This window comes from Dermacentor variabilis, chromosome 6 (assembly GCF_050947875.1).
Source record: "Dermacentor variabilis isolate Ectoservices chromosome 6, ASM5094787v1, whole genome shotgun sequence".
In the NCBI taxonomy this organism is placed as follows: domain Eukaryota; kingdom Metazoa; phylum Arthropoda; class Arachnida; order Ixodida; family Ixodidae; genus Dermacentor; species Dermacentor variabilis.
In genome coordinates, this window is record NC_134573.1 from 173755851 (window position 1) to 174044208 (window position 288358).

The 288358-nt window shown below is 45.3% G+C and overlaps 8 protein-coding genes and 1 long non-coding RNA gene across 12 annotated transcripts in view; 3 read left to right on the forward strand and 6 right to left on the reverse strand.

The window, feature by feature from the left end:
- Positions 1-8793: 8793 nt before the first annotated feature.
- LOC142585826 (CAAX prenyl protease 1 homolog) lies at positions 8794-32582 on the reverse strand. Its single transcript, XM_075696852.1, has 10 exons — positions 32237-32582; positions 32015-32161; positions 31121-31204; positions 28607-28723; positions 27186-27338; positions 25649-25790; positions 21021-21172; positions 16326-16448; positions 14944-15087; positions 8794-11276 (listed from the first exon to the last, which is right to left on the reverse strand). The coding sequence occupies exons 1-10, from the start codon at positions 32417-32419 to the stop codon at positions 11058-11060; spliced, it is 1464 nt and encodes a 487-aa protein (XP_075552967.1). The 5' UTR covers positions 32420-32582; the 3' UTR covers positions 8794-11057.
- A 3419-nt stretch (positions 32583-36001) lies between these two features.
- LOC142585828 (lysine-specific demethylase 5A-like) lies at positions 36002-119154 on the reverse strand. Its single transcript, XM_075696855.1, has 33 exons — positions 119042-119154; positions 116931-117097; positions 115490-115567; positions 114602-114661; positions 114280-114342; positions 110842-111018; positions 109999-110157; positions 107465-107555; positions 106419-106492; positions 95193-95351; positions 92162-92281; positions 90648-90800; positions 90110-90202; positions 88927-89015; positions 88619-88781; positions 86788-86907; positions 85477-85614; positions 84505-84743; positions 83292-83628; positions 81154-81345; positions 80065-80481; positions 77775-77957; positions 76061-76204; positions 75264-75435; positions 66486-66766; positions 65404-65620; positions 50999-51081; positions 50137-50254; positions 47026-47261; positions 46755-46832; positions 41753-41929; positions 39240-39417; positions 36002-38152 (listed from the first exon to the last, which is right to left on the reverse strand). The coding sequence occupies exons 1-33, from the start codon at positions 119109-119111 to the stop codon at positions 37836-37838; spliced, it is 5343 nt and encodes a 1780-aa protein (XP_075552970.1). The 5' UTR covers positions 119112-119154; the 3' UTR covers positions 36002-37835.
- LOC142584524 (uncharacterized) lies at positions 53289-60801 on the reverse strand. The gene is made up of 3 exons (XM_075694638.1): positions 59263-60801; positions 53876-53927; positions 53289-53787 (listed from the first exon to the last, which is right to left on the reverse strand). The coding sequence occupies exons 1-3, from the start codon at positions 60296-60298 to the stop codon at positions 53289-53291; spliced, it is 1587 nt and encodes a 528-aa protein (XP_075550753.1). The 5' UTR covers positions 60299-60801.
- LOC142585827 (uncharacterized) lies at positions 117357-129123 on the forward strand. 2 transcript variants are annotated; one of them, XR_012829132.1, is made up of 2 exons: positions 117357-118060; positions 128399-129123. XR_012829132.1 is itself a non-coding variant. In XM_075696853.1 (2 exons), the coding sequence occupies exons 1-2, from the start codon at positions 118251-118253 to the stop codon at positions 128970-128972; spliced, it is 729 nt and encodes a 242-aa protein (XP_075552968.1). In that variant the 5' UTR covers positions 117374-118250; the 3' UTR covers positions 128973-129123. The 2 variants fall into 2 exon arrangements, 1 of the variants encoding a protein (XP_075552968.1); XM_075696853.1 differs by having other exon boundaries at positions 117374-118405.
- Positions 129124-138167: 9044 nt separating this feature from the next.
- LOC142585831 (endosome/lysosome-associated apoptosis and autophagy regulator family member 2-like) lies at positions 138168-200313 on the forward strand. 2 transcript variants are annotated; one of them, XM_075696859.1, is made up of 20 exons: positions 138168-138541; positions 169288-169637; positions 170768-170915; positions 170992-171081; positions 171898-172006; positions 173023-173172; positions 177438-177710; positions 179122-179226; positions 180225-180442; positions 181181-181248; positions 181788-181988; positions 183249-183470; positions 184174-184303; positions 186208-186317; positions 186846-186922; positions 188234-188279; positions 189093-189279; positions 190300-190511; positions 195678-195861; positions 198710-200313. In XM_075696859.1, exons 1-20 carry the CDS (start codon positions 138437-138439, stop codon positions 198767-198769), a joined length of 3045 nt encoding a protein of 1014 aa, XP_075552974.1. In that variant the 5' UTR covers positions 138168-138436; the 3' UTR covers positions 198770-200313. The 2 variants fall into 2 exon arrangements, with proteins under 2 accessions (XP_075552974.1, XP_075552975.1); XM_075696860.1 differs by having other exon boundaries at positions 195678-195856.
- LOC142585833 (uncharacterized) lies at positions 174332-175883 on the reverse strand. Its single transcript, XR_012829133.1, has 2 exons — positions 175673-175883; positions 174332-174462 (listed from the first exon to the last, which is right to left on the reverse strand). It is a non-coding gene; the product is annotated as an uncharacterized LOC142585833 (long non-coding RNA).
- Positions 200299-205214, reverse strand: Prp16 (ATP-dependent RNA helicase l(1)G0007). Its single transcript, XM_075696856.1, has one exon. The coding sequence runs from the start codon at positions 205099-205101 to the stop codon at positions 201568-201570; it is 3534 nt and encodes a 1177-aa protein (XP_075552971.1). The 5' UTR covers positions 205102-205214; the 3' UTR covers positions 200299-201567.
- Positions 205215-205319: 105 nt separating this feature from the next.
- On the forward strand, positions 205320-238268 carry noi (splicing factor 3a subunit 3 noi). Its single transcript, XM_075696861.1, has 17 exons — positions 205320-205498; positions 205651-205698; positions 205759-205811; positions 206069-206174; positions 206235-206307; positions 208176-208267; positions 208850-208932; positions 209117-209189; positions 209301-209366; positions 209895-209963; positions 213764-213831; positions 223575-223746; positions 225854-226015; positions 231452-231562; positions 237076-237166; positions 237695-237750; positions 238086-238268. The coding sequence occupies exons 1-17, from the start codon at positions 205403-205405 to the stop codon at positions 238161-238163; spliced, it is 1497 nt and encodes a 498-aa protein (XP_075552976.1). The 5' UTR covers positions 205320-205402; the 3' UTR covers positions 238164-238268.
- Positions 238269-240976: 2708 nt separating this feature from the next.
- Positions 240977-288358, reverse strand: part of LOC142585830 (uncharacterized) — a 339390-nt gene continuing 292008 nt past the window's right edge. Inside the window, exons 7-24 of one of the 2 annotated variants that reach the window (XM_075696858.1) lie at positions 283776-283901; positions 283336-283397; positions 280987-281108; positions 273220-273258; positions 271772-271815; positions 269176-269283; positions 261185-261538; positions 259411-259506; positions 259198-259299; positions 258997-259113; positions 257110-257284; positions 255252-255367; positions 251667-251760; positions 251494-251582; positions 250848-250992; positions 250073-250170; positions 247499-247614; positions 240977-245397 (exon numbers count right to left, since the gene is read on the reverse strand). In XM_075696858.1, coding sequence (XP_075552973.1) covers positions 245382-245397; positions 247499-247614; positions 250073-250170; positions 250848-250992; positions 251494-251582; positions 251667-251760; positions 255252-255367; positions 257110-257284; positions 258997-259113; positions 259198-259299; positions 259411-259506; positions 261185-261538; positions 269176-269283; positions 271772-271815; positions 273220-273258; positions 280987-281108; positions 283336-283397; positions 283776-283901 — 2019 coding nt within the window. In that variant the 3' untranslated portion in view covers positions 240977-245381. Of the gene's footprint in view, positions 245398-247498; positions 247615-250072; positions 250171-250847; positions 250993-251493; positions 251583-251666; positions 251761-255251; positions 255368-257109; positions 257285-258996; positions 259114-259197; positions 259300-259410; positions 259507-261184; positions 261539-269175; positions 269284-271771; positions 271816-273219; positions 273262-280986; positions 281109-283335; positions 283398-283775; positions 283902-288358 lie in introns of both variants that reach the window. The other variant, XM_075696857.1, reaches the window with a different exon arrangement.

The following is a 288358-nucleotide window of genomic DNA, read 5'->3' on the forward strand; positions in this document are numbered from 1 at the left end:
ATATATATATATATATATATACACTGTCATGGCTACACATCGCGAGACAGTATCCCTCGTGCAAATGTGTAGGAGGAGCAAACATAAATTTTAGACCTCTTCCCTAATTTCTACATTGTCTTTAGTATTTGAGACTCGAACTGTGAGAATGGAGGCTCATTTTCAAAGCTTTGTTCGGTTAAGAATTGCCTGCGCCCCACGTTCGGCGAGAAGAAGCTGCGTACCGTGGCCATTATGTCCACCAAAGGCAACTTGTCGAGTAATATTTCTTTTGATGAACCGAAATCAGAGTTTGCTAGCAGCAATAGCCGCAAGACGTACTTTTAAGTGTGAAATTGGTTTAAACTTCCCGATATTATCGTAGCTTCATTTTTTTCTTTGTATTTGAATAATATCAAGCTCCACGAGCCTCCTGTTTATTGTCATCGTTGATTGGCGACTTCTATGAAACGTTTTTGAGCATTTGCGTTGCATGCTGTGTCAGGTGTGAAGTGGTTGTCACATATAATTGCACACGCTAAGAACCTCTAATAAAGGTAGAGTTGCACGAGCGCTTTTTGGCACTCGCCTCGTATGTCACATATGCAGAGCAATTTAAAGTGTCCATGTATAACTAAAATGTTGACTACTTTACAACACGCATTGTTCTTTTTCCTGAGTGATGGCGACAGAACAGTTCGTGGGTCTGCGAGTAACCTCACAGTTCAATAACGGCGACGCGATCGTTAGACAATAGGCATTACATAGCAAGAGTGTTAAAGAGTAAACTAGCAGTATTGCCTGATTCAAAGGCTTCCCTTAAAGGGACATTAAAGAGAATAAACACTTAACCAGTTAAAATGACATAGTATACTTTCAAATCTCTGTTTCGTTAATTTAGAGCTAACATATTATTTATAAGACAGAGTAAAGTTAGCGCTTATTTTTTATTTTCTCGCGCGGGAACGCCACTGCCGGTACGTCAGTGTGACGTCACCAATTTCATTTTTTTTTATATATTTGAAGCGGTGTTGCTCAGTAAATGCTCTCGAAACGTGCTAATTCCGGTCTTCGGCTCTTCCAGAAGTCGATACAGTGCTCTTTTACCAATGAACAATCACCTAGGCCCGAGCAGACGTTGTTAAAATCCGTTAGGTCCCGGCGAGCTACTCCGAGAACATCAGGGCGGCGTAGCTACCGGTTATTCCTATCTTTTCGTTTTTTTTCTGGCGCATCAAGCCTTGTCTTACGGTAAGAGTGGCCTTTCCGGTATTAATTAATGCGAAAACATTATATGTCCATTACACGAAAATCCGTCGGCGTCGGCGTGACCTAAAGATGGTATTAGAAATATCCGACAGCGTAAAGAGTAAAAACACGTCAAAAATGCTCTGATTGACGTCGAATTTCTCGGAGATATTATTGTTAACAAAGTAAATTAATGGTTTTGAAACGAAAATTTGGTAAATCTCGGTCCGGCTGGGAATCGCACCCGGAGCTCCGGGTTGCGAGACGAGCACGGCTCCCCGACGCTCCGGCTGCTCCACGGTTATGGCCGACTAAAGGTGCGCCTAGCGCGTGCGTCACTGCATAGGTCACGTCGCAGCCACCTGACTGACTAAGGGTATGGGCGTGCGTCACTGGGCATGTAACGGCGCGGCCAATGGGGAGGAGGTGTCGTCACGTCATGAGTGCATAACATGAGCGCGTCCATGCGTTACGAAGTCTACAAACGGTACAATGATTTCGCATTTCCGCGCGCAAACAGTCTTTGGAGTCTTTGCGGATTTTTTTTACTGTAGCGTATGAACTTTTTAGTGTCGGTTACTGTACCATTTTGCCTGTAAAGAGTACTTCGCCGCAAGTAAAATAGCATAGCGGAGAAGCACCCATAACTAACCTGTCAGTACGTTGTGCACAGGGTTCAGAGTTTTGATTTTAAAGCCGCTAGCTTTTCTTAGCTCATTCCTGTGTTTCACTACGTCGTCGTGGGCGCCATCTTCTGCACAGGTACTAGGAGCCCGTCAGAATTCTGCGCACCTATGACATCACGTCGTGTTTACCTTTTGACGGGAGCGCCTGCGGCGGGCTGCGGCGGGGCTCGCTAGGCGCGCCCAGCTGCGCCAGTGTGTGCTTAGGAAGCCGGTGAGAACTCGAGCAAACATGCTTTACATCGAAATGTCGCGGAGTAAGCAGGTCCTTCATACTCCCAAGTGCCATCCATCACCACACCTTCAGGAACGTGCATCTACCTCGTCTTGTAAAACAAAGCGTGAATTTAAGGCATTCAGCATATAACTCACATTAGCGATCAAAAGACCGTCATCGCTACATCAAAATAAATTAAGCCGTCAAAACTTAGCACGCCGGCAAAATACGATTTGCTCTCACATCGCAGCCTAACGCTTAAACATTCGCGTCACACACTGTAACCGTCGTACGATTTTTTTTTTTTTTTTTTTTTTACTGCCTTAGCAATTATAAAGACTCTCAAAGCACAAAAAAAACGTCGCCGCTACCGCCGTTAATTGTCATGCTGTCCCGCTCAACTACACATGTGTGGCTCGTGCTTAGAAGGCCCCCAGAGCCACGGAGTGCGTTTGACTGCAACGACGACGAAGCATCGTCGGCGCACCTCCAATGCTATGCTCAATCGGCTCCGTGGCGGAGCCAACCAGCGTTCTGTCTACTGAACCATGCCAAGGCTCTGCGAATTCGGGGGAAAAAAAGCTTGTATAGTTTTTTTCGCTTTAAACCAGAAACGTTGCACCCTAGATAGAGAATCAATTAGTTTTGTGCCACAATGAGGTGGGTTCGAAACGAAAGCGAAAATAGAAAGGTTCACTCGATTAAGTCAAATTTTTTTTCCAAGGACATTTGTATTTAGGGGATACAATATTTTCAATGAAAACTCTACTCGCTCATTCAGACTTAGTCTTACGAGAGTTTGCTTCTTCAAGAAAAGATAAAGTGCAGTTCTGTAGCTCCTCGTTTTTTTTTTATATTTATTTTACTTTTGTCTCAGAGAAAGAATCCAGGTGGCACGGCAGCGAAGAGATCCAAAACTAAAGACTGAAGCCACTCAAACACGGTGAAAACGACGTCATCCATGGTACTCCTCCACCGTTGCTGGCGAACAAAATGTCGCCGCGGTTGAACGGATAAGGTACGGGACCCGAAATATCCGACAGAAAGTACCAGCGACGCCAGCAGTTATTCCTAAATATTATTTTGAAATAAATAATAGGATTTTGAACAACGGCTATATTAAGCCGTTGTTCAAAATTCAAATTTTTTTTATGAACTGCTAGTTGTCCGCAAGATGAAGCTTTAGTTTGGGGCCGACTTCAATGCCACTTATTGAAATACATGTAAAAGGCAGAAATGCTCTTACGAGACATTTCCAGGACCGTCTTGACTGAAGTATGTTGCATTTGAGAGAAAAGTTGAATTCTGGTTTCCGCAGGCGGGCAGAATTTCGACTGAAAGCTTGGAATTTTTTACTAAGACTCGCGAAAACTGGCCCGTATAAAAAAAAATTAAGCACGAAGTTCACAACGGCGTATCTCTGCACCAAAAACAGACATCGAAGTTTTGTAAATTTCATCCGTTAGAGAAATTCAATTGGACAAATTTGATATATGAATTTACAGCTTACTTACAATTGTTACAATGTTAATGAGGATTTTGCATATGGCTTTCACACAAACTAATTGTATATTTCAGAGAGGCGTATATTTTGTCAACTTTAAATGTGTTGTTAGGTGCATATTACACAAATGTGATCGCGCTTGCCATTGATGAGTTACAGAGTCATAAACTTCAAAGTTGAGATTTCCGAAATCGTCAATTTTTAGTAATTAATAAACAGACGGTTGGCCTAAATAAAGATCCGTTTCATACAGTCACTAAGTTTCACTTTTTAAATGCAATAACCCTAATCCAAATTGGTGCAGTGGTCGCTGAGAAAGACGATTTTTCCGTTCTCATCTATAGGAGTTCCCGAGCTAAAGCTTCCTCTTAAAGGGACCCTCACCAGGTTTGGCCATTTTGAGCTGACAAGCGCAGAGCATACAATGCGCACCAACGATCGTGTCTGCAAAGTATTACATCGCTACACGCCGTGGAAAGATCTGAAATTTCAAACCGAACGCAGTTTTTTCTTCTCCTCGCGGCCGCCGCGCTCCAAGCCAGACGGTGACGTACTCGTGTTCCTGCGCCTACGTATTCGTGTCCGCAGTGTGACGTCGCTCGTAGTGACGTGACTTCGAGAATTATTCAAGACATCATCTGTTGTCTGTGCGATCTGCGGCTTGAATTGACGAATTGAAGTTTAGAGAAATAATAAAACACACCACACAAACGGAAATGTCTGCGTGTTTCCTTTTTTTTTTTTTTTTTTACTTCTCACCGAAGCAAGAGAGATGTACTTCTGCTCCGTCTGCTTATTAGCACGGTCATGCGGTCACCTGCGCAGGTACCGAAACTATGCCATTTTCTACCGTGTTCCAGCGCGTGATCCTACTCTTCGATCCGCTTGTTCTGCCCGAGTATTCGTGTACCTCTGAACTATACCGCTAGTCCTGTTTCCTTGTGCACAGCGCGCAAAATCGTGCGCTGCGCGTACGAGACAACAGCTCGCGCGCGATGCCGTCAGCAGAAAAGCGTAGCGCCGAAAAAGAAAAGCGAGGAGAAAAAAAATAATGAAGGCGGGTCCCGTGACGTATGCGTCACACGATCCTCGAGGTCTGGTTTGGGAGACGGCAGGGAAGGAATTACGCCTGCGGAGGCTAGACGAGGCGAGTGGAGAAAGCGGCACTGAAATATTCCTATCTCGGCTATTAATGAGCCAATTTGAAAAACTTTTGCGGCAGATAGCTCCCCAGCGGACACATAATACCAACATAATAACAACTTCCAGCGTACAACCAAAATTTGCTATGAGGCCTGGTGAGGGACCCTTTAAGGTACACAGCCAATGTTGCGAGACCTTAGGAAAGAGAAATTAACTAATCTGTAATAGATGGTTGGACGCATGCGATCGCCAAGGCAACCGAAATGTTAAACGTGAATGCCCAGCGTTGCATTTACGCTAGCGCGCTCAGAATTAAGATAACCGTCAGAGAACTCGAGACTTGCACAGGGACTGCCCTATCCAGATACTCGTTATCACTGAAGCAGCACTTTTCTTCTCTCCCCCTTGCTCGTTATCTTATGGCCTTTTGGAATGTGTCTTGTCACCCATGCTATAGCAAAAGATTTCACAAAATGACGGGGTTTAACGCCTCAAAGCAACTTGCAGGCTATGATAGACACCATAATGGGAGGCCCCGGATTAATTCTGACCGCTTGGAGCTTTCTTTACTCCCTCAGATCCAAAATACACACATGTTCTTGCAGTCCTCCTCCATCATTGGAACGTGGCCACCACAGCCACGAACCGAACTCGCAAGCTACTCAGCAACCAAATGAACACGAGGTTTGAGTTGATCAATACGAAGCAATCGTATGTTAACAGCCGATTTTAAAATGTTGCCCTTCGTGAAGGAGGTAAAGTGAGGTAGATCACTAGCGCCGTAGACGTACTTGCGTAACTATGAGCCCTAAACAGAAGATGACCACTTTCCCCATCTTCCCAACAAGCACCACTTTCCGACAAGAACCACTTTCCCCAACAAGCATTTCTTGCAGTGCCTACTACCTCGTAACGAAGCTCTCACCTTTCGGTGGTAGGTCCTTTGCAACACACACACACACACACACACACACACACACACACACACACACACACACACACACACACACACACACACACACACACACACACACACACACACACACGCACACACGCACACACGCACACACACACACACGCACGCACGCACGCACGCACGCACGCACGCACAGTATATACAAGGTGTCCCAACTATCATGCACCAAGATTTAAAAAATATGCAAATGCCACATAGCTGGACAGAAACAAGGTAATGTTTGCTATCACTTGGAGATGCCCAGATTTTTTTTTTGCATTCCACCTAATTAGATAATTAGTTTGAATTAATCACCTTCTCTAACATTAATATTAGATAAAAATATCAAAGAGAAAATTGTAGAGCAACATGAAAAACTCCCGATACAGCTTTGTTTCTCAATAAGTGCTACATAAGCGTTTTCTAGGGCGTGTTGGATATGCGGTGACGAACTTCACGCCGCTTCAACATCTGTCAGTCTAGCACGCACGTGTAACCTCGGGACCGACGACATGATGAGCCACCCATCTAAACATACTATATATATAGCGGCGGCTTGCGGCCCGTTACCCCATCGGCCGGCGGCCAATTTTAGTCAAGATTACACTGTTTAGGCCACTAGGCCTAATCGGCACTGCTTCATAGGGCGCCGGCAACTAAAGTTACGATTTGGTGCGGAATGGACGCAGATCTACTTCTAGCACCGTGCGAGACTAGGAAAGCTGACAAAACGCCTCGCAAACGAAAGCGAGTGTGCGTATGGCAACAAAGTTGTCCACGGCCGCCATCTTTGCGGCACACGGAAGGGCGAACTCTCGTTACCGAAGCCGTTCGTAGATGCGCATAGTCTTTTTTTAATTGCGATAACAATTATATGGGCACTCAAGGCGCATTTCTGAAGGTTCCGTATAAAGTCCAAGGGCAATAATATCGTCGCCGCGCGCCTTGTGCAAGTGAATCACTAGAAAACCAGTGAAAAAATTGAGACGCAAACACGACAGAAAGAAGAGACACCACAACGCTGAACTAGCAACTGACATATTTGAAAACACGGATCAACCCTCGACCATCAAACCGTCGGCTCATGCGCAGTGCTCTTAGCAAGGTACAAATTCTTTAAATTGATGAACACACCATTTTGCCCTAACTTTCACATCTTTAAACTCATCCTTTTGCAAAAGCTATCTCTTTGTAGCTCGGAGAGATAGATGGGTAACTGATGCATTTTCCTTCCTCTTGTATACCGATATAAAACGCCTCAAGTATTTCTCTTTCGGTTTTCGTCCTGCGCCTGCCAAGAATCGTCACATTTTAAAAATGTGGTGCACAGTCACGCTGACGACAGTGACGACAATGAAAAGCCAAGTGACCAGCTCCTTGAGAATTTGTTAACGCGCAATGCTCGCGCTTTCAGTCATTGATGCATCGGCTTGTTTGGCCAATATAAACCTTACATTTCAATGCGATTTTGTAGATAACATGTGTCGCGTATTTGTGCACGTGCTTCATGTTCATGCTGCATGTTCATGTGATGCCTTATTTATCAAGAAAGTCACTGCGTGACATGGTGTAAAATTAGTGTTTTCCGCTCCATGTAAGCTGTCAGGACTGTACACGCATATTGAAAATGCTGGAAAGAAGAAAGAAGCCCGCAAAACCAAGGCATGTGAATAAATACGTAAAGTGCACAACACTTGTTATATACAAAATCTCATTGAAGTGTGGTAAAACCTATATTGGCCAAACAGGCCTATGCGTGAATGACCGGATGCACAAGCACTGTGCGTTGACAAATTCTCAAGGAGCTGGTCACCTGGCTTTTCATTGTCATCACTGTCGTCAGCGTGACTGTGCAACAGATTTTGAAAATGTGACGATTCTTGGCAGGGGCAGGACGAAAACCAAAAGAGAAATACTTGAGGCATTTTGCATTTTATATCAGTACACAAGAGGAAGGAAAATGCATCAGTGTTCCTTCTATCTCTCCGGGCGATAAAGACAGAGCTTTTCTGAAAGGCTGAATTTAAGGATGTTGTAGTTAGGGCAAAATGGCGTGTTTAATTTAAAGAATTTGTACCTTGCTAATAGCATTGCACATGCGTCGGTGGTTTGATGTTTGATCCATGTTTTAAAATATATGTCAGTTGCTAGTCCAGCGTTGTGGTGACTCCTCTTTCTGTCGTGTTTGTGTCTCAATTTTTTCGCAGGTTTTTTCAAGTGTCAGCATGAACCAACTGGCCCAGCAAGCAGCACTTCTGCGAGTGAAAGCGTTCAAGGGTGAGCAGGTGATCACGGCTCAATCGAGCGCACACACCAGAGAAAAGTGCGGAGGAAGCGTGCAGTCTTGGGGGGGGGGAGGCATTCTACTTTTTTTAAGCTTCTAGCAGCCACCCAAACAACTAGTTTTTAGTTTACACGGTGGGCGCGAAAATTTCATGACCTGATTGCATGCATTGGCACAGAGGACGGAAGAACAAGGGGAGGCGGGAGGGGGGCGCAGTGTGAACTTGCCCTGACCCTGCAGATTGCAGAATCCTTGGCAGGTGGCAAATCCCGCCAAACCTGACCATGAAACGGAGCGGACTGTGCCTGCTCTTTATACTATTGGCACCAGCAACGCTAGTCACGTGATGCGTGATCCTTTCACCTGTGGCAAAGATTGGCCTTATGATAACCCACCTGCCGCAAAGCTGGGCTAGCCTTCCTGCATTTTGGAAAAAAAAAAAGCTGGAAAATAAAGCTTTCTATGCAATAACTAAAATATTGCCATACTACCCAGGACCATAGAGTTTCCTACAACAAGTACTAGAGGGAATTCCAGCACTGCAATTGTTCAGCCAAGATGGGAATCATGGAGGAAGGAAAAATATAGGAGGGAGCACTACCTCACACAGTCAACCAGCCCCGAGCACACACACAAGAGCGCAGAACATGCCACACATCACAGCCTGTCATTCTCCCAGCAGCCACTGACACGTGCCCCATAATGTGGAACATGACAGACCAAATGAATTTATTAGAGAGGTATGTGAAAAGTGAACAATGAATGGAACTGCAGACTGCACCATGTAGAAAAAAATCATTTAATTTACATGCAATATTAAATCACAACTTCCCACAAAGCACATCTGCCAGGCACGCTTACATACAGAAGCAGCTGAACCAGTAATATAAGCTCACATCGTCCACATTGCAATGGTCAGAAAACCCAAAAAGACAAGGCAATAAGAGCGTGCAAATAATGTGGAAGAGTGCAGGTGAGAATGGATGAATATTATAAATGGGCCACAGGCCCAATGTGCCCACATCTGCATGATCGTAAGGAATCTGCTACCACAGGTATGCTCCAACTGCTCAAAAATGAGACCATAGCCTACTCAGAGGCATAAATCATGTACATGTCAGAAATATCTCTCTGAAGTTCAGTGTTTCTATCGAATGTTGCATAAGGAAGAGCACCATGTATATGACCCCTTTAGCCAATCCACTGGCTCAGTAGCGCTCATTTTTCAAACAAAGGTGGCATGCATATATACAACAGCAGCAACAAAATGTGCTTTCTTTCCTATACAACAATACTGATGTGTGCGGCATAATGCTTCAGAAAAGACTGAGCCCAATACAGGTAAGAGGAAAAACTGTGTACTAAAAAAATTAATGTTATGAGGCCTTCACAAAAATGCTTAGATAAAATTGTCACCAACATACACCAATACATTTTTATGGCACAGAGTATAAGTGGCACAGTACACCCCAAAAAGACATGAAAAGAAAAATACAAGGCCAAGGCCAGCACTTGTCATTTTGTAGTAAACAAGAAAGAAATCCTGAGAGTTTTTTTTTTTTTTTTCATTATTTCCTTTGCTCCTGACCTCTGCAGTACTACCCAGTTATTACTGCTGCCTTGAGAGTCAAAATACCAGAGTTCGCAAGTTAAGTGAAATTCACTAAGAGATGCAAATGAATTACAAGATGCACCAAAACCTAGCTAACTTTGTTTGCAATTCCTTTTTACAAATTGTAATGTCCTTGCCCAAATTGTGTACTTCTGTTTTGTCAAGAACACAGACACACAAGAGCTGCGCTGCCGGCACTTGTGCATGTGTGAGTTGTGAGAAAAAAATCTGGGGATTGTGCTTAGGTACCACGGAGGAAGTACATGCTTTGCTGTGTTCGCACCTAGCTGATGGCAATGTGCACTATGCTAAAAACGGCACCAAACTTTCATTCAAATGGGATCACAGCGGCCTGTAACGAATCTGTAATGGCAAAGAATGCAATGCAACAAATTTGCAGAAACAACGTCTCATCATGCACTGGTCTGCGGCAGCTAAAGCAACATCTATCTGTTGCGTGTCTGCGCACTGGAAAAAACAGAAATACACTGTCCAAATCAGCAGTTAAATGATCAGGCAAGACAAAGTGAGCATATTCCTCTCACCTAGATCCGGCAACCAAGCTGCAGAAAAGAGTGCTCCAAATTATGCCCTTCTCTGGTTATACAGAACACACAGAACCGGTATTAAAAAAATTTTGAATTATGCCATTCCTCATTGTTAGTGTTCAGTTCATGCCATACTTTCGGACAATAACCCCCTTCCAAGTACCATTTTCATCATGCTACACAGACACATGAGGACACACTTGAACAGAAATTTTAACACACCACCGGTTAGCAAATTGTACACTAGGCATAGGTTAGCCTACATTAGAATGAAAATATGGAATAACCTTCCAAAGAAAATAAAAGAGTCCAAAATTTTCGTATGTATTTAAAAACAAGCTATAATTCATAATGAGTATGTTTCAATAGTGTAATAGCAACTAATTTTTGCTATTGCGCATTTTACTCTAGTGCTACAGCAATTTTATTAATATTTTGTTAACATTGTTAACAATGTTAGTAGAATCTGTACTTACAAATCACATTACCTGCTAACCTCAGTTTCAATGGTGCTTTGTATTAAATTGCATGGGCCCAGAACTAGCAGTATTGCTACGGGCCCAGGTGATTGTCGGCAATGTTCTGTAACCATGTATAGAAAAAAAAGTGGGGGGGGGGGGGGGGGCATTCTTTCAGGTATGGCATGTCTTGCTTTACTTCCAGCACGTCTTCATTAACCAGCTAGGTAAGGCAACAAATACTAAGTCTTAGGCAGATTCAGCGCAGTAAACAAGTGAAGACTAGAGTAAAATGAAAACTGAATGGTTACAACTGTAATTAATATAAAACATGCTTTACTACACAGCTTACAACGTTTTCCAGTCGCACGGGTTGATGAACGCAAGTCAGTGATGTCATTGGGTGTTGTTGGGACACAGCCGAACTTAATCAATTTTGCCGAGTGCACGAATACGCTCGAGCACTGGCGGGTGTGAGTGATGCCACGAGGAGTAGAGCCAGTCATAGACGGGGAAGCTGAGGTTGTCTCGGTTCAGCTTGATCAGCGCACTTCGCAGAAATGACGCATGATGCATGCCACGCGCAAAGGCATCCGCTTGGAACTCGAAGCGCCGGCTCAAGGCAGTCATCAGGAAGTCAACAAGCTAGAATGAAAACAGGTAATGCACACACGTAAGTTTCTGTACAAATTCAAGAAACAAGGTGAAAGAGAAAACCTGCAATACATGTTTTTTCATTCTTAGCAAGCCTCTACTCTCTTGTGAACAACACTGTCAGCATAAAAAAAAGAAGAAGAAACACTTGTTTTATTGACTGATTAATTTGTATGGTTTAATATTCCAAAGCAACACTGGGGTTTTGGAATCGTAGTGGAGGGATTTAGATTAATTTTGACAACCTAGCGTTCATTAATGTGCACCTAAATCCAAGTAAATCAGGGCTGTTTTTTACTTCACCCCATTGAAATACAGTCGAACTCACTTATAATGATACCGGCTGTAACCCTATATCAGATATAACAATAAGCAGCTGACGCAGTCAACTTTTGCGACTGTTCTATGGTAAAATAAACTACTTATGACAATGCTCCCATGCAGCGTTATTGGTTATAACAATTAAATCTGGCTACTGGGAGGGTATGCACCAAAAGAAGAATGCAAAATTAAAAAAAAAACAAGGAAAGAAAATGAGAGCTCTTTTGTAATACGCAGTTTACTGCTACACGGATAAACATGTTTCGGTTCATCCTGCAGTAGTACTACGCCCAAATCATTCAATGGTTATACAGTTCAATGAAAAATAACTTAATTTTCCCTGTGCTTTTCGTTTCATTGTCTGCTGATTTCGTACGGTTGCTACTAATAATCGAGCCCCTGCATTTCACTTATTCGTAGACCGTGCTGTTGTGGTCACTAGGAAAACACAACCAAGAAGTGCTCTCACAGATTAAAAAAAGAGAAGATGAAATAAAAGGCCTAAACAGCTGACAGGAAGCATCAGCCTTGATCTAGGAAAATCTTTTAAAGCTCTGAGGCCACGAAGCTGTTAAATAGGTTACAGATGAAATTTATTTATTCATTTATTTTTCATTTATTTATTTATTTATTTATTTATTTATTGTACCTTCAAGGCATTACAGAAGGGAGCGGAACGAAATACAGAATGTGCGCAGACGACAGGTTATGATAATAAAAAAATTAAATAAAATGCAGAGTAACAAAAGTATTCTTCAATAGTAGTTCTAAAAGCAGATGTATTTGTTATATTAACAATTGAGACCGGCAAATGATCCCATGCATTGGTAGATTTAGGAATAAATGAATAAAAAAATAAGTTTGTGCGACAATGTGGAACGCTCAATTTATGGTGATGGTCAGCACAAGATATGTATGTATGCAGGTTCGGAGAAAAGTTTTTTAAATTTTGAATTGTAGCAATAAATCTTGTGCAGCAGTGATAAGCGTGCTAACTTCCTATGGAATGAGAGGAGAGGGAGGCTTAAAGTAGCCTTCATAGATGTTACGCTTGATGTGCGAGAATACTAAGTAAGAATGAAATGTGCGATACGATTTTGTATAGATTTCATTGCATTTGTTAAGTAGCCTAGGCAAGGGTCCCTGAGACGGAAGAGGCATATTCAAGCTTAGGACGTATTAGTGTTTTGGGCAGAAGTAGCTTTAAGTAAGCGGGTGCCATAGAGAAATTGTGACGGAGGTAACCAAGCGTGCAGTTAGCATTGTTAGTGGTGTGGTTTATGCGTGGTGTGTCAGAAAAAATTAGATGTTATATGGACGCCTAAGTCTCTATAGGTAGTGACTTCTTCGAGTACAGAGTTCATCAAGTGATAATTGGATAGGCTAGACGAAGCAGTATCGCAGGAAATCTTCATTAGTTTGCACTTTTGGCTCTTACGTTGCATTTTCCAAGTGTCACGCCAGTTAGATAACTTGTCTAGATCAGACTAATTTTAGAGTGCCAGAATTTGATATTACTCTGTAAATGACAGAGTCATATGCAAATAACCTTATGGAGGAGGCTACACAGTTAGGCAAATCACTTATATAAATGACAAAAAGCAAGAATCCGAGAACAGAACCTTGCGGAACCCCAGAACTGACAGGACAAAGTGAGCAAGAGTCAAAATTGTTAGCAGAGACAAACTGTGTTCTATTGAATTAAAAGTTTTCAATCCATGTGATAATATTACGGTCAATGTTGAGTGTATTTAATTTTAGACAATGTAATTGGTGAGAGACAAGATCAAATGCTTTAGAAAAGTCGAAGAAGGTGGTGTCAATGTGAAATCCATTATCCAACACGGCACAGATGTCATGTGTAAATGAAATAAGCTGAGTATCACAGAAAAACGATTTATGGAACCCATGCTGACAAGATGAAAAGAATGAATTTGTTTCTAGGAAGTTAATAAGATTAGAGTATATTATATGCTCTAGAATTTTGCATGGCACACTTGTTAGAGAAATCAGCCTGTAATTTAAAGGTGAATGCACATTGCCAGACTTAAATGGAACCACCTTGCCTACTTTAAAATCCTTTGGTAATGAGCACAACAGAATAGACTGCGAAAAGATGTTGCACAACAGTATAGAAGAGTATACACTTCGGTATTTTTCAAAAACTTGAAATGAATGTCATCTATTCCTGACGATGACAAAACTTAATTTACTAATCAAGTTCACGACACCATCATAATAATAATAATTACAATATTTGGGGTTTTACGTGCCAAAACCACTTTCTGATTATGAGGCACGCCGTAGTGGAGGACTCCGGAAATTTTGACCACCTGGGGTTCTTTAACGGGCACCTAAATCTAAGCACACGGGTGTTTTCGCATTTCGCCCCCATCGAAATGCAGCCGCCGTGGCCGGGATTCAATCCCGCGAGACACCATCATAATCAATTAACAAGGGCTCCATCTGAAGAAAATTCATCTTAACTTCAGATGGAGAAGTATAGGGCATCACTTTATTGAAAAATGATTTAGAAAACACTTCATTGAATACAGAACAGCATTCTTCGTGCAGAACGACAGCGCCATCTACATCAAAATTTAAATTATGGGGTTTTACATGCCAAAACCACTTTCTGATTATGAGGCACGCCGTAGTGAGGGACTCCGGAAATTTTGACCAGCTGGGGTTCTTTAACGTGCACCTAAATCTAAGTACACGGGTGTTTTCGCATTTCGCCCCCATCGAAATGCGGCCGCCGTGGCTGGGATTCGATCCCGCGACCTCGTGCTCAGCAGCCTAACACCATAGCCACTGAGCAACCAGGGCGGGTGCCCTCTACATCAGTTAACAATATTGTGTTACATTCGGAACCCTTGACAATTTTCCAAAATTTCTTAGTATTTTCAGTCAGCAAAAATGAAAGTGCATTGTAAAAGAAAATGCGTTTAGCTTTTTTGACTGCGTCTTTAAACAATGAAGCAACCTGCTGGTACGCATACCAGCTATCAGTTGTATTCCGCTTTTTTTTTTTTAGCTTGGCAAAACAGCCGCTTCTTCTTGTTCAAGATTTGTTTTAGAGATGCATTAACCCCGACGCCATATGTGCCATTCTGTCGGCCACTGTTGTGCTGTGAAATTTGGGGGTGGGCCGATCTACTCTAGCCACTTAGGATCCTTCAAAATATGCCAACATGTCAACACATCCCCGTATTTGCATTATACAGTCATGCAATCAAACTCATTGCCTTGTAAGATTTACAGTAGCACACCACAACCTCTGAGGAACTGCAGCAGAAAACTCAAGATATTAATGGAGTGTACAAGGCCTACTTACAGTGTTGTAAGGTGAAAATATGTACATGAAGATCAGCATCAGCCCAATGAAGATGGGCTTGGAGTTGTAGAAACCAAATGCCCTGTATGCCCGGTCATCCGTATAGAGCAGGGAGAAGATCATGAAGCAAAAGAATAGGTGGACCTGAAAGGGAAGTGAAGAGTAAGCATTCGAATATTCTTTTGCTGTCCTAACAAAAAAAATTTAAATTATAGGGTTTTACGTGCCAAAACCCCTTTCTGATTATGAGGCACGCCGTAGTGGAGGGCTCCGGAAATTTCGACCACCTGGGGATCTTTAACGTGTACCTAAATCTATGTACACGGGTGTTTTCACATTTCGCCTCCATCGAAATGCGGCCGCCATGGCTGGGATTCGATCCCGCGACCTCGTGCTCAGCAGCCCAACACCATAGCCACTGAGCAACCACGGCGGGTGCCCTCACAAAAAACAAGATTGTTTATTCCTGCAGACATAGAAAACTAGCAGCATCAAGAGTGCTATAAAGCATGTCAGAATAAATTTACTGAATAAAAATGTTGGAAGTAAAGCACTCATATAAATGTACTATAGTGGACAACTGAAACAAAAAAGTTCTGGCTAGCCAGAACATGTTTTCATTTCCTGTTATGCCAATTCATGTCACGCCAGCATGATTTCTGCTTGTGTGCTACTGGAGCGCGAGGTCTTTAGCACCGTCTTTGGCAACCAGATACATAGTGCTGCAAGCTCATGCACTTGAGTTATAAAACTGTAAAATATGTTCTACTTGGCAATATATTATTCATGCAAGATTTGTTCCTAATGGTACCATATGATATAACTATGGCAGCAATATGCATCCAGCTGAGACTGAAGGAAGGAAAGAGCTGAACAGAAGTGAAGTTGGGCAAGTCACACAACGTGCAGAACAGAACAACTGGTCTGTTAAGTGTATTTATTTATTTATTCATATATATTAAAGGCCTATTTGGGCATTACACAGGGGGGGAGACAGAATAACAAACATACAAAAACATCATTAACAGAATATAGTTCAGGACAGCAAAGGATGGAGCAATAAAGAAAAAATATATCTGGAGGCATAAGATGGGCTGGCTTTACACAGGTTAGGGGTAATTAGAGATCTCTGCAAAAGACCTTTATCCCACATCAGAATAAAAAATAAGCTGGTGATAATAGCAATAGCAGATGTGCTTTATTTTTTAACTATAGAAGGAAAGATGCCTTTCCCTTCATTAGAAGACAAACAATTTGTTCACCGCCATCACTAGAACCGCAAGTGTTCACGACTACTAGGTACTTTATCTCGTCCTCTATTAAGTGCGTGTGCTACTGCTGGGAAAACTAAATCCCACAGAGCTGACTGCTGAGCACTGTACCTGGCCTATGACGAAATTTTTAATCACGTGGCTAAGCTTCCAGTGTCCTAGTTCATGGCACAGAACTCCAAGAATCTCATCATTGTTGCAGCCAGTCTTGTGTTGCTTCTTTTCAGGCACTGCCTAAAAAAGAGAAATAGAGTAGAACACAGTGGTGACAGTGCGGCACAAAAGTGAACGCGGAAATAATGAACAGACCGCATTGGCCAGTGGGGAAATCTGAAAACTCTCCTAGTGAGCTTTTAACTAGATTACCGCAACATTTTATTGCCAATAATGTAAATTAAATGTCAAGAAGGTAAATCTATCGAATCCTTCGGTGGGCACAGACAAACACGGACAATCTCTTGGCGGTCTCATTTCGTGCGCTATTGGTGTGCGACAGTTGTGTCCCCTCCCCCCTTGGTGCCTCGCAACGTTGGGTGCCTTGCACACAACGGAAGACGGCCTGCTTCCTCCACACTGTCTCTTTCACGCAGATGCACCGCGACGGTGTTATAGCCCTTGGACATTATACAGAACCTCACGTGCAGCATTAAGGGATCTCTCCTAAGCTTTTTCTCTACGGCAGAGTCAGAGCAATGCTGGTCGGAGACTCAGGCACATGATTTGGCACGCTGCTGAGAGCATTGTCGCAGCGCAGTATGTTCGAATTAACCATCACAAATACTTGCACGTTCTAATTACCGGGCGTTTTCACCCACTGGAATACACATAACTGATGGAACCACAGCGTCAGTTCGAATAAACCGGAAGTTTGAATGAACGAGGTTCGACTGTATTGAACTTCTCATAACCTCTTGTCCATAGAACACCGTGCATTTAGAACCTCAATATAACGAAGCGTGTTTGCATGCAATCTCAATACAGTCAAACCCACTTATAACAATATTCAAGTGCCAGGAAAATTCCATTGTTATAACCGATAATTGTTATAACCGGGTTGCATGAAAAATTCAAAATAGGGGGATGGCAGAGCTGATGTGAGAAAACTAATGGAGGGAAGGCCAGTGCACCTCCCCACCCCCTTCCTCCTTCGGGCTGCTGATTGCGCTCCTGCATTTAATTGCTGCTTGAGCAGTTCGATCGCATGTAACAAGCTGCAGCTGTCGGTGTTAAAGAATGACATTGCTAAGTCAACTGCAAAGAGGGGTCATGGGTGGCAAGCGATATGTGAGCACCGCCGAGGCATAGCTTTGGTAGTGCCAAAAGGGGCCTTTTAAAAATTGCGAGAAGGCTGCCGCAGCAGCCTGTCAGCTTGTTAAGAAATCCAGAAGCAATGCTGAGGCGAGATCGCCATGAGCACCTCGCCATGTACTTCTCACTGGCTTGCACAAGAAAACTATGTCCATGTCCGTCAATATTTCATGCTTTACGCAATGTTTGCCGGCATCATTCTCCAAGGCATCAAGGTGCTCTACATAGTGCAGCGCAACGTTCCTCACGAAAACAAAGCCCCCAGAGGGACTGAATCATCTGCCGGGCCTCGTGAGAGGACAATGTTGAGGCAGCCTGCCCTAACGCGTCATCGCTTCCATCGTCACCGTCGCTATCTGATGCAAGCATGTTAAGACGATCGCTTCATCAGTTAGAAGCAGTTAGCTTCCAAATCTATAGCCATGTGCTGTCTTCTCACCAGCAGTCATACATTGCCAATGATCAGCAGGCAGATCAGACATCTTCTGTTTCGGCGGCGAGTCAAATGAGGATGAGAAACAGCGTACCCAGGAACAATTTTGACACAACCAACAAAGACTAAAATGAGCGGTTAAAGGCTGTTAGCAGAACTGCACTGAATGAGGAGCTAGCGGGCAACATGTGAATAATCTGCGAGCAGCGCAGCTGGTGCGGTCCATTTGTGTTTCGGAGGGTGGGACAGAATAGAGCTATGGGCACAGCCTATTCATGTTCGCAAGTGTGGAAGGGCAACGGGAGAGAGGCGTGCGAAGATGGCTGGAAAATGAGCGCACGGCGGCTGTTGGAGCAGCGGCCCATCATGCAGCGGCTTGAATTTCCTTTTTTCATTTCTTTTCAAGGATTTCGCATTTCACTGCCTTTCAGTTCAGACACCCAGCAGCCAGACTTCGTTACAACTGACAATGCGGCATCGAGGCATTGTAGTAAGGAGGTTATTCCACCATGGAAAACACAAAAGTTGACGGTGCGGTAGCTTCTCGTTGTTATAACCGATTAATTGTTAAAACCGGTATTGTTATAAGTGGGTTCGACTGTATAATGAAATTTCACTGCCATTGCATAGGAATGCAGAGACAACAAATGGAAACTTTTGTGGATGCAGATAGTCAAGTGATTGAATTAAAAGTGGCTGCTTGCAAATGCACTTCTCACATAGCGCGCCATGCGACAAGAGTGACCGCCGAAGTGGAGACGCGTCATGTTCCATATAGTATAAAGTCCAAGTGCAATAAAGTCCTATCGTGCCCCATGCACCGTGTGCTTTAGCTGCAAGGGAAAGTGTGTGAGGGTGTCGCACACCTTGTGAACGAGGAGGTGCCAACGTTGGGCCAAATTCCAAAGCCGACTTATGAGCCTCCGAAAATAACCCCACGAAAGCACGGACAATTAATAAGCGGCCTTCTGGGGCACCAGTAAATGCCGGTTGTGGTCCAAAGACCGAGTCGGAGCACAGAATTGTCAAAACTCAACAAAATATATTCTTCAAATAAGGCAGTTACGTTCATACATACACACTTCGGCTAGATACATCACAATGCAATTCAGATTGGTATTAACAAAACTCTTGAAAATAATTAATGACAAGCACTAAGAGTTCAACACGTACACTACATAATGAATAGGAGCAATAAGTGTCCACTCATTCACTCATGTTGGTTTTGAGCCAGATGTCTTTGGCGTAGCTCATGGCAAATCTTGAAGGAACTTCTGGAAATGCAGACGCCCTAGAAACTGATCGGCCAGCTCGTCAGGGAATCCCCTTCTGCAGACAGTCGGTCTACACATCGCATCTCTTCACTGGCACATTCCGATCTCTGATCTCCTCCGATGCCAGCCCAGCGCTTTTATAGACTTCGCCGGCATTTCTCGAACTTTCTGACTGATAGCATGAACAAAGCCTGGGAACCTTCTAGACATTTCTTGTGCTTTCAGTTGCGGCCACAGTGACTCATCCGTCAGCACATGCTCGGGTCGTCCCTATCTCTGTGTCGCTCTCCTCGCTGTGTGTCGAGGTCTGAGAGGGTGTTCAGGCACACGCCCTCACACTCTTCGAAGCTTCTAGTTGTCGTTGAGCCCGTCGGTTGTCTGTGGCATATGCGCTCTCTTCCTCTGTCGAACCGTCGTGGGGCTGAGGAGCTACTTTTATGGCTTGGGTGATACGCGGAGCGCATTTTGATTACGTGCACTTTTGTGACAGAGGGCAAGACAAGGATGGTGGCTTTGAGAGTGCCGCCTTCCCGCACGAGCAAAGAGATAGAAAGGAGGGGAGCAAGCTCGCAGTAACGCAATTGAGCGTGCTTAAGGGGGTGGGAAGTGGGGGGGGTAAGTTGGCACACATCGCGGCCGTGGCTGCACATGGCTGGAAGTACGGCTGAGTGCATACGCAGCTGCGCACCCGGCTCTAGAGGTAATCAGCCTCAGGTGCAAGGAGTGGGCGTGCCAAGACAGCCTGGCATCATGTAAGCTGTCTTCCCGCCCGTTTAGTATTAGAGGTTGCGTAATCTCGAGTTTAGGTGACCCGTTAAAGCGAGACGCAGCTGAAGCATTTGCTCTCCGCTGCCGGCACTTTTCATTATAACACTGTCCAAGTGTGGGTGATGCTATCAGCTGCGGAGGCAAAGTGCACATGAAAGCATGGCTGGCTTCGCTTAATTTGTACTGTCGATGTGAAGATAGCTTCGACGTGGCATGAAACCGTATCATTCGTCGCCGACTCCCACATTCATCAAAATAAATTGCTTTCTCATTCAAATTCGCTTTTTTTCGATTGCCAGATAACTCAGACAATTCTGTGTCCCCTTTCCATGCAAAGAAAATCGATCAGCGACTGTACTTATTTGCATAAAAGGTCAAATTTCAGTACAACTAAATTTCGACATAGCAAAGGAAATTGCCGATTTTACTGACTTCGTTATACCATGGTTTAACTGTACTACAGTTGAACTCAAATACAGTGAACTTGGATCAAGTGAATTACACTTTACATTGAAGCGAAACATATTGAACAATACTTATGCACAGTCACAGTAACTTGCTCATAATGAACTGGGCATTGCATATAGTGTCGAACTCATGTGGCCCATTTGGCACTCTGAGGGAAGGTCGACATTATTAGCTGCTTCAAGTTCAGGGGACAGAAATAAAACATGGCACCGTGAATGTCATTCCTGGAGACATTGAGAAACATTTAAATGCAGAGGCAAAAGTTACTAACTACTATGTGTAATTTGTTTTGATTAAATGGGTTCTTTGCTTGCTTCTTTTCTCCAATGGAGATAACAAATGCTTACAAAATGAACACATCCATCACAACACTTTGTTTAAGTTCATTATAGATGAGTATGGATGCGATGAATTACCTTATATACTGAACTATGTTTAACACTTAAGCCTGTTTGTTATAACCAAGTTTAACTGCATTAGCGAATGTGGCCGGCCAATGCAACAGCACTTGTGAATTAAAATGTTTGTCAATTTCACTCCGGCTCTTCCACCTACCTTAGATTCGACTGCTTCCTTTTCACTGGTAACTTCCCCATTTTCACCTTCAGTCACCTCATCTTTCTCAAACAAGGTGTCGAATAAGACAATCTTCTTCTCCTTGAACATCCCAAAGAAGTATGCATTGCTGTGTGATGACCTCTTTGAACCTGCATCAAAAATAACACTGTATTTGCACTGGCATTTATAACATGTTCCCCAATTACAAGCATTGCAAGCAGTATCACAAGAGTTGATGCTGAAATTTTTTTATATAGCATTCATTTCACAAACTGCATCTGCACTACACAGTGACATTTCTTCCTGGTCTAGAACAGGCTGGCTATGCAGACATGGCCCTTACTTTCATTTTTCAGTGTTACTTCAACATTACATTGAAAAGATAGATCAATTGACCAAAAATGTCAGCCTGCCTGTGTGAAGCCCTCTATCATGGTTCATTCAATTTTCATTGCCCAGTGCGTTTCCAGCCGTCAGCATTTGTCTTGAATTCAGAATGTAAGTGAATTTATTTTCTTGGTTAGGTTTTCTTTAAAATGCATGTTCAAGAGTGCAGCATGTCAACCGTATTGTAACTTCTGCACAGAGCTTTATTTATTGCAGTCCGATACTCGGGCTACTTTAAACTTCTGTCTCTAGCTGCTGAATAACGTAGGATTTCATACTGCTGAATGTTATGCAGGAAGTTGGCTGGTGCTTCTTTTCATTGCATGTTAAGTTCTTTTTCTTCTATCCCCCATCATGCAGTAGTCCACCTCAGAGCTCGTGAGGATTGATTAAATAAATAAATCCCTATAACCATAATCTGACCAAGTGAACCACTTCTGCTGCTTCAGTTAAACCAAGCTGGCAGGGAATAGACCTCTCAAGTGTTTAAGCTAATATACAGGCTGTCTTAGCATTAGGTAGCACCCTCTGTGTGTCACAGCCCGGCTAACCAACACTAACTACCTTTGTACTAAAAAAATATGCAATTTCTTATTCCAAGGTATCTTCACATAATGTTTCAGATCGGATCGGAAAACATTTATTGGGCTCTAGAAAAGAGATCTTCGCGGCTTCAGACAGGCTCTTCCATCTTCTGATGGATTCTTCTGTCTGCGATCACAGGGTTGGTGCCCTAGTTCAAGGCTCCACTGAGTATGGCCAACCCGCGAGCTCGCTCTACTAGGCACTTTTGGCCGTTCAAGCTTACGCTAGAAAGCATACTCTCCCACTGTTCCGCACTCGGGTATGTAATTTTATAGATAGTTGGGGACTCAATATTTTGACAGGCCCATGATATGTGGTATAGATCTGGTTTCTCTTTGCACCATGGGCACTTAGCCTCATACTGTGTAGGGAAAATTTTATTGAGAAGGTTTAGATTCGGGAAAGTACCCGTCTGCAGTTGCCGCCATGCAACAGCATCCTCTCTGCTTAGATCCTTATCTGGGGGTGGGTACTTCAGTCTGACCCCTTTATAATAAGTTAGGATATCTGAGTAGCCCATGGGTACTGACTCGGGTTCCTAAAGGCTGGATGTGTCGGACGCCTGGTTGGTATGCCCTCGAGCTATCCTATCCGCCTCTTGGTTCCCTGTTATGCCAGCGTGCCCTGGTACCCAGATTATGGTATGCTGAACTTTGTTTTCCGGGTCGCATGAGCAGAGTATGTGGCGTGCTCTGCGCCCAATTCTGCCGTTTGTATAATTACGGCATGCTGCTTGAGAGTGTTATTATTGTTAAGGACCTGCCAGATCGATAGCCCTCCAGTGCTGCCAGAGCCCCAGCTGCCTCTTCGGCCTCGACTACCATTCAGTCCTGTAGTGATGCGCTGGTGATCTCCTTGAGGTCCGAATTAACCACCGTCGCCACTGCTCTGCTGTTTTGTCTTCCGTCTTTAACGAACGTTGCCGCGTTCGCATACCTTGTGTTGTCCTTGTTCGTCAAGGTTCTCTGCACGCACTCCGCTCTTGCTTCTCTACGCGCCTTGTGCAGGTTCTGGTTCATATTCTTGGGTATCGGTGCGACTCACAGTGTACTGCAATACTTGTCTGGAATGGCCTCGGTACGTTCGATCTATTGGATCATGTTGCCGCCGCCATATCTTCGCAGGAGCACCCTTCCCGTGGGGGTCTGCATCAACCTACGTGCCTGAGAGCATAGTAGTGCTTCTCTTAGTTCACTGAAGGTATTGTGCAGTCCCAGGGCCAGCACTTTCTCGGTCGATGTGCACTGCGGCAGGTGAAGCGCAGTTTTGTACGCCTTTCGCAGTATGGCATCCGCTTGTTCTTTTTCTTGCTTGATGCATTTGTGGTAGGGAAGGCTATACACCACTCTGCTAACCACGAGGCTCCCGACTAGCCTGAGTGTGTCGCTCTCCTTCATACCGTGTCTCTTGCTAGATACTCTGTTGATCATACGGGCTACCTGCATGGTGGCAGTCTTCAGCAGTGTCAGAGTATGATTGCACTGTTGATTGGACTGAAGCCACATCCCCAGGATCCGAATGGTCATCTTCTCCGGAATGCGTTGTCCCACGAGGTATACGTTGAGGCTGAGCTCATCGCTTGTAGGGACCGTTCGATTTTGTTTGCCTCGCCACACCCTTAGGAGCTCGGACTTCTCCATTGAGCAGGCGAGGCCCCTGGCCCTAACGTAGGTTTCTACGCAGGTGGCCGCTTTTTGCAGGCACTCTTCTTTTTCGCTGAGTGATCCCCGGTTCACCCATACCAAGATGTCGTCAGCGTATGTGGCGTGCCGCGTGCCTTGAAGTTGTTCGAGTTGTCTTGCTAGCCCGATCATTGCGACGTTGAAGAGGATGGGGGAGATGACCGACCCTTGAAGAGTTCCCTTGTTTGGGGTGCGAAACTTCTCTGATCTGACTACTCCCAGGCCGATTGTTGCTGTCCGGTTAGAGAGGAAGGCCTTCACGTAGCCATGAATCCTTCTGCCACAGTTCAGGCTATCCATTCCTGTGAGGATGGCTTCGTGGCTGACATTGTCGAAGGCTCCATTAATGTCCAGTGCCATGATGACGTGTTCGCTGTTCCGTGGGACGTTGCTGAGCACCTCCTCCTTGAGCTGGAGGAGCACGTCTTGCGTCGATAATTTAGCGCGGAATCCAAACATGCTGGGGGGGTACAGCTCGTTGTCCTCCATATAATTTTGTAGCCTCATTGTAACCTCCCGCTCGTACAGCTTGCCTAAGCATGACATGAGAGAGATTGGTCTAAGATTTTCTACTTGCAGTTTTTTGCCAGGTTTTGGAATCATCAATACCTCCGAATGCTTCCACTCCTCGGGTACTGTCTCCTCCGCCCAGTGCTTGTTGAGATAGTCAGTAAGTTCGACTAACAGCTCATCACTGAGGTTGCGAATCAGCGCGTTTTTTATCTTGTCTGCGCCTGCAGCCGTATTCTTAGTGGTATTTCTTATTGCTGCGTATACTTCCTCTTTGGTTATAGGCCTGTCCAGATCAAAATTTTTTTTCCCCTTGTAGCACTCCGTGTAGGCTGCTGGGTCACCGTCCCCGAAGCACTTGTGCCTTACTCTTTCTATGAGCTCATAATCTGATCCCTGAAACTGGTGAACCAGCCTCTGTATGGCCTTGTTGTTCTCCGACTTGGTTTTAGTCGGGTTCAGGAGTGCTTTGAGTATGCTCCACGTTCGGGCAGTACTCAGGGTTCCACTTAAAGAATTGCTAAATTGCTGCCAATTTGCTCTCGCCAATTGTTCCGCATACTCTTCTGTCTTTTGCATAATTTCTGCAATCTTCAGCTTTAGCTTCCTATTAAACTTCTGTCTCCTCCACCTTTTGGTCAGGCTCTGTCTCACATAATGTTTACTCCATCATGCTTGCTTAAATCAAGTACTACAGGGCAAATGACAAGACAGTCTAAACAAATGAATTCACTGTTAAATGAATAATAATGCAGCCATGTGGCACCTGCTTTTGGTGGTCATGTTACCAACAGGCAATATATTTTTCCCATGCATTTCGAGGGCTTAGATGATTCTAAAGATTCAACACTTTGCAAGAAAAGTGGATTTCAATCAGCCTAGAATGAATACGGGATGTCAAATTATTAAAGTGAAGTATACTTACAATACCACTTATGCATTTATCATTTATAAGTATTGTCCACTACGCTGTATAGGTGCAGGTGCCTAATACCAGCCAGGATATAACAATATGTAGGCACAACCTACTCCATTTTCCAACCTCTTACAAGAGGGCAGCACTGCACTGAATGAACAAATAATGGTAAATTTTCTCAAGAAGAAGAGCAGGACAACATTCGTTACCTTCAACATTGCAGCCTCTCTAGCCTCACCTGTAGTCTTCTGTGATACTTTGAAGCAAATTATGCTTTCCCAGAACAGCTACAAAACTGTCACATTACCATATAATGACTGCAAGCACACATGGCGCAATGAGCTAATGGTGATGTCGCAATGTAGGCATTAGGCACATTAATACAATGAAAAGTGTTATGCGCATGAAACAAACCAGGTTACTAAATTTTTAATAGTCCATTCATGCCAAAAAAATAGCTTTCAGCTCTCTTATATGTTAAAGAGCACAATGCACTTAAATTTTAGCATGCTCATGCTAAAGCAGATGAGTCTAAATATGATTACCTTCTACAACCAAAAGCTTTTTGAGTGGGAAACTGATGCTGGCTGCCAGCTGTTCAATCCTGGTTTTCAGCTCTCCTTCAGGCAGTGGCGTGAACTTGTCCAAAAGTGGTGCAATGAAGTCTGAGTAGATGAATGACATGAGCTGGAAGGAGTCAAACAAAAGGCACTGAGAAGGTTGTGCAAAAAGAACGCTATTACAGCAACACTTACAAACAATAAACAACAGAAGTCAAGGAAAATAATGTCTTTATTGCTTAGATATGGCAGCTGAAATCAGCCAGCTTTCAGCATGTCTGTAAGGCCAAATGCTGAATGCCAATGTTAACTAAAGTGGCATGCCTGGACAGGCATAGAAAAATTATTAACAAGTTTCCTCTTTTTGTGTGTGTCCTAGTAGTACACACTCTCTCTACATCGGATATTTACACGTGCATCAATGACTGCATGCTCAAAATTTTTTTAGAAAACATTTTTCATAACAGGATTGACAGTAAAGCTAGCCACTCCTGTATGATTAAGCATGCAGCAAAGCGAATATGTTCATGTGTAAGGATTGACCGTCGAAGGTCAAAGTTGAGCCAGTTTGAGTATTACCTGCTAGGATCGCTAAATATAATGAAAAATTCTCGGCCAGTACCTTTAGTTTTCTTTCTTCCTACACTATTTTACTTATTAAATCATGGTAATTTCTATTGCTATCACCTGTTAGGCTGTTCTTTCCATTGTGCCACGGTCCTTGCTGCTTGACGGACAGCAGCACAATTGAAGAAAGATATGGAAAGAGCAAGCATGCATCGCAAGCCCAAAACATTACAAATTACACTTCTCTTTAATTGCTTTTGTTTCTGATTGTCCCTTACAGTTTTTTACTCATACTTGGTGGTTGGCTGACTTAGCTCATAAACATGAGGGTAGCAACATGCTCATAGGAAAAGCCTGCCCCACAATGAATACACTGAACATTGTTGCACATTTTGAGTGCATATGCATATTTTCTTGGCCATTTCACTACCATGCTTCATCATACAGCAGTGACTGAAGTGCTAGTAAAATGACGCATAGGGCTATTTAAAAATTGCAAAAGCATATGTGCAAGCATGCAGAAGTGATTGAGTTAGAGCCAGCTAGCACATGACTTGAATTGCCAAGTGACATGAGAAACCAAGAGGAACAAACAAGGCACTGTTGCATGCACATTTCTTGCATTACACTTTTTAGGTTGCAATATGTCCCACATAATAATTGCAGTCATTCCTGTGGGCACTTCCTTCTTTGGAGACTATGTGCTGGGTAATTGCACATCAAGAACACTATACACTTTCCAAGTGTCCCTGGCCAAAGAAACACCAGTTACACAGCTTAGTTACAAAGAATAACATTTTGACAACACCCCAAAAGGTGTAACCTTTTAAAGCGTGCTGGCAGATTGCTTAAATAGTCATGAAATTGAACATTTAATATAAAGAAGGAAAGCGGAAGGGCAGTAGGCTTAGAGCAATGATCTAAATTCATGAGCTGATAACAGCTGAAAACTCACAATCGAGACAACGAGGGTGAAGAACCACAGGTAGATAAAGAAATAGTCTCCACCCATCTTGATGATTTGGACAATGCCACAAGCAATTGGTAGAATGACAGCTTGCATCAGAAAGAACTTCTTTACTCTATCCTTTGCGAAGAACCCGGGAGTCTGAAATGAGCCACGAAACAAGGAGGTTCATAATTGGCCCAGTGACATCTGATAGCTTTGCTAAGGAGGCCTTGAAAAACACTAATGCGAAGGCACATACACATTTGCTCATTCTTCATAGTACGTGTATATTTAAGTACAGTCAAAGCTCAATTCAATGGATTCTTGTGTTACAAAATTTTTAGCTTAGCAAAGTGTTTTCCCAATTCAGTGACACATATTCATAAAGCCTAACATGTGAAAAACCTCAAAGAAACATAGTGAACTAAACATCTGGCTCCATTCACTGAAACCTTTTTGGAAAAGTATGAGTAAAATATGGGATTGGCAAGTTTTAATGATTATTGCTTATGCAGACAAAAATTCCCCTTTTTTTTGCTTTCATATAAGCAATGTTATTTGCATGAGTGTTTCTTAATCTGGTTTTGATTCAACCAAGTTCCTAATTCAACTCAATCAATTACTGGGTCCCATCAACTTCGTTAAATCAAGGTTTAATTGTACAACCTAGTGCAGTTAATACGCTTTCTTAGAATTGCCTTAATGTCAAGCATTTCAAATGTATAACTAATAAATTCACCACTTCTTGCAGAAAACATATGAATTTATGTGATCTTCACTAATGTACAGAATAGCAGGCAAACTGGTGTAAATATAAGTTCCTTCAGCAATAAACATTCCTCGCACTTAATTGAGAACTATTCTATTATGAAGTTTCCTAAATTTGTGAAAATATGGACAACCTGCATTGTAGGAACACTTACACAGTTAACTGCCAAGCACCCAATCAAGCAAGCACAAAATCAAGTAAAAAGGAATTAGATTATGGTCTCTTTAAAGTGGCATTTCTTTTGGTGCCACACCTATTTCTTCTTTATTATCCACTGCTTATAACCGGTCGACAGTGGCGTAGCCAGGAATTTTTTTTCAGGGAGACGGGGAGTGGGGTTACCAATTTGATAAGGGAGGGGGCAGAGGAGGCTGGACAGGTCGCGTCCTGGTACACAGAAATTTTGGGGGAGGTGTGTGCCCAGTGTGATCACAAGCCCCCCTTCTGGCTAATAAAGTAGGCAAAGAGTCACTTGAACCCCTGGTGCCATGTGAAAAATAACTAAATTGCAATTAAATTGTTACACTATCCTGCCCATCATGTTTCTTTCGTTCTCATTAAACAAGTCATTTGACAGTGTGTGGAAATAACGGTAAGGTCTTGCTACACGAAGTGGCCAAAAGAAAAAGTAAATAAAATAAAGAACAAATCTTGTCACCTGTTTGTTAAAGCCATGGCGCTCCTCAAGCACAAAGGTATAGTATATTGACCACGGCAAATCAAGCAGTGTGGACAGCAGGGATCCTCCAAAAATGAACAGAGATGTGATCACAAGCTGGAAGCAATTTCAGGCAACCATTATTATTCAGCTTGAAAACATACACACAAAGGTACATAAGGCAACAAGAGGAAATGGTGATTATTGATGAAAAAGGGATGAATCAGGTTGGAAACTGCCACAGGAAGAAGCAGACCTGCCTGCTGTTCAGGAAGGAAGAGATAGAAACTTGTACATTAACTAAAGGAAGGAGCAAAGGAAAGAACAAAGAAAGAACAAGATGAGAAAGAATATGGTGCAGCAGTAAGAACAGAAAATAAAAATCACTAGAAGAAACACTAATTACAAAGGAATAATAAAGAAATAAAAAAACATAATATTGAAGTCTTATCACAGGCTAAAAAAGAAATAAATGTGCTACAAATGGGTGAAGCCAAGTTAGACAGAACACCTGGGGCTGTTGTTCTAGGCCTCGTCAAATTCGCCATCGTGACTGTTCTGGTTAGCTCACAGCACAGGGTTTCCTACAAAAATTACTCGCAGGCATTAGTGTCGATGAGACCTACAAGCATGGAAGTGCAGCCAGGATGGGAACAATGGTTAGTTTGTCCTTCTGGCTTCAAATGAGCGTGACTTTGCATATTGTTCATTTTTAGCAAAATACTGTGTGACAACTGCAACAATTCCCTAAAATTCTGCATGTTAGCTGAAGTTGCACGTTGGGCTTGTTGGTATATCATGATGGAGGCAAAAGGCGTAGCGCATCCGAAACAGCACAAAAGAAGAACACAGACGACACGCATGTTTGGCGCTAACTTTCAACAAGTATTTATTGCGGGATCGCAGCATACATATATACCCTTCTCCCGCATGCATTAGAACACATGCTCTGAGCTACCTCATAGCGTCTCTCACGGCAGTGTGGGAAGTCTATGCTAAAGAATCGTGCCAAGCGCTTAAATTCCACCTCTTTTTGTGATAATAAGATGGATGGTTTGCTGATACAAGACCCACTGAGGGTTGCGATGTGATATGCTTCAATGATGAGCCTGGTCATCTCGTTAAGGCTTTTTCCTAGGATCACTGTATCTTTAAAGAGAGGCCGGCAGGGGCATCTATCTCTTGCATTGCTGTGCAAGAAAACCATTGACCTGCTCTTTGTTTAGATTGCTATTATGCTCTCTTAGCCTATTATTAAGGCATCGTCCAGTCTGGCTGTTGTAGCAAGCTCTGCAGGATGTAGGTATCTGGTAGACGACACCTGTTACACACATTGACAGCTTATTCCAGCAATTCTTTTCGCAGGTCGTCTTCTTTATACCTACTGGTGTGGTCATTCTACAGACTGCTTAATTTGTTATGCGCTGAAAACGCCACAGCAATGTTATTGCACTGTGCCATTTTCTTGAGTCGATGCGACAATCCATGCCTGTAAGGTATGACTGCTACCCTATTCTTTTCTGTATTGGGGCATACTGGCAAGGAAACTTGATTGAAGTTTCTTCAGCGATCCCTCAGCTATCGATAAGAGGCACTATGTAGAGGCAGTCTGTGTAGAAATACCACACTAGAAGGTACAAAGACTTTCAAAAAGAATCACCGGAATAAGCTTGTAGGGTGTATAACAGGTGTCGTCTACCAGATACCTACATCCTGCGGAGCTTACTACATCGGCCAGACTGGACGATGCCTTAATAATAGGCTAAGAGAGCATAATAGCAATCTAAACAAAGAGTAGGGCAATGGTTTTCTTGCACAGCAATGCAAGAGATAGATGCCCCTGCCAGCCTCTCTTTAAAGATACATTGATCCTAGGAAAAAGCCTTAACGAGATGACCAGGCTCATCATTGAAGCATATCACATCGCAACCCTCAGTGGGTCTTGTATCAGCAAACCATCCATCTTATTATCACAAAAAGAGGTGGAATTTAAGCGCTTGGCACGATTCTTTAGCATAGACTTCCCACACTGCCGTGAGAGACGCTATGAGGTAGCTCGGAGCACGTGTTCTAATGCATGCGGGAGAAGGGTATATGTGTACGCTGTGATCCCACGATAAGCACTCGTTGAAAGTTAGCGCCAAACGTGTGTGTCGTCTGTGTTCTTCTTTTGTCCCATTTCTGATGCACTATGTCTTTTGCCTCCTGCATGTATAGGGTTCCTTCATAATTTAGGTAGTAAATAAAGCCACATAAACGTTTGAAGCCACAAGTGCGAAGAGCAGACAAATTCATGTACTAACCATAATTCCCGTGCTATCTAAATGATTGCAGCACGATAGTTCCTTCCAGTAATTTCAGTATAGGAAAAGCACTATGGCTCACAGGGATGCTATGGCCTCTCTGCTTTACTCAAAATGCCAAGACACAGGAATTCAACAGCAGGTCAGAATTTGACAAGTGTCTAGAATAATACGCCTGATTGGAAAGGATAATGTGCAGCTATGACAGCACCTCATGGTCGGGAGCACCAGCTCTGGCCGCCAAGGCCTCACAGAAATTCCAGAAGAAGGCAAAGCCACCAAACAGCAGCACGACCTGCAAAAGTCAACGGAAATATTTTTGAACGATCTGTGCCCAACTAGAATTGTTTCAACAGTGTCGTCAAACATGACAATTGCCTTGTCGTGAATCTTTGAGAGATGGCAATCACATTTAATACTTCGAGATAGCTAATTTAAACTGTCTCAAAAACACTGAACACAAATTAGAAGGGTCACGCACATAAGAAATGAACTGCAGCAAGGAGTGTATTGGCCCAAGCAGTTATGGCATCTAAGTAACTAACATCATAAGACGACCGACACAAAGTGCACGAAAAACGACAGTTCGGGCTTGTGTTTCAGCGAGCGGCCTCCCTGCGTCGCCATTTATTATTATTTATTTGTTACAATGGTCCACTACCGGAGCCTAATTCATGCTTTACTGCAAATGTTCAGCATCCACAGAGATGTGGATCGAGCAGCTGAAAATAACCGGACGCAAACTGTAGCAATGTAGCTAGGTCAAGTATATTCGCCCCATACTTTTTGTTAAAAAAAAAATTTATGGCATATATTTTTGTTCGCTCACAGGAAGATAAAAGTAATGTGCATCTTCTCGAGCAAGCTCACACAGTCAGGCGATAGCAACGTTCGGAGAGCGACGAGTACAGACAGCCTCGCGAAACTGGTCCGGAATGTCTACAGTGACGTTATGCTGAATCTGTCGCGACAGAAGGCACTCTCACTGCCACCTCTTGCAACTGCCACACACAAAAGCTCATGTGCATGTGAGCGATGGAAGCCTTGAGCACTTTGACAACGAGAGGATAATATCCTAGTCAGTGAGTAGAGGGGGTGGACAAACCGTTGTTTCCAGCTCGTTCCAGATACTCGAGTAGAAACCAAACTTCATCTTGTCGAGCGAGTACAGCCTCGCTTTTGAGAATGTCTCTTGGTCCGTTATAGCCGTTAGCTCGGGAGGAACTCGGGGCGTACCTTTGCACACCTTGTACTGCAAGAGAAGCGCAACACTGCAAACAAGCACCGAAAGCGGTGGTAAACAAGGGCAAAATGAAGGTATCCTTACCTGCCTGTAGGACAGGTACGTCTCCCAGACGTAGGTTAACCATGACATAAACAGCGCGAATGCAAAAATGTTTCTTTCTGTCCAATACGGCTGAATCGCATAACCGACGAACAGAGGCACGCTAGTCACCACATCCATAGCTGCTTTGCAGCATTGCGCCAAGAAAGCTGGCAGGGTAAACATCGTGGAAGGGACACTTTGAGAGTCTTTTTGCGACCCTTGATCAAGATAAACAACAGCGTGAGAAAAAAAATATCGTGGATGAAGGCGTCGACTGCCGACGTATCAACAATAAGTATCTAAGTACATTGTACTGTACACCCGGCTTCAGCTATCCGGATATGGCTACGCTCGGCTCGACTTCAATTCACAACTTTCAGGTACGGTGACGTCTCCATACGGCAACTGCCGAAAGCAGTCTTCCGATGATAGAACGAAAACTTCCCAGGCGAAAACGTACGAGCTGTGCCTCGTCGTTGGTTCTTTATTCTATGGTTATCCTTCGTGACGTTTTGCGCTTGCGGAAAGCGAATTGCGAAGGATTTTGTTGAAAGATCACCGTTGAACTTTGGCGTTTCAAAAATTGGAACGGAATACATGAACAATCGCATGTGCTCTGCCGAAGCGCTCAACCCGCACCGTAGAATACGTCGTTCGTACAAACAACCAAAAAGCTCATGGGGTGTGAACCCGCGCATCGGAAAGCCCGTTTTGGCACGTAAAACCCTCGAATTAACCTTACTCAATCACCCGTTAGACAGTCTCGCACTTACGTACGTGTGTAAACAGGGTATTTGCGAAAGAAGAATGTTCGTATTCGTTTGTACAGTTGGTACTCTTTACCGTCGTTGTTGAGAACCAGTATCGCGATGGGAAGTGCTCCATATTATCGGTGTCGTACGGGCACTTACGATTGCGATCAAGCCCGATTGAGACCAAATTCATCGATCGCGACTGGCTCGTTTGCGAAAGATGCAGAAGGGAACTATATTTGGGACATAAATTAGATTCCTGTCGGGCTCGATTGGGATAGAAAGTGAAGTGCTTGGCTCAATGTGTCATTGATTTTTCCTGATATATTAATTGAGGCAGCGTATTCGTGACCCACTGTGCCATTACGCACTCAAGCGTCAGCTGCTTCCTGACGATAAGTGCAGTGCCACGCAAAATGATTCTATCATGTATAGGTGTTCTGTGATTCTATCGTGGGCCAGCGGTGGCAACCAGAGACCAAAACAACACAGGCAACCACGTCATAAAATAAAGAACCAACTGATGACATCTCTGCGCAGGTGATCATCGGATCGACAGCCAGGTTGGATAAGTAGTGGCGCCCCCTACAGTCGGTGAAAGTTGGAAATAGTTGGCCCTACCAATGCCCTACATATAGTGTATTCTAGTACACTATAGCCCTACATAACAAAAACTTCGCGTCCAGGTAGTAGCTGCATAGAGCTAGTTTTGTATTAATTCTATGGGCCGTTGCAAAGTAAAACTTGGTATGTTTCCATTCGATTTAGACTCCTTTGAGCCGCCCAAATCATGGCCAATCACCCAGAGTGGGTTGCGCCACATCATTAAGGAACAAGAACAGCCTTTTAGCTCTACTGTCATTAGATGGTCATTAGAACCACTTGCTCTCTCTATGCTGCCACCATCATTCCGTAGGATGCCAACTACAATTTTCTGGTAGGCCTCGGAGATGGGGCAGCGTGAAGGCTTTTACGGCTCCTGCAGCAACCACTTTCAGTACATTAAAGTATAGCCTCACTCCAAAGGAGTCTTCGTTTCTCTTTCGCTACTGTTATTTTTCTTTTTGGTAGAAACCTTTATGGGCTCCACCACAGAACAAGACAGGCCCAGGACATCCTGCAAGTCATACCCCAATGAAAAGACATCGTCCATATGACATTCAAACCAGCCCCCCAATGCCCATGAAGCATTTCGATCAGTGACAAATAGGACGTCTTCCAGATCCTGTTTTGGACATTCTACCACGGATGTCTCAAGGTAATCCCACATGCACCTTTTTTTTTATATACACATTAATATATGTCCTTGAATCAAGGCTTTGCCAGAGTTCCTTGTAACAGAATTACGTTTTCTCGCATGTTCGAATCACAATTTGAAGCTGTGTGTGCATGCAGCTCATGTGTATGTCGCTCTTTACGAGTTTTCCGATGCAATTTATTTTGCAAACTTCAATTAGTTCAATAAGCCACTTAAGTGGGCTTGGGTGGAAGGCCTAGAAGATTGAGTATGCTGAACTTCCATACATGTGCGTATACAGTGTGCACACAGCGTATACATCTTCTTGAAGTATAGGCGTTCTGCCCATTGCATCTGGCACAGATTGTGGCAAACCCAGTGCAAAATGCCCTGGAATATGTAAAATGTATGCAGCATGTCCACATGATGTCCCTTGCATACATGCAAAGGATGTTCACAGGACACCGAAAGCGCAGCCAAATGATCATGTGAGAGATGCATGCAGGAAATATTCAACACTAACTAGGATATCATTGTCCTGGAACTGGATGTTTAGAGGATATCCATAGAACATCATTGTTGTCACTGGGTCATAGCTGGTCATAGCCCTGCGTAGAGTAACGCAGCAGCAATGATAAAATAGCAGAGGAGGTCAAAAAAGGAATCCACCTGCTGGGAAATCCACCGATGCAAGGCCCTTTAAAAAAATGCCACCGATAAGTCAATCTGGTTCTTACTTTACGGGCCACCGTGCACTAATGTGTACCCATTCATTACTGTCAACACTTCATATATGAAAAGAGATATGCGATACGTTTCTGAAGGAGCCGTCGCCGATAGGTCAATTTGTGGAAACTGGTTGACACCATTTAAAACCTGGTATCTGTCCTGAACTGACGACTATAATTTCCAGCCTTATTCCAAGCCCTTCTTCAGCACCTTCAACATATTATTTTGTAATTCTATATGGTGCATGGCATGCAAGGTAGTCAAAGAGCCTTGTACAAGTGGCCTCAAATGTGCAGGCAACACATTTGACCCTTCGGCAAATCCCTAGCATATGTATGCACAATCAGGTATGCACCTACGTGTGCAAAGGTTGTTTTTCATGCCAGTACACATTGCTGAAGCAGAATGTACTGAAATCTTGCGTAAACAAGGTTGCTGGGTAGAACATGATGCATGGTGTTTTACCCCTTTCACACACGATGGCACCATTTGTCTAGAGAAATTGCATTTTTTTATGTGCATCATTGCTGCAGATATCTCGTACATTATGCTGAATGAAATGGGTAAGTACACCCAAACAGATTAAACGGCACAAACTGCCAAAATTGCCACTTGTTCAAAATATGCGTGCGTACAGGACAGTTGTTTAGCCAAGACTCGTAGATGCAGCTTCATTCACTTCTTTAGCACCTCTCATGTGCAATAAGCCATTAATATTATGTCTGGTAGTAGTACTTTCCAACATTTGGTTCATCACAATTTAGTTGTGCAGAGCACCATTTGTCTGTGTATTAATTATTATAAATATGCCCACTTCCAAGTTTTAGAAGTGAATTTTGACCCCCCCCTCCCCATCCCTCGCCATTCAATTTCTGCAAAAGAAGTACTTACATGTAACAGTTGTGTCCTATTGTGTGGTCTGCAAAACAGGTGAATTTATTCAGCAGCCAAATCACCTATACATTTCCATCAACACATGAACAAGAACATACATATGAATATGTTTTGTGAGATGTCCTGCTATTAAGAAAAAAACAAAACACAGTGTTCTCCAGAAAATTTTTACTGCATATGTACAAAAAGAGACAGATAGACCTAATTAGTTTCAAGTATTTTCTTGTCTAACAGCAGCTTGTGTGAAATCACATGTCAAACACAGGAACAAAAACATTTTCTCTGCTGCGTAAACCATGCTATTACCGACATGAAAAGAATTCTCGAGCCTTTGATAAATGCACTTTTCCTTTCACAGACCTGCACAATTACATGAGGAAAAAAAATCTACAATTCCACGCAAGGTGCACATATATGTTCTAACATGATTTGCCAGTTTGCTTTGTAACCAAGAAGGCTCAAACAGAAAAAAAGAAGTCACGATTATGTGATCCACTGCTATTTGATGAAAAAAAGTACAAAACAAGGATTGCACAAAACCATACCTAAAAAAATATATATATAATAATAAAGGGAGGAAGGGTTTGAAACCTCATCGCTCACTTAACCTTGGAGCCACAATATAACACAATGAAAATAAATAAAACGTGGCTTTTTTTCTCTGCCAGAGCTTCAAACCTATCATACAAGTGGTACAAGCAAGCTGATGAATGCAGTAATGAGAAATGCAGTTCCATATCCTCGTTCATGCACATGCCAAGAAATATGAACGAAAAGGTGTACACCCAGAGTCAATCGTGGCCTCCCGCCCCTCAATGAAGTTATTTTGTCAGAGAAGGGTGTACAATGCATTTGTTTGTTTTGTTCGTCCTCATCATGACTACTTGTATAGATGCACCAGCGAAACACACAAAATTGGGTTGAATGGAGGCTCTACGAATGAAAAAGTGCGCGCTATGACAACGTCGAATAAATGGTTAACAGGGCACCACTCGCTAAAACAAACTGCAGCTTCAACATCGCCATGATGTCTGCGTGATCAGAGATGCTTGTGCCACAGAGCACTACCTGCTCTTACTTTTGTGTGACGTCCGGCATGCTGACTGTACATGTACACACTAAACCAGAAGTGACAAACGAACACAACGTGGTCACATGGTGAGGAAGAACAGCAAGCACCATGATCATCTAATAATACAGGTCTTTATCCTTTTTTTTTTGTTATTTTTATGGTTTTCGTATAGGTCTTATATGACATTCAATGTATGTATATATGTACAAATGGTGCTGGCTGCTGACGGTTTGTCTAGGAGGGAAGGCTTGCAGGTGTTACCTCAAGTGTGTGTGTGGTGTGCGTGTGAGTGCACAAGTGCGCGCCACGCACCAATATTACAAGAACGCTTCCTTAGTGAAGCAAGCACAACACACCTAAACGCACCAATAGACGAGATGTGCATGCAGGGCTTATGCAGCAGTATGCAATGTTAAACAAGAGAGAGCAGCATATGCAGTGAAAGATATTACTGATGAACAAAACGGAAGTGCACGAGAATGCTCCACAGAGCAAGAAACAGTGGCAGTTCAATTCATGCCATAATGAAAAAGATGAAAAGGAAAAACCACGCGACAAGGGGGATGCTATCTGATTCTGCTATGAAAGAGGACCAAGGGTGGAAAAGCTTATATGCCGGTGACTGCACAGGTGGGTAGAAATCAAATAGGCTCCCCTCCATAAATCAGTTCACATGCCCCCATTACACACACGCGAAAATAATGAACACCACAATGACCGGAACAACGCAGCCACACAAACTTTGAAATCTCACTACAACACAATCCAACATGCATCATTCCCCAACTTTTACAGCACATCATCCATACCTGAGGCTCAACCTTTTGTGATAATGCGTTTCTCTAAATTCTTTAAACGCGACAGCACCCCCCACACCCCTCACTTATTTCAACAAGAACAAAACTAGACAACACTTCACACGGCCGCTGTTACGAGTGCAGCAGCAGTCGGAGGCTCAGAGATTGTGGGAACAGTCACGCCGCTGGAATCTTCGGCTTCTGCTGGCACTGGCGATGCCGAGTCTGCCATTTCGTCGGGCAACTCTGATGACTCCCCGTTCCCATTAAAGTCGTGCTGGCTGCTGCGACTCGAGGCTTTAGCATCGGGCTGACTGCACTGTGGGCAGTAATAGTCCTCATTGTCTTTCACTTCATTCATGCTCAGACCCACGCAGAGCAGGTGGAACCACTGTTCGCAGCCTCCATCACACTGCACCCAGTTTACTGCCTCACCTGGAAAGAAATACAAATTATTGTGACTGCTCTGGTCTTGGCAAGATTCCTGTTAAAGGGAGACTAAACAGATACACTAAATCACTTTAGGTTGTGCTATTCCTTAAAACTCTATTTTCATTCATTTCACTGTTAAAGATTCATAACTAGAAAAGAAAACAAAGGCCATGATTCCATAATTCCGGAACACCAGCACTGGTAAGTCAAGTGACATCATAGATTTTGGTGACATCATAGATCATAGCGTATTGACAGTGAAGCTCAAGGAAAATTTCAAGCATTAACATCAACTCCTGCTACTGACTGAAAATCAGAACAACTAGATAGTGTTGAAGACACTGTTGCCGGGACAAACGATCTGGCTATGTATGCTGAGCATGCGTCTGCTGAAAACTTGCAGCGGGTGCTCAGGAAACATCACCGTAAAGACACTAGCCAGACAGACTACATTCCTGGCGGCTACTAATGCAATAGCACTTAAATTTATTCAAATATTTTGTGGTGTTATGTTATAAAAATAAGCTCATTTTGTTTTTTCATGTTTTCTCATAATCTCATTTTTGGGGTTTCTTGAACTTGCCGAAGCGCTATCTCGTTCTTCAGTGCACATAGAACCATAATTTTAGCAACGGCATGTAGCTACATGTCTGTACTATACAATGCTAGGAGCAGATTTTTACTTTTCGCTTTTGTAAATGTTAAAATCCGGCTACTAATTGGACCACATGATTGCCATGTGTGGTGATTGAACTTCAAATTTCTGTAAAATTGGTAATACCTGCAATATAAAAAAAGTAGTCCTAAAGTTGTGCTGCTTACACTTTGTAGTAACCAGCCATATATCTTTATAAACATTCTGGCCAATACTCTCATTACAATTGTTCCAATAAATAATAGGTGACTAATTTTAATTATACCTGGAACCACTCAGTAAATTTAAAAAGTAATTATATTTTTTGAAATCAGCATGAAAAACTATGTCGGGGGGACAATTTTTATTAAATGTAGTCAAAAAATAAAAAAAAATTTTTCTAAACACCTCTTTCCCCCTTAAAGTGATTCAAGGTCTAACAGTGACTGTCCCTACCTTGAGGTTGGACGCAGTCTGGCGCAGAGCAGACTTCATCAGCCACATCAGCTGTCTCGGCAGATGACGATGCAGTCTGCGGGCGATGGGCCACTCGCCGTCGTTTCACCACCTTGTCACCAGGGGTAGCACCACCTGATCCAGAGTCCTCCCGGCGCACCTTCTTGATGGGACGCACCTGGATGAAAGATATTTTCCTTCGTTTCCATACACAGCTTCACTTTGGCGTATGACACACCATGGTAGCACAAAGGCATTGTTTGAAAAGAGTACAGTCAAACCTCGATATAACAAATTATAAAATATTACAAAGTAAATCTAAATGATTTCTCGCCGATATCGGCATGTAACAAGTATATGCTTACAACGAACTTCGAATATAACAAAAGTATTTTCATGTCAGACAAGACTTCGTTAAAAGGTTTGACTGTAGAATGAATCGTCAGTCACTGACAGAGGAAAAGCCACATGCGTGCCAAACAAAAAATCCTTGACCTAGGCAGCCTGGCAAGGAAATTAGTTTTGTGATGTGTGGAACATAAGCAGTAGCTAGTATGTGTTCTAATTATGCACATATAATTTGTTTATTATTCTCACTGCTGTGCTACCAGAAAGCTGCAATGGGTCAGAGGTGACCCAGCATCCATGTCTTGTTCGATAAAAAACTATGCTTTTCTTCACACCAGCCGCTTGTAAGGAACATAGCTCATACAGTCAAAGCTCGTTATAATGAAGTCAGATATTAAACAATGATTTCTACATTATATCCAATAGTCGTTATAAAATTATGCATATAAACTCCAGTGAACAAGTTTGCACATGAACTCAATGAAAGATAGACAACAAAAAGTTGCAAAAACGCACAACTTCTGAATTTAAAGCTTAGTATAAACGTATGACTTCGCCTTTTATTCTGTGCTGGAGAGTAAAAATAAACACACCAATAGCGATGCTGGCCGCATCCACAAATCAATTTATTTAAAAACGACATAATCTTTGTTTGGTGGTACTTGAGGGCATTCGACAAGACAAAACTATGCAACAGAATGAGAAAGTGCAGATTACTAGGAGAGGTTGTGGGGCGAGAGTTTGATCACATGCCAGTTGGCCAATGCTAGCTACTTTCTCTGCCCCTAGATGGCGGGGCATGCAACAAAGACGAGCAATTCAAGCACTCTTCTGCTGTCGGTGATTCAAATTATCCAAATATTGCGTTTAAGATTTTCTTGACTTGTTGACATATTTCGAGCCACACGAACACAAAAACTACTTTCTTTCATTATACAAGTAAAGCTCCCATTGAAACAAAGCAGGGACCAATCAAACTTTGCGTTTACTTCATTTTATCCTGTATTTTGCTATACACGTTTGTTACAACGCACTTCGACTATATAGTTGCTAAGACATGTTCCAGTATGAAGAACAAATGTCACATTCAAAGGATCGCATAGAAAATTCTTTACTGCACACAACAGTGTCTGAGACATTACCATCACATTCTATCGCTCACACTTGGTCCTATACTCACTCTTGCATACGTAAAGAATACATGCTTGCATGGTGCAAACTTGTGCAGCTGTACTTAATACTTGATGTTTTACGTGCCAAGATCACCATGATCATGAGGCACGCTATAGTGGGAGGGGGGTGTCCGGATTAATTTTCACCACATGGTGTTCCTTAACATGCACCCAATGCACGGTACAAGGGCATTTTTGCATTTCCCCCTCATTGAAATGCGGCCGCTGCAGCTGGGAGCTGATCCCACGAATGCGTGCTTAGCAGCATAGCGCCAAAGCCACTAAACCACCATGGCAGGTGAGCTGTGCCTAATGACCAAATAATAGAACTCTAGTAAACCTAAAACCTATATTCCAATATTAAGCAAATTCAGCGGCCAACTGATCAATGAATGTATTGATTTACGGGTTAAATGTATCGGCACATGACGGGGACAAGATGCCATAGCAGAGGGCTCCGGATTAATCTTGATTTCAACCCCAACAGCATGCAGTCAGGATATGAACCCGAGATCACAGATTGCCATAATCACGAATACAGTGACTCATAATCTCTCCGCAATGATTTCACAGGCGTGAGATAAGGACATTACTGAATGATGAAAGTTGTGAATGAACATGGGTATTAACGAGAGCGAGTGCTGGCAGGTTTCAGTAGATACGAGCATAAACTGGAGTGTGTGCCAGTTAACACGAGTACCAACGGAAGTCAGTGATAGTAATTTTGTGAAGGTGCTAGCATAAACGTGAGTGACTGTCAGCGAGTGTGAGTGCGTATGTCAACAATTGCTGGTGAGTGGAAGTTGATGCCACTTACGTGCATAAGTACAAATGTGAGTGGGTGCCAATGAGTGCGAGTGCACATAAGGATGAGCGAGTACACAGCTTACGAATATATTAGTGAGTGCGCATGAGTGACTATCTGCTTTATCTGCCGACCTAGGCTCGTGACCTGGTATGAATTCTTCCAGCCTGCACTCAAAATGTACGAACCTTGCGCTCGGGTTGCTTCCCGGCGTCGGTCCCACCTCTGGACACCTTCTTGACGCCGCTGGCTGCTTTGGTTGAAGAGTCGGCCGTGCCTGAGGCTCCCTGGCTGGCTGTTGTGGACGGATTGGCAGCCTCGTCCTTGGCTGGTGCTCGCTTCTGCAACTTTGGCTTTGGCCGTGGCTGTGCATGTTGGCAACAACAACAACAACGATACAGAACCACACCCGGACCAATTCTATTTTAATATTCATAAGTAAAACTTGCAATGACAATTTGAATTAAAAACATGTTAATTTCAGGACATTTTAGTGATTATCATCTAAATAATGAAACAAAACTAAAGAAACACTAAAAAGAATTGGGGCAACTCAAGAAAATCACAGTTGACTTTCCTTAACCTTTCGAAGGTCAATGACGTAAATATACAGCCCCACAAACAAGTCCCAAAATGGTCAATGCTGTATATTTATGGCGCCGTCTGTACGTTTAAAAAGCGCACCAATTTCCTAACTTTTTCTTTTCTGTCATGTGCTGCCACTATGTGGGAATACAGGGAATTTTTTTCGCACGCCTCCCTCTCTTTGTTTTCGTCGCATGGTTTGTTTTAGAGCTAATTTGCTCCCGCGCCTCTATATACTACCGCTGGTGCATTGGTGCACGCGAGGGCGGGCGGCGGTTCGGGTTTTGTTCGGCGGGCGGTGTCGGTTTCTTGCGCTTGCAAAACTGCTGGCTAACTAATTAATTGCTCAAAGGGCGACCGCCTTTTTCTCGCTCGTTTCATGCTCACAGGGGTGTGCATACAAAGGATGCCGCAGTGTATGCGTCTCTGTTGCTTTTTCTTTTTTTGACACTCTCGAAAACTAATTGCCTCTGGTGGGCGATAAGATTAAGATTAGCGGAAGTTTGTCACACGTGCTTTTTTTGACAGGCACAGAACCACACACATTTATTGAGTGCGCGCACCTACGCAGTTCGATTACGTTATGGATGTACATATTAGTGTAAGAGCAGGAACATTTGAGTCTTGCAAAATATTCTCGTCTGTGCATTTTTAAGGCCTTGAATTATGTGCATAAGTATGCGTCAAATTTATAATCCTTATAAGATTATTTCTTTTTTTATTGTTATTATTCATGAATGAAGAGTACATATATACCAACGCAAAATATTTTTTTCTCACTTTACAGTTACCCTAGAAAAACTGAGATAAATTGTTTTAGAAGTAAGTCCTTAAGAAGAATTGGAATCTGCAATAAAAGAAATCGACCCTGGGTGGTCACATATGGTGAAAAAAATCGACCCTCAAAGGGTTAAATTGGACCCTGACGGGACCGATAAAATTGATCGAATTATCAGGCAAATTGAATTAAACAAGGACACAGAAAAACGCCAGAACAGGCTACTGTATCTTTGCCAGTCATTGTCTGATTCTAAAATGCCCTAGATTCGAACAGGTGACCATTTTCTGTGAGTCCAAAGTAGAAAATTTTCACAGAAACAACATTAAAGCTACTAAACAAAGAGGCATAAAGTGGACGCAAATTTTTAGCAAGAAGAATATGTGTTGCACATTGGCTGCCAGTTTCCTAAAGTCAGCTCCGCGCCACAATATATTTTTAGTCAGCTTTGCCACAACACATCTGTGTCCTGCAGTATAGCATACAATTGCCAAGAAGGCGGCTTTGGTTATGTATCTGATTATACAGCACGTTAGAATTGGGTAAACACCGTAAACAGACATTTTGAGCTATGAATATTGCTTGTGTGAAGAAGAAGACTCATCTCGCTGTACAGCCGCATCGTCAGCGCACGGCTAGGCTCTGCTCGCGCTGCTGGTTTCTGGCGTCTTTTTGGATGGTGCTTCAGGCTGCCTCGCTGGTCCCGGTTGCTGTGCCCTTTGCATAAGGGGTCGCTAATAAACCTCTTCTCAATTGGGGGAAGTGCTGGGCTTCAAACCCAATCGCTTGAAACACTGGAGCTGCGACCACGAATGCTACCGCCCACCATGGCCTCCAACTCAACCTCAAAAAGTGCTGCTTCGCCGCGCAGGAGGTCACCATAATTATTAGGCCGCGTTATGTCCAAGCACAGCGTTCCACCCGATCCTGCAAAACTTCGAGCAGTCGCTGAGCTTCCGAAGCCATCAAAGAACTTTGAAGCTTTGTGGGCCTGTGCTCATATTCCTGGCGCTTTGCTCGGAATTTCGAGTCGATCATGGCACCATTGACTCAGCTTCTAAGCGGTGACGCTGACCTCTCCTCCTGGTCACCTGCATGCGACTCCGCATTTGCTACGCTGCATCATCTTCTCACCCTCTCCACCCTTTCTTCGCCATTTCGACCCATCAGCTGCAATATAGGTACAAACAGATGCCAGCGGGGTCGGTCTTGGCGCCGTCCTTGCCCAACGAAAGCCTGGCTACTCTGCACATGCAGTCACCTATGCGAGTTGCACGCTGACGAAGCCCGAGGCCAATTACAGCGTGATCGAAAAAGAGTGTTTGGCTTTAGTATGGGCACTTGGCAAGATCCGACAATACTTGTACAGGCGCCTATTCGACTTGGTCACAGATGATCAGGTGCTATGTTGGCTCACCATCTTGGCAGATCCCACTGCCTGCCTAGCCTGTTGGGCACTACGCATCCAGGAGTATGATATTCGCATGATCTACCACATGAGTATCACATACCACAGCAGGCGCACACACTCAGACGCAGACGCCCTGTCCCGTTCCCCTTTACCTCCAGACCTGGCCTGCAGCACAACTTGTGCACACTCCGTGTCATCTTTTGACATGGACTCCTTTGCCACCACACAACGTCGTTACCCATGGATCGCATCTATTTTTGACTATCTATCTGGATCATCAACCATCCTTGTATCCCGAACCCTTCGACGCCAAGCAGTTCATTTCGCCATTCATGACCAGCTGCTCTACCGACACCCCTGAATTACGCTTCTGAAGGCCGTAGGTGGCTTCTGGTGATTCCCTGCAGCTTGAGATCACAAATATCGTATTTATTAGAATCTAGGCCGATAGTTTCTTTTTTTTTTCAAGTAATCATATTCCAAACTCTAGGGTCGGCTTAGATTCGAGGATTTTGAGAAACGCGCCAGTTTTTCATTGAAACTGCTAAATATGGTGCATAGCTAGCACCATCTAAAAAAGTCAGTATCGCAGCCGCTACTAGCCATGCCAGTAGCCAACCGTACACAAGCGAGGCCGCCATTTTGACCTGTGTCATGTCGGCCGTATCGGTGTGCGGCGTGGTGTTATCGCGATGGCACCAAGCAGGAGATGCCCCTACAGTGCAGCTTTCAAGAGAAAAGTTGCGATAGCCACAGAGGCATCGTCGAACCTTTAAGATGGGCGGGACTTTGGCGTCGACGAGAAAAATGTCCGTTGTTGGAGGGGACAACTACAGCAGCTTTTTGCGTGCGCCGCAATGAGGATGGCATTTTGCGGACAAAGAAAGGCCGTCACCACGAAGTGTAGACAGTTTTGGTCGACTTCGTTCAGGCGCAGAGAGCAGCTGCCCTTCCAGTGACACCAGACGTGCTCCAAGCGAAAGCTAAGGAACTTTCGAAGGAGCGAGACCTAACGCCAAAGGATTTCAAAGCCAACCGGGGCTGGCTTCAGAAATTCATGAAGTGCTTCAGCTTCAGCCTCCAACGTTGCACTTCAATCACCCAGAAGCTGCCAAGCGATTTCGAAGAAAAGTTGATAGCTTTTCAGCGCTACGTGCTGCGAAAGAGTGAAGCGGCAGGCTACAACCTTGGGCAAATCGGCAACGCCGACCAGACGGCTGCGTATTTTGATATGCCAGGGGCGTACACTGTGAATGAAAAGGGTGCCAAGGAGGTGAAAGTGCGCTCTGCGGGATATGAGGAGCATTGCACAACTGTGATGCTGTGCTGCACAGCTGATGGACATAAACTTCCTCCTTATGCGATATTTAAAAGGAAGACACTGCCTGCTCAAGACACTTTCCCAAGAAATGTCATTGTGCGGGCAAATGAGAACGGGTGGATGACGGGTGCGATGGTGGAAGAGTGGGTTAAGATTGAGTGGCAACGGCGTCCAGGAGGCCTTTTGACAAAGAACTCGCTCCTTGTTGTCGACTCTTACCATGGGCACTTGACCAACAACGTGAAGGCTGTGCTCGCGCAAGCGAACACGGACCTCACTGTCATAGCGGGCGGCATGATGGGCCAGTTGCAGCCACTTGATGTCTGCATCAACAAACCTTTCAAGGATCGTCTGTGGAAATATTACACGGACTGGTTGACTGACGAAGACCACATGCTAACGGCAACGGGCCGCATCAAACGTGCATCGATATCGCAGCTGGCGGGCTGGGTAGCTGCAGTGTGGGACGAAATCCCAGGTACTTTGATTATGCGCGCCTTTAAAAAGTGCAGCATATCTAATGCGCTTGACGGTACCGAAGATAATGCACTGTTTGAAGGTGACAGTGACAAGGAACACAGTGACGAGTCTAGCAGCGACGATGACATCGAATGAGCTCTGCATGTTCAGATTCAATAAATGCTGTTTGCATTTGGTGAACATATAATGAACTACTGATACAATGACCACTTACTTTTGTGGAACTAACTATTGATTTCGTTATAAATGACCTCGACTATATAGAATGTTGCAATGTCAAGCACATTCGTAAGCCACTTTTGCGCTCAAATGTCAGTTCTTTCGGCAGAGAGAATAGCCTCTTTGCCTATTTTAAGCACCCTTTAAACCTTGTTAAACACTCTGCGATGTCCCAAGCGCTGAGAGTGAATGAGTGGATTCTGCACAGATTGCAGTCTACTTCTGCCATGCATAACACAATGTGTGCAGTAATTTATGCAAGGATTGCTTATTTAGTAATACTATAACTTCGACTGGCCATATCTGCAATAGGAACGCAAAACACGATTTTTTGCCTATTCGTTCAAGGAATGGCCCTTATTTGGGAGGGAAAAAAAGAGCCTTTGTTGAGCTTACCTTTGCCGTGGCGGTAGGCAGCTCTACCTTGCGTTTTTTTGTTCTCTTCTCTAGTCTCTTTGAAGCCTCCGAGTAGTCCTAGGAAGGAAAATCGGACAATATTCAGACAATAAGGTGAAGACAATCTTTTGGGTTTGGTGCAGGCTTCAGCTTAATTTTAAGACTCCACTGATGCTGGCATTATGTTTATCTTCGTCATCTGGCATGGAAACCCTGCAGCTTAGAGACTCTAAAGAGTTCTGAACTACAAGAAGCCAAGTAGTACACTCACCTCGAACTCGGGGAAAGCCTCAAAAGGGGACAGGGGGTCCCTTGGTGGTTTGGTGGCCTGAAGTATGCGCCAAATGTGGCCAGTCTCATCGAGCGACACCTCCAGCAGGTCCCCTTCGGTGAGCAGGGCCTCCAGGCGTGCCTTTGCTCCTGTGCTCAATTCCAGCACAGGGCTCTCGACCTGCCGTGGCACCAGCGGAGACTTGCGTGCATGCTTGCGTGGTGAAGGGTTGCACACTGCGAGAGACATGTTCCCAGCAGTTCCATCAGCATCTTAATAGGGCGTGAACTTAAGCCAGTTAGTAATTCATGTTTAATTTACAAATATGTGGTAGACAGGACACAAGCACAAACAACAAACCCAGTACTACTTCCACACACTTGCTAGAAGAAAAACAGGACACATACTGTAGAAAAACCAAAATAACAAACAGATAACAGATAACCTTGGCTTAGAGTGTCTCTGCCAAGGCACTACTGAACTGCCACCAGCCTACCAAACTTGCATAAACAGTCAATGTCAGATATTTGGACTCCCTAGGTACAGCGAAAACTTCTAAAAAATCAGGCAGTCCAAAAGAATGAACGCATGTCTTTAACTGCCCTCAAGGGCTTAAATCGCCACTGCTACGTTCGAAATAGCGTTAACCCTTTGAGGGTCGAATTATCTTGAAAAAAACTTTCCCAGGTGGTCAAATTACTGTATTGCGGATCTTGAATGTACAAGATGTATAAAGTCGGGAATAAATAGTAAAAAAAAATTAGGAACAGTATTTTGGTGTCGGCATCACTCAGAACTGCAAAATGGTCAATAGTACTTCCGAGCGTGGTACTCCTTGAAACACGGGTCTACGCACAGCGCCTTATCGCAGTCTGCACACCTAAAATGCGTGTCTGTTCTCTTGGAGCGAGGAGTTGTGTTGGCGCACACATGACATCTCTGCATGCGCCTGCCTTGGGCAGAGGTCTGATGCACCCTCTCGCGTAAGCGCGTTGCCGCGGAGAGCGAGAATACCTCGTGAGCGGTGGTGATAAACAAGCTAAGTGCAGTGCCAATCAAGATAGAAATCAACTTCCGCCGCCCCTGCGAGAGCGTGCCGACAAAGAGAAAAACCACGTTTCGCGCGCCTCCGTTGCGGTCACGCGGCGGAACCGAAACCGCAAAAGCGCATTGCCACTGAGAGCGAGAATACATCGCGATTGCGAACGTCGCTGATAAACAAGCTAAGAGCAGCGCCAATCAAGATAGAAATAAACTTCCACCGCTGCAAGAGAGTGCCGACAAAGAAAATGACGTTTCGCGCGCCTCCGTTGCGATCACGCGCCGAAACCGAAACCGCCAAAGGGGCGCTGCCGCAGTCTGAGCGACGCGCTGAAGCTAGCAATCAGTTCTGTTTATCTCCCCAAGAAGGTAGCGCAAATTTCAAACGCTTCTTGTAAGTGCTAAGAGGTTGCAGCACCTCTCGGTGAGCCCGCATCGTCATTATGGCGCGAAATTTCAAACGGAGGGTCGGAACCGTACTCGTACAGCAAAGACCTTGCGGGACAGAAAACCGCCGCCGTACATGTACGGCAAAAACCTTCAAAGGGTTAAAAGCTTGCCAGCACAAATATTACGCATCTCGGTGCCCGTACTATGACAGAAGATGGCGGGTGCACACATGTATAATTGTATAATTAAGAAGTCATTTTATATCCTGTGACAGTGACACTTTTACACCCTCAGTATACTCGACTGCACAACACAACTGTAGTGCGCCAAAGCTGACTTTCGGGAACCAGCATTATGGAATGCTTTAACCCTTTCAGGGTCAATGGCGTAAACGTACAGCGCCGCAAACAAGTTCAAAATGGTCGATGCCATATATTTACAGCGCTGTCTGTACGTTTAAAAGGCACACCAATTTCCTAACATTTTTTTTCCCTGGCATGTGCTACCACTATGCGGGAATACAGAGAATTTTTTTCTCATGCCTTCCTCTGTCGGCTCTCGTTACATGGTTTGTTTGCTCCAGCGCATCTATGTACTACCGCTTGTGCATTGGCACGTGCAGGCGGTTTCGGCTTCTTGCACTCGTAAAATTGATGGCTATATCGTTACTAATCGCTCAAAGCACGACCGCCTGTTAATCGCTTGTTTGTTGCTCACGGGCGTGTGCATACGCAAAGGATGACACCGTGCATGTGTTTCCTTTTTTTTTTTCTGAGACCCACAAAAATTATTTGCCTTTGGTTGGCGATAAGATGAAGATTACAGGAAGTTTGTCACAAGTTTTGCTTTTTTGACGGCCACACAACCACACAGTTTTTCTTACTGCACTACCTATGCAGTTCGATTATGCTATGGATGCAGATATTACTGTAAGAGAAGGAAAATTTGTGACTTGCGAAATATTCTCATGTGCGCATATTCTAAGCCTTGAACTATAACAATACATAAAATTTTTAATTCTTATAAGTTTATTTCCTTTTTTTTACTGTTATTCATGAATAGAGAGTACATGGATACCAAAGCAAAATATTTTTCTCATTTTACCGTAATTTTTCTAGGGTGACCGTAAAGGTCACCCTAGAAAAATTACGGTAAATTTCTTTCGAAATACGTCCGTCGGGAGAATTAGAATTTGCAATAAGAAAATCGACCCTGGGCAGTCGCACATGGCGAAAAAAATCGACCTTGAAAGAATTAATTCGTACTGTTGATGTGAAGATATCGTCGATGTATGTGGCATGAAACCATATCATTCATCGCAGACTCCCAAATTTATCAAAATGAATTGTTTTCTCATTCGAATTAGCTTTCTTCGATTGGCCAATAATTCGAAAAATTCTGCAGCCCCTTTCCGTGCAAGAAAAATGGATCAGTGACTGTACTTATTTGAATGAAAGGTCAAATTTCAATACAACAAAGTTTCGATATAACGAAGCAAATTGCCAATTTTATCAACTTTGTTATATCGAGGTTTAACTGTATATGCATACCGACTACGATGGAACTTCACCAGAATTTTATGTATGGTCGGAGAGTGATACAGGAAGTACCAAAAAGGTGCTCGGATCACGATCGACCAAACACGCATGCCGAAACAATGTGATGTGATGGAATACTGACCAGCATTGTTCTTGGATGCAGTTGAATAGGCATGCTCCATGCTGCTGTAGCTGTCGCATGGAGGCTTTTCATCGTCCATGGATGGCTTCACGTCACCGTCACCAAGTCCATCCTGAGACTGAGGGGCAGTGAGAAAACAGATAAGTGATGAACAATCAACTCTGTGCTAACGATCTCGCACTTTCATACATACTGCAGTAAGTTGACAGCTGATTGAAGATTTCACAGCAACACAAAGGCTATGGAAGACACCAAGGTGGGAAAAGCTACAGGTTCAATTTTGACTACCTGGAGATCTTCAACAACTATGCAAAGCTTGGTAAACAAGTGTTTTTGCAGTCCGCCTTCACTGGAATGCGGCCACTACAACCTTGTGCTAAGCAGCTGAACGCTATAGCCACAAAACTATCCTGGTGGAAAGTAACTCAGTGCTTCACGAGTAGTTGCAGTGATTGTAAACTAAGTCTGTGTACAAAAGCACTCCTATGTGCTTAGTTCCTGTTATTTTCTTGTACCGCACCTAACACAAACATACTGTTGCAATGAAAACCTCAACGCTTAGAGGACTGCACTCGCACTACACGTTACACAAAGTCCTGGTTGCTGATCATTGCCTCCCACTTATCAGCCAGCCTGGTCGTAAGTAAACTGCTGTGCGGAAATTGACTATGTCATAATATGCAACACAGTACGTAGTTCTGGTCAATGCACAATCAATACTGCAAATGCCACTGTACACAGTTGCTGCTGATGCTCCCAATGTGCAGGCATGTAGGCCTTGCTTTACAAGAACTATGAGAGATATGATGATGATGAAAGCTCAATACAAAAAAAAAAAACAGTAAATAAGGGTCACACATACCAGAGACACCTCCTGTTCTGCAGCAACAGTCGGAACAGCATCCTCTGGGACACTAGTGGCCTCTATGTCAGAGGCACTGCCATCTGCACAAAATGATAAACGAACATGAAAGACATGCTGTATAGTAAACGATGCTTATAATTCTTGAATCAGGACAGCCAATCATATGAAATCGAGCCAGGCACTCTTCAATGCACGACCCTTGTGCACGAAGCCCGTAAAGTCAAGCTGAAATATCAGTGACACAAAAGACCAGCACTAAGGTTACTTTGGCGAAGTAATTTTTCAAGACTCAATCTGCAATTACAGTTAAACAAAATGAGATCTTTCTTTTCCATTGAAATTTGTTTTTTTCCGATTCGTCGATTTTGTGGCCCCTTCCGCGTAACAAGATCCATCGGAGACTGCACTTATTCGCATAAAAGGACAAATTTCAATACAGTCAAACCTTTATATAACAAACTTCATATAACGAAATTCTCGATATAATGAAACATTTCACTTTTCATAACCTCTTGTCCATAGAAAATCATTTATTTAGAACACTCAATATAACAAAGTGTGTTTGTATGCAATTTCAATATAACAGAATTTCACTGCTGCCTCAAAGGAATGCCGAGACAATGGAAACTTCTTCGGATGCAGATGGTCAAATAATTGAATTACAAGCGGCTGTTTGCAAACTTACAAACGCACCATTCAAAACTCATGCCGCGCGACAAGAGCCACCGCAGAAGTGGAGCCATATCATGTTCCATATAGAGTCCAAGTGTGATAAGAACCTATCGCGCCGCCCGCACTGTGTGCTTTAGATGCGAGTGAAAAGTGTGCGAGAATGAGAGAATATGGTAGCTACACGATTGCTGCCTTCTCTCACAAGCATAGAGACAGACGGAAAGGGAAGCAAGCTCGTGTTAACGCGATCATGCGCACGCGAGAGGCAGAGTGGTGGGTAAGTTGGCACGCCTCTCAACCAGGCTGCCATAGCTATAAGTGCGGCTGAGCGCATTGTCATATAGGCAGCGATGCATCCTGCCTTAGAGGTAATCTACTGCATGTGCAAAGAGTGGGCATGCCGAGACCGACGCCGTGGCACCATGTAAGCTGTCTTCCGGTGCATTAAGGTTGCGTAATCTCGAGCTTCCGTGACCTGCTGGAGCGAGGCATACGACGCATTCACTCCTCGCTGCTGCAATTTTTCTGATAGCATCGTCCCAGTGCGGGCAACGCTATCAGCTGTGGGGGCGGAGTGCACGTGAAAGCGTGGATGGCTTTGCTTAATTCATACAGCTGATGTGAAGATATTGTCGACAGGGGCATAAAACCGTATCATTTGTCAGACTCCCAAATTTATCAAAATGAATTGTTTTCTCATTCAAATTTGCTTTTCTTTATTGCCCGATAATTTGGAAAATTCTGCGGCCTCTTTCCATGCAATAAAAATCTATTGGCAACTCTACTTATTTGCGAAAAAAGTTGAATTTCAAAAGATTGAAATTTTGATATAACGAAGCAAATTTCAGATTTTACTGAGTTTGTTCTTTCGAGGTTTAACTCTATAATGAAACTTTATTTAACAAAATTCGTGATGTAGCAGACTATTTTCATTTCCCGATCTTAGTTCCACTGAAAACCGTGTTGTTGTTTCGTGCTTTAAGGGGGGACACTGGTCAGAGACCTATTTTCTTTACTGACAGTCCAAATATAATGAAACTAGGCACATATATTAAGTTTTTTCTGCTGATTTCAAATATGCAACTGTTTTTCTTGTAGATCAATTAGTTCCTGAGATATTAGAAAATTATTGCTATTGTCTGCCCAAACAATAGAAAAAAATTACTCATCAGAAATTCAAATTTTAACATATGGGTAGATACTACAATGTTTAAGGAGTGCAACGCTGAAAGAAGTTTTCAAATTGGGCTAACATTAGAGATTTAGCAGCCCACTGAACTTTGTGCTCCCAACATGGCGACTGGACAAGAAAAACAATGCAGAAAAAAAATTCCTAGAGATAAAAATAAAAAATCTGCTTCCAGCGCTGCATCCTTTATAGTTTCAGCTTCACATTGCAAAAAGAATTATAGTTCTAGCTGCTCTAGGTGCTGAGATATCTCTTGGGCAAACTTGCAACCAGACACAAAACAAAGTTTTGAGAAAAAGGCAAAAAACAAACAAAACTAAGTTTATCAAGCACAAGCAAAAAATAATTACATGTTTACATCTCCAAAGGGTTAATAAGCCCCAGGCATGTAATCAGTCTGTTTTTTTTCACCAACGTGGCGATTTTTCAAGGCCTGCTGCATATTTTCTCTACATGCACGCTTGCATACTGATGCTCGGCTCTGCGCAGGTCTTTTTCGAGCATGCGCTTTTCGCTTTGGGCACTTGCGTTGAGGCTCAGCTCAGTGAGGATGGCTGCTGAGGTTCTTGCATTCCCGCTGTTGAATTTCATTACAGCTTCGGCCACAGCAGCCTCCACCGTAAACAATGAGGCATGCGACCGCTTGGGAGAAAGTGCCCATATCATTGAATGTAGACTCTCGTTGTTATTTTGAGTCTTCCCACGCAAGCATCGTTCCAGGAGTTTCTTTTCTGAAAGGCGCTCAAATATGGGCAGCAAGGCCTCACCGACATGGGGAGGCAGATTGCGGGGGTGCCTTGGGGCAGGCTCACCTCTGGCTTTTGCCGCATTCTGTTTGCACCACGAGCTAGGCCCTGGTGGGCAAAATGAGTGGTTGGCCTTGGTGTCGTTGGCAGTGATATGATAGAATGTGGCCATCACTGCCCTGTTCATTGCATCCACGTCTTTGTGGGTTTTCAGTGCCCACCCATAATATGAGCTGATTCTGTTGATCAGCTCTCCCGTAAGTTTGCCCCGTCCACCGAGGCTGTAAGAGAATCAGCGCGGCCTCCACCTCCATCTCACCTGCCTTTTAGTAAAGCAATGAAGGGGGCTAGTTGGTGAACGTTCATGGTTATATTGCGCTCAGTTTTACAAACACGATACTAAGGAAGGACAGGACGTGGACGGACGAAGCGCAAACTACCAACTGTTTGATACTGTTAAAGAACGCGCTTATATACAGGGAGATATGGTGCGGGGGGGGGGGGGCTACATATAAAAAGATATGACAAGGTGACGACATGTGATTATAGTTTGGGTCAGGCATACATCCTTCACATGCACCCGTTCGCCCTGGCGAACTCGACCTCAGCTTTGATAAGCGCGATGGACGGAGTGCTTACGCACGTCTCTTTTTCTTTAGCTATCGCAAGCGCCTCCCATATTTCTCGCTCCGTTTTTGTTTTTGATGTTCCGATGACTGTGGTGCTTTCTATTAGCGGAGAGCATTTGCACTGTTTGCAATGTGCGGCCAAGTTGCTAGGTGCTGTCAGAAGCTGGCACGTGTATTTGTGCTCCCGTAACCTATCGTTTAGACAACGTCCAGTTTGCCCAATGTATACTTTCCCGCAGTCTAGTGGGATTTGGTAAACAACTGAAGTAGCGCATTCCACGTACTTTTTTGCGTGCTTAGTCTGACAGACCGTACCACTAGGGTTGGCCTCTTTGGATCCTGCGTTCACCTTCTTGCACATGCCTTTTAGTTTTTGCGGGGCGGAGAACAGAACTTGAACGTCATGGCGTTGGGCTGTCTTTTTTATCCGATGTGACAAGCCATGGATGTAAGGCAACACCACGCGTTTTTTCAATTTTTTCTGTGTTTTCTGCCTTTTCCTGTTGGCTCTGATTTCGGGCAACAAGTTTTCACAGATTTGCACCACCATGCTGTTCAGGTACCCACTGTTTCTCAAGCGGCTTACTTGCAGATCGATGCTCTCCCTCACCGCATGGTGGCATGATTTTTCAATTGCTTGACTGATGCAAGCCTTGGCGATGCCTCTTTTAATGATTTTAGAATGGCAAGAGTCGTACCTCAGGATTTCTTTTTCTCCTCTAGTTTTGTAGCACCAGCACATGTGGGAGCCTCTGATCCTAATGTTTATATCAAGGTACTGCAATCGACCTTCGGTAGGAGTCTCGTACGTGAACTCTAAACCTTCATGTGCTTTTTTGAACATGCTGATGACAGTTTCTACGCTACATGGATCGGTTTGGTTTTCTTTCATGCACACCAAATAATCGTCAACATATCTGAAACAGGTAGTTATGTTCGTGTCTCCAAACAAGGCGGCAAGTTTCCTGTCTCCCACACTCAAAAATAAGTCGGAAAGCACGGGAGCTATACAAGAACCAATAGCGATTCCATCCTTCTGCTCATACACACTGTCACCATATTCGATAAACGCACCATGTAGATACAGTTTTAACAAGTTCACAAAACTAGAAATACTGCACTTGCACACGTCCTGAAATTTGGTGTAGCCCAACGTGTCGATGGCTTCTTCTACTGCTAGTACCACCGCTTGCCTCGGGACACTGTAGAACAGGTCCTTCACGTCGATTGAAAAACAAGATGTCGGCGGGCTACTCTTTAGTGTTGCAATAACTTCGTCAGAGTTGCGGATCAAGAACGGGTCATCGAAAGGTAAAGAGTTCAAGCAGGCCTGAAGGTAGTCCGCGATGCATCTTTGCCATGTTCCGCGATCTTCAATAATCGTCCTAAAAGGAATTCCCTCTTTGTGGGTTTTTACCGTGAAAAATGGCTTCAGAGTGAGTTCTTTGCTCTCTTTTACGCGCTTTGCCAACCTTGTCAAGCCCATGCTTTCACATGTTCTGCCTGCTTCATTTTTCAGTTTTGCAATTGCTTTGTACGTAATGTTGCTTATTGCGAAATTCTTACGGATCGCTTCTTGAGCGGATTTTTCGTATTCAGGAGCGTTCATCACGACAAACACGCCTGTTTTGTCCGAAAGGAGCAGTTTTAGATTTTCTTTCTTGAGGTACCTAGTCACTCTGCTTGTTCCTGCAGGTTTGGGTTTTTCTACTAGGTTCTTGTTTGACACTCCCGTCAAAACTTCTTGGATGCAAGTTACTTTTTCTGGCTCAGGGGTTCTTTCCGCGACTGAGCGTACCATGGCTAGGAACTGTACTGCCGTTACTGGAGGTTCAATTGCGTATTTTGGTCCCTTATTTAGGGTCTGTTGCACATAATCTGGGATCTTTCTACCGGATAGGTTGACAGCACCGCTTCCTTGAGGCTTACGCTTTTCTCTTCTAGGGAGGCTCTTGAATGAGCCTTTCCACAAGCTTTCGGCATGCAACTCTGCCAAGTTGTAGAAATACCTGATCATTGCTGTTGAAGCCGCCGGGTCCATTGTTTCCGCGCATATCGCCGCAATGTGGTCTCGAAAGAGGCGAATCTGTCGCCACGTTTCCGCTCGAAGTATCTTGCAGAGGCGTCTTGCCGTTCTTTCGGTAGGGGCGACGTTTCCTAGTAGACCAGCCAACACAGGTGAAGACAGACCGTTGTTCAGGGCGTACGTGAGAGTGCGAGTTCTGTGCCTGGCCTTCGCAATGTTGTCGACGAAATATAAAGTACGTGGGAGCGGAGGAAGGTTAGGGATGTAGAAGCCCGATGTACTCGAAATAACATTTAGTAAAGCAATGAAGGGGGCTAGTTGGTGAACGTTCATGGTTATATTGCGCTCAGTTTTACAAACACGATACTAAGGAAGGACAGGACGTGGACGGACGAAGCGCAAACTACCAACTGTTTGATACTGTTAAAGAACGCGCTTATATACAGGGAGATATGGTGCGGGGGGGGGGGGGGCTACATATAAAAAGATATGACAAGGTGACGACATGTGATTATAGTTTGGGTCAGGCATACATCCTTCACATGCACCCGTTCGCCCTGGCGAACTCGACCTCAGCTTTGATAAGCGCGATGGACGGAGTGCTTACGCACGTCTCTTTTTCTTTAGCTATCGCAAGCGCCTCCCATATTTCTCGCTCCGTTTTTGTTTTTGATGTTCCGATGACTGTGGTGCTTTCTATTAGCGGAGAGCATTTGCACTGTTTGCAATGTGCGGCCAAGTTGCCGAAAGCTTGTGGAAAGGCTCATTCAAGAGCCTCCCTAGAAGAGAAAAGCGTAAGCCTCAAGGAAGCGGTGCTGTCAACCTATCCGGTAGAAAGATCCCAGATTATGTGCAACAGACCCTAAATAAGGGACCAAAATACGCAATTGAACCTCCAGTAACGGCAGTACAGTTCCTAGCCATGGTACGCTCAGTCGCGGAAAGAACCCCTGAGCCAGAAAAAGTAACTTGCATCCAAGAAGTTTTGACGGGAGTGTCAAACAAGAACCTAGTAGAAAAACCCAAACCTGCAGGAACAAGCAGAGTGACTAGGTACCTCAAGAAAGAAAATCTAAAACTGCTCCTTTCGGACAAAACAGGCGTGTTTGTCGTGATGAACGCTCCTGAATACGAAAAATCCGCTCAAGAAGCGATCCGTAAGAATTTCGCAATAAGCAACATTACGTACAAAGCAATTGCAAAACTGAAAAATGAAGCAGGCAGAACATGTGAAAGCATGGGCTTGACAAGGTTGGCAAAGCGCGTAAAAGAGAGCAAAGAACTCACTCTGAAGCCATTTTTCACGGTAAAAACCCACAAAGAGGGAATTCCTTTTAGGACGATTATTGAAGATCGCGGAACATGGCAAAGATGCATCGCGGACTACCTTCAGGCCTGCTTGAACTCTTTACCTTTCGATGACCCGTTCTTGATCCGCAACTCTGACGAAGTTATTGCAACACTAAAGAGTAGCCCGCCGACATCTTGTTTTTCAATCGACGTGAAGGACCTGTTCTACAGTGTCCCGAGGCAAGCGGTGGTACTAGCAGTAGAAGAAGCCATCGACACGTTGGGCTACACCAAATTTCAGGACGTGTGCAAGTGCAGTATTTCTAGTTTTGTGAACTTGTTAAAACTGTATCTACATGGTGCGTTTATCGAATATGGTGACAGTGTGTATGAGCAGAAGGATGGAATCGCTATTGGTTCTTGTATAGCTCCCGTGCTTTCCGACTTATTTTTGAGTGTGGGAGACAGGAAACTTGCCGCCTTGTTTGGAGACACGAACATAACTACCTGTTTCAGATATGTTGACGATTATTTGGTGTGCATGAAAGAAAACCAAACCGATCCATGTAGCGTAGAAACTGTCATCAGCATGTTCAAAAAAGCACATGAAGGTTTAGAGTTCACGTACGAGACTCCTACCGAAGGTCGATTGCAGTACCTTGATATAAACATTAGGATCAGAGGCTCCCACATGTGCTGGTGCTACAAAACTAGAGGAGAAAAAGAAATCCTGAGGTACGACTCTTGCCATTCTAAAATCATTAAAAGAGGCATCGCCAAGGCTTGCATCAGTCAAGCAATTGAAAAATCATGCCACCATGCGGTGAGGGAGAGCATCGATCTGCAAGTAAGCCGCTTGAGAAACAGTGGGTACCCGAACAGCATGGTGGTGCAAATCTGTGAAAACTTGTTGCCCGAAATCAGAGCCAACAGGAAAAGGCAGAAAACACAGAAAAAATTGAAAAAACGCGTGGTGTTGCCTTACATCCATGGCTTGTCACATCGGATAAAAAAGACAGCCCAACGCCATGACGTTCAAGTTCTGTTCTCCGCCCCGCAAAAACTAAAAGGCATGTGCAAGAAGGTGAACGCAGGATCCAAAGAGGCCAACCCTAGTGGTACGGTCTGTCAGACTAAGCACGCAAAAAAGTACGTGGAATGCGCTACTTCAGTTGTTTACCAAATCCCACTAGACTGCGGGAAAGTATACATTGGGCAAACTGGACGTTGTCTAAACGATAGGTTACGGGAGCACAAATACACGTGCCAGCTTCTGACAGCACCTAGCAACTTGGCCGCACATTGCAAACAGTGCAAATGCTCTCCGCTAATAGAAAGCACCACAGTCATCGGAACATCAAAAACAAAAACGGAGCGAGAAATATGGGAGGCGCTTGCGATAGCTAAAGAAAAAGAGACGTGCGTAAGCACTCCGTCCATCGCGCTTATCAAAGCTGAGGTCGAGTTCGCCAGGGCGAACGGGTGCATGTGAAGGATGTATGCCTGACCCAAACTATAATCACATGTCGTCACCTTGTCATATCTTTTTATATGTAGCCCCCCCCCCCCCCGCACCATATCTCCCTGTATATAAGCGCGTTCTTTAACAGTATCAAACAGTTGGTAGTTTGCGCTTCGTCCGTCCACGTCCTGTCCTTCCTTAGTATCGTGTTTGTAAAACTGAGCGCAATATAACCATGAACGCTCACCTGCCTTCTTCGTCGTATTTTTTTGACAGACATGGCTGGCTGCCCATGTTTCGTAAGAAGGGTCACCCTCCTTCGGGCCCGACTCGCATCCGGCACAGTAGTTGCTTAGGACAACATAGTCCAGCACCAAACCGCTGAAAAGTTCGATAACCGTGCCGACGCCAACATGCGATGAATGTCCGCGCGTCATCCAGGATCCATCGTAGGAAACTGCGATGTTTCCCGGATTGCTTACGTGCAGTTCGGCGTAGAGGTCGCGAACCGACTGCGCGCACTTGCTGACGAGCTTTTGGGCCGCGCGATTGGCAGCAGGCGTCAGCTTTGTTTTCACATATGCCTGCCACGTTTTCGTGTGCAGGCCTCGATGGCTCACATTCATTGCCGCGAACACGTCGTTCAAAGCCGTTTGGCGATTGCCAGTGGCCTGCATGGCACGCGCGGCGAGGACATTCACAATAAACGGATTCACTTTCTGAGTGCCGTCGACGCGCGGCGAGCTCCATGCCGACGACGTCTTATCGCAATTATCGCACACAAGGTGCAACTTCACCGCAAGTCCATATTCCCGTTCGTCTCTCACTACTTTGATGCCACCACTGCACGTTTTGCATTTCGCGAACTCTAGTAAAGCGTTCACCGCATCCAAGCACAGAATGGTGAATGGAGTTCCGCCGAGTGGTTGGGCGTCGGCGCTGTCAGCGAGAAGTTCTTTTTTTCGCTCTGTTGCTGCAGTCGATCCAAGTTTCTCCGTTTTGTCTGCCGCTTTTCTTCGCTGCTCTTCTGCTTCCGAGGGCTGCAGAAAGGTCGTGTCGTGGCGTACCCGGCTCCTGTCGTTGCAGCCGGTGCCGCTTTCGGACGTCGGACAAGTTAGGCCTACCGTGGTGGCTTCGACGACGCCGTCATCGGACGCTTGAAGTTCGACGTCTTGAGTATCCCGTGGTGTTGCGGTGCCCTTTTTGAAGTTCTCGCTGAGCGAACGCTTCACCGCCTTCCCGAAAGGATGTTTGGAGCGAAATTTCACAGCTCGTCGATGCATCGCGTGTACCGCTCCGCTGTCAACACAAGAACAAATGGCGCTCGCTTGCGCACTGCAGCTCCGGCCGAGCGCGTCGAGCAGACGACGAAGGCGGCTTCAGCCAACCGTGTAGCGCCCTCGCGTCACGTGCCTCGAGTAACAAATAGGAGTGCGCGTCGGGACCTTTTTTTGGCGCGTTTTTTTTCTCTGGCCAACGAACGGGCGGAGACATGAATGGCGGGAATTTGAAGAGGGAAAGCTGCTCTTTCAAGAGAGACCAAGATGGCTCCGATAGCCCGAGTGGTACAGGAGCTGCGCGTCACAGTAAACTGCCGTTTTTAGCATCCATTACCGCTGAAATTTGGTGAACAGTGACAATATAAATTGATATTGCGCGTAAAATACTTAATTTAGAAGCGTGAAACCTTGCAGACAGGTGAAGAACTGGCAGCAGGTTTCGAAAATACCATTTTCAAAAAATCGATTTTTTGACGATTTTTCGGATTCTAAGACCCGTGTCCCCCCTTAACAAAGTAATTTTGTGGCACAGTCTTGATTTAACGATTTCAACCTTTTCAAGTGTGTACTGACAGCCTAAAGGCTAGTAACTCTAGCAAAAAAGTATAAAAATGTTGGTTGAGGCCAAAGCTATTTCCAGTGTTCTTCTGCATGAAAAGTTTGAGTGACAGGAACTGCAGTAAAGCTCATGCGCTGTGATGTGGTATGCAGGAAAAACCACTGCTTTGGCATTGGTAAACAACTTGCGGAGGCAGCTTGCAGTGCTCTGAGAAACACGAGAGCTGACGATTCATTTTGCACAAGGGGGATGCACCCCATCTTGGAGGTGATCTGTGGCAAGTGCAAAGGCCAAGCCGAGGTGGTTGGTGCTTTTATGCGCATTGGTTTCCCACATGTCTAGTGTTGGCGGTCGTGTAATCTCAAGTTTCCGAGACACAGCGCGAAGCGTTCGCACGCATTGTGACAGCCGAGTTCGTGGTCATCGAGTTTGCCTGAGCGCGTGATCTGCACCGCACATGCTGGCACTCATAACTCTATCAACACCCCACGAAATAATTACACGAATGTGCGGGCTAAAAAATTTAATTCTCGAAATGGTCACTAAACTACTCGCCTTAGCGGAACGTTTCATGTGGGTGCGCTCGTGCCGCGAGTTCATGCTGGGAGCAGGAGTCGCTAAAAATACAGTGAGGCGTTGTAAGGCGTTGGGGCTCTTGGGTCCCTCTTCCGCTCAGAACGCGCAACGAAGACGAACAAAGACAGCAGCAAGAGGGCGTTCAACCAGCGCACCCGGCGCTCGCGTTTACGGCGAAGCGTTCGTTGAGAGCGACGTTGCATAGGTGCGACCGTCAAAAGTCGCGAATGGGATTCTCTGGGCCGTCTTCAGACTCGGTGCGGCCGAAGAGTTCGGCGGCGTATGACTCGACAGGCTGTAGTCGCTGGCCCGCCGCGATGTTTGGCTCGCTTTTACTTCCCCTCTCCCGTTTGCTCCGAGAAGCCGCTGCGAAACATGCCGTTATGTTTCGCGCTTTCCTTCTTACCCTCGAAAGTTTCAGAAAACTGTTGTTGTTGCGTGACTTCATGTCACAAGTACAGTGTCTGTATCAGCTGCACAGAACTTTATAAGAAAAGAAAGGTGAATTTTGTAAGGATATTTCCCGATATTCTATGAAGTTATGTATTTTTGTGATTAGTGGGAACTCGGTAGCGTGAAAAATATGGCAGACAAGTAATAACCATATCCTTAATAATCTCTTAATTAGTACTTATAGAGGAAGCACTTCAATTCGAGAATTGAGGACTCAAAGTCATATTATTAACTCAACAAAAACTTCTTAAACAAAACCGTTTTGGGCGCTACAACCTACAGTACTTTGGCACTGCGGGCGGCGCCCAGTATGGCAGTACCGAAAGAAATATGAAATAGTGCACCAGTGACGTCGATCTCTCTATCCTCTCTATTGCGAGTGCAGACCAACAGTAGTGCAAGCTTTCGCTGGCACGGGCTTCATCACGGTCTTCTTTTCTTTTTTTCTCTTTTTTTATGGTGACGCCAAGAATCGACGCGAAGCGTGCTCTATTCTGTTCCCAATCTTTTGGTGGTACCACAGCTCGGATAATCACGTTTGTCCGTATAGCAACAAATAAAAACAAGGATTTACGCGCCGTGGTTGCTCAGTGGCTATGGTGTTGGGCTGCTGAGCACGAGGTCGCGGGATCGAATCCCGGCCATGGCGGCCACATTGCAATGGGGGCGAAATGCGAAAACACCCGAGTGCTTAGATTTAGGTGCACGTTAAAGAACCCCAGGTGGTCAAAATTTCCAGAGTCCTCCACTACGGCGTGTCTCATAATCAGAAAGTGGTTTTGGCACGTAAAACCCCAAAATAAAATAAAAAGGATTTATTGATCACAATGAAGGGAACTCGTAATTGCCATAGCATTGGCGCCCGCGCAGCAGGGAGGCAGGTGACGTTTTTCTAATAGGCTGAGGGGATCAGCGTCACTGACACACAATTTAATTTTTGTTTTCGTTCAGGCCTGCCCACAGCCAAAATACTGCGCGCCATATAGTGCCTACGAGGATTTCTGTGAAGTTGTTGTTGGGCAAGATGTGAATATCGGCCTTCAATTTTGCAAATACAACGTTGCCACTAAAATTGGTAATTAAAACTTTATAAAGATATTTTTCGTTACTTGCGACGTGATCCGTATTTGCCATGATGCCGCATTTGTATTGGCTGCCAAGCCTTAAAGTCTGACAGAAGATGTGCACATGCGCTTATCACAAGTTATCAGAGCAGCACCCTGTGTCATTCGGCGCAGAAAAAAACTGAGTGTATACCTGCTGCATTCGCCATCTCTGGGAAAGAAAGCGAACGAGAGGGGGACCCGGGGGATGTGCGCGGTATCCAAGGTGGCTGTACCTGGTGCTCAAACCCGGAAATTGTCGACATCCTCGACTACACATGGTGGGGGGGGGGGGGGGGTGACAGAATATCTATGGGCCCATGGTGCCAGACGACCTAGCTACGCCACTGAATGAATGTCAGAATACCGAACTTTTCAGAATAACCATCGTTATTCAGTCTCCGTGTCATGTTAACAATGTCTCAGTACTACAAATTAATATTCCAAAATCTGGGTAGTCTTAGGTTTCCGTGTATCCTTCACGGCAGCTGAAAGAGTAGGCCAGCAGATGACAAGGCACAGATGGTAGGTGCCACAGTACACGGGTTTGGAAAACCTGAAACGGTGCTCAATGAAAAAACACGGGAGAGAAGTTTTTATCTTTTGTGGGGGCGACAACGCATCAGGTTTTGCGAATGCATGCCCTACCCAGGCAAGTGTCCCCTAGCAAAGGAGGCACATCTCTTCCTTCTTTTGCCCTTCTTCCTGCGCACGCTTCTTTCTCTTGCGCTTCTTTCTGCAGCCAAACTAACTACATGTGCGAAGAAATGCAACTTCTGTATTTCCGGGGATGCCACACGGTTGCAGTTTGCACTTTCCGAATGGTGTTGTTTACGCGTGCTTGTGCTTTGGAATAGTTCAGGTATCCACCTCGAGTGAGACAGTTGTGGTATCCACGGCAAAGAATGTGAAAAACAACAAGGAACATTGTGCTTTGGAAGCAACACAGAGCTTCCTTTCTGTGAGTAGTTTTCTCAGCGTCAGCTTTGCATACGTCGCTCTTATTGTACGGTGGTCCGTGGCAGCAGAATCTATAGAAAATAGCAACAGCAAGGGGCGAGAGCCAACAGCAACGTTCTCGTGGATAGCTCAAACGGTAAAAACTTATGAATTGATGGATTGATAGGTGCAACGGTTAATTTCGGGGCTTTCAGTAAAACGACCATTCAGAATACCAAACGATTTTTGGCGGCCCCGTGTGATTCGTCATACAGTAAAGCCTCGTTATAACGAAGTTGATGTGGGAGCCAGAATTATTTTGTTAAAACTATTACTTCATTACATCCATTATTGAACATACTGTGCCATGAATTTCTATGCAAATTTCAAGGCAAATTTCACTTCTTTATATCCATTATTTCGTTATATCACGTTTCATTATAACGAGGTTTGACTGAATCAAGATTTTAATAAGTGCTTACTGACAAGATAATATCCACTAGGAATACTCTGAGAATTTGTGTTTACTGCTGAAACTTTAAAACCTCGAATTGGCGAAATTTACGATTTAATGAAGTTTTTCACTAAAAGTACAACTTTTGCCCGAGAGGCGAAGCACCGATTGCGATAGCAAATTAGCAGACAGCTATATGAAAAGTAAGTATTGTAGTTTTATCAGTCATATAAACTTTTAAACATTCGCTTACTAACTAAATTAACAAGCATGAATGCCATCACGCGCACGCAAGCAGACATGAACCCATCTCACTCAGTGACCGCGAAAAATCTTATCAAAACACTGGAGTGAGGAAGTGCTGTAGCAGGAGCGAGCGAGTTTACCTTTGTGTGGCCTCTCCCTTCAACGCAAATTACATGATGAGAACGCAGCGCAGTGCGCCTAGATGCGTAGACTGTCTCCATCGCAGACCTACTTCAACATAAGGGCCGTGCAGCTGCGCCATATGCAGCAGCTACCAGAGTAGAACCGCTCTTCTGTTTGCGCCAGTCCCACATGCAAGTTTCAGGCACTCTGAATGCCCGTGATACGGCCAGATTTCTGCTTGTCTCCACACACATGATCACTTTCCTTTTAATGACGGCATCACGTGTCTTCGCAGTCGGCGCTTCCATGCTGACAGAGCAAATGCAGAAAACGGGAGGATGGACGGTGTATTAACCTAAGCAATGCCTAAGCCAATTGCCCAAGCACACATACTACAGCACTTGAAGGAAGCTATGGCAGCTAGGCTCTAAGAGTGTACGAGGTGGCCATTTTGAAATGGCAATGGCAATATGGTAACGCATATTTAGGGTCATACTCAATTGTAACGCGCATGCAATTTTTGGACCCATTTTATCGAAAAAAAAAGTGCGCGTTAGATTCAAGTAAATACAGTAAGTTAACATATGTTGTTAAGTTCCAATTTAAATGAAGGGAGGTGCAGTCTAAACATCTCATCAGCCACCCCAGAACTCACTCTTATCCTGGGTTCGGAGGCCCCCGAAGGCTGACTGTGCCACACTCTGCAGGTGTGGCTGCAATTCTGGCTTGCTAGCTGCTCGAAGCAGCTCTGCACTGATGATCTTCTCGGTCTTCTCGCGTGCTGCTTGCTCCACCATCTTCTGGGAGAGGACCGACAGCTTGGCCAGGGCTGCCGCCAGCTCATCGGTGGCCAGTGCCTGCCGGGCACGGTCCTACGCAACAGGGCACATTCTATCACTTGGGCGTCACTGAAGTTTAGGCACACTTGAATGGTATAGTGACACTTTAAACCAATTATGTTCCTGTACACAATTGCACTCTGTTTGTGTAGTAAAGTCAAATACATTTTAGCTCGTCCCTTTGTATTAGTGCTTAGTAACTAATCTGTTTTATGATGTGATCCACTTTTTTTTAATATTTTCATTCTCTACAGCTGTGTTCTTAGAATACTTTGTTTTTCTGCAAAAAGCTTTTTTCAGCTTTCATAGTACTAAATTGTATACACTGCACCAAATTAAGCATTTCTGTTTCCTGCAACTCTGTAGCTCTCCCCCTGCCTTACCCAATGTTCCAATTTCTGAACCTTGCACTTTGATGGAGTTCTAGCTGCAAGTGCAGGGTGAAGCTGTGTCAATTCACTGCACAGGTGTGTAGAAAGCTGGCAGTGCTACCAACTACATGTCATTCGTGGCTAAGCCAGGCAACAGATACTGTCCAAATCATACCCCCCAATGACAGCTTCCTCGGAGTAACAGCTGCCATCACGAAAGCCGTGCTTTTGTGTACTGCAAGCATCAGAAGCATCCGTGGTGTCCTGTCCTCTTTGATCGTGGTTCCTTTGCGCTACAATGGCTTCAGTACATATTAACCAACTCGCCCAAGAAGTTTTAATGTTTTGGGCATCAGCTATTGTGTACATGCAAGAGAAAAAAAACTGGCACATGCTCTGCACTCATGTGCAGCCCTTAGACTCCCCTGTACTACTTATTTCCATGTAAGCGGAACCATCACGCTTACACCTCCAGCAGACACTAATGCCGTATCGCCATAAGAAACTGGTTGGCAGCAAGCCCGTACCTGCCACGACATGGCCCGCTCGGTAAGACACTGCAGTGCCTCTCCTTCGGGCAGCCGCACGGGCAGCTTTTGTAGTGACACCAAAAGCGACAGAATGGTCTCGAGCCGAGGCCGCCGCGACCGCAGGCACGCAGGGCACAGGAACTTGCTCTCTTTGGCTGGGACAGCAGAGGCCACGGACGCCCCTGGAGAGGAAGAGCCACCACCACCGGGGCTGCTGCCTCCCGCAGAGTTGGCAGCCTTGCCCGCACCTCTCGGCTTAGGTGTCGGCACACAACTGGCTGCAGAGGTAGAGATGTCGCACCATATCAGCCTTTTCGTCGCCTTGGAGCGCTAGTCAACCAGATTAGTAGCAGTACATTCGGTATTCATCAAACCTGCGGTTCAATTTCTCAGACATTCACAATATATACGGTAAAAAGCGTTCAGTATTCAGGAACCTAAAGACTGAACAGCTTACCCATAGACATAAACAGACTCAAGGTTTACTTTTGCCATGAGAAAGTTGTTTCTTAGCAACAAATTTATGTCTCTATTTTAGCTTGTCCTTGGTTGTGCACCTGCATGTGCTTATTAGTTTAATTTTATTAATTTAGCCTTTTCACCATGTATGTGGACTTTCATATGTGTGACAGGAGTCACGCTTCATCATATTGTATTTATTCATTGCTTCACCCACGCTCACTTTACAGTGTCTTGCCAAACATTCATGTATGGCCTAGCCATGATGGCTAAAGGCCCAGACTGTAAATAGTGTATTTTGCCCATTAGAACATAACATTTTGAATGAATATGCACAAATAGGTGATGCCCAAATCATTCTAAGTAATCATTCCAAGTACTATTCCATGTACTCCCGGAGTGACAGTGTGACTGCGCTGCGCAACCATGCCGCCATACAAACCCTGGAAAGCCGTCGACGTATTGCTGCTATGAAATTCTTATACGTCCTTTACCATGACAACATAGCTATCAACAGCAACTACCTTGGACCACCTTACCAACACTCAAGCAGAACAAACCATGCTAAGTGTATAAGGCCTCTTTTAACCCATTAGGGACTGGTTTTTTTTTTTTTTCTTGCTATCTTGAAATAAATCTCATATATTAACTTACATTTATACTAATATTTCACATGCAAGAAATTATTACTCTTGCCTAATTAGTTTTTGAAATATAGCCCGTGACCATGTGGTCACACCGGGCTACGCTACAGCAAAATATGCGAAGTAAAAAACATTTATTTCAAGCCATGAAACATCACAAAAAACATATATAGCGAATAGCTGAGCACTTATTTAGTGTGATATGGTTTAAATCATGGAATACACATGCCAACGTCATACTTTGTGCATTGTGTGTGCACCGCGCTGTTGCAATTATTTCATGCACACCTCCACCTCTTGCCATTAGGTATTGGTGCAACAAAGTGGGCCACTTGGTCATACCATGTACCAGTCAGGACATCACCAGTCTTTGGTATTCTGCGTTGACCAAGTCCTCTAGGCTTATTCTCCCATCGCATCAGGTAGCTTTGTGCAATTAGCCTGCGGAATTCCACTTGCGTGACGTTGACGCTGTGCTACGAATTAGCACCCAAGCATTGCTCATAGATACATCACAAAGTCAAGTGAAAATCGGCCACCACCACTTTTTGCCACGGATTGCAATCCTATAGGCGCCTGCATTTGCATCCATCTGGTCCTTACTTCCTATAAAACTTGTACTTAGCAACAGTGTTTGGATGGACCACCTTGATTCGCTTCTTCTCAACATACGAGTACCTGTCTGCAGATGACATTGGCTCTACGCCGTGAATGGTGCTTACGATCGTTACTACAGAATTGTCCATCCAGCGGACAACAATTATCCCATTGTCGCTCAGCACATGATCTTCGTGCCCGCGAGGTTGACGCTTGACGAATTCTGGTCAAGCAATAGGGCACTCTTTGGGAACACGGTTCTGCTTCACTGTGCCCGCACCTTCATAGCCATGTGCCTTGAGATGCCTGAGTAGCTGCATGCTTGTGAATATCAAAATAGAAAAACAAAGGAAGGTCGTGCGTCTCTGCTGCGAGTTCTTCTACCCCCCATTTGAAAAGTGGCACCGCTGCTTTTCCGAAGTCATTTTCATATTTTTCAGATGTTCCAGGATCCCCTGCTTGCCTTGATACACTTTGAAGTTTACAAGGTATCTGTTCTTGGCATTTAGGCACCATACTTTATACCCGAAGCGGATAGGCTTTCCACATATAAACTGTTTACACACATGACGACCATAATACTAAATCATACTTTCGTCATAGCTCAGGTGACGCACAGGTTGAAAAAGCTCCAGAAACCTTGCATTCAATAGTGCCATCAATGGACACAACTTTGCCAACTTGTCACTAAGTGCTAGGCTTGCATTTGGCACAGTGCAGGAATCGCATTATCTGAACGAAGCGATTTCTTCGCATAGCATTGTAGGCCATCGTGTTGCACATATCCGTGCCGCTGTCCCAGTAGCACGTTTTCCCTAGCAAGCGGTTATAGCCGGAAAAAAAGAGCACTCCAAGAAAACCTAATTCTTCTTTGGTAACCTCCGGATCGGGCATATTCCAAAATAACACATACTTTCTTGTTTGTTCGACTAGCAGCTCCGCGACGGAGTTGTCAAAAAGATCGAACAACTCAACAGTCCCTGTAAGCAGTAAAGTTTGGGTCGGGAAATATGCCAAGGCCACGGAGTAAGACATTTAGGAGGTGAAACTCCCGTCAGCGCGAGCGAGTGCAGGCGACCAGATAAAGTCACAATTGTTGTATGCGCCGACAGGGCCATATACAGTGGCGGCGCCATGCGGCGCGTCGTAGAAGCCGCGGCGAAAAAAAAATGCAGCGCCCGGGCACCGGCGCGCTCTCAACGGCGGTAATTTCTTTCCAGGCCGCCAGCACGATAACGGCTCCACGGGCTTGTGACCTTTTCTGGTCGCCGCAAACAGCGGAGTTTTCTCTCCTAAATGTTTCTTGCTCCGTGGCCAAGGCTTATCTGGAGATCACCCTTCGTCCACTTAGAAGCAGTGGATAATTTTGCCGGAATGGCCGCATCAACTACAGAAGAAGAAACCTCTGATATTCCGTCACCTTGCTCGCCGGGGTTGTCATCGTCCGAGTCGCATCCACCAATGCGGCGTCCGTCAGAGAAAACAGCTTCAGCGCCGGCTAATAGCTACCACCTGCTTAGATTGTCAATGAGCCCACCTGAGTCTTCATCGGCCGAGTTTTCATCCGAATAGGTACTAGTCTCTGGCGGCTCGATATAAATCACTGACCCATCGTCATGTTCCTCTACGACTATCTTCGCTATTTCTTCCAACATCAACCTATTCACACAATAAGAAATAAACACTGCGAGAACACGCCAACAGCCGTGCACGAGATGAGAATGCAGTTAAAAAAAAATAAAAAGTTAAGTAGCCTAAAGGCCCAGCATGACCATATGACAAAACGCAAGATAACATCTTTCACGAATGGTCATCGAAGGTCACATATTCAAAGAGCAATACGGAGGTAAGGATATATGACTATTTCTTAAACAAGTAGTAAGAGAAAAAAACACTTACCCCTTGGAGCGATGCATGGCAACGCTACTCGCAGAGCAACACTTATTCCTGCCTTTGCGAGGGGCTCCACAAAACGACTGACAGCTGCTGCCACTTGGTATCCATGAAGGGAACTCTAATCTGTCAAACGGCACGTCAAAGGCGATTCTGGTGCCGTTTTATTAATTTTAATTGAAGTCCACTGTGCAGACTAACGTGACCATATGGTAACGCTGGTCTTTAATGGATTAATGGGCTGTGAAACTTTCAAATATTCCTTTTTTCCATCTACAACAGAACTCTGGAATAAGCTACCATGTGAGTGCATGGGTCTATCATCAATGTACGCATTCACCACTAAACTTGAATTGTTTTGCTAAAAGCAACTGATAAAAATTTGTCACTCCTGAGCTGTTCTCTCTCTCTCTTTTGTGTGATTTAACTTTTTTTTTTATAAATGCCTCTTTGAAACTGCTTTGTTCCTGATATACCCATGTATGTGAACACAAATGTGTATCTGTTAGCATATGTATATATACAGTGAAACCCCGGTTATACGTCTCCCGGTTTTGCGACGACCCGGGTTTTACAAGGATTAGCGCAGTCCCAGCTAAGTCCCTATAGAATCAATGCATTAAAAACCCCGCCTATCCGATGCAATTTTACGCCTGACCCGCATCATACAACGACCCTCGCGAAGCACAGGATGGAACGGCGGACGAAAGAAAAGTGCTGCAGGTTTTCTTTCCTTGCTCCGTCTCTCCGCATGCGGAGTGCTTGACACTGCTCGACCGGTTCGCTCTGGCGCAGCTTTCTTCCCTGCCTAGTTCGTTTCTCTCTCCCCCATCAGCAGCTGGCCACAACACTTGCTGTGCTGAAATAGCGCCTTTTCTCCACAATCACTTTCACCCTCTCTTCTTGGCGGCGTTGCCTCTCGTCACGTTGGGAAAGCGTTTCTCTCCTTTCAGTTTCCCAGCAGCAGATCGCCGACAAGGTAGCACGAAGAGGCCTAGGTTTAACGTAAGTGTTCTTCGATGTAATCCTAGCGACCAGCGTTCAGCGGAGGTTTGCAGTTGTGTGGAGCAACGCGACGCACGATGTCCCGAAAGCGGACAGTTCTGTCGCTCGGTGATAAGCTGAATATTATCGAGGAAGCAAAAAAGCGGCATGGAGCCACGAAAGCCAGCATTGCCCTTAAGATACCCGAATCTTCGTTAAGACGATCCTGGCAAACAAAGCGGTGATATTGCAGAATGCAAACAAGTTCGGGCTCAAGCGGAAAGCGGCAAAAGAAGGACAGCATGAGAAGTTAGAAAAAGTTCTCGTCAAGTGGCTGCATCAAGCACGGAGTTCTGCAAACGTTGATGGCACCATTCTAAATGAAAAGGCAGACCTTGTGGCATTGCGTCTGGGCATCAACGACTTTCAGGCATGGAATGGGTGGCTGGATCACTTAAAAACGAAACAGGATTGTGTACAGCCACTTCTGCGGAGAAAGCACTTCTGTGGACGTTTAAACGGTGAACGGGTGGATAGAGTCACTGCCGGAGATGATTGCTGCATACGAGCCCTGCGACGTTTTCTACGCCGATGAGAGCAGTATTTTTTATCGTATGCAGCCCGAGCAAACCCTTGTGTGTAAGGGTGACAGCTGTCATGGTGGCAAGCGTAGTAAAGAGTGTGTGACGGCACTAGTCTGTGCTAATGAGGACAGTTCCAAGAGGCTGCCTGTGCTCGTTGTTGGAAAGTTTGCAAAGCCACGGTGCCTTAAGAACTTAAGATGCTGCCGTGCAGCTACAACTTCAACAAAAAGGCATGGCCGACATCTTCGCTCTTCAGCAATTTTTTGCAGCAGCTGAATAACAAAATGGGTGCTACGGCGAGGAAAATATTCCTACAATATACAATACACAAGTATTGATAAATATATACGTCCAGCCTGAGGAACATAAAGGTTGTTTTTTTTCTGGCCAACTGCACAAGCCGGCTGCAGCCGCTGGATGCCGGCATCGTTAAGTGCGTCAAGCAAGGGTACCGGAAGCGGTTAGTGCAGCGTCGGCTGGCGGCTATGGAGCGCAGCAAGTCCGAAAAAACTATCACTGTGCTCGACGCCATGCATTTTATTGCCAGTTCGTGGAACGCAGTGTCGCGAAGCACAATCACTAACTCATTCAAGCACTGTAGCTTAAAGCGAGAGACTGCCTCCTCTGCTGGGGACACAACATCCTCGATGCCATTCAAGGCCGAGGCAGGCTTCGCCGACGACGATTTCGAGGGTTTAAACCTCACCACGACCTTCACCGAGTACGTGGAGGCCGACGACAACGTTGCTATCTGCGGCGAGGTGTAGCTGGATGACCCCTTGGAGGAGGCCTTACCTAGTGCCGACACTGCTGCGACATCGGACAAGGACGACGACGACGCCACAGATGCCGTGCCTGTGCCTACCACGTTCGCCGAGGTGCTACAGCACATAGACGGCATCGAGAAGTTCATCTGTTCACGTGCCGCCGCAAAGAACCTCCTTTTGGTCGTTGTTCTACTCAAGCAAAAGCTCTTGGTTAACGGATCAAACAAGGTCCAAAAGAAACTTACCGACTCTTTTTAAAGTTCGCGCTGGTTGGCGGGAATCACAGCAGTGGAGTGCCGTAAAGGTTCGTTTGAATAAGCATGATTGATACCTGTACTGCAGCATTAATTCTTATCACATTTACCTTTTTGGTAATATGGGTTCCCAAGCCCTGCAGAGTATGTTAATAGTTTACATTAAAGTTTCTCGTAAATCCGTCGCACGAAATAAGTTGTATTTTTATAGGCATAATTTATGTTAGGATTTTACGACACCTGCATTTTAAGACACTTTTTCGCGGTCCTGAGAAAGTCGTATAATCGGGGTTCCACTGTATGTGCTTTTTTTCGCTTTGTTTCCAAAATAAAAAGACACTCACCCCATTTCCAAAAGCTTCTAGGCTAACAATATTAACTATGTTAGTGTATGGCAAGTCTTCTTTTTACATGTTTTGATATGTTTTGTTTGACCTTTTTCTGCCTGTATTATACGTACCCACTCCTGTATGAGCCTGTGTAAAACTTACAGTATGAAATAATAATATGCGGCATTTCACCACCAATGCTCTTGGTGCATGCTGTCTCACATCAGTGCCCCAGTAAGGTGACAGTGGGTTTTCTGGAGCTGGCTGTCCAATTACCTAGGCTTTCGACATTCTAAACTCAACTCCACAGAACACAAGTCAATTTCTTCCATGCATTTCGTATGTTGTGCTTGTTTGAGAACGAATGGTGACACCGGAGACCACCAAAAACAAAGTCTTTTGAGATCACGCCATGCTGTGCTGTTGTAAATGCAGAATGCCATTACTTCAGACCATGAAATACCAGACACACACTCAGAATTTTGCAGCAGTGCCATGAATTTGGATACCGCTTAACCCTTTGAGGGTCAGTCTTTTTTTCCAAGAAATGAAACCCTTTTTTTCATTCAAATTTACCTTTTTTCTGATTGTCCGACAATTCGGAAAATTTTGTGGCCCCTTCTGCGTAAGAAAAATCCATTGCCAACTGTGCTAATTCCAAGTTATTTGCATAAAAGATTAAATTTCAATATAGCAAGGCAAACTGCTAATTTACTGACTTCATTATATTGAGGTTCAATTGTACATAATGGGAGCCACTTTCTTCTAATAATGACGCTTACCGTATTTACATGATTGTAAGTCGACATATTTTTTTTTATTTGAAAACCTGAAGTGGGGGGGAGGGGGGGGGTCGACTTACAATCGAAACCAACACATAGCACCGCCAAAAAAGCGAGACCAACGGGAGCTACAACGTGGTTACAATTTTATGATAGGTCTATGGCCTTACCCGTAGCTTTTCGCTATCCCGCGTGTTTGTTCGCTTTTCGAAAGGGTTTTTCAACATTTTTGAGAGTTTTACAGTGTACACAACACTCATGGGGGTGTCGATAGTTGATGGAAGCGCCACTGTTCCATTTGCGGCGGCACCCTCAGAACGGCGGCCCTTTCGGGGAGTATCGGTAGTTCATGGAAGAGCAGACACCTCTCATGTGTTTCTCTTTCCGTGTAGCTCTTAGCTTTCGCTATGCCCTTAGTTTGACCAATGACATTGGTGTGACGCGTTCAACTTGACTGCCGGCTACATGCTACTTCCATGCTTCCTCAGTCGTCATGAGCGCTTCAGGCCCATTAATCATTCGGCACTCGTTCACAGCAGCATTCAAGAGGGCTGCCTTCCTTTATGCCGAAGAAACAAATCACTGTGCAGCGGGCTGCAAGTTCGATGTTTCTGAATGGGTGGTGCGAGAGTGGCGACTGCAGCGAAGCGAAATTTTCACCTGTGACGGCAAGTGAGCAATTTCCCATTTGCCAAAGTCTGGACGTTTTCTGAAGCTGTAGGCCAGGCTTGCGGCGTATGTCACTGAAATGCGTGATCGGTCCCTGCCAGTGAAGTGCGACATCATCATGGAACATGCCCGGATCTTCGCCTTTTAAGGACCTGCTCCGCCATAAGTACAATGAGTTGCTGGCGGCAGAAGACTGCGAACTTACACCAACCGGACCTGTCAAAAGAGCCTCCCTGATGGCTGCGTGTGGTTGGGTGCATTCGGCGTGGGCTGCTGTTCCACAAGATGTGGTGCGGTCATTTGCCAAATGCGGAATTTCGCTGGACGACGTGCTGTGGGACTGTAGCAACGATGACGATGGCCGCACTAGTGAAGACGAGTAGTCCAGTGCCCATGCCAGCTACAAATAAATTTTCGTTATTAAATGCGCCCTCCGGTATGTTCTTTTCTTTTTCTCCTGTCGCACGCAATATGGGGGGGTCAACTTACATTCGAGTCGAGTTAGAATCGTGTAAATACGGTACCTGTTCCTATACATGGCATGTAGACCACTCCTAGAGTGTTCTGAAACAATGTAATACCTAATCAAAGATACTATATGTTCACCACATTTGCTGTGCAGGATTCTTTTTCTCATTGTTCTGTTTACCTCAGCTAGTGCTCCGAACAGGCTGTTATAGTTGAACCTTGTTATAGCAAACACGGTTCCATTGACTTTATGGCTATACCAAACTCTTGATGAAACTTACGAAACTTTACAAGGCAGCCCACTCCTGCCATTGGAGGGAAAAGGAAAAGAGAGGGTATAATCACCATGGAACCAGTCCTTGCAGAGCTCGCACTGAAGCATGTGGCCTCCAAATAAATCGTGGCAGGTGCAGTAGCGTGCCTGGCCTGTGTCCTCGAGGCGCTTCCGCAAATTGTGTGCACGTAGTTGCTTCATGCTCTCCAGTTCTTGTGCACCGGACTCTTTGAAAGCAGCCACCTGGCATGATTATACCAAATATGGGTGCATCACCATTAACCAGTGCAGTTACCACTTATCTCTGACAGAAAAAAATTTGTACAGGAAAATGTACTCGCAGGGCTAATCTAATAGAGTTTTAGCTTGTCCACATATGTGTATTATCCTTTACAGAACACCAGGTTACTGGAGCCGTCGATGGCAAGAGCAACACTGCTACTGACTTGTGATATTTTGTCCAACCATGACTCATTAGAAACATTCTTGTGTTACATGGGCGCAAACATCAAGGGAAAATAAAAGACTGCATATTGACTACATCACTGCCAGCACTTTACACCACCAGATAAGCAGAACTGGTTAGTTAGTGCAATAATACTTATGAATTCGCTCTGGTTAGGCTCAGTGCTGCAAGATGGCACCACCAACCCAGCTGTTCATGCTAATGTTTCTGGTAATTCAGTATTCTGCAATTTAGAGACAAGCTAAGGCTCACTAAATATAGACATATCAAAGTTTCAGTACACAATGACAAACTTCAAATTTTCACAGTTACTTTGGCAGTTCTAAGTGCAATCTCTCTTTAAAAAATTAAGCAGAGAAGTGCCACACATGACAATGCCCAGTTGCTTTTTCCAAAACTTACAATGCTGGCCGCATCCTTGGCCTCTTCCACTTTGATCTCTGGTGGCTCTTCCTTCTCTGGCAATGGTGGTCCATCACGCATACGTTTCTTTTTGCCTCGTGCAGTGACCTGATAGATGCCAATGTCTCGGCGAGGTGACAACACCTGCAGCATGTACCCAAGTGTGCGCCACATTGTCATAAACTTTACGACAAGCAGGAGACGACTACAGTTCAGAGATGAGGTTGTACAAAGATGTACGGTGCACGAGCTGAGGAAGAATGGAACAAGACTGGGCTGAGAGAGGTGCAGAATTTCACACAGTCGAATCTCGTTAATTCGAACTTCCAGTTTATTCAAACTGACGCCATGGTCCCATTAGAGCTATGTATACTCCAATGGGCAAAAATGCCCAGTAATTCGAATGCACAAGCATTCTTGAAGGTTAATTTAAACATACCGCACTCTGACAATGCTCTTTGCAGCTCACCAAATCACGTGGCGGCACCTCCGACCAGCATTGCTCTGACCTTGCCATAGCTGAGAGGCTCAGGAGAGATCCAACACCGCGTGGGGAGAGGGGGGGGGGGGGGGGCAAAAAAAAAAAATGTGGCAGAAATTTCACTCTCTCTCAAATGGCAAGGTGGCCGTTTTTGCATCACACTGTAATGCCCCAGCCACACTAGCGGCAGAATGCATGCCGCGGGAGGAATCGGTCTGGGGCCAATTTTTTGTGGCTCGCTGCAGCAGCAAGCGAGCAGCAGAGACCAATAAGAGTGGCCCGTACAGTGATGTATGCTTGGGAAACTGGTATCATGTGGATCCGCCTGACCGTTCTGTTCATTGTGAAGTCTGGAGCAGCCGGACAGCTTGTTTTGCACTATCATCTGCTTGCGTCAGCTTTCGCTCGCACTTGTACTGGTTGGCTTGGTTGGTCTCGTTTGCTTTTACAATAATGCATCTAAATCGAGATGCCTCGATGGAAATTTTGTTGCGAGACAGTGTGCCATATCCAATTCTGTACAAGAAAGACCCTGAACACAAGGATGCGAAGGCAACATCCAGTACCTCATTCTCCTTATCTTTTGAATGCAGTGACGCTACAACAGAAGGGAGCACACCAATGTGATTATGATCAGTGGCAACGACTTCGTCATCTTGATAAGATATGGCTCGCATTAAGAGCGCAGGACGAAGAACGTAAATACAGCACCGATCTGTCCTCAGGAGAGCAAATCCACTTCCCTCCTGCCTTTCCTCTTTTCACTTTCCTCTTTTTCTCTTTCTACTTTCGGTGCTCTAGGCGCGCGCCTGCCTCCATGCCTGCGCTGCCAGCCCAGCTGGCCTGGCGCCAACTTAGTCCGTTCTTTGAACTTTCGTTTTCTGCCATTATCAGGAAGGGAGCATTGGCTGGCATGGGCAGTTTGGTGGTCCTTACTCGCTGTGCGCTTGTGCATCGCGATATTTCCCGACTCACACCGTTCGTGCATTGTGCTATGGTGCACGAATATTTCAAGAACAAGTCCTTTTAATGCGAACAAATTTTCGGGCTCGTTCGAGTTCAAATTATTGAAATTCGACTGTAGTAGAGAGCTGCACACCAGTTTCAACCACCTGGGGTTCCTTAACATGCACTCAAAGCATGGTGCACTTTTGTTTTTGCATTCTGCCCCCACTGATATGCAGCCATCAAAAATAGTGTTGATAAATGCAGAGTTGGGCAACTAGTACATGCCTCAAGCAGGGAGTAGGCAGAGTTCTTCTTGAGGAAAGTGCGGGCCGTGCGCTCCTTCCAGGCCTTGGCTGCGGACACCTGAGACTCCAGCTGAGGCAGCTGCTCCAGGCGCACCGGGATTGGCCGGCCTTTCTGCAACAGGTTCTCCAGGCTCTCTAGGTAAGGGTATTTGGACTCTGAGCCCTGAAACAGCAGATGGCAAAGTTGGAGATAGTCCTGCGCCACCATCTTACGAACAAATGGGAGTGGAGAAATGTGAAACTGGCATGGGCAGTGCACTGTTCTTTTCTGTGCATCCTCACAGCATTTCACCAGCAAACCAAACGGACTGTTTGCTGAGTAGGCATTTCTCGAATGGTTCCTATGATGATGAATTGACATTATAATGAATGAGACTTCAGCCCCATGAAATTTCGACTGAAAAGCTACAGCTGTACTCAAGCTTTACAATGCACTGCTGAACAGGGCTAAAGTGGGGGAGACAGTTTGCACAATCTTTGTACCATAGGTGCTCCGAGGTAGCATTGTTATAACTATGGCTGAGTCAATACACTCTTATTGTGGAGCAGCCAGTGGACTTGTCATGAAGGCTCACTTTGCAGGAGAGGGAGAAACATTAACAAGGAAGCAGATGAATGTGATCACTTTTTAGCATCACTGAACCTTACTTTTTCTACACTGTCACTTTTTCACAAAACTCGACCAACTGGATGCAGAACAAGTTCACTTAAAGTGGAAGTGCGTTGCAATATCTAGAGAAGAACAATACAAGCAGATACTGTGGGGGTTCCACTCTGCGTGCGGCTAGGGCTGAAGGCAAGCTCCGGATCTAGCCCCACGCAGTCGCTTCGTGGTACTCCCAACGCGTAGCGCGGGAATCGCGGCTACGCCGGGTTCGAACGAATAAGGCAACCAGCGGCGTCAACGGTAATAACGTTTATTGCGATTAGCAATAATGAACACTCGCAGAGGGACGTCCTCTCAGTAATAGTAGTAAATAGGCTTGCCTCGTTGTCTGGGTGGGTCAGACAAACGAGGTCACTCACGGGATGTGGTAGGTGCTTTCGTCCAGGCAGCAGGTGTCTGGCGTCCCAAGAGAGAGAGTCTCCCCCGGTGGCGCGCTTCTATGCTTTTTACCTTTTTGCGAGGGGAAGTCCTCCTCGCCCGCCGGATACGTTTCCCTTTCCCGTGAGCCGCGTAGGGGAAGAGGGGTACGCATGTCATCAGAGCGACGGAGAAAGGGAGGGCGCGTAGTGCCTCTCTCCCATGTCTACGCCGGCCCGACCCGTCGCCACGTGCGAACAAGACGCTGCGGGTACGCGGGAGGAAATGGAGGCGGGTGCTCCCCACAATACATAAGATTACGGTGCTACAAATGTAGACCCAAAAGACAAATTTTGCATTGATGCAGTTGACTCTTCAGTTTTATTCCTGTGGGATAAGGTGCACGGAATAATACCTTTTCATAAGCTAGCTTTGCAAGACGATGCAAGTGGTCATTTTTTCCATTAACATGTACGAGCAGAATTCGCTTATTTTATGACTTGGAAAATGTACATGTTGCTCTTGTGATGCAACCACATGCAAGAGACAAGCGTAGACATGTGCAGCTAGCACTTCCATCTTAATCTTAACTGTAAGTGGCACTGCTATAAGTTGGCTAAAACTGAAATGCAGTGAAACACACTTAAATATTAGGAAAAGCCTGTAGCGTCTCTGTGGAAGGGTGTGTTCCTCAGGAGGCGGTGCATGCAGAAGAGGAATCAAACTATGCTGGTGTGTCACTTGGCCCTTTCCGAAAGCTGAGCATTTCTGAAACATCTATATTACAGGAACTCTTACAGCAGGCCAGCCCTTGCAACAGCAGTACCATCAGAGAGATCCATGCCTACTTCTGCCTCAGTCGTGGTGAGATGGCACTCACACCAGCGAATGACAGAGGTCCCGCAACTGATCAGGGCTAAAGACACTGGAGTGACTCAAGGCAACCTATCTTCCCACTAACAAGTGCAACCTGTTCATTGCTACACCGAAATGTGAACTGCACTAGTCGTGAGACATCTACTCCCGCCACCATTGCCATGTCAAATAACTGTCATCATATTCAGAAATCCTGCTTCTATGCAACTGATTGGTTCGACAGCTAGTGGAACTGGAAAATCAAGCAGCAAGCAACTAAGCTGAAACAGTATTTTTTCAACTGTGTGCAACAAAATTGGTTGCACAAACTCCACAACACACCAATGTGAATGCAACTTTCGGCTTCGTACTTCTTCTAAACATCTAGTACCTGAAGGGCTTCAGCACGGGCACCCCACTCATTCGCCCTGCGGATGGCATCCTTCAGGGCGGCGAGGCTCGGCAGGTGGACAGGAATAGCGACTCCTTCGTCAGCCAGTGCCTCGCAAGCAGCCAGTGTTTGGCGTGGCTGTGCCTGCAGACAAGTTTTTGCACGCTCCTCCCACCGTTCGGATGCTGTCAGGAGACCTTGCAGCTCAGCCAAGGCACGCTCAGAGACTGGGTGAGGGGGTATGGCAACCCCAGCTGCGAGCAGGCGGCGCAGCTCATCCAGTGTCGGTGGATCCCTCTCCCCTTGTGGCTGCGCATCCGACTGCATCTCCGACTGTGGCTGTGGCTGTGGCAGCAGGGTGGCCTGCACTTCCTCTAGCCACTGAGCCTGCTGAACTTTCTGCTTCAGCTGTGGCACCTGCACATACATCAGGCAGCAAGCAGCTGAGGCCCCGAGATTCAGCATGAGCAGGCTTTGAACAATCTTGCACTTCATTTAGCTTTTGGCTTTGCAATACTAGGGGTGTCAATAGAGAGTTCTCGAAATATGAACACAGCATCAGTGGCCACTCTTGGCCTTAGGCATGAATCGGACTGAAAGAATCAGACTGAATAAGTGTTCAGAGAAGATTCGTGGTATCGTTGACTTCTTATTAATTTTTTTTTAAGTGTATGCAACCTGTCTGCATAGCTGTTTCTAATAACACCACAACATATTTTCTCAAATACAGAATTTTTTCTTATTTCCAATTTACTCAGGAATGAATTAATACTGGCGTTTTACGTGTTGAAAACCATGATTTGGTTATGAGGTACGCTGTAGTGGGGGAGTCCCGATTAATTTTGACCACCAGGGGATCTCTAAACTCCAAAGCATGGGACATGGGCATTTTTGTATTTCCCCCCCATTCAAATGCGGATCCCACGATTTTGTGCTTCATCTACGAACATTTATCAATCTCCGCACAAGTAATTTCAACAGTTGCATTCAAAATGTTCAATGGCAAGCTTAATGTTGCTCAAGAGCTGTAGAATAAATGGCACAAGGCCCATGGTTCTACTAAGGAACAGCATAGTGAACGAAATGCACCTCTGGCAGATCCATGTCCAAGTTGAGGCCTGCTTCGAGAAGCTTCTCTAGGCGCCACGACTCGCCCATCTCATCCAAGGTGAGCAGGTCACGGGCACTGCTTTGGAAGTCGACAACTCTGTCCACAAGATCCCGAATCATTGCAGACTCCTTGATCACACAGGGCAACTTGCAGAGCTGCTCGTAGAATACCTGCAAGTTACCATTACAATGACATGCTTTACCTCAGTGAAGGGTCCACTGCACAAATCACAAGAAGCCAGGTACCTCTGCAACACTGCCACATATTGTTGCAAAGTTTCCCAAATTTTCTCACACTGTGCACTTTCTCGGGCATTACTTAGTAATCTTGAGTCCTCTAACTTCATCCTGTTGAGAATACCACTGCCATTTCAACTAGGGCTTCGTGAGACTCTGGAGGCTGGCTCTGACCCTAAAGTGCAGGTGTGCCATAAGCGTCTTGAACAATTCCCAGTTTGGAACTGGCCCAAAGCTCCTTAAGCTCTGCAAATTAGTCCTTTCTGTCGTGTCATCCCCACAGAGAGAGAGCTCTCTACTGTACAGACCTTGTCAGGAGATGGCAGATTCAAATGAATCAAATGCATGTGGAGCATATTAGGGTGGAAAATGCCAAGGTGAATTTTCAGCTGAAATGTGACTTTACTTCATTATTACATTACGAAGATCACCATATTATGAAAGTAGATAAATAAGGCTCAGGAGTTAAGATTGCAGTACTGACATGAAATGAAATAAAATTAAATGAAAACATGGACAAAACAGAGGAAATGTGGATTTTACCAGCATATTCTTCTCCAAACTTTCCGAACAGTGAATTGGCAACCTTACTGCCACAAATATAGTGTGTGGAGGACAGAACAACATGGCTTACACAATATTAACTGGACCACATTCGCATACAATGCAGAAAGGTCAGAACTGACCATGTGCTGTTCTGCTTTTTATGTTGCTTGTTTTCAATCCAATGTTTTTCTCAATTCAGATGAGACAGGGTTCATTGTTTTCAGGGTAATTCGATAACATGACATGTGGATAATTCAGGCAACTTTTTCACCATCCCGTGAAATGTACTTTCATTTCTTATTTCATAATACAGCCAAATCCACTTACAATCAATAGATAATTATATCTGGAAATGTTATGACGACCATATTTCACAGCATTTACGAGTTTCTGACCCTGCCTATTGAAACTGTGTCTAGATATAACGATCTGTCGATTGTAACGACCATATTTCATGGCACTTACTATTTTTTGACCCTGCCTACTGAAAATGAATCCAGGTTTTCATAAGTGTTGACCCATTTGCTGTAAAAGAAGGGCGCACAAGCAAAGTTCCAAAGCACAGAAGTGCGACCAAACTGGGCACATGCAGAATCCACCGCATGCAGAATGCACTCGTGTCCTACTGATAGTAAAATATATGACAAACTCTCAAAGAAAAATATGGCGGTGGATGGGCTCATACTTTTGAAACAGCAGGTGATCAAAACCAGCTGGGCTCCGTTTTGAAGGAGCTATGCCGCTGCAGAATCATTCTTTAGATGACGTTTTAACGGAAATTTGCAGTTAAAACAGAAATGAAGGTACTGAAAATTTTATTTTCGAAACAAAGGGGTGTTGAATTGTAACTGCCAAAGGGTGATACCACTTGCAATGAACTACTCATACACAACCACTTTTCGCAGAACTATAGAGTTCATTATAAATGGGTTTGACTGTACTGCAGGTTAGGAATTGGCACCAGCAGGAGGGATCACATCACACAAGAAGATTACAAGTGATTTGAACAGAGAAATCATCAGGAGCAATCATGTCAGCTCAGCAAAATGACACAGATTAATAGAAGTGGTGTTCCAGGACAGCTAAAAGGTCATCAGCTTCAAAACAATCGAGTGGTAAAGAATTCCACTTGGAAACAGATTAAAAAAAGAAAAGACTGCGCTTTGCTTGCTTGTGCTTGCAAAAATTGGAGTTAATGAGTGACTGTCGCCTTGGCAAGTTTGTCCAATTCCTAAGATGCTGCTTCCGAAAACAGTCTTGTTTTACTGTACCACCTAAATTACCATCAGTAAAAAGAGGCGCCCAAACTTTCAGAGAGCTTACAAGCTTCTCACCTGCAGTTCGTCGAGGGTGAGCCGAGACGTGTACTTGGCATCTTGCGACTGACGGTTGCGGGTGCGCACCTTCTTGCTCAGCAGCTGCTGGGCAACACTGGACGTCTTCTCGGACTCCTGCACAGCCTTTGTCAGTGACTGAAGCAGTTCCGTCGGCGGAAAGCGCTTCTCCTCGGCCTCTTGAACCAATTCCTTCAGCTCAGAAAGCTCCAGCTTGTCTTCATCTTCGGTGGCCTCCAGTGCAGCCTTCACTTTGATCGCCCAGTTATCGAATGATTCTGCCCGGACCTTCAGGCGGTGGAGCATGACTGGCAGCTCATCTAGAGTGTAGCGGTACCTGTGCAAATGCCACAGCAGTAGAGGTGCAAGATGGTTTAGTTACACAAGATTTTGTCTTCAATATGAAATGCAGAAATGCAACAAAGCGACTGAAGATGACAATCAACACATAGGACAAATGCCTGTACTGCACATTATTCATTGTCTGGTGTTTCGCAGCTCATATGTTTCCAGTCATAAGCCGCACGCAATAGTTTGTAACCACGCTTTCATATGGTGGGATTCTCACTGGCCAAAGATGAGCAAAATTATCTTAAATGGACACTAAATAGAAACATAAAACCAGATTGGACTGGTTAATTATTCGTGCCAATGCCCTTGTGATTGCTTGCACTACGTGTTGTCGTTCATTTGTCCCAGGAGCACGGGTGAAACCCCAAATTTTGCAGTAGTATGAGAGATGGTGCGAGTGTTCTGCTGCTAATGCCACCTTATGGCAGGGATACTCAAGGGGAACCAACATCCTTCTCTTTGGCTTTAGGTCAACGGGATGCATGAATACAATTGTTTAAACATGCCTCTGTTCGTGTGACTGTGCTCATGAATGACTTAGGCACTGGTACATTGGCAGGGGCGAACGCATCCTCGATATTCCTGCACGGCGAGTTGGACTTCCTCAATTCGTCATTGGAAATCGGTATGTTCTATTGTAATTCATCTAGCTGGCATTGTTGTATAGAAGGTGCAATAAATGCCTTTTGGTTTATTTCCTCTACAGTGTACTGTCATTCCTTTGTCCCAAGAGCACGCTTGTGACCCCAAAGCTCTAACAGGTGCTGTGAGAATACCCAACGTCACGGCGAGCTGAACAAAAAAAAATGGCTTATTTGCTGCACAACCAACAATAGCACAGGAAAAAATTTTAAAATCTAACCTGAGGCAATGATTGCTAGGCGGGCAATCACAAAGATGGTCCCGATGAGGTATGCAGACCAATTTGGAGCCGTTGCATGAGCATGTGACAGCTGAAAGGAAACACGTCGTCTTGCAGTAGTCACACTGCCGCTCATCATCTGGCAGAAGCTCGAATGCCTCGCGTTCCGCATCTGTGATGCCCCACTCCAGCAGGCACCGCCGTTGCTCCCTCTCTGTCTCCACCATCTTCAACATGTCCTGAGAATTGGAGTACCACAGCCTTAATCAAATTTAAATTAACTGAATTCTGGAGTTTTTGAATGCCAAAACCAAAATCACATCATGAGGCACGCTTTAGTGGGGGACTAAAAAATAATTTTGCCCACGTGGAGCTCTTTTGACATGCGCTTATATCTAACCAAGAGTTTTTGCATTTCGCCCTCATCTAAATGCGGCTACCGCGGCCGGGACCAAATTAGAGACCTTGAGCTCAGGAGCGCAACATTATAGCCACTGGGCTACCTTGGTGTGGGCGTTGCACCACATCCTTATTACACGGAAAAGCACCAGCCAAGTTACCAACCTATACCACCAATAAAAATTTGTCCACAGCTGAATGAGGGCTGCAGAAAGAGTATACCTTTCGATAAACATTTTAAGTCCGTTTATACGCAAACAAAATAACTTCAAAACAAAGCACAGGCTGCACAAGGTGCACTGGAGCTATTTTTGTAACAATTCTAATTATTTTGCCTTTTACTAACGGCTTACATAAAACCATGCCTCCTCTATCACTGGGATTGGCTGCTGAATGGGACAAACTAACAGTTGGCCCTTTGAGACATAAAATGTCAGGTGCAATGTTTCGAGTGAGAAACCAGCACCTAGTGGTCCTTTCTGTTCTAGGCTGTGTGCCCACAGCACGAGATAAGCTTCCAAGCTCTAAAGGCTACCCACACCTGCATCGTGGGAAAAACTGCTCAGACGGTACCTGGTATGTGGAGGCTGCTAGACTGATGTCTAGATGCTCCGGATTGGCCGCCATCTTGCACACAAGCTCGTCATGCGAGAAGACGCAGAATCGCCGCAGCATGCTGTAGTGCGACACGCATACTCGCCCTATGGGGAGCTGCAAAACACAACAGAAAAGTGCGACACACACGCACACGTGAAACAACCGAGCATCCTGGAACATCTTCAGTAATGCCTCTAGTAACCACCTAGGATTCAAACTCAATAGAATAACTTCAAGACATTCAAAGACAGGCGCGTAATTTGTTTAGTCACCATAATTACAAGCAGTTTCAATGTACTATCGGAATGCCCGAGTACAAGACAATATAGCACTGTGCCAAGGATGTCAGAATTGCAAGTATTGTTAGCAGTTTTTATGCACACATTCCTTGTACAGACACTGTAAAATGCTTAAATATGTTGTGTGCATCTCATCATTCAATTGGCAAAATGGCTAGTCGGCATACTGGCCATCATAACATTTGCGATGTTTGCGAAGTTGTTCGAGTAATGATCCTGACCGTGACAATTGTTAGGAATGAATAAATTTTAATCTATGAATGTAAATTCTGCTTCTTCTTCTTTTCAGACTGCAAGAAACAGGGATACGCCACTTTTTTTCTTCTAAAAAGACTTGGGTGCCTATTGGATTTGACGGCACGATACAATGACGTACATAAGGAATTCTCAATTTGTGCAAAATTTTAGAAAATGCTGCATTATCTTGTTGCAACAGGAAGGCCCAGCACCGCTGGCACCAAGAATAATGGACAAGCACAGTGTGTGAAGTTAAGAATGCTACATATACTGTATATGTTAAGTGTTAGGCCGACCCTTGCATAAGCCCTCCAATTTATAGGGCCCACAAAAAAGGTACTACTTTCACCTGAGAGCACTCACACCAACATGTGCACAAAGGTGGACTAAATTGTCGAGCAAGACGCTTTTCTGGGCCACTTCGTGTGTTGACATGATGGAAAGCAGCGCAATTAGTAAGGAAAACGGTAGCGCTCTGTCCATTTCCCTCCTTTCTTTCAGTCACATTCAGTAACTGTGACAGTAAAAGCAACTAAGAATAATAATATAAAATTCAGGGCACTAGGAAGTATTCAATGTTGAATCATCTGCACAATTGCAAATTCCATGTAAAAGCCGCGGCTATATACAGGTAGTCATAAGCCTGACTAATCCAAGACCCACACACTGAGATTTAATAAAACAAAGAATAAGAAGATAGTGTTGGCCCACATAATAATAAATACGGTGAAACAAGGGCAAAAAGCCATACCCAGTCAGCAGGTGCAAAATTGACAGCTTCAGCAAAGTTGTAGCCCTGATTGAAGCCAGCATGGTAAGATCTGGGGAATGTGATTACAAATTCTCCTGCGTTTTGATCTGTTCGATATATCTGAAACAGGAGAACAGGCGAAGAGGCAGTCATCAGCAGCCTGTATGCAAGTGTTTAAAGTTAATGTGCAAGACATATATTTTCCAGCCGAGACACCTGCGCCACATCATAGACAAGGTGCAACATTGAAAAAAGTACAGCACTAGCGCAGCAAAACTTCGTCAAACAGTACTCGTTTAAACAGTTTTTTCGTTTTAAAAGTAGTAAAGTTAAATCCCCGATTCAGTGGTCATTGAACATAAAGCGTTTTGTATCTGCAAAAACCGTACCAGCTTATTGCATACCTATCAGTTGACACGTAGCGTTTGCACTTTTCGTAGCACAATCACAGCAGTAGGTCGGCCGGGCAGAAGAACGAGCCTCAGAAATCAGAACAGCCTACAAGCGCAAACGCAGAGGGCATTTGGAAGGGTGAAGCCACATTAGCATCAACATGATTTTGGCGCAGAGCCAGAGAGCGTTGTGGCTGGCTAGTGGTGGCCCGTGTTGTGGCGTCGTGCAAGCTAGGACTCGCGTCATGCAAAAGCTAGGCTAAAAACAAGGTACTCAGCATAAAAGAAAAATGGGAAATCGTTCGTGCTATTAATCGTGGCACGAAGCCAGCGCTCGCACACGAGAGGGAACTACCGTTGACTACGATGTGTGGCATTCAAAATGCGAAGGAGAAGATGCTCGGCAGTGCTGCTGGGACCGCGAAAAGATGTCGGCTGCGAGGTTCAATTTTTCTATGTTCGACTTTTTTCCATCATTGCCTCTGTTGTTGCCGTCGCCTAACAACAGTGATGAGGATGAAAGCGACAGCACGGGCGATTCAGGCCTGACAGCGGCAGAAGCTGCATGTTACGTCAGCCTCATGCAGGTGTTTACTGAGAAGAGGGGGCAGGTGGAAAAACTGGCTCGCAGCTTAAGGGAGCTTGAAGCCGCTGTTGTCACTGCTAGGCTGCCGCGGCATCAGATGAAAACAATAGTCTTTAGTTGTGCGAAATAAATAAATACTGCATGTTTTTTGCCTTTTCATTGCACTCAGAGTTCTGCTTTTGACAGGTAAGTGGGATCTCACGCTATTTCGGTTAAGTAGTGCTATAGTTTAGTACATATTTTTCCGGGCTCTGGCGAACTACAGTTTAACGTGGTTTCACTGCGTAAGAATTTGAGAAAAAAAACAACCTCCTGCTGGCGCTTTTCATTGTAGCATTGTCCCACTGCAGAGGTACTAATCAGCAGCGGGGCAGAGCGGTCCCGTAAGTGCAGTGGACTTCACTTGTTACCACTGATATTAAGATACTGTCGACACGGCAGGAAATGATCTTTTGTCGGCAACTCTCAAATCCAACAAAATTATTTTTCTCATTCAAATTTACTTTTCCGATTACCCGATAATTTAGAAAATATTACAGCCCCTTCTGCGTAAGAAAAATCAATTGGCAATGTGCTTATTTGCATAAAACATACAATATTTCAATATAAAAAAATTTTGTAACGAAGCAAATTGCTGACTTTACAGACTTTATTAAATAGAGGTTTAACAGTATAAACCGTTCAAGTAACATCTCAAACGAGGCAATTGATGTAGCAGTAAATCAAATAAATAAATAAGTAAATAAATAAATAAATACGCTCTCTTGCCATTTTTTACAAGAGTTTTTCGGGAGCAACAATTCACTAAGCAAGTTCAAGGCAACAGGACTCTGGTAGAGAAGGTACAACTCACAGGCACTCCTGTAGCCTGGAGGATATTGGGGTTCATTATGGTAACCAGCTGATGAAGCAGGTCTGGTTGTGCTTGGAAAAGCTCAGGCGCAGCACAGCGCATGGCATCTTCGAAGACCTCCGCCTTACCACCGGGGACTCCATACCAAGTCTTGGGCTCCCCCCTTAAAGGAAAAGCACAAACTCCTGTCAAAGGTTTCAATTGCAGCACCATTTAGCTGGTGTTTAGCTTTGCTTGCTCAAGGAAGCTGATTGAATGCTGGCACTGAAACTGCTAGCAAGTTATTTTTCCCCTGCAAAATTTCTTACCAGTGAAGGTAGTTGATGGAGTAGCTCCAGTGGTCTTCGTTATGCCAGCAGAAAGTGGCAAAGCACATACCGACATACATCCATGGAATCTGACAAGAAAATACAAAAGGAAAAAATTCAGGCCATATCTGTCTTTTTCTTTTTTTCCCTTCATCACCCCTTTCCTTCATCTCCGCTGACCATACCAGATGTTAACCTCAAGGTTAGACAGTTGTCACCACCCAGTTCCTTCCTCCTTTATTTTGACCTAATTCTACTACTACTACTACTACTACTACTACTAGCTAGTACAGACAGTATTGGGGAATGAACAACTATTAACTGTGTACGGCTCTAAGCACTGATGCATGCACAGATCCAGGGACTTCTTTGACATAAAATGCACCCAATTAGTCAGTCTTCAAGTTAGTGATCAGCAATATTTATTGTATGATGGCAAATCAGAAAGTCTTTGCCCTATATTTTATTAGCCCAAACAAGGTATGCACAGGTAACTACAAATATCTGCACTATTCTGTGTACCTTACACTATTTTTCCACATAGTCCCCACACCAGTTCAGACACTTGTCCCACCGCAGCACTAAATTTGAGATGTCCCTGTTGTAAGTCAGCGACGCAAGCGGCCTCCCCGAACACTAATTCTCATACAAGTCCTCATGGCCTTTTGCGAACTCACAACACAACCAACTCACACTTTTCAAAGCGAGGCATCATTCCCCGTACATGGGCTGCATTTCCCTGAGGATTTCGATGGGCATTCATCCCTCGCTCCATAGAAAACGAATCACACTTTGTTACTCATATCCCACGGACGTGTGAAGCACAACCACCATCTTCAACAGCTGACAGCAGTGTCGTGCCGCGGAGCTACCGGCAGATAAGGCTGGGGCCGGTCCAAGAAAGGTTCACCGCAGGGAGTGGCTAGGTTGACTTTGCATTTACAGCCATGATTTCGCTAAATATTTTTATTAGGGAAATTATATCTGTAAATGCAAAAGACTTTCTGATTCGCCCTCATATTATTAGAATTTTGTTTGCTCAGGAGGAGGGGGGCATGGTTCCAGAGATAAGGCCCTGATGGTCAAACTCACCAACATATACAAGAATGTGTTCCGTGTAACCTTCAATAGCAGACGAAACAAGTGTAGTGTAAAATAATAAACAAGCAGCTTGGACACGCACCTTCATGCCAGAGATGTCTGCGTTGATGTGTCGCAGCACAGAACCATCCACAACAGGCAGGTTGTTCAGGTTCCAGCCACAGTTCATGTATTCCTGAGCACAATGATAAAATGCAGTAAGAATTACAATCATATACAGGATAATGAGGGTCTGAGGAAAACTAAAGATAAATGTTCCCAATGAAACAATTGAAGCATGTGTTACATCTAAACTTATGTTTAACCTTACTGGGCACATTAAGTAATTAAGTTTTTCAGAGATTTCAAACTAACTACGTCACTTATTTTACATCTAAAGCCATCTTCATGTATAAAAGTTGCACCTGCCAGGAAATTAACAAAATCAAAACTGAGAGATATTCTGGAACCAAACCTGAAATATCAAAGCAGCTGTGTTCTTGCATATATAAATGAAGCTACCACAGGTTAAAATCAAACGTGCGAGAAAAAGAGGATGGTAGAATCAAGAAAGCAAGCAGGCACGTTACACAACTTAGTCACAGATGTCCTTCCACGATCTTATTGCATTGCCGACTCACCTCATCACCAGGCAGAAGGTCACTGTTCTTTGTGGGAAAGCCCGAGCCGTGTTCCACTGAGTGCAGGTCCGCACCGTATTCCACTGTGACATCTTCATCAACAGCAGCTACAATCCTCCAGAACTCTTTTTCTACCGTCTCGGTGGAAATCATCTGCAGCAATGACAAAAAATCAAAATACTTGTCTCCAAGCTTGAGCAGAACTTCTTTCTTTCACTGTCCACTGAATGCAACAAAAACATCTAATTTCAGAATTAATCTTTTGTCTCAGCTAAACATAAGGTACTTCAATTCCTCTTCGGAAGACTATAATCAAGAAGCACTATGGCGTTGTTATGCAAGCCAAAACAGGCCAAAACAGGCCTACATTCACTACTTTGAACACATAGAACTTGGAAAACATTGCATGTCTTGTAAATGCACAAAATTATTTACGTTGAAGTGATTAAACTCGAACAAAAGAAAAAATGAAACTGAGGCAGAAGAAACATTTGACTACTCATTATGTGTACGACATTCTAGAACACCAACCATGCTTTGATGACAGTTGTCTCCCATCTTGATTTTAGGAATATATTATGTATATCAGTACACAATCGAACATCATTAGCATTAACCAATGACCATCCTGACCATGCCAGTAAATATGCCAGTGATGCTTGTAACATTGTCAATTTAATAAAGGCAGGCGACACCATCAGGCCTAAAAAAAAAGACTTCCCAATAAATAAAGCAGGGTGGGGAGAATGGCTAGAGGCATGAAACAATAATTCTGCTACAGGCTGCCTCTAACCTTGAGTGTAGATATTTGGGCTTGTTGGTGTAACATTTTGCAGTTTTTTCCCCTGTTGTGCAAATAGCAAAAGAACGTAGAAGAGAAAACAGATGCACACAGGCATTGTGTGTGTCTCTGTTTTCTCTTTTATGTCCTTGTACGGTTTGCACTACAGGAAAAAACTGCAAAATCTAACCTTGAGCCAGCGATTCCCTCAAACAAAAATACTGGTTCAAGTTTCCTTGCTCTGAATATTTTTTCCAAACCTCACCAGGCTGAACAACAGGGCAAGCACCTTTTCTATTACTGTGCCAAATGCTGAATCACACAGGCTGCATGTGCTGTCTGTTGATGATGAGTAAATCTGCCCTTGAAGCGGGTCGATGGCATGTGACAACACACTGCAGCATATACTATTTATGTCCACTTTATTATCACTAAGATATGGTTTCATTCGAAATCCTTGCTGTCTATAACAAAAATGCACTGTTACATCATTCAGAGACTATACACCAGCTTTTATTCCACATCACTTTGCTATATTGGTGGCTCATAGGTAGAGAAGAACCAAACATTTCTTACATAAGCTTACTGTGCTATTGCTTACCCACTCATTTCTACCTTTAAACACCAACCCTTCAGCGAGAATGACCAAATTTTTGTGTATTTTTGAATGTGAGCTGACATTCCAGCAAGACAGGAGCACCAGTGCCCCCTGGAGGCAGGGCCAGCCACTTACATGCACAGGCATTTGGAAGTAGTTGGACTTGAACCGGTCCGCCATCTCACCGAAGTCCTGGAGGGTGTATTCACGTCTTGCCTGCTCAAAGCCGAACGCTTCCTGGGGTTTCCGCACTTCCTGCAGGCAAGGTAAATAGTGGATTAGCGCATTACTTATAGGGCACGTAGCGTGAAAGGTGAAATCGCCAGTGCAAGCTAAGCTGCCATCCTAAAAATACTTGTACCTATAATATTACCAGGTGTGTGAGGTATTTGAGGACACAATTTTAGGCAGATTCAATATATTCGCTCCAAATATTTTAGTGTTCCTTTTGCTGTTTTTATAAGACTTAAATAAAACCACCTTCAGCCTGAATTATCGACTGAATTCATCTTCGATAATAGCTGTATTTCTGTGTCAAATAGTGCATGTCAATGCTGAGCAGTGCTTCCACAATAGCAGCCTTTATAGCATTCTGACCATTGTTTTCTCTGTGATGCCTGCCATACATAGCAGTGCAAAGCTTTAGAAATTTAGAACTAAAGCTGCATTAAGGGCGATGTGACCACAAAAGTTCACATCCAGACATCCATGGGTCGCGCAGGCACCTGTGGGAGCAAGCAAATACATTTCTTAGGAGTGGTGTCTAATAAAATCTTGCATAGGAAGCTTGAATATTGACTTTACCACTTGAAGCTGCTTCACAATGCTCATAATTAATTTTTTAAGGAGCAGCTCTTAGGCACCCATTCCTGCCACAAGTGTCGGCGTTACCGGCATAACCAAGCTAACGAGCACAGTGTAAGGTGAGAGCGAATTCAGCATGCAGCGGGGATGAAAAAAAGTGGCGAGAGAGAAGAGGTGCGAGGTGGAAAGTGGAGAGGAGGGTGCATCAGAACTTCGAGGTGGGAAGTGGAGGAGGGCATGGTGAAAGCGCGAGAAGCGTAGTGTGGATGCGATGGCACCAGAGTAGCGTGCGTCTTAAAGGTCTGTCGGTGGCGGCTTCTGTGAATTGCACCTGTGCGTCACCCAAGCACTGGCCCCCGTGCACTGGCTCTCACAATCTCCAGATTAGCTAGGTAGTCATGCCACACTTCGCTCCGTTTGCAACATGCTACAAGAGACCGATTGTCCGTGCCAGCCAATATAAAGTGAAATCACCTCCACTTATCCGCAAACTGGCATATCAAACATTTGTTCGCCCTCGACTTGAGTTCGCCGCTCCAATCTGGTCTCCCCATCAAAATTACCTAATTACCATGCTGGAATCAATCCAAAATAGAGCCGCACGTTTCATTTCCCGAAATTATAACTACCGTTCTAGCGTAACTCAAATAAAGATTCACCTATCACTTCAGCTACTAAGTAATCGTCGCGACATAGCCCTTTTGTCATTATTTCACAAATACGCCCACCACACTAACAAACATTCACACATCACACATTCACACATCGCACAGATTATACAATCATCATAGCTTCACGCGCATCTATGGTAAAACAGAAGCATTTAACTCGTCTGCAATTCCACGTGCCATTCGGCTCTGGAACAACCTCCCCGACAACATAGTTTTGGAAACTGACCGTGATAAATTCAAGAGCTCACTGAACTCGCTTAACCCATGTTAACCATTAATATCACACTCACTGCTCTGTATTATTTCTTTGCCTTTTTCTTGCAGTGTTATAAGTTGTTACTAACTTATATTGTTCCTTTTTATTGTAATCATATGCAGCTTTATGTAGCTAATATGTTTCATGACTTTTAGGCTGTGCACTTGGCTGCTGTTTTCATTTGTTATTGCTGTTAATTGTATGTACTTGATTGTATGCCCCCCTTACTCAATCCCCAAGAAGGGGCCTTGTAAGGTATTTTACAAATAAATAAAAAAATAAATAAAAACATGCATAGAGCTGTGCTCAAATTTCACATTATGGAGTATCGTAACTGCCGGTGAATTTTAGATTTCTCACTTATCATGACCTCTACCTGATAGAGAAACTGAACTGCCTGAATGGCATCTGACCACTGGCAGCGCCTATCTGTATCTTTTCAGAGGTTTTATTGACCAAGAACTCAAATCTCATGCCAGAAATAAAGAATTTTGCTACATTCAAGAAAGTGGCTATCTCCCAAGTCACTGTGGTCGGCATGTAAGAGACCAAGAGAATATATGGCTTCACCTACAGCGTCGGACTGAAAACTGATACCCTTGAATAAACGTGTTAGATAGGTGACAGGGGCTGGCGTAGACGAAATAAAGCACCTAGACAGACACAACTCGCATGTTAGTGTTTATGGAAATTCCAACTCGTGTCCTCAAATAACTTGCACACCTGTTACCACTGCACTAGCCTAATGTTAAAGGCTTGCAGCCTCACTTTACGGCTGCAAACAGCCAAATAATGCATTCATACTTCCCAATACAACCACTTTGTTCGTTTTCAAGTAAGAGCCCTTCAAATACCCAAAGCTGAGCTCCGAAGTACTTTCAGTTTTATTCAAAATATTGTAGAAAACCTGATGCACCGTCTATTTGTTTCAATGAAGAAACCTCAAAAAGTTCTTAGTACTGCAAAAAAATATGAAAGTAATTTTCGCTATTTGGAAGTAATGGTCAACCAAATTGTGACTTTCTATATTCTAGAAGAAAGGTCCCACAATGAATTGTTAAAGAGTATGCAACAAAGAAGCACATAGCCACAGAGACAACGTTGCTACTATCATCATATTTTTGCTGCTATACTGCAATTCCAATCCCCTGTTTTCGAGATAAGACAACATACACGAGTAAAGCTAAAACCACTTGTGTCATCTCTGTGCTAATCTTCGTCCCTTCTCTAATCTGCTGACTGTGCACGTCAGACAGTTATGATGTGGTCAGCAGGCTTTTCTCTTCTCTACCAATCAATACCTCGTTTTTGTTTAACCTTTTGTTTAGCACTGTTTTAGGAAAAAGGGCTCAGTTAATACTTCTTAGTCAGAACTGCACACTGATCACCGAAACATGTGCACCCCAGAAAGACTTGCAAAACAAGGAACACTGACGGCAGCAACGCAGCGTGGGCAACGCCAATCTCCCCGCGGTATCTCGGGCAACGGAGGCAGCAGGCAGAAGGTGTGGTAGCTGTCGTCACAGCCGTCGCACAGCAGCATGCTCTCCTCGTCATCGCCCCGGCCACACGTGTGGCACACTATCTGTTCAATCTGGACAAACAGATGTGCAAAAAGTGGAGCGGGGACAACAAAGGGTGTCAAAGCATGGAGCATGGGAATATCTTAAATTTCGTTAAGACAGGAGCAAGAGTTAAAGGCTCCTAACCTGACAGAGGCCCTTGCTCCTGTTATCGTGCAAGTATGAGGGGCACAAGTAAAGCTTTCCGTATTTATCCAGTTCTAACGCATATCAGATACAAAACTGACACCATATTCACAGTGCCAAAAACAGCCTACCATCAAAGCCTGCCATTGCCACTGCTATTATTAGATGGCAACATAGCATGTTCCGGTGTAGGCTGTGATGATGTGCCGCTTTCACTATGAGAGCCCACTTAATTTAAATAAAAGGTTATTTTGCATGTCATGATAAGCAACACAACTGTGTTTTTGTTGTTCTGGAGACCTGTACGCATCACCAGATGAACTGAAGAACTGGTGAGTGGAGGCATGGGCCGCAATCTCTTTTGTGATACAGTCAACGCTCGTTACAATGGACCCATAAGCCCTACAATGGACTATCGGCTACAGTGGCTGAAATTAGCAACAATTTATTATTTATTTTTTTAATTTGGCGTATAAAACGAAGTTTTGCCGCATGGGATGACAACTGACTTGTGAGGGTCAGCCAACGATCGCGGCTCAATATCGAGCGCGCGAGGGAGGAAGGCAGGGCGGAAATGCGCAGTCTTTGTACACGCGCAAGGCATGGGGGTGAGGCAAGGGAGACAAGGGAGGGTCTACTCAGGTGGCTACTGTCTACGGTGCTGCTGTGCGGGCGTCATATCTTGAAAGCGATCTGCGATGTGAACAAACTGCGCCCGCGCAAGCGCAGGCACCTTCAAAATGGTCTGCGATGTGGACAAAGCGTGCCCAGTGCCGGTAGCTTCACATGCACTGTGCAATCAACGCTTAGTTCGTGTTGAAGCGAGAGACAGCACGAAGGTCAATTCGCTCCCTGCTGCTGCCGCTGCGCTTATCTTGCTTAATTTGTCATAACAATCAATGCTCTGCCTTTCTGGCAAATATGCAACTTTTTTTTTTTTTTTTTTTGTACGTTTGTCACTCGCACTTTGCAATGAAGCTGTTAGACATTGCGACGAAAGTTTCGTAGGTGCGGTGTTTCGGATATCACGAACTTCGGATAAAACGGACATTTTTTGTCGGATTATCAGGGTCCATTGTAACAAGAGTACACTGTAGTTGTGAAGTCATTCAAGAAATGCTGGGTACCAAATGCAATGGACAGTGTGGAAGATGGCGTGTTGTTGTTTATAGAGATCCGAGAGTGACAAAGGGAAGTGCCCAAGAGTGACAACAGCGGACAGCAAGTGTGAATGAATTTCCATTCTGTGAAAGTATAATCTGCACATTTCATGTTTTTCCGATAACAAATTGGAGCATGCTACTCTTTTACTTGTTAAAAAGACTGAGTTTGCGTTAGATTCATGTGCACAATTTCTTCGTACTTCGAATGCAACTGATAGTTGCACGTGCTACACCTAAGCAACTACAATATGTTAGCATTGGACAGTCGCTGACCTATGATTCGGACTCAATGGTGACTGCCAAAACGTCTGAATAATTGGGAGTTTGAAATGCTGGATTTGCCCAAAAGTAAATGATTTTACTTAACAAGTGGCGAAAAAGGTGTGCCGTATTATTGAATCGTTACTTTCAGAGGTGCCTACAATTTCGCACAACTATAGTCCAAGATGCATAGACATCTAGGAGCGATAGCATGCTTGGCATGGTACCAAGTGTGCTATCTTTTGCGTGATTATAGCACAAGATGAATTGGCGCCTGCGAACGGCAGCATTTTTGGCATAGTGCCAAGCACGCTTTCTTTCGCATGCCCAGTGCAAGACACATCGGGGTCTATGATCGGCATCATTCTTGGCAGAGCTCCAAGCAACATCACCTATTACTGTGCAGAAACGCTGCCTCCCCCCCCCCCCCCATTGCCCCATGCGGCCCTAGTCACGTGAAATATTGTGAAAATGAAAGTAGCTTTCCAAAGTTATTGTTCATGAATACGGGCCAAGTTTGTCAACAGGCGTGGCTGTGCAGACATATGGATGCCTAAGGCCTAGACATTCAGTGCATCACGATTCTCTAGCAATGCTTTTTATGCCATTCCCTTTCAAACTTTTCCTGCTTCATCGGTGGTCTTCATCACCTGACCACAAAGCGCTTCATCAGAGTGGATGGGAGCAAAACGTGAAAGCATTCGTGTACTTAGATTTTGGTGCATGTTAACACTCCTGGTGGTCGAAATTATTCTGCAGCCTCCCCCCCCCCTCCCCCCACCGGCACGCTTCATAATCAAATCGCAGCTTGGGCACGTAAAACCCCATATTTTATTTAACTTTTTTCAGCAAGAGCGGCATTGGATAGAGCGGAAGGCAGTGCTACAAAACTGCGGTCTGTATCTCAACCCTTGTCATGCTGTCGCCGCAGATAGATGAAAGTACAGTAGATATATGCACTGAATTCTCATTGGCGATTACCAGATTGATCAGGTTTCACTAGTTTCGGTTTCGTGGAGTGTCAGCAACATGTGTGACAACCATTACAGCAATGTCTGAAAACAAAAATATAATTATTTCTGCTTGATTTTGTAGCCACATTTAGCACACCGTCGTGCAGGCAGTGTCCCAATTAGCGCCCAATATTCTGATCGTCTGTATACATTAAGGCTAGAGGCATTGCCATGGAGCTGTCCAAATAATCAAGCATGTCCAAATTATCGGTGACGCAATAATCGGTCATCAACTGTACTTCCCTATAGGTCAATTATCATACACAAAAAAACTGCATGAACTCTGCCTCTATTCACAGCTACCTATTAACTCACCAAGCACTTGTATTCTATCTATCAAGCCTATCAACCCTTTGTCTTTTCCTTTACTCCATCTCATATAGGGTACCAGCACTGCACAGGAGATGCTACAGCAGTGAGATGCTACAGCAGTTTGTGCTACTGAAATGCTCTGGCGCTGTTCGATAGGGAAGCCACGAAAATGGCATGATATCATGAACGACGAGATATGCACACTTGTGTGGTCACCACTTGGCTAGATGCATTGGGCATTTATCAACCTCAGTCCATGGGGATGCATGTTCTAAGGAGCATATGCACCCCCACATTCTAGCATGCTGACGCCCAGTCAGGTCATTTGCAGGAGACATGTGCCTCAAGATGTGCAGTGAAGATGCACAATTGAAGCATGTCCTACTAAGAGCTCTTCATCCACACACTAGGCTGCATATTAAGGCGCTGTCGTTTGCATGTAAAGTTTCACTGTTTGCTACCCATGATTTACAATTCTTTCATGTGATACTGTTACTCCATATAGTGGTTCTGTACCATACCAGCAGTCCGTAAGAAAATAACACGACCACATGATTAAACGTGCCTAACGTATGGTTAAAGTACGGGTTATTATAGTACTGAATCCTAGCCACAAGAGTACGTGAGCATGGGTACTAAATGCCACGAGCCAAACGTCACGTGCACCAAACACACCAAATGCACACTGCTGATCAGCCTATGCCGCTCCCACCCCAACAGCTGCTACGTAAGCCAGCAAGTCCTATACAATGCTAGCACAGAAAACTAAGTGCAAGATGAGATTCAGGGGTGTGATAGAATTGGATAACTACAGTACAGTAAAACCTCGTTAATTAAAAAAATCGGATAATTCGTATGAATCCTCTAGTCCTAGCAGGTGTGTGCATTAACTAATCAAATCAAACTCTCATCAGTTTAAACGTATCTGGAAGCACACTGGCTAATTTGGACAACAATTGGAACTTGGCAAGCACGGAGTGCCACAACTGTGCAATGCAATAGAGCAAAAACGGTGCCAGCTTCCAACCGAAATGAAGCGGCAAAGTCTCATCGCCATAGACATCAGCAGAAATTGTATGTGAATGATAGGAAGGCTGGAATGCTTCGTGCCTACTTGTGCCTTTATAGCCTTCATTCTTGCACATAATGGTGCGTTCTTCAATGGTGTGCGTAATGCCGCCCTGGCTGCGTTAACTGTGTAGTTGCTATTCATGACTGCGTCAATAATGACCATGGTTTCGTCCGCAGCGATTCCAGCAAATAGTAGTTTAGTTTTGATTGTGCACATGTCCACCCCGTGCCTTGCATATAGGCGAAAATGACAAAAAAAGCTGACGAAAAAGTAATGGGCTAGTGCACGTAGTAGTGAAAAGCATATCTCAGGTGAAGACGTGCGCTGCGGTCACTTTGTGAAGGCAGTCATGAGGCCTTCACTGCTGCAAGCCCTAATCAGTCAAAAGACGACTGGAATTGCAGCTTCCACACTGCTTTTGTGAAAAGTAACTACAGGATCTGCCGATTCATTCAGTAAATAAAAGCAAGTTGACGTAGTAAGCATTTGTTTATTGTTTTCTTGATACGCTTGGTAATTCAAAATTCAATGAATTCGGACATTATTTTAATTAACGAGGTTTTACTGTACAACTAAAGCATGAAATCTCAGGAGTTAAGAGAAGAAGCAACAAAGACAGCAAAATATCATTCATCAGAAGTGCAGACCAATGATAACTTCCAATATACATATAGAAGTGCATCTATCAAATAAGCTTATACAGTAATTTCTTGAATTGTGGCCTCTCCACATAAAGACACGTTTGGCTTCAGCAGCAGTAATGATAAGGCAAATGAAAGGTTACTACTTACAACCGGCATCCTCTGTGTAAAGAAAGCGGTACCATTTCATGTTAGGATGAAAAAGCAGACAAAAACACTGTTTCAACATGGCTGTGTGCATCGTCGCATCTATGATGAAACACAAGCTTGTCTAAACCAGCAGTGCTAATGCGTAATTGAAATAGAACACACACTCCCAAAATAAAATATTGATTTCGACTTTCGAGGGCCGTATCCTTTGTTCCCAAATCACAATGTTGACTTAAGTGGGGAAGGGGGGTTTAGCAACTTTTTTATTTTTTGACTAAATTTAATAAAAATTGTCACCCAGACAGAGTTTTTCATGCCGATTTCAAAAATACAGTCGAACCCGCCTATATCGAACTCGCAAAAAAACGCCTATCAGTTCGATATGGAGCATAATTCGATATAAGCCTGCTAAATAATTGGATGTCATAAAAGCACATACCATTTATAAAATCACTTTATTGATTAAACTAGCTTAGTTTCGCACGAAATAGTCCTGCATCTTCTTCTGCTTTGGCAATTTCGCTGCCTGCGACGCACGCACTTTTCCACATTAAGGAGTCGGAGCAGCTGAGGCCGCAACTTTCCGCATTCGCGCAGAAGCACCGGACTATTACGAGCGCACCAGTCATTTCGGAGGATGTGGGACCGTCGTTGCTTTCCTCATTGTGCCCACTTTCACTTGTGCTCGGTACGATGTTGGCAATGTTGTCTTCGTTTTCGGGCTCTCCCGTGGTCGCGATACATCATTTGCACTCACAAACTCATCCACCGTTGATTCGTCAACAGCTTCCGGAAATTCTGACAGTTCGCTCCAAACTTCGGCAACACTGGCAACGGCTTCGTCGCATTCATCAAAATTTACGGTCATCACCGAGCACGCGGAAGTCGGCACGGCTGAAGCAATTTCAGATTAAGCACTCGTACGCGGCCGTGAGTACGGGTCGGGCGCCACGGGCACCGGGTCGCGAGTTTGGACGCTTTAGCCCTAATCTCCCCCTTATTCTTCAAGATCGTGCCGAGAGTGCTCCTCGGAATCTTGTGCTCTGCGGGGACATCCGACTTCTCACCGAGTTCGACACGATTTATGATTGCGAGCTTCACGACGAAAGGCAAATTCTGCCGCTTCATCACGGCAACACTGCGGGAGAAGGCCTACAAGGCGCACACAAACACAGCGAGACAACTCGCACTTTCGCCATCTTGCACAACGAGGGCACAAGAGCATCTGACTGGCTGTCTGAGCAAGCGCTGTGGGCAGGCCACGATCATTTTTTGCAGGGGGGGTGCCGACGGCTCGTCTGAGGCAGCGCGGTCGGGCGCGGTCACGGTAGGGAGAGCGGTTGGATGGAGCCGTGCAGCCGGGTTTTCTCCGCCACCGCGAGGGAAAGCCAACTTCCGGGGGCACTTTCCGCCGCTTGACGTTCTATATATCGGGTGTCGCTGCTATTTTTGTTCGATGTAAGCGTAATTTTTGCGATATATACTCATTGTAACTATATCGTGTCCAGAAATTGTTCGATATATAGAATAATTCGATGTAAACGGGTTCGATATAGTCGGGTTCGACTGTATAATGACTTCTTAAATTGATTGAGTAGTTCCAGATATAATAAAAATTAATCACCTATTGTTTATCGGAACAACCGTAAGAAGAGTATCAGCCAGAATGTTTATAAAGACATATACAGTCGCCGACCGTTTATTCGGACCTTACGGGGACTGCGAAAATGTCCGAATAAACAGGTGTCCGAAAAAACAGATTAAGAAAAAAAAAAAAAATGAAATCCTTTATTTCCACGCACTTATTCGGGCTCGGCAGTAGCCTTGGAAGAAATCGTGAATGCGCCGTTGCACGCTGTTCCGTTTACGCGTAATCAGATAAGCCTGAATCTCGGAGAGGGTCGTACGGTCACTATTGGCGGCTGAAAGCACAGTCACTGCTTGTACACGCTCCGCATGCGACGGCAGCGTAGCACATGGTGCGTCATCTTCCGACTCGGAGTCATCGTCCGGCGGTGCAGCAGAAACCTAACGAATGATCTTGCCGTCGTCGAGTTCTGCGCATGTCAATACAGCAGTGTCAGCACCTATGAAACTGTCAAATGAGACTGTGTCCGGAATCGCAATGTCACCACTGCGCAGGTCTCGGCAGAACATTTTCCGCGTCAGTAGGGAGCACATCGGAAGGCGACAAATCTTAGGCCTCCCGGCACCCGCTTGCCGGCATTCCCCAGCGCAGTCTGCGCGGGCACTGTCGGCGCCATTAGACCCTTGACGCCATGTTTACGTATGCCGCGTTGGATCACCGAAACCTCGACACAGCACACAAAGCAAACACCACCGTGCCGACACCAGTCGCACAAACGAAAAACGCGGCCTGCTCGCAGCGTCTTGCGCGAGGAAACAAATCAGCTGCTGGATTGTCTTGACATGGCTTACTAAGCTGAAACCGGAACTGCTGCAGAGCCGCTCTATCTAACCAGGCAGAAACGATGATGATGAGCGGGGATTTCTAGTAGCGCCACTTCGTGGGGCAGCAAGGAAGCTCCGTTCAAAATAAAAATGGCGTTCAGCAAGTCGAACCATGCACCGGTCAGAGTCGGTGCATGGTGCTCTCGACCGAGTTAGCTAAAGGAGTGTCCGAAAAATCAGACGAGAGGTTGCAAGGTGTCCGAACTTTCGGCAGTTGTTATACATTATGGTCTATGGGGAGAATTGCGGTGCCGCGAAGCTGACCGAATAATCGGGCATGTCCGAATTTTTGGAGTCCGGAAAATCGGTCGGCGACTGTAGCTGGATACTACAAAGCGCAGGCAACACAATTGTAGGACTCTTCTTATATTGCAGGTATTACCAATTTTACAGCAATTTGAAGTTCAATCTCCAGACATGGCAATCATGCGGTCCAATTAGTAGCCAGATTTTAAAATTTAAAAAAGCGAAAAATAAACAATCTGCTCCTAGCATTGTATAGTACACACATGTAGCTACATGCCGCTGCTAAAATTATGGTTCTATATGGCTCTTATGGCTCTGAAGACCGAGATAGCGCTTTGGCAAGTTCAAAAAACACCAAAAATTGGATTCCGAGAAAACATGAAAAAACAAAATGAGCTTATTTTTATGACACCACAAAATACTTGAATACATACAAGTTTAATTGCATTAGTAGCCTCCAGGAATGTAGGCTGGCTAGTGTCACTACGGTGGTGCCTTCTGAGCACCCACTGCAAGTTTTCAGCAAATGCACACTTAACAGACGTAGCCGGCACCTAGTTTGCCCAGCAGCAGTGTCGTCAGCGCAATCTAGTAGTCCTGATTTTCGGTCAGTAGCAGGAGTTCGCACTAATCCTGAAGCTTTTCCTTGAGCTTCACTGTCAATACACGGCAAAAATTCCAGCTACAGAATAGTAGCGTTGTGCTGAAACATCGATGAAATGTGGCCGTTGTCAGGAGCACTTAGGAGGACTAGGCCTAACACGCCATCGGGATCTCCGGCGTCGCTCGACTTCGGGAGCGGGTGGGCGGGCTAAATAAAGTCCGACGTAGTGCGAGCGCGCACACATTACATCACGTTAGCAAGAACAACAGCGTCTATCATTAGACCAATGGTTCGACGCACTAATGCAGCCAGCGTAACCGGACGCGACCAACGGACTCCAACGCACCCCGCGTCGAGCGAAGCTTGCCTGTGCGCCGATAACGTCGGACTATAAACGCTACTTATCGATGTCATCAGGAAGTGGCGCAGAGGAGTGTCGTTTCTCTACATTGTTTCTCTACACTTCCTCTTCCTTTTTATTTTTCTAAATTTGAACTTAGCAGCAAACTTTGGAGTCGAGGTCGGCATTGCTGTCTGTGTGGGAAACCTCGTTGGCACGTATGGTGTGTGTGGAGCAGCCTAGGAGTGATGCAGATGACGCCGGTCTAGCCAGTGGCGAGGCTAGCTGAGGGCCATGTGCCTTTGTTGACCAATTACAGCACGCATTGAGTCTTCTTTTTGAGGTGGAATTTCTTCACTGTGAATGTGCGGGCGGAGCCGGTGGTGGCGGGAAAATGAAGACAAGAGACTGCTCTTGAAACGATATACAGGTCAGCGTGTCCGAACGACCGCGGGGGCCATCACGCGCCGTGGAAAAATCGCTTTATTACGGGAACTTTGGCTCATATTTAGCCCACACTGGCGCCAAAAATTTATATTATGGCTAAAATATTGATTTAGAATACGCAATATTTGGCGAAGTGGTAGAATAATAGGTGGAAATTCCGAAAATACCGTTTTGAAAATATTGATGTTTTCGAGATTTTTTGGTCTCTAAAACCCGTGTCCCCCTTAAAAAAGCTATAGGTATGGCTTAGTAACGAGCAAAGGAATGGCATTGAATCGAGCAGATGTTGCTACGAAACTGCGGTCTGTACCTCGACGCTTGTCATGCTGTCACCGCAGATAGATGAAGTACAGTCGATATATGCACTGAATTCTCATGAGTGATTACCACATTGATTACCACATTCAGCACGTAAATGTTGGGCAGACAGCCTTGCGTATGTAAGATCACATGTGGTTCAGCTTGTATGTGCAGTGACTAACACGTCTGCTGTTAATAGCGAGGATCTGCTGTTAAAAGAGTTACTGCACATGCAAGTTGCACCACACACGATAATCATGACACGAGGCAATCTACCCGACATTTATGCTACCTCAATGCGAAATTTTTTCCAAACATAAGCCACAGCCTCAGCTTTTCATCAACACTGTGAACAATGGACCCACATAGGCAGCATACATCAGAATCAATCCTTCATTTGGTGAGTGTGTCTTATTTCAATTATGCTCGATCCTTGCAAGGAAAGCTTCCGTTGAACAGTGGACTATATGTAATATATTGAGTGTATATCTTGTCTACTAAGATCTTTGAGGCCATTCAGTAAGAGTACATACTGTTTGAGCAAAGCCTTGAGTTTTCTGTCAAATTGGCAGGCAATGTAACAGGTGACCATTGATGAGAACAGAAAATCAAGATTTGGCTACTTGATCACAGTGAGAAGATATACCGTATTTACTCGCATAATGATCACATTTTTTTGTAAAAGGAAAATTGATGCAAATTCAGGGGTGCAATCATCATGCGGGTTAAATTTCCCGCAAAAAAAAAAAAAACGTTTTTCAGCTTGCATTTACTGTAAGATGACAACAGGTCAACAAATAGGCGGCTGCCGTTGTATGTAATGCAAGACACCAAAACAAAAATGGCGGCCGGCGGAGCAAGCCGAACGCGCTGAACGCAAGTTTTTTCTTCTCGTGAGTACATTACATGCATTGAAACAGTTTCTTCCATATCAGTAATGAACAATATCGTTAATATCAACAAGTTTGCGGCAATAACGTAGCCATGTCCAATTTGAGGGGACAGAAACAAATGGGCACGCTTAGCTGCCAGTGACATAGAAACACATGGCTGGCATGCTGTGGAAACTGCGGCATTTGTCTTCACTACTATCCTAACACGGCACATTTCCACTAAGGGTGGGCGAATATCTTAGCTGTGTTACAAGCATTGGGGTATGAATAGGGTACACTTCTAACGTATCAGTGTAAACGTGGCTGCTATCATTGCTGCTCACGATTTGTTGTGTGCCCACGAGTGCAGACGAGAAGATCCTAAAGGCGCCTTTTTTTTGTTGTTGTTGACCACAGCCTTTATAAAGCCTACACATAATAAAGGCAAGTTTGGTTGTACCTCTTTTTGTCATGGAAGTGCTGAAAGTGATGAAAGTAATGAAATGGGGCATCTACTTAAGAATGTTTGGCGCGTGATGACTGCTTGGTTTGTCTTGAAGAGTCGTTCGCGTAGCATTCGACAGGTGGTAAGTGCGATCATTATTAGCTAGACTTGGCACACGATATATCGCTGCGGCAAGTTCGGGGTGCGATCATTACACGGGAAATTTTCTTTTTTAAATGAATTTTGACGACAAAATTCAGGGGTGCAATCATTACGCGAGTGCGATCATTATGCGAGTAAATACGGTAAATACACATGAAATCTAATGATCTCATCAAAGGTGTGCATCGCTATTATATTAAAATTCTTGGCAACAGCGAGTTAAAATCTGTGGCAGAAAATTGTTAACTGTTTAGTTATTGCATTATACACATCTACAACACATCTACAACACAGGACAAACAGCAAGCAAATTCATGCAACAAAGAGATTGCAAGAAGTGTCGACTTCTAACAAACCAAGTGGGATACAGAGTAATGTATTTGTAATGAACACAATGATGCAGATATATTAACATGTTTCAATGGCCTTGACGAAAAAAGGAGGCCCCTTACAGGTTTTGGTTTTCGCTCATCTTTCAGTTCACAGCACTCGTCTTTCATGTCATCAGTGCATGTGCTTCCAGACCCTGAGAAATCATGAAACAAAGTGCATAAAAAAAAATGATGTTACAAGCCCAAGTACATTACAACAAGCACCAGTGCATAGAAATCAAAAATATGCTTTCCACCATAATTTAGAACATTTCGTTAAGTGCCAAGAGTAGCACAGTGGCACACAAAGCAATCACCACAGCAATACCAGCACAATTTTATTTATTTAGGCACCCTATGCTCCCCAATGTTCCAAATTATATCATTTACAAACAACTTCACAAAATGCAGGACAGTTTTCTACCAGGGAATCAGAAGCAAAAGGAGTTTCAACGATGCCTAACTATGCCTCACTACCAAACAGAACGTACATATTATATAAAGCTAGCATAACACACAAGTAACAGGATACAAGAAACAGCACACAGTCTACAAGAAATAGAGCCAATGCCAATCAATCAAACTGAGGTTGATAGAAATAGTAGGACAATACCAAATACTGAGCTTTTTTCATAATAAAGCAAACATAAATGTAGGTAATGCTGAAAACCTGCTATGCGTGTTCAGTTACTTAATCCGGGTGTAGACATTGTACCCACCTTTTAGATTATGACATCTTGATTTTAATGCTATGTCAACTAATTGTGAGTATGCATTTAAATAAATAAATAAATATCACAATGAATAAGTACATTAAGTACAGTTTATTCTTGCATGCTACCTCCGCATTAATTTTTCAAACAATCTTTCATTTAATTTTGGATAATTTAAACAAATACATGCGGTCCCCACAAGCCAATCTGAGTAGACCACAAAAACAAATGTAGTTTCAACCAACAGAATTATTGCATTTAAAATCGAAGCTCAAATTGAAATTATCTGTAGCAAAGCTGATAATTGGGAAGTTTGCCTACATTTATCACTGTGACAAATGCAATGAATAGAAAAAGAATATAAAGGACTAATAATTTTACCGGCAATTTTTTATACCAACATCAACAGCTCACCTTTAGGACAGTAGCCAGGCATCTTCGGTCCTGCTCCGTAAAACTGCAATTTTCTTAGTTCATTGTTGCTTGTATAGTCAACATCATCACCCTGCAACAAAGTTATTCATCTGTAACAATTTATCATGTGACGCATGCATACAGGTGTCCAGCATGAAAAGAGCACAAGAAAATTATGCATGAAAAAGGAAGCCCTTGGAATGCGTTGTAGCTTTATTGTACAATAAAAAGAAGCCTGCAGCTGTTTTCTCCACAAGACTATGTGTGGATGCAAAATGGAATATTTTGTCTCTTAAACAATGGCACATGTCACAACTCGGACAGCCATGCAATGTGAAAGAAAGCTCAATGCTTCACCGACGAACATTAATTGTAGCGTCACACATTTGAACAGTCGCAGATGCAATAAAAATGAATATTAGTGCACAGTGCAAGTGCCATAGAAACGCATTAATTTAAACGGCTTTGCCTCTTCTTAAAAACAAGAAAGGTCACTCATGCCGAGCTTGGCTCATGAATTTAGGTCATGCATGAAAATATCAAAGATGCAAATACTACAATAATGTGCAATTTGTGGCAAGGATGGAGCTGCATACCTGTTATTAAAAATCAGTAAAATATTGCTATTAATGAGCCCTAGATTTTTACACTTCACTGAATCACAGTGCCACAGTTATGAATGACAGGCTTCATGGGTAAATACTTGTTGCCCTATAGGGTGAGTGATGTCAAGTCCTTTAGTAAACACACATGCAATTTAGGGCAAGGGCTTGCAAGCGGGTGCACAACCCGTCTAGAAGGAATAAAAAGAAAAATGAATCATATGACTAAACTTAAAGAAAAAAATAGTTTTTTGATTACCCACCTACTCTTTGGTTCCCCCGAACATAAGCATCACATATCACAGTAGCACATAAATAATTTCCGATCAAAGTACTATGTTATAGTCGATAACAATTTTTCCATTCTGTGGTGATCACAACAGTAAAATGACAGTGCGAAGCCCACCTGCCAATTATTACTCAGAAACTGGGTGTGGGGAGAGGAAACGGTTTCAACATCCCTCTCCAGTGATCAGCAAATGTACAAAGTAGACTGAATGAGATCTTTTCTTGCAAATATTCCCATTTGCATATTAGCAGTGGCATCTGAGGCACATTTTCTACAGAGAAGACTGCTAAACATTCTTACAGTTAAGTGCTTTTTGAAAAAGGAATGCCTGCTATGCCCATACAAGTACACTGTTGCTCCAAACAAGTGCCTTTTGACAGACATGTTATAAGTAGTTATCAACGACATATACTGCACTCTCAAGCTTTGTACTTTATCACCTTTTTGAGATCACTACAGTGAGAGAGAGGCGTTAAATGAGTAGTATGCCCACCTAAGCATTCGCACCTGTGTATACACACAGACACACAGTGTGTGCAACCACAGCCTTTCATGTTTTTACAAAGCCTGCCCAGTCGCATCAAAATGTACGGAAGCATTGCGGGCAACACAACATTCTCAACGTTTTATGCCTGGTGTTGCTAGTGCACTGACCAACAACTCTATGCATTAAAAAAAAAAAAAATCTGGGGTTTTACGTGCCAAAACCACTTTCTGATTATGAGGCACGCCGTAGTGGAGGACTCTGGAAATTTCGACCACCTGGGGTTCTTTAACGTGCACCTAAATCTAAGCACATGGCTGTTTTCGCATTTCGCCCCCATTAAAATGCGGCCGCCGCGGCCAGGATTCGATCCCACGACCTCGTGCTCAGCAGCCTAACACCATAGCCACTGAGCAACCACGGTGGGTAACCCTATGCATGCTGCTCACAACTTACGTGTAGCGAAATTTCAATTTTCTGTATTTTTCTTTTACTACAAAGGAAGGAACATCCACTAAAAGTGGATGTATTCAGTAGCTTGACAAGATGACTGGCCCCTTAATGTGACACCAATGAATTAGTAACGAAAAATTATGTACACCATAATGAAGAATTAAGGGACAAGTGAGAGGTACAATAAAAAAACAGCCTAACAGTAACATACAAATAATATGCACCACTTTCTCATGAGCAAACAAAGAAAAAGATAATCAAATGCAAGCATAACTTACGTTGTGCATGTGACGTGGAGGCACTTGTAGTGAAGCCTTCACATAAGCTTTCGCAAATGAGGAAACAAGAGGAAAAAGCCACCCTTTGCATTGAACATATTTGTCGGAAAGCTCATAGCTCTTTTACCATTACCGTTGTTATGTCAATACCTTTTGTGAAGTTCATTTAGCAAGGAAGCAAGCGATAACGTAGCTTCTGCTTTCAATAATTGGGGTTATGAAAAGAGGTTGCCAGCACCGGGTTCACACTCCACAAACATGAACCAGCATCTCAGATAATGGTGCCTTTTAAGTGAACTCCCTCAGTTTAAGTAGGACTGGGCAGGCATTGTAAAAATACCAGAGACCATGTTCCAGTGAAGGGCAGGGGTAAAACACACAATGGAGTCCATTCATTTGGTGACATTGAGCTGGTCATTGCAACTCACTGCGACAATGTCCACACACTCTGGCGGTTCCTTGCCATGGCGCTTGGAACGACGGGCCGATCGGTCATGGGGAGGCTTGATGGCTTGCCGCGACGGTATGCCATGGGGCACATAGTCCCGATCTTTCTTGTCACAGTCTTCAGAGTCCTCACTCAAGTTCTGCATTCCATAATTAAGATCCCCATCATACACAACCAGGCAAAGTCAAACTTTATACTATGAGACACATTTCCCCAACTAAATCTAGTAATGCTTCTTTTATTCAGTACCACGTAAACTGGAAAAAATTAGGGCAAAAGTTCAACTGCTCATGAAGCCATCAAGCAAGAGGCGAGGTGATCAGCAATTTGATTTTTTTCATTTAGACATCAAAGTAACAGCTCGTCAAGAATATTGAGGCCTTTCTTCCTTAAAAAAAAAATTGAGTTTACTGTCGCAAAACTACCTAGGGGGCTATGAGGGGTATCGTAGTATAGTACTCCATGTTAATTTCGATCCCCTGGTGTTCACTAATGTGAGCTTAAAGCATGGTACACAAGCATTGCTTCATTCCAGTTCAACCAGAATGCAGTCGCCCCAGCTGGTAATTAAAACTGTGACCTCAATACTTAGCAGCACAATTTGGTGGGTTAACAAAATTTTAGAGTACACTGCAGTCCTTACAATCATAAACAACTGGTTGAAATACAACTGTTTAAAACATGCTATAGTAACCGATAAAGCTCCTTCAAACTGTATTTCATTCAATTTCTGATAATTAAAAACAAATCTGAGGTCACTCATATACTTTTAACCGGAGAGAGTATATTTTAAACCGATGAGTGCCAAGCTGAAGGGACTCACAACGTCGCCAAGGTTGGCCCCGCTCTGGAAGACGTCATATGGGTAGAGGATGCGCTCATAATGTTGCCGTAGTAGTGAGCCCAAAGTGCGCATGGGTGCATAGCCCATGCGTGATGCAACCTTGGTCCACTTTCGTTCTCGGCATACCTGCTCCATGCCGCCTTCATCGTGGACAAACTGCGTATGTGAGCAAATCGAAGCAAGGGTGAGTGCAGAAGAATGCTCCAAAGAAATCAGGATGAACACACCCCAAGAATGGTGCCACCTGCCCCAAGAATGTCATTTCGATCTGTGTGCTTGTCAGAAAAAAGTAGAACTTCTGCAGCATGTTCTCACCAGCACATGTGTGAAGCATCTACACAGTCTCTTTCTCTCTTTATGTACATATACTTTGTTTTTTTTTTCCCTCAAAGTAAATCCCTGGTTTAAGACTGTTCTGTCCTCTCTGTCTTATGTGTTAAAACATTCTGCATGAAACATGCACCCTTTGAATCCCAAAAATCTGGCCCAGCTGGTTAGCTTTACTCCTTGGAAGAATAAGCTTTAGCCAGCTGAATGACAAAAAAGCTGACTGACAGTGCTAGGGCACTCTGCTACAAAGCAAGGTCAGCAGCCTTTGAAACTGAGATATGAATAGAAAGAAAACTCAAGTTTTCTTGAATGCAACTGAATCGTCATTATTTATTTATATTATGTTATATTAAGAGTATCAGGCCTCAACCTGGAGGGGGCACACAAAGTTCATTGATAAAAACTTAAGTGAAACATATGCCACAATGGCATAGTGAACCTAACAGAACGCAACGCTGCATTATTTACTATCATATGCACCATTACACAATTGATAAACTAACACAATAGCAAAACGGTTACAACCAATTCCTTGGCAGATATATAAATCCTAATAACTGTCTGGTATCATTCTGAGAAAAGATGAGTTTATGAAAATTTAAGTGCTATTTAAATTTATGAAAGTCACAATAATTAAGAATTATGTGGACACATAAGACATTCAGAGGCTGGTTTAACATACAATGTCTTATTAAGACCAACTTTGTCATGGTAAAGTAAATAAAAAATTTCAGTCTTCCTATATTTCATTGTAGTTCTAATTTTTTTTTCAGTTTCATTCTTTGTAAAAGAAATCCATGTTCATATTTTGGATTAATAACATGAAAAGTTCGAGGTGCAAGGAAAATGGAGGTGGCACAGAAAAAAAGAAAGAGTCTGAAAATTTTTTCAAAGAGGTGCCGGCCCCATTTACAAGATAAACAGCATTTCTTTGCATAAAGAAACCAATATCCAGTGCTTTACACAAATGCATGCACGCACATGTGTGCGAAAGGTTAAAGGAGAAGAAATTGGGAGGATACAGCCTTTGTCAAAAGTTGACAGTGATCACATAACCAATAATACCACTGAATTGGGGATGGGCAATTTAAGGGGATACAGAACCTTCACTGCTTCAGAGGAACAATATATTAGCAGGGACACTATTCCCTACTCTCCTGAGCTCAGAAGCTCCGAGTGTACTAAAAGTGCTCCATGGCAAGGCCTGGTGACAAAGTCACATGTACAGAGTGCCTCTAATGCTTTGCCAAAGGCTTCATGTCTCATCCTTCCCCCGTCCCTCTCCATTCATTTCATGTATGAGCAAGATTATTTTTAAATTATCCAACATCCCACAACAAAGAAAGCTATTACAAGGTACCTCATTTCCCCTTTTGACAAAAAACTACCCTACTCTCTAATACTTGTTTGCTCAATTTTAGCCTCTATTTAAGTTCCATTATTCATGCCCATAGCTTTACAGATGGGTTTCCACAATATAGAAGGCCTGCATGTGATGCAACAGACCAGCACTTATAGCTCTGTTCATGGAAATTAGCATTTCAGGTACAGGTGCATCAGTTCACAAACTGTTTCTAGTTCAAGCACACGTTGAGAGAAGCGACAACACATTCAAGACAAGACATATAATGGCCCTAAATGGTGCAAGAAAGTGATGGTGCAACTTTCAATACACAACAGCGTAAACAAGGCATCGTGTGCTAAAACTTTCAAACTGCCAGAATGTTGCCAGGTGAGTAACATGAGCGTGACAGATTCACAAGCACATGAAGCACCAACTCGGTGAATGGTAAGTGCTGAGTCATTAACTGCAACCCCACCCTCAGGACTTTAAGGTGGCTCCTCCACTTGATTTAGTAACAGTAGTGGTGGTAGTAGTTAGTAGCAGCGGTAGAACAGTAGCAGTAGTGAAGGTGGTGGTGGTGTAGCTGTGGTGGTTTGGCTCATCAAGGGGGAGAGTTGGGCAGTTGTGTTAACACCCATGTCAGCTTGCCAATAGAGAGTTTTAGTTTAGGGGACACAAGCGGCTTGTGTACGCAAGAACTAGGGGCGACGGTAATGCGCCTACGCAGACCCGGACATGGAGGTCTGCGCATGCGCAGTGCCGTGGCCCCTAGTTCTTGCGTACGCAAGCTGCTTGCGTCCCCTAAACTAAAACTCTCTAATATTCCAGTTTTTCAAAAAATTAAGGAGCACTTGAGAGTAATTTGATCACAGCTTCAAGCCCCTAACTCCCTAAGGGAGTAATCCTTTTGCTGAAATCACTGATTTAAGGCTGCGGAAAATGACCGCACAGGAAAAACATTTCATTACATGTTTTCAAGTCTTTTCCACTGCAAGAAGTACAACTAGCCCAGCAACTAGTAGTAACGGTCATTTCAGATTGTACACCGAATTATGAATGCATGCCATTCAAACACACACATACATGCACACACCAATGTGCAAAGCTTTCTTATCACAACCAAACAACAATTTCACAAGCAACATTACCTATTATACAGGTGCTGGTCCATGTATGTAGGGAGTAAGCTACAAATGCCACAAGCGGTGACACTCATTTCTGTTTTCATATTGCAATGCATTCTTTTTTTTTTTTCTCCACTACAGGAATGGTATACATACATTAAACTGAAGCTATATGACTTGCTCCTGTTAATAGAAAACTATGTCTAGCGCGTCGGGAATATGTAATAATGAGCTATCTTTGCATAAGGGCTCAGTGGCTATCCAGAAAACCTGCATTCACCTAAATACTCCAGTCAAATTGACATTTACACTCACAAGAACTGTTGTTGAGACGAGGGTTTCATGGCACAAAAACAGCTAAACCTATCATACCCCAATGAAAAAAGACAACACAATGTAAAGGATAGGGACATTATTGGTGTTCCATTCGTTTTTGCCTTGTGTCATTGGCTCATACACTACCACCCAACATTTATTACAGAGAAAAAAAAAAAAACATGGTGAAATGGTCATTACAAAATACAGCCCCCAAGTACAACTTATTTGCAGGCTTCCAACCATGCATAAGAAACATACGATAGCAAAAAAAGTAGAAAGACACAAGGAGTGATCACTCACTCTATAGAGGTTATAGAGGTCAAGGGCCTTCTTTTCTATGTTGGGTATCTTCAGTCTTGACCCCTGCAGTAAGGAGAATGAAAGTTCAGGAATGTCCTCATAGCATAGCATTGCTATATGCAGAAGAAAGTGTACAGAGTAGCAGCAACTACTATAACTGCTCCAGTATTTTTGCGTTCTGGCTCACTTTATAAAAACATGGTAAAGAGAACTGGTGAGAAAGGCAAAGCACTTGGGACAAGGAAGAGTTGCGAGTGCCTAAAAATGCTCTACGATTTGCTACACAGACAGGGTAAACTATAATAAGAGCAGTGTTTCTTACCTGCAGATCCCAAAATTTCGCTATTTGGTCTAGAAAGTTGAGCTTTATTCTCGTAGTTGCCTGGAAAATGTGAAAAAGGCATTGAACAAACGAAACAAAAGGTACAACTTATGAAATAGCAATGTACAAGAGATTCACTGAGACCTGTTACGTAAGCATTAATGCATGACACTGCGATCTGAATAGCTTAAGTCAGATATTCTCTTCAGGCGCCAGTTCTGTACACTGAGAACCTATGTTTCAGATAAACAATGGGAGTTATACTGAAAGGTAAACAATACGAGTTATACCAAAATCTATTAACAAATTGCTTGTATGGTTAGCAACACTACAAGCATGCAGCTTCAGAACAAGGTGAGGCATGCAAATGTAGCATCTATGACTGAATTCTGTAAAGGAGCTTAAGATGTGGGATCAAAATTGACCAATTTCTCATGCAGGTAAACCAGGAAAATACCAAGCAACTTATATTGGTTATGTAAATCAGTGCTGCCAAAATCCAATTAAAGACGCGAGTCTACTAGAAAACATATTGATGCTGACAGCAAACACCAGAACACAAATACATGCTTTAACTATGTTTGCATAAATGATTCTGCTATTGAGGTGTTGTTTCAGCACATGCAAATACACATGCAGTACCTAACATAGGTATGCTGGATACTGCAAATGCAACTTCCGACAGCAAATACTTTGATGAGAGTGCAAACAATTGAATTAGCACAATACAAAAACAGCATGTATACAAGACTCCAAATGAAATAAGAAAGGCATGTAAATGTTAGATGGCAATACATATCCAGGTCCAGGCAAAGAAAATTAATCTGAGACATAGACTGTTCTAGTTTATTTGTGCGGAATATGGCTGAATCTGCCACGAAGACTCACTTCTAGTTCATTTAGACGCTGCACCCTTGGGGTGAACTTGAAGTTCTCCACATCCACTGCAAATGGTGGCTGCCAGTCCTAGAGGAAGCAGGTGATCAGAGGCAAGCTTCAGTGGACAGCAGGGTTATTGTAAGATGCATTCAAGTGCTATTCAACATTTGTGCACTAAGTTCCATGGTGTGTCACTTTTCCCATCTTTCAAGCGCAAATCATGTTATTTCCAATAAGAACCCTCCCCAATATAATTTTATCGCAGGTTAAAGGGTGATGAAATGTGGCATCTATTATTCGTTTTGGTAATGTAGTTAATGACACTACCAAGAAATTAAACAGCTGCAAATTTAACAACGCAGACTGGCGCTTAACCTTCGGCAGCGTATGCGTTTATGCGTGTATTTTATGCTCGTTTGTTTTCATTGTTGTTCTTTTTTCTTCTCCAGTGCGCGGACGTCACGCACTGGTCTTTGCGAGGTAGTGGCAGGGGCGACATTAAAATATGGAATGGGGGGCTTTGCGCGAATCGTTCGACTCGGAACGCGCAACAGAACGCTTTCGAGTGGCGTCAAGATGCGATTATGATGCGATACCAAACGCAAACAGAAAGCGATGATCTACGGTCTGCCCCCCGAAGTGCCCCACTCCGACGGGCGTCCTCGACCAATGAGAAATGAGAGAGGAGGCATCCCAGCCAGCCGACGCAGTACGCTGACGCCATTTTACAAGTCCGACATGTTGAAGAAAAAAAAAAGAATGCAATCCGTGGTCATACTAGGCTGGAAGCGAAAGCTACAACTATTCTTGACCCGAGGGAGTTGCGTTTACTGAAAACTGAGCTACCACGTCTAATTCGAGCAAATAACAATTGCCCGCAGTGCTGAAGTTGTGGAACCAGCTTTAGCTTCAGCTAGCAAAATGAACACTTCTTTTTTTCTGCTAGCGACGCTTGCTTCTCACAGCGAAAGGTCGACAGGGAGACCTGGTCATTCCTTTGAATAGGTGTCAGGCAATACAACATGAGAGCCTAGAATACCGCACGTCCTGAGCCACACACCCATATAGGAAATGTACCCCCTGTCGGCTAATGTTCACACCTGGTAGCGTGCATGAAAGGAAAGGTTTAGTTCCTCGGCTCGCTTTCGCGCACAAGATTTCGTTCAACAAACGCCAATGAGCCTGCATTAAATACAGAAGCCTGGCTGAGCCGCACAGCGTCTCTCAGTTCTACCCGTGTCACCGTGGGCAACACGCCTTCGGGGATTTAAATCCCCGCATGAAAACAAAAGACGCCATGTTCGTATTTGATAATGCGTCTCAATGGCATAGAGTTCATATTTACAGGCGTCGCAAACGGGTCTGTTTGGTAAGACAGAACAAAATGTGTTGACAGAACCATGGATCGTCAGACGAAAGTGTGGAAACATAGTAATGCTCGAGTACTAACCGGGGGTGGCCTGATTTTGCAAATCCCAGTCTGTTCCGCGATGGGTCGAATTTTCGCTATGTATGCCATGGGGTCCTTAAACTCTTCGGGCGTCGGCTCAAACACCGGTGCCTCCGGTGGAGGAACGAATTCACCGTCAGGGTTCGTCATTTTCCGGGCACGTTGTCCTTAAGAGAAAGAGAATGCGCGATTATTTACTTCACTACGAGACATGTCCACGTCTGTCCATTTTCTTCTCACGCACGAGTGACTCGCGGCGGTCCGCTCCGCGAGAGAAAGTAGATCTAAACTGTGATCATACAGATGGTAAATTCCGTGCTGCTTTTTTTTTTTAGCAAGACACAATCAATTAACAGGCTAATAAAATGCGCATTTTTCATATATACAGAACGTAAAACACCGTGCAAAGTGCGCAACGCGATTGAAGAACGCGGAATAACACTTGTGCGTGCGAACTCTTCGTTTTCGTACTGCTGCAATCGGCGAACAATCGCGTCTCTAGAAACATTCTAAAGTTTTTAAGCTTACGCTGCTTTGCGCGCACTGAACTGATATGAAAATTACCCAAATTTACGGTGTGACATAAGCCCAAGCTTTCAATCAACGTGAAGGGTCCATTCGCAAGCCTACGGACTTGGTACAGGAATCGTCCACTGCCATGCCACTGCGTGTCCTACGGTCCTGGCGTTCGTGACGGTGTGCTTGTTCGCGTACTGTATTTGCGCAGCTCTGCTGGGCTTTTGTCTCACTTCACCAATCGGAATTTTTCTTATCTTACAGCGCACTTCTTCGTGTTTACCTATGTGCTAGTGGACCAACGACGTCTAGAAAGCCGTTTCTCGGGGACTCTATTTAGGGATTTCTTTATCGCGGATGTGTCGTGGGCATCCGCGGCCGCACAGATCAGTGTTACTGCGTTTCTTTAGACCTTATATTGTACAACTAACGGTGCAGCGTGGATTAATTCTTTTTTTTTAAATAAGGCTCTACTGCATTGTGTAGCTTGTAGAAGTCTTGTGATAACTAGTTGCGCTCAATTTATTATCTTTAGACCTAGTGTCATATCTCATTCCGGTACATGTTGCTCACCGATATTCGGACAGACAAAAACTTGCGAGACTGAACGGATGGTAAGCGGAAATCGTTGAAGGGAGCCTCCCTGACTGCCGCGCGTTGCGAAATGGCGATTGTCTTGATTGCTTTGTAACAAGTTTCTCAATAAATTCAGATGAGAGGGTCAAAATTAAGAGACTGACTTGAAACATTACGGTGTTGGATATATTTAATCGTTCATTTTAAAAATAGTAAAACACCGTGCAAATGGTTCCACCAGAGTTAAAAATTGAGCAAGCTACCACCAAAGTGCTGCGTATGAATCGCAGCAGTGCCTCGCAAACTGCCCTTCAGCGTGTGCTAGTATTCTGTGCTTCAGCGAGACTAGCAAGATGCCGGCGTCCAAGCTCCCAGGGCCGAAGGTAGGGTGGACTCATGACCTCTTGTTTATCGGCGATGACAGTGCAGCCGAGGTGCAGCCCCATATAATGTGTGCCTGGTCCAGAAGCCTGTCTCCACTGTGCTAGCAATTTGCGCTTGACTGCTGGGGCTGAGACCGAAAGATTTAATGGGAAGGGTGGCTGGCCTCATGACCTCTTGTTTTTCGGCGATGACAGTGCAGCCGAGGTGCAGCCCCATATAATGTGTGCCTGGTCCAGAAGCCTGTCTCCAGTGTGCTAGCAATTTGCACTTGACTGCCGGGGCTGGGACGGAGATTTAATGGGAAAAAGTTTCCGGAGCACGACTCGGCGAGCGCATTGGGAGCGCCGTCGTCTATTCCTGCTTCATAGCACCTGTTATTTCCCTTTAATGGTTTAATTGTCGGTGCCAACGTTCCGAAAAAAAGGACTAGAAGCGCTACAACGTGCCGCGGCCCTGGTTGGATGGCTGTGGCTGCTAAAGATAGAACGATTTACCCACGTGGATGTCGCATTACGTTAACCCTTGGGTTACAGTTCTTCGTCGCCCTTGCCAGGTACCGTCTGCGCATGCGGGAAAGGGATAAGCGCGTTATCAATGTACCAACGCGCGATGCCCCTAATGGAAGCAGTAGTTACCTGTTGCAGAGGGTGTTGTAAACAGTGGCTTTGATGGCGTGTGCATGGAAGCGATGACGCAGCCGCACATACAGCGGACGCGGGGGGCGATGCCAGTGACGTCTTTGAGGATTGCGGTGCTGTGTGCGGGAAGCTCGCTCTAACTTCGCAATTTAGAAATCGTTTGAGAAAAGCGTTGGATAATCTCATGTCTGGAAAACGTTGAGGAGTGCGGTTTTTCACGCCGAGTTTTCAATCTTGTTTGAGAATAAATAACGCAGTCCGATCGATTATGTTGTGCAACACGTTCAGGTTTTATGGACTCATTGTCGCGGAGGAAGAAGAAAAGCTATTTTGCCAGGAGGCAGTGTTCCTTTATTCCATAATTGTGTTCTGGCACGGAAGAAGGAATGTATTCGGGAATGTGGCGCCGGCGCTGCCCCCATGGAAGAAGGGAACAATAAAAGCATGACGTCACGCAGCCCGTCTTTGCTAGCGAGAGAAGTGGTTCGTTGGGAGCTAGAAAGGAAACGTTGGCAGCCCTTGAGGGAGCGCGGCTCGGCGCCAGTTTTCCGTGAAGCAGCATCCCCCTCCCCACATGCGTTGCTGCGTCCCTTTCCCACTTCACTCACCGTCCGTGAAGCCGTTCCCTTCGCCAGTTCTGGTGTGCCTTTAAAAAGTCGGCTCGCCGCGTGTCGTCTGTAGATCGGCTCAGTGGCGCACCACTATTTTTCGACTGGTTGAAAGCGATCTTTGCAGTACGTGCCACCTGGGATCGCTCTGCCGCCGCTACTCTGTCCGCATTGAAAAACCTGTATGTAGTTTCCCCTTTAATATAATATAATATTTGGGGTTTTACGTGCCAAAACCACTTTCTGATTATGAGGCACGCCGTAGTGGAGGACTCCGGAAATTTTGACCACCTGGGGTTCTTTAACGTGCACCTAAATCTAAGCACACGGGTGTTTTCGCATTTCGCCCCCATCGAAATGCGGCCGCCGTGGCCGGGATTCGATCCCGCGACCTCGTGCTCAGCAGCCCAACACCATAGCCACTGAGCAACCACGGCGGGTAGTTTCCCCTTTGACTTCTGCAGTACATATTCGCTTTTCGTTTGCTTTACCACAAAGCGCGACACGGAAGGCTCTTTCCAAGGGGAGCGGAGCGAGCCGGCGCGCAGCGCGAGTGGGAGGGAGGTTAGGTAGATGCCGCTTTAGCGGCCAAAGGCCAGTCAACTATGACACGTTGATTTGTTGGAAAATATTCATGGGAGGTTATGCGGAAATTCATGTTCACGACTGGGCGGAGAATGCATAGTCGGAGCGGGCCCAGGTGGCACGTATAAAGTTCGCCTCCCTTGCGGTTTAACCGATTGCCATTGTAATAAAGAAGACTGAAAAATGTGTCAGTGAAAGTTATCTTTGTTGTCGACAGATCTGGTTTTCAATCGTACATTATGAACCATTACAGTCTAGTGTCGCCAACATTCTAGGAAGCGTGTCACTGAAGTGATACAAAAAAAAAGTCGCTAAAACTCTCGCTATAACTGATGTAGATTTTGAGAATGTAGGTGTTTTGAAACACTCTAATATAAGCTAGCGTAAAGTAAATAATTTACCTGGATGGTGTCCTGTTGGTCTAATGTTCGTGTAGCTGAAGGAAAACTGAATTTACCAACAGAGTATCAAGGGCTTTAGCTTTAGTAATGTATTTACTATAGGATAGGCGAATATCGAAGTTTCGAATATGAACAGTTGGTGTGTAATTTAATTGTAATTAAGTGCAATTAATTGTAATGGTTTTATTCGTATTCGAAAATGAACTATTTGGTATTTTCGAATATCAAAGCTACTCGAATGTTTCGCAACAGCCGACTGTACAAATCGGGTTACCGTTCTCCACCTACTGAACAAAGTATCACAAATTATAATTATTACAAGTACAACAGCGACAAGGTTTTTGACGCCATGCAGAAACCAGATCGGTAATACAAGCTTTGTTTTTGGTTTTGTGGTGGAAGTGTTGCGCTGGTTAACACTCCTTGGGTAAATCTTGCATAGATACCTAAGACTGCATGGACGTTGGAACTGCCGCCGTCGCCGTAGCACAATTTGTAGTGCAACGTTGCCAAGGTTGTGGACTCTGCTCTCACCGTCAGCTCCGCCCCTCCCACCCCCCTCTCCAATTTGAGTCTTCTTCCATTTCCCATTGGCTTTTCATTTCTGTATTCCAATTAGAAACTACAAATAATTTATCCTATGATTTCCGTTTCTTCATTATCTGTTGGTTTCATACATGGTTCTGACTAACAAATACGTGCGAACGTTCTTACAAAACCGGGCCCCTCGGTTCCCCTTCTTTTCATCCAATACATGACAATCGGCTATAGTGTGCTTATGGCCTGCCAATTAGTCTTCCTTGCAGCCTAGTCACGTAGGAGTTTTGTCTCTTACGTTGCAAGCAGTGATGTTATTTTCTAGTAAAGGGCTCTGTATTCTGTCTAGGGCACACAAATACCTCCTTAGCGTTTGATTTTCCTTTTCCATAACTTATACTTTTCAACAACTACTTATTATGCGTTTTTGAAAAGATGATCAGTTTCAAATGCCTGTCATTCTTGGAAAGCTTGTTTGTCACCAGGCTTAAAGGTGTCAAGCGGCTATTCGTGTAGTTCTTTCCATAACCGTTGGGATCTTTTGCATAAAACGACATTAATTGTGCGTGATAGATGACCGTCTATTCAGTGCAAGCATGTTCCTAATTATACTGAAACAAAATTAATATTCCTGCTGTAAATATGTGCGTATTCGACTGCTATTTGAAAAAGTCGATATTCTATCGCCTACCTCTAATATTTACATATTGGATTATGACAGCTTAAATTTTTCATTATCTTCAGATTTGAAGGTTACAAATACAGCACGATTCAAAATAACACAAGCAACGTGATTTACCTAGCATGAAAATCTGCTACAGCGTCTCTTTCGGTCTCCTGCAGCGTCATCTGTCGCTTCAGCCTGAAGTCATTCCTGGCAAGCGGAGCCATAATGGTGGAGCACAGGGTCGCCGGGATCAGTAGTTATGGTTGTCGCGTAGGCCATAAGCATGTCCGTGCGGAGCTCGCTGGTTGTTTTTTTCTGCGCTCTTTCCTGCCGCGCTAGCACATTATTTATCTGCACGGCAAGCGCTGGGTGTGTAAAAGCATTCATTTTTATGCATCGTGTTTCCTGCACAACGATTAGAACTCCAGGCTTCTTCAGATTGGGAACATTAATTGTATTCTTGCCCTTCGGCGCCCTTTTGCGGAGCGATATGTTCAAACAATGGTGACTGCATTCGTCACAGAGCATTATTATTATTATCATTATTTCTTCGGTGAAACATTCTGACCGCTTTTCTGGTTGATGCAGCATGAAAGGAATCCTGTGCAACCAGGCAGGTGCTCCTTCCGGGCTTCTCATCCTCGTGTGTTCCGAAATACTTTTATAAAAATATGTGCGTGCTTACCGAACGGAACGAGCAGGCTAGTGTTTTGTGTATCTTGTGCAACCGAAACGCTGAGCAGACGATCAGGGACTCTATTTGATTTGTGATTGGAAGCGTGCAAACTTTATAGGCATGCACGACTCTCACGCGTCCCCTGATGTTGTTTTTCCCGCATAGTTCCTGCCTCCCGAGAGATGGCGTGAGTGTTGCGCTGCTAACGCTGCCTAATGGCGGGGTTACTTGGGCTCAAAACAACAGGAAGAGGACATGGCTGTTCCTCTTCGGCGCGGGTTCGGAAAGCGGCGCACACATTCCGCGCGTACGCCGATACATGCTTCTGCGAGACCCTCTCGCGAGGCCTTCGCCGGAATGGACGAACATAATCGTTCGAACGGGCGACTGTTCGTGTGACCGTACACGCGAGCGACCAGGCTCTGGTGTCCAGCATGGGGGCGAACATATTCGCTCGCTATCCGGTCTCGGTGAGTCAGACTTCCTAGATTTGTCGCGCGCCCATCGGCATATTTGTGTGTTGAGTCTGCCAGCAGGAATTAGTGTATAAAGGTGCAATAAATGCCCTTGTGATTGTCTGCACTACTGTGTTGTCATTCCCTTGTCCCAACAGAACGGGCGAGACCTCCACAACTTAGACGGCGTTATTGCTGTAACCTAAGAGTTTGTGTTATTTATTTTAGACAAATTATAAATTAAATTGCGTTTTGAGAGCGTTTTAGTTTATAAATGCAGATAGTTTTGTACAACATGTTTGAATTTCGCGCGAGGCACACCGCTCGGTCGCAGCGCTTCTCTCGTGGCGTCATCGCAGAAGCGACCTCGTTTCTCCCATTGTTTTGCTGTACAGCAGTCACATTGCCAAATTACAGTACGTCATAGCACCGGGCTGCTGTGCTGTGAGAACGGAGTTCGAAACCAATCGTCGGACCAACATCACTGGATAAATAAATAAACTTTTATTTAGACAAAATTGTTAGAAGAGTAGGAGCGGTTGCCCAGACATCTTTAGCCCTTTAAGGACTGATTTTGTCCTGGCGTTGAAGCTCCGTGAGGTGGCGTCTTGCGACCTCCAAAGCGCTCAGTACGGCCCTGTTATGGATGTGAGAGTCCGAGTTGGTCACCGCAGCCTCCCACGCTGCAAAGTTTTTGAGTCCCTCCGGACCTGGTTCCTCGGGGCATTCGTATAATGTATGTGGAATATCTGCTTTTGGATGAGAGCAAAGCTGGCATGTAAGAGAGATCACTGGATAGGTGGCACTGAGTATATGCCGCCCATTACGAACCTCTTTAACGCCAACTTGGGTAACTTGGTACCGTACCGCTCTTCAATGACAAAAAAAAAATAATTAACCGACCATTACGATACTCCCTGATGCAACATTTGAGCGCAGCTCTATAAGTGTTTTCATTTCGCGATATATTGGTTGGCGCGGACAATCTGTCTCACCTGGCATGTTGCAAACGGAGCGAACTTTGGCGTGACTGCCTCGCCAAACTGGAGATCGCGAGAGGCAGCGCGTGGGTTACGCGCGGGCGCGATTCACAGCAGCCGCCGCAGACAGACCCCCCAGACGACGCGCGCTACTCTGGCGCCATCGCGTAGCCATCGTTTCCGCACTACGCTTTCACCATACCCTCATCCGCTTTCCGTCTCATGGTTCCACTGCACCCTCCTCCTCCGCTTTTCTCCTGGCGTCTTTCATCCGTCGCTGCGCTCCGCGTTCGCTCTTTCATCTTTCGCTGTGCTCATTCGCTATGTTACGCCGACGCATGCCGCAGGAACGGGCGCGTAAGATCTGCGTTCTAAAATAATTAGATATTTATCCGGTGCTGGGCAGAATCAAACCGTGTCATATACATTCAATCTTGTTATAGTCATGCTCGCGCGGACGGAGAAATAGTTTGCTCCCTCTCTCGCTTCTTTCTTTTTTTTTACGGATATAAATGTATAAATTGAATTCTGTGTGCTTGCAATCGCACTCTTGATGAAGGCCGTACCCCTGCCGAAACGTCAGTAAAGTTCTGTTATTGTGTCCTAGGTCCTTCTTCGAACTATTTCTGTGCCGGATTCTGTGATCCTATGCTTCACTGTATATATATATATATATATATATATATATATATATATATATATATATATATATATATATATATATATATTAATGTGTGTGTGTGTGTGCGTGTGCAAAACAAAAAGTCGTCGGCGAGTCACCAGTTTCTGCATGCTGTTGACTCGTCGACGACTTTTTTGTTTTACAGCGAAGTTGTGTATGGGGCTATGGGTTCTGAAAATTATTGCGTCCGTCTGTCGAGACGCATTGAGAAATTTTCCCCGTACGAATATATAGTAGTCTACGTATTCTCGTTTTCCTCTTACGTAGTCATCGCCCTATCGACGTTATCAGCAGTTGCTCTTTGAACTTGCTATGGGCAGGATGCCATAGCAAGCAGCACCGAACAATTGAGCCAATTCCGCATTCGTTCTCACTTGCCGCCTTAAACGAGCGTTCGCTGCGCCTGCACTTCGCCGACATAACGCACGACGCCGTGCCGGCCGTGCTTCGAGACATTCCCATCCCCTGCCTGTCGGAGACCTGGACGGACGTGCATGCTCCTACAAGTGGACGGATGCACCGGAATAGTGTGCAACAAGAGCGTTGCCTCTCGAGCCGGCGGCGTTGCGATTTACGCAAAGAATGGCTATGTGGGCGTCTTGCACTACGCGTTACCCATGGCAGAGCAGGCCGAGTGTGCAAACGTGTGTGCCGTGGAGACGGAAGATGGTACCGTCGTCGCGACAGTGTACCCCCCCCCCCTCCCCCACGGCTACGTCCGAAGGAGACATTGATGCCTTCCTAATAGACGCCTTTGGCTGGATCTCATCCGTCGAAGACAAGTCGATCGTCGTAGTGGGGGACTTGAACGTCGACATAGCGCACCCCGACGGCAAGTGGATCATGTCCTTCCTGTTGGAACGGTTTGGAATTGAGTGCTACACGGATGTCAACATGCCGATCACAGGTTGTGTATACATTTAAACTTCGGCGAGAACGTGTCTGGAATGGCAGTAAAACCGATCGCGGTGTACCACAGCGATCGGTTGTACTGCCCGTGTACCACAACGCTATAGTCAATGTGGTAACGAATGAAAGAAAATAAAAGACGGCAAGTTACGTGTATGTGTCTTTATTCAATCAATGTAGTAATAGCTACCTAAATCCATATACTTGTCACAATTGTCATCCCTATAGACAAGAACGACACCGCGAGCGGCGCTGCTGCCCCGGCGTCGAGTGCGCCGCATGCGGGGCAAAATTCAACAAGCGGGTGGTACACCTCGTACGCCTCTCCCATATCTCGTTCGCACCGCCTTGATTGCCTCTTGCACTGCGCGTGCTTGGGCACGTTTCGTACCGTGCGCCGTGTGTGTCTACGTGTGTGTGCGTGGACATTTTACTCGAAGGACGATGTACAGTCTGTTTTACACTTAGGGGAAAACTCGGAGCGCATTGCATCGCGATGTGGCAAGCGCGGCAGCTGCTCGCGCAGGCTCGGGTGCTCGAGGGGCGGGGTCTTGAACGGCGTCGTCTGCTACGGCGGCGCGCGCTGACTGCATTGCTGGGAAGCGTTCTACTGTCAGTTGCACTGCGCCGATCTCATCGTTACTGCGTGAAATGAGCCGGAATTCTTTACTAAGCGTTGTGCGACGCCCATTATACGCCTCGAAGGTAAGTTCATCGCTGAAAGGTGCATTGCAGTCATAGACGATGTACTGGCTCCATACATTCTTGACGGCCCGTTCCTGGAAGGCGACTATATATTCTAACACGATAGGCCGCCGATCCACACTGCTCGTGTTGTGCAAGAACTGCTGGAAGAGCGCGCCGTCACTCTCTTAGAGTGGCGGCCTCAATCCCCGTGCGCCAACATCATTTAAAATGTCTGGGGCTCGTTGAAAGTATCGCTGGCGCACCATCCCCTGTATCAGTCGCCCGAGGATAGGCTTCGATCCACCATCGTCAGCGACTGAGACGTGCTGTGAATGAACACATGCCTAATCAAGTCAATCTACACTTCACTGTCTTTCAGTATGAGTGCTGTCATCGCTGCCGCTGGGGACATGACGAGATGTTCGGCTGAAGTTCGGAGCGTGACGTGTCCAATTCCCTGCCGGCGGGCAGGGTCTGTCTGGTGTAGTGAATGATTGTCGAGGAAAATCACTTCCAGCTCATTGTCTTAACCTAAAACATTCCTTTAATCGTATCAGTTTGTTTCATCGTGTTCGACCCCCATAGTTATCATTGTTGAGTGTTTTGTTTTCCTTTCGAGTCAAATAAAGACTGAGCACGTTGTGCGCACATCTTGGTGTGTCTTGTCGCTGCTTATTACGGTAGCACACACAGTGAAGAAATAAATATACGTGCATGCGCTCAGTACCCCGGCCTTTCGAAATAATAAACGAAGCAGGCTGTCAAAAGAGGATTGTGGAACTCCATTATCGCCAATGAAGGCTCAGAGTTTGGCGTCGCACAACGTTTAGTGAAGAATAAAAGTCATTTTTGCAGTTTCTCACAAAATGTTTGCTACAAATCTGTGTTGTCTCTGATGGCGACAACGGACTTTCATCGACACTGTGCGGAAATTAAAAAGATATATCGCTGCATAGCGCAAGTACGACATGCGCACACAAGTTTAACTAGTACGTCTCCTACAATATAGAATAGAGGCAGCAATGTAAATCGCTTGGCTGTTTTTTAACAGTGCTCAAGAGACGGAAGTTGAAAGTATTAGTAATCATTTCTGCTTCAGCAATGCCGGCGCGACCAAGACCCGGGCGTGTATCGTCCAGTAACTCGATCGATCGGTGCAGTGGTGATGCAGGAATGAACTCCGGTCATGTTCAATGCATCATGCACATATTCAATTTCTCGGCACGCGTTAACTTCGGCCACTGCTAGCGCATACAACAGAAGTGGTTTCCATTCTTGGGCAGCGCGCACACAAACGGAACACGAGAAGGAAGACAGGACAAGCGCTGGTCAGACAACTGAAAGTTTTTATATGAATAAAATGATTATGTACAGAGTAATTATTAAATTCATGTGGATTTCATATAAAAACCGTCATACACTCAGGAGTGATCAATGAACGAACTCGTTTCGTTTGCCAGTTGTTTACTTCGTTCGGCGCACCGCAGTAATCCATGTCTGTCGTCTGCTTTTCTCGTATCATTTTCTTGTGAATCGGCAGAATTTCACTGGTGGCATCAACCCTTTCGTGCTTACATTTCTGTCATGACAGTTAACAACACAAAAATTGGAGGGCGCTTAAGCTTCGCTTTCAAGAGTGGAACGTGTGTGTGTGTGTGTGTGTGTGTGTGTGTGTGTGTGTGTGTGTGTGTGTGTGTGTGTGTGTGTGTGTGTGTGTGTGTGTGTGTGTGTGTGTCTGTGTCTGTGTGTGTGTGTGTGTGTGTTTGTGTGTGTGTGTGTGTGCGTTTCCATTGTTACCACAGCTGCTGATTTATCAGTAGGTCTACTGATCTCTTCATTTTTTTGGTGATTCAGTCACAGTGCATCAGAATGTGCTGACTTTTAGCATGTTGCAGGAGAACGTTTTTCAAAATTCTAGGCTTCTTCTATTGCTTTCTGCAAAATGTACTTTTTCAATGTGTCGCTGCTTAAGTTCTATCATATACATCATACGAGCAACAAAATGCACTGGTCTTTTCTTTTCTTTCCTTTTAGACTTAAGCATAGTCCAAAACATAATGAACACTCCACACTTCAAGTAACATATGCCATCTGAGGCACTTCCAAAGCTGGTTAGACTGTTGAAACAAGGCGTCTTTTTAATAGTTATGGTATTTGAAATTTCCAGTGCTGAAGATGCCGTAGTGGTCTTCACCGACTCTCAAGCAGCGGTACGCAGCTACATGAAGGGCAGGATCTCCACCAAAGCGATAAACATACTGAAACGTGGCGACACTCCTCCCCCCTACACCTGCATCATGTGGGTTGCGGGACACGATGTACTCGAGGGGAATGAAGCGGCACACCCCGCGGCCCGCGCAAGCGTCAACCGGGCCTCCCCGCACGAGATTATAGACATGTCCCACCCACCCAAATCAGCGGAGGAAACGGAAACAATACCGCTAACCTACCAAGCACTACTGCAGCACTATCGGCTTGGACGCAGGGTATACCCTCCGCCACATCCAAAACTAACGAGAAACGAAGGCACCGACTACAGGCGACTCCAGAGCAATACCTTTACCCACGGAAGCTTACTGCATCATTTCCACCCGACGCTATACAGCTACACCTGTCCGCATTGCAACGTGAAAGACACCATGGCGCACCTCCTACTGCAATGCAAGAACACCCGAGCAAGCATCACAGCGACACAACTTGTAGCAGCAGACGCAGGCCCAAATCTCCTCGCTGAAACGTAGGAGGCTGCGATCTCCAAGCCGGACCTAGTCGACCAGCGCGAACTCGTCGCCCGGCCCCGGAGGGCCATCCAAGCCAGATGGTTCCTGGAATGAGGGGCCCTCCCACCTCGACTGACAAGTCACTGCTTCAAATAAAGGTTAATTCTCTCTCTCTCCGTGTGGTTTTTCAAAGCACGTGCCACGCCAAGGTGATTGCAGATGGCACACTGTAGAACTAACGATAAGCACTAGAGCTGCGCCGGCAAAAAACTCCCCTTAAACTTGGGAACTGAATACTGGTAAGTGCACTTAGACATGACAGAAGATAGACACAGGACAAGCGCTAATTCGCAACAAATTTTGTTAACCTACATCCCCTTGAGCTACCTATTTTGCCACGATAAAAATAATTACTGATTTCTTCTAATTTCTGTGCAAAATTTGCTGTTTTTTATTACCTGTGGCAGCACTGCATTGAGCCATGCCATGTCATTTGCACACGGCGCACTACGCACCTACGATTATTCCATGAAGGAGTGCGTGAATGCGCAGTCACTCAAGATTTATTATTATTATTATTATTATTATTATTATTATTATTATTATTATTATTATTATTATTATTATTATTATTGCACCTACGTGAAAGAGTCCGAGCCCTCCGCATGCTACAATTGTTGCAGTGTCTTGGTTAAGCTCATAATAAATACGTAAGCCAAAGCGTGTAGTCCTCAATCCTGGGCATATTGGGGGCGATCCCCACGACTGGAAAAGATGGCGCCACCATCGGCGTGACGTAGCATGAGGGATCACGTGGACACAGCGGCCGCGTCGGCCGCTTTGGAAGCGCCGAAGTGAACTGAAAACGAAAGTTTAAAGTCCCACCTGTGCTGCGGTTCTGAATAAGTGGTGAGGTTTCCCCGCCTTGGTTATCTGCTTGACAGCATTTGAAAGCCCTACAATAGGTAGTGGCTGCTTTTGGAGGCGTGCAGCATGGCAGGCCACTGCTCAGTGCCGCCGTGCCGGACCTACGCAACGGACATTGGTGTCAGCCTTATTCACAGGTAGCCGCAGGACAAAAAGCTGCGTGAAGCTTGGCTCGCGAAACTTAACCGGCAAACAGCCATCGGCTACAATTCGGGTAGGCAGCAAGCACAGACACGAGGAAGATTTCTGCTACGACGTCGGGTCTGCGATGTTCGGTGAGTAGCAGGAAACACTAAATTCTGGCAATCACTGAAATGTGAAGGGAGCGGGAACAAGCACATTAAAAAAAAAAGGCATGGTACATGGTCATGTTTGTGTTATGAATTACTGTAGTGGATTACGAAAAAGAAGCAGTGGGAAATCACACGCTGAGAAGACCGATAAAAATACAGTGCGACGCAACTTGAGAAATAATATTGAAACGTCCAAGAATTTAGAAGAAAAAAAAAAGATGGAGTCGTCGCGACGGCACATCGCAGTCGCCGTAGGGGTCGAAGTCTATATAACGAAATGATTTTTGCACAGCTCTGATAGCGTTCACGCAACAATGGTTACTTGTGTACTGTCAAATACTCATATTCTGCGGCCTAAAGCTCATGGCATTGTGCGAAAACGCGCTCGCAGTGAAGGCAAAACTTTATGCGCGGACATGCATGCAGACGCGCAGTCGGTCGCTGCGAACACGTGCGATCGCTGCATTGAGGCTTCATTCTTTTATGATCCATTCGGTTATACAGACAGCCCACTATAAGAACATATTTCACATAGTTTTCTCTCAGCGTTTGCCTACCTTTCACGCAAGGAGCCGGTTCGGGAGACTCCATCGCGGCGACCGCGCGTAGTGGCGTTCACTGTACATATTCGGTAAAGAGATAGCGTCCGTAAATGATTCTTTGCTTTCAGTTTGCCGAGGAATATTATTTTAAAGGTAAAAAACTACCCTCGTTTTGAGAGTGCTTTTGAGGGTTGCCGCGTGGTGTTCTTATTGAGCGCTATAAGCCAAACCTATGAGGAGCGCGCCGCGTTATCCCTCATACTACACAAGGGAGGCGCTTCCGAAAGATGGTGACTCCGTAAGTCCTCGCCCCCAATGCAGGGTTCTTACAGTTCTTAGAGCGAAGCTGTATATGGCTAGCCGATTCGTCCGTCCGCCCGTCTGTCGGTCGCCTGTACGTCGAAAACTCCTCCGGCGCAACCCTATGTGCATGCACGATAAAAAAAAGAGAAAGAGAGGTGTGCAATTAGCCAACACCACCTAGATAGCACAAGACCTGTTTACTCCGATCCATGACATCACGCTACCTGGCACGGAACTTCCATTGGCAAGGCTGGCGTGATGAAAGCGGTGACGTCAAAATTACAGTTGCTTACTTGGGAGCGTCCCCATTAGATTATATGGCAGTCGGGCCAGGTAACATGGCGTCATGGATCGGAGTGAAAAGGCCTTGTGCTATCTAGGCGGTGTTGGATTAGCTGTGCCAGTAGTGACGTAGTTGCTGTTCGTCGCAGCCGAGCGCGCGCGCAGCACTTTCTCTCGGGCTCCCAAGTGGGTAGGCCACGCGTCATACGTACTCCTGAGGAGCAGGCAGCTTTCGATCAGCAACGCCGCGAGCAGAACCGGGAACAAGCTCGTCTACGCCATGCCGATGCTGCAGCCCGGGCTCAAGAACAGGCTTGTGCAGCCGAGCGCAAGCAGCAACTGCATACCGAGGATCCAGCTGCCTACCAAGCCGTCGTTTATTGAACTGTCGGGATTAATCCAGTGATAAACACCGGGGCTGCACGTTTCAGCTTCGCTTGTTAACCATCTGTAATAAGTGCTTGGGCGTTGATTTTTTAAAGTGAATCCTGCCCCTCCACCTTTTTTTTTGCTGCGCCGATTCTTTTAAAGATTTCCTGTGGCAGATAGCGCAATTCTAACCCTTGACCTAATTACTCGATGAGGCGGCCATCACTTCTACGAGAAATCAATATGTTCAGCTGAATAATTAACGTAGTTACGTGCAATATTTGTTTAATTAATTACTTTACACCGTGTATTTTAATCCGCGAATTATAGCCGCTGAGTTAGCACGGCGTATTCACTTGGAACGAATTCTCTGGACAGCACTAGTTCCAAGACATTAATTTTCAAAATGTCCGTCGAAATGCATTGGTGTTCCAGTTACTTTTGCGCTTCAATGCAAAAAACATCGGTTTCATAAAAAAGTAACTGGAACGCCAATGCATCTCGTCGGGTACTAGTAAGCATTTTTAGTCATTTGTAATCAATTGTGCTCATTACAAGCTGTCGTTAGACATATTGGTCATTTCGTAATAATTAGTAGTCATTACAAGTAATTAGTAGTAATTTTAGTCATTACTACTAATTACTAGACATTTCTAGTCATTTCTAATCAATTGTGGTCATTACAAGCCATCGTTAAAGATGTTGGTCATTTCGGAGTCATTAGTAGTCATTACTAGTAATTATTAATCTTTACCAATCTCTATTCTAACGTTATCGTTCACTAACTGTCACTATCAATCATTTTTCATTATTTAATCTGTCTTTAACCTGTTTTCATATGGCGTGATGACGCTTCGGCGGACACTCCGGCGGTCAGGTCTGTTGACAAACTTCACCACGAGCCTTACATAGTATCACCTGAAAATACCTTCCATGCACAGCTACTGTTGTAAAGGTATAATGATTATGATTGATTATATTGGTTTACTGGCGCGAAAGCAACTCGTGCCGACATTCGCCACGTGCTGCCTTTCGCCAGTTACCCTCACGTGTAAAAGCGGGCAATTCTTTCGAAATAGTTTCGAAGTGCTTGGAACCTATGGTTTCCGCATCGCAGCAGCAGGTACGAGCGTACGTGTAACTGCACAGCGCGATCATTTATTTTTATTGTGGAGCCATTATTGGAGACGCGTATGAGAGGCTCGCTTTGTGACTAACATACGCACACAAAAGAATATAAAAAAATAACGCCGCATAGAGAACAGTGTCTCAGCGTGAGAAAGAAATGAACCGTAAACAGGCAAAATGCATTCCAAAGCATCTCAAGACGGTTTCTGTTCCGTGCTCCTTCAAGCCTCGTTGTCACACTCGGGCTCCATTTAGCATATTGCGGCCGACTTAGTCGATGAAGCTTATCTTTGCCTGACAAGACCTTGGCTGCTGAAGTGCTCTGAATCGACTATAGCCGAAGGTGGCCGCGAGTTCCGACAGGCGGTGCAGCGTCTGGCATTTAATTACCGATTCCGGTAGTGGCGCGCGCTTTGTCCCCAACACTGTAAGGTCATTTCCTGTGAACACTGCAAACGTTTTCCTTTTGGCAATCCTGTTTCCGTGCTCATCCTTTTTCGGTCTCCTCGACGTGTACAACGTGATCGCACTACGAGGTATTGGCTGTAGGTTTCTCGGATTATCTAACGCGTACTGGGAGAAAAGTGAACTGGAAAGAAGCAAGCGACAACACACATAAATCGCGAGCCTCTCTGCTAGCATATGCCAGGCGACGCGATAAGTGTCCTGGAGCGGATACGAAAACGTGCGTGTCCAAACTGATTTCCTCCTAGCACGGAACCCCTGGGCATGGCCGCTCTGGCCGTCGTAATGACGGCCACGCGAGGAGAAATAGGGCGCAGTTCTTGCAATCATTCTTCTGCGATCGTGCTTGCCTGTGTTTGTACGGATATATGTAGGAGCACATTTGCTTAATGTGAAGTTTGATGTGGTCGTGCTGACTATACGGCGCAAAGGCGAAACGACGCCGCAGAGATACAAGAAAACGGGCAACGATGGCACGTGCCTGCGCCGCACGTGATCGCATCGTTCGACCCATAGAGTTTCCTACAGAAATTATTGTATGAAACTCTATATTTCGGCCGGCGTACGCCTTACGTATGCCTTACGCAAGAGCAGATGCCAACCGATCGGTATGACCAATGTATTATTAGCGAAAGCAGCCAGTCACTGGCAAACAGCAGTTATCAACAAAAAGTTATGTGAATTAGGCCCCAGCGGTGACATAACGGAGGTCACATTGTACTAATGTACTGTATTATACTAACGTTATACTAATCCATAAGAAGGGAGACGTTAAAGAATTGAAGAAATATAGGCCGATTAGCTTGCTTTCTGTATTGTATAAAATATTCACCAAGATAATTTTCACTAGAATTAAGGCAACACTTGACTTCAACCAACCAAGAGAACAGGATGGCTTCAGGAAGGGATATTCTGTAATGGATCACATCCATGTCATCAATCAGGTAATCGAGATATCTGTGGAGTACAATCAAGCTCTCTATATGGCTTTCATAGCCTATTAAAAGGCATTTTATTCAGTTGAGATACCAGCCGTCATAGAGGCATTACGTAATCAAGAAGTACAGAGCGCTTACGTAACTATCTTGGAAACTATCTACAGAGATTCCACAGCTACCTTAACTCTACACGAGAAAAGTAGAAAGATACCTATAAAGAAAGGGGTCAGACAAGGAGAACAATCTCTTCAATGCTGTTCACTGCGTTCTTGGAAGAAGTATTCGAGCTATTAAACTGGGCAGGCTTAGGCGCAAAGATCGACATCGAATATCTCAGCAACCTTTGGTTTGCAGATGACATTGCAACACGTTGGGGATGAATTACAACAAATGATTGAGGACGCGTTAACCGAGAAAGTGTAAGAGTGGGGTCGAATATTAATATCCAGAAGACAAAGATAATGTTCAATAGCCTGGCTAAGGAACAAGAATTCAGGATCGCCAGTCAGCCTCTAGAGATTGCACAGGAGTTCGTTTATCTAGGTCAATTACTCACAGGGGACCCTGATCATGATAAGAAAATTTACAGAAGAATAAAAATGGGTCGGAGTGCATACGGCAGGCATTACCAAATCTTGGCGGGGAGCTTACCACTGTCGTTGAAAAGAAAAGTGTACAATCATCGCATTCTACCGGTACTAACATATGGGGCACAGACTTGGAGGTTAGCAAAGAAGCCCGAGAACAAGCTAAGAACCGCGCAAAGAGCGGTGGAATGAAAAATGTTAGGCGTAAGGTTAAGAGACGGAAAGAGAGCGGTGGTGGATCCGAGAGTAAACGGCGATATAGCCGATATTGTAGTTGACATTAAGAGAAAAAAATGGAGCTTGGCAGGCCATGTAATGCGTAGGGTAGATGACCGGTGGACCATTATAGTTACAGAATGGGTGCTAAGAGAAGGGAAACACAGTCGAGGTCGGCCGAAAATTAGGTGGGGTGATGAGATTAGGAACAGGCGAAAGTTGGAATCAGCTAGCGGTAGGCGGGTAATTGGACATGGCAGGGAGAGGACTTCATCTTGCAGTGGACATAATCATAGGCTGCTGCTGCTGTTGCTGCTGCTGCTGATGATGATGCAGTTTTCCCGAGATGCATAGTCCTTTCGAAGGTGGCTGTGTTTTCAGAATCAACCATTTCTGAGTTGTTTATGCAACTAGCAGAGCTCGTCGGCAGCCGCTGCAGTGTAGTGCAGACTCGCTGTAAGTAACTATGCGGGCCCCGTATTTAGAACACAGTTCTCACGCTAGATTTGTCCGCAAGAGCAGAAACCAGCCGATCTGGATGCCCAACGTATTATTAGCGAAAGCAGCCAGCCAATAGCAAACAGCACTTACGAACAAAAAGCTTTGTGAATTTGACCCCAGCAGTGACATCACAGAGATCATATCGTTGTCCTATTTACAGCTTCCACAGGGCTGTCGGGAAAGGGCTGACCACAATTACGCGCAACTTGCTAGCTGTACAACGTTATGGCGATAGCGATGACGTCAGCGGATGTGCTTTCCTGGACAGAAGTTGGTCGCCGTGCTCCACTGGAAGCAAAGCGAGGAGGCAACGTCGGGGGCTTCGAGAACAGCGGGCAGGCCTGCATGCGAGCGGGCGAATATTTCATAAGTGCTCTCTGCTATTGGATAACTGCCTTCGCTGATAATATGTCCAGTGTCAGGATCGTAGGGGATTTTTTTTCTTATGAACAGTTCTTACGAAAGAGCCTTTTGGAAATAACGGCCGAGGTCCCTCCGCGTATCCATAACTCCATCTATTCCTCTACCGACAGCACTGTAGGCAGTGGTATGGCGGAAGAGGCTGCTATCGCCCTAGCCATCGTACACGCTTCAACCATACCGACACTGGATGGATCCATCACAGTGGTCACTAATTCACAGACCGCCTGTAGGACTTTGGCACAAGGGAGGGTGACATCCTACACACACCGCATCCTTACATCATTACACTCCACAGCGTTACACAGGGTGCGTATCGTCTGGACACCTGGACACGCCTCTCTCCATGGTAATGAACGCGCTAATGCGGTAGCCCGAGACCTCACTAACCGGGCGCAATTGGAGGAGCTGTCCAACCCAGATGATGCACCGACAGAACTACTGAACTATACACTGAAACTCTACAACATTACAGAGATAGCAGGAGACACTTCCCCCCACCACATAATTCCCTTAACCGAGAAGATGCCGTCGCGTGGCGACAGCTTCAAACTAATTCATTTCCCTGCCTCTTTAATCTTCACCTCTTTTACCCCACACAATATACCTCATACTGTCCCCCACAGTATATCATTGCACCTGGGAGTGCCCACACCCTCCTCGTTACTCCCTCATTCCTTCACCTTCACCTTCCTTCTGGGAGACTGCGCTGACCAGCTTAGACCCGCAAGAGCAGCGACGGCTGATCCGGCGGGCACGCGAATAGGCGCGAGCCAATGGGACCCTGAACTAGGTGCTCCACCTTACGAGAAAGTCACCTCAGCTCATTAGAAATCAATGTTCTCTCTCTCTCTCTCTCACTACCGACCTCGACAGCGTCACGTTTCCTTCCTTGGCATTCATTGCGCTGCTGGTGGAGGTGGTGGTGATGATGATGATGATGATGATGATTTCCTTCACATGGCACATGTGAAGGAAAGCACATGTGATTTCCTTCACATCGCACACATGGAACATACCCACCTCGGGGTATTAGCCAATGGTTGTTGTTGCTCACATCGCTGGTTGTCTGTTCGAAACATTACATAACGTGCCGAATTTCAATTCTTTCTCTCAACATGATGTAAAGCTTAATTTACCCAAGTTTTCTTTCTCTAATCCTTAACGCTGCGCGTCATTCTCCCAAAATGTTTCAGATTAGCAACAGATGTTCTACTCTATTTACTACTCTTCAGTTCAATTCAGTTTGACATTTATGTACCATCTACATGTAACAAGTACGACGTTTGGCATTTATGTACCACGGTACGTCTAACAAATACTTGTCCTTTTCTTTCTATATTTTTATTCGACGCTTCTTAACGTTGGCGTTGATGTTTTGCTAACAATAGACCAGCCAGTGCTGTGTAAAAGCGTTCGCTTTCAATAAATCAGTCCGCGTCGGCGTCTCTGTGGCGTCGACCTACCATCACAGTGATGATGCGCTACCTCGGGGTATGCGCTGCGTACGAAGGGAGATTGATATTTTGGGTGTGTGTATGTGTGTGTGTGTGTTCAGGAGAGCACTATTAATAATAGATGGAACGCGTAACTTGCTACCTGTACAACATTATGGCGACAGCGACGCACACGTTGTGTGCGTTTGCGCTTATTTTCTCGGGCATTAAGGCTAAACTTTCCACCCCATGATGCGTCACACAGTTGCCCTTAATGAGCACGTGCATTCTCTTCTCTCCAGACGAAGAAAAAGAAGAAGAATCGGAGTTTATGGGAGGTACATGCTTCTCATTGCATAACAGCGATATTCGGCCGGTTTACGTTCAACCAGTCGGAGAAGAAACTTCCATCACGACTAGAAGACACCGTCAACTCGTAAGCCGATCGACGCGTCCGCAGTTGGGGTACTAGGATAACCGCTATCCGGCGAGGCTCTTGCATGCCTTCTGCTCTAACTCGCTACCACTACTGAGCCGATTGCGAAGCTCCGCATAAAAACATTGCCGTCTACCGTCAACACATTTATAATCGCGCAGCTTAAAGAAGTCATATAGTTTTAATATTGCTCACAGGGTGACGCAACGATCTCGGAAACGCGAATTTAGAGCCAAATATTGTTTTGTTTGTGAAACGTGGATTTCGTGGGGAGGCTTGCGACCCCTCTGCTGACTCCAGCTCTGGGCCTGCGCATGCTTCGTCGACAGCCGTCGAACGCCGGCGACGAGAACGCCGCCGCTGCAGTTCCCTCCGTCTCCGAGGCCAGCGCAGCGGCGCTGCGGTCACCGCCCGCACACCGGCACCGTCGCCGTGGTGCCGTCGCTGTGAGCGCAGCGGACCCTTTACGTGGCTCGGCCCGCACAGCACGCAATACACAGAAAACAAAAAAACAAAAGGGGGAGTCCAGCGCTACCACCATGGCCAGCGGGTGATCGTTCACCGCCGACTCGAGCCAGCTTCGTCCACCACACCGTGTGCACTTGCCCGGCGACGCGAATACGCGGATCCTTTTCGCCGGAGATGCCACCCAGCGCGTCGCTGCTGGCTGTCGTCGGGCCGATCGGGCTCCTTCTCCTGACCACCGTCAAGCTCTGCAGGGCAGACGAACTGCCGGCGTGTCAACCTGTAAGTGGCGTTTCTCCTCATTTCTTTTAGGCGCTAGGTGAAGCTACGCGTGCGGCGTATATCGTCGCGCTCGCGTTGCGAGGATGAAGCAGTCGTCTGTCGCGTCCGGCTGAGTGGAAGATTTCGCGTCGCGCTCGATAGCACATTGAACCTTGCTGCGAAGCAGTGATAAACAATGCTTACAGAGGCGCGCGAATGACCGCGATGCGAACAGCGGAGAGAGGCAGTGCGTTCGCCTCGCAGTACCAGCAGCTGTTCGCGGCCGCTGCGCTAGGCAGGCGGGGCGTCCCTGTTTCGCTGCCTCGTGCGACGCGTCGTCAACGGAGGGGAGCCGGCGGCGGCTCGGGGTGTGTGCTCGTAAAAATGTGCACTTGAGGCGCACTGCCGGACGGCTAAGCCTAACCCGCGCGGAGAGTGAGGGGTGTTCTCTGGGCCTCATTGCGCCTGCGCTTTACCCCGGTCTGGCCCCGTATATACAACGTGGCGTCTGTTGCCGGGACAGCGGGATATTTTCTGGAGGCCTTGCGACACATGGTTTCTTAAGCGCTGCTTGTTTGCCCATTGATGCCAATGTTCTTAAAGAAGCGGTTCTGACGCCACCTTGGACGCTCAGTCGAGTCCTGTCGCAGTTCATGCAAGAGTTACTATAGCGAATGGTCCAGTCAAAACCCTTCAAAAATAATCAAAGAATGATTATTCAGAACGTAAAATGCCTGTTTAGTCGATGTCGGAATGCCTGACGTGTTGTTACAATAGCTAAAGTAAATTTTGGGAGCCTTTAGTGTAAGGAAATTATAGACTTCTCATTTTTGTAGCACAGTTAACTTGCACGTGTGCATGCGTGGGCTCACGAACAACGTTGCCTTCTACATGCAGATTACTGCACATTCGTCTAAATAAAGAAATGCGGCCAGCATGCAGCTGAAGGCAGTAGCCGACCCATAAGGCCTCTCGTTTTCTGCTTATCGCACTCGTCGCAAATCTGGAAGCCTGTTTTCATGAGCATCCGCCCGGAAATGACGCCACATCTGTCTCCTTTCTTCTGTGTTCCTTCCGTTTTTCTTTTTTCGCATACTTTACACTAGGCAGCTGGGCTTTGTACAGGACGTCGCAAGTGCGTCCTGCTTTTTGATCGCGTGTATCTTTTCTTCCTTTGAACTTTTTCCTCTTTGAAGCTATTGTCTCGAAGAGCTGCTTGTGAATATCAGTCATTAGAGATTCATGGTGGCTTCCGTAGCTAAGTCCTGGATATCTTCGTTCGGACATGGAGATCAGGAAACATGTCCGACAAATTATTGTTTAATCTAATTTTGGCGAGACTTGCATCAACAATTTGGAAGCATTCATAATTAAATAAAACGGAACGCGGTGGTGGCGAGGAGGTTTTGGAGAGGGCGTTGCTAGATTATGGAGGAGAGTGGTTGGCTTTGTGAGAGCTGTGATGATGAGGAACAGCACACAGAAGCAAAATAAAGATACCTTAATGCTATATTATTAGTGTCTTGTTGATGTGCTACATGGGCCGTAATGCGTCGACATTATGTTGCTGCTGAAAAGAGCTTTTTAAAGCAAGCGAGTCTTGCTCAAAAGTTTACAGTTTATGCATGAACGCGATCTGACTATTCGGTCCAATGCTTTCGAACGCGGGTGCATCAAGTGTGTGATTAGCGCAGTAATTCATACACGACCATTATCAAAAGAAAATATTGTCCCCTTCTACAACCGAACTTCAGTTGGCGTAGGCGTTACGTTCCAGTTCGCAACCGCCAGCACAGTACAAAGCCCAAACGCTGGCGCGTTGTCACGAGAGTCTTTCTCTGTTTTTTCTTTCATGCACCGGCTTGTTACAGCAGTCGAATATTTCGACTCTTTTAATATGAAATTGTCGACAATTGTGGCATACTTTTAAATCTCTACAGATAGCGTTGTGCTTGCGTTTTCTGACTAATATGGCTATGCGAGTAATTCATAAATTGCTTTAATAGTCCTTTCTTCGCCTTGGATGAAGACAGGTCCCTCCTATCGAAACGTTGGCCAGCCTTTGTGCTACTCCACCTGCCAGGACCCTCCCTGATTTTGGGACGGCGGAAGATCCTTTCGCGGGATCTCGTCATACGGTGCCGCACAAATGCGATATGGAATTAATAAGTTAATAGTTTATGCCTCCTACCTGAATGGACCGGGGCTGTACGAGACAAACAAGGCCTTCCCCGCTAGATACATTGAATGTAGTCGGCTATATGTAGGAGCTAGCAGTCTGCTGTATCATCGTCACGAGATAAAAGAGGAAAAGCAAAGAAGAAGAACGATACCATATCCTAAGCTTGTAAATTTTTTTATGATTCTCTTTTCTTATGTCTAAAAAAAATATGGCTTAATTTCGCGCACGATCTATAATGACACAACGGTGCGTGTAATCTTACTAACTAGGAGAAACTGCGCTCTTTGCTCAAGCTCGATACCTATAGGCTGCACTATAAAGCTTAGCGTTCTCTCTTAAGAATAAAATAAGTGCATGCCGGAACTATATGCCGAACTTATATTCCAATATTCGCGTTTAATAACAAAAAAGAAAGATAGAAAAAAGTCATAACTCGACGTGAACACGGAGTTAAATTCCACGGAGTGGAATTAAAGCAGGCGATGAGGCGGTTACACTCACTAATTATGCGAAATTTGATGCTTGGTTATGCGGAAACAGCGCAGATTTAATATAGGATTAGCAAACACAAAGGACTAAAGCATGGGTAATACACTTGCGTTTTTTGCTGTGTAAGTTGGTTGTAATGAGGACGATGTTTGACTGAACAAATAAGCAAAATGAATAAATGTCTTCCAGTCGAAGTTAGAGAGCCTCTAGAGCTCTGTATTTACGATTAGTGAATTTTTTTTTATTAGTGAAGTCTAAGGAACACCTTAGACTTCCGTCAAGCAAAGGAGCAGGCAGGATTCCCTAAAGGCTACTCAACGATAGACCATATTCACACTACCAGTCAGGTGATAGAAAAATGTGCGGAATATAACCAACCTTTATATATAGCTTTCATTGATTACGAGAAAGCGTTTGATTCAGTCGAAACCTCAGCAGTCATGGAGGAATTGCGGAATCAGGGTGTAGACGAGCCGTATGTAAAAATAGTGAAAAATATCTATAGCGGCTCCACAGTCACCGTACTCCTCCATAAAGAAAGCAACAAAATCCCAATAAAGATAGGCGTCAGGCAGGGAGATACGATCTCTCCAATGCTACTCACAGCGTGTTTACAGGAGGTATGCAGAGACCTGGATTGGGAAGAATTGGGGATAAGAGTTAATGGAGAATACCTTAGTAACTTGCGATTCGCTGATGATATTGCCTTGCTTAGTAACTCGGGGGACTAACTGCAATGCATGCTCACTGACCTGGAGAGGCAAAGCCGAAGGGTGGGTCTAAAAATTAATCTGCAGGAAACTAAAGTAATGGTTAACAGTCTCGGAAGAGAACAGCAGTTTACGATAGTTAGTGAGGCATTGGAAGTGGTAAGGGAATACATCTGCTTAGGACAGGTAGTGACTGCGGATCCGGATCATGAGACGGAAATAATCAGAAGAATAAGAATGGGCTGGGGTGCGTTTGGCAGGCATTTTCAGATCATGAACAGTAGGTTGCCATTATCCCTCAAGAGAAAAGTTTATAACAGCTGTGTCTTACCAGCACTCACGTACGGGGCAGAAACCTGGAGGCTGACGAAAAGGGTTCTACTTAAATTGAGGACGACGCAACGAGCTATGGAAAGAAGAATGATAGGTGTAACGTTAAGGGACAAGAAAAGAGCAGATTGGGTTAGGGAACAAACGCGAGTTAATGATATCTTAGTTGAAATCAAGAAAAAGAAATGGGGCATGGGCAGGACACGTAATGATGAGGAAAGATAACCGATGGTCATTAAGAGTTACGGAATGGATTCCAAGGGAAGGGAAGCGTAGCAGAGGGCGGCAGAAAGTTAGGTGGGCGGATGAGATTAAGAAGTTTGCAGGGACAACATGGCCACAATTAGTACATGACCGGGGTAGTTGGGGAAGTATGGGAGAGGCCTTTGCTCTGCAGTGGGCGTAACTAGGCTGATGATGATGATGATGACGACGACGATGATGATGATGGTGAATTTTTTCCCGCGTTTGACGTAAGTTCTGAACAATGCGGTCCTCGGTGTACTTAACTAGTGATTAACGCCACAAAGCTGGGTGAGGTATGGATAAAGCTGATAAGGCCAAGTGCACATTAAAAAATAAAATGAGTAAAAGGGCAGTAGCTGCTTCACTTAATTGCTGACTGCTATTATCTTTGTAGCGGGAGTAATCTAGAATGTATGTGAACGTTCAGATTGTAAACACAATTGTCTGGCCCATCTTGCGCTCTGTTATTCCGTGTGATGAAAATCTTGAGAGGTTATTGTTATGACGTAGCATTCCTCTAATGGCACTGAATCCAGCCATGCGCCGTTTTCTATAGACGCATAATTGTAGAGAACTGATTCCTCGAATACTCAATATTCTGTATGTGTGTGTGAAGCACTTTTGTGTGCTCACTGCTTCATGTACTTAGGAAGGCTCTGCAGCTATATATATATACAAGCGGCATCTTCTTCGCTATCACGATCTTGCCGGGTGGCCTGGTTGTGATCTAGTATGGTGACGTATATTGCGATAATATGCGTTGGTGTTGCGCTATCTTGTCACGGTGTTATGAACAGTTGCGCAAGCACTCAGTATACATATGCTACGATTACATGGCAAACTCTACAGCAGCAAACCCGTATGCAGCACGAGACGGCTGATGAGAAAATACCCGTAGCAGACTGGTCGCAATATGACGGTGATAGTTGTCTATATCGCTATGATCACTGCACACCACGGTTTAAATGACGGCGCTGCGCTAACCACGCCTTTCGTATACGGCGTTTTACAACCGCATCTGGCTACCAACTGATAAAAAGTGGCTAGCCGTCGACGCAGTTTTTGCTGGCTAGTTCTTACAAGAGAGAGCTGGTGAGCTGTTAAAGAATCTAAAAACTAGGTTTGTGGTTTTTATCGTCCTACAACTGGGAGCATGGTGAGCTATGAGGGACAACGTATATATCTATAGTGGAGGGCTCCGTATTCATTCTGACAGCCAGGGATCCTTAAGCGCGCACCCAATTCGCGGTACACAAGAGTCTTGCATCCCGCTCGCCATTGAAACGCCGCAGCTGGGAATCGAATGCACGTGCTTGCGCTCACCGGCGCTTGATGCTGTAGTCAGTGGGCCACCGCGGCGGGTTGTTTACATCTATAGTTGCCGCTGGTTAGACTTGTAATTTAGTGTGCACAAAACAGCGAGATGGTAGAGTGGCCGAGGGGATTTGGATTCATTTTAGCGTGGTAAACAGCGCGAACAAACGGGGTTACAAAACAGTCACAGGAAAATAAGGCGGGAAAAAATATTCAGAAGAAATAAAAATACGTTAGAAAGTAAACCATTTTTGTGGGGTTAAAAAAATAAACGAAACTGTGAACATTGTATATCTTATACGAGAAACGCCAAATTCGACAGCGACAGCCGCACCGAATTGATTTTGAAACTTGGTCTTGGTCATTTGACAGCCATATATATATATATATATATATATATATATATATATGATTCATTGTGCCAGACGTACTACTGCTTTTCATAGCTTATTTTTTGGCGACGTCGAAACACCGCCGTCGGCGTGGCCGGGAATCGAACGAGAGACCTCGTGATCAGCAGCAGCGTGAGCCGCGCCTCCATTGGATCGATCGAGCCAGAGTCATTTCCCACGGCAAAGCGTACGAAACGGTGCACGACGGGCTCACGTACGCAGTATGTACTCGCGGAAAGAAAAGTCACCGAGACGCGGTGTTGTGCCGGGAGCGCGCAAACGCTGTCCCACTTGGCACGAGTTGTGGAGGGCGCAATGGTTTCATGCGCAACAGCGCCACTTGCATACAGCGAACTGAGCCCTGCGTAGCGCGACTGTTAAATTTCCTGAAATGGAGTTTGCAAAGCGCTTAAATTTGTACTTAGTTGTTTCACGACAGCCGGACATTGCACGGAATTGCCCTGACGCTGGACGTTGAGCGGACGATGCTCTGAAGCGCGGAGAAACACGTGACACGGGGGAACGCGTGCATTCACACGATGACGTCACAGCTACAGGTGACGCCAGCTGTAACTATGTGACGCTGTTTTAAAACAGAATGCGTGCATGCTTTGTTTCGCAATAATGTGACGCTTAAGTGGAAGCTGCGAGGCGTATTATGGCGGTTGAAGCTGTGCAGAGACGTCGGAGAATACGAAGCTTAGATGCGCAGGGGCACATGACCTTCTCCCATGGGCGCCGCCATATTGTCCTTTGGACTGTTGCGAACCCGCATTTTTTCCGCGTTGCTCCCATGTCAAAAAGCACTGCAAAAACGGCAGCGCGTGAGTTTTGTACTCATGTGCGACAGTCCACGGAGAAGTATGTCTACTTTCGACAGAAAGTGCGTGATTGCGCTTCTGATTTGCTTGTGCAAGCCGTCGCTTCGACTATAAGGCCACATAACTGCGAGATACAGCATAGGGTGCTTCTATAAAGGGACGGGCACGTCCAATAAAGGCACGTGGTGGGAGTATATGAATGACTATACATACTGCTTTGAACTGATAAGGTGGTGACACGAATGAAAAACACAATATATTTCATAATTGTAAAGGTAGACTTTGCAGGCTGCCGAGGTTATGAAGGCGCAGAAAAATTTCTAACCAGTGCTTATATGCGTATATAATTTGTCCGGTTCATGAGATTTAAGATATAGATATGATTCTGGTGACGAAGGCACATGCAAACAGTTAGACGCGCATCCGGCACTTTGTCGTCCTTTGAATAATGAGCGCTGCCGCCATTAGTTCGGCCAGTGTAAAATGTGGCGAAGCGCACTTAGTGTCGAAAATTTTAGGAAAACCGTTTACGTTTTCTAAGCCAAAGTGTGCGGCGAAAGCGTTTCGTGTTCGTGAGGACATAACGGGCGTTTACAATGTTAATGTAATTATCTCCGTCCACCCTGGACGAAGATAATAATTCCTATGTCGAGACACCCTAGCTACCTCAACGTCAGATCATATTAAGAATAACGTCAGAGCAGTGTACAGCTGCGACGAACTACAATGGTCCATATGCCACAAGTGCTTCTGAGTCATATATTTGCACGAGTAGCGCGCTATTGCAATATATGCCAGAAGGTCCATTGCCAGGCCACGTAGCTTTGTACATGCAGCGCATAAGGAAGGCTATATGAACAAAGAAAGAAAGAATACAGAGAGCTGCAGTGTATTTCGTGACACAGTTTGGGGACGTCTCGATGCTGGTGTGTACGCCTCGTGAATCCAAGTAAATGGACGTGCGTTAATTATAGGCATGGCTGGCTTCAATGTCATAATCAGCGTTTCTTATGGGAACTCGTCCCGCTGCTGTTTCAGTGAAAAACAGTGCAGCGGGAATTTATCGGAACGGCACTAAGCAGGCCGCAGGCGGTCACACTAAGACTTCTGCAAACGAACTCGTACCCAAATCCGGCGTCCCTTAATAGCATATATCCAGAGATTTATCCAAATTGTTCTTGCGTGGCCTGTGGTGAGGTAGCTACGTTGCCTCATATGCTCTGGGAGTGCGGGTCGCTGGGCCCGAAGTTCACCAAGGAAGAGTGGGACGCGCTCCTGCGAAGTCCTGTCTTTGAGGATCAAATCCTGGCCGTCCAGCGCGCCCGCGATCGGGCCGGCAGACTAGATCTGTCAGTCCCGTCGTGGGATTAGCCGGGTGCGCGTTTTATCGCGCTTTGCTGGACCAAATAAAAGTTTGTTCACTCACTCACTCACTGCACAGAGGCAGTCTTGTTTCTTTCTTTTCGTTTTTTGTGTCCATCGCATTCAGGCATGTGTGGCAATCTTTACCAAGCAAGAGAGTGAAGAAGGACGTTGTATAGGCGAACGCCAGAAAACAATGAGGTATAATGTTACATGCAAATTCACTCACGCGTGGTTTATTTTCAACCAGTTCGAGCACTCGCACCGCCTCTTGCCGGACTCCTTCTCCACGCGTAGCAAGCACGTGCCCCGCGCAATCTATCTTTCAGTTCTGCACAAATTAATTCACGTTTTTATTTACGAGCGAATGCACGAAGTACAGCGTTGAAGACCACCAGGGAAACGAGAACTGTGTAAGGATGCAGCTTGACGAGGCCAGGTGGCCGGTTTATATACAGGCAATAGTAGGAGCACGTAGGTCGAACAACGAGCACGCACAAATGCTGTTTCTCTGTGCTCGGTGAAAAAACAAAAATGCTTGTTTAAGCGCGTGTTCCAAGCTACATGCGCTGCAAGGTCCGCTGTTCAAAAGAACGCTCCAATGTGCGGCTCGCATTTTGCTGGCGCTAAAACTACGTCAATTCTCGGCACAGGTGCGTTTATAGAAAGGTGCCAGCGCCACCAGCCATACGTCATTTGTCACAAAGCTGGGCGATTGTATACGCCTGCTAGAGAGAGAGAGAGAAAGAAAAAAGAATGGGAAAAATGTCGTACGCATTGTACAGTGATGTGTTTCCTTCGACAGTGGACGGCACAGTGCCCTGATATATATATATATATATATATATCAGGGCACTGTGCCGTCCACTGTCGAAGGTGTCGAAGGAAACACATCACTGTACAATGCGTACGACATTTTATATATATATATAAATATATATATATATATATATATATATATATATATATATGCAGCGCACATCTTGAAGTTTATTTGAAGCGGGCTTAATCCTATAGTGTTATAAACGTGCCCATTTCGTTCCTGCGTCTTTTGCGTAAAAAGAATCTGGCGCGCGCGCGCGCATGTGGCCTCGCGCTGTACGCAGTTTGCCACACGCGAGGCGATAATCTCAATAATCTCAAAGAACTAGTTGGCTTTGGCAGGATAGGAGCGTACTTGCGATTGTGGCCTGACGGCTAGAGCATCGGCCTGCTGGCAGAGATTCAATCCCACCGTCGTGGACGTTATTTATTTATTTATTTATTTATTTTAAGTATGGAGCTATTGGGAAAGACACCAGAAGCAGCAGCAGCCACGGTCAGGGAAGTCCGGAAGGCCTCGCAAAGAAAGCTTCGCTTGAATAGAGGAGCTGTTCGAAAGGAGCTCGCGAAGAAACCTTGCACGTCGTCTCGAGAAACACATGCTATCGCTCCTTTCGCGCACCTACATGTTCGGCCGTGCAACGAGGCCGTACAACAGTCTCCCGCTACCAGTTGTGCGCAGCCAAGTCACGTGCTCTCCGCCAACAGCGCGTCATTCAACGGCAGCAGCTTCGGAGTGTGCGCGCGCGCGTTGTGTGTACACGCGACGTACTCTGGGGGTCGCCGGCTGAGCGACGAAGCATGTGTTTATCGCGGTGCCATAGCGCGAACGAAGATCGCGCAGGTGGCGTGTGTCCCTCTCTCCCTCCGTCATTTGTATGCAAAATGGGAGGAAGAGGAAAACAGTCGAAGGGGAAAGCTCTCGGGCGCAAGTGTTCGTATCCCCGATCCGGGCTCTGTCTGTTAAACCAGGTGTGTCAGAGTTGCCGCTGCTGATCTTGAATGTTGCAGCGCAGAAAACGAACCGGATGCCCCGCAAGTACCAGTTTTGTTAAAAATAATAATAAAGGCTCTTTGCGTACAACTTCGGCTGAAAGGACTTGCGACAGCAAGTTCAGGTACCGCATGCACCCGGTGCCGCCGACGTTACGTGCTCTTAGTTGTCCACCAAACGCCGCTTCAGGTGCACATTTACTGCTATAACTTGCGCTAGCAAGGCTCAAAGCCTCTTGGTGAAGTGGCTCTGTGTTTGCTGAGGTTCGGAACGGTGTCACCATCTAGCATACACTCGCCGAATGACGGCTGTTGCCTCGGGTATTTCGATGGACTCTCTTGCATATTTTCTGGCTTTTTTTTGTATGATTACACACATGACACACAAGGGGCTTCAGGCAAAATGACGCGACCCATCGGGAACAACCATGTATTACTTGTCATGGCAATTATTATTGCGTGACTTCGTATCTCGGAGGCACATAAGCCGAACAAGAAGATTCAGACAAGAGGCTTCACGTGCCAGTGCCAACATAACTTGCTATAACAGTATAACTTGCTATTTGAAGTAACAGAGGGTTTTGTTCACTTTAAAGAGCACCACTGTCGGCGTTCTCTCTTGTCCTGGCTTGCGTTGTAACAATTCTTATTATTTTGGAAGGGTCTCCCTGTATACCGCTAAAATAATATTGTGAATAGGCTATATATTTCGAGGAGCTTTCTGAAACTTCATCAAGAAAAAAAAACTAATAAACTAATCATTTTGAATTCTCTAAATTATCTGATGTCCGGTAAAACGCATTTTTGCCACCATATACAGGTCGCTATGACGCATTAAGTAAATCTACACTTGTTGAAACGCCGTCTGCAAATTTCAATAATATGGAACACTAACTAGCCGAGCCCCTATAGCATTTTTATAAAGCGTGCACCACTTTCGAGAATAAGACAAAAGAGAAAGAAAGAAAGAAAGAAAGAAAGAAAGAAGGAAAGAAAGAAAGAAAGCATTTGCTCGTAACGGCTGCGTTTTGCGTCGTCTGCCGCCAGGCGGGCTAGTGAAGCGTGGCGGCGAGTTCTGCAGATCGACGACGTTGAAATGAGAGAGTCGATCAGTGACGTCACGATTTCATATTTCGCCGCGCACAGTGAATTACAATGAACGGCGCTGCTACGCAGCTGGTGTACACTGCCTAATGACGTCAGGTGGTGCGCAGGATCTCATACGCAGCCAGGGTCATGCACAGCAGGCGCGCATGTGTCGGGCAGTTGTGCCTGGCGCCCTCATCACGCATTCTCCGGTCGCAGCGAACTATCTTCGCAGTGAAACGCAGTGCATACATATGTAATCTTGGTGTGGTGGGTCGGATCGAAGTTGTGGCTGTGCTACCGCTATTATTCCGGACAAGAGGTCCTCGCTAAGCCGCAGCAGAATGTGTTGACGCTGCTTTGCGGAATTGATAAACTCTGTTTCTGTATACGGTGCCCGACACACTTGCTTTAGGGAGCGTTGAAAGCAACAGTGCACAGCAGTTATGGTGGCACAGACGAAAATATAAAACCCCGATGAATTTACCAAGCATTTCAGCGAACGCTTTAATTCATCTTTAAAAACGCTGCTATAGCCTCCTGAGACCCGGGATGCATTTGGGTGCACAGACTTTTCCCAAACTTTCAGAACAAGTCAGTAGGGTTATGAAGGTAAAAAGTGTTAAATATTTTTTTCAATAGCCCTGGTAGTTTCAGCTCAGCGCGATGTCGAATATATTGGACACTGGGCTATTCTACCCGGTCTTTTTTCATCCAGCACGCATGTAATGACGTACCACAGATATTGCGCTCAAACTCGTGTGCAAAAATATTTTATTAACTCGAAAGGCAAATTAGTGAATAAAGTACAGAAAAAGAGCATTCCTCTGCTCAACAAAAATTTCGCTCTTGTGTTCACTTCCTGTGGGCAATTTCAAAACACCTTCTGTCCTTTGTGATGCAGAAGAAGAGCCGACATTGGATGCAAACGAACTGTGTTTTCATGTCGCAGCCCTGTAGTCAGCAACGGGCAGCGTTGGCAGTGTCTGCCAGCGTTGGGCAGTGGCTAGTGCTCTTTCCTTTCGGTTCTCCTAGAGACAGTAGAGCCTGCTTTGATGGCACATGCCACTCGGTTTCGTTCTCTCTCTCCGTTTCATCCTGCTTCTTCCCTTGAGCCACGAGGGTCTCAGCAACAGATTGGCGGATCTTCATATATTTGAGTACTTCTTTCCGCTGTTTCTTCAGGGAGCGCATGTCCCGCGTGTACTGCAGCCAGGAGTTGCTGAGGGCAATGTCGAAGAGGTGAAGGATGGCTCTGATTGTCCACTTGTTGACGGTCCGGTAGTAACTTATCATTCGGTCTGCCATGCCAACACCGCCTATGTTGACTTTGCGCGTGCGCACAATATCTGGTCGAGGGACATCGATATGTTTTTTTCCCTAGGAGACTACCTGCGACAGGTGTCTTGCGGGTCTTGGCCATGGATTGAAGAAAGAAAAGTTATCGGCTTAATTCATCAGACACGCGAGGCCGGTCCCCTAAAGAAAGAATGACACGTGATTTCGTCCACAAGGCGCTAAATACCAACAGTACTCGTCTGCTGTTCATAACAAGGCCATCGCAAAAGCGCGGTCGAAATAACCGGGTTGAGTCCTAGCGTCGAACGTAATGGACACGCGAAAGCAAAAGAAGCGTAAAAAAAAGTTAGCGCGCGAACCGTTTAAATTTCGTATTCTGCGCGTTCGCTGTTGTATTGGCTTTAACATAAAATCAAAGATATGCCCTGAAAACAGGTAGAAATACGAGAAACAGTACTTACTTCTCCGGCAGCTGCCGTAAAGCGCCGCGCCGCTGAATACCGCCATTGTGGAACTGTTTCGGCGGGAATTTGAACGATGCATTTTCATCAATACTGCATAGATGTGCCAGCAGGTGCCCAATAAATTGGGGGAAGATGCGAGAATCAGGACGACTGGTGTAAAAGCCCGGATTTCCTGGCAAAAGCCAAGAGAGACTGCAGGGCAGCGCGACAGTCCTCTAGTCCGCCAGCCGGTCACGTCCACCCCTCGTGGCTCAGGTATCTCTCGTAGCGCAGGTATCTGCACACAGCTCCACGTGCACTGCATTCCCATATCGGGAGTCTGGCGGTGGATATATAGGGGTCGCTTGCAGTCGTGGCAGGTGCGGTCGCCGAGGGGGGTCGCCGCGAGCGTGGTCGCCAGCGCAAACATCTCGCCGACTTGCCTCGGCCCGACGTCTTGCGTATGAGCGCCCCACTTTTCTAGCATGTCTGGCGTGAGGGCAAATCCAGACAGTAGTCGGAAAAGAAGCGCCTGTCTGGCGCGGAAGAGGGGAGGCACATGTTGAGAGATGGATGGTGGGGATGCCGAAGATGCAGGCGACACTGATATATTGGTGTTCGCATCTTGGTTAGGATGATGTTGCGCGCGTAGGTATGCGTTCCCACCCTCGCACCCACGTCAAAAAAGAAAAAAAAGAGAGAAAGAATAAGGTGGAGGGAGGTTACGCCGCACAAGCATCGATTCGCGGTAAATAAAACAACAAGTCTTTCGCGTCTGAATAGAACAGCGAGAAATTTGTGAAACAGAATTTATTCAACCTTCCCGCCAACTTAAGAGTCCGCTGCTCCAGTGGGATCCAAGCTCGTCGCTTCTAACCTCAAGAGCTCTGCAGCAGGCGCTCCGATGCCCGCTCGTGCAGCTGACAAGCAGATGAAGTTCTCTGACTGTTTGGATTTTCGCGTGCACACGTTTGTAGAACGTTCGTGCTATGCAGCAAGATCGAAGTCTTGGGGGAAATCACGGAACAAGTCGTTCGTTGGCGTGCTCTTAATCCCTGACCTGATCCGGTCTGCTTGCGAAAGGGCGCGCTTGTAGGAAACGCCTGCCAAGACCTGTGGGGGATCAGAGTCGCGGCTGTCTGGGCTCGGAGTTGTTTGGATCTGCTGTCATTTTCGCGCGACGCTTTTCTCGCTATCTACGCGGTGTTTTTCTTCTCAAAAGAAGCGAGAAATTCACTGAGATCAATGAGAACAGAAAGTCTGGTCTGCTACCCTGCATTCGTTGACGGAGGAGGGGGAAGTAGACAGACAAGCGCGCGGGTGTCAAAACATTCTTGGGTACTCTCCTGAAGGCAAGATGTTGAGGAGCTCTTAAAACAAGAGAGAGAGAGAGAGAGAGAGAGAGAGAGAGAGAGAGAGAGAGAGAGCATAGGAATGCTGAGGACTCCTTTCTGTAGGACGGACTGATGGTTCCATATTTAAGCTCATTTCCGAGGTATCTAGATAGTCGGGCTCCCCCGATAGAGTGTAGGGTTATACTGCTTGCGCCGAATCAAAGCGACCATGGTGCATTGGGGAAGTAGGGGAAAGGGAGCAAGGGAGACACAAGGACTTTCAGCTATCTTGTTAAATGTGGGATACGCGTTCGCTCACTTAATAAAAAGGGGGTTAGGGTGTCGGCCGCATTTACAGACAAGAATGAAAGAACCAGGTCCAAAGTAATGCAACAAGCACATTCCACTGCATTTACTTATCACGCTTCCTCAGTGTGTCCGAGCAGAGTTCCGTCTGCCTTATCACCCGAATTGCCAGGTCGTAAGCGGAGGATGACGCGAGGGTAATAGAATATAGCAAAACAACTCGTTACATTATACCAGCCGAAAAGCGACATGGGAACCTACGTATAAATATATGATATGGCCGACGAGAGAAGATGCGTTACCATCTGTTTGATAAGTATTATTTAATTTATTCATTTGTTGGCTTAATGAAATAAGATTACAAAATATCAGGGACAGTGTTTTCTAGCGATTAGTTCAATTCCTACTGCTCTTTGTCGTTACATCACCCCCACTATCGCCGTAAAATCAGCGACTGGCTCGACCAACGATAAGAAACGAACAAGGAGGAAAATAATCTTTATAAGATACGGACCCTGGATAGAATTCAGGAATTGCTTTGAAAAAAACATACGCTCTTACGCTAGAATTGTTACTAAGAGTATTTTCCAGCCAATCCTGATGCCAGACATATCATTAGGGTACGTGGCCAGACAATGGCGAATAGCACTCACGAATGAAAATGTGAATTCTTAGCGCTCGTATTCCCACAAAGTTTGTACGTTAAATCTGTTCGTAAGATTAGATGCCACTCAAACGTCATGGTTGAAAACAATGACAGCCAATGGCAAACGGCACTTACAAGCGAAAAGCGTTGCGAATTCGGCCCTAGTAGCTTTTATAAAGAGCCTTGGCTGAAGGCAATAAAACTAAGCAGGATTTTTTTCATAATGTCAGTAATTTTAGGAGCAACCTCTGGGTTTTTCTTTTGCGAAATTCTGACAGGAAAAAAAGAACCGAGTGGCTTTATAATAAATCAGAACTGGGTAAACTGTCTTGCAGGAAGCAGCGGTTCCGGAAAGTCTGTGATCTTGAATCTCTCTCACGTTTCAAAGGGAGCCTCGTAATATATATATATATATATATATATATATATATATATATATATATATATATATATATATATATATATATAATCAGCCTGGTTACGCCCACTGCAGGGCAAAGGCCTCTCCCATACTTCTCCAACTACCCCGGTCATGTACTAATTGTGGCCATGTTGTCCCTGCAAACTTCTTAATCTCATCCGCCCACCTAACTTTCTGCCGCCCTCTGCTACGCTTCCCTTCCCTTGGAATCCATTCCGCAACTCTTAATGACCATCGGTTATCTTTCCTCCTCATCACGTGTCCTGCCCATGCCCATTTCTTTTTCTTGATTTCAACTAAGATATCATTAACTCGCGTTTGTTCCCTAACCCAATCTGCTCTTTTCTTATCCCTTAACGTTGCACCTATCATTCGTCTTTCCATAGCATGTTGCGTCGTCCTCAATTTAAGTAGAACCCTTTTCGTAAGCCTCCAAGTTTCTGCCCCGTACGTGAGTACTGGTAAGACACAGCTGGTTATATATATATATATATATATATATATATATATATACACACACTTTAAGTTGGTTTACACCATGACGCAAACGGAAATTAGATTACGTGGGCGTTCATTTGTTCTTCAGCTGTCGGTCTCACCAAAGTTCGTGCTATGCGGCCATGCTATGTCCTGCGGCGTCTCCCCTCACGAAATCTAGTCTTGGGCTTTGATTCCGCGCTACCTTGCGCCTATAAGGGCTATGCAGTATGTGAAAAAAGAATAAAAATAAAATAAAATAATGATTCGTGCTTCTGAGGTAGGAATTCAAGGCGGTCACAAGGCGAGCCTACGTGCAAACTGAACGACATTCTTACAGGTAAATATCAGTTTCAGTCACGATAGTTCAGCTAGCCGTTAGCCCAGTAACTTCAGCGAAGCCACTGCTCGTTTAAAAGGAAGGTTTCTCGGCTCCTCCTGAAGCTTTAAGTGGCGCAGATTTAGTTAGCTGGTGTCAACGCTTTCGTTCGGTGGTTCAATTCGGGGCGCTGCTTGGGTTAGGTATATAGGCAGGAGCACGGTGCATGGTGCGTTCGGTACTTCATGAGCTGCGTGCCTGCTCATTGCGATTCGCGTTGCGCTACTGATCGCGGAGTCGCGGGTTCGATTCGCCTCTGTCGCGGTGTTCCGACGTAGGCGGAATGCAGAAAGACGTTAAAAAAAATGGCAGTGGCTTAGCTCGGCTATGCCAGGATATGCGTAGCGAAAGCTAAGGCATAGCATGGTTAGCCTTGGTTAATCTTGTTTGCAAGTCCAGGTTAGTCTGGTTGTCTAGCTATGTTGCGGCGTTTAGCCTGTCGTTCGGCGGCTATTCTTCTGTTTCCTGGGCGATTCGTTTCCTCTTCATCTCGTTCCGATGTCGAATCCAGGCCTCCTCCTGCTTATCAGAATTGTCGCCGTCCATACTGCCGCCTCAACTGTGAGTGCGGCGCACGCGAGCTCTCCTTTGCAATCCTCCGACATGTTATCAGGCATGCGAGGCAGCTGGCGAAGCGAGCGGAGGCGAACGCAACTACGAGGAACGCGTGTGACGTCATACCAAACGGCAGCAGCGGAATGGCGCGGCGCTGCGCAGCGACAGAACACCTGTGGCTCGGTGCTACTAGTGGGGCATGCGCAGTAGTGACTAGGGAACGAGAGAGAGAGAGAGAGAGAGAGAGAGAGAGAGAGAGAGAGAGAGAAATATGCGCGGCGAGGCGCGCGTTGTGGCGTCATGTGCCTCCTCGGAGCACCGCCACGGCGAAATCACAAGTTCGCGGCTAGTAAAGCTTTTGCTTTAAAAAACTTCAGGGGGTCAAAAACAATTCAGACGAGCGCTCACCATGTCCCCTTCCTCTTTTTTATACTACCGCTGTCTCCCGTGGTTTCGACGTATATATATGTAGTCTCGTAGTATGGCAGTTCCGGCTTTGGGACTTTGAAAACAGTTAAATCAATCAATCAATCAATCAATCAATCAATCAATCAATCAATCAATCAATCAATCAATCAATCAATCAATCAATCAATCAATCAGATTGCGTCCTGCACTCATTATTGTTCTCGTTGTCTTGTTCGCCTGTCTCGTTCTGTATGATAATTTGCATGAGGGGATCATGCAAATGATCAACGGCTCACGGACTGTGGCTTTGCCCATCTTGCAAACAAAAGGCTGCATGCGACTATAGTTTCACAATGCCAGGTCCGCTTGCAGCCACCAATCTCCTCCTCCTTCCGCCTTATAGAAGAAGGAGGGGGAAGGAACTCGCGAGCTTCTTCGCGTTCGTTGTTTGACCGGCAAGAGTGCAGAACGCGACTTCTTTGTATACAACACAGGCTTGTCCTCCGGCGTTCAGGTCTGTGTTCGCGGCGTTTTGTGCCCTCGCGTGGCCCCTGCAGCCAAGGCGCGCCGAGAGCGGACGCGCGCGGCGGAAATGAAGGCGTCCGGTGCTCGGCACTTCCGCCTCGAGGTTCCGCGCGCTCGTTCGGCCGCCGCTCGATCGATGACGCCGACGGGAAGGGCACGCGCGCTGCAGCCAGCGACCGCGGGAAGGAGAGAAGACAAAAGGCCGACGAATCTGTGTCCTTCCGTCGTTCGCTCCCTCTCGGCGATTATAGGGCAAGGTAGATATAAACTTACGACCGGGCCTTGAGGTCTCCGCCATTCGCTTGCACCCCGTGTTTGGGAGAGCTGTGCAAGCCAAACTCGGGGATTACGGACACGACGTCAGGTTGATTGATTGACTGAATATCCTTTATTTTCAAAGGGGACAAGCACGAGGCCCCCGTGGGTGAGGAGGGGGCGTTGTCGGGCTACACTTTGTTGACTCGATCCCAGAGTGGCGTCTTGGTCAAGGTCCGAGTCGGTCGACGAGTGCTCTGTTGTGCCGACGCTTCAGAAGAAGGGCTAATCAACTCCACTACGCAACTTCCAGCAGGCCATTTCGGCTTTCATATTTAAAAAAAAAATAAAAATCCTGTTTGTCAGAGTCCGCGAGCAGTACGACACGGTAATCTGTGTTTCGGAGAGCTTGCACGGTCATTGTCTAGGTCCCAAATGCTGGACACTGCCAGATTCGTGCAGCAGTGGGGCGCCCAGTACGTGCATCTCACAGGCGTGATGGTAAGTCTCCACCCTTTTGATACAGAATACAGGGTGCAAGCCTAATCCGCGTGAACCTTTTTGATGAAGGCGTCTTGGAAGCGCACTGAGTCGGGTAAGTCTGGTTCGAGAAACGGTCCGGAAGTGTGAATGCTGGCTGAAGCAAAAACTGCAGGAGGTACGGAACGAGGGATGTGAATCGAGCACCTGCGTTCTTCAGCGGTGTTTAGCCTGTTCGTATGCTGACCCGACGCAGTGTATTAGTTGTTAGGGCGTTCACCTGTTCAGCACTAGGTCGCTGGTTCGGCTCCCGGCAGCGTCGACAGCATTCATGTACGCCCGATACGGCTCCGGGGCCGAATTCGCAAAGTTTTTCGTTCGTAAGTGATGTTTGTTATTGACAAGTCCCCTTTGCTAATAATGTGCCCGTCATAACGATTAGCTGGAATCTGCTCTTACGAACAGTTTTAGCGTAAGAGCTTTTCTTGTGAATACTGGCCCTGAATGTTGTTGGGAAATATGGTAATAGACATTACGCAAGCGCCCCTGAATCAAAACATTTTTTTCGATAGCAAATGAGATTGTAGATTGTAATTGCTGCATTTAACGTGGAAGTTCTTTCGTGAAAAAGTGAGCAACATCTTACACGCTGATGCTGGTCGTTGTGATAATTTTCTTTTTCGTCGTCCACCACCGTTATAGTCCAAACTAAAATACAACCGTCACTCGAGCGTAATAGACAATGAATCATCGGTGTCTTCTTCTACATTGCCATCGCGGAGATTAATCACCATAATATGCATATTTAACAAGATAGTCTACAGTGTCAATCATTCAACGCTGCCGCTCGTACTACCTTACCGCACCTGACGTCGTTTAAACAACCCTCTAAGCTTCCAAAGCATTTCTGGTAGGACCGTCGCATTTAATTCCTCCGCTTAGCCGCAGGCTATCATCCACTGGAATGATCTTTCGGAGCACATCGTGAACGTCCGTGAGCCAGCTAGATTTAGGGCCGAAGTAACGGCCATTTTTTTCTAATTACTAATGCCTCATTAACTATTATATAAGGATGTTTTTACTTTTCAGTGAACGATACTAACAGTCAACAAGCATTTCATAATCACTTTGCTCATGCTCCTGACATTACATTACGGATAGGAACTGAGTACTCACCGTGCTAACGCTAGAAATAAAAACAAGAACAAACGAAAGTGAGAAAGTATGGCGACTCATATACCCGACAAGTCGCCGGAAAGCACTCATCTCGTCAAATGCGTTGAAAATAATAAAACTGAAGCTCCTCGGCATCGAGTACGACGGACAAACGAAAAAATCGCCGGAGAAAGAAAAAAAAAATGAAAGGCACGCGCCCATGAAGGGTGAAAAGAATCCGCAACATGCGCGCGTCGATCACTGTCCAGGAGTGTATAGCGCGGTCTGTGTGGCTGTTTTGTTGTTAGGTTCCTCATTTTATACCTCTTATGCGACGCACATCTGCGCAGAAAACTTATGAATAGGTCGCAGGTCATCGAATGTGGTTGTGCGACAGCTAATGACTCGCTGACGTCACGAACTCAGCTAGAGAGCGAAGAAAGGGGCATATAGGTCGTTGAACTCGGTGCAAGGGCTCTTGAACGCTGTGCGGCTGACAGGTTTCACTAATAAATTAAGCAGGCGCTGACGACGTAGTTATGATCGCGCCTGCCTGTTTATTTCATCCTTCTTCTTTTTCATCACTGCTGTCAATGGACACGCCTCACGGGGTTCTTTGAGACGAGAAAATATCGGTCAAGCATTAAAGGAAAACTTTAAGAGACAGTGGTGCGACCAGCGTTATTGCATGGAGCCGAGGCGATCGGGATGTAAAGTTTGAGATAAAAGGCCCAAGTGGCTGAAATGAGGGTGCTTGAGATATATACATGGCGAGTAACAAGAGTTCGGAAGGACTGCATGCAGGGGCCAGTGAAAGTCACGAACATTGGAACCGAGGGTTAAGAGGCAGAACCAAGATGGCTTGGCTGCGTAATGAGAAGAGACGAGAACTATACACAGTGGCGTGAAGGCAATGAAGATTAATGCTTGTGACAAGAGAAAACGCAAATTGGTTCGAGAAGAGCTGGAGACGTACTGCTGACGGAGATAGCACCGAGCGGCTGAAAAGGGAGTGGGCTACTGTTGAGACAAGCCCAGCCAGGTGCGACAAAACTTGCAGAAAACGACGACTTGAATCAGTATGGACGCAGCTAACAGAAGAATAAAATGATGAAGGGCAAGTATACTCGTATAGGGAATCACAATTCAGAGTTATATAAGCGGAATAATGAAAATGCCAGTTTCTTTCTTCGTTTCTTTTTTCAATGTGGTATTCAGTTACTGAGACTTAAACTTAATTCATCGGCAACAGAACTTGTTGCTGAGCTAGTTGGTTCATGACTTAACAACAAAGGTTACGGCGCTAAGCAGACGAGGACGAAGTGTGGCGCCCGTGTGTGTTGTTCACTTCGTCCTCATTTGCTCACCGCCGTTACCTTTGTTTTTAAAACATCAGCAGCGGCGTGTGGACACGAGATGGGTATATATTAATTTGTGAGACGGTGCTTTTTATACGCCCGCTGTCACATCCCAAAATGGTATATACTTCATCTTCGTTTCTCTGCCACAAGACCGCGCATATGCAAGAAATCTTACAACATCGTTAAAAAGATATTTTTTATATATATACTCTTTCGTTAGCAGAAAACTCATGTCGCGCACGCTCTTGTAAAGATCCCCTTTTGAGTTCTTTCAGATTGCTCTTGCCTGCACCAGAAGCCCTGCGTGGAAATGTCGAACGAGTTTGTATGCATGCATGGCTTTGCTCTCTGTAAAGCGGAAGAACGCGTCGACATTTTAAACAAGCGCGAAATGCGGAAGGTCGGTGCTGGCGCGTGACAGCTATAGGTGCGCGCCTGGGACACGGCGGAAACCATGCGCCTAGCTGCTACCGTCAAACAATACAAGGATCCAAATCGAAAGAGTACAGACGACCATACTTTTGTCTGGAACGCCGAGGCAGTGTGTAAGCGGAGCGAAGAGAGCGACATCTTACGTTTAGTGCGTTAGAATGTCAAAGTGGGAAAAAGAGTGTGTGTTTGAATGTACTTATACGCATATAAGAAATATCCGCGCTTGTAATCCGCGGAAATAACTGCACACAACAACGCTCAAATCTGCAAAAAACGGTCTCCACTCGCGGATGAGCGACTCGTCCACTTCGTATCTACGGCCAGCGGGTCTGTTCCCCCATTGTGTTTCGATGTTGACAAAGCTGTAGATTCACACGTTTTCTCCGTACCAGCGTCAGCTGCAGTTAGCTTCTCGAAGAGGCAGGACGGATGTAGAGTGGGCTCCTGAACAACACTTTGCAATGTGGTGAATGTGGTTTAAATCATGCTTCCGGGACCTCAAAGAGCTGCGACGTAATGGTAACACATTTATTTCGAATTTACCGCTAAATCTCCGCTGATTTTTTTTTTATTTCCCCCAACCCACTCGTACATGGGTTTTACGTAACGGGGGAGCGAAATACGTAATGCAATAATTCAAGGTTGAACGCAATGCGGATGAAGAATCTACGTGTGCAGGATGGATAACACGTAGCCGAATGAACGAGACACTGACATATCGAATACAAAAAAAAAAAATTGTCTGTTTCACCCAAAGGCGTCAGCCAACAGCCAAAGGGGCGTTGCGAGCGTCGCATCTCGATGGGGCACGAGGTGAGATCGAAGGAAAACCATCGGCCTTCGTCAGCGCCCCAATGAAACGATTAGTTAAAATTTATCTTGACGTTTACGGTCCGTTTCGCTCGGAACATTGTACACACGCAACCGTCGCGCGTTTTTACACGCAGTTGTATGCACGCAACTATCATCAGGAACGCTAAGGTGCATGTGTGCAAACATGTTCAATAACACTAAAACATTAATAAAGATTTCGTTCATTCATTCACGCCAGCAGTCAGAACACTGCCCCGTCTCCGGCAGAGCCGACTGAGCGCAGGGTGACGGTGCGTCCGCTTGGCTTCGTCGCTTTTTTGCAGCCAAACGCAATGCGCGTCTATGGAGACATTCTAAACCTCCACGCGCGGACAGCGCATGCGCGTCGATATATACCGTGACAGCACGACGACGACGACGGCGGCGGCGGCGGCGGCGGCATCCATATAATTGCAATCGTACAAGAAAAAAAAAAGGAAATTTCTTTCCCCGCAACTCGTCATTCGGTTCCTGTTCTTGACGTGTGGCCATTGTCGCGTTGTTCTTGCTTTCGTCGTCAACGTCGTAGTCCAGTGGGGCGAAATGCAAAAACGCCCATGTGCCGTGCATCGTGCGCATGTCGAAGATCCCCGGGTGGCCAAAATGAATTCGGAGTGCCCCACTATACAGCGTGTACCTCATAATCGTATCGTGGTTGTGGCCCGTAAAACCCCAGAACTAAATTATAATAACATCATCGTCAAATGCCGTTGTCGAGTCGGCTGTCGCTGCTTTAGCTGGCACGTAAGGCGTTTTCCTGAGACCCCCCCATTATTTTCAAATTTTTGTAATCTACAAGTAACAAGCTAGGCACTGTAGGAATCGTACGTCGTTGTAAGCTAAAGAAACCAGCTTGAGGCAGCGACTTGCTGCTTGACTAATCTCGGTTTATAGGCTGGCAACGCCAAGGTGCGCGCACGAAATATGCCCTTCAACTCAGGAGTGTGCAGTATTGGGCTGGTTGGTTCGTGACGAAGGTGATAAAAACAGCGCAAAGGACAGGAAGAAAGCAGAGACGACGCGCACGGCGCTGATGTACATCGTCTCTGCTTTCATCCTGTCATTCGCGCGGTTCGATGCCCTTAAAGTTGGTAGCTTCCGCATATTTGAAGTAAAGCCAGTGAGCCCAGCATTGTCCCTTACAATGAAAGATAATGTGAGTAAACGTCATCTATCAGCACGGATGAACGATTTGCGCAATCTTTAAAAAACTGGGACACATAAACGACTCAACCAGGACAACGGGCTAGCAAGCTTTTTACGATATTTCCAATACATAAAGCGCCAGGAGCATCGCAAGTGGAGTCGACGCTGAAACCAAGTTTCGTTAACGTGGATTATCGAGCATAGGGTCTTTGTTTTTAAGACTGTGTGCTGTTTTAAATATGTCTTTTTTTAATAACGACACAAGCAATGTGAATCTGCAATTTCTGGAAGTCAGTTTGTGTGTGTTTGTGTGTGTGTGTTTGTGTGTGTGTGCGTGCGTGCGTGCGTGCGTGTGTGTGTGTGTGTGTGTGTGTGTGTGTGTGTGTGTGTGTGTGTGTGTGTGTGTGTGTGTGTGTGTGTGTGTGTGTGTGTGTGTGTGTGTGTGTGTGTGTGTGTGTGTGTGTGTGTGTGTGTGTGTGTGTGTGCGCGTGCACACAACCACCGAAAATCGGCATCGCTTCAGTAAATAGCTCTGCAGCAGGAGGGCAGAAAAAGAAAGCGCCATTCCCTGATTCGCAGGCGGTATTGTACTGAATTGTACGGAATTTGTACTGCGCAGAACAAACGCGAACAAATACGACCAACAAATCCACCCCGCTCACGCTGTTTTGAAATATGAACTTTATTGTAAGGCTCAGGCGAAGCGCTACGCGCACACGCCGGAAAAAAAGCGGAAAGCCGGAACAAAACCGCGAACAATTGTAGGTTCAGGCGTTAGCACCCGAACGTGTTCAACTGCGCAGCCACATTCTCGAAACAAAATACAAGCAGACAACCAAGAGTGAAAAAAAAAAAATCGCAAACACGTGATACCGCTACAACGACGCAGAACGTATAAACTCACGCGCACAGCTGTGCTCGATGGCAAATCGACTTCCTGTAAAGTTCACAACTGAAAGTGTATCAACACCGTTGGTAATATCGTCTGCTTCCTCTCTTTCTCTCTCTATCTCTCTCTTTTCTTTCTTTGTCTCGGGTTGTTAACGCTTAGCAATCTAAAACTCATCAAGAACGGGCCTCGTGGAACAACGCCTAATGGAACTGATGTAGCGGAAAATTCGTCGAACCTAAGGAATGGTTCTTGTTTGAACATTTCTCTCGGAAATGCGAAAGGGGTGTCGAAACGATGTGAGCGCGTACTGCGCTGCGCGAAGCCGCTACCGCGGCCTCTCCTCTTCTACAACGTCTCTCGGGAATAACCGCGCAGCGCCGTAGAAGCTATAATGCCGTCTGCAGCCAGTATATACAGAGTGAGAGAAACCAACGGATTGCGTTCATTCGTGGCTGTGGGATGCGGCCGCGGGCTTCGTCGTCTGCTCTCCCGCCTGAGAAGCGGACGATATTGCAGACGCATAGTCCAACTTAAAAACAATGACTATCTAACGTATTTAAGCAACGGCCTGCTACTTGTGCCCATAAACGTTCAGATTTGCATCGAGCAAATGAGCACACTCACGAAAAAAAAAAAAAAGACTGTAGAAAGGGTTTTGGCACTTTCTGTCACGCTAAGACCAACGCTACCAGACACCAAAATAACGCGCTATTAGAAGAATACAAGCATCGAAATCGATGAGTAGCACGACCCGCAATGCCTATGGCAAGTTCGGGGCAGAAGCACGAAACTGAAATTAGAGTTTACTTTCCATTTCAAAGCACCGTGCTTGCAAAGCAAAGCGTGGTAAGATGCGTCTTTGCGTGGATGCGCTGTAACGTACCAGCATAGACATATACCGGGATTTTATAAGGCCGCAAGCGAGAACATCGACGCTGGTGGGGACGTTTTCTAATGCTGTGATCGCAAAATGCGCAAAATGCATTACTGTGTCGCACCGGCTCGTCTCTTCGATAAATAAATCGTCCAATAAAAATGGCAACCATTCCACTCAGTGAAGATGGAATGGCAGCGAAAGCGCGAAAGCTGAAGGCAGTCAAAGCCCTCAAACGAAAAGCAAAGTGCTTTCGATGCCATTCCATCTTCACAGAGTGGACTGGTTTTCCGGGCTCGTGATTGTCGTTTTCGTTCAGCATCGCGGGAACGTTCTTCGTCGTTGGTCGTTTCGCTCCGGCGCCGTTTACATTCTCGTTGCTGTTCCATCCTGCGCTTCACGTACGCATGTTGTTGTTCGCGTGTACGAACTATGCGTGTCCGCCTCATCGATAACCCAACTGTTTTTAGCGCCAACATCTCTCCTGCTTATATGCTGCGATAACCTTGACGTCACACTATTTTTCACAGCGAGCGTTTCAATTTGTTCCGCATTTTGACATCTGCGCCGCCGCACTGCACCCGTACGTGATCACACGCAAAGTAAACAATGAAACCCGTTGTATATGGGTTTCTTAGAAATCGCTAAGTCCGTTTCGGTTGCCGGACGCCGAAAAAAGTACGGAAGATTAGTCATATACAGCTTTGGCTGCAAAATACTTCGTGATTATCACGCCACTGCCGACACGTTCACGCCAGTATCGACGAGCCGATATACAGTCCGTCATTGCAAGGTTGAACACAACGTCATAAGTCGTCTTCGTTGCGAATGTGTTGACACACGCGTATGCACGCCAGTGCGTCATCGAAATATGCAGATAAGTTTTGTATAGACCAGAATATTTTACTGTCGCACATTCGTTTAGCGCAGGCGCGCTTGCGCTGCAGCCTGCGTGTTTGATAACGGTGTAAAGTTGCAGTGTATGTAGCAACGTATTGTAGAAGGTATGCTAAATGTATTTGTTGTCTGAAGAAAACGAGTAACGGCGCGGGACAACGGGACGCGACTGAGACAGACGAAGTCCTGTCACGTATCGTTGTCCAGCGCTGTTACTCGTTTTCTCCAGACATGTGCCAGTACCAACCAGCCTAAGTTAGCACGTTATTGTCGTATTTAAGGTCATGGCTTTGTTTTCCACTTCATTTTTATTCTCTCAGTATTTTCTCTCAGTTCATTTCTCTCAGTAGATACTAAAATTGATTTCTTATGTACTGTTACATTTGCGAGCACAGTTCGTTGCCTTTACTTACATATCCTAGTGTTTAGGCCTCCTACTAGGTTGTGGCTATGGTATCTGACCAGTGTTTGTCTATTTTCATGTGTTGCAGTCAAAAGAACTTGTAATCAGTAAAAAAAGAAGCTGGATACAGGGTGCTCCTTTTTTTGTGGCGCAACAACGTACTCATTGCCTCCGCACAACCCCCAGCTTTCACATTGCTGCACACTATTAGTGAGGCAGAGTACGGTGGGAATGTGCCGTTCGTAGTGGCCGCAAAAACAGGAAAAGCGTACAGAGGCAGCCGAAGAATTCTTAGCGCGCGCTCGACGTCGGAAGAGCAAGCATGCGGAACGTAGAGTGCGCGCTCGTGCTATAGCGTCTCGCGTAGTCGTGTGCCTAAGCGGCTTTGTTTTACGAGCACGCGACGCACGCGTGCTCCAGAGTGCTCGGCAAGTTCCCGGAATCGCGAGCGAGGAGAGGACAAACTTAATCGCGGCAGCCTCATTAGCATATGGGTCTGGCGCTTTGTTATATATCTATTTGGACTCTCGAAGTAACGAACTCTCTTCTTTTTCTTTCTTCTTTGTTTATTTTCCTTTTATAGCGGACGCTTTCGTTGAAAGGGAAAGATTCGCGCTGTCGCGATTAGTTCCCTGCAAACACGCGCGCGAATCGAGGACATGCTGGTATGCACGAATTCCACGCTCCTTTATGCATAGCATGGCCAATCAGTCTCTGCCTTTCTTTCTTTCTCTCTCTGACCCACCCCCTGATCCTTCTTTTTTTTTTTTTGCTGTTAAAATGACGCCTTCAAACAAAGTAGACCCTTTTGAAAACTGTGAAACTGGCCTGTGCACAGTGCATCGCTGCCCGAAATATGGCGGCGAACTAAATGATGTGACTGCCACGCAACTCCAGCGCTGACAAAGTGCTAACATTGGCTGATGGCTGCATACTTCGCGTAGGCTCCATGTATTGTTCTAAGACGGCTTGGAACAGAACATTGAGTCGACGACAAGCACGAGCTTTATCAAAATAAATATTTCGAATTAAAGTAATCGATTTCCGAGCATCGTGTTAAACGCGTAAATAACAACATGGATTTGCCAGCTGCACAGGTGTAATATTACCAGTGTGCTGCCCGCCATATCTTGGGCCATGGTGTATTGCAGAAAATACCGCCATTTCCCGTCCTTTGCAAGTTGTCAACACAGATCGATGAAGTTCCCGGCATTTCCCTGTCACGCACTGCAGCGTCTTCCTGCCAACAGCAAAGGGGCACATGGATATGCGTTGCCATGTTATTGCCGGATGAAAACGATTGCTTAAAATGTTTCAAAAAAAGTAAAGATGGCCCTCCGAGTTCGTTTCCATGCGCGTAATAAACGGTGTGCATCAAGCTGCGTGTCAAGACAGCGGTGTATGTGACCTTTAAAGTGGAGCCAAGTTGCGATGGTGCGCGTGGAATAATTGTCATATAGTTCAGTCCGTGTTGTGTTCCGTCTTGGTCGGCAAGCGTGACTAAAATTTACATGGCTCATATTTTGACTGTGGCATAGGGCAGCTATCCCGCTGCTGGTGATAATAATTTCTAATGGCACCCCCTTTGAAATGCTGTGGCGACTATGAAATAATTCATTAGTATGCGTGTTAATGCTACGAAACTTTACTGATGTGACATTATTAATATGCATCCGCCAAGGCAAAAGCTAGAAAAGTTCGAAAGAAACGGAGACGGGAACGAAGAGGTTAGCTCTGGGAAAGTTAATGCCAGACCTGTATAAAGAACTTGGTATGCAGTGACTGCCATTGTTCCCGAATCAAGCAAAAAGTGATTTTGCTGCAACAGTTAAAACGCATGCATTGCGAATCCACGCAAGGAATAAAATTCCTGATACAAAGCCGGCACAGGAGCCCAAACGAACGGTATGACTAATTTAGCTTTCAAACTACAGCACGTATAGAGCCGGCGCCGCCTAAAAATACAGAAAAAAAAGAGCGCGCATACCCGCAAGCTGTCTCTATGACTTCTTGAGCTCGTTAGCCCTACGCAGTACGTCACTAAAACCGTGCATTGTGCTGAAGCTGAAGCTGGCACCAGCCCGTCGAACGAGTCAAATTCGCAGACTGACTGTTCGCCCGTGTCAAGAACAGCCTACCCATTAAGAACGTTTACACCCTAATCGGTGCAAAAGAGTGATCTTATATTTACACGCGTCAATGCATCGACGTGGGCTCTGCTAGGGTACAATATGATTTGCATGTCTTATTTTTGCACAATGACCCAGGACCAGGACGAACGAGCATATAGAAATTGCTGTGGCCTTATATGTGTTGCTTCACAACGCAAATGATCAGCAGTGGTAGAACAATGGATGCCACCGGAGCCAACATTTCGGCAAATGAATTCTCATTCTTGAGGGCCCAGACGAAGACAAGTACACTTGTCGAAACAATTGGCTATGGTTTGGATCTCCGGAATGCACTCAAAAGCCTCACTGTGCATAACATCTAAACAGTGTCGGTGTCATGGCTAGGAAAAGTTTTCAAAGAGCTTTTTGATGTTGTGGTCCTACGTAAAGTACTAGCAAACAGCATCAGTGGGTGCATTTTCATCCGAATGAATGAATGAATGAATGAATGAATGAATGAATGAATGAATGAATGAATGAATGAATGAATGAATATAATCTACAGGAATGCCATATGTACAGGAAGAACCTTGATTTGGACGAGTTGGTTCATACTGCGTTAGAACCACTGGGGACATGCGACTGAAAAAAAAATAGACAAGAGAACACAAAAGCAGAGGAGAGATCCTGCACTTACTATTGAGCTTCTACGTTACTGCACGGTTTTATTCTATAGCAGCGATAGGCACGTGCACTTCCCCGGCCGACCCGACGGTTCAGTTTTCGAGGGCAATATATACCCTGGCTCGGTGATGACTCCCTGAAAGATCTGTTATTTTCAGGGGTATAACGAGCGACGGACCTGTACAGGGTCAGCACAGGCCAACTGCGGCGCAGGCACGTTTCCAGGCGAGCAAGCGGCGCTCAGAAGTTGAAAAAGAGCACAAAAGGGTACAATCAGTGACAATGTGTGCACAGGAGAGAAGCGAGCGATCGTATAGCCTTACAGCGAACTTAATTTCGAATGTCACGGAACAGAAGCCGGTGTACGTGGGCACCGTTGCCGTTCCTAATAAAGGGAGGAGGAGGAGGAGGAGGAGGAGGAGGAAGAAGAAGAAGAAGAAGAAGAAGAAGTAACATTTATGTAGCTTCCAACCGCACTAAGGCCCCAGTCCGGGCTTCTTTGTTATATGTATAGGCTTAGGTATAGATAGGCTTAGTATAGATTAGCATATTTCTTATCTGCTGCACCAGAAGTGGCTATATATATATATATATATATATATATATATATATATATATATATATATATATATATATATATATATATATATATATATATATATTTTTTTTTCGAACGTTCGAACTGACGTGAGAATTCAGAAATGTAGCAGTTTAACTCAATATTTCTTTTGTGTTCCTTTTCAAAGAGCCACTAAAAGGCATGTTCAGCTAAACTACATCATGGTGAGCTCGCTTCTGCGCCGCTCTTACCCAGAGGGTACGCTCGGTGTCACCGTGCCACGATGTCACCGAGCTTGATCTTGGCTTGACGTCATGCATTTTCGACAGCGTCTGCGAGAACCGATGACTTGACCTAGCAAGTTTCGAAAACGTTTACTGCGACAAAGAGCCACGAGTACGGGAAAATAATTCGAAATCCATGATGCATTCTAAGAGAACCGACGACTTGACGTCACCCATGACGTTACGGCACTGTGGTTTTGGCGTAATGTTTAATATCGGGGCAGTTTGGCTTTTATGTTCCCCGCTGGTAATGAACCATTTCGAGTCAAATGAATGGAAGTGGAGTTTTACAAATAATTCTTCGCCAGAATAAACTAATTCGACGTTGGTGTTTCGCATTCCTTTGATGAACATGTACTTTTAGTCCGCCGATTGCCAGAATATCTTGCGATGGCTCAATGGCTGGCGTTCTGCGGCCGAGCACGAGGCCACAGGTTCGATTTCCGACCGTAGTGGCCGCCTTCCGATGTGGGTAGAATGAAAAAAAAAAAAAACTAGTCCACCGTGCTTTGGATGCATGTTAAAGGAACACCCCCGAGTGGTCAAACTTAATCTGAGGACATCCTCTACAGTGTCCCCACTTTGCCCGCTGTGCAGCTCCTGAAAGGTGACTCACAATTTAATTTTACTGTCTGATTGCCAGGTTTACAGCATCCCCCCTCCCCCTTTTATTTTTTCGAAGCAGTCCTTTCTTACCTTTTTCGAAACGAGTGGTGTTCAAGCTAAGGAAGGATACCTTAAGTTACGAGTACTCTGGATTGATTTGGTTTGAATATCATTGCAGACATTGCCCCCTCCCCGTCGTCCCACTGAATGATGCGCTCTGCGTCGCCCCCTCGCAGAAGGACTTCCACTACGAGTTCACCGAGTGCGACGACCAGGGCGGCCGGTGGCGCGTGTCGGTGCCGCGGCCGCAGACGTGCGTGGGCGGCGCGCCCAACGCGCCGCAGCGGGTGGAGGACTGCACGACGTCGTGCGCCGCGGGCTCGTACTTCGACCGGACGCGGCTGGCGTGCGTGCGCTGTCCCGCGGGCAAGTACTCGCTCGGAGGGGGCCTGCGCTTCAGCCAGTGGGACGGCGAGCTGCCGCCGGGCATGCACGTGCTCACCGAGGCCATCGAGTCGAGCTTCCGCGCCCGCAGGACCAACGGCACCAACGCCACCACCCCGAACGCCGCCCTCAACTGCTCGGCGTGAGTCGGGGGCGACGGCGGGACGCACACACTATGCACTCGGGAGAGCAGCTTGCAGTTCGGTAGGGGGGTTCCACTGTAGTGTCGCAGTTAATGTGCGCTAGTTGGTACGTCGTCTTGAAATACTAGCGTACAGCACTAAAAGACGAGGACAGGAAAAGAGCAGTTGATGTGCTCTTCTGTTATTGACTGGTATCCCGAGAGACGCGGGGGGGGGGGGGGGATGAATAGAAATAAATAATATTAAGCGAGACGCTTTTCCGAGCACCACCGCAGTACAAGAAGCGCAATAAATTGAAAATATAGGTGTGCTGGGCTAACGTCAAAAATTAAGAGATGAAGAACAATACTAAGTGAAGAAAAAAAAAACAACGGATGCTCATTAGTTCGAATCCCGCTGGGAGGCACGACATTTTTTTTTGCTTATTGACATTTTTTGTGGATTCTTATACGCATTTTTGTGGACGCTAAGTATCGGCTTTCACAGTGCACAGTGTTAACTAGGGCCAACTAATGTCTGCATGTGCTTTCGCTTGTATGAAAGCTCTCCGTATTTGACAAAGCGCATTTGTAACGTACCGGAGAGTGTCTCCTAAAGTGGATATATATATATATATATATATATATATATATATATATATATATATATATATACGATAAAACAAAGTGAGAGGGAACTCACTATGTTCCGAAAAGAGTGCTCGTACTTTATTGGGCAGCGAAATAACTCTAAAATACGTCATACTGGAGAAGCAGTGACACTCATGAAGAACTTTCCTCATTCTTTCTTTTCCTACACGCACAGTTTGGGAAGGGCCAGTGTACGGCGCACGTTCGTAAAAGTACTATGGACCAGCCTTCTTGTGCGCAACAAGCTTATTAATTGAGCCAGTTGGTGATATATCATCTCGGAAAGGCAGCGCCTACAGACAGGACGGCGAGAAAGCAAGGCAAAAGACATGCACAGCGCTGAATCTGTCAGTCGCAGCGCCTGTGTGCTTTGCTGTTTTTACTTTCTTGCGGTGCCGTCGGCTACCGCTGCCTTTGCGAGATGACTCCTTGGGTGCATCGCTATAGCCACCGCGTCACTAATGGCCGCTGCGTTTCGCGGTGCTCCTTGCGGCACGCAGGTACGGTTGGAAGGCGTTCCAGCCCTACGTGGCCTCCCAAGGGGGACCGTGCGTGTCGGTGCTCACCTACTCCGCCAAACTGGTGAAGCCCGGCGTGCTCACTTACACCTATCAGTACACTGACGACACCGTCATCTTCAACTTCGAGGTGCGTCCGCGCAACTCCCACCTGCCGCGCGGAAGCGTCGACCTCTTATGCGAATTGCATTCATGAACCAACGCAGGCCCAAAATGACCAGTGCCAGAGCATCGAGCACTCGGAGAGGTACAAGTGGCCTCAGACGACGGAGGAGGGCAAGTGGAAGACCATGAACGTGAGTGGACGGTGCGCGTTCGCGCCGTGCTATAGTGCAGTTTAAAAACGTACATAAAGAGGCTGAAACACTTTAAGGTGATTTCCAGAGACCTTGCTTTCAGAAGAACAAGATATTTGGCAGAACTTACCATGACGACGTTGCCCTACAGTACTAGCATTCAAGGGATATATGAGACTGCAGGAGTGATGTGGCCTGGTGTTTGCCGTAGTATATAGCGATAATAGAAAGGCCAAGTTAGGCGATCGTTGCGGTCGTTATCGTAGACGAGCGTCTTCTCGATGCGCGCTCATCTTTTTCAATAGCGTTACGTAAAATATAAACATTCTGGGGTTGTGTGTGCCGAAACCACGGTTTGATTATGCGGCACATCGCAGTGGGGGACTCCGGATCAGTTTCTGACCAACTGGGGTTCTTCGACGTGTGCGCAAATCTAAACAAACTACGGGCTTCTTTTTTTTTTGCATTTTTCCCTCATCGAAGTGCTGCCGCCGCGGCCAGGATCGATGCCACGACCTTGAGCTCACCAGCGCAACGCCATGGCTACAAAGATATCCGCAGCGGGTATACTGTTACGTGCCCGAATTGCATTTAAGGTCTGCCTCTATGAGACAAGATCAAGAAAATCCTACGATTGGTTCTTACCAGTCAGTTCGATGTGCAACTCCTGCTAGGAGCAACACACAACGTGATCTCATTCCGTACATGCTACGATGCCACAAAGTATGTAATCCGTCCGGACTAGACATTATGGGTCTCTCGCGTGCAAACATCCCTAAGCTGCGACGGCGCTGTTTGAGCCCCCGGTTCTCGCAGGTGAACCTCCAGGCGGGCCTGAACGTGCTCTACTGGAAGACGGTGGGCATGGACGCCGGCGAGGGGAAGACGAACAGGCCGGTGAAGATTAAGAGCATCGAAATAAGCGGTGCGTGCTCCTCGTGCGTTCACGTGCGACGCTCCTCTCTCTCTCTCTCTCTCTCTCTCTTAGTTTCAGTTTCCTTAGCGAGAAGTGAGCTTATCTTGTCCCTTTGTGGGTGTAAGTAGTCGCAGGGGATCCGGATCATGACCAGGCGACTGAATATTAGTCGGAGCGATTGCACGGCGGGAGGTTCTCAGGAAACGAGCGGCAGCTTATCGATATCATTGAAAAGAAAAGTATTCAATCAGTGCGTCGTACTAGTGCTAATCTACGGCACTGTAATTTGGATGATAACAAAGTAACTTAAGGACCGCGCAACGAGCAATGTAATATAAAACGATAGATGGGGCGTTAATAGAAGACCAGAGTGCAATAACCGATTAGAGAGCAGGTGGATGTAGCTGATGTTCTGGTTGGGATTAAGCGGAAGTTGGAGAGGTCATGTAATGCATGGAACAGATAAGCAGTCGTCTATTAGAATAACAGAGTGCGTGACTAAGTAATGGAAACGCAGCCAACGATGTAAGAGAACTAGGTGTTGCACGAGATCGTCATGTGGCGCTATAGCTGGCTGCCGGTCCATCGTTCAGTTCAGCAATTGGGCCAGTTGCGCCGCATTCACTGCAAGAAGAACGCTTGCTCAGAGGAAGGGGGCACATGAGAGAAAGCACGACCCGTGTTATTGATTGATTGATTGATTGATTGATTTTAACGTCGCAAGCAACACTGGGGCTAAGAGGGAAGCCATATAGGGGAGGAGCTCCGGATAATTATGGCCGCATGGAGTTCATTTTACTGGCACTTTTACTGGCAGTCCACGAGCGTTTTCATAATTGCATACGCATCCGACTGCTGCTGATGCGGGCGGAAATCGAACCCGCGACTTCGTACTCGGAAGCAGGGCGCCTTGGCCTCTTGAGCCACCGAGGCGGGTCCTACATCAGTCTAATCGAGTAGCTAATAGGGTTACGATAGCAACTTACGGTGGACGTTGAATTTCATCGGCACGACGGCGCTTGCAGGTGTGGCCTACACGTCCGAATGCACCCCGTGCGCCCCTGGCACGTACAGCGACTCCGAGGGGGCCGTCGAGTGCAAGCCGTGTCCCCTGAACACCTACTCCATCGGAGACGCCTCCGCGTGCAAGGCCTGCGGACCGGAGGAGTTCGCCCGTGAGTTGCTCGGCGAGGGCGCCGACGGGTCGCTTGATCGACGCTCGTGTTTGTATGGCATGCGCGGCCATCGCCACGATTACTTGCAACTTTTTGTTTGCGATTGGACATGCGAAGGGCTGTTCCTCGATGCTGGGCCATTCAATAAAGCAGGAAGACGATCACTGATGAAGTGATGGCAAACGATGCGAAATTCAGCCAGGTTCTATAGGTTCAGTGAATCGAACATATCAGCGTACATTTTTCATACCAAGGGTAAAAAAGAAAACCGAGCAGGCTGGTTCTTTGTTTGCCTCTGGAAGCAGGTCGTTTATTTAAGATGTTATGCTACGATCTTATGTTTCTTTTTTGAGTATTCTCTATAGACTTTTTGACACCAACCAGTTTTACAAATCCTTAGACCATGATACACCAAGGGGAGTAGACTTGTTAACGACATTTCTGAGCACACAATCCGCATGCTTTACTTATTCACAATGACAAGTCTTCAAGGAGGCAAAGTCCACGGGACTCTGAACCAACCATCGACGTCGCAAGGTTTTCAAATTGCAATGATAAAGGGACAACAATAGGTGCCTTTTCTACGAAGTTAAACGAGTACGATTTGGTGACAAATAGAGTTCGAGGAATGGTGAAGGGTGCGCGTACGACGAATTTAGTTGACATGGGCATGACGTCTGACAGCGTTACCTGCACCCTGTAAGCTTAGTTGGAGATTGTAGCTTGTGCCCGATGGCGGTGCAGTGCACGCTACCTTTGTACAGAGACGCGCGAACGAAGAGAAAGACGCGTCAACTGCTCGGCGGCCGGGGCAGACAGAAATAGTATGACCATAGAGAAAGAAATTTCAACAAGAGCGGACACTCCCATAGAGCCCAGCGGCCGAATTGACTGTAGCACACCTAGCGGATGTTGTTGACTTCTTCCTGTTTCGGTTTTGGGCGCGCGCGTTTTGAACACCATTTGGTACACGCCGCGCCGGCTCCGCTGCTCGGCGCGGCATTCATTTTTTTTTTTTTTTTTCGTTTCGCTTCTGCTGAGCTTCGCGTGGCCTTGGCGTGGAATCGTTTCATTATTAAGTAGAAATGATTGCGATTGACCTTTACAAGACTGCACCGAATCTGTCAGGTGCAATTTCATAAAGAAAACGAAAGACGCCTTCTGAAATGATGAACTGTTTATTTTGCTCTATATAAATGCTCGTTCCGGGCTTCTTCCGCATTCATCCAAAGTTATGGCACCAGGTAAGCAGCAGTCGTTGCCGTACGATGCTCCACCGGATGCCATCAGCTGAAAGAAAGTAAATTACAAGCATGTATCATTTTGGTATATTGACCTAACAGGAGTATTTCGTGTAGAGGCGAAACGTGCGAAGTGATGAATGAGCGGCATTACAGATAAATTCACTTTTACGTATATTTCGCAGCAAAGACTCCTCCCAAACATTGCTACAAAATCTGAAAATCCGATTTTCAAGCAGCCCTCCTTTCCCGGGCATTATTTCCTGCACTTTAAGTGCACAAATACACGGGTGACTGCGCGTTTCCAAAACAACTTGGCCTCAGTCGACACGATGGTACGCCAAGTACACAGTGCTACAACACAGGCTCAGCCAGACCATGTTACACGCTCGCAGAATGCCTTCTAATCGCACTCAAGTCAGACTCGTGGGTGCAAAGCCTGTTTTCAGTCGCTCAGAATACGTAAATGTCATGTTCTTGAGCTCCTCCGTGTTATCTTTTACGCGTCCTGCCGGCGCATGCAACACTCCCGTGTTATCACTCTCGGCAACCGCTAGTCGCGTTTTCGAGAAGCGCGAGTACAGAAATAAAGTATATGTTGTTGCAGGGCTATAAAATGCGTCACAAACTTGTCCCACTAAAATTCAGTACACGCAAAACCAACTCACTATGGCCGGCTTGCTTTTTTGCTAACACCTTCACAACCCCAGGCGCGGCGAGCAAGCCTCAAGATATCCTAAAGAGTTACCAAATAAATTACAATACTTTTTCGGGTCAGAGAATGCCTAACGAACTTCTACCAGCAAGATTCAGTACACGTGAAACTGCGGCACACAGCCGAGCTGCTTTTCGCTAACTGCGTCAATAAGCCGGGCGCGGCAACCGGGCTTCTAAATTACCCCAAATATAACGACGTTAGTTACAATAATGTTGGGGGCCACAGAATGCGCGAAAACTTGTCTGTCTTAGGCGCTACGACGTAGTACACGCATGTACACGCGCAAATGCGTCACACGGCCGAGCCGGTTTTCGCTTACTGCGTCAATAAGCCGGGTGCGGCAAGCGTGCTCCAAAACTACCGAAATAAGTTACAGTAATGTTGGCGCTCATAGAAAGCGCAGCAAACATCTCCCAGGACGAGGCATTAACTCAAATTAACTGCGCCAGGACGGCGGAGCTGTTTTTCGCTAACTGCGCCACTCGAACTAAGCCTAAATGTGCTTAAAATGCGCCGCACACTGTCAAACACAATTTCTCACCTTGCCGTAGTCCAGTAGTGCAGTGGTGCCGTGTCGAAATGCAGACGATACGCAAGAAAAGCATAGAGAAGGCCGGGAGCCCAAAAAAATGGGCTATATCCAAAACAGACGGGTCGGCGAGCACGCGAGCTTCGTACGTACGACCGGCCTCGCTCACTCCTGCGGCTTGTCTGGCGCATGACGTATGCACGCGCGTCTGGCGTGCGGCTAGCTTGTTGCTAGGCAACGAAACAAAAAGATGCAAAGTATAAGTTCATTTACACGCAAAACTTTTTCACTTTTAGTGGGAAAGAATAAAAAAAAATGAAACGTTGTCTGGAAGTTTATTTCACATTCTTTTTTTTTCTGATGCTCGCGTCAACTAACGGTTGTTGTTGAAACTAGGCGTGACGTGTTTCCTGTTGCCAGTTTTTGAAGAGTGTCCCCTCTTGTTGAATTTCTTTCTCTATGGTATGACCCAAAACAGCAAAAAAAAAAAAAAAAAGCACGGGCGGCAACGCATGACTTATCACAGCTGTCCATTGGCGGGACGGCGCGACAGAAAGTGCGGCGTGAAGCGTGCCGTTCGCTGCGGGCGCCGAACGTGGTGAAGGCGAGCGTGCTCGCTGTCGTCATGGAAACGACCAGGTGCTCTCAGAGCGCACATTACCGCGGCGCGCCGTTATCGGCAAATTGAAAGCTCGGGTCTTTCTCGTCGCGAAGCGTGACGTCGCGTTAACCGGCAGGCACGTTAGATACACTCTGTCTAGACCAAAACCGTGCAGCGTGGTGAAAGTCATAGAGCTGGCGCCAAGCTCTATGCGCGCCGTTGAAGAATATACTATATGAATACGCACACTGAAGAAGCCGTACAGCAGATTGAAAAAGCTGTTCGGTAGGCAATATCCTCGTGAAAAGCGATCGCAAAGCTGCTGTACCCGGTTGATGCCGACCTCGATTTTGATTTTTCTCTGGGTGTATCTAGAAAAAAAAATACTGGGGCACTTTCATATGAATCATAACTGTTCGGTTTTGCTTTGGTGACCGAGAGTTACTTGGCGCGTGCAAGAATGTCAGTATACATGTGCGTTTTAGTGTCAAAAGCTGTTTATTGACGAACCGTTGAAGAAGAAAGTACTCTTGTCGAAACATTTTGCATTATTTAGAGAGGTACGGCTACGATAACTACAGGAAACAAGAAGAATGGGGCGCGTTTTTTACGTTGTGTTATCCTATAACGGGGAGACTTCCATTAGAGTGCCCACAGCGAGGCGGTAGAGTGCGAGATTTCTGTATGTGTTCTTGTCGAGCCGGCAGTAGTGAGGACCGGTGAACTTTGCCGGGGCTTGTTTTCGCTACCAGACCCGTGTTTCACGGCGAATAGTGAGCGTTCGAATAGAGTCTATTGCTGCTACACCTATCACGGCAAGCTCTCACAACAACGAAAAATGTTGTTTCTTTGTTCCCGTTTTCAGATAACCTCTTGCGAATGTTTAAGAATCAATATTTGCAAAATATTGCGAGTGGATAAGGCAAGCGCTTGTATTGTGTACTTTTAAGTTGTTTTGTACGTTCCGCTTGTTGCCTGTGCAGGTATTGATAGATGTAAGACAGGCAGGGCAGTGGATTCTGCGACATCTCTCGTGGGTATTTATTTATCAGCCCTCCTCCTTCCGTCGTTATACGTGCCACTTGCGTGACTTTCTCTCGCCGTGTAGAATGCCGCCGCGAAGAGAGTGTTTCGTTGTGTGGCGTATCGCCCGGGCCTGACCGCGGCGTTTCGCAGTGCCCGGCTCGTCGCAGTGCGGCAAGCGTCCGCCGTGCACGCCGGACGACTACTTCGAGATGCGCAGCCCGTGCGACCACCGCAGCAACATGACGACGGTGTCGTACGACTGGGTGTCGCCCAAGGTGTGCGACCCGCACCACCCGGACTCGGTGCACCTGCCGGTGTCCGGCTTGACGGTGCCCTGTCCACCCTGCAACCCGGGCATGCACCACGGGAACCGGCACATGTGCGACTACTGCCCGCCCGGCAACTACTCGGACGGGTACAAGGGTGAGAGAGAGAGTGCGCGATGCGTCGAGGGAGAGAGAAATAATAGGTCGACGATAAAGATTGACGCCGGCCGCAAGTATAAATAACAAGACGTGTCGGCACCCGCACGAGAGCCACGGCGAAAGGTCTTGCACGGTGAACAAGGCTCTCGCACGGATGACGAAGCGTCTCGTTATTACTTATGCTTGCGGTCGGCGTCCAGTTTACCTTGGGCTATGATAACTACCGACCAGATGAGTTTTCATAAACCACTCCTTGACTTCAGAAATAACAAGTAACGGCGTTCCAAGTCTAGAAGTCACAATTAGGCAATGAGAACCAACATAGGTTACCATCGCTCTTTTACAACTAGTCATCGTAACAGCCGCGCAGGTTTGAACGTTTAAAGGTAGAGTTGGTGTTAACGAATTTTATAGAGACGCTATGTACGTAGCTTCAGGGCCTGGCGTCATGTTACACACACTGTTACACGTTGTTAGTTTTGTTCACGCGTGACTCGGCAGTTATATACCTATGGTTCGCTCCTTTAAATTTTAACTTTTGGCATCATGAGAAAAAAATCTATATATTCAAATTCGTGCGGATTATTGCCGTTACTTAAGGCAAAGAGCGCCGGTTGCCTCTAATTTACGCGAATATGCACTTTTACACAAGTTACCGTCTCTAGAGCGTAGTTGTTGGCTTCGGGTTAATTTTGGCCCCCCTGAGATTTTAAAACGTTCACTAAGAACTTAGTACACGAGCGTTTTTGCATTAAGCCCCTCCCCCCTTAGGAATCTGCCAAAGCCGGAAATCAACACCGCGACCTTGTTTGCAGCAGCAGAACGCCACATCCACCGCGGCGAATAGTTAGGTGGGAAAATAAATGCACAGTCTTGTGCAATGCACACTAAATCAGAGAGTGATTAACAACTATACGCTTTTTAAGGCCTACTTTCGTGCACACGTTCAGCTACACCATTGCATTACCCTTTCTCGACGTGTTCGCTTGGCATGAACAGAAGCTAAAAAATCCGAAGAAGTCATGCGTAGGACCGCAGCGTAGAGCTGCATAACTGCAGAACGGGCGCGTTTGCTATCTACTCGTGTTCGTCCAGTGTACTTATCGATGCTTGTATCTAAAGCTGGCCCCAAGGACGAGTGCCCCCGCCTAGCTCCCTCAACTAAGCGAAGAATAAATGCATACTGCGAGTGAAGCGCAAAAAAAAAAAGAAAGAGAGAAGAACAGGGACAGATCGGAGAAAACACAGTGCAAGTGTTGTGCCCTCCGTCTGTTCCTATTTTTTACGCTTCACTTGCAGCATGTCGTACCCACAAGATCGAATTTCTACCCTTCTCAAGAATAAATACATCTACATCATACGTCCCTGTGGCATTTCTCTCAATTTTCGGATTCCCTCCTGGATCACAGAGTGCCAAGACTGCCCCGCATCAACAGTGCCAAACTACGGTTTCTTCCTGAAGACGTGGCAAGAGCTCCCAAGCAACATGGCGTCGCGCTGCATGAGCCTGCAAGGTGAGCTGCCTACTTGGCGGATATCGATGAATGGATCGATTTTATGAGCGCCCCTTTGAGCCAAGGTAGTGGGTAGCGCCATCAAATTGGTTATTTTTGTCTTTATGAAGTGTCTATTCTCGTCCCTTAAGATCCGTGGTTCGTACTGACAAACCATCGAGCCTTAGTGTAATTTATTGCCTTGAAATATTTTCACTCTGTGTGTTCCCTACCTTAACCCTACCAATACTGCAGACGCTGAGCGTATTTTCATGCCCCTTAGTGTGCGCTGCCAAAAGTATCCCATTTGTTTGTGGTCGATCAATAATACGTGATCTTGCGAAACTTCCTTTTTTTATTGGATCTCTGTCTTCATTGCCTCACGTCCTTTTTTCTTTTTTAACTGCAAACTGTATGCGTGTTGAGATTATTGTTTGTAAGAATGCTCTTGAATCATTACTTTCCCCCGATGCGCGAAACGGGGATGTTAATTAACACAAGGTTTCTCGAACAGTCCAAGAGCGCTTGGGCGTTACACTGTACCAAAACGAGAATAAGCAAATCTGGAACTGTCTTCTAAGTTACATTTCCTAACATGAGAGTTGAGTTTTGAGCATGAACTGAAGTATGTGTTTATTTAGGTGCAGAGGGACCTATATTTCGGTACCTGTCTTTTTGTAAGAGGTCAGTTCATATGTTCGGAAGTAGTGACACCGTAGCTTTCATATACCGAACCAACCCCTTGCCTAGCAATCATCTTGTTGCTAGTGTTTCTCACAAACACTAGCAACATCACTATGCTTCTTTTCATGTTGTTTTATTTTTTAAAGTTTTTCTGAACGATCTCTGCTTTCCTGTAGGAATTGATTCTGCCTGGATGTCATATTGTACCTTGTATGGTTCTATCTATAATTTCAAAATTTTACGTCTCGCCTCAGCGACAAGGTGTTGAAGGGTGTTTGCGGCAACATATTGGTATAACGAAACTCCTTGAACAACGAAGCTGCGCGTGCGTGCAGGCTGGGGCTGTCGCAACGCGACGGCCTGGAAGGCGGCCGGCAGCTACGTGCAGAGCGGCCAAGGGCACGGCGAGGACGCCTACCTGATCTTGTCGCTGGACGTCGGAGGTTTCCGACGCCGCGATGTGTTCTTCGGCGGCCGTACCACAGCGTACGGCACTGTCAGCTTCACCTTCGAGCTCGACTGCTCCGGGCAGTGCGAGCTCGTATTCATGTCCGTAAGGGAATTCACAGAACCTCTTGCTTGCCTCGCGAAAGCGCCACTTAACGCTGTCTTAGACTACAAATATTATTTCGAGGCGTTAGTTCTGTAGCAGTCTCAGCTATGTGTGAAAGCTTTTGATTGTGCACTCAACAGCAAGTTGAATATGAACATTTCAGCTGCACCAGATAACGCGATATGTGAAAAAGCGAACGTTGGTACTTTTGAGAAGATGCAAACGCTGGTAAACACACACACGTGCAAGGTTCTGCCACCGCAAAGTTCAATCTAAAAGTGTGGAATTAAAAAAGAAAGGAACGTGTTAAGGGCATTTTTATCACGCATGTTTCAGAATGAACAATCTATTACATGCGGCGTGTTTCACCTCATAAAGCGTATTCTCGCAGTGAAGCCAGAGTGTCAGCTACAAGTATCTATAATGGCGTCGACGCTCTTGCGCTTTCAGAAAAGCATGCAGGCATCCATAGAAACCAAGCTTTAGAGATGTTGACACATCGACTTCTACACCTTTCAAAGTTTCGTAATGCAGTACTTCAGTTGCTGGCCCCTGACGTTTGAAAGTGCATGACTGGCGTTTTTTGTTAATAATTGTGCTGCTGCATTACGAGTAGAAATGTAACGTAATAGAGACGCGCGCTTGCTTTTTTAGAGCTTCACCATTGCAATAAGCGAAACAAACAAACAAACAAACAAACAAACAAACAAACAGAATATGTTCTTGCTTGCGTTTCAGTCTAACACAAGGCAAGGCGTGTCAGTCGTGAAGTCTTGGACTGGCAGACAGGAGAAGCAACACTACACGTGAGTGCTATCAATCCTGATTTCGTAAGAAAAAAAAATAACTCAAATGCTTCAAGCGCTACTTGCATGATTGCACACGCCAAGACGAGAATTGGAAATCGGAATTGTGAACGAAAATAATTACACACAAAACGTGTTGTGTACATCTTCCGGCATTCATGATTGCATCTGGCTTGCGAAGTAGTAATGTGCTCGAATTGTGCTAGAGAGAAGAGAACATAGACGTCTGTGCGGCGTCAGTATGGGGAAATGTTCTCTTTTTGTTATTTTTTCAACAGTCAGTGTATGCATCAAGCAGATTTCTCAAGCGGTTGGGCGTTTTATAAGACATCTACACAAACTCGTGAAGCTCGCGATTTTGTTAGAACTTTGTATCTACACGGCATGTCATGTGATATAGCAAACTGTGTTTCCATAAATGAACTATTTCTGGAAGTTATTTTTGAGAGGTGCTTCTGAAGGCAAAGTATAACCGAGAGTACATTCTGAGACTAAGCATAGTTGATATAGTTGGCGCCTCCATTCTGTCGTTGACGCAGGTACTATGTGCAGCAGAACGACAGCTACACTTTCAGCTGGGCCTTCCAGCGGTCGGCCAATGACCCGGCCGCGCCGCGCAGCAACCGGCGCCGCCAGCAGACCGAGGACTCGGCCATCATCTACGACATCCACGTGACCAACACCGTCCGCGGCGGAGCCGAGAAATGCATCCCTTGCCCGGAAGGGAGCGAGGCCAAAGGGTGAGACGACGACGCATGCGCAGTGCGCGCACAGTCCTATCGAGACTCCAGTTGAATTGGTCGCAGTCTCTTGCCGTTCTCGAGCGCTGAATTACAGTGATCACTTATTTTGAGAAATCAATGAGCTACCAGTGCTGTGCGATAATAGAAATAGTCTTGCAGCGATTCTAAGTGGTTCCTTTGCTAATGAACAGCAAAGTGCGAAATACATCATTCACTCAGTCGGTCGCTAGCTCCTGCTCACTTTCTTGCGACCTACGACCTCCAAAACTTACCTACCCGCCACTAACTTTATCGCTTCACCCTTCTCTGACTAATTACGCAAGCATTAGGTTTGCTTGTGATCCAGAGAAGCTGTTCGCATACATCGAAAACCACGGCGATTGTGTGGTGTCTGGAGTAGGCGTGATCGCACCTGTCGAATAAAAATTGTCAACCTAGCGCTGAACATGTCAAATAAGAAGTAGTATGGTCACCTTTCTTGTCCGTTGAACTTAGAAAAGGGTAAACATGAAATGAGAATGAGTACAAGTGATTCCGGATTTCTGTGTCGTGAAATCTTTGCTTTGAAGATTTCCGAAGTGTTTTGCATAGTACTCACCATAGTCAATGGTTTATTATTTGTAGGGATCATCTTGTCAACCCAAATGATACAATAATTGCCTTAAATTATAACGTATTGTTGCCTATAGCTCATAGCAACTGCGGACATCAGACTGTCGGCTTTTCTAGTTCGAAGCAATGGAACGCGCTCCCTGTTCATGCTAAACGTGTGTCATCTCTTTTTCTGTTTTTTCATGTTCTCGCTTTATGTACAATATAGGTAATACGTCCTCACGCATCACTTCTCTGTATTTGTATTCTCGATTATTATTATTATTATTATTATTATTATTATTATTATTATTATTATTATTATTATTATTATTATTATTATTATTATTATTATTATTGTTGTTGTTGTTGTTGTTGTTGTTGTTGTTTTTTGCTGTAGATTATATTGTTACTACGACTGCTTGTACGCTCCTAATACTCGTGTATATGTTTCTTGCATTAACTAACAAGCGCCACCATTTCAGCATTATAATTCTGGGACCTCTTTTTGTATACTACTCGGTAATCTAAATACGCGTAAAAGACAAACATAAAACAAGAAAAAAAAGCAACAAAATAAAGAAGCATCAATTTTTCCCCGAACGCCTTGGCTCTGCACTCGACGTATACTGAACACTCGTTGGCACGTTCGCGTCGCGCATGCAGGTGCATCCCGTGTGGTCCGGGCCAGTACATCGAGGACCGCGAGAACCTGGTGTGCAAGCAGTGTCCGGCCAACACGTACGTGACCGAGAGGCTGCCGTACGGCGTCTCCTCGTGCAAGTCCTGCGGGCCAGGGCTGCGCAGCGAGAACGGGCAGGCCTGCTACAGCGACTGCCGCGTCTACCTGCAGCAGGGGGACGAGTTCGACTTCCACACGCTGCCGTCGTGAGTTGCCCGTGTGGCGTACCTTGCACGCGCCAGTGTGAACTGAATCGCCGGAGGCGAAAGAGCGGGTGGAGGAAAAGACGAAGCGAAGCGGGCAAAGGAGCTTGTTGCACCAAGAACCTGTCAATGTCGAGCGAACTGGCGGCCCAATTTCTCTTTTCTATAGGCAAGCATTGAGGGAAGTTCACTGATACGTGATAAGTTGTTATAACGTGGAAAGTTGGGCTAGTTTTGATTTCTTTTTCGGAACAGCACGACCGAGGAGAGAAGATGCAAGAAAATGAGCCACCGAGAGCGTTGCGACTGGCAACGAATATCGTGTAGGAGGGAAAGCGAGTATGCGTACATTATTATCTGATACGCATGCGCGTGATAACCCTATGTTGCCATGTATGCAACTGTTCAAACATGACCGTCTCACGGCAATCGACCTTTGAGCAAGCATGCTAGGGACTATATAGCGGGCGCGAACATAGCCGTGACGCTATAAAATTTGTATCAACATGAAATTTGTGTGAACTTGCGGTCATGTCATTGAAATATACATTCCACTGCATATACACGTAGAGGTGCTCGGCTATAGGCCGAGTAGCCACTCCTTTTACTGCTTTTTCATTCGTTAAATTCTAAGCTAGACGAGCATAATTCTGCCAACACGGCTGTGAATGCGAGTCGTGTGTGCCGACGTGCTATGTTGCAACAGGTACCTGGAAGTCCGAGGCCGCAAGCTATTCACGGCGAGCGGAACTCAGTACTACCACGTGTTCAACATCAGCCTCTGCGGCAACGAAGGAAAACCGGTGGCGGTGTGTGGGAACAACGTCACGTACCACGTAAGCCCTTCTCGCACCGTCTCCTCCCAACCGCGTGACGTAATTATCTGCCAGAATCTATCACGCCTTGGATTGTCGCCACTGCGCCCCTGTCACGCGTCGTTGTCTTTGCCGCACCTAATCCCGGTAGCAGGGCTGCACGGAAGCGTTTCCTTAGTCCTCAACCTTTATTTAGTTCCTCAACCTTTATGGTCATGCCGGCATTGCCGACACACAGGCGGGTCGCGAAATAAAATAATAATAATCATGAAAGAACGACCATGTTTTCATAAAGGGATGCCAATTTGCGCTACGCATATTGGCGTATATGTTGCCAAGAGTGGGTTAGTGCTAGCTGGTAACTTGTGGCAACAAACGAACAGACGATGAACAAAGAAAACGACAGGACGAGCACACCGCCTTCCAACTTGGTTATTCCACCCCCAGATCAACGACATATATATATATATATATATATATATATATATATATATATATATATATATATATATATATATATATATATATTAGTCACGAAATAAGCAAGCAGGAAAAGCAGATTAATGAAGCTGAAATCAGACATCCACCCGTTCATAGTAATTGCTACAAAGGAAACGCACACGGGTTTCTCGCAGTTGAAGAAAAATTCGTCGTGGTCCCGGACTCGAACCCGGGACCACCGCCTTTCCCTGGCAGCCGCTCTACCACCTGAACTGACCAGGAGGCTAGCAGATGGTAGGGCGAAATTGCTACGAACGGGTGGATGTCTGATTTTCTCTTCATTAATTACTTCTCTCCACCTTGCGGGTTTCCGCAGAACTATGATGTCAGAACAAGCAGATACAAGGACTCATGCATCACTTTTTTTCTACTTGCTTCTTTTTTACTATTATAACGTCGATCTGGCAAAAAATAAAGCAGTTGGAAGTCGACGCTCTTCGCGTTGTTTTCTTTGTCTTTGCCTGCACTGTTAACTTAATACACGTCGCCGTTCAGCGCGCGCTGTATTATAGGCGGTGGTTTCTTCTTACTTTTCTCGCTCTCACTTTTACATATCTCATTGCAGCGATTAGTCAAAGATAAAACAAAATATAGTTTTATCAAACAAACAACAAACGAAAATAGCCACTCCACTCTGACAACCGCACCCTTTTGTCTTTCACGTCCCCTGATTCACCGGTGCGATAGTTGTTTCTTTATTCTTCTTTCTTTCATTATTTAAGCTAACCGCTTTCTTTTCTCTCTTCCGCCAGTTTTCGTTGTTGGCGGTCGGACTTTCACGGCCTACACAAAGGGCGCTTACTCTTGCGCAACTGAATTGCGGGTTGCCTTCGTAGTGGGTGTGCCTGCGTAGTTGGGGTGCCTGCGTAGTTCTCACAGACTCGTGTTCTCACAGACTCGTTTGAGACGTGGCATTTTCAACGGTAAATTAAACATTTCGTCAAATTCCGTCAAGCGCCCAGGGCTATTCCGCAAGCTAGGAAGATGGGGCAACGGGCGCGACAGTGCGAAGGCGGAACCTGACACTGTTGAAGACGTGCCTTTGTAACACGTATACCGTTCTGCATGTAAGCGAATAACCGAGTGCTTCGGAACGTGCTGTCGCGCGAGAGCGTCTGGGCGTGTCAAGGTTCAGATGCTGTGGTGGAGCACTCGGGAAGGACAGCGCCCCTCTTCTCCCTCTTTCCCTATCTTCTGGAGAGCGCTCAGGCACCGCTACAGATATGTACTGGTTAGCGGTTCTGTTCCCTACGAAATTGAGCAGCGAAACAACAAACGCTACCTAGACGTCCTCACTGCAACAAATGTACGCCTTCGAGCGCATAATTTATTCAGCAACAAAGCGAATAGCTTTTCTCGAAGCGTTCGGCCACACTGACAAGCGTCGTCGATGGTTTCTGCACAATCCTGTTTGTCCACTGCAGATGCAGGACGAGTTCTCCGGCGACAGTGTCAAGTCCCAGATGTGCAGATCGACAATCGTGCCTTCGCAGCAAGCCGACATTGGCTCGCCGCTGGCCATCCAGTCTGTGAGGTGAGTCGCGACTCTGCCTCGTATACGGGACTCCTTGCAAATCGTCGCTGCACACCCACGTTAGGTGTGCCCGCGTTCGCGAGTGTTTCAAGGTGTTTCCGGAGCGAGGGCTTATTCACACTGCAGGCGATTCGCAGAGGCCGCGCGACCAAGTTGGCCGCAAGGCGACCGGTCACATATATGTGGCCGCGAATGGTCGCTTTGGTCGAAAAGCTACTGCTTTGGGTCGGCCGCTCGCTGCACGATCGCCGGTGCGAATGAGCCTAGAAGCTTGGAAGCTTGGGCGAGTTTATATTACTTCATGATGTAGTTGCAGTACAGCGCTAAAAAGAACGTGGACATAGGTGCAAAAAAGACAGGACGGTCGAGACAGCAAAAGCGCTCGCCCTGTCTTTTCTTCGCCTGTGCCCACGCTTTTATTCGTGCTGTACACCCACATCGTGAAGTGAATGAGCCCGAACATCTTTTTTGTGCGCCTACTCGAAACGTCTTTCTCCGGTTTTTTCTTCCCTTACTTCCTCTTTGAAGCCTGGGAGACGAGCTGATCGGTATCACCACCAGGCCATCGTACAATGACATCGACGTCCTCAAGGAGTTCCTCCCAGGTAAGCGCGCCAGCGCCACTAAAAGAGGAAGGGATACCATATTGCTTGATCTTGCCTATACGTTTGCTCGGTAAAGGAATAACCTGCGTTATATGCGTCTGTTATACCATTATCTCAAGAAAAAAATATTTGCTTTGGAATGCGCGTAAACTTCAGTCATTTACATAATTTCTTAGCGCCTGCATTCATACCGGGACCACCTTAGGAACACTAAGATCCACTTAGAGCTGCCGATGAATGTCGTTACAAGTCACCCCTTCGTCTTTCGGTGACCACAATTCTTCTTTTCTTTTTTTCACAGGTACGAATAATTGAAGTTTGCAATCTTTACCTTGTCGACCAGTAGTCGGTGGTTAGTGATTATTGTATAGCGGCTGTTATAATTGTCATCTCGTCGCCAACAGATACACCGCTTTTAATCCATTAAGCATGCTAGACCAATCGCGTATGCGGCAGAAGTATGCTCTGTCTGATATTCTTTTTAATGTTATTTCTTTGGAGAGCTCATATTTGTTTGTAATATTGTTAACGTTGCAGCCAAAATCTTTTACATCGCGGGTCGACTTTCCTGCTGGCAAAACTACAAGTCGGCGCGCATCTTGAAAGTGTCAATGCTATAGGCCCATGCTCTCGTATTTGGTTCAGCTTGTCTCGAGCCATCCTAGAGTTTTGATTTCACGTTTTGACCCCATTCGTAGCAGGCTTCAGAATCAAACTATCCCGCGTTAGGCGCTTCCTTTCGTGTTGTTTTGCAGCCTGTATGTACCACAGTACATCAGGTTGGCCGAGTTGGTTTCCGTGCATAGTGAAAGTACAGAGCGCAAAATAGGAACGATGAAACGATAGATGACAGGACGAGCAATCACTAACAACTGAAGTTTATTAAGAAAATCATCTGATGTATATATATGTCAGAATGACACCCGGCATATAACGTACCACATTGCGCGATGTAATGTGTGCATCAGACACTCATCCGTCACGCTCTCGGGCAAACAGGTGCAATATTTGTCTGGGAACAGAATTTAATTCTACGGTGTGGTCATGCATGCGTGCTCTGCTGGACCTAGTATTAGATGGCTCCTTTAGAATGAGGATGCCATTGGTTTTGTTATCTACCGGGTGTTAATCCGACATGTATGCTGTACATCACATCATCTCCCAAATAAGCTCAGGGGTGCATAAGTGAGCGATAGCCCTGTATTCTGTCTTGTCCTCGTTCTCTTCTTGTGCTCTGCACCTTTATTATGAATGTACAAGTACAAACAGCGCTAGTTTCATGACGCTCGTGTCTCTGCGATGACCTTGCAGGTCCTGGCCAGAAACCCGACGTGCATTTCTTCTATTACTCTGCCACGTGAGTATAGCAACCATCGTGGTGCTTTTCCGTTGTGTCATTACTATTGTTAGATCAGTACGGCAACTAAACAACAACGCAGAGCTGAGGATGCAGCCGAGCCGAAATCTTAAAAGGAGTATTAAGTCTTAGTACAAGCCTTTTATTGGCTGCCAATCTAAGTTCTTGTGCGCGGGATCGCGAAGGAAAGACACATAGCACAATTCTTGTCAAAGCGGGCGCTGAAGTTGACAGTGCATGGTCCCGGTTTTTGTGCCCCGGATGAGCGTGAATTCTTTTTGCCGCAAATACAAATGTTTGCAGGGGCTGGTATTGCATAAGTATATAGCTGTGATTTTCTGCACCGTGCACATTAGAAACGGTTAATTATGGCGATAAAGTTGCACCTGCCTAGATATGTAACATCCGAGTGACGAGTGAAGTTCATAACAAGTCACATTCTCGAAGACTAATGTGGTTGAGAGTTCGAAGGAATACTATCTGGTCAGACAGCATCATTGTTAGGAATTAAAGAGGGCACTGACCATAGTCAAAATGAGGTTTCGAGATCTGTACGGATCTTTTGTTCATAATGGAAAGCCATCTATAGGCGGACTGTTCTTAGTTCAGTTTATGCGTCACACTATGGGTCATGCGCTCGAGGCGGCTACTTCTGACTTCTGCCCCGACGGCGTTCCGTTGTGAACGAGGGAACCGTAAGGATCTCGAGACGTCATTTCATTCTAGCTGTATAGTCAGCGAGCTCCTTCATTCCTTGGCATTGCCAGAGACTGCGCGGAGAGAGTGTAGCTCGCCCTCGAATGCGTCTCGCAGGCCGACGCAGGCGTGCCTCAAGGGCCGAGCCACCACCATCACGATGCGCTGTGACAAGAACGCTGGCGCCAACGGCACCGTGTCGCTGCCCACGTCGTGTCCCGACGGGACGTGCGACGGCTGCACCTTCCACTTCCTGTGGCGGACGGCGCTGGCCTGCCGCATCTGCAAGCCGGACGACTACCAGGCGAGTGTCCGTAGGACATCCTTTCAGCCGCGTTGAAGCCTGTCCATTTGACGCATCGAAACAGCGCTGTTATAAGCTACAGTCACACAGTTAAGGTAGGAGTCTGGTCATAGACTAAAAATGAATAAAGTCTTTACTCTTTCAGGTACGATGCTGAAAACTTGGTAGATATATGTAATGTTAGTGCATATTACAATTATGAGGTTTATTTCTTGTTTATCTCATCTGTTCTGCACTTATGCAGCTTCCTTTACTTTAATTTCCCGAAAAGTCTGCGGAAATCAGATTCTTCAGAAATTGCTTTATCAAAACAGTAGCCAGACTTCGAAAAAGACATCCATAAAAACGATAACAACACTCTTCTGAGCGTCAACATTACAGTCGATGTCTCTATCTCCAAATAAATAAATAAATAAATAAATAAATAAATAAATAAATAAATAAATAAATAAATAAATAAATAAATATCATTATCAAACTTGCAGTAAAGGTGCACTGTTGTTCCACTTACCTTCTGAACAAAGCGCCGTTTTATGGATTCAGCATAAGAACAACTTAAATACCACACACGCACGCACGCATATTTTCACGCATATCTAGTATCAATAATCAATTGCATCTGATACGTTTCTCTTGCCTTCTTATCACTGTCGCTGCTGCCGTGCAGTTCGTAAAATATTCAAATAACGTACTATAGACTTCACCGAAAAGATACCGCGACCACAATTAAAGAAAGAGATATGCACGCAGGACGGCCCTTGAGCGCGCGCGTGTGTATCTCTGTCAATCCTGATTATTGCCCTGAAGTCTACACCATATCATGCACCAACAAGCCCACGGGTATACCTAGTTCATACGTCTGGTTTCCATCTAGCAGGACTGTTCCTTGTTGCATCTTTAATTGTCGCTTCCTCGTTGTTAGGAGCGCTCTGCAAGGTCCTTGTTCGGCGCAATCTCATTCCTCCCGATCTGCACCAGCGCAAGCCGTGACGCATGACGTATTGCCCCATTTCGGCGCAGGTGGTGAAAGGCGAGTGCGTGGGCGGCGTGCAGAAGCTGCACTACATCTCGCCCCAGGGCTGCATCCCGCGCGGAAGCGCAGCGGACACCATGACGCGCACGCAGCCCTGCTCGGTGATACCGCGACAGCTGCAGATCATCATCGCCATCGGCGTCGGCCTCGGCGTGCTCCTGTTGGGTCTCCTCGTCTACTTCTGGAAGAAGAACAGGAGGTGCGCCACGTGCTGTCCTTTCGCGGCTAGGGGAAGCGGCGGTGTCTAAGCAAGTTTCGCCCGCGCGTCTTTGTTATCGAGAACCCCCCAGCAGCATTACCATGCCTGCCAACTCAGCCGATTTGTCTGCCATGCTCTCGATTTTCGATCAAAACGACTTTACAGACACGTCATACATCTCTCGGAAAACGGATCCCCCCTCCCCCCCCCCCCCCCATGCGGGGAAAGAAATGATGCCGCACCGCCGCGTAGTTCGCTAGCCGGTCAGATTTAAGTCCAAGCCATTTGTGTGTAGGCAGTGTTGGTATGGTTACAGTGTACAGCAGTGGTGGTGTGGGCCTAATTCAGTTCGCTTCAGAGAGAGGATTGGGATTTGTTGAGTGCGCACGAGGAAAAAGTCTAATATGCGTTGCGTAATGATCTTTTCTTTATTAATTCAGCTTCGCCGTTATGCAGGTATGTTATGCGGCAAAGCATATTAAAAGTGGAAAGGGACATCGTCGCGTTGCGCCGTCTCCGGTCACAGTACGAGCACCGTGATATCCGATACGGTGCTCCAAGTAGGCAAGAAGCAGGCTGGAGACAAGGCAGTGGGGGAATATGGCATAGGCACTAGGAATAGCAGGGGAGAGTTATTAGTAGAGTTTGCGGAACAGAATAATATGAGGATAATGAATACCTTCTTCCGCAAGCGGGATAGCCGAAAGTGGACGTGGAGGAGCCCGAACGGCGAGACTAGAAATGAAATAGACTTCATACTCTGCGCTAACCCTGGCATCATACAAGATGTGGACGTGCTCGGCAAGGTGCGCTGCAGTGACCACAGGATGGTAAGAACTCGAATTAGCCTAGACCTGAGGAGGGAACGGAAGAAACTGGTACATAAGAAGCCGATCAATGAGTTAGCGGTAAGAGGGAAAATAGAGGAATTCCAGATCAAGCTACAGAACAGGTATTCAGCTTTAACTCAGGAAGAGGACCTTAGTGTTGAAGCAATGAACGACAATCTTGTGGGCATCATTAAGGAGTGTGCAATGGAAGTCGGTGGTAACTCCGTTAGGCAGGATACCAGCAAACTATCGCAGGAGACGAAAGATCTGATCAAGAAACGCCAATGTATGAAAGCATCTAACCCTACAGCTAGAATAGAACTGGCAGAACTTTCGAAGTTAATCAACAAGCGTAAGACAGCTGACATAAGGAAGTATAATATGGATAGAATTGAACATGCTCTCAGGAGCGGAGGAAGCCTAAAAACAGTGAAGAAGAAACTAGGAATTGGCAAGAATCAGATGTATGCGTTAAGAGACAAAGCCGGCAATATCATTACTAATATGGATGAGATAGTTCAAGTGGCTGAGGAGTTCTGTAGAGATTTATACAGTACCAGTGGCACCCACGGCGATAATGGAAGAGAAAATAGTCTAGAGGCATTCGAAATCCCGAAGGTAACGCCGGAAGAAGTAAAGAAAGCCTTAGGAGATCTGCAAAGGGGGAAGGCAGAGGGGGAGGATCAGGTAACAGCATATTTGTTGAAGGATGGTGGACAGATTGTTCTAGAGAAACTGGCCACCCTGTATACGCAATGCCTCATGACCTCGAGCGTACCGGAATCTTGGAAGAACGCTAACATAATCCTAATCCATAAGAAAGGGGACGCCAAAGACTTGAAAAATTATAGACCGATCAGCTTACTGTCCGTTGCCTACAAAGTATTTACTAAGGTAATTGCAAATAGAATCAGGAACACCTTAGACTTCTGTCAACCAAAGGACCAGGCAGGATTCCGTAAAGGCTACTCAACAATAGACCATATTCACACTATCAATCAAGTGATAGAGAAATGTGCAGAATATAACCAACCCTTATATATAGCTTTCATTGATTACGAGAAAGCGTTTGATTCAGTCGAAACCTCAGCAGTCATGGAGGCATTACGGAATCACGGTGTAGATGAGCCATATGTAAAAATACTGGAAGATATCTATAGCGGCTCCACAGCCACCGTAGTCCTCCATAAAGCAAGCAACAAAATCCCAATAAAGAAAGGCGTCAGGCAGGGAGATACGATATCTCCAATGCTATTCACAGCGTGTTTACAGGAGGTATTCAGAGACCTGGATTGGGAAGAATTGGGGATAAAAGTTAATGGAGAATACCTTAGTAACTTGCGATTCGCTGATGATATTGCCTTGCTTAGTAACTCAGGGGACCGATTGCAATGCATGCTCACTGACCTGGAGAGGCAAAGCAGAAGAGTGGGTCTAAAAATTAATATGCAGAAAACTAAAGTAATGCTTAACAGTCTCGGGAGAGAACAGCAATTTACAATAGGCAGCGAGGCACTGGAAGTCGTAAGGGAATACATCTACTTAGGGCAGGTAGTGACGGCGGATCCGGATCATGAGACGGAAATAATCAGAAGAATAAGAATGGGCTGGAGTGCGTTTGGCAGGCATTCAAAAATCATGAACAGCAGGTTGCCGTTATCCCTCAAGAGAAAAGTATATAATAGCTGTGTCTTACCAGTACTCACCTACGGGGCAGAAACCTGGAGGCTTACGAAAAGGGTTCTACTCAAATTGAGGACGACACAACGAGCTATGGAAAGAAGAATGATAGGTGTAACGTTAAGGGATAAGAAAAGAGCAGATTGGGTGAGGGAACAAACGCGAGTTAATGACATCTTAGTTGAAATCAAGAAAAAGAAATGGGCATGGGCAGGACATGTAATGAGGAGGGAAGATAACCGATGGTCATTAAGGGTTACGGACTGGATCCCAAGGGAAGGGAAGCGTAGCAGGGGGCGGCAGAAAGTTAGGTGGGCGGATGAGATTAAGAAGTTTGCAGGGACGGCATGGCCACAATTAGTACATGACCGGGGTTGTTGGAGAAGTATGGGAGAGGCCTTTGCCCTGCAGTGGGCGTAACCAGGCTGATGATGATGATGATGATCTCCGATACATTTAATAATTGTACTGGCAGCCATTCAGTGTTGTTCCTGACGTTGATGTGGCCCAGAAAAAAAAAGAACGCAGTTTTCTTCCCGCCTCCCATCCCTCTATTCGGCGAATCTCCCGAATTTCGAGGTCCCCAGGTTCGCAGGCATGCGAATACCCTGGCCTAGACCTCTTATTTCGTAACAACTCTTCAACCGCGTTCTTGCGACCTCTCTACAGGGTGTCCCAGCTAACGTTAACCAAGCTGTTCAACGAAAAAAAATTATTTAAGAAACACGGCGCAATATGCAGTATTCAGAACTTCGGTGTTCAGTTGTCAGAACGCTGACGACCGAAAACCGCAGGTCTTACAATTGTATCGTGTACCGTACTTTTTAAATCTTTCTTTTCTTTGAACAGCTTGAGTAACGTTTGCTGGGACACGCCACATGGAAGAGCGCGGCTAGGTCCCTGACAATACTGTTGCGCACAGTTGGAAGAATCCCCTTAAGTAACTTGATACGGGACCCGCCATGGTGGCGTAGTGGCCTTGGAGTTGTGCTGCTAAGCCCGGGTGCGCGGTGTCGAAACCAGGCCGCGGCAGCTGCATATATCGTGTGGGCGGAATGAAAAAATGCTCGTGTGTCATGCATTGGGGTGCACGTTAATGAACTACAGGTGGTAAAAATTAATCTGTATTCTCCACTGCGGCGTGCCTCACAATCATATCGTGGTTTTGGCACGTAAAATCCCAGAATTTAATTAACTTTACTTTAAATTGATGTGAGCCGCCAGCAGTGGCGGCAATGTGGAGAGGAGCTCCCGAGTTTGATTGGTTCAAGCCTGCCAGAGGTGGCGAAATGTGGGCACGATGTGTGATCACGCGACTATGCGAGCGGAGGAGATTTTTGCTGGGAAATGCCGCGTATAGTGTGTGCCGTCATGCTCGGTCTGCGCCACACGAATTAGTTTTACGTCTCTCTTAATTGTGTGCGTACAGGATGAAGATGGGAATTAAGGTGACATCTTTTACTTCCTTGAGCAGAACTGAGCATAATTTTCGGTGTTAGCAGCAGCTCTCCGAGATAGTTCGGTGTTACGTGTCATCGCGCTCGTGCTAAGACACGAGCGCGTTCGTTGCCCTCTGTGCCGCTGGCGGTCTTAGGCGCAGTTAAATTGCACGCGTTCGAGGCAAGCTTTACTCGATCCCTGCTGTACCCGCACACTTCGGTGCTTATCGATCCAATCGTTGAGCGTGTGTGCTGTTGATCGCAGAATGCGTTCTCTGTGGACAAAAAGGGAGACAACCCGTGATTTTGAGCACTAGCTCATTCAAAACTCGGGCGAAATGCTTGCCGCAAGGCCACCTATTTTAGTCATAATATGGGAAAGAAACTGCTGTATCTATTCGTATACTCAAGTGCTTGTTGTGACTTCTTTTTTTGTCCAGGCGCGCTTTATGTAAACTTTGGCTGCATTGCTGCCCAATCCTTTAACCCAGTAAACAAGTTTAGCACAGCCACTCATGGCAACAATAGTCCTGCGCACGTTGTTTAAAGTCAGATTCGCAATATGTCGGTGCCAGCGCTACACCAGCGACGCTGCTAAACGCACACATCCAGGGATACATCTATATGACCGCGCTACTTATATATCTTTGGCAACGTTACCTGCTAAGTGTGAAACAGGGTACATTAATCCCGCAGTGACGTCACGAAAAGCTTCAGGGCAAGGCCTCTATACACATATTTCCAGCGACCGCTTCTTGGGTTCTGGGTGTCGCCATAATTCCCTCCGGACAATTGTGCAATTCAGTGAGCACGTGCTCAAAAACACGGGGGGCAGCGGAAGCATGTGCGCTTTATATACACGTGCAGCAGTCCCCAGAAGATGCCTGTAGGTTTGATGAAAAGGCGGACAGACGGAAAGGAGAATGGTGAATGAATGTTTGGAAGACTCGACCGGCGTTCTGCCATATTTGATGCGTGGTGGTCAATACCGCAAGCCATCACGCTCAGTAATGCGCGCAACTAACCTAACGTAAACACCAGCATAACCAAGCCAAACCTACACAGCTTGAGGTATTGCATCCTTAAGGGTGCTAAAAGCGCGTTTTTCCTGTTTACGCATTCCATTGCAACCATTTAGCACGCATGCATACTCGTAAAAATCTCATAGTAAGGGTTCTTGCGAAAAATCGCTGCCCCAAACCAACCTCATCGTGCAGGCTGGAGTACAAGTACATGAAGCTGGTCCAGTCCAGCTCGGGCAAGGACGGTGAACTGCCCGCGGCCGAGAGCTGCGCCATCGAGGAGGACGAGGAGGACCACTTCGAGAACGGCGGCTACGACACCAAGAACAACAAGGGGCTCCTGCAGAAGTTCCGCACCGTCCGCATCGGAAGCGGTAAGGTGAGTTTGTTGTTCGGGACAGGCATTCTTGTTCCGTTCTCTCGTTTGATGCGCAACTATCTCCTTCTCTCTCGGACACCGCTGCACGTACACGCGATAATTCAAAGCCATAACGCTTTTCTTCTTCTTTTTTCTTCTTTAGTTCGAACACAACTTTTAAAGATTACCTGTGACAGCGTAATTCCTTCTTTGCCGCTTAGTTAAGGAGAAAGGGTGGACTTGCTTGGCGAATTAGAACGTTATGTTTGTGGGCTGGGTTCTCGCTAAGCTTCCTTTTCACGTTTGCACCCTTTGAGGTGTATCTTTGTCCCACAACAACATACATCTGTCTTTCTGGCGTTTCCTTTCTTGAAAGCTCTGCACTCGCTACTTTTCTGTAAAAAGTGCCATGTCACGCTGATAACGCCCATGCCGTTCGTGACCTGGGAAATAACGGTCGCTCTGCGTTAAAGAAAGGGAACACAAGCAAGACAGATGAAGTTTATTGCTGTGGGATAAAGATACGCCCTAAAAGGCGTAAACTGTTTTTAGAGAGAAAGCCCGCGACTGGCGACCATCGCGGGAACCCAAGACGCTGAGGAACAGTCTCATGCTTGGCTCTGCAGACTGAGCTATAGCCGGCCGTCGCCCATTTTGCCACTCCTGACTTGATCTTTCGTTCAGTCCAATCGGCGCGGGGCTCCAAGACCACGTGACAGTCTACGCTTGCAAATGGTTCCGAAAGGGGTCGCGTCGACGGTGGATATGCCGCCTAATCGAGGAGGGCGTCTGTTCTACACAGCCCGCGCTGACGCGGAAAAATAGAACAATCCTATAATCGGTGTCACATGTGCACTTCTGATCGCGATCGTGGCCGATCCCGATTGTGCTTGGTCCGGATCGAGCGTTGCTACACGGTCATTTGCGATCGTGATCTTGCGGGATCTGGATCCTGACAATCGCGATCAGGCCTTTCGATCGCGATCCCAGGTTTACGTCTGCGCCGTCCAGCGTAGTATTCTGAAAACGTTAAAAGAAAAAGTGATGGCAGCTGAATAAGAACTGCATAAATAACAACTTTTAACAACTTTTTTATCAGCACTAGTCAGCGGTAAAATTGAAATATTCCAAGTTAACCATATTTTGCAAATCTGAATTTGTAGCCAAGGCATTATGCAGTTCTGAGAGTTGCCGACGTTCATAACTCGATCCGGATCGCTGGACCGTGTAGCAATGACCATTGTTGATCGCGATTAAGAAATCTAATCCGAATCGCCCCCGATCGCGATCAGAAGTGTACGTTTGACACCCATATTACAAACTACGCTAATCAATAAAATGACCTGAGCAAGTAATTGGCTTTAACTCCGCTGGCCTGTCTAAATATCGTGACCTGCTTTTAAACCAATGACAGCCTCTACACATAACTCTGTGGCAAGGTAGAATTGCACTTCCACCGCAGGGGTTAAAAAGAAACACTGTATTGATATATTTCTCAGAGGCAAATGTTACCACATCCCACAACTAAGACTTTCTGTTGATTTAGGTTATTCCATAGATAACTTCAGCTTGCATAAATCGGTGCTTTTGTTAAGTGATTAGTAAATACCTTGTTATAACAAAGTTGAAAGGGGAGCCGGAATCACTTCGTTATATTCATTATGCATGTACTGCAATATGAATATCTGTGAGGATTTCAAGGAAAATTTCACTTATTCATTATATCGATTTTCTGATATCCCATTCCGTTTAATTAGGTTTCGCTGTAATTCTTCGTTTTTGCTTTGAGGGACGTGTAGTGAATTGCTCCGTATCAGTTTGGACTGCCTGGGACTGCCTGGGTCTTTTTACCCGAGAAAATCTCCACCCGCTGGAATGCTGCCACTGTTGCTGGGTTTCGATCCTGTAACCTCGTGCTCATCAGCAGAAAGCCATAGACACTACTTCCCGTCAATGGTTTGTGGTGAAGACAAAATACAAGGCAAAACTGCAGTTCAATTATTTTTTTCTCTCCGAAAAAAAAAATAGTTTTCATTGAATTTCTGGTCCAGAAATTCGGAGAATAGCGTCGCCATATGCGCTAACTTCTCCCTATCTTTGCAGGGACCATTCCAGTGTTCATTTGCTGGCTAAGCGAAGGCCACAATGCAGTTTTCCAGAATTTCGCTTTTTTGTTTTTGCAGTCAGGGCTTACTTTTCTATATATATAGGAAATAATGTTATATAGCATTCTCCATTGACAATTAGCCAAAATCAAATTGGAAGAACTAGGTTTTTTTTCCTTTACTAGAGAACTTCAGGGAATGCCATAAATAGTGTTGACACATTTGTATGACTAAAATGTCAGCCAAATTTCCTGATAGCTTACTGAGAGTGCACCCATTTCATTATGATAAAATTCGGATCGCAAAAAGAAAAGTTTCTTTTTGTAGGAACTATATTAGAAAAAAGGTATTTGTGTTAAATTAACAATAAAGTGGCACTAATCGGTTGAAATGAATTGGGTGGTCGAATTCCCAAGTTAGGACATTTGTAATGAAATGACCTTATTCTCATCTTTTCAGTGCACTGCCGATTTTTGTGTTGACTAAAAGGAAGAATCTTAGCCTTGCAAAAATTGCACTCTCCTACGAGTACCAGGTATAAGGGCGCACAAGCGAAATGTTAAGTTGAAGGCGATGGTTGCTTCTTATGATTTCTTATAAAAAGGAGTGCAAAGATATGTGAAAGAACAAGCACTCTTCTTGTTTCTTTCTGCCTCATCTTCTATTTTACTGTTCCCATGAAAAAGTACAGATGAATTCACCCTAATTTATACCTTAAGCGTTTCTTGTGCAGCACCATGAATGCTAAAACTGCTAATTTTCAGAGTGGAGAGGGACACCACTTTGAAACCATCCACCTGACCAAAGGTGAGATGGTGTCATGAAGGGGGCCTGCGTCGGCGATGCTGCCTTCTCCAAGTTGACAACCAACCATGGCAACAAAGGCAAAGACACTGCAGGAGCTTCGGACGGAGGGGAGGAAACACCAAAGAGCTCTTGTGCACCATTAAATCCCAAAGCACACCATTCATGTAATTGGTGTACAAACACGTCAAAAACATTCCAGTGTATTTTTAGTATATTCAGTCCAATTTCTCATGAGTGCGCATGCATGTACAAGTGCCCCATTATACCTAGTCTATCATAAACAAAGAAATGTGAATGTAAACTAAAAGCATACGCCTGTGCAAGCAAGGCCATGCATTTTGGGTGTTGCTGTATGTTGAAATGCGACTGGGAGGTGAATCTGGGGTGGTGATGTTAGTGGGGTATCACGTTACATGCACTGTTTTGTACAGCTGGGCAGAAATATATCATGTTTTCCTTTTTCAACGCGGTTGAGTGTATTGTCAGTCATGCTAATGCTTTGTTGTGTGTGTATTGATGGTGTTTTTTCAAGTGCTGCCACTTTTTTCAAACGATATACCACGCGTGGCCGATGCGACCGTGATGACTTAAACTGTGTAGCCATTCTTGAAAGAAGATGAAAAAAAAAAAGAAGCTTCTGCCGTACTTACTAAAGTGCCTGTTGTTCTCTGAAACTGTTTAATGGCATGACTGTTTCGTAGCACCAAAGATATATATATATATATTACTCATGCACGCATGCTTGCTGTTGTTTTTGCAGCAGTTTGCAAGTTGTCAAAACAAAAGATGCCGTGGCTGAGTATACTGCTTGTGACTTCAATGTAGCCTCCACGTGCTGATGAAAAAAAAGAGAGAGGAGACTTGCATTATTTTCATATGTGCCGGCTCTATTTGTGATAGCAAAACAAAAACCAATGTGTTGTGCCTTCGCAATGGGGTTGGAGTGCACACACTTTTGTTTGTTTGCAGGCATATCTGGGTGGCCTCGATGTGTGGGCTGCGCACCATGTGATCATTTTGTACGCACCTTTGTCTCCGCGGAGGTACTAAGTGCGAGATAGGTGACAGTTCCTCACATGGAAGTATTACGAACATATGAGTACAGAAACATGTGATGTTACTGCATAAGAAAGCAAGTCACATCCCATACTGCTAGCGATTCGATTATGTGACAGAGGAGCGAGTGTGAGTGTGATGATGGGATCAAAGGTTATTAGGCACTTGCATCTTTGTAAATAGGCTTAGCTCTTGTGGCTCAGTGCACATACTCTTATTGTAAAATGGAGTGATCACTGCACGCTACAGGCGCTAGCTTCCTGGCTTTGTGTGATTACGCTTCGACCTATTGAAACTTCCCTCACTAAACCAGCGTTAGGCACCTTTTCCTAGACTGAAGGCTAACATTAGAAATGTATAGCTCCATCTTGTTTACATTTCTTATGCGAAATATGCAAACAGGCAGGCAGAAAAAATGGATTATGTGCAGCTCTATGGTGTGGTATTATGTTGTAGCAAAGCTATTAATAAAGATTACGATAAATGCACATGTATTTAAAACCAATTTCTGGCTTTTATTTTATTCTATGCAGCATGACACACAATTATGCTGTGATCTACGCACAAAAGTACACAATGAACATACATAAACACCGGCCGACACTGGATTTCGCAAAACACAAATGACAATACAGCTGTAAACATTGTATGTACAGATTAATGTTTGCTTTCCACACAATATATTTGTATTAAGCATTACGTAAATTTTATATGCTCACATGTAATGCACTGAATGATTTAAGAACACCTTTACATCTGTGAAGACATAAAATCAAGTAACTTACAATGACAACACATTTATGCATGCTTCATAATGAAAATATGAACATACATAGCCGCACAAAAACTTATAACAATATTTTACCACGTGTTCTGCTCATACTAGGCATCGTGCATTACTGCATTAGCTTGCATAAAATGCCTAAGTTTGGAAACACTGGCATGAAAAAAAAAAAAAAATGCCCTGGCCTTACATTTAGCACTAACAATTTGCACTTATGAAGTTAGTAGTTAGTTCAGCGACTTGAAACAGATGGAAACACAGACAGTGACAGATCTGCTGCACCAATGTATCAATGGAAGGCACAGGTCCTATGGAAGTCAAAAGCGATGCATGCTATGAAGGAGAATGGTCATGCACTGATACCGAATAATGATATTTAAGAGAATTTATGGCCCTGCAGCAATAAGCATTTGGAAGTGCAAACCATCCATGAGGTCAATGCCACAAACCACTAGGCACTTTAGGGCCTGTTATGTGTTGGTGTCACCTGATGGCTTGAAAAGGCAACAGACATAATGCTGTCTCACTGCCACTGCAACCTTCGACAATAGGCTTGCATACCATATCCCAAGCTCCCAGGTGCCATCTTTTGAGTGCCAAAACTCTGCACCCTTTTGGTGCTTTTCAATGCAAGATGTCCTCCAGTCATCAAGCGGCACCACAAACATTTGTCATGATCGTCCTATCACAGCTTGGTGGCTTGCAGCTCAAAGGTAAGTATAAGTCTGGTTGTGGCTGGAGAGCTTCTGGCTGGTAGCCAGGTGTGGCAGTTATGCTTTTCCTTGTAGCTTCAACTGATGGATAAGTGCTAGCTGCAAGTGCAGACTTCGTGGAGATCAAACGTAGTGCTTCTGATTCACAACATGCTAGGGCACATATAGGCTGTGCAAATGATAAACAATACTATGTATAACTGCATTAACAGCAGAACAGCTAGTAACGTCAACATGTACACACCTGCAACAGGTACACACCCTAAAGTCCAAACCTGGCTGGTGTCCGTCTGGGTGTAGCGGGGGCACCTTCTGGCTGGTAGCCTGGTGTGGCAATTCGCGCTGCACGCATTGAAGCCGCTGCTTGCTTTTCATCATGTTCATCCTTGCGCCGCCGGAGCTGCTGCTCGGCCAGAGCCATTTCCTGTTCCATTTGTGATTGGTGGTCTCTCTGCATCCTATGCCGCGACCTGCCCGACTCACGCACGCTGTAGAACATGGGTCCAAGTTCAGCCAGCCAGTGACCATCAACGGCAGTGACACACTGCATGTACTCCTTTGTGGTCATGACGAGCTCGTGATAGACAACGTAGTCTGGAGTGTAGCCCATTCCAAAGAGGGCGCTGGTGGGATGAAGGTGGCAAGGCATGCCCGTGCGGCAGTTTATATACTCTCCGATGCCCTTGAGTCGTGCCGCCTGGAGGAAGAAAGCAGAACATATGCACTTGCGGACAACGTCCCAGTCAGTGCCGCATGAGACAAGTTTCATCTTCTGCTGACCCATAATGTCCTTAAGCTGCTGCCGCACCTCACGCACTTTGCGCATGGACTTTACATGGATGAAGTGCTCATTACACCAGGAGGATGAGTAGTGGTTTAACTTCCACTGAAGGAACACATTGAGGAATGTCAGGTGGTCACTTTCTGGCACCTGGAACTTCTCTCGTGCAGCATCACTGTCTTCCTCCCGGCCCTTTGGACGGTAGAAAATGCTGGGCACCGAGAGCATTGAAACTATTGTGAGGATCTCCTCACTGCAGCCCATATCACAGGAAACAATAACCATTTTAGAGAGCGGAGGATCGAGAGGAAATTCAACCATGTGCCGTCCTAGTGGGGTCAGAGTTCCAACATTATCCAGTGCCCCCAGGATCCAAAGCTGATACATGGAGTTCAGTATGTTGTCTTGGGGTGGCGGATCCATAAAATGAAACTGAAGTAGGTCTTGGACACCCAAAGACTTTAAGAGTAGTACAACATTTGCAAGATTTGTCCTCTGGATCTCTGGTACTGTTGTTTTAAGCAGCTCATTCTTGTACTGGTGATCTGTGTATAGCCTGAAGCATGTCCCTGGTCCTGTTCGACCGGCTCGTCCAGAACGCTGGTTTGCATTTGCTTGGCTGACAGGGTAGATTTGCAATGCATCCATACCAATGCGAGGGTTGTAGACCTTCAATTTACAGTAGCCACTGTCAACAACAAAGCTGATTCCATCAACTGTCAGTGAAGTTTCAGCAATGTTTGTTGCCACTACGCACTTTCTAATTCCATCTGGAGCCTTCTGAAAAATCTTGGCTTGAAGATCACTAGGAAGCTGGGAATAAATAGGCAAAATGGCCAATGGTGGGGCGTTATCTATTTCACCAAGTCTTTCAGCAATAAGCTCACAGGTCACCTCAATGTCTTCCTGTCCAGGCATGAACACCAAAATATCTCCAACATTGGGCTGCAAGTGAATTTGTAGTGTCTGCTTGACAGCAGCATCAACGTAGTCTTCAACGGGATTCTTACTAAAGAACAGTTCGACAGGAAAGGTTCGTCCGGGAATGGTGAACGCTGGAACATTTCCAAAGAAGGAAGCAAACTTTGTGGCGTCCATGGTTGCAGAGGTAACAATGAGCTTTAAGTCCTGCCTGCGTGCCACCACTTCACGAAGCAAACCAAAAAGCACTTCAGTGCTAAGAGACCTTTCATGGGCTTCATCCATGATAACAGCACTGTACTGGTCAAGATCTGGCTCCCTTAAGGATTCTCTTAAGAGAATACCATCAGTCATGTACTTAATTATCGTCTTCTCACAAGTGCAGTCTTCAAACCGGATTGCATAACCCACTTCTTCGCCTAGCTTGCAGCCCATTTCATCTGACACTCGCTTTGCTACAGACATAGCTGCCACTCTTCTGGGTTGTGTGCAGCCGATCATGCCATACTTACTATACCCATCTTCGTGAAGGTACTGGGTTAGCTGTGTTGTTTTTCCAGAGCCCGTTTCCCCAACGATGATCACAATGCTGTTCTCTCTGATAATGCGTAAAAGCTCCTGTCGTGCTGCAAACACAGGCAAGTACTGTCTCTGTTGTGTTATAGTCTTCTTCCGTGAAAATTCACTGGTTCCTTGGCTGTCAGCATCCTTGATGTGATCAGCAAAGCGCTGCTCAGTTTTGTAATCAGCTTCTTCATTGTCATCCCGTTCGTCATCCTTTTTCTTAACACCCAAGATGTTGCCCAGTTTCGTACCTGCCAGCTCCCATTCTTTCTTCTGAGCTTTCTTTCGCTCTTTCTGTTCCCTGTGGAAACGAACAACAGCACTGCCTTTACGAGAGACAATGGCCATGTCAGACGTTGCGTCTTTCACAGGAAGCACTGGTTCGGGCTGCTTGGTAAATACAATGCGTCCATCCAGAAATGGCGGCACAATGTTGTGCACAAGTACATGGACCCTTGCCTCATTTTCCTCCTCGAAGTCGTTGTCCACATCAACTTTTAGCACTACACCACTGGTGAGCATTCGGTTGGTCTCCCACTTCTCATTATCCTTGTTGATCTGCCTCTGTTGAGCTGAAACCTTTTTGATTTTCTTCTGCTCTAGTGCTTCCTCCTTTTTCTTGGTGTACTCCTGTGGTATGCTAGCGAACGGGTTGTGTATCTCGTCGTAGCCCTCGTCAATACTGTACCACTCGCGGTCTAGCCTCTGTTGCTCGACCTCCCACTCTACCTTCTGCTCGCCGTCTTCAGCCCACGGAATCTTTTCGTCTTTTGAGTGTTTGCTCCCTGGCGTGGCGTACGTCTTGCGCCTGTCGGCGGCCCAGGCATTGTACTTGTGCGCCGGCGTAGCCCGCGGTGTGTCTGTTGGACGTCGGTACCGCCTATCCGTGCTCCGCCGTTCGGAGCCGTCGCGAGGCGACGGCGTCAGCACGTCCCAAGACGAGCGTCGCGATGGCGTTTCTTCGTCCTCCTCCCAGTTTGAGCGAGACGGAGTGTCCTTTGGCCGAATATTGGGCGTAGGAGGATCCTTGAAGCGAGGCGGCGTTTCGCTCCAGTCCCTGCGAGAACGGTGCGACGAGGAGCGTCCGGAGTCGCGCCTGTCGTCCCGCCGATCTCTGTCACGATCGCGCTCGCGAGACGACGGAGATTCCGGACGCTTTCTCGAGTCTTTTGAGCTGGCGAAAACGCCCCGGCTGTGGTGCTCGCGATGGTCACGAATACGGTCGGCGTACTTGGCATCCACTCCACCAGTGTGTGTCGGAGTCTCTATGCGTGGTTTCCGGTACTGCCTATTAAATGTCGCCTCTGACATTTCGTGACTTGACTCATCACTGCGATCACTATCTTTCCGGGGCTTTTTACCGGTTTCTTCTTCGAGCTTTTGCTTCCTCTTGGCGGCCGCAAGAACGTCGAGGCCGAGGACCGACTTCCTCTCGGGTGCTTTGAACTCGTGAACAGACTTCTTTTTTATGAGACCACCCACCACCTCTTCGATGCCTTCCAGGCGATGTATCGACTCGAAGTCGCTCATAATAACTTGGTCTTTACGGATCTTTTTGACACATGATTCAGAACAACAAAGTACTGTGCGACATATGCATTTCAGCGATTCCACAATACACAGGGCGATGCGGCTATGACTGCGGCTACGATCGGGGCGAAGATGGATGTCAAAACCAAGGTCGGTCCAATCAACGGTCGGGCAAAACACTACAAGTAGCGAAAGCAGCGGCAGTCGGGCTGAAGCACGTAAACACTGGGCTGTCGCTGGTCGGCGTTTTGGTTTTCGTCGTGCGTGCGTTGCGTTGTATCCCGTCTGCGCTGCGTACGACATGGAGACTATTTTGGAGCAGCAACGCCGTTATCACGAAGAAAGAGAGCGCCTGATCGACGCTCAGGCAAAGGAAATGCTTCACAGAAAGTCCACAGTGAGTAAAGCTTGCCCATGTTTTACTGATATGCTGTACTGCAATGGTAATCGGAGACTGTCTTCCGACACTAAGCTCAGTGTTACCGTGTCTTCCTAAGGGTGCCAATTCGAGGCTTGTTTCTCATTGTATTTCTATCGTGTTTGTTTCAGAACAGAGAACAGATAAACTCAGATCACCGTCTAAAGATGCTGCTTGATGTGAGTATGCTAGGGCTGTAGTGTTGAGCCGTGCATTAACAGGTTTAATCGCTCTTACAGAGGTATATGGAATGCACAGCGAACCTGAAAGAACTGTATGAAGATAGAGATGGGTAAGTTTAATTTGGTGTTTAGTTCTCACTTTCATGGCAATATTATCTGTCATGTGTTCATGATTATATTGCGCTCACTTTTACAAACACGATATTAAGGAAGGACAGGACGTGGACGGACGTAGCGCTACCTTCCTTCCTTAATATCGTGTTTGTAAAACTGAGCGCAATATAACCATGAACGTTCTCCAACTAGCCCCCTTCATTGCTTTACTAACTGTCATGTGTTTTTTCTTTTTTCTTTTGGCCGTACGTAGGCTTCGGAAAGAAGAAATAGCGGCCCTTTCTGGGCCGAATGAGTTCGCCGAATTTTACTCCAGGCTCAGGACTATTAAGGAGTTCCACAGGAAGCACCCAAATGAGGTTTGTTTCCGGCTCTGACACATTGGGTTGAGCAGGTTAACATGTCCCTCGAACTTCCAGATACAAGTACCAATGTCTGTGGAGTTCGACGAGTTGAACAAGGCCAGGGAAAATCCGTCAGAGGAAATGATGAGTGCGTTTCAATTCACTTTTTTGGGCTTGTTCAGTTATGACAAGGTAGCATTTCTTCTTTCTTTTCTTTTTCAATTGTCGCCTTTAATATGTCACTGTCACTTTTGCTATTAATACTCGGCAGACAAGTAAGCGACATTGTTGCTCAGGAAGTTTCACTGGTCTTCATGAACATGTATACACATTGTCATTATTTCTTGCTGCGTGAGCTTGCATCATTCGATTTATAATAATTAGACACCAGAACTTTATGCAAAATGCAAATTTTTTTCATTACATCCTTATCGGGCCTATTTAACATATAAGCACAAACTGTGAGTCTAGAAACATTTTAGTGGCACTTTTGTAGCGCCTATTTAGATGTCGGTGCCTCTATCGAATTTTCAGAGCTTAAAAATGCCCTTTTCCATGTTCTATCCTAGCCTTATTTTGTTTATAATGTTATCACCTGCTAGCGAACTAGCCTGAAGGTAGCCGATTATTACAACAAACACTTTACTGTTGTAAAGGCTGTTATTAACAGCTTTTCAGCAGACAAGAGTATCGCTGTGTAAAGGGTTTAAACAGCGCTATCCGATACTTAGTGTACTTGTGCGCTCATTTCACATTTTCAGCCAACATCATTAAGAAACTTGAATGCTCATGCGCAAATCTGACCTATTATGTTTGTCTCAATTAGGATGTTCAGGAAAGGTTAGCCACCATTCCCAATGGACCTATTGCTGATGGAGTTAGTTAAAAACTTCAATATGCCCTGGAGAAAAATCCTGGCTTTCAGTATGAAAGAACTGTCAAAGGTTCTGACCAGCGAACATTCTGGAATTCCCGAGCGCGTTGGATCATCAAAGGTTCCGAAGCACTACAAATTTCTGCCCCTCACTTCGAGGGATTTTGGGCATTCTTTTCTTATATACAAATCAATATTCAGTGAAAAAAGGTGCAACATGAATCTAGGAAAACTTGAATTGGATGGAGCTTGCTTGTCACTGCTGTCACAATTTTTTTTGTGCTATCTATTTTGCATACTAAATTTCAGGTAAATCTTGTAACCTACACAACTTGCCTATTCCCGTGTAATTGAGAAAATAAAGTGAATTTCACCAAACTGGGGTGTAGGGGGCTGTGTGCCTTAGAAAATCATAATGTATCCTCAGTTGCCCAGTGGAAGTTTTTGTTATTTGTGCCTGTACATGGTAAAAAGACAGTAGTTGGCACCTATATATGACTTCAAGGACAGCTTTAGCACCTGTTATAGGTGTGTAAAACAGCATTTTTCAGTGCCCAGACATAATATATATTCCAGGCTTAGAGCATCTTTTTCAGATGTCTTGCCTATGCTCAGCCAGATAAGAAAATTACTCTTTTCATCCACCACGGTGGCTTTGTGCCTTTGGCCTGGTACTGCCAAGCACAAGGTCACGTGTTTGATTTCTGGGCATGGCTTTCGCATTTTGATGGGGACAGAATGCAAAAACATGCCTGTACTGGGCATTAGGTCTACGCTAAAGAACCCCAGGCAGTCAAAATTAGTCTGGAGTTTTCCCTCACTACTGCATGCCTCTTAATGATGTCAATGTTTTGGAACATGAAATTCCAGAATGTAATTAATGCAATTGAAATGACTCTTGAACTGTTTGACAACCCAAAGGGCAAGTATACATCCTTGATCTTCTTGAGGTGATACAGAAGTTTCTGAGTATGCATATTTTCATCACTTGCCAAGTGAAACTCCAGTGTGGCTCATTGGCCCTCTGATTGCAATCAAGGCCAGTTATTGACAGAAGGAAATGTGTAAATATTTTATTCCAGGAAATGACATTCTTTGTAGTGAGCATGGACAACTATTTATCCACTGCATGTCTCTTCTAGATCTGGTAGACTTTACTGATGAGGAAGGCTATGGCAAGTACCTTGACCTGCATGAGTGCTATGAAAAATATGTCAACCTCAAAGGCATTGAGGTAAGTAGCTTGGATATCGCCTGGTTCAGTTAGTGGTTGTTCAGGGTGCAGTCAATACACATTATTTGATCTCAGAGGTAAACTGTTTGCAGAAAGCTTGTCGCCATACATCCCTGCCATACCGATAACAGTTCAGTAACATCTAGTGTTATGAAGATCTGATATAATATGTCTAATACCAAGTCCTATTCATTTTCTTAGACGGGTTGCCTACTTGCTTGAATCATGCATAGATGTACTGTAGTGAAACTTGTACTGTTCCATCCTGAATCACAGTAGAAGTTGTCACATGCATATTGGAATGCAATATGCTCTAGAAATTTCGGTTGAATGTATGCAGCTATATTGCTGCAAGAAAGATAGTCGATCTGAAAATGCTCAGTGACACCCTTGAACTTTCTCCGAATTGACTTGCAGGAAATAAATTTCTTGCTGCATAACAGAACATGAGAGAGGAAGGGATAAAAAAAAATGTAAGGTGCACTGGTTGATTAACAAAATTCATTGAAAGCTTCCTTTTTTAGTCGAAAATAAAGTGAGTTGCAATTGACATGTTATTACTTTGTGAATTGCTATGTGTAGAAAGTGGACTACCTCTCATACCTTGCGTCATTCGACCAAGTGTTTGACGTTCCCAAGGACAAGAAGAACTCTGAGTACAAGAAGTGAGTAACTTTTGTTGCACTATTTTCTTTTGGTCCTTGCTCTTTATCGTTGTGTGCGTCTGCCTTCTAGGTGCCTGCTGTGGTTGCTTAGTGGCTTTAGTGTTGCGCCCCACTAAGGCGTGCCTCATAATCAGATAGTGGTTTTGGCACAAAAAAGCCAATAATTTATTTTTCTTTAATCTAGGTACCTTGACTGCCTTCTTGATTACCTACAAGACTACACACTGAGAGTGAAGCCACTTCTTGATGTCAACCAGGTAAATCTGGCTTTACGTATTCACATTCCCTTCACATTCATGCTAGTGAACTAAGTGAATTCGGGATGAAACATTTGCTACTTTCTCAGCTTATGTTGTCATGTTTTGCAGGAGATGGAAAATGTGATGAATGACTTTGAGAAGCAGTGGGAAGCAGGTACTTTTCCAGGATGGCAGGTTGGTTGCAGAAGTTTCAATGTCTTCACATTCTGCTTGCTGCAACAATACAGTTTTGACGTTTGCAAGAACTGTGAGGTGCTCGAAAATGCTTTCTAATTGTTCACCACAGGCTAGTGTTATAAAGTTTACTTATTAAAGCTTGTTTGCCTTTTATTCGTAAGGTGGGCTGCAGTTAATATGCCTCCTATGATGGCTCTGTGGCGGACAGTAAATCTGTAGCACCACTCTTAATGTAGTGGCGGCAAAGATGAAGTTGGCTTACCACATAAGGGAGAACATGCTTGGCGCCTGGCTAGACGGTCGCAATATTCGCTGATACCTCAGCCATGTTCAGCACGCCCGCATCCATGGCCAGGCTGGCTCCCTCAGCAAATGTGGCCACTCAGCGCATCTTAACTGCCACAAATCCATGCGAGCAATAATTAACTCACAATCAACTAAACACTCATTCAGTTGTCGTCATAAGTATTTTTGTTTTGAAGCCTTTTTTTTGCATTACATAACAGTTTCATGGTTTCATTTCAGAAAGAGGCAGGCAGTGCTTTAGCTCATGCTGGAGCCCACTTGGACCTTTCTGCGTTCTCTTCTTGGGAGGCAAGTAACCTTTGAACTCATGATGGTGCCAGCTTGTCTTTTACCTTGGAAAATAGTTGTATTTTAAAGAGACATTCAAGAGGAACATTAAGTCAAGCAGTGTTCGTAAATTATGCTTCTACAATATTATAATGACCACTCACACTGTGAGAGGAAGCCTATAGTAGTAAGCCAGAAAAGATGCAAAAACTAAAGATGGGTGGCAGTCCTGCCCTGGGACGTTCCTGCACCAGCTCAACGAGATGTTATAGATTTTGACAGCGTCTACTTAAGTCTAGTTAATTGTCTTTTGATAAAGAAATACTACATAGCATTCTAAAGGAACTAAAGGCTCAGCTTAGCAGGTTTCGATAAATGTTGCTTTGGCAAAATTGCCCAAGTAATATGAGAAAATAATTCAAAATCCATGTCACACAAACCAGCGCTGCAGTACTGGTGCGAAATATCTCCAGTAATAATCAACTCTTTTTGGTGAGGTAAATAAAATACAATATTTATATAATACCTTACCATTCTGAACTGATTTATTGTTCGTTTTAGTGTCCCTTTCACCAACATCTACTTCGTGCATTTAGATTGCCAGCTTTACAGGGGACATTTCACAACTAATGGCATTTTGTTGTTTCCTCACCTCTGTCTAAATTATTTAACCTAAGCTAAGATAAACTTCAAGTATACAATATCTGAATTGATCTAGTTGGAATATAATTGCAGACATTCCAAATGTAATTTCATAGGTTCATGCTGAAGAGGTCTAAGGTGCTGACTTGCCATGTCTGAGTGTAGCGGAGTGGGGTGTTAGGCAGAACCTTGAAGTGTCCACTTATTGATGTGAAAGTGTCAAATGGCCCACTGAGCAAAAAAGACTGCATCTGTAGTCTGTAGTAGTCAAAGAGCACCTAAATTCCCATTGTCCGCAACGGCATCTTATGATCACGCCTCGACAAGTTCCCATGGGCTGCGATACCACGTCACAAGCTCGTCTCAGCAAATTCCCATTGACTGCAATGCCATGTTACGAGCATGCCTCAACAGATTCCCATTGGCTGTGACACCATGTCACGAGCTTGCCTCAACAAATTCCTATTGGCTGCGACACCACGTCACGAGCTTGCCTCAACAAATTCCCCATGGCTGCAACGTCATTTTAAGAGCGCGCCTCGACAAATTCCTATTGGCTCCGACACCATGTCACGAGCATGCCTCAACAAATTCCCATTATCTGCGACACCACATCACGAGCTTGCCTCAGTAAATTCCCATCGGCTGCAACGCCATGTTACAAGTGTGCCTCGATGAATTCGCATTGGCTGCGACGCCATGTCACAAGCTTGCCTCAACTAATTCACATTGGCTGCAACGTCATTTTACGAGCGCGCCTCGACAAATTCCCATTGACTGCGACACCACGTCACGAGCTTGCCTCGACAAATTCCCATTGGCTGCGACACCACGTCACGAGCTTGCCTCAACAAATTCCCGTTGGCTGCAATGCCATGTTTACAAGTGTGCCTCGATAAATTCGCATTGGCTGCGATGCCATGTCACATGCTTGCCTCAACAAATTCCTATTGGCTGCGACACCACGTCACGAGCTTGCCTCAACAAATTCCCATTGGCTGCAACGTCATTTTACGAGCACGCCTCGACAAATTCCTATTGGCTCCGACACCACGTCACGAGCTTGCCTCAACAAATTCCCATTATCTGCGACGCCACATCACGAGCTTGCCTTAACAAATTCCCATTTGCTGTGACACCACGTCACGAGTTTGCCTCAACAAGTTCCTCTTGGCTGCGACACTACGACAGAAGCTTGCCTCAAGAAATTTCCATTGGCAGCAACACCACATGACGAGCTTGCATCGACAAATTCCCATTGGCTGCAACGCCATGTTACAAGCGTGCGTTGACAAATTCCCATTGGCTGCGACATCATGTCATGAGCTTGTCTCGACAGAGTGGGTGAAAGGGAACACCTTCTGCAACGTCAGGATGTGAGTGCTAGGTGTTGTGTGAGGGCAGAGGGCATTGCCATGATGACAAGCCACACTCGCTCTCGCTCTCAGAAGCAGGTGTGCGATTGGTATCTCTCTCACCCCTCACTGGGCTTAGCTGCTTCGAGCGCCTGCTGGCCTTGGTGGCCGCTGCTGCTTCCTCGGTCTCTTGCCACGCAGGACGTTGGTACCATGCGGTGTTGGCACAGCAGGCTGCTGCTGCTTGCTGGCTTGAGCAGGACACACTGCTATGGTAGATTAATCACAGCGGAAAACTGACTGCTCAGCGGTGTTTAATTGGACATTAATGCTTTCGCATTCACAACTCATACGGTGCGCTTAGGTGTCCTTGGATTTTTGTAGAATGTAAGCCAGACAGAATGTAGGCCAAAGTTTTCAAGTTCCTCTCGAACGATGGCTTGCACGAGGGGAACTGAAAAAGGGGTGGCATCAGGGCTATGTGAACAGAAAGCTGCTGGCACCATCGCGTCCAGTTCACGTCAAATGATTCGCACCATGTCCTCTGATGGCAACGCGTGCTGCTGTGTGGGCTGATCTTCACACGTCAATGTTGCGGCAGTATTGGGAAGTCTGGTGAATGGGTGCAGGACGCGTCGGCTTTTGGCCTCGAATTGTCGGCACTCTTTGATGGTAGCATCAACTGTAGAGCAGCTTTTACACATGAGCAGATTAAAGGTGTCCTCAGCAATTCCATTGAGCACATGCTCTACTTTCTCAGCTTCTGTCATGTCGTGATTAGCTTTACGACAAAGCGCCAGCATGTCCTAGATATACGAAACATAAGACTCTGTGGGGGATTGGGCACGAGAGGACTAGTTCCTGCTTTATGGCAATTTTATGGCCGGCTGGTTTGCCAAACAACTCTGTTAACTTCTCTTTGCATTGGTCCCAGCTGGTCAGCTCCTCTTCATTGTTTTCGAACCACACCTTTGCCGTGCCTCTTGGGTAGAACAACAGGTTAGCTAGCATAAGCGTAGAGTCCCATCTGTTGATTCCACTCACACGTTCTTGCATAGCCACCCACTTTTCAACGTCGGCGCCATCAGTCCCGCAGAAAGTTCTAGAATCCTTGGGTTGCACAACCACAACCGAAGGGGACAGCGACGTAGCGGGCAATGGTGACGTTGGAGGTGGCAACGACGTTGATCCCGAGTGCTCACTGTCATTCATGGTGAGGACGGTGATGCAATGTCCACTGCGGAGCTCCGTTTCCAGCCGGGGTACCCCGCACCTCCACCAATATGTTACGGGGATGTTGGGAGTATAAGACTGTATTTACAATGTATATACAAGCAGAGTCAGTGGGGTTAAAATAGCTGACTAGTAACAGCAAGCAGCAGCCAGCGTCTCGCGGTCTTCTTCCTCTCTCTTCTTTCATCCTTCCGTGACAATATTATTACGGTGAAGAGAAGGAAGAAGTTGAATTGGACTAGAGGAAGACGAAGTCTGGCAGTTGCCTAAACGCCATATACCTCTGTTGTAAATATACATTATTTTATACTCGTGGGCCTGCTTTCTTCCTGCAACAATATGTTAAGACTCCAGACGGCATTTGGGTTAAAAACGTCCCTGTGGTTGCCATAAATTCGTGTTTAACGTGTGGTGTAGTGAGGAGTTGTGCAAAAGGTAAGATGCATGACTAGCATGTCCAGGTGGGGCCATATGTGCATGTGTGGGAGCAAGGCCCAGTAATATGCTTGAATGTCGCATTTACGAGAGTAAATATTGCAACATTTACACGAAATTGTTTTTAAGGCACGCTTTCATGTTTTCAATACGCAGGAGTTGGCGTCCCTTGGTTTGGATCGACTGAAATCGGCACTAATGGCACTGGGGCTGAAATGTGGAGGGTAAGCATACTATAATACCGCAGATATGTTAAAGCTGATAAAAAAGTGAGATTAAATTTACACAAAGTTCATACGAACCAGGTGTCTAGACGCACTACAAGAGCTGATATATTACAGAAACTGTGTTACTAAGGAGCTTCGTGCTGCCAAAAGGTGTTAACAAACAAACCTTTCCAGCTCATCAACAGGATGATCCCAGGATGTATGGAAAATATATGGACGATCACAAGATTCATATACAAAATTGTGAAAGATGATGTTGAACTAAAGGGTGTTAATCTAGCTAATGCATTTAATGACGTTTTTCTTTCAGTTGCCCCAACATCGCGTTACAATAGCTTATGATATATGGGACCAGAAAATCAATACACAAATGTTTATAAAACTAGTCGCAGAGAATGAAGTAGCTAGAGTGGACTTTCTTTAAGCAAAACCTCAAGGGACCAGGGAAAATTGGTTCTGTTTATCAAGAGTTCCATTTACTGAGAGTCAAAGGTGAATACAATTGCATGAATGCAAAACCAACCAACCAACCATGAGGATGGGGTTCCATTTAAGAGACAGTTCCGTTTGACCGTTTAATGAGATTCTACTGTACAGAGTTCCTATCATTAAACAACAGTAAATCGGAAGATGCATTTGTTCTCTAGGTAGGACCAGTCAATTACACTATTGATATCATTCACACTGTCTAGCACACATATCTAACATTTGTTTATTATCTAATGTTTTTCCACATAACATGCAATCCTCTAGGATTGTTGTAATTTATAAAAAGGGGAGCAAGGATATGTCCAATTTTCGGCCCATTTCTATTGTGCCAGTGTTCTCTAAAGGCTTTGAAAAAATAATCTTTAAGCGCATGGCATGTTTTTCCGATCACCACCAAATACTAACTTCGACACAGTATGGTTCTCGCCCAAACATGTTGATTGAGCTAGCACTCGTTACTCAGAAGGAATTTGTACCAGAAAAATTTGAAAATAGAAGTATGGTTCTGGGAGTTTTCCTAGACTTCATTAAAGCTTTGGATCTCATCAATCAAATCCTTCTTCAAAAACTTGAGTGCCACAGCTACCATGGGAAAGTAATGTCTTCAATTTCTTCATACTTTCAACATCGCACTCAATTTGTTGACATGAACCGACATGATTCTTCAGTAAAACCGCTAACTTCAGGTGTTCCTCGGGGAAGCATTTTGGGCCCTTTCCTTTTCATACTATACATTAATGAACTTGTGAATGTTGATATTACATCAGAGTACATTGTACACACTGACAAGACCAGTTTATTCTTTTCAGGGGTTTCAAGTGTCGAGTGCGCTGTAGAGACTATAGAACATGTGCTCGTGGTGTGCCCTGAGTATGCGCGCGAAAGACTGACAATGGCAGATACATTTACACAATGGACCACTGTCGGAGGACCTCTTGCTAGGCGCATGGCCACAGAGTTGGCAGACGACAGAGACAATGCGTGCACTTTCACGTTTCCTAGGTGACACGGGCCTGGACTCACGCCTGTGATACCAGTTGTGTAATGTGTCCTTCACCTCGTTCCTCCCATTATCATCCCCCATTGTGACCCTTTTTCTTCCTCTTCCCTTACGTAGAGTAGCAGGCCAGATGCTCCATTATCCGGCCGACCTCTCTACATTTTCCAATCATTAAAATACTTCTTCTCTTGGCTGAAACAGCCAATAACACGTTAGCACTAATTAATGCCTGGGCTCTTGAAGATGACTTAAAGTTCAATGTTCAAAAGGCTAAAGCTGTAATGTTCCACCTGCGTCAAAAATGTTTCCATTTTTCACCCCTCGTGATGGCTAACACTGAAGTAGAAGTTGTTCACTCTTTTAAAACGTTGGGAATCTACTTTGCAGAGAACATGTCATGGGACGATCATGTTATCTTGTCAGAAAATTTTTTGGTATGACTGGCTTTATGCACTGTCGCTGACGCCTTCCACTGTCAGTAAATATCTTAATAAATAATTCTTTATATTCCTGGATAATGAATTATGGAGCCCTGGTCTGGTCCACAACAATGATTGAAAACAAGTCGGCTACAAGAACAAGTCATTTGTGTAGCCTTAAATGTTTCTCCTAACTTACACACTGCAGAATTATTTAATAAATTCACTATTATAAGTGTGAAATCATTGTATCCCTATACGCTTGCTTGACATTACAAATCTGGCTTGTCTAGGCATACCAATACATTAGATAGCTTGGTGGGACTTCAAGAAAACCATCCTTTATACAATACATGTAAACCTGAAAAGTGGGAAGTTGAAACATGCCGCATAGACCACGACAAGCAAATGTTCAAATTTTGCTTGCCATCTTTACTAAATAAATCGTCAAGAGTTAATACAGTGGAACCCCGACTATACGCCTTTCTCGGGACCGCGCCAAAGCATTGTAAAATGCGGGCGTCGTAAAATCCGAACATAAATAATGTCTATAAAAATACTACTTATTTCATGCGACGGATTTACGAGAAACTTCGATGTAAACTACTAACATACTCTGCAGGGCTTGGAAACCTAAGTTACCAAAAAAGTAAATGCGATAAGAATTAATGCTGCAGTACAGGTACCAATCATGCTTTATTCAAACGAACCTTTATGGCACTCCACTGCCCACTGCCGCGATTCCCGCCAGCTGGTGTGAAATTTAAAAAAAGTTTAAGTTTCTTTTGGACCTTGTTTGGTCCGTCAACCAAGAGCTTTCACTCGAGTTGGGCAACGTCCAAAAGGAGGTCCTCTGCGTGTCTGCGGTGTCGCATGAACAGATGAAGTTCCGGATACCGTCTATGTGCCGTAGCACCTCGGTGAACGTGGTAGGCACAGGCACGGCATCTGTCGCGTCATTGTTGTCCTCGTCCGATGTTGCAGCGGTGTCGGCACTAGGCAAAGCCTCCTCGATGGCGTCATCCAGCGACACCTCGCCACAGATCGCAACATTGTCGTTGGCCTCCACGTACTCGGCGAAGGTTGTGGTGAGGTTTAAACCCTCGGAATCGTCGTCAGTGAAGCCTGCATCGGCCTCAGGCGGCATCGAGGTTGTTGCATCCCTAGCAGACGAGGCAGTCTCTCGTTTAAAGCCACAGTGCTTGAACGAGTTAGTCATTGTGCTTTGCGAACTGGCATTTGCATTTTATTGCCAGTTCCACGAACTGGCAATAAAATGCATGGCGTCGAGCACAGTGATCTTTTTTTCCGACTCGTTGCACTTCATAGCCGCTAGACGACACTGCACTAACCGCTTCCGGTACCCTTGCTTGACGCACTTAATTATGTCGGCACCCAGCGGCTGCAGCCGGCTTGTGCAGTTGGGCGAAAAAAAAACAACCTTTATGTTCCTCAGGCTGGATTTATCGGGTGGGTGGCACGATGCGTTGTCCATGAAAAGCAATATTTTCCTCACCATAGCACCCATTTTGTTATCCAGCTGCTGCAAAAAATTGCTGAAGAGCGAAGATGTCATCCACGCCTTTTTGTTGAAGTTGTAGCTGCACGACAACGTCTTCAAGTTCTTAAAGCACCCACCATGGTTGCTCAGTGGCTATGGTGTTGGGCTGCTGAGCACGAGGTCGCGGGATCGAATCCCGGCCACGGCGGCCGCATTTCGATGGGGGCGAAATGCGAAAACACCCGTGTGCTTAGATTTAGGTGCACGTTAAAGAACTCCAGGTGGTCAAAATTTCCGGAGTCCTCCACTACGGCGTGCCTCATAATCAGAAAGTGGTTTTGGCACGTAAAACCCCAAATATTATTATTATTATTATTAAGTTCTTAAAGCACCATGGCTTTGCAAACTTTCCAACAACGAGCACGGACCTCCTCTCGGAGCTGTCCTCGTTAGCACAGACTAGTGCTGTCACACGCTCTTTACTACGCTTGCCACCATGACAGCTGTCACCCTTAAACACAAGGGTTTGCTCGAGCTGCATAGGGTAAAAAATACCGCTCTCATCGGTGTTGAAAATGTCGCAGGGCTTGTATGCAGCAATCATCTCCGGCAGCGACTCCATCCAATCGTTCACTGTCGAAATGTCCACGCAAGTGCAATCTCCGCAGGAGCGGCTGTACACAATCCTGCTTCGTTTTTTAATGCGATCCGGCCACCCATTCGATGCCTGAAAGCCGTTGATGCCTAGACGCATTGCCACAAGGTCCGCCTTTTCTTTTAGAACAGCGCCGTCAGCGTTGATTGCAGAGCTCCGTGCTTGATGCAGCCACTTGACGAGAACTTTTTCTAACTTCTCATGCTGTCCTTCTTTTGCCGCTTTCCGCTTGAGCCCGAACTTGTTGGCATTCTGCAATATCACGGCTTTGTTTGCCAGAATCGTCTTAAGCGAAGATTCGGGCATCTTAAGGTCCCGGGCAATGCTGGCTTTCGTGGCTCCATGCCGCTTTGCAGTTTGCTCGATAATATTCAGCTTATCGCCGAGCGACAGAACTGTCCGCTTTCGGGACATCATGCGACGCGTTGCTCCACGCAACTCAATATCTCCGCTGAATGCCGGTCGCTAGGATTACAACGAAGAACACGTGCTATAAGCCTATGCCTCACCGCGCTACCTTGACGGAGATCTGCTGCTGGGAAACTGGAAGGAGAGAAACGCTTCCCCAACACGACGAGAGGCAACGCTGCCAAGAAGAGAGGGAGAAAGTGATTGTAGAGAAGAAAAGGCTCTATAGCAGCACAGCGGGCATCGCGGGCGGCTGCTGGTGGGGGGGAGAGAAATGCTTCCCCAACGCGACGAGAGGCGACACCACCGAGAAGAGAGGGAGAAAGTGATGGGGATAGATGGATATTATGAGCGTCCCCTTCGAAATTGGGCAGTGGGTTGCGCCACCAAGCTCTTGCTATTATTTGGCCTTATGTCCTACCTAGACTAAAGAAGAAATAAAGAAAAAAGCTCCCACAACCAAGTTTTCTGACCACTTATTGTGAACTTTGCTTTTGTACGTCTCCGTTTTCTGTCGCTTCCCTACTATTCTTTTACCAATCTTCCAATCACCTCTTGCCAATCTCTTTTGCGGACATGTTTACTTTTCCCCTGCTCTCGCTGAATGCAAGGGCTTCAAGGAAGCCAGTGGTTTCTAAATCGACCACTGGGCAGATGTCTTCACATTCTAATAAAACATGCTCCAACGTTTCCCTAGCTTTACTGCAGCAAGCACATGCTTCTTCTTCCTTCTTATATCTCGCTTTATAGGTGCGAGTTCTAAGACATCCCGATCTCGCTTCGAAAAGTAATGAGCTTTCCTTTGAGTTATCATAATTTGTTTCTTTCCTGGTTTCGTTATTTCCTTTTAAGTAGTTACTCATGGCCAGTTTCTTTTGCATTGCCTCCACCCATGAGATGATTTCAGCATCTCTGACTTTCCGTTTGATGTTCCTTGTTGCTATGCTTCCCACCCCACAAGCCACATACTTGCTGGTAAGTTCCTTAGTTCTTTTCCTCCACTGTGAATCAAAGTTTTTCCTGTACAGATACCTCAACACTCTTCCAGCCCATTTACTTTTTTTGATATTCCTCAGTCGTTCTTTATAATCAATCTTGCTGTGAGCTTCCCTTACTTCAAAACTAGTCCAGTGTATATCACCCTGCACGGCTTCATTTGTAGTCTTCCTGTGAGCGCCCAATGCGAGGTGTCCCAATGACCTTTGGTTCCCATTGAATCCTGATTGTACCCTTTATTTCAAGCACATAACCGCATTTCCAAAAATGAGTCCTGGAACCATTACACCTTTCCACATACCTCGGAGGACTTCGTACCTATTGTATCCCCATAGTGCTCTGTGCTTCATTATGGCTGCATTTCTCTTCCCCTTTACGGTTATTGTTTTTTCCTGTGTTTCCATATATCTATTGCCTTCGTTGATCCATATACCAAGGTATTTATATTCTCTTACCCGAGATATTTCCTGGCCCTGTATTGCCACTGTCTGTTCACTGTTTTCACTGAATACCATAACGCCTGATTTTCTAACACTAAATTTAAAACCTAAATTGTTGCCTTCCTGTCCACAGGTATTAGCCAGACGTTGAAAATCACTTTGCTTGTTAGCTAGCAACACAATATCGTCCACATAAAATAAACCTGGAAGCTGCTGCTCTACTACTGTACCCACCTGTTTGTGTGAGAGATTAAAACCAATATTACTACCTTCTAACGCCCTCTCCATTCTCACCATGTACATCATAAGCAGCAGTGGGGATAATGGACACCCCTACCTCAGTCCCTTGTTGATATGAACTTTCTCCTCGCTTCTCATCCCTTCCCATTCAGAGCAAACAGTATTTTCTAGGTAAATCTCTCTCAAAAGCTGTAGACAATCGTTACCTAAGCCTTCCCCTTTCAGAATATCCCCCAAAATCTTGCAGTCTACGTTGTCATAAGCTCCTGTAATGTCTAAAAAGGCCACATATAACGGTCTGCTTTCTACTCTTGATATTTCAATACACTGAGTACGAACAAATAAGTTATCATCCATATGCCTACCTATTCTGATGCCATTCTGAAGTTCTCCCAAAATGCCATTATTCTCTGCCCATGCTTGCAGCTTTAATTTGATTGCCTGCATTGCTAGCCTGTAGATTATCGATGTAATGGTCAACGGTCTATACGAGTGAATTCTATCTTTCTCCCCCTTACCTTTATAAATTAAATTCATTCTACTTTGTCGCCAACTGTCTGGTATTCGTCTATCTTTTAAAGTGTTTACCACTGCTTTCACCAGAGCTTCCTTACTTTTTGGCCCTAGTTCATTAATCAGCCTAATGGGAACCTCGTTTAGCCCTGTGGCTGTGTGCTTAGGAATTTTCTCTTTGGCTTTCTTCCAGTTGAAATTTGTCAGTACCCGCTCCTTTTCCATTTGGTTCTCTTTCATGCTCTTTCTTTCTTCGAATACAACTTCGTCATTGCCTTCGAAAGATTCAGCTATTTTTTAAAGCCGCTTCCCCTTCCAGTTTGTTTCCATCTTCATATAGAATATGTTGCTGTATTGTTGTTGACTTTCTGCCTAATTATTTTGTGTGGTTCCAAAATATTCTAGGTGTGAACTCACATATTTCTGACAACCAACGTTCATTTTCACCTTTTATCCTGGCCTGCACCAGTATTTGAACCAGAGATTTTTCTCTTGGTATATTTCCCATTTACTGCTTACTTCATCCTGCGGCAACTGCGCCTTCTTTTCCTGCCTGTGCTCTCGAGATGCTTTCTGTCGTTCTGCGATCGCTTCTCGTATCTCCCTGTTCCACCAGCTTCTCACTATTTTTTTCCTTTCCAATGAACATGTTGTTTCACTTTCTGTATTTCTGTCATTATTACACTTAGAAGCTCACTGTATTCCCACTCTTTCTTGGCCATTGGCCAAGTTGTTTCTCGACTCTAGTGACTATATTTGTTATTTGTTCAGCGTTCAAATTTGGACTGGACATTTTGCACTCCTTGCTCTTTCCCAACTACATATCCCATTTTCAAAATGATGCGTTTATGGTCACTCCCTATGCTGCTATACCCTTCCTCATCAATGACCATTTCTCTCAACTTATCATGAATTCCTTCTGTCATCAGACAGTGATCAATGGTTGATTGCCTGTTTCCCACTTCCCACGTGATCTGCCCTTCACACTTAGGCCCTATCTTCACAATAACGAGGTTATGTTGCTCACAAAGGTCTAGCATTGACTTCCCGTTGTTGTCGGTATAGCCTTCTAAATCCTGTATGTGGGCATTCATGTCACATACCGTATTTACTCGCATAATGATCGGACTTTTTTGTCAGAAAAATTGATGCAAATTCAGGGGTGCGATCATTACGCGGGTTAAATTTCCCGTGAAAAAAAAATTTTTTTCATCCCGCGTTTGCTGTGGGATTGCGGGTGCGGGACACCAAAACAAAAATGGCGGTCGGCGGAGCAAGCCGAATGTGCCAAATGCGATTTTTTTTTTCTCGTGAGTACATTACGTGCATTGAAACAGTTTCTTCCATATCAGTGATGAATAATATCGTTAATATAGGCAAGTTTGCGGCAGTAACATAGCCATGTCCACTTTGAGGGGACAGAAACAGATGGGCGCGCTTAGCTGCCAGTGACATAGAAATGCATGGCCGGCGTGCTGCGGAAACAGCGGCATCTCTGTCTTCACTACTATCCTAATGCTTTCTGCTAAGGGTGGGTGAATATCTTAGCTGTGTTACAAGCGTCGGCATATGAATAGGGTACACTTTTGACGTATCAGAGTAAACGTGGCTACTATCATTGCCGTGCACGCGATTTTTTGCGTGCTCACGAGCGCAGATGAAAAGAATCGAATTGCGCATTATTTGTTTTTGTTGACATCAACCATTATAAAGCCTACCCATAATAAAGGCAAGTTTGGTTGTACCTGTTTTTGTCATGGAAGTGCAGAAAGTGATGAAAGTAATGAAATGAGGCATCTACTTAAGAATGTTTGGTGCGTGCAGGCCGCTTGGCTTGTCTTGAAGAGTCGTTCACGTAGCATTCGACAGATGGTAAGCGCGATCATTATTAGCTAGACTTGGCACACGACATATCGCTGCGGCAAGTTCGGGGTGCGATTATTACACGGGAAATAAAAATAATTAATTTTGACGACAAAATTTAGGGGTGTGATCATTAGTCGAGTAAATATGGTAATAGTATAATTTCAGCATCATTCCTGAAATCCTTAATATCAGCACTTATGCATATGATTGTGGAGAAAAAAAAGGCGCTATTTCAGCACAATGGGTGGCTGCTGGTGGGGGAGAGAAAAACGAACGATGAGACGAGGCAGGAGACGAGGCACCTTTTTTTCGTCTGCCGTTCCGTCCGGTGCTTCGTGAAGGTTGTCGTGTAACGTCGGTCAGGCGTAAAATTGCGTCGGATAACCGGGGTTTGTAATGCAGTGCTTCTATGGGAACTTCGTCTGGACTGCGCTAATTCGTCGTAAAACCCGGGTCGTCGCAAAACCGGGGGACGTATAACCGGGGTTCCTCTGTAATGGTATTTCCGAAATATCATTAAAACTTTTGTGCACAACATGCTTGTGCGTTTCACAAGAGTCCATAAGCTTTATGTTACATGCAATATTTAATTTGTATAAGTGACTTACTTTTTTTTGCATTTCTTATTACCCATGTTATTGTATATCCTATATCTAGAGTTTTTAACACTATATTCTAACTTCTTTAGTAAGCTTATTCTTGTTTTTTATATTGTTCACATTGATATTTGTCATTGCTTACATATTTTCTATATGGTTGTCTTAATTGTTGTAGTGGACAATAATAATTATTTTCTATGTTTACTGCTAATACATACATACTACAAATCTGTAACCTGTTTAGTTAAACCACACTCTTGCATGTATTCATGTATTCAAGATGCATGTATTCCTGATAGCTTTCATTCTCTGTTCTTTCTGAAATTAAAACCAGTCAGTATAGTATAACAGTCTTTCACGTTCAATAGCTGCCAAGGCTCAGTGGCTGTTGTGTTCTGTCATTGAAGTCACAGGTTTCTTTCCTGGAGGAATTCTGATGGGGCGGAATGTGAAATTGCTCGTGTACGCTGTCCTGGGTGCATGTTGGAGAACCTCAGGTGGTCAAACTGAATTTAGAGCCCCCCCATTATGGCGTCTCTCATAACCTCTGAATTTCTTTATATTGTTGAACCGCACCATTCATTCATTTTCATTTTTATTGTTCACTGTGTTAGCACACTGGAGGAACGTGCCCAGCGCCTGTTCAACTCCAAGGGCAAACAGATCAGTGAGCTGGACCCTTCCCTCTTTGCCAAGTCGAAGCCAGGACGGAACAAGGACACCGAGAAGCAGAAGGAGATTGCAACCCTTGAGGCACAGCTGTACCGCTTTGCCGAAATCCTTTCGGTAAGTTGCCCTTGCATGGCCAGAGCTGTTGCCAGCACGATTTAGTTAAAATGATCCATCTGCACGAAAAAAACACGAATGAGACCCACTGTTAGGAGTTTTGACTGGCGAAGTACAGTCATTCAAACCTATTTTCATTCAGTTGACAAAACGCTTGATTACCATCAGACTTCTCTAGCTTCTCTTGAATTTGAGGCCTAAACTGCACCAGTGCTTCTATGTCAAGCGCGCAGTCACGGACACTGTAGATATGAGAACTCTTTTTCTATCAATGCAATCGAAGCGTGACTTGTACACTAGTCACCTGACTGTTGACTGTGACATGCTTACTTACTCTTGCAAGTTGCCTAATTTGCAGCCTCAAATTAAATCTATTTTTTAAAATGTACCGAGCACTTGCAAGGCCAGTAATGTTCTTCCGAGTTAGAACTGGCATTATTATTTACAGACAGCACATGGCTCTTCCAAATCTATGTGAAAGAGACGCTAAAGGAAAATATGAAGCGATGTTTGACCGATAATTATTCATCCAGAAGTACACCATCGTTTTCTTTATACAAATACAGTCGAACCCACTTATAACGATGCTGATTTTAGCAATTTATCGGATATAACAATGAGCAACATTGGTGCACCGTCACCTTTTGGATGTTTTCTATAGTAAAATAAACCACTTACTAAAATGCTGCCATGCTGCATTATCGGTTATAACAATTAAATCTGGCTACTGGTTGTGTGCCTCAAAAGCAAAGAAACACAAATGAATGCACAGCACACCTTCGTCGCATTGCATCGCGGCCCTCGCATGTCCCTCTCCCACCTCCCTTCTACCTTTTTGCCAACGTTGGAGAGATGGAAGGGAGAGGTTTGACAACGGCATGCCGTGTGGATGCGCGGCACAAAGGGGTGGGTGTGGCGAAGCGGCTTGCTTCTTTTTTTCTATTTCTGAGCTTCGGTGCTCCTTTTCTTTTCAGCAGAGACACACAGTAGCCAGGTTTAATTGCTATAGCAAATAATCCGGCTTGCGACTATTGCAGTAGATGAGTTACTTTACCATAGAACACACGACAGTGCAGAATTAGGCGAAGTACTGGGAAGGCGGGAGATGAAAATTCAAGATGATGAGCAAAACTAGAACAAGTTAAAAGCGGGAGCCAACATTTTGACCAGTGGACTTGTCTTTGAAGAAGACAGTGGGGTAGCTGCTCATTGTTACATCTGAGTATTGCTAAAACAGGTCATGCTATAAGTATGTTCAACGGTACTTTTTTCTGTCTACTTAAAATCTTTGGATGTTTGTCCACTTTGCTTTCTTTGTGCAACGTGGTTATAACGATTATCGGTTATAACTTTAGGATTATTTTAGCATTTGACTATTGCTAGAAGTGAGTCTGACAGTATATGACTGTCGCGTATAAAATTTCCACTGACGATTCCACTGCTGCTCCGCAATTACAGTTGCCTGTGCCAAAACAGATGACTTGAAGTAATCGCCATATGACCTGCCTCTCTGCCGCTGTCTTTGAATCGGCCACAGCTGATGTCACTTGAGCGTACTATAGTCTAAAGAAGGGGGTGCCACACAATTTTCCATTATGATATTTTTCTCGCTTACAAAAGCTCCATTCTTGCTATGAACGACGAATTTATTACAGATGCCTAGTCTTTCAATCTAGCTTCACTTAATAATTTCTTTTAGTGTCCCTTTAGTGTATCTACCAGTCTGCCCATTATACACTTTACCGCAGAACAACGGAATGCAGTACGTAACACACATAATGTGTGACGGGAAAGTACTCGTGTGTTGCATGATGCAGCCATTTTCATTAAACTGGGGAACCTTTGCCTTAATGGGGAAGAGCAGAACAAAGACTGCCTAACTTCTGCCAAAATGAAAATGCAACCTGTACACTGTATTGTTCTTGAACATTTTTCTTCCCCATGTGATAACTTGTGCATGTTTGAAATGGTAACTAATTTGGGACCATGCTTTTGTGTATTGGCTGTGTCACTGTCTTCGGCTTCAGCTTTTAGTCTAACTGCAATTTCATGCTTGCCCAGCTTGCAGTTCTTCTACAATATTTTGGCAATCTTTCACAACTTGCAGGAGCAGAGGCAGGCCACCAAAGAAAATGTACAGCGTAAACAGGCCCGGACTGTTGGAGAGCGTGAAGAGTCAGACAATGAGATCAGCGAGAGCGAGTCTGAAGACGAGGACAATGATGTCATCTACAATCCCAAAAACTTGCCACTTGGCTGGGATGGGAAGGTAAATACAATGAAACTTCGTTAATACGTACAGTGAAACCCCGGTTATACGGCCCGGGTTTTACGACGGATTAGCGCAGTCCCGGTGAAGTCCCCATAGAAGCAATGCATTAAACACCCTGGTTATCCGATGCAATTTTACGCCTGACCCGCGTTATACGACGACCCTTGCGAAGCGTGGGACGGAACGGCGGACGAAAGAAAAGTGCCGCAGGTCTCTTTTCTCGCTCCGTCTCTCCGCATGCGGAGCGCTTGACACCGCTCCACCGGTTCACTCCGGCGCAGCTTTCTTCCCTGCCTCATCTGATCGTTCGTTTCTCTCTCCCTCACCAGCAGCTGCCCGCGATGCCCGCTGTGCTGAAATAGCGGCTTTTCTTCTCCACAATCACTTTCTCCCTCTCTTCTCGACGGCGTCGCTTCTCGTCGCATTGGGGAAGCGTTTCTCTCCTTCCAGTTTCCCAGCAGCAGATCGCCAACAAGGTAGCGCAGGGAGGCTTAGGTATATCACACGTGTTCTTCCTCATAAACCTAGCGACCAGCATTCAGCGGAGATGTTGAGTTGCGTGGAGTAACGCGATGCACGATGCCCCGAAATTGGACAGTTCTGTCGCTTGGCGATAAGCTGAATATTATCGAGCAAACTGCAAAGCGGCATGGAGCCACGAAAGCCAGCATTGCCCGGGACCTTAAGATGCCCGAATCTTCGCTTAAGACGATCCTGGCAAGCAAAGCGGTGATATTGCAGAATGCCAACAAGTTCGAGCTCAAGCGGAAAGCGGCAAAAGAAGGACAGCATGAGAAGTTAGAAAAAGTTCTCGTCAAGTGACTGCATCAAGCACGGAGCTCTGCAATCAATGCTGACGGCGCTGTTCTAAAAGAAAAGGCGGACCTTGTGGCAATGCGTCTAGGCATCGACGACTTTCAGGCATCGAATGGGTGGCTGGATCACTTTAAAAAATGAAACAGGATTGTGTACAGCCGCTCCTGCGGAGATTGCACTTCCGTGGACATTTCAACGGTGAACGACTGGATGGAGTCGCTGCCGGAGATGATTGCTGCATACAAGCCCTGCGACGTTTTCAACGCCGATGAGAGCGGTATTTTTTACCCTATGCAGCTCGAGCAAACCCTTGTGTTTAAGGGTGACAGCTGTCATGGTGGCAAGCGTAGTAAAGAGCGTGTGACGGCACTAGTCTGTGCTAACGAGGACAGTTCCGAGAGGCTGTCCGTGCTCGTTGTTGGAAAGTTTGCAAAGCCACGGTGCTTTAATTAAGAACTTGAAGACGCTGCTGTGCAGCTACAACTTCAACAAAAAGGCTTGGATGACGTCTTCGCTCTTCAGCAATTTATTGCAGCAGCTGGATAACAAAATGGGTGCTACGGTGAGGAAAATATTGCTTTTCGTGAACAACGCACCATGCCACTCACCTGATACGTCCAACCTGAGGAACAGAAAGGCGACGCCATGCATGTTATTGCCAGTTCGTGGAACGCAGTGTCGCAAAGCACAATCGCCAACTCGTTCAAGCACTGTGGCTTTAAGCGAGAGACTACCTTCTCTCTTGGGGACGCCACAACCTTGATGCCGCTCAAGGCCAATGCAGGCTTTGCCGACGATGATTTCGAGGGTTTAGACCTCACCATGACCTTCGCCGAGTACGTGAAGGCCGACGACAATGTTGCGATCTGTGGCGAGGTGTCGCTGGATGATGCCATCGAGGAGGCTTTGCCTAATGCCAACACCGCTGCGACATCGGACGAAGACAACGACGCTGCCACAGATGCTGTGGCTGTGCCTACCACGTTTGCCGAGGTGCTACAGCACATAGACAGTATCCGGAACTTCATCTGTTCACGCGACGCCACAGAGGATTTCCTTTTGGACGTTGCCCAACTCGAGCGAAAGCTCTTGGTTCACGGATCAAACAAGGTCCAAAAGAAACTTACCGACTTTTTTTAAAGTTCACGTCGGCTGGCGGGAATTGCGGGAGTAGGCAGTGGAGTGCCGTAAAGGTTCGTTTGAATAAAGCATGAGTGGTACCTGTACTGCAGCATTAATTGCTATCGCATTTACTTTTTTGGTAATTTGAATTTCCAAGCCCTGCATAGTATGTTAGTAGTTTACATTGAAGTTTCACGTAAATCCGTCGCGTGACATAAGTAGTATATTTATGGCCATAATTTATATTTGGATTTTACGACACTTTTTCGTGGTCTCGAGAAAGTCGTATAATTGGGGTTCCACTCTACCTGGTGGGAATGTGGCATAACTATGTGTGGTTCGTCGATGTTCGGTCTATAGTTGGTGGTCGGACTTGGCAAGGAAAACATTCTCTCCCTCCCTCTCTTTTTCATTCGCTCTCATTCGTTTGGGCTGTTCATTTACATTGCCACTTATCGTTGATAATTTCTGCACAGTTTTTTGGAACTCTGCTCAGGAGCTCATAAAGAACCTGACTAAGCACTGACCAGTTAGCTAGAACATACCAGCAGCACGAAACTGCTGCTGTTCTCCCAGGCACATTGTAACGTTCATATCGCAACAACTCCCTATACCTTTGGGATACTCGGTCCCATGCTGATATGAGGCGGCAGCGCCACTTCCACCACTGGCGGTTGCCGGATATCCAACTGGAAATAATTCACAAAGAAAACACTGCCTCCATAACGTCACTGATGAGTTCAGAGAGTAGCGGGAAAGGGTATGCTGCCGGGAGGAGGATGTTTGCTGCGAAGCCCTCCTTTACCACTTTGCATGCAAGTGGGCACGAACAAGCAATTAGAATAAAATATTTATATAACAAACCGTCGTTAACTACCAATATTCGCAGGTAATATATTACATTTCATCATTTCATGAAAGTAGTTGCTTTGAAATTGCTAACTTGTGGTTATGTTTAGGTCTGCGGTTCATCTAGTCCACAGAAGTAGTGGGGGCTAGTATAAAGAAAATAACTTCCTGGCAGCATCAATCGTTAATTTTGTTTGTGTGTTGTGAAGCGGATCAACTAAAGCTGGCTAATTTCTCAGTCAGCCAAAACTCAACACAAGTAAATGTGGAACGTTTTTGTTTTTATTCACACATTCCGTACTGGAAGAAGACTGACCTACATGCAGTGCGAAAGCGTCAGTCTGCAGAAACAATTTTTATTCACGCCTGAAATTTGTACACAAAGAGCGAACACAGATTCCAGATGATTCAAACCAATGCGAAAATTAGCCATCGGTATCACGTATGTTATGACGGCGACACATTTTGTGGCTTACAGAAAGAAGGTAGAGTTCAATACATGTATTTAATTGGCAGTATGAGAAGTAAGGACCCACAAAATTTTAAACTGGCTACATGCATCTGCATGAACAGGAAGTACCCTATATGTAATTGCTCTTATTACTTGAACTACATGTCGAAAGACGGGGCATATTTCTATAGCGCTTACATGTGCATATAATCTGCCTGTTGTCATACTTTGCATCATATTCATTTACAGTAAAACCTCAATATATAGAACATGGGTATATCAAATTATTGCATATATAGAACACTTTCTATATCACCTGCAAAATCACATGCAATTTTAATTTTTATTTTTGAATAGGGTCGGACGTAAAATGGATATATTGAACTCCGCCACCCCAGGCCAGTGCGCTCTGTTGATGGGCGGTGAGCTTTCCCGCAATACCTTCGAAGATAGCGGTGGCACGATGGGCGTTCCCGACTGCGGCACACTATGGCTGCAAACATCAATCGTGCTGAGGGCGCCATTTGAACATAGCGGCATACGTGAATGTAGCCCTTCAGTACAAGTATTTCACCGACAGCATGCAAATGGGCTGTCATCATGACGAATGGGTCGAGCGACACTGCTCCTATGTCATTCCACTGAGGCTTGCACAGAACGGGTTTACTCATGCAATATGAATACCTACTCGGAAAATAAAGTGAAATACTTGTGCTTACCAGCTGTCATTAGGAAACCTGAAAAACTTTGCAGAAATGGAATTCCCAGTGTTAGAACAGCACAGACCCACGCAACGCATGTGAGGCCCCGATTTAGCCATCTTTGTCTAATGCTTGGTGGACCTGGTTCCCTGCGTCTTCCATTCGTTGCACGTCTGATTGAGCTTCTGTGTCTTATCTTTCCCATCTTCATACTTGGGATGACAACTGAAGCAGGTGACTAAGCGCAATCCGACTTTTGATATCGCTGAGCGAGTGGCAAGGGCGAGCAGAGGCAAGCTCGACTGACGCACGAAGACTACCACTGCTGGCACTTTGTCCGATTTAAAATTCACAAGAAGAGAAATAAAAAATTAAGTTAGCATATCTAGCAACCGCTTGGAGCGGAGATGTTCCTTGAAACCGAAACTAGCATTCGCCTTCTGGGGGTTGCCTTCACCACTTGTTCACACATTTATCAGTGTCTGAATTGTTTTCTGTTATGTTCAAGGAATTGCCTAAATTGCGAGTAAGAACGTTTTTTGCCACATTTTTATATTTTTTTGTGTACTTTTGTGCCATTATTGCATATTTATTGTCTTTCATGAGTACATATCACTGTTCCTATATTCAATTTCTCAGTTTACTTTGTTTTTAATGTGTTGCTGTTCTGCCATTAGTATGTCTTTAAGCTCACTTGTATATCTGTTTCATTTACATATTTGGTTTTATCACCCGATTTCTTGTATTGTTGTAGCTTTTGTATAATATAGTTCGTTCACTTTTCATTTTATCAACCCTTTCGAGGACCTTTATAGTTATTCGGAAATAAATAAGGGTTTAAAGCGTTGCATAATGCCGGTTTCCGAAATTCAGCTTTGAAGCAATGCAGCGGTGCTACACAGTCAAGCATATACAATATATTGTGGTGAAGCATATCAAAAGTGTAAAGGGGCCGCTGTCGCGGGACGTAAAATGTGTTCCTTAATTATACACGCACGCACCCACCACTTCCTGTCACAGTGCGAGCACCGAGGTGCCTTATAAATGTACCAGCAGGCCTTGAAAGCTATTTCGGATGTGGCTGGTGGCGATTTGAAGCCCTTGAGGGCAGTTAAAGGCATGCATTCTGTTTTTTTCTGCTGCCCAATTTTTTAGGCGGTTTTGCAGTCCCTGGTGAGTCCAAAAAATTAGATGTTGACTGTATGAATCTTTCTATATAAATCTTTCTATTCACAGTGCTAAGTCCTGTGTTTTCTTTCTTCAGTCCTGTTTTCTGTGCAATGGAGGCTCTTGGTTCATTGTGTTCACCTTCAGCCTTAATTTTGCATGGTGATTCATTATAAGAGTGTAATGTTTGAATCTTTCTGTGACATTACATTTGATACTTGCATATGACTCGCATTTTGCTTTAGACTTGGCTCACATGCAACTTGTATGAAAGTTCAGAGTTCTGCTGTGAATTATAATTGTGTGTTTGGTGATCGTTTTTTCTAGCCCATACCTTATTGGCTGTACAAGTTGCATGGTTTGAACATCAGCTACACATGTGAGATCTGTGGCAACTTCATCTACCGAGGGCCTAAGGCTTTCCAAAGGCATTTTGCTGTAAGTGTGTGCATGTGATTTGGCAAGGGTGGATTGAACTGAGCATGAAATCTGTTTTCTTTATATAAACCACTTCTTCTTTTTTTCTTTTTATGGGGTTTTGCGTGCCAAAACCACTTTCTGATTAAGAGGCACGCTGTAGTGGAGGACTCTAGAAATTTTGACCACCTGGGGTTCTTTAATGTGCACCTAAATCTAAGTACACGGGGGTTTTCGCATTTTGCCGCCATCGAAATGCATCTGCCATGGCCACAATTCGATCCTGTGGCCTCGTGCTCAGCAGACCAACACCATAGCCACTGAGCAACCATGGCGGTTCTTTACATAGACCACTCACTACAGTCAGAGTTGTCATGGATCGGAAGTGAAAGTATAAAACATCTGAAAAGTTTGATTTATCACTTTTCATTCAATCAGAAATTCTGCTTTTATACGTGAAAAAGAAAGACGCGACGTAAATTGGATCGGAAGACAGTTTAAAAGTACATCACCTGTGTGAATAGTGGCTCGAGAAATTTTTCTTTGTACTTCATGACCTCCTATTTGATTTAAAGTATGAGGACACTCTTGAAATACCAGTTTTCCTCAAAATGTTTTTTTTTTATGTACCGTATTTACTCGCATAATGATCGCACTCGCGTAATGATCGCACCTCTGAATTTTGTCATCAAAATGCAATTTTTTTTATTTCCGTGTAATGATTGCACCCCGAACTTGCTACAGCGATAAGTCGTGTGCCAAGTCTAGCTAATAATGATCACGCTTACCATCTGTCGAATGCTATGTGAACGACTCTTCAAGACAAACCAAGCGGTCTGCACGCACCAAACATTCTTAAGTAGATGCCTCATTTCATTACTTTCATGACTTTCTGCACTTCCATGACAAAAAAAAAAAGCTGCGACCAAACCCGCCTTTATTATGTGTAGTTTTTATAATGGTTGTGGTCAACAACAAAAAAGGTGCCTTTCGATTCTTCTCATCTGCACTCGTGGGCACGCAAAAATCGCGAGCGGCAACGATAGTAGCCACGTTTACACTGATACGTTAAATGTGTACCCTATTCACACGCCGACGCTTGTAACACAGCTAAGATATTCAGCCATCTTAGCGGAAACGTGCCATATTAGGATAGCAGGGAAGACAGATGCCGCAGTTTCCACAGCATGCCGGACATGTGTTTCTATGTCACTGGCAGCTAAGCATGCCCATCTGTTTCTGTCCCCTCAAAGTGGACATGGCTACGTTATTGCCACAAACTTTCCAATATTAACGATATTATTCATTACTGATACGGAAGAAACTGTTTCAATGCACGTAATGTACTCATGAGAAGAAAAAAAAAATCGCGTTCGGCTTGCTCCGTTGGCCGCCATTTTTACAAAAAAGTGCGATCCTTATGCGAGTAAATACGGTATCTATGTAAACATACACACCCCTCTAAAGCTCTTGCAAACAGAATAATTGTTCTACAGTGTGCCTTTTAAAAGCTACAGGCTAATTGTAGCATGAACTGTACTTTGTGTAACCGAAACTGACAAATTTTGCTTTTACTTTTTTTGCTTTCCTTTTTTTTGAATAATAATAATATGCAAGTTAAGTATTATTTTTTGCTTACATGAATTATATGTGAAAAATGCAAAATTTCACAATATTTATGTCATATATTTCTTAAAGCTCGCTTAAGGTTGCACTTCAACAATCCCGATTTGGCAATACCCGTGCAATGGAATACCCGTAGGGATCGTCCACTTTCCAGAAGTGCTGGGAATCAAATCGGATGGAAGCATTTACTGGTCAGCAGCCGTGATAAGCAAGAGATAGTCAGAGTATTGATGGAAAAAAGTGAGGGAAGAGATTAATAGAACCGTAGTTGTTACAGGCACAGATTACTGTGCAATATATAAATAAAAATTTTAATCAAGAAAGAAAAGGTCGAGGAAAGGTTGGCAAAATGCTAGAATGCAATAGATGTAAGAACTCATTAGTTTAAGTAGGCTAGCTGACTATTTGTTAATGCGCTCCACCCTGTTTATTGGAATGCCAATCAAAATCATAATAAACATCTTTGACAAAGTATTCCAAAAAATGTGAGCCTGCCAAACCTTGAGTTCAGCCTCTTTGATGCTATCTGCCGCTTAAACTGCAGAAACCTTTAGATACCTTGAGGCAAATTGGAATTGAACCTGGTAAATTCATTTTGAAAGCTTGCCATGTTGAAGGACCACTTTCTTCTCATGAAGGCATTGTGCCAGTTGTCCGATGGAACAAAGTAACACAGAAAAAAAATTGTGACCTGATAAACGAGTGAAACATGGCGAGGGTGCTCTAGGAGAGCGTTGTTACGAGTCGAGAGAGTATTAGTCATCTGGCACATTGCTTTCATGCATATATTGCAACTTATAAGCTTTATTCTTGTTCCTCACAAAACAAAAATTTGTTGATTTTTGTGCTACGCCATCATTTATAGACATTTACTCAATGAAAAATTTCTCTTGACACTTTGCAGGCAGTTTTGCTATATATCAAGGCATTTAATGAACTAGGATTCTAATATTTATTGTATGGCCAGTTCTCTCAGAGTATTGCCTTGTGAAAAGGCAGCTTTTCTGTGTGTTTTTGGTTTTTCATGGATAATTTCCCAAATATACATCACATGTATTTTATTCTATTTCATTGCACAGACGATAGGTAACCGTGTATACAAACCAAAGCATTTTGGGCTAGAGCAATTGGTTTTAAACGTACAAACGCTCGCATGAGAGGCATATTTTGGAATTTTTAAAGAAAAGCAATAAGTTAAATAATTCTTTATCAGAACTTTAAAGGCATATTTAGCACTAAACGGTCTTACTAACAAGGGAGCAGTACCATAATTTTATCTACAAAAATGAGAATATTTGTCTGCAAAGTGTCTTCATATCTTAAAGCTGCTGGCCATCACAGATGAGAGGGTATTCCTAAGCAAGTCATTACCCTAATATGCTGGCTAACAAGGAGACGTAATATAGTTTCATATTACTGTGCCAACAAAAAGTTGAAAATTGCTGTTTATACGCTGTCTGTGGTGAACCAACTACTGAAGCATCGCACCTTCTTGAGGAAAAATCCGAAAATATTCCAGTTTTCAAGTTGCAAGTTCCCTTCAAATTCCTTTCTATTGCCGCCCAGCATTGAAGCCAAGACAAACAATGTTGCGTAATGCAGTTAAGAAAATTGATCTGGCCTAGCTTTGCTCTCTTAACATTGCGCACTGGAAAGTTGTGTGTCATGTTTCATAGGTCAATGAAACATTGGTAATGTCTGTGCAAACATGAAGCTGAAGGCTTGAAGGGATCAATAGTGGTTAAATAAAATATGTCTCTGGAAACAACATTTCATGAGAGGGATGAGGAAAAGTCCTCTTGTTGAAATGCTGGTGCCATCTCTTGTTCGGCCGCTGTTAATTGGTAGTTTCTATGTTACAAGCTTTGCCTGCAAGAAAGCATACCTGCCAACTCTCCTTATCTTTTCATAAACTTTACGAACTCTTGCTCGTTTTACAATATTATGAATGTTGCATGCAGACAAATTTCCTTTGTCGGTCCTTGTCTCTATACACCACCCAAAAGGTGGTGTTGCACTGTAGTATTTTTGGAAGTCTTCTGATAGTGAAAGGATGCAGGAGAGTACTTGCTTTAATGCTTTAAGCGAGTTTATGATTACAAGTTCCTGAAGCAGGCGAAATGATCAGCACCTAAGTTGCCTCAGAAGTTGCTGTGATCAAAAAAAAAAAAAAAAGAAAAATGTGTTGCTTGTCAAATCTTCAATAAAGTGTGCATGTATCCCTGAAATGATGTGTGTTTGGGGCAAGCTTTATGCCTGAATGTCTATATCTTTGTATGTGCATATAAAATAGAACCTAATTCATATGTTATGAAAAATAAAGAAAGGTGAGAAAAAATGCACTAACTGGGAAAACGTATAATTTGAGGAAACTAAAAAATTTCACGGACTCAACTGTAGTTGACATCTGTGTAATGCGAAGCATTGTGGCACGGGATGCTAATGCGCGCCACGCTGGTGGCGCTCCTGCGGCCTGAGGCATGTTTTATTGTTTTCCAATTGGGTACTGTTTTAGGATGGTGATACCAAAACAAAATGAAGTTGGTGGGCGATGCTGGATTCTGCCAAAACGAAATGTGGTGCTCATATCGTGACGCCTGCAGCAGGGAATTGCGACACATTTGGGTTATCGCCTACTAAAGTGTGCAGTATGCTTCAGTGGCACTTCGCCCAAGGCGCTGTAAAACAGATAGGTGAAGATGCTTATCGCAAAAGGGTTGACGACTCGGGAGGAGATTTTCTGGTACTGGAATAAGGAACTGATTGTGCTCTGTCGTTTTCACTTGAGGAGGGCAGAGAAGTATTGCAGAGAAGCTGGTGTGGTGGTAGGCTACATATTGTTCTCAATTGCATGTGCCTCGTCTTGTTTACACGGGATCTAGTGGCCAGAAAATTTATCATATGATCGTAGCCTGCAGCAGGGAACGGCGGCGCCTTTGGGTTATCACCTATTAAACATACAGCACACTTCCAATGGCACCATGTGTGTGCTGTGAAACAGATAGGTGAAGATGCTTATCGCAATAGGTTTGGCGGCAATAGCTCTGAATGTAATGTGGCGTGCGACAAACCAGGAGGAGATTTGCTAGTACCCGAATAGGAAACTGACTGCATGCCGACACTCATGTGCACTTTTCGTGTGACACGGGCAGGCGAGTATGTACTGCTGTGAAGCTTCTGCGGAGGGAATCTGCTGTGCTCGATCGTGCACATGTCGTGCATTTTTCTTGTTTACATGGGACCTATTGCCCCATACGATTACAGTACGCCAATGTACTGAACATTGATGCCAAAAGAGTGTGTTTTCCAGAAATGTATGAACCGGTAAAAAAGTAAGCATAGCTCTCTTGAGTCATTTTGTGTGTTCTTGATAGTGAATGTTGGTGTCACGAAGTCATATGTAATGGTATCGTATCAATGAGGTTCTACTGTATGTGTAGTTTATGTGTACTGTTGGGTCTGTGCCATTTCAACGCTGTCATTGTCTTTCACTTTCTTTCACTCCATGCATTGTTTATTATGCCTTTTTGCTGCACACACCATTTAATTTGTTCTGTAGTGCATCACACTAAAGGCTCCAAGCTGTTTGTGGTGACGTATGCAATAAATAAAGTAATCTGCATGCTAACCACCCTCTCTCCCTTCGCTATAGCTGTAGTTTTCTTGAGATCTTGCACACATTAAAGTTCACAGCTTAGAAAGTATGTGAGAGATAAATTTTCAAATAAGCCTACCATCCAAATTTTGCACCCTTTGGATTTCATGTTTTCCAATGTGGAGCACGAAATTCAGTTTATACCGCTCACTCTAGAACTTCACTGACGATCCCACATCGTCGCTTTGATATCTCTTTGACATGTACCACAGTGAAACAGGCTCTTATGATTGAACTATGCTTTCACTTTCAGGAGTGGCGCCACGCTCATGGCATGCGATGCCTGGGGATCCCGAACACTGCTCATTTTGCAAATGTGACACAGATTGAAGATGCACTCACCTGTAAGTTTCTTGAGCACTCATGCCATGTTCTATGAGAATATACATCACACTGTCAAACAGCTTTCACTCACCAGCTTGCTATTTCAAATGTTAAGCCTAATATAATGTTATGAGACAATTACCTGGCATTAATTCGTGTGAAAGTGAAGAAGTGCACGTGTATCATGCGGGCTGATGTCGGATATGTGTTGGTGTTGTTGGTGATGTAAATAAATTTCTCTAGGAAGACATTGTTTCTACGTTTTATATAATTGTTTTCTATTTATAGTGACAGGAATTGCATTGCTGTTGCATGAGAACCTATTAATGCATTTGTTGCCCCAGTTAGACTGACACCAGAAGGTAGTGCAGCCCTTTAATAACCCATTTCATATATTGTGGCATACATTGCAAGTTTCTCACAGGGGCAGTGTATTTGCACACTGTAAGTGACTTGCGGAAATAAGATGCTCATTGCTTACAGCATACCTAAACTGTTGTGAAGCTGTTTCCTGTCTGTCTCACTGATGCTTACAAATTTCTTTGTAGTGTGGAACAAGCTCAAAGACGAAAAGTCAAAGGAAAGGTTTCAGGCGAGCACAGAGGTGAGGTGGTCTTGACCCACTATGTCACACAACTATTTTATTGTCACTTGACTTCTTTAGAGCATTGCCTTCATTGCATTCTTTTCTTTCTTCTTCGTTGATCTTTGTCCATGGTTCTCTGTACTTGATATTATGCATATAAATATTTTATGACATTCATGTATTTGTGGCTGAACTTGTGTATGATCAACTTTTGTATAAGTCACAAAAAAAATTGACTTCTTAAGTATCTTTGTTGCGCTATGCTACCCTTGCATGTAAGGGCAAACATATGGGTCTCCCTTTTGTCATTTCCAATTTGTGCTTCTTTCTCATATTCTTGTTTTCCTTATTAGGAGGAATATGAAGACACACAAGGCAATGTGGTCAACAAAAAGACCTTCGAGGACCTGAAACGCCAAGGGCTGTTGTGAGGTTGCCTCTACTTGTCTGGTTGAAAAGGACTTGTTCATTAGCACATTGTCATCATCCTGTTTGTGAGTCATGTTCAATGACAGATTAAAACTGGTCATAGATAATGTTATTTTTTTTATTTACAAACAGCAACACCACTTGAAAACAATGGTTGGAGTCAATTGTGGATACTCGGTTCAGTGCACATAGTAAAATAGCTACGATTCACTTTAGCTGTGCATCTTAGCCTCCTACTGACGCTTTTCCAATTGGTTTCTTGGGCACATAGACACCTTGAAAAACAGTGATAACAAAGTTAAACCACAGAAAGCACAACATTGGCACATGATATTTCAGGGCCCTATGAAACACATTGGTGATTATTCTAGAAGAATGCTAACTTCATCTTTTGCAATGGATGAGGAAGCAATAGCTTTTCCACAGATGTGTCCGTGTATTAATGAACGAGCATGTGTATTGTTCTACATACATCCCAGCAGAATAAATCACCTGTTTGACTCTGTTGCAGTCATACCATGTTAGATGGGATCCACCTACTGTTATCTACACTATGTTGTGTCAGTAAGGGAAGTCAGTGTAAGCAGTTATTCTGGATACACTACTGTCTCATCTGCTCACGGATGTTGAACTGGGGTGCCAATTGTGATGTATATTGGTTACTACCACACACCAGTGCTATGCTTGCCTAATTTATCTAGAATACATCAGAATTTTGCATTGTATGTGAGCATCCTGGAAAGAAAATTTAGTTGATAATCAGTAGATGGAAGAAGGGCCCCATCTGTTGGCAAGAAGCCGACTTCCTGAATTTCACAGGTGATAGAATATGGTGAAGTTTCATCCTGTAATAGGTAGCTCTGTATTTTCTCATGCCAAGCAAACAAACATTTTTCACCTGGCATGGCTGCAGACAACATGTACTTCTGATTTCTTTTGGATAAAATGAGCAAGTACCAAGCATGGCACAAGCAAAAATCACTGTGAAATGCCAGCTCTGTTTGAAATTCTAGTGCAGATGAGCTAGCAGTTTAATTGGAAGAGATATCTGCACCGGAGTCCTTTATTGATGCAACGTATTGTATAGCTGGTACAACCAAAACTTGTGCTCTGATGCTGCTTTATAAAAAGCACAAGTCTTATGTGTCACCATGGTTGCCATCTAGTGGTTCTCCTCTTGGAGGATGTTTTTTTTTCAGACTACAATGCAAAGGCAGCATTAAGCTCATTTTGTCTCGCACACATTTTTCAGCAGAAGTGGTAACATGCCTGCTCACAAGGGCTCACACAATTGGTACAATTTTCTTACATGGACACTGCTCGGGATGATAAGCTTGCATTGGCACATGTGTAAGGGTGAGAGGTACGGTAGTGTAACGTGTATATTTCCCATTTTCTAAAGCTGCGACTTCTGCGGTGAAGGTGAGAGCTTCTGAAAATTGGGTTCATCCCATGAACTTCCCAGAATTGTGAAAAGTGTGCAATTATTTTGCACAGTTTACATAGGAGCTGTCCAGATGAACATTTCTCATAGCTATGCTCTTGGCATGTCTTTGTGGAACTGGCATTCCGAGCTTAATTACCAGGCACTTTTTAAGGTGTTTTCTTAATGAGAAACCTTGAAAAGCTGGACAGTGCATACTCTTTAACTATTGTTCGAAGAAGAAGAAAAAAGGTCTTAGTCCAGCCTTCAAGTTGCGACACTGCAGAATCAAAACATGTTTTTAGAAGTGTATCAAGACTCTAACATGTTATATTCACTAACAGCAACAGTATCTTTTTCTTCAGGAATTGTGTTCCTATAAAAATAATCTAGGTGCTCTGCATTTAGATAGCCAGGCCCACGTAAGTGTGCAAGTATTAGGCGGACTACATTAAGGACCTTTCTTTATAGCTTTCACATGGCGTGGATTTATGACTGTCCTCTTGAAGTCCACAGTGACTGATGAGAATGCTGAGTATAATATACTACGTGGTGTCCTAACTGTAGTACACGAGGCAAGGAGTTAAAGACGCTTGCCGAAGAACATGATTGACAGGTGTTCAAGTGTCAGCTGGATAGGTAGATGAGAGCAGGGTGGCTTTAGAAAGTGCATCGGGGCACTTCCAGTGACAATGCAGGAGTAACTATTACAAAACACTCAGTGCAGGCATTTCCTTATCTGTTGAGGAAGCACAATACTGGCTTCTTTATGTGAGTGGTGCTTATTTACATGTTTGGAGAGGTTAGTAAGTGCTTGTTACGAATGTAATATTTACACAAGTGTGACCCCCAACAGGTCATCCTTTCAGATTAGCAGCATGCCATAACAGAAAAAGATAGATGATTGGAGGATGCTCTTGCTTCTCACCAGGCTAGAAGCAAATTCAGCACTTGCTCACAATGCTATGCATTCTTACTATTGAGCAGCCAAGGGAAGTTGATTTCTAATGTGGGGATCATGATTGTAATCAGAACTGTTGCCTAGGAGGCTCTGCAGCTGTAACATAGAAGCATGTTGAAAATAGTAAAGATGGCTTGGTTTCCAAGAAGCTAAGAACTTTAGATTTGTAGTGAACTTAACCAAGTGTTATAGAGGTACCTGAACCTTACAGACCCTGAACCTTACAGTTTAATGTTAATGAACAGCTCTCAAAGTACAGTAGGTGGGGTAGCAAGATTGTACTACTGAGATATAAAATAAGTACTGTGCAGTCAGCACAGAAATGTGCTGCTTTAAGAGCAACCTACTCTTAACGATTTTGGAGAGTGTTGCACCATCGGGCATCTGATAATGACATTGTACAATGTGCAAAAAGAACTTTTGAATGGAAGGTTTGTAAAATAATACAAGACTCAGAGAACTTCTATAGCTGGCTGTAAAAGAACAGTGATGTATTGTGAAAGGTCTGATGGTTTTCTTCACAGTGCTGGATGAGCAAGATTGACAAATGCATCTGGCACTATGTTGGTTCTTTGATCTCAGACTAATTGTGTGACATGGTGTCATGAAGACAACAGTTGTAATGAGCTGTTGGCATGAGTTTTGACTAAAGGCAAGATTAATACTTGGGCACAGGAGTTTTTTTTCTGTGAGCTACAGTCAAAGCAGTAGATAGTAAAGAGGTGCAGCATTAAAATATATTCATTTTTCTCTAGAGTGTAACGATAAGGTATTTTGTGCTTTCCTTTACGTTTTCTTTGTTTTGTTTTCCTTTATGCACAATAAAGATTGCATTGTATTGCTTTGCACTGTAGTATCAGTTTGGTTTTTGGCCATGCAGCTTGTTTGTGCAGGCCAGTGCATGGGTTTTATTCCCATGACTTTTGTTTCCCTACTGTACTTTGAGCAATGCAGACTTCCATTCGCATGATAAAGGAACATGCCAACCTATAGAGTATGTTGTTTGGGCAAATTTGGCTGAGCAAAGAATTCCTACATTATCCATTAATATGTGATGTTCTCTTACATTGTTATGACAGAGAAAGGAGATCAGTGCAAAAATCTGCAATAGCTGTATGTGACTGCCTGCTTCTGCAATTTCTTCATCAATGCATTATGTGATACCAGACTTCACAGTGTTGTCAGGTGCAGAGCCTCCTTGACAAATTTTGTCATAGCGAAACAAGCTTAGGCGTGAAAGAGCAAATAAGAATAATTTTTTGTATAGATGCACAAGCTAATTTGACAAAAGCTGACATTTTCACTGCAATACGCGTGGCTTAAAAGCAGGGTGGCGCTGCACAGGCTGCAATCTCATTTGCAAAATGCACGTTCTGCAACTGTGTGTATGTACACTCAAAAGTCTACGTGGCTACAGCATTATGTACACATGCAGTTCTACGGTTGTGCTGCTAAGTATATTTGATTTCCTCATGTGTTAAATAACCAGCAGGACATCTCTCTCGACGGGAAACCGTCGTATCACATTTCTCAGCGGGTTATTTTGTGTACTAAGCCAGGTGTCTTAGTTTTTTTTGCCCTGTGGGAGGCAAAAAAAAGTGTTTAAGTTACAAACTGCCATTGTCCTACGAACCTCTACCAGAAATGACTGTACTCAGGAGCAGGCTTTGTCATCACAAACCACTCACGCACAAGTATGTAACAAAGGGTTCGAGAAAGAAAACTCAAGACAGCAGGTTGGCGCACAGAGTTTCGTCTTCGGATGCGGAACATGCTGTACAGACAAAACTAGCTCTCACAAACTATTCTTCAACTGGTTGTGATTGCGGGTGCAACGTCAGTGTGCACTGGCTCACGGTTGTTCTGCCTGACAAGTTCTGGGTAAATGCAATGTCTGTCATATAGCGATCAGGGTCCAGTGTTGAAATGGGGAGAACAAAACTGTAAGATTGCACTTGAGGTAGGGGACTTCTACAAGCCAAGCACATTATTTTTGTAGGAAAAGAACTGATTACGTGTGTATATGAAATCTAAATGCCCACGAAGCCCTTGTATTCATTGTGTTCATGTTTGAGTTATACCGTGACATGATCTGTTGGAGCAGTTGCGCTGTAGTACATAACATAATGAGTGACATTCCTTAACTATTTATGGCGGTGTACATTTCTGATTAACTTGATTGGAAACACTGCTGACCATAGTCTAGCTTTTTGGCATTCATTTGTCCAGTCATGTCATACTATTTCTTCTTCCCTCATTGCACTTTACTGTTTTGTTAAATCCTTAAAAAGAAAACAATATTGAAAGCAGAGTGACAGCAGATGTTATAGCATACTCAAGTTTGGAGACTTGCATACAAATCTGTGAATTGAAAATTTCGAATAAAGTGCAAGCAGCAGCTCCATGTGATGTTTCTGTGTACTGTACTGTTGTGAATACTAGACAATGACCTGTGTTTTCATTCTGATAACTGCAAAACAATTTTTTTTGTGCTTACTGCTGATTTGTTTTCATTGAAATTTTACAATATTGTGTTTTTAGGTCCATATTATTAACAAAACACTTGGCTTTTTGTTGCTTGCCTGGCTTGACCAGGCAAAAATTGTTGTTTTCAGTAATGTGCAAAGACACTTCTACACGCCCTAACAGCTGTACAGGAATGTGCTACATTTCCTGGATTGATTCAGCATTATTTGCTGCATGCTAGTGGAAGATGGCTTCGGCGCAGTGGTACGAAGCATAGATATCGAGCTTGTGTGTTAGATGACGGCACCATGTTCTTTTTAGTTTTGTCTTATGTATTCATTATATGCATGCATACCTCAAGATCCATAGCAGTGGGTGGCCTAGAGCTCTTCTGACATCATTCATGTCGGTGCTGAGTGCTTACGGAAAAACAAGCAGCATTACATTTAAGGTTGACTTGATCAAAGGTTTAGTAGTGAACTTGAACAACTTCGCCTAGTTACAGATGTTATGGTTTGATAGACAAGGAAAGAGGGCTATGTGTTCCAGATATAGAGAAAGAAATTCTCATTAGCTTGTTTATAGATTTGAAGCCAACCTTGTAATTTACAATTGTAGAGAATTGGATTTATGCTATGAAGTCCAAACTTGTGTTGCATGTAGGCGCTCTCATTGTGCTCATTTAGTTTAATGTTGAAGATTGCCGAGAGACTTGCTAGTTCACTTTTAGATTTTGTTTTGCTTGTGGCCTATTAGCTGAGTCACCTTGCCCACTCTTATCCTTAGTTTTGAGCATAGCAACAGGAAAGAGGAGCTGAGATAACTAACAGTGCCATGCAGTGCTGGTTTTGTTAGAAGGCTTGACAGTAAAAAATGTTATGGCTCTTGTTTGTGTATTGCTGCAAGTGCCAAGATAGTCTTATGAAGTGACATCTATGTGGTGGTTAACCGCACAACCATGAAGGGGTACCTGCAGCAGTGTTAATGTTGCGGCAATACATCATTAAACAAAATGCAATATCAGGCAAACAGCTTCTGCCAAGCCCATGTTTTGCTCCAGGCTATTGCATGAGAGGAACTCTATGTGTCTACATACTGCATGCAAATGTGCAACAGTCCGTTAGCATTCCGTCACTTTTTGCCTGTATGAGCTAATTTAGCGACTTGCAGGATCAGGTTTGTTCTCAGTCTGTTGTTCCTTTATTGTGCAGTTATGAAAAGAGTGGCTACTTCTACATCATATTCTACAGTTTGCATTTTATGGTTTGTAATTAGCTGACACTGAGTGACAGAACTCTGGAGGAATATCTCGGTGCAGGAGCATTGCAGAAAAATTTGACAAAATGAACATGTATTAGGGAATAACTGTCTTCGATTTTCCAATGTTAATGTATATGGTAAATGCAAAAATTTTTAGATGAATTCTAGCAGTTTTGTAAACTCTCCTGCTGTGATTTTCCATGCACAGTCTGTCTACCAATGAGAACAAAGCAACTGTGAAAGCCACATTTGCATAGTTTGCATAGTGGCTTAAATAAAGTTAGTCTTAACTTTATTAACCCTTTCAGGGTCAATGACGTGCAAAATGGTTGATGCCATATATTTACGGCGCCGTCTGTACGCTTAAAAAGCGTGCAGATTTCCTAATTTTTTCTTTCTTTGCATGTGCTGCCACTACGTGGGAATATGGGGAATTTTTTTCTCATGCTTCCCTCTTGGTTTTCGTTGCATGGTTTGTTTTAGAGCTAGTTTGCTTCGGCGCATCTATATACTACTGCTCGCGCATTGGCATGCGCGGGGGCAGGCGGCAGTTTGGGTTTTGTTTCGCAAGGGGGGTTTTGGGTTCTTGTGCTCGCAAAACTGATGGCCATCTCGTTACTTGTCACTCAAAGGGTGACCGCCTGTTTCTCACTCGTTTAATACTCACAAGGGTGTGCATGGGAAGGATGCCGCCGTGCATGCTTTTCCTTTCCTCTATCTGGGGGGGAGGGGGGAGACTCGTGATATCTAATTGCCTCTGGTTGGCGATAAGACGAAGATTAGTGGAAGTTTGTCACAAGTTTTGCTTTTTTAACGGGCACACAACCACAGTTTTCTTCAATGCGCTTACCTATGCAGTTCCATTACACTATAGACGTAAATATTAATGTAAGAGCAGGAACATTTGAGACTTGCGAAATATTCTCGTTTGCGCATATTCTAAGCCTTGAACTATAACAATGCATCAAATATTTAATTCTTATATGTTTATTTCCTTGTTTTATTGATGTTATTCAGGAATAAAGAGTACGTATATACCAATGTAAATATTTTTTCTCACTTTACGGTCACCCTAGAAAAATTATGGAAAGTTTTTTCAAAATAGGTCCCTCAGAAGGATTGGAATCTGCAATAAATAAAAAAAAAACAGACCCTGGAGCGAAAAAAATCGACCCTGAAAGGGTTAAATTAACTTTTAGTCATTAACTTCGAAGGCACATTATGTGATACGAAATGTAAAATAGAATGAATAAGCCATGTAAAATATTTTTGACTGGCCAATTGTCTCACTTGCTACTTTTTGTCTTGTGCAATTAATTTTCACGATTATCTGTTTTTGGGCTCGTAGTAGTATATGGATAAATAATACCCCTGTCAAGCGGGTAAGTTAAGTGCGCTTACAGAGAGTGTCACTCGGTTTAAGTGCACTTTCCCAAGTCTAAACGTGGTAAGTAGCGTGTACTCGTCGAAGAGTGCACTCCAATCGTAGTGTGTTCACAGAATGCACTTTGCTGGCCGAGTGTGTAGCCTTTCCGCCAGCGATTTCAATGGGACAAAATGTAATGCATAAAAAAGGACAGAGAACTTCATTTTAGTTGTTGGACAGCACTTAACAAAATAATGAGAACAGAATTCACTCGTATTCTGTTCTAGCAGGATCAAATGTGACCTCATCACATGCTGCCATTTTCTTCTGGATTGGCTAGGCATTGACTTGGCTTGGCTCACATTGACTTTCGACACTCTTATAATAAAAATAATTTAGTTTTTTGTTTAGAAAAATAGATTAAGTTTTCTTCTTTATAATACAATGTAAAACAATCACTTTTTGAAGTTTTTTCGAATGTGCATTTTCCAAAAATGTGCTCTTAGTCTGTCAGCACTTTTTTTTTTAACCGAGTGTGCGCTCTGTTTTTCTGTTGAGCACCGCATAACCTAAAGTGTCACTCAAGGTGCCGAAGTGCACTTTCCGTAAGTGTGCTTGGCCGCTTGACAGGGGTATAAATCTGAAAGTAGAGCTGCTGTATGCCGTGCCTTTTCACATCCGTTGTGTTGTTTGATGATATATGAGCAATGAGCTGATCTCAAAGCATGAGCAAGAATGATTACCTAAAGGAAGCTTGAAATAGGTGAAATGGCAAAACTGGTATGAGGAAAGTGCAGGTTGTTAGTGTGCTTACACCCATGAATGATAAATACTCATTCCACATCATTTCTTCTTTGGTCACTTTGCTTCAGTGGGACATTGACACTGTTAAATCAAGTTAAGTCAGCACTGTTGTATGTTTCCTGCCATTTTTCTAGCTCTGATCATATCTGCATTACAGGATTTCGCTAGCAGACCTCTGCTCAACACTCCTGTTAAGGTTAAGTAAGGACAAGGACAGGTGCTTCATATTATTATTTCATTTGAGTGTCGCTGTTCCCAAGTATCTTCTATGTTTTGCTATCAGTTGTGTTGCTGAAGATAAGCTAATTCGTAATTTTTGCTATGCTTGCATTCTAATTCTGATGTGCTCCATGATCCTGCTCCAAGTATTCTTGGTATGTAGGCATTGGTGGAAACAATCTCAGTTGAAATGACCAAGAAACAATGCACCCTGAATAGCAGAGGATCCACTCCATTTCACGCACTCTATCCTTTTGCGAGAAAGTTTTCATTCACCATAACGAACAAAACGAGAAACAAAGCTTGCACGGATGTGCACCTACTTGCAGATGCTCCGAGTGTGAGACTATACATGCTTACATACACATATATACACATGCGTAAAAACAAATGACAACACCAAGTGCTTGATGGGTGGTGTGTGCAACATAGCAGGTGCCTCTGAAGAGAACCAATGCGGATGGAAGCGGGATGCATTAGACACAATTGTAGAGCAACACTATGCTAGGTTATGGTCTCGACAGGAGTCGTGTAAGAAACACTTGAACTGTGCTTCCCCTGTCAGCTTCTTTGAGCAGCAGGAGCTGCGACAGTTACAACCGCGCCACTTGGATTGCTACCTCTAGTGGGGAACAGCCTCAGGAACGTTCTCAAGACACTTTGCGGTGGCCCACTGCTCACAGGCCTGACATTGTTGAGGACATGTTGTGCAGGTTGTGGAGTTCGTGCATTTAACGTCTGCTGGTGCAAATGGCCCAAGCCACACTTGTGCCTTTTGTATATGTACACGTGGTCTGAAGCCCCACACCGTGGTGGGGTGAGGGAGTCTTGTGCCTACTTCGGTGGTGGCGGTGCGCTACTGTTGGCTGGTATCCTCTGATTCCGGAACACAGTGTTTTGCAGTGTCCTCTTCCATCTGTCTACGGTGTCCCGGAGTTTTGTCAGCCAGGTGAGCTGAAAAGGCAATAAGGGACTTGTGAAGTGCACAGGCAGAAACAAAAGACAGCACTGCACATTCATTCTGAGAAAAAGCCCCAGACTACAGTGACTAGTGACTCTTTGATCCCCTTATGTACTCAATGACTGCAAACAGCAGTATGAGCCCGTGACCTCTGGACATGTTTCGAAAGTCCTGCACGAATATCCCGTATAAGCCACACTACATGTTTTTCATGGCACTGAGCAGGAGAATGCATAGTCAAAGAAAGGTATTGGTAAAGCACGCTACCATAGACAAATTTAGCCAACATAATTTTTATACATTAGTTATTATAGGTAACTTGCAATAAAGTTTGACCTCAGCAGCCAAGAAATATGGAAATGTTTAACCCATTAGTGCCCAGCACCATTTTCATGTGTAAATAATTAAAGAAAATACACAGTGTTCGTTGGTTCGCAACTTTGCTAAGAAGGGTCCCGCGAAGACGACCGCATGGTAGTTTTTTGTCAGCTGCATGATGTGTTTGATCTATTCATCACCAAACTTGGAAAAGTGCTGAGCATAGCAGGTGCTGCTGTACATGCAGCTTCTTTATTTTTTGTCAAGCATGGCATATGCTTCTCGAAGCTGAAGTTTTTGGGCAAGCTTTAGAAGAGAAGGCTGTAAATGATGAATGCATGACATTCCATATACAATACATATACCGTCGCAAGAAAATAAATGCAGGTTTACTTTGTAAAGTGCGCTGGGCCTATGTGTATGCTTGATCTCGAAGCACACATGATGTTTTTTTTTACCTGTATTTCGTAAAAATATTTTTTGCTGGCTACAAGAACTTCAGAGACTGTTGCAGGAAAGAAATGTATTTAGTATTACATCAACATTGCTATTACGGTATTCCTCCTGGTTCTTGCTGCCGACAAAGATGACGATGCTGTATTCTCAATAAACAAAATTGCAAGCAGTATTAGAGTACATTTAGATAAATAGAAACCATTTAGATATCATATGAAGAATATTTAGAAAGAAAGATCATTCATGCATCCTTTATTACTAATTGGAAAATAAGTCGGAGGGAACAGAAAACAACAAAGACTGTATATTTCTATGCCAATTGAAATGAGTTATGTTATAAAAGTAGGGCAATCTAAATTGGCGAAGCAGATGTAGACACCACCTCTTGAAATGACAGAAAATTCTAACAAAAATGATGCCTAGCAATCATACAACAGGATTGCAATACAAGAACCGACTGTCACTGGAGATGTCACCAGTCTCTTGAATGTTTCAATAACCACTGAACCAAATGCTGAATGGTTTAGTTTTGAATGCCTTTATTCATTGCCAATTATTGTGTCTAAATCTGCATTAATAATATATTTGTGTTGCGCGCGCCTCTGAAAGCAACAGCAAAGCCCTTCCTTGTTACTTGATAAAGTCATGTTACACACTTGATAAGTAAAACACTGCCATAACAAACAATATTTCCCACTAAAATGCTAATTTCGCTACCAGAAGGTTGTGTGGGCTAGCGCGAAATTTCGTTTGGCTCTTCGCTGCAAGCCTTTTTTTTTAGAAGCTCCAAGATATGGCATATACATTTCGTGACCTACATCAGGTTTTACTCCCATAAAGGCCCAGTGCACTTCAAAAAGTACACTAGTGTAGCCTTTCAGTGAATAAAGCGCCACTTACAAAACTTTCATAATGTATGGAAAGTGTGACAAGATCGTCTGACATGAAAAATCAACAAAATGTAGCTGGTAGATTTTTCTTGGGCCTTAATGGGGGGCTAAAATGAATTGGTAAACAACATGTTAAGCTTGGTGCTAACCTACTTTTGTTATTGTGTTATTTTGTTAGGGGCCCCCACAATGTAATGGCTTGGAAAATGCAACACTATCTCTGTTCAAACTCCTCTGTATAGCAACAAATAGCTGTGTGTAACTACATATATTCTTGAGCTAGATCAAGTGCGTGGGTTACTAAATGAGCTGGTCAAGTGCATAGGAAAAGGCAGCTGGCTGCATGTGTATCAGTGCACCTTTTGTCATATGTGCTTTCATATGTGGCTTCATGCTTATTAATGTGCCATCACATTTTTTACCTGCCTCACTTTTACAAAGTTAAATGTATATAATGTATGACGAGTGTAAGTGAATGAATAGTTTCTAATACAGGAAGTCCGTGTTTGTTTCATGTTTTTGTGTCAGTGTCCTTGTGTATGTCACCTAGCAGCCCAACCGTACACCATACTATCTGTTATTGCATGCAATGTCTAAGTTAAAGCAATGCAAGGTTATATCGAGTATGTTTTATGACGGCAAGGAAAAGTGAAGCACTAAAGAAATAAAGATTGTTGTGTTTCATTGTGTGATTTGGGAAAAGTCGTTTGACAGTGAAAGTTCTTGGGAAAAGATTTTGCTAGAAACGGTTCATAATGGTACATCCTTCTTTTTTTTGTTTGCTTACCTTTGTGCTTTCATTTGAGGCTTGCAGTGTGTGCACTGTGATGATCTGTTGAAACCGATTTAAGCAGACGAATACAAAGACGTTCTTGAGGTTGTGTGCTGAAAATACATGGAGAAGTAAATAAATTTAGAAAGACTCGAGCAGCATAGTAACATGGGGCAAAGGCAGGTAGAATTTCCTTAATGTGCACGTAGGTGTTCAACATCGATGAACACAACAGGATAAATCGATCACAACGCATGCTGTATGTTTCAGCCTCTGTAATATAACTGCTATCATTTGTTTCATCAATACTAGGTCTGAATGCTGTCTGTTGGCATATGCTGAATTATTAACGAGGTACTCCTTGGCTTGTAGCTGTTACTTCATCACAGCGAGTAGTGTCATCTGTAACCAGCTTACAAGTGTACGGCCTAGTGCAGAGGAGGCTGAGATTTTGTAAAATGTGAGCCAGTCATATAATACACAAGGAAGAGATTATTCACAGCAATCTAAGTTTTTGAAAGTTTAGCTTGTGATTACGGTAGACTCCTGTTAACTTGATCCCACCAGGACATGAAAATATGATCTAGTTGAATTCGAGTTTGAATTAAACGAGATTAAAAGGTATGCCTTTTTGACAGTAAACTTATTAGGAAAGTTGAATTAACTGGCATAAAATAAATAAAAGTCAACTGCTCAAGAAGTCAGCACTATACTGCTACATCATCATGTGGAGCAACCTAACAAAACCATTGGCCATTTGGACAATAAAAAAACAGTTGTTACTACTAACCGGCACCCTCCTGTGCACTGACATCATGGATGCAGATGCGGTCCAGGGACAGAGGCTGCTTGTAGACTATGTACTTGACGCCATCCTGTATTGCATTGTTCTTTTTATCTTGGCTGGGCTTTGTGTCCAGGTTTAGTGATGATTTCTATAATACCACACAGTACATTGTTATCTCCACTCCCCCTATGCTATCTTTGCTTCTATATCACATGTAAAGGTGATACCTCACAATTACAGCATGCTAGTCAAAATTGAGTAGGCATCTGGACAACTTAAGAAAGGATATTTTAGCCATGAAATTACAAATTAAATAAGCAAACCTTAACTGGCATTGTTTAATTACATTCCAAGGACTCAGACATTCATACACAGCTACATGCAGATAATCCTGAAGGCCAGAATGTACAAATCTTTTTTATGCTGCTTAATTGACCTGCCTTAAAAGTACACATCAACAATATAAAATGGGGGAAGGCCGAAAGCATGTCTCTCAATGTTGGGGCTCACTCCAATACTTTATTTGTCGGAGCAGGTTGTAAAAACATTTAAAACGTGCTCAAAATAAAGTTTTCGATACTTTAGCTATCTTGTCAATCGTTCCTTTTCTGCGAGCACCATGACCACACGTTAAATTAGTTTTATTTACCTTTTTGCTCAGTCCTTTCTTCTTTCTCGTGATTAGAATCATGTCATCAAAAAGGACTACGTAAACTTCAAAGCCGCTTTTGGAGGTATCTGAAAAAGAAGAAAAACTAGAACTTCATGTACTTCTCTTGTGTAATTTGCCCGGTGGCATATTTTTAGGCTGCACGGGCTTACCGAGCATCTGTAGTGGCCCCTCGAGGATTATTTGCCGTCGTGGACTGACGATTAGCCTTTCACATGGTTGCTTTGAAAGTGGTACTTTCAGGAACTGAAATTAAGAGAGTTTAAGACAGCGTTGATTGACTTGTAAGACAGAATTATGCAATTGGTTTTCAGAGATAAGCTTTAAGCTGAGTTTCTATGCTTATTAAGTTGGTGAATTAAGCTTGCCTTGGGAGACGGCCCTTGTGAAACGAAGACGAACAGAAGTTTGCATGAAAAGCACTGCTAATTTCGCATGCAGGCTTCCACACACTGAACTGTATGGGTTCTTCCACACCCCGTTAATGTTGCAGCACTAGTACAGCAACCTCATTTTTATATAAGTACATGCAGAGGAATAGATATTTGCATAACACATTGTGTCAGCCATTTAATTCTCGTAAAGCAGAAGAAATGTATGTTACATCAAGCTGAATATATGACGCTTAGCGAGCAACCGCAAATGTCTTGTGTGCGTCCCAAAATAGCCTCATCGCAATACAGTTGTGTTATGCGGTGAAGCATACAGTTTACTGCGGTGAAGGTAAGTGAGGATTTGCACAAGCAGTAAGTGTAAATGTGTTATGGGGTGTACTTTGGCAGCGCCTTCGGCACACCAAACCCAGACTGGTCTGTTAGCTGAGGCCACCGAGGCCGTGGGTGTTCGTACAGAAGTTCGGCTGACCGCGACTGATCAGTAGGTTGGAGCCGCCGAGGCCGTAACGTGCCTGGGTTGTTGGCACACAAGATCGGCTGTTCGCTATCGCGCGCGACGGCCTCAATTATACCTTGGACTGCCCTGGTTTCGCTTTGATCCGCCCTCTGCCTCTTGAGGGCCCCGAGACCCTCAGCCGCCTGCTTTTTTGTAATCTCAAGTGCTCTCCGGAGAGCTCCATTTGTCTGTATTATTTTTTATTTTCGCATGCTAACGATCCCGCCGCAATACATGTCACCGCGACACACAGTGTGCTTCACCGCATAACAGTTATGTATTGTGGTGCAGCTGGTTAAAGGAAACATTATGGAACGCATATAAAACCATTGCCACGGACAACTATGCACATCCGCACTTGTTGCTGAGTGCTAGGCCATGAGTTCGGCTCTCTGCTGCGGCTGTGGTGTTTCGGAGGGATAATGGCATGATGTGAATGCGCGCCCGCATCGAAATTCGGTTGCACTGCTAATATCTATGCAATGATCGAGGTTCACATGTCGTCTCGCAAGACGCTTCATTATAGACTGTTGAAAGTTGGCGTTTCTTACGCTCCAACTCATGGATGCGTTATCAGACTGCTCTGGAAACTAGCCTTATCTTTAAAAAGTTACGTTCGAGAGCATCGATACCATAATATAAGACTGCTGCGAAAGTTGGCTTTTTCTGCTTCGTAATTAAGTTTGGTTTTTCTAGAGAATTACGCTGCACAAATTAATAAATCGAATCGTCGGACTGCTACGGAAATTGGCTTTTTATAAAAGCAATGCTTACGGGAGAGAGATGGGGAAGGAATAATATGGCGGTTGAGGAACGCGGGAATGGATGATAAGAGGCCTACAAGCTTTGTAGTGCAAAGTGTCCGTTCTCTATTTCGTTAGGTGAGCCACGCAAGTGCCTTCTACCTTCTTTGACTTGTCTTCACCGATTAGGGCGTGTGGAAGGGATGCGCTATAGCCGATTCAGCGGAAAATCACGGGTTGTCCTTCTCGCAAAATTTTTCAAAGAGTATCTCATTAGCTAAACAAACTGGCAACGCAAACTCTCCTGCTGTACCTTTTTTTCAGATCTCATAATTCGCACATAGAAGATTCAGGAAATGTATAGTTTGCTCAGGATTTTATTTCTTCTATTTGAGTTTGATTGAGTATTGCAATACGTAACTAAAAGTGCAATGTTAACCTACTGGCACTGGTGGAAATGAAGGGTGTTCAATGTTAAATCATTAGCTATTGTCTCCTCGCCAAAGACCGCACCATTTCAACTGTTGTTCGGGGCAGCGCCAACATGTTTACACTTGTGGCTACCATCATATCTCGTCCGAGAATTGATTGATGAATTCTTTTGCTCCAAACCAGCACTTGGGCTGTGATACCTGGGCTATCGCCTTTCGTCTCCATTGGAGTGTGGCTGTGGCGGCTGATAATAAAATCTGTGACCTCGTGCTCATCTTCTAAACACTGCACTTTCTACGCTACAACATTATCGAGAGTTGTTGGTGACACGTACTAATTCACTCACACAGAATTTTTATTGATTCACCTGCTCATCATTCTGTCACACGCTCACTCAGCAGTCCAATTTGCTATGAAACTTGATACCACAATAATATCTAAACCCTCGCTCGCACATTCGCTCTCTCTCTCACTCTAGCAAATTTTCTTGCTGAGTTCATTGAACAGACGTGACGGAAATAGAGCAAAAATTCGGAAGAAAAACGAAAGCAGCTTTAAACGGGCACTAAAGAGAAGCACTAAATCATTTTTAGACAGATAAAGCATTATTTAAAGATTTTATTTTCGTTATTTTCGTGATAATAGGTTCATCATTAAAAGAAAAGATGGTCGAATTTCAACTTCTTTAAATGTCGCGCCAAAGCAACAGCACTCGTACGTCACTGTGACGTAACGGATATCCAAGTATCATTTTTTTTTTGGTATTTGGGCCTCGATGCGGCTCAGTAAAAGTTCGCGAAAGTTGCCAAGTTCAGTCCTTATCTCCATTACAATACAATGTATTCTATTTTTTACTGATAAACAATTCATTAGGCCATGGAAGACACCGTCAACATCTGAGTTGATGCGGGCACTTTAAAGGGACACTAAAGTGAAAAATGATTTCTTCTGCATCAGTAAATTACCGTTCTACAACACCAAAAAGACCACGCTTACAACGATAAGACGTTTGGTAAGCCAGAAAATGCGCAAGAACGAAATACAGGTGGCGACGCCTACTTTCATAAGTTCCCGCACCTGGGGGCTGTGACGTTGGATTTTGATGGCATCTTCTAGGGCCTTCTAATTATATAAAGCGGTACAGATTGACTACATTGTGTTCTAAAGTAACCAAATATTAAACATGGCAAGTTTCGGGAACCTTTATTCAGCCAACGCGGCCCAAATGCGAAAACATATTTTGGAATCCCTGCCGTCACGCTGACGTACCAGCGCTGGAGTTTCGGCGCGAAATTCAAATACTGATAGTTGGACCTTCATTTTCTCATCTAGTAATCAAACTATTTTTTTGAAATGACTGCCTGCAGGGTTCTCAAACAATGCTTCATTAGTCTAAACTGATTTATTGTTTCGCTTTAGTGTCCCTTTAAGGCGGCGTCGCCACCCGTATTTCGTTTTCGTGGCTTTTTTGGTATCGCGGAATGACAATTTACTAATGCAGGTGAAATAATTTTTCTCGTTAGTGTTCCTTCAATGTTCTGTCGCCTCCTGTCCTGTCCTCTGTACTGTCATCTAATTGTTATTTTTTCTGCCAAATTTTTTACGATACTTCCATCATAACACTCACTTGCCATGCACGCATGCACGCACGCGTCCGCTTACGCTTAGTACCTCGGGAATGTAGAGTTTTGAGTCTAGTTCGGTCACCGGTGGCCACACTATGTTTCTCTGGATCTCCAGCAGCCGCTCAAAGTTCTTGAGCCACTTCATTTTGTCGTCGAGCTCCCCTGAAAATAAAGAAAAGGAGAAATGAGAATTCCAGGCTTACTCTTGTTGGCGTCTGATTTCGGTATGGTCAAATGTGTAAAAAAATATTTAAAAAAAATTAAAGAACATTCTGCAACACCAGAGACTGCAGGGCGGAGAAAGCCGCGGAGGTCAGCACAATAGTACCGTGAAAGTGTATTTATTATAGAACTGCTTTTTGACTGATACTGTACGAGTGTGGGAGAGCTTGATTAATGGCTTTCCCTTCACGTTATATTGTGTGTGGCATCCGAACTACGCCGCCAGTACAGCTGTTCCAATAATCGTAGTAGCAGGTAGTCTTAAAATTGTGATTCTTATACGTGTATAGATTGGCTGGAGCGCGGACGAAAAGAAATTAATAGCATGAACATTCAAGAGTCATTCAGCTTAAATATTCCTAGAATGCTCGCTAATTTACTTCTATACGGGCAGATCGTCCAAAAATTATCTTGTACAAGTGCTACATCCCATCTGTGCTACGCACATGTGCAGCTTATGGGGAAATGGGTGTAGAGGCATTGAAGGTATGAGTATACGAAGTCGGGCTAGGCTGGCGCAGTTTTGTAGCTCTGCAGTCGTAACAGACGTCACGTTTTTTTTATTTGCAGATTTTATTTGCAGACACACACACACAAAAAAATCTATAAAAGTAGAGCCAGGTTGGTATCTGTGTTCGAATGCACTGCAATTCTTTAATATTAATGAACCATTCTAGCGAGTGTTACACTTGCTATCCCACCAACCGTTGAAGGGAGGTGTGGCTTCATGCACCCGAGCATTGTATCGTCACGTTTGACTTTTTTTTTTTCGTTTGTTTGACATGGTTTTGTGCCTTACACTATATCATCTCTCATGGCCAAGGTGACAAACTGAACCAGTTAAGAAATGCAGAACAATCATGGCATCGCAGTTTTTATCATGCAATACGTGAGGTCCCACCCTGCTGTCCTATATTTAATGCTACATAAAAGTGAAAAAAAGGTATGTGTAAGAAGAGGTGTGGGAAGCCGGTCATGCGGTCGAGGTAGAGAGGGGATGGGAAAGCTTAGAAGTGTGTATATATATATATAGTGCGAACTAATTGTGGTCGGCTCCGGACCAACCGTCAGTTGCACTTCGCTCCTCGAAGAGTCAGGACGTGTGGCAAATGAGCTCCTGGGCAACCCTTTGTAATGAGGTGAATGCGGGTTAAATCGCGGACCTGGGTCCCCAGAGAGGTGCGACGTCATGCTAAAGCCATTTCTCTTTCGTTTGCCGCTAAATCGCCGCTGCATTTTTTTTTCCGCAATTGCCAGTATAACTGTGTTGTCCGCTCCCGAAACCAACGTTACTAGTCTAGTAACCTAGACCTATAGTCTGGTAACGTAGGCCAAAACAGAAGGTTTGGGTCGGTGTTTTCAATGACTTCTTCGTAGAAGAGTATAACTGCGCTGCCACAGGTCTTCAAAAGTTGAGATAGACTCTTGAGAACGCTGTCTAATCGCTATCCTTGGTTGTGTACGCACATCTCATTTTTCAGGCTTCTCTCTTATTCTATCACCTTCTCCCCTCCCCCCGTACCGACCCGGAACTACCTCTGATTAACTTCCCTGCCTTTGCATGACCTTTTTCCTCCTCCCTTTCTATCGCGGTTGGTAGTTTTCTTTAGTGTTCCTTTCACTAGAACGTCAATGTCACAGGCGAAAATGGCGTCGCAAGCAAAACTGATTGCTAGGCTCACGGAGCGAGTTCTCCTCAGTCTCGAGGATGGCTGTGATGCAGTCCCGCTCCTCCATGTCCTCGGTTCGCATCTCGATGTCCTTGAGGATGAGAGGGACGCGCATGATGTGCTGTACCGGCGACACCAGCAGGTCGGTCAGCTGGAGCTTCTTGCAGCGTGGGTCCCGGGCGCACCACTGCGATCGCGACGCGTACACTTAAGTGGGTTCATTTAGTATACACGCGGATTACGGCGGCATGTCGAAGTGCCACATTCCAACCGATGTGCTATCTAGAACAGTGCATTTAAAACAAAGCATTGCGAGTGCTGTTGACCATGGCTAGAGCAGTGCAGCTTCCGCGAGAAATGGTAATACGGTGTATGCAAGAGTGATCGGTGCTGTCGCGCAGTCGCGCATGCGCAGAAGCCTCGGAGGCGGCGTCGCGCACGTGCAATGACTCCGATGCCGTACCGATTGTTATTGGTTCATACTTTCTGTAAAGGAAGTCATTTAGGGGCTGGACTTTCAGTATTTCATGACAAGCAGATGATAGCCCTTTAAATCTTTCGTGTGCCTTCGCACCGTAATTATTTTTATTCAATTCACGCGAGACGGTGAATGAAAACTCGTCATCAACGTTAAAGCACTAGTACCGTAGGTCATGCGCCTTACGGCCTGTATACTTTTAGCAAAGGCTGTAAGCTGCACGCACGTGAAAGATAGAAAATGAAAATACCTCAGTTGGCATGCTTAGCGAAAGCGAGCAGCGACTTGGAGCTCTGCTTCTTTGGCCGTTACAAGAGGCTTTTATTTAAAGCGAATGAAGTCTATGTAACCTTTCTTGAGGTTCATTCCGTTAGGTGCTCGACACATTGAAATCCAGGTCCCATTTCAACATATTCTCAAAAACTCCAACTGAGCAAGTCTATTTATGTCCGGAAAGCTTGCAGCGCAAAACATTCTACATACAGGGTGTCCCGACTATCATGCACCAAGATTTAAAAATACGCAAATGCCATGTAACTGGACAGAACCAAGGTGACGTTGTTTCCCGTCGCTTGGAGATACTGAGATTATTTTTTTTTGCATTCCGTGTAGTTCCATAATTCGTCTTAATTAATAAACTTCTCAGATATTATAATTGGATGAAAAATGTCAACGAGAAAATTGTAGAGAACATGAAAAGCTCCCGATACAGCTTTCTGTTGCTCTATACGTGCTACATAAAAATGTTTTCCGAGCGTGAAAGAAGCCCTCGAATGCAGGCAAAATTGCCGCGCGACTGGCCGCTCGAGGCACTTGGCGTGCATTTGCGGGCTCCTTTCACGCTCGAAAAACACTTTTATGTAGCACGTATATTGAGTAACGGAATGTTGTATCGGGAGTTTTTCATGTTCTCTAATACTTTCTCGTTGACATTTTTCATCTAATTATAATATCTGAGAAGTTTATTAATTGATTAAGACGAATTATGGAACTAGGCGGAATGTAAAAAAAATAATCTGAGTATCTCCAAGCGACGGGAAACCACGTTACACTGATTCTGTCCAGCTACGTGGCATTTGCATATTTTTAATTCTTGGTGCATGGTAGTTGGGACACCCTGTACACACGTATAGGCGCACTCTTTGATAACGCAACGTGCTCTGTCGGAATTACTGGTACACTGAGCGAATCTCAAATTTCGATAGCCACCACAGAATATAAGGGTTGCGCAGGTTTGCGTTGTGTGTCAAGACCCCTTGATCAGTGGCGACAAATCTGCGCGAAACAAACGACAAGACGAGGTACAGGGAAGCGGCTAAGCGTCTATCAGTTCTCATATGACTACGCTCCATGTTTTTTCCACCTCTGAACACCAATCGCTGTATACATGCAGCTCTCACAGATATTAGAGAGAGACTTGCCTTTTCAAACTCGTTGAATTCCACTTGCCTCCTGAGCGTCTCCAAGTAGTTGAGCGCATTTATGTAGTTGAGCGTGTATCTGTGGTAGGCTTGCCTCAGGGCCGCTGCCTTTGTGCTCTGTTGACAAGGGATGGGCATCCCGTTGTTTATGGGAGAAACACTGATACAAATAAACGAGAAAAGCCACGAAAAGCACTTTACCTTCTTGAAAAGTCTAATAAGGACGTCTGTCGTGCTAAACTCCCCAGAGTTGTGGCTGGCCAGGATAAAGTTGATAAACTCTCTACAGAAGGCGTAGGTGACCTAAAAGCACGGGACAAAGCACGCTATAGTGAAGACTGTTGCCAACACTTAAGGCATACCTCCTACGCTTACCGAAGGTATGTATGCGCAGAAAAATGGGGCGCAACTTACGCAACAAAGTTCATCGAGGTTTCCGAAGAGCACCTCCGGCTCGGCGAACATGGCGTATCCCTCCACTTGGATCTTCTTCAGTGGTTCCATGAACACCTGCAAATGGTGGAAGCATACATGCCCGTGTGCTGCAGATAAAGTGACGGACGCAAACATGACATCAATATGTACACTTTCGGGCCTGTCCAGTATGCGCGCTGGTACTGTTATATGCTTGTGAATACGGTAGTTTCTCTCCTTCCATCCCATCCCTGTCCATTCCACCCCCGACACTTGTCTATATACACCCGTCCTCTCCGAGCCTAGTTGTGATTGTGTACGTGGTCCCAAACGTGACACGAGTGCGTATTGATGGCATGTTTGCACCTAAGGCGCGAATATTTCCGCTGTCGAGGCAAATCAGCAGAGGACGTCGATCTTGTTTGTTGTGCTATGTGCGCATCTTGCTGATCACGCATGTCCGCACAGTTATCGTTGTTCGACGGGGCGTTGGCTATTTCAAGTACAGCTAGCTACTACAGGCCTCCGGGAGACATGAACAAATACACCGGCGTGGATTTGAACGATAATTTTACTGCTAATATAGCCTGACGTTGGCTTAAGCATTAATCTCAAGCTATAATAGCAGTAAAGTTATCGTCCAAATCCACGTCGGTGTATTTATACAAAAGGAACTAAGGGTAAAAAACAAACTTGCATCTGCCCGAAAAAAAGAATGAACAACACTCGGTTATTCTACGTAAGAACATCGATATCGGTCATGGTCCGTTTCTTGTGAAAGCAGGGGAACAGTTCAATAAACTTCGATGGACACGAAGAAGCACATGACACAGCATTCGTGCCACGTCGAAATTTCCTTGTCTCAATATGTTTCCTTTCTGCGCTGTGTCCCCGCTTTCTAAGATTAAACAACTGTACCCCAAAGTCACACGTACTCTACTGTGCGCGTGTCGCAAGCACCAAATGTTGGCTCTGACACCAGAGGTCTGTCTACGTATTTAAGTTTCTGGTGTCTAATAGTCCAAACAATACTGATGGTCACGGGAAGACGGTGACTTGGAGAAAATTATTTAGTTTTGTTTCAAAACGGCTATCGGATTATGATACGCGTCGTAGTATAGGTCCCTGAATTAATTTTGACCCTCTGAGCTTCTTTAACTGGCACCTGAGATTAAGTACACGAACGTTTTTGCATTCCGCACTCATCGAAATGCGGCCAGCGAAATCGTACCAGCGACCTCAGCAGCACGCAACGACATAGCCACGAAGCTATATCGTGGCGGGTATACGGAGACCTGCAAGTGAACAACTGCGATCGAATAACGCGTGACTTAAGCTGGAGCCAACGTTTCGACAAGGGGACGAAGACCTGACGAAGAACTCCTCGTGTCGAAACGCTGGCTCCTACCGTTGTCTCCGAGATCGGGCACCGTGCCACCGGTTCTGGCATTTACAGTAACCTTTTTGTCGAGCTTGCCTCCTATACTCCGTCTGAGCAACTCCGTGCACTGCAGCGAAAGCTGCCAGTCTCGTTTAGCCAACCATAATTGAGAATCAGAAGAAAGGTTTCTCCTTTGTTCGCTAATTGTCATTGTCCTCGCTACGCCGACTGAATGGGAGCTTGCCGGAAGGATTAGTAGCGACCAATGGGCGCGCCCTCCTCCTTACTCAGAACGCCGCGCTGAGCGACCGACCGGCTGATCGCTGGCAATGTGCAGTCCAGCCTTCGCGGGACTACACACTGCCAGGGGACGCGCGTTCGTAAGGCACGTACATTCTTGAGGACCATGAGGTGGTCCTCGAGGAAGTTGCACTCGCTCTGGAAAAGTTCCCACAGTGCCTCCTTCTTCTTGGCCTCGTTCTTCTGGATGGTCTGGTTGATGGTGCGCAGGAACTGGCTCTGCAGCGCCTCTCCCGTCGGGCTGCCGCGGTCCGCTTCGCCGGGCACCGACAGGCCCCCCGGCCCTTCGGGGGCAGCGATCGTAGACGAGGCGGCAGCCGCCGAAGACGACGCGGCGCCGCTCCTGGGAGAGCCGGCGCCCCCGCTGCTCGACTCGTCCTCGTCCTCGTCGTCGCTGCCGGCGTCGCGCTTCTTCAGCGACGCCACGAAGGAGTCCCACGTCATGCCCTGCGCGGACGTTACGTCACCGTGTCTAGTGCAGTGGCCGCTTGTCTTACGCGCGTTCTCTTATGTACCTCCTTGCTCGCCCAGAGAAAGTTTCTTCAACTTATTTTTGTTAGGAGAGGCCAACTTCCTGAATATAAATGACCGATTTCACCGTTCTTAAACTTCGTTCCGGCGTTATTTAGCACGGCAGCCACTTCTGACGAGTTACTCGGTTCCTTAAGCCGCAAGCGCATATATTAATTCGGGTTGCACGGACACGCGTCATCCGCGTCTGCGGCGTAGCTCCAGAACATACGTATAATAGCATAGACGAGGTGTCGTTGGAAAAAAAATAACTGAAATATGCGTGGCTGCTCAGTATGAACACTTATAAGGTTATAGCGAATGGTGGTTATAACGAAATATTTGCCCCTACTTCATTATGGTCAGATGGCCCAAGAACAACGGCATGTCAGTGCGCAAGCAAACAAAAAGGAAAGAGAAGCTAGTGTCAAGAAAAAAAGTCGCTGCTTTACCGAAAAGTCGAAGTATTGACAGCAATAGCAAAGTATTAAACTAATGTACGAAGTAATGTAATGTAGAAGTGTAATGCAACGACCGTCGTATTATGGGAGCAAAAATTCCAATCTTGTTACTATGTAGGCGTTGTATCGAGCGACCACACATACACACATCAACAGTTCGCTCGATACTCGCGAGTACTCGCACTTACAACGCTGGCGTGTTGAACGCCGGCTGCAGGGAGCGTGCGTGCTTGTTCCATGCAAAGCGAACGTTCCGTGCTGCCGTTTCTTTCACCATTTCAAATGTGCCGCACCTCCAAAGCTCGGCAGGTCACGTGACCTCGAATAATGGGTGCGCGGGAAGACACCGGGCATCAAGTCGCCAGCCTTGTGCCGCCAGCCCTACCAGCCTTCTTGGCTTGCCCTGGAGCACGGCTGACAGAAGCACGTTAGGCGCCTCAAGAATTCTCTCTCCCAACAAAAGTGGCGCTCCTCCTTGTTCCTTGTTAGAGAGCTGAGCTTGGATAAAATTATATACATATCGTTTTAAATGTACGTGCACATTCAACGTACATATTTAAGAGGTGGAGGAAGAAGACGAAGTGTCTTTCAGGCAGAACGCCGGCTCTTCCAGCTCTACTCATTTTGTGAATTTCTTAGACTTTGCCAGTGAACTGCTATTTCCTCCTTAACTGCGATGGAGATGGAGCCTCACGTGCGTCCGCCGGACTCGGCAGTGCCCGCGGCGGCTGCCTCCAGGAAGCGCAACGGCACCGAGAGCGACACTGACAGCGACGACACCATGCAGTACTATGTCAGCAGTGAAGATTCTTGTGACGACACCTTCGAGCTGGTGCGGAGTCGTAAAGCAAAGCGAAGATTTCTCAGCGCATCATCGAATTCGAGTGACTCCACCGTGAGATCTTCGCGGGATACCGAGGAGCTCACCATCCTGTTCTCGTCAGTTCTCGCCACTGGCAACCTGAGACGCCTCAACAGGCAAGCCGTGTCTTCACATCTAGAGGCGCTGGTTCCAAATGAAATCAAAGACATCAGAGTGAACACCCGTAAGAACGTGCTAGCGATTGACGTAGAACACGCTGCTGCGTTGGATTCCTTGCGCAAGGTCACGGAACTTGGCGGGATGAAAGTCCGCCCTTATATTCCGCTAGGCAAACAAGTCCGTACTGGCGTAATTTACGATGTTGACGAGACCATTGTCGACTCCGATCTGTCAATCTTAATCAAGCCAGCTACGGAAAACACCATCATCACAAACGCGTTTCGTCTCGGCACGTCACGGTGTGTGAAGATCATATTTAAGGGCGAATCCCTCCCATCGCATGTAAAAGTGGGTTACTTCCGACACGCAGTTCGCCCCTTTATACCAAAATCGCTGCAGTGCTGGAAATGCATGAAGCTTGGCCATGTGAGTAGTGTGTGCAATAACACTACCATCTGTTCTCGCTGCACTGGGCCCCACACCACAAACACGTGCGAGGCCAGTGTGCTGAATTGCACAAACTGCAGCGGCCCTCACGATGCATCTTCGAAGGAATGCCCTTTGATTCGAAAGGAAATGCAAATATTGAAGAAAATGGTTAGAGACCACTCGTCTCACCGAGAAGCAGCAGCATCTATTAAGCGACGACGAGCACGTTGCCGACGTCGATCAAGAGCTTCCAAAGCCTCTGCAGAACGCCACACACGTATATTACCACCCACTCTTCCGCCCAGCCCAAACGCAGTGAGCTCAAAGGAGAAAGGTGCATAGAACAGCACGGCTGCTGACGCGTGGCCTGCACTCCCGAGGCTGCATGCCTCTACTGATCGATATGATACTTCTACAGCAGGGGACACTTCGTCTGTTCCTGATAAACTGGTGGACCAAGATCAACAAATTGCTGTTATGAGCAGCTCTCTGGTGAGTGATATTCGTGTTCTTCTGGACAAGCTACAGACACCAACAGCTCGAAGTGCATTGCAAGTACTGGATGCCATCAGTCCGGTTCTGGCGAGCCTTCAGAAGTACAGTGCTTAAGAACTTCTACAGCAGAACCATGGCTCATCGACAGCAAGAACGATCGTTCCGGGATGATGCGAGAAGTGCCTCCATATTCCAATGGAATGCGAGAGGCCTGAGGTCCCGTATTTCGGATTTTTGACAGTTCGTATTTGAAAATCATTTTCCTATACTGGTCATCTGTGAACCGAACTTATCAGCCTTCATAAGACTATCGGGATATGAATCTTTTGTTTCAAACACGTGTGTCCGTAGTAGTAAGGTTCTGGTTTACATTCGCAAGAAAATTACGTATTTTTCCCAACACGCAGCGCCACACGACGGTAACCAATACGTCTGTGTTACTGTGAAAAAGAAGAAGCTGTCTTTTACTCTTATTGGCGTCTACCTTTCCCCAACAAGTCAGTTTGATAGAAAAAGACTGGAAGATATTATGGCTGCTACTCCCGGTCCTTGGATAATAACAGGGGACTTCAACGCTCACCACCACATATGGGGAAGCTCCAGGATAAATTCGAGGGGCAGGTCACTAATATCCTTTGCATCAGGCCACAACCTGTGTCTTCTAAATGACGGAAGCCCGACATTTCTGCGAGGAACTGCGCACAGCAGCTGCCTTGACTTGACTTTGGTGTCACGTTGCCTCACTTTGAGCGTGCAGTGGTTCACTGATATTGAAACCCATGGAAGTGATCATATTCCGACCTATGTGAGAATCGATGGACTAGACGCCGCATTACCGGTTGTCTCTCGCCAAATCGACTGGTCAGTCTTTCAAGATCGCGTAGAAGACACATGCAAGACACATATTGCACGCAGATTAGAAGACATAATTGCAGACGGTATGCAAGATTGTACACGCTGCTTCACACATCCATCAAAGCGTACAGAGAATGACATTGAATTGGAAAGGCTTCGTGCACTACGTCGCCGAGCTGAAAGGAGGTACAGGCGCACGAAGTCAATTCTTGACCTCAGAGAAGCTCGGCGCATGCAAAAGAAGATCAAACGCCGAATGGATAAGCTAGTGGATCAAAGATGGAAATGTTTTTGCGACTCACTAGACACCCGCAAGCCATTTTCCCGTGTGAGGCGTACCCTACGGGGTGTTTGCTCAAGTCCCCAGCAACGACACCCATTCAACGCCCTTGCTCTCTATCAAAACCGCCGTGAGATAGACGTCGCAGAGGAATTTTGTGCGAACGTCGCCGGCGGCACAGTTTTAGTCCCTGACATGGCTCTAGGCAACATCCCCGGCCCACGAGATGCAAGTATGGACGCTCCATTCTCTGTGGAAGAGTTAGAAGCTGTTATGGCGCTATGCAGGTGTTCGTCTTCACCAGGGCCCGATGACATAACATATACTGCTTTGCGCCACCTAGGCAGAGAAGCACGAAGAGAACTCCTCAGCCTTTTTAATAGTTCATGGCAAGATGGTGTCGTCCCACAGGAATGGAAACGCAGCCGCCTGGTACCGCTTCTGAAAGCAGGAAAGTCACCGCTCGAAGTGGCATCCTATCGGCCTATATAGCTCTTGCCAGCTGCGTCGGGAAGCTCATGGAACGTATGATCCTCATGCGTCTCGAATGGTACCTTGAACACCACAAAATTTACCCTGACTCTATAGCGGGATTTCGACGCGGTCGTTCATCGACTGACAGTTTCATCGATCTAGTATCATCTGTGGAACAACAAAAATCTCGGAAGCGATTATCAGTAGCACTCTTTCTTGACGTGAAAGGCGCTTACGACAACGTTTCCAATCAAACCGTTCTAGACGCACTTTTGACAATTGAACTAGGAGGGCAGTATATCGATGGATCAGAAACTACTTGACACAAAGGTCCTTGTTCGTACGTACGGAAGATGGTCTGACTACCGACCACTACATATGCCGAGGCGTTCCCCAAGGCGGTGTTCTAAGCCCTATTCTTTTCAACCTCGCGCTTATTGGGCTGGCCGAATCCCTACCGGAAACAGTGAGTTTTTCAACCTACGCCGACGAAATCTGCACCTGGACATCAGCGGTCACTCGCCAGCAGGTTCGCGCACGGCTACAGAAAGCAGCAACACATGCATCTGACTACCTTCACACACAAGGCCTTACCATCTCAGCAGAAAAATGTGCGTTAGTAGCTTTTACGGGAAAAGCGATGACTCCTTATCTAGTATGCATCACTGGTCAGCCTATCTCCTGCAAGAGAAATCACCGGTTTTTGGGCGTCATTGTAGACCGGGACTCTTAAAGAAGAAGCTCACATCTATTGTTCACGTCTCCTAGTTCATCGCCGGCAAAACATGGGGATCGTCAGTGGGCTCCATGCTACGGTTATATCGAGCACTTTTCATCGGATTCCTACGCTATAGCTCCCCCATGCTTGCTAAAACATGCAAGTCAAATCTTCGAGAACTACAGAGCCTGCAGGCGCAGACACTACGTGTTTGCCTAGGCCTTCGCGCAGCGCCTCAACAGCTGGAACCATTATAATGGCTCAAGACCATCCGATCACGACTTACATTAGCACCGAAACGCTTAGGGCCCATGTTCGTCATGTTTCACGGATGCAGTCAAGCTTTCTTGCGTGCCTGCCAGAACGACGACCACAGGCGTCCTTCTCCAACAAGGTCAGCATCCATCGTGCCTTCTTACCATCGGGTTTCACACCCTCAGCACGTTCAACCTCAGCTTTGTGGTGTTTAAAACAACCTCAAGTGCGTCTTACGGTTCCAGGGATAAGAAAGAAGACCGACCTGCCTACCTTGGCCTTGAAGCAAGCAGCTCTGGATTGTTTGCACACTTTCTACTTTGATCGAGTCCACATATATGCGGATGGCTCTTCCACTCAGACCAGCTCCACCAGCGCAGTGGTTATACCATCACGATCACTAAGCACCCGATACAAGATTTCTCACTTGACAAAATCGACCGGTTCGGGCCTTGTTGCCCTGCGAGGTGCCGTTGATTATATTAATAACCAACCGGCTAATCGGTGGGCCGCCTTCTGCGATTCGAAGGCGGCCTTACAATGTCTTCTGGCATCTCTTCATCGCGGGTCATGTGAACAACTCGCGTCGGAGATACGAGAAATGCACCATCACATGATCGCGAAAGGACAAGACGTCGTGTTTCTGGCTGCCTGGTCATTGCGGTATCTCCGGCAACGACCTCGCTGACGAAGCTGTTAGAAAAGCACACGAAGGAGCAACCCTTGTTTCTGTACCTTTATCGCGGACCGACGCAGCCCAACACTTAGGCAAGCTGGCACACTCTTTGACATTGGAGAAGTGGCACACACCTGAATTCACTCAACATCGCTTGCATTCCCTCGATCCCTCTATGCAACTGCGGCTGTTACCAGGTCTTCCGCAAAATGAGGAAGTAGTGCTGTGCCGCTTACGTTTGGGCGTCGCATTCACCAATGCTTATGCATTTCTGATTGGAATGGCTGATAGCGCTGAGTGCAATGCCTGCGGTGTCGAGGAAACCATAGAACACCTACTGTGCTACTGCCCATCTTTTGAAAATGAAAGGCAAGACCTCTGCACAGCTCTCAATCAGCTAGATGGAAAGCCGTTCACCTTGAAGAAGATCTTGGGACCATGGCCTCGCATATTGCAGCTACAGAAGGCCACAAAAGCGCTGCTGCGATATTTGAAAGCGACCGGATTGAGTCAGCGTCTGTGATCCGGACTGAGTGACCGACTGATATCTCCAGTGGACTTTCTCTTCTTTTAATCTTTCCGTCCCCCTTTCCCTTTCCCCAATGTAGGGTAGCCAACCGGGCTCAGTCCTGGTTAACCTCCCTACCTTTCATTTATCATTTTCTCTCTCTCTCTAAGAGATGGAAAGTCATAACCTTTTCTCTGATTTAATTTCCAGGTAGGGAGGCGTCATCGTTGAAGATTACTTTAAAATTATGCATTTTCTTGTTAATTAAATCTCTACGATACCCAGTAATGTGGAATATAATTTATCCAGATGTATACAAGACAAGCGAAAGTAACTTGTGTAGCCCAGGGGCAGCTTTGAGCATATGCTCTGGGAATGGAATGGGCTAAAGAGTAGCAACGGGGAGGCACCCTCCAGCGAAACCGTCCGCGCGCATTGGTGTCCTCTGCTGCTTAGTTCAGCCTCAGAAGACCAACTGTGGTCAGTCCAGCGGGCCGACGACGCCGCCATAGCTCAAGGGCTTGTGGCAGAGCAGTAGGCAGGGTGAAGCCCACCCTATTAACTCGGCGGACAAAAAAGAAAAAAGAAATGGAGGATGGAGTTTCGCCTTTAAGAGTGGAGCGCCGATAGCGTTCTAAGACCCCTTACTGCTTTTCATGCTTCCCGGCAACTGCAGCTTACGTAAACGTAACGTTTGCCGGGAAACGCTGGCTGCGAACGCTATGCACGAAGGCGAGCTTTCTGGAGGAAACGAGGCCTCTTGCGTGGGTCGATTTCCTGTTATTGTTTCGAACTTATAATATTTCAGTCTGAGAAGAGCCGCATAAAGGACATGCACTGTCGCTGTTTTTTTTTCATTACATTTGTTTTTGGGCTGCCGTTCTCAAAATTCCGAGGAATAACTTTGTAAAGAATGAAAGACAATGTATGAGCAACTTTTGTGGTAGAGAAGTTGTTGGGTATTCGTGGTTTCAAATTTGGTTCGAAATTCTTTTTGCCGAGGCGACGGCCGATGCTGGAGGCTGGACGCGGGGTGCTGGACGCGGGATGCCGGACACCGATGCCGGATTTATTGCGACACGGGGCACTTAACGCTCTCGCGTTAAAAATACCTCGTGACTAGTCGCGTGGCATTTTTCGCGTGCTTTTGCGGACTTATTCACCAAAGCGGAAGACACACGGGACGGCGCGGCATCCATTACGACGCGCGACACGTCTGTTGCGACCGTCGGTAACTGATGGAACTTGTTGAGAAGTTCTTGGATGCAGTTGCCGGTATAACCTCTCGTACGCGAAATCACAGGCATAGTGTTATACTATGTGTCTCCTGCGTCATATGCCGAGCATCAGCCTCTTGGTCGACAACGGAAGCACGTGGTCACACATGAAGAGATAAAGAAGAAGAAGCAAAAAAAAAAAAAAAAGATTGATCGTCACTTGCCTTGTACTTGGCGAGCTGCTCGTCGCAGAACTCGGACGGCCTGAGCGTGCTGAGGACCTCTTCGAGTCCGCCAAGGCACTCGGTCTTGGCCCTGTTGGCCCTGTCAAACTGGACACACATGTGGACGGACAGGAGGCGGCTCTTAGCACGCACCGCTCGCGCGCGCCGCCAAGCATGCAGAGAAGGCAGGCAGGCCGTGGGGGAGGATCTTAAGAGAGAGGAGCGGGCAGGAGCGGTTCGGGAGCAGGAGATAAAGAGAGGGCACCGGCCGGGGTCGTGCATGCGTGTGCTCTTGGCCCACCGAGGGACCACTACGGCAGGCAGCGTAGTAGATCAAGAAGAAGAAGCAGGGACGGCGCCGGAAGCAGGCTTCACACGGCAGCTTGCGGCGGCGGCAGCAGCGGCAGCGGGCGGTAGTGGCGCTTCGCTCAAGGGGAGAGAGAGAGAAGGGAGACGTGATCATTGCAGGCAGTGGCGACTCGCTCCGGCACGATGGTTGGTCAGTCCGTGTGTCATGCACGGCTGATATGACGAACCGAAAACGGCGCGTTGAAAAAAAGTGTGAGGTGATTGCGGTGATACCTGCTTGGACTCATTAGCAAGACGGTGACGAGTGCCCCTCTATAATCCTTGATGTACTACTACTCTAAGAGAAAAAGAGGAGACAGACTGGTGCGTGTAGATTTGCAATAAACCGCAAATATACGTGGAGATGAAAAGAAAACTCGAGTGCGCTCTGTTCAGAGTATCCTGCCATGAGAACAACAATCTCCAAGCGATGGCATTACATTGTTACGCGGAACTGTGTTTCTACGACATTCACGGCAAGTAGTGATTGACTCTGACTGGTCAGGAAAATAACATCAGCAAGCATGCACTGTTGTGATGCTATGGTTCGTTTAGGTAAGGTAATTTCGAAATTGTGATTATTGCTGTTCTGCATCTTCTCAAAAGGAGCAGATATGTAGCCACATAGTCGAATAGTGCATCGAGACTACAGCCGAAGCGGAACTGATACGCTCATTTTAGGTTTCGCATGATAATAAAACAGTAACCAAGATATAGTATAGCTACCTGCGTTTGAGCGAAAATGGTTGCACTTCTAGCACCCGAAACAGACGGAATAGCAAACCTAAGGCGAAAGTACGCGGATATCATGATAGCTACAGGAAACAAAAGGACTTCAACTGTAGTTAAAATATTCAACAAATGCAACGAAGCGTGGTAACAGAATTCAGAATAATTTATGGCCTATAATTAATTAGGAGTTGTAACTGAGTCAGGCTGTTGTAGCGGAGATATTCTATTTAAAGCCGACGTTTACAGCGCTCTTGTAAGCAGATGTGAACATGAATATGATAGAGTAAGATGGATTTATGAAGATCAGTTGTGGAAGAGTCTGGTGTGATGTCGCGTGAACCGCGTAAATATGCTTGTGGAATCGCTGTCGTAAGGTGCTTGAAAGACGGTAGGAGCGCGAATGCATCCTAGCCTCTGGCACAGAGCCCACGTGACAGCCAGTGGAGTCTTTGCCAGACGTTACGATGCTGTTACGATGAAGTAACAAACACTCATGCAACACACAGAACACGCATGCATTCAAGACGCACATTCTGACACGACAGATGAGCACAGTTTTGCCCTTAAGAATTCATGGTTTTGCTCCCTTGATTCAATTCAATTTTATTTGAGCGCAGAAATGCAGTGGTGCTGAACGCCCAAGCACGCCTTTTCCAATGATTACAACGTACTGACTGAAGTCGGTATGAAGCGGTACCATCTTGTACCATCTGCTACCATCTCGAACAAAACTGGGCTATTGTCTGGATTTCTCATAAGTATTGATAGCAAAGCTATTCTAGAAGGAAGTCTTGCAGTGTTTAGGCTTAGACCGACGATACATATATTATGCCGGGGTCAACAGCCCGAATGGCAATGTATACTGCGACCAAACTGCACGATGCAGTGCTGACTGCACATGCTCCGTTGTCATTTGTAGTGACCGCCTGAAAAGGCTCAGCGGCTGTGTCGTAGTGCTGCCCAGCATGACGTCTCTTGTTCAATACTCATCGCGGTAGCCGTGTTCCGTTGGCGGAGGAACAGAAAGCGGATGAGTACTGCGAGTGGGTGGACTCCCACGGTGGCCGAAATTAACCTGCAGTTCTCATAGCCCAAACGTGGGCTTCAGACGCGAGGCCGCAACATGAATGAGAACTGCCTCAAACAGTTCCTGAGCAATCTTACGCTCAATTCGTTATAGCGTATCTAGAAAATGGACAGTTAATTAACTACTATCGCATTAAATAATGAAATCATAATGAATGAGCAGGGACAGACTCGGCGATATATTAGTCGGCAGGACACTGGGGCAATATTCACGCGACATTTGCATTTAAAACGTTAGCAGTGTCTCCCAGCGAACATCCATATATATACGATAATCTTCGAGGAGCGCTTTGTTAAAGCCTTGCAGATGATGCTAATTGATTATTTTCGTTAGGGCAAAACATGAGCACAAAGACGTCGGCGCGAGATAATCTCGCAATTAATGGAACAAGAGCATGCCAGTCATGACGCACGAGGTCCGGATACCTACCAGCCGTAACAGAGACCAGGTATTTTTAGCTTTTCTTGTTGAATCTGCGGAACAGATGGAAGACGAACTGAGATAAGTACACAAAGAAAATAAAAACAAAACAAAATAACATCGGCCATAGCGTTCGCAGCGGCAAATATGATTGGTGAAGAAGCGCGTGCGAGATCACTATACACGACGCGAATACAAACTGCCGCACATTTTGAAGTTTCTCTTGTATAGGCTTTATACAAAGTAACGGAACTCTTGTGGGATTTCGATATGAAACGTGGACTAAACTATTTAATGTTTCTTTATCGCGGTGGTTGCACACTCAATCTCACACATGAATGTTTGTTTGAGGGAAAAAAGAAGGACTAGAACGTTCATCCGAGAAAAGCGTTATCTTCGTCATTTGACAATTTTCATAGATAAGCTTGTTTCGGTGGCTGGGAGATCAGATATTAAGACCTGAAGTTAATTCTCAGTATAGGTGCTCAGCGACGTTTAGTGTAGTCGTAATTCTTATTATACATGGTACGTTACACAAGATGTGTAATCTATACATGCATTACAAATGTTGCGAAGCAAGACGTTTTGAGCACTGCTTCAAGCATTAGCATCGTTAATTTCGTTACAATGCATCTGTTCCTGATGCCTCGGGTTGTTTGTAAATTGTATATTATTGTACTTTGGGAACATTGCTATTCATTAGGAATTGTGCAGTTGGTTCTAACTGAGGTAATTTTTTATAGCGTCATTAGAATTCTTTATACATATATGCTGTAACAGTTACGCGCGTTGCTTGTTTCACGTCCTGTGTCATGTCCTATTGGTCTGACAAATGCATTTTTTCAACGTTGACGGAGAAACCTAAAAAAGTAATTAATTAACTGGCATATGCCATATTCTCTCGAATATGGCCATCTTTGGTCTCGTTTACTCCGGTGATGGTGAAAGCGAAGGGTATCAGACTTGCAAAATCAGCGCAAAACATAAGGTATTACTTACACTGAAGGTACAGATTTATATTATACAATGTCATTTACTCTATCTTCGAGAAAAGTCTGATTGGGCGCAAGATAACGCGCTCCATCGGGGAGAACGAGAACTCGCGAGAAATGGCAGTGAGTGAGGGACAAGAAGGTTACCCCAGCACAGCGGTGCTGCCTGCATTCCATAATGTTTTAGAGTGTAAAAAACCAGTAACTGTGCGACGAACTCAACGACGAACTGAACGACCAACGCAAGTAAACTTGAAACAGTACTTTTTTGCTGCTCTCGGGTGATTTTGCGATGCTTAAATAAAGCACGAGGCAGACGCGAGAATCTCTCAGGGGCGCGCGATCGGCGATCTTTGTTCGAGACGCGCGCTGTTCAGCAGCGCTCGGCAAACAGAACGTCGTGTTTGTTCTGTACCTTGTGGCCCGTGCTTTCTGTTAGCAAAGTAAGGAAACAGGAGTTCATACCTTCTGAAACTGCAAGGCACTGGGTTGAGCCGTCGATATCTGCTGCAGTGGTTGAAGGAAAAAAAAAAAGGGCAGAGAAAGAGAGAGAAAGAAACGGTATTAGGCCCCCAGAGCAAGATTATTCTCTCCTTTTAATGTCTTCCCATTTTGCCTGTAGCACGCGAACTTTGTATAGAAACGTTTGGGGATTAACTGTTGTTTTAAAAATTAAAGCACTATGTAATATCTAACGCCAAATCGTACCGAAGAAAGTCGGCCATTTTTTGACCTATTCTTGGCAGTAGCAGACTGAAAGACCACGCTGGCTTGATTTGCAGCTAGAAAAAAAAGTTTTCTTTTCTATTCGTTCCACGAGCCCAGATAAAAAGAGAATATTGCGGGTATTGCTGAATACTGGACGAGTTGCTTGGTGTAAGTTAAGAGTTCTCAAATAACAATGAAAAGTACGCACGACGAAGTTTTTTTTGTCTTGTTCCGTTAGTGATGTTAGCAATGTTCAATCACAGTGTCGTTGAGTTAAAAATAAAATAAAAAATTCGCACTTCCGCCCGAAAGGCGAAGCACCTATTGTGATAGCAAATTAGTAGATAGCTGTACGAATTAACAAGGCAAGCTGGGCGAGTTGGTGACTGAACATGTTCCTATGGGTGGGCAGCATAAACCAGTTGTTAGTCTGCGCTCGTATTGTGTACTTCCTCTTGTCCTTCGTCCGGGTTGCGCTGCCCACCCATAGGAACAAGCTGTACGAAGTAAGGATAGTAGTTTTATCGGCCGTATAATCTCGTAAACATTCGTTTACTAACTAATTTATCAATGATAGTATGTGTAAACTTCACTCACGAGGATGTAGAAAGAAACAGACACACAGAGACAGCGCTGTCTTTGTGTGCCTGCTTCTTTCTACGTCCTTGTTCAGTCGTGCTTACACATTCTATCATGGACTCAAACCAACTAGCCCGTCAACATGTTTTAACTAAATTAACCAGCATGGTGTTACGCGCGCACAGGTAAACATGAACGCATTTCGCTCGATGACAGCGGAAACTGTCTGTGAAAACGCTGGAGTTAGGAATCGCGGCAGAAGCCGCGAGCCAATTGACCTCCATGCATCTGTCGCTTCAACGCGAACGAAACGTCGAAAGCACACCTGATACGAAGCTATCGGCACTACGCGCACTCTGGAAACATCGCACATCGTTTTGCAGACGAGGCCCGCGCGGGCGCGCACTTTGTCCACGTCGCAGATCGCTTTCAACACACACGAGCGCCGGCAATGCGTCCCTATACCGCGCGCCAAAGGCGTCTACTACGGCGTCCGCGATTCGCGTGGTCAACGCCGTAGTAAACGCCGAGGTTGTCTCCACTCTGTACGGAGCGGAGGGCGAGGAGGACATCGAGGCGCCCTAGCAGCCGCCGGAGAAGAATGCACCCTCCTCCCTCGCCTGACCCCCTGCCTCGCGCGCGATAGGAGAGTGCACGCATACAGGCCGCGTTCCTCGCTCGCGCACGCGAGATTGAACCGCGTCCGCCGGCTCACTCTCACACGCTTTCACTCATACGGAACCTCACGGTGACGGCGTCGGCAGAAATGCGTCTATAGTGTCTATATAATTGCTATCGCAATGAAAACTTGCATTTGCTGATTCATGTTACGTGACATCCACTGCGCTCCGAACTTCCTTACGAGCGAACAGAGTGTCATGAATCCTGGGAGTCCGTGGCGCCAAGGGTGCCATCGGAGCCGAGACTCGCACAGCCAACGAATAGACGCGCTTAAGGGCACAGTGCTTACAATACCTTATTTTGTTTTAAAGCGAAAGCTTTACTGACCGCGAAATTGCGACTTCGCCGCTGCCAGCTGCGTCGCATGCCTGATAACATGTCGGAGGATTGAAAAGGAGAACTCGCGTGCGCCGCAACCACAGTTGAGGGGGCAGTATGGACGGCGACAATTCTGATAAGCAGGAGGAGGCCTGCAATCGACATCGGAACGAGATCAAGATGAAACTAATCGCCCAGGAAACAGACAAACAGCGCGCCGAACGACTGACTAAAGGCCGCAACATAGGTAGACAACCAGACTAACCTGGACGTGCAATCAAGATTAATCAAGGCTAACCATGCGGCTAACCATGCTATGCCTTAGCTTTCGCTACGTATATCCTGGCATAGACGAGCTAAGTCACTGCCATTTTTTTTTCTTCTTTTAAACAACGGGCTTGTCCGCGCGCAGACGGTGCGTTTTTGTGAACTGTGTTCATTTTCTCAAGAACTTCCGGGATTGTGCGGTTTGTTCTTTTTTCTGCAATTATGAAGTGGCAACATCGACAGAGCTGAGCCTAGTGCTGTCACCTAATATGGTCTGAGAATCTATGCGGAGTGGATACCTGTAAGTAGAACACGCTACGTTGGCGCAGTGGCAACGACCGTCTATATATGCAGGGTGTCTTACATAACGTTAGCCAAAGATTAAAAATATGCGAATGCCACGTAGCTGGACCAAACCAAGCTAATGTTGTTTGCCGTCGCTTGGAGATACTCAAACTATATTTCTTGCATTCCGTCTAGTTACATAATTAGTCTAAAGCAATTAATAACTTCTCATATATTATAATTAAATGAAAAGTGTCAATGAGAAAATTGTACAGCATGTAGGCTTCTCACCCGTGCTTTTGGGACGAAGGACCGACAACACAGTAGTGCAAACAATCACAAGGGCATTTATTGCACCTGTCATAGATCAATGCCTGCTAGCCGAGTTGCTATCCACAAAACATGCCGATGGGCGCGCGACAAATCTAGGAAGTCCGACTCATCGCGACCGCATAACGAGCGATTATGTTCGCCCCACGCTGGACACCAACGCCTGGTCGTTCGCGCGTACGCGGTCACGCGAACGGTGGCGCGTTCGAACGAGCCCTCGCGAGACGGTCTTGCAGAAGCATGGATCGGCGCACGCGCGGAACGTCCGCGCCGCTTGCTGAACCCGAACCAAAGAGGAAGGGCCTTCTCCTTTCCGCGCCCAAGTAACCCCGCCGTTAGGTAGTGTTAGCAGCGCAACACTCGCGCCATCTCTCGTACTGCGCTTCAACCAGACCGACTGCCGCGGGCATCAGGCCACGCGGCGAAGGCGGATTACAGGAGACGGGAGCTATGCGGGAAAACAACATATCAGGGGACGCGTGAGAGTGGCACATCCCCACAAGCGAGATGAAAAGCTCCCGATACAGCTTTCTGTTCCTCAATACATGCTACACAAGAACTAGCAAAGTGCCTCGAGCGGCCAGTCGGGCACCAATTCTGTGTGCATTTGCGGGTTTCTTTCACGCTCGGAAATACACTTTTATGTAGCACGTGTTGAGCAACAGAAAGCTGTATCGGGAGTTTTTCATGTCGGTCTACAATATTCTCCTTGACACCTTTCATCTAATTACAATATTTCAGAAGTTGATTATTTGATTAAGACTAATTGTGTAACTATAGACGGAATGAAAAAAAAAACAAAGAAACACTTTAAGTATCTCCAAACAATGGCAAACATTACCTCTGTTCTGTCCAGCTACGTGACATTTGCATACTTATAACGTTTGGTTAAGGTTACGTGGGACCTTCTGTACACACTGTTAAAATTACACCGTTTGGGTCGTATCTTGCTTGACAACAATAATCGTCATCTGTCTTGCCCGAATTTACTTTCTTTAACTCTGCGAGCCGGTACTTACAAATCACGAACGGCATGCGCGTTATCAGCATGACAGAGCATTTTCGGCAGGAACGTAGCGAGCGCAGCGTTTTCAAGAAAGAAAACGCAAGCAAGACAGACGACGATTATTGTCGTGTAGCAAGGTACGACCTAAAGGGGGTACATTGTCACATCCTTTAGGTCGTATCTCTAAGTAAAAAAAGATGTTCGAATTCACAAATCGCGAGCAATCGTTCTGTGTTTTTATGAATTCGGTGTTTCATATCACTCACGACTGTGTAGTGCTCAGACTTGTTATTACCGACACTATACGATCCGTACAGTCCGTTCATAACCATTTGTACCAGCAGTGAAATATAGAAACGTGCGTAATTTGAAGCATACGTCCACAGCAGTCCATTTTTTCTATCATAACGAAGGATGAGACGCCCAGAACGGTCTTATTCCGACGCCTGGTACGCGTGAGCAGAAGTGCTCACATGCGCTGCGTCATCACTGAGTTTCCGTGATTCGAAGTTGAGCCACATAGCGCGCTAAAACAACCACCACGTGGCCGCGACTCCTGGCCTTCCTAGGCTCGTGTATGCTACCTGATTGGGAATTTTCACCAACGCTGACCCGCGTCAGGGGCTCACGGGAGCATCCGATCGGCATGCCTGACTACGGAGAGCCTGACTTGTGATGACGCAGCATAATCAGCGCCTGGCTTTGCAGCAGACGAGCTACTCGTTCTGATAGCGGCGGTGGCTTAAAACGACTTAAGCAGCAGACGACGCGCATTTCTTATGGTGACCCACTGCCCGTATGCTGGCGCTTGCAGCTGGATCTACGCAAGTGAAGTCGGTGACGTGGAACCAGGCTGAGCAGACTTTTCGGTGCTGTGGTGTACACTTCGTACGCTTTTTCTTTAAGCGAAACGAAGTAGGCGACGTTCAACCTTTTTTCCCCGGGCGTGCAGATGTCACCGCGCTGGGCGGTTAACGCATTGTATTCAAAACGTGCACAAGGCGGACAAATCGCGTGTGTGTTTCGTGAACGGTTCGTCATAACCACGAGGAACTCGAGTCCCCTCCGCCTATTTCCGAGTGACACCGGTTTGCCGAACGCTTGGTGAGGTGCCTCTGAGACATTGTAAGAGACGCAAATGCGTAGCAGTTGTCGGTTTATATCGCCGAGCTGAACTCGCCTGCAGCTATCACCACGGGTCACTAGTGTGATGCAGCGACCATTTAGCGACCAGCCAGCGTTCCTATAGAAGCCGTCTGCTGAAACACCACACGAGGTTTCGGTAGGATTCAACTCCAATTGCAAGACGGGTTGTGATCAGGACGACCTTCAACACATGCCACGAGACCTGTCCCCCCGCTTTTCCCGACCTCCATAGAAGCAACAGGCTGTGTAAAGACCTCATCTGGACCTATAGCGTTGGTGAGTTAGATCATACTTTGCAAGAGTTGATTAAAACCTGGTACTTACCTGATAAGAATAGTTAGTTACAGCAAAGTGAAAAGTGTGATGAAGAAAGGCAAAGGGGCGATGCAGCGTTACAACGCCGATATATCCGTTAATACGATTTACAGCGCATACAAAAGGAAATAAGCAGACAAGCGTTGTCATTGTCTGTACCTGTAACGGCGCGAAGGAGGCGTACATATCTAGCAGCTTGGCGAGTCTAGAACTCTCGAATTAAAAAAAAAATAAAGAAAGACGTTTAGCTGGGTCCCACCTTATTCAATGAGCAAGAGCTGCGAAACAAATAAATCCTCTTATCCGACAAGCCCAGGATCGACCAGAATGAAATTAGCATTTAAGAAGCGCAAGCTCTATAGGGACCGTTGGCACCAATTTATTTATTTATTTGTTTAGCTTAATTTATTTATATTAATTTATCTTTCATTAAATAGAGGTCCTCGACTGTTTTACAGATATTGCAGATGGTCGAAAGACCAAGAAATTGAAGCATGAAGTTGCCGAGGCTCAGCTCTGTGACTTGGCAACGAAACTATGCATATATCACAATATTGTATTTCGCATCCGTTAGAGCGTTTAGAGCGGACGCAATTTATGCATCATAAGTGGCTCTGAAATCAACCAATAATTTGTAATTAGAACGTTTTCAGAAGCTCGAGTAAACGAAATAACAATTCCGCACAAACTGTAAGAGCTGACGTTACACTGCATGCATGCGCTTAAGATTAATTAATGGTCCTACAAATGCGATTCACATAATTGCGTTTTCTTGTTTTCGTCGAAGAGATAAATGGTATGCATAATCTTGGCGTAGAAGTTATTAAATATTTAAAACTATTAGGTATTTTGCTTCTAACAGTTACTAGAATATGGGTTTCGGCAACCCCCCAAAAATCAAATTCAAGTTGCTTCAGCGGTTGTCTGATGAGAGAAATCCCGCATTTTACTGCTCGTTCGAGTGGGGAAACCAGGGAAACCAAGCAAGGCGTGCTTCAATTAAGGTGCCGTATCGCAGGCTTCTCTCTCGCTGGCGCCTGCATTGCGTGTGCCCGTATAGACAGCGGAGAGAATTCGATGTTTGCGGAACGTCCAATTGGGTTTCGTAAGCGTCATTTTTACCACGCGACGCGCGTTATGCGCCTTGCAGTGAAGCCCGGGCAACGGTCATACCGCCTGGTCTCTTCGCTCCTACGCGTACACTGTACGCAATGGCCTTATGCAACAAGTTATTGCGTTTTTCGTAGTTCTGAGCGATCGTTGAGATGACTTCCCAGTTCGACTAAAAGTGAGTGGGTGGGCCCACCTACGCTCATCTGCGATCGGCATTTCTGCACTGCACTTAGTATTTGTGAACACGCTGCTTAATGTTCCTTTTTTTTTCATCAAGGTTTGACAATACATACTGCGAGTACATTCGATGCAAGGGTTGCTAATCTCAGCTTAAGCCGCGAGCTGGCTCGAGCTTAATTAATTGTGCCGTCGGTCGGATAACAGATATTGAAGAACATAGTTTATGAAACTGCATTTACATAGAGGCATCGTTGGCGTTGCGTACGAAGCAAGCCATTGATTTGGCAGTAATAAAAGATAAATAAAACTAGCAGAAAAGGTTTAAAACACACGGGTGCCGTCTGAAGGGACTAATCTACCCATGTTTTAAATTGATAAAACTGGCCCAACGAAGTTGGCATGGATTAGCAGGCTACGCATCTGGAACACCTAATACGTCATTCTTAACGGCACATCATGGGTTTTGACAGCGTCTTTTCTGGGTTAATAAATGTTTAGCAACAATGATTACGGTGCGTTTGAAGCCGAGTTCGAACTCAGCCTGGGACTCTTGCTGCTTAAGAATGGCCTGTGCAAGTACGGAGAAATGTTATAGGATATATGACATCCCGCTGGCATCGTCAATGCCGCGATCGGAGGCGCGACATTAAAGGAGAAGGGAGTGTTTGGCCTTCATGTCTTTCCTGCTAACAATGAATATTTTTTTTTGCCCGAAAAAATGTAAACACTTTCGCATAATCTGGACGTGTGTTGTGCCGCAAAACGGCCGCAGACGTCACCTGCGCCATGTAGGTCTTCGTCCCGACCTGTCGCCGGACTTGTTCATGTGGACTCGTAGATCACATTGCCGCTCTTATAACTTAATACGGTAGACATGGCCTTGCAACCACGTGTAGCAAACTTTTGATGCCTAAAGGGCCAATCTCAAGCAAAAAAAGCAAAATAAGGGAGAGAGAGAGGGAGATGAACTATTCTAAACTTCTTTAGCGGGTCTCTTTAATGTTGTTTTGATGCAACAGCATAATATTAAGACATGACCGTGTAGTCATGTGTAGTCTATGCAGTGAGTATAGGTATTGTGCTACCTTAGGAAAGTAAGCTGTTGGGCGAATTGGCACGTGTTCAGAAAAAGAAAAACAGAAGAGGAAAAAAATAAGAAACGAGAAATCCGACACGACGAACACTCGCCATGTCGTCTTGCATTCGTCACTGTTTTCGTGCTTGTTTTCCCCTTTCATGGATAACATGCTGCTACCCGGCGGCGCCCCTTCATTCCGTATACGTCGTCGCCGTGATGCGCTTACCTAAGAGGTTGTTTCTGTGCGTGAGAACTTTGCTGTAGACGAGCAGGTCCCCCGGGCAGATCTGCATCGGCGGGATCACCACGATCGAGCTTCGCCTTCGCGTCTTCTGCGTGTTCTGGTCGCTGCGAGATGGAAGAGAGTTAACAACAACGATATAAGAAACAGCGATTGCGCGCATTTGTTTCGGATACCTTGACAGCGTTATCGAGGATGTGGACAACGAACTGCTGAATAGCTACGCCATACTCCGTGGTACGGTTTAAAATGATATATCCACATCATTTCAAACGGTTCCGCTAACTTCGAAGAACATGGTTCGATCGCGTAACGGCGCCTCATTGTTTTTGAAGTGACATAATTGAAAGTAATCCGAACAACACAGTAGTTCACGGGAAGATGGAGGCTTGAAGAGATTCAGCGACATGCGATGTCTTCAGCGGCATGGGATGTCGCTGAAGATAACTCTAAACGATTAAATTAAATTCTGGATTTTTTCCTGCCGCAACCACGATATGATTGTGCGGCACGCCCTAGCGGGGTATTCCAGATTAATTTTGACCACCGGGTGTTCTTAAACGTGCACCAAATCGACGGTACGCGGGTGTTTCTTGCATTTCGCCTCCACCGAAGTGCGGCTGCATCGGCTGGGGATCTGATCCCTCGCCTTTGGATTTGGCAGTGCGACACTGCGCCACTACAGCGAGCGAAGACAACCTTTCGACAAGGAGGCTGGTCTTCGTCAGGGCAGCAACTGCAAATTTCAAGTGGGGCTATTACTATTTACGCGTTTTTCTAGGCGCTCTGCAGCTTGCGTTGACTGGAGGCTCTCAAACTTGATCTAATGGTTATTTCACTAATTGATGCTGACCAGATTGTGTTGTGTGCATTTGTACTGTGTAGTCAGACGAGCAGGTCATCTCTCCCTACTCCATTGTCATCTACAGTAGCATGCTAGGTGAGTGGTCAGGCGAATATATCCAGCATCCATTAAATATTGCATTTCCCTCAGTATAGCGGCTACTATTCTACAAAGTGATTTAAACCTAGAGTCACTGATAGTTGGTCATCAATTTCGTGTTCTTATAGTTCATCGTCTCTCTCAAAATGCGACCTGAGGTATTTCAGAAGCCAGAGAGAGAGAGAGACGAGAAAAGGGAGTGAGATTAACCAGACGGACGTCCCGTCTGCTATCCCGCAGTGGAGACCGGGTATAATGGATTAAAAGAAGAGGGGAGTGGGCGAAGAGAGAGACAGTTCTATCGCACTGTAGCACGCGTAGGATGTCTACAATAAGTGACAAATATGCGAAATTCGGTTAGAGTGGCGCACGTTACATGCCAGGCCGCTTCAGTAGAAGCACCAGTCATCAAAGCACTGATAGGATGCGATTATTTGTATGCCCGACCAGTAAAGTTTATGGATAACAAAATTGTGCATGAATGGCGGTAGCGAGTCAAAATCGTGCCTGAACGGCGGTAGCGAGTTGAGAGAGAGAGAGAGAGAGAGAGAGAGAGAGAGAGAGAGAGAGAGAGAGAGAGAGAGAGAGAGAGAGAGAGAGAGATCACCGGACTTGCGTGGTATCAAAAGGCACCGTGGAACCGCTACGAACAAGGCGCATTGAGCGGCTAATGATAGCCCCGAAAAAAACACGCGACGCGGATCCGAAGAAAATATAAGCTATACAGCTGATTACGGAATCGGAGCCCAATTTCGCATGCGCTTACATAGCCATGCTACGATACAGTCGTTGAAAGCTTAGAAAACAAACACAAGAACTATGCACAGACGACACGCCGTATATTTTCGGAGACAGAACACTGGGCGGACTTTACAGGCTGAGGAGTATTAATAATAATAAAATAAAATAATAAAAAGAACATTCCCAAAAATGCGTGCTTGAAAAATCTGAATGCTCTGAACCTCGCCGGAATGGATAATTACGGTAACAGGGTCGCGCACGGTAGTCCATCTTTCTTTCATTCGTGTTTTACAGCCTGCCACCGAAAGCAGTCGGTGAGACACGCGCGTATTTCAATCGCCAGCGAAATAAATGGTTTAGCGTTCGTTAACAGATGCTGACGTCAATGGCGCCAACGTGCGGTCGATACGACGGCGAGGTTGCGATGCTGTCCTGCTCGACGATTCCTTTTATTCAGTGAAGTTTTTCAGAACGTTCTCAAGTTTCCTTTTTTTCTTCAGGAGTTTGGGCTTGAGGGACTCCGTAGGAGACTAATTTAAAGAAGCCGGTGTAAAGACTACAGAACGTCTGCAGTGACAGTGGGTTTGTGTTTTGCGGTAATAATCAGGGATCCGTGAAATCACAAGCTGTAGCTCTCATGCGTTACTCACTTCGACACCGATCCCTGCGTGGAAATGTCCTCGCTAGAGCTTTCGTAGCCGTCTGTGAGCATCTGGAAAGCAAATCAAGTTTGTTGAAACGAAGTTGTTGGAGTATGATTTAAAATGACCACCATGCCTGCGCCCAGACGTAAACGTAAAAGGGAAAATAAATAAATAAATAAATAAATAAATAAATAAATGTCATTAAATAGTCGATTGTGAAATAATGCGGACCTTGTGCAGGTCAAAGCACGGTGGTACAAAGAAGCATTCAAACAGACATGAGTAATAGAAATAAAAATAAAAATACATAAATAAATCACTCCGTAACGTAACAAAACGGATACGAAGATAACGGTTCCTGTCGTTAATAGCACTTGATAAAAAAAAAAGAATAGGTTACTCGTGATCATCCGAGCGTGGCTCGAGTGGTGCGTGCACACACACACCTTTGGCGGGACGAGCGCCTGCCTCCTGTGCAGAGCCGAGGCCGGCGGCTCGACGAACTCGTCCTGCTCGTCCTCTTCTTCCTCTGGCTTGGACAGCTTCTTGAACACGATGCTGCTCTCCTGCTCCTGCGCGACAGTGAGGGAGAACGCGTTCGCTCGTTGCCCGCCAGGTCTCGAAAGCTGGTGCCGCGAGAGAGACGCGCCCCATATTATACAAACGGGGGCCCCGAATTAGCTGGAACTCCCTGGCATTCCTTGAAGGCCTACTCACGCGTATGTTCCAAATTGAAGAAACATTACCACAGGGATCTCGCGACCAGGAAGGTTAGGGAACAGCTGCGGGGTATTTCAGTGCACTAAAGTTGTTCATCAAATGCCGGCAATGGCGTCATCGACACTATCGCGGCATCTCGATGCAGAACGAAATTCGATGACGTCGTGTAGCATTAAAGCTAGATGTGATGACGTTGCTCGTAACGTAACGAGTCTCTTGCGTTCGTTCGTTCTTCTTGATTTTTCTGCCTGAGCTCGCGTGCGGCATCAGCAGTGTTTGCAGGAAATGCGCGAGTCAGTGCCTCATGACGTTGCGACCAATACACGACCAGTGTATACTGAAACCGAAGATGAACCGTGGAACCAAGTATTGCTGCAAATTATTGAGGGAGCTGTGATGTTTGCCAGTATTTGCGCATCATATGGTGTAGCGGGCTTGCATCTTATTTTAGCGCAACGAAATGGCAAAATGAAAGAACCTGTATCTGTGCGTACAAGCGTTGTCGCACATTGCGCCCAACGGAATGTGGCGGCCCCTGCCGGGAATTGATCCCGTGACATCGTGCTCTGGAATAGGCAGATCATCATCATCATCATCAGCCTGGTTAAGCCCACTGCAGGGCAAAGGCCTCTCCCATACTTCTTCAACTACTCCGGTTGGCAGATAATGAAGATAAAAAAAGCCTCATGGTCAAGAGATAGATAGATAGATAGATAGATAGATAGATAGTAGATAGATAGATAGATAGATAGATAGATAGATAGATAGATAGATAGATAGATAGATAGATAGATAGATAGATAGATCAGATCGAGCTTTGTTACTATGCACTGACGGTGAAGTTATGTGGGTTAAAATAGTAAATCGGAGAGACCCATGACGGTGCCTTTCATAGCCCGTGTGCTGCTTTTCTGCGTTAAACACAGTTAACTTCGAATAGTCGCAAGAAGTTCATAATGTTTTTTCCAATAACAAATTTATTTCAAATAGTTTCAGCAGTCGCGCAAGGGGAGCAGTTCTTGCACTTCATGTATATTTTAATAGGTTTAATAAATGAACAAGCTTGAGAGAGAAGAAATGTGCATATACATTAACACTGCGTTTTCTAAGTTGGCCGTGCAGTGCCAGGTTTATTCTTCATAACGCTGAACACTCGTGTATATGTTGATTGACGCGCATAAATGAAAAAAAAAACAGGGAACTTATCAGTCGCGAGCTTGACGAAGAACACGACGCCAAGGACTGGAACACGACTTTACCCCAGGTGCAGTGGGAATCAATATGCTTCATATGTGCCCTTATTTTATTGCTATGGACACTCCAAGCGCATTTCTGCCGTCGGCTTCGCCGTCGCTGTGAGGCTCCGTATAAAGTCCAAGGGCGATAACACAGTCGTCGCGCGCTCTACGCTGATGTGCGAGTGAAAGCGTGCGAGGGGAGACGATGATCGGCGGCTCAAGCACGCCCGCGCGAAAGGGTTGGAAGCGGAGAGGAAGTGCACCATCTTCCGTGGGGCGCGAGGAGCCCAACTTTGGGAGGCATCGGGTTCAAGTGAGAGAGAGAGGGGGCGGCGACGTTGTACTCCTAAAACCCCTTAAACTTCGTAAAGTAGTGCCACGCTTTGAAGAATGCCGCCTCCTCCTCGCGCGCTGTGGCCGAGGCCGACGCCGCGTCGCTATTGGCCTAATAGCATCACGTAGGCCTTCGCGCCGTCCATCAGCGCCATTTTTGCTCGAGAAGCGTCTGCGGAGTGGCCAGGAGCGCATGTTCGCGCCGTTGCTACGCTCGAGCAGTGTAGGCGGCGCCACGGTCGAGGAGGGGACGTTAACGAGAGAAGTGAGGAGGAGTGAAGGCGAAGGAGGAGAGCGTCGCTACTTTACGAAGTTTAAGGGGTTTAATGTACTCCGGCTGCAACTGCGCTTGTGGCGGCTGCGCGCGGTCGCGCCGCCGTATCGTGAAAGCGATCTGGGTTGCGGGCAGAGTCTAGTTGCGTCGGCGGCTCGCAGCTTTGAGCGTGCTGTGTTTTCTCGGCGCTCAATTTGCGTTGAAGCGATAGTCAGCACGAATATCCCTTCGCTCGCTGCTGATGTCGCGTTTTCTCATGCCAGCGTCTTGACAGCGAGTGTCCGCGGTCATCGAGTCCGATGCGTTCATGTTTGCTGTGCGCGCTGACACCATGTCTGTCATTTTAGTTAGCAAGCGAGTGTTTACAAGTTGATACGGCCGATAAAAGTGCTATTTTTAATTCGTATGGCTGCCTGCTAATTTGCTATCGCAATCGATGACTCGCATTTTGAGTGAAACTGCGTTATTCCTGCGAACTCTTTTTGTGTCCATGAAATCCCAACGTTGGACTTTTTTTACATCCGAAGAGCCACAAATTTTACTTTCTAAAGCACCCATAGAGCCGGCGCACGTGTCCTGTCTCGAGACGTTTCAGCGGCGCAGTAGTTTCAGCTATATGCATTTCATATTCAACGCATGCACGGTGTCTCCTTCGGTAACAATAAGCCTTGAGCGAGTCGCACAAGGCAGCCGCTTCGCGAGACTCCCAGGCGGCCCGATATCACAGCGACGTCGCCGTTTTCACGCATGGTCAACCGTCCGTTTATGCGCGTTCAGTGCCCAGAATCGGAGCACGTCTCGGCTCACTCCATCGCTTTGACGGTGCCCTTTTCGAGCCAATTTAAAGGCACGTAGCACATACAAGGAACGATAGGCGGCACGATAGCAATAACAAAAAATTATAATATTAAGAAAGAAACGAAGCGAAAGTTGATACGGAAACAAGTCACCCCCGTATAACCCAATGTCGGAGAGCGCGCGCTTCGACGTTATGCACGTTGCCATGCGTATGCACCGATTCGGCCGAGGCAGCGCTGTTCGGAGAATGTTTGTGCGACGTTCGGCTCGCTGATCTTGCAGCGGATTTCGTTACGCGTCGCCGCCGCCGACGTAGACTCGAGGCGCGCGTCGGCGCTGACGGTCGCGCAGCCTGGTCGAAGATCCGCTCCGCGGGGTGCTCGGCGTGCCTGCGCTGTCGGTGAATACCGCGCAGTATTGTGGGGTACATATATTTGGGTATTGTGTGCTGTCTCAGCGACTACATAGCTTTACCCGCCGCGGTATAGCCTAGTGGATATGGCGTTGCGCTGCTGAGCACGAGGTCGCTGGTTCGGCCCCATGGCCGCGACGGCCGCATTCCGGTGCGGAAGGATTGCGAAGACGCTCATGTGCCGCGCACGTTAAAGAACCCCAGGTGGCCAAAATTCATCCGGAGTCCCCCACTTCGGCGTGTCTCATAATCATCAGACACTGGTTCTGGCACGTCTTACTCTGCTACTCAGTAAGAGGCAGTGGTTTCGCTTCCCGGCCACGGCTATCGGAAGAACGCCCCTCCACTGGAAGACATACGTGTATGTCCAATGATTACAGGCGATCAAAGTTCACGCGGAGCCTTCCACGATGACATTCAGATTGGCTATATAGATACGAAGTTTTGAGAACGCTTCAGCGTACACCACGTGGTACTTTAAGAACGTATTTCATCATGTTTTTTTAAAAAAACAAAACTTTAGTTACGAGTCTAGAGAAGTATCGTGCTCTTTTTCTTGGTCTGTGCAGGTGTGTTCGTGCGCTGGTTATTTACGATGCAACTATACCAACTCGCAAAGCTTACCGTTGTACGACTTAATAGAGAGCTTTAGCTTGTCCGGAAAGCCGCCCCGTGGGTGTATCTTAGGCGCCGAAATCTAAGCACACCTACCTATTTTTTCAATATGAGCGAGCTGGAAAGAAGGTCGGATTCACGAAAGCGTCAGCACGTAAGAACGACTCACGGTTGGGCTTGGTGTCCATGCGCTGGACAGTCGAGATTGCCTACACGTAAAAATATAAAAGCGCCCTAATGTCACGACAATACGTGCGGACAAGGCTCGTGAATCGGGCACCACATCTTCCAGGATGCTGCACGCATTGCAGAGCCGGATCTCACGTGTCGCGCGCAGGGCCGAACAATTTCGCTTGTATACGGGGGATCGCAAACACGATAGCGGACATGCGAGAACGGCGTGTCCGTACGTCATTGCGATCGCGTAATGCTCTATATATGCGACGGCGTCGCCGTCTCGTCCATCTTCTGAACCGAAGGCGGATATAGATCGCATAAGTGTGGGTCCGTACTCAATGGGACGCGCAAATAGCCAATCTGGGCGCACGGAGAAATGCGTTTATTGACTTATTCGTGGCGCTGAGATGACAAAGCAAGCAGGCAGAGGTATAATCACAGAGTGGGATAGTACTCAGACCC

Coding starts and splice junctions, on each gene's coding strand:
- LOC142584524 (XM_075694638.1), bottom strand. CDS start 60,298: ATGCATCGACGAGCTGTGAAATTTCGCTCCAAACATCCTTTCGGGAAG. Junction 53,928..59,262: donor AAATACGACGAAGAAGGCAG/GTGAGCGTTCAT, acceptor ACTAAAAGGCAG/GTGAGATGGAGGTGGAGGCC. Junction 53,788..53,875: donor TTACAGCCTCGGTGGACGGG/GCAAACTTACGG, acceptor TGCAATGAACAG/GGCAGTGATGGCCACATTCT.
- LOC142585828 (XM_075696855.1), bottom strand. CDS start 119,111: ATGTGCGGCTGCGTCATCGCTTCCATGCACACGCCATCAAAGCCACTG. Junction 110,158..110,841: donor GGGCCAACCTTGGCGACGTT/GTGAGTCCCTTC, acceptor TATGGAATGCAG/AACTTGAGTGAGGACTCTGA. Junction 92,282..95,192: donor GCCCACGCTGCGTTGCTGCC/GTCAGTGTTCCT, acceptor CCTTGCCTGCAG/GAAGTGCGGAAACCCCAGGA.
- noi (XM_075696861.1), top strand. CDS start 205,403: ATGGAGACTATTTTGGAGCAGCAACGCCGTTATCACGAAGAAAGAGAG. Junction 206,308..208,175: donor TCCGTCAGAGGAAATGATGA/GTGCGTTTCAAT, acceptor TGTCTCTTCTAG/ATCTGGTAGACTTTACTGAT. Junction 237,167..237,694: donor GATTGAAGATGCACTCACCT/GTAAGTTTCTTG, acceptor ATTTCTTTGTAG/TGTGGAACAAGCTCAAAGAC.
- LOC142585831 (XM_075696859.1), top strand. CDS start 138,437: ATGCCACCCAGCGCGTCGCTGCTGGCTGTCGTCGGGCCGATCGGGCTC. Junction 138,542..169,287: donor AACTGCCGGCGTGTCAACCT/GTAAGTGGCGTT, acceptor GCCCCCTCGCAG/AAGGACTTCCACTACGAGTT. Junction 190,512..195,677: donor TTCTGGAAGAAGAACAGGAG/GTGCGCCACGTG, acceptor CTCATCGTGCAG/GCTGGAGTACAAGTACATGA.
- LOC142585826 (XM_075696852.1), bottom strand. CDS start 32,419: ATGTTTACCCTGCCAGCTTTCTTGGCGCAATGCTGCAAAGCAGCTATG. Junction 27,339..28,606: donor GCCATGGCTTTAACAAACAG/GTGACAAGATTT, acceptor GGCTCATTTCAG/ACTCCCGGGTTCTTCGCAAA. Junction 15,088..16,325: donor AAAATTTCGTCATAGGCCAG/GTACAGTGCTCA, acceptor CTTCCCTTTCAG/GTCCACCTATTCTTTTGCTT.
- LOC142585827 (XM_075696853.1), top strand. CDS start 118,251: ATGGTTCCACCAGAGTTAAAAATTGAGCAAGCTACCACCAAAGTGCTG. Junction 118,406..128,398: donor CCAAGCTCCCAGGGCCGAAG/GTAGGGTGGACT, acceptor TGAAATTTCCAG/TGCTGAAGATGCCGTAGTGG.
- Prp16 (XM_075696856.1), bottom strand. CDS start 205,101: ATGAGCGACTTCGAGTCGATACATCGCCTGGAAGGCATCGAAGAGGTG.